The sequence below is a fragment of the Lagopus leucura genome, unplaced genomic scaffold (assembly GCF_019238085.1).
Source record: "Lagopus leucura isolate 7727_CA_CO unplaced genomic scaffold, USGS_WTPT01 Super-Scaffold_797, whole genome shotgun sequence".
NCBI classification, from domain to species: domain Eukaryota; kingdom Metazoa; phylum Chordata; class Aves; order Galliformes; family Phasianidae; genus Lagopus; species Lagopus leucura.
In genome coordinates, this window is record NW_024962259.1 from 1,569,810 (window position 1) to 1,858,167 (window position 288,358).

Sequence of the window (288,358 nt, forward strand, 5' to 3'; positions counted from 1 at the left end):
AAATAACACTGAAGTAATACATTGCACAATATTTGCTCCCTCGGAAAGATGTTGTTTGCTTGCAGTGGGGCTGCTATCTGATCCTGTGCCAAACGGTGCTGAGCTCTCTGGAAAAGGGACTTTTCTGCAGCTGGCAAGGGAAATTCAGTGCCCAAAGTGCAGCAATGGCATGTGTGTGCATAGGCACACATGTGAGGGGGGAGATGTGCTGGGGGTCTCTGGGCTGAAATTCTGATTTTAAGAGCACAGCTAATGATATGTCAGTGTGGGGACTGTGGAAGGATGAGAGGGGGAGAAAAGAGGTGTTGATAAAATACTTGTTAGAAAGAAAATTGGATTAGTGGTGCCATTCTGGCCATGAAGTTCTTTGAGCTGGAGAAAAGAAAATAATAATCTTGTTCCCTTTCTCTTCCCTTCTCTCTGCAGCCCACAGAAGGCCTCACAGCCAAAACATCAGTCCCTCTAATCTTATTTTCTTTTTTCTAGCATGTATTTTATTAACCCCTTTCCTCATTTAACTACGATGAATAGCTCAGTGGGTAACATCCTTCTTAGAAAGTGAAAACCTCCTTGGAGATGCGGTGCCAGAGCAGAAATGCAGACAAACTTACAGCTCCTGCACTTGGAAGAAAAGCCCCTTCTGTAATCCTGTCTGGTGGAGCTGAAGCCGTACCCCAAAGTACAGCCACTGCACCCAGGTCCCCCCTTTAGACTGGGACAGCTGGGGGAACTGCTCTGCCGACACACCAGGGGACTGTCCTTGTCCCTGTGAGCTCTGTGGGCACAGAGCAGAGATGAGAGAGGAAATAAATCAGTGCCCGCACTTTGCCTGTGAACACAGGGTCTGGTTGGCGAGGGACAGAGCTGGCTACAGAGCTCCAGGTGCCAGGATTGGTGCCAGGCTTGTTGCAGGAGGCCAAGCCAGACTGGTGGTGCAGATACATCTCCATAGGATGAAGCTATGGGGCACGTAATAAAGTTCACCCCACGTCTGGGCCAGGTTGTGCAGCCCTGCTGCACTGGCATCCCAGCAGTTCTCAGGGATCCCAATGGGAATTTGTCCTCTGTGTAATTTTGTGCTGCAAATGAAACAGGTACCTCAGAAAGCTCAGCGTCTGCTCAGTGTGCACAGCGACGTGAGGCCAAATAAACCCAACCAACAAACAGCAAATAATACATCAAATGGAGATATTCCTGCCCAGTGCTGCTCTGAGTGAGAACAGAGATCTGGCTTTGCAAAAAAGAGAATGCCAGATCCAGCTCTCCGGCTTGCTGGGATGCTGCTCCTCTACTGTGAGCAGCAAAGCCGGGAGAGAAGCAGAGCGGGATCCAACCCGGCGCGATATTCGTGCACTATTTTCCTTGACAGCTGCGGTGCATAGTGGTAAGTGCATGTTTAATTCATTCACAATTTATGGTGTAATGAGAACAATGAGTGTGTCTGAGGAAATAATTGCTTCACGGCAGGGAGCTGGAGAGTTCAAGTTGGTTGGCACCTGGACTTTGAATCGGGGCTGGCGGCGATTGGCTCTGCCGCCCCACAATAGCGCTGGTGACAAAGCTGCTGGGGATGGGGAGGGGGCTGGAAGCCACCCCCGCGCCTCCCGGGCTCCCACACGGACCCCTCTGGTCCCAGTGCTGGGCACCCGGCAGAAGCCACAGAACTGGCCTTTTCCCAACCTTCATTTGCAAGCGAGCGTGCACCCTGCAGCACGCACAAAGCCGTGCCCCTTGGAAACCGCCGGCTCTTTTCTTTTTCCCTCCTTCCCTCTAAAGACTTCTTCACTGCTCGGTCCTGGCTGCCTCTACCCGAACCTCCTTTTGTTGGGGAGGGGAGGGAGGGGGCTGACCCTTGGCAGTGTCCTCAGCAGCCACATGGAGCTTCAGAGCCCTCAGAGGTCAAGAGCATCCATATGGAGGGCTCGGCATCACCACGTCTCCCAGCTGTCCCCATGGCAGCTGCACTTGCGGCCCCGCCACAGCTCCCACGGAGCCAGGAGGCCACTCCAAGGAGCCCTGAGGCTGATCCCAAGGAGCTTGGAGGCTGCCCTGAGGAGCCCTGGAGCCTGCTCCAAACAAGGAGCCCTGGAGGCCGTTCCCAAGGAGCCCTGGCGGCCTCTTTGTGGATGCCGCTCTGAGGAGCTCTAGAGGCTGCACTCAAGGAGATCCAGAGGCTGCTCCAGGGAGCCCTGGACCTGCTGGCTGCCCTGGTGAGGCTTCATAAGGAGCTGTGCCTTGCTCCGGGCCCTATCTGGAGCACTAACGACTCGCCACGCTGAGCCCAGATAGATTGCGTTATCCACCACCAGCGCTTTCATCCCGCAGCTGAGTGGGGCCAGATTTAGAGCCAGCAACAAAGAGACACAGCATTGCTCAAGCCCTGGCCTCAGCAGCACGGGCTCTGCAGCAGGCACGGAGCAGCTCGTGCCTCTTGGCACTTAGAGGAAGCACGGATCTGATTTCTCCAGCAGACATGTCAAAGCACGAGCAACAAATCTTCCATGCCGCAAACCCAGCCTGGGGAGATGATCTATCAAGATGGGGCATCACATCGGAGGGAAACACGCTTATAAAGTGCCTTGAGAATCTCAGGCGGAAGGTGCCATGTAACCACAGGGGCTGTTGTTGATTATTACACCGTTATGTTGGGGATCTGCGCCATGGTTCATCGGCGCTCAAGCTTTTCCATACATGGACCGCATGGGATGGAGCTGAGGCTCCGTTCCCACTCTCCATATGGGAAAGCCGTGCGCTGGGGATATGCTGGCCTTGGATGTCTTTCAGAGATGCTGAGTTGAGTGTCCCATGCCGCAGTCATCCCCACATGGGGCTCGATGGAACGCTTCGAACATGCGTGTAGCACTCAGCAGCACATGGAGCCTGCTTTTAGCACAGCAACATCTGGGTGTGCGCAGAGTGGGTGAGCAAAGCTCTGCGTGGGCTCTCTCCTGGGGACTAAGTGCTCAAATTCCTGAGGTGCATACATTCTAAGCTGCCTCTTGAACTAGGAACCTAATTCAGGCTAAAAGGATCAAGATCTCAGGCTGCTGTGTCACACAGGTCCCTTTGAAAACACCCTGCCTGCACGCATGATGAAAATAGGCACAGACAGAACTGAGAGACGGAGTTTAGGTGCCGACAGAAACATGAATTTGCGTCCTGACAGCCAACCACGTTTTATCCCATGTACTCGGAGGTTAAACACAGCGTTCTGTCAAGCTGCACACGGAGCAGCGCATGCTTTGGCAGCGGCATCTCACGCAGCCACGGTGAGCACAGCATCGCTCCACGGGGCTGTGCAGCACAATTTGCATCGTGGGATGTGGCTGCCAGCCCAGCTTTCATCTGTGCCGTAGAGCAGCAAGGAAGCAGAATGCTGAACGCACACTAGCTGCTGCCTTGGCTAGCAGTGCTGCGTCACAGCATTGCTGTAGCTGCTCCTTGCAAACCTTGATACCTCTCTGCCTGGGGAGGAAAATCTGCAGACACTGAGCGCTGCAGGTGTACATGGGAACGGCGCTGGGACACAAGGGCGAGAGCCTTCCATCCCCTGCAGGATGCTCAGCTCAGATCCCAAACCCTGCCCACACAGCACTCGCACACAGCCTGAACCCAAAGGAGGATCCAGATCCACTCCAAGCTTCTCTCATCTTATGACAAATCCAGCCCAGATGGCAGGTCATGATACAAATAAAGCCATCCATAATTGCCTGTGGTTAATTACTGAGGACAGTTGGGTTTTTTTTGTTTGTTTTTTGTTTGTTTTGAGAACATTACATTGTGAAGAGCTTCAATCAGAAAGCCCTCGTAGCACCTGTGGCTATTCTGGTTTGGATGCAGAGAACTGCAGCCTGGCAGCCAGGGACCTTGCAGGGCCTGATGATCATAGCCTCCACCCAACTCTGGAGCAGCCACTGTGCTGCTCTGCTCTATTCCCTCTGTTCTCCCATAGCCAGACTGTGCCTGAGTCTGTGTTAGCAAGAGATGCATTTTACTGAATTGTTCTCCACCAGGTTGAAAAAAACTAGAATTACCATGATTGATTCCAGCCAACCTACCACAAAGCACTACGTATGCTGTAGCACTAACCCCAAACGCGCTCACCTTCTACCTGCACGAAGCTCCATGATGTTCCTGAGGGCTCACACCTCAGCTGTCTTTCACAGGTCAGACATCAGCACGAGCCTTTCTCCTGTGCTTCAACAGCAACAGATGCAGAGGGCAGCTTTTAGGGCACGGAAGGATTTTTCAGGCAAGAACAGGGATTTTTTGGGCCCTGCTGCTGTTGGGACAAGGTGTGGGGCAGCAGCTGGGCCTCGTTGTTGTAATCAGAGTTGGTCTGCAGGTGCCAGGTTATTCTTTTACTACACCCAGTATTTATATTTCAAACCGTAGCATAACTGCCCTGTGGAGGCAGTTTATGGCACCTAGAGAGCTGGCAGGAAGAACTGTGCCAGAGGTCTGAAAAAAGGATCCCAGCACCTGCAATGGGAGCAAGCCTCAGACTGTGGGAACAGGGCTGGCAGGGAATGCTGCCAGGCGGCTGCTCTGTGTGCCCCCTGCTGCAGGAAGGGTCTGTGTGCTTGCTGTCCTCTCGTTTCAACTTCTGCTTTTACAGCAAGGAAGTCAGACCTCGTCCAGATCTTTTCAACTCAAACAGAAACTTTGGGGAGATTGCAATTGCTTGATTTTGCACCGGTTTAGATGCAGCCCCAAATGGGTGTGCTTCCTTCCGACCATACCCAGAGCAGCAGAACAAGTACAACGCTCCCGGGTCTGCCTCCAGATGAAGGACGTGGCCACCCCTGATGTGCCAAAGGAGGAGAAGCTGGGAGAGCAATGGGGAACCTGCTGGGACTGCCATCAGGACACAAAACCTGCCTAGCTCCAGTCTGATCCAAACCCACGCCAGCTCAGTGCTGCTGAGCCCTGGACTGCCCCAGCAGAGCAGCAGCAGCCCCATTGCTGCAGCCCTTAGGGGATGTCAGAGCATTGGTGGTCCTCCAGACTGAGCTCAGGCCTTGGCCTGGAGCCAGCCGCAGTCTCCTGGAAGTTTCTCTTGGAGTTTAAAGCGTTTGGATTAGGCCCAGTTTGCCTCGTAAAGGCAGGAAAGCTTTAAGCAGGAGGACAGCAAATAACTGTGACAAAGCTGGATGGCTCTCGCAAAGTCAGGGGAGAAAAGGGAGATCTGAAGTGCCCAGGAGCCGCTCTGACAGGTGTGAGGCATTGGTGCTCCTGCAGCCCCACTCGTGGTCTGCCTGTCTCCAAAACCCGCTGGGATGCAGCGTCCCCATCGCTTTATCTATGGGATGGCTGTGTGAAAAAACATCCCTGCGTTCCTTTTCCCTGTAAATTGATCACTCCTAACACCCCGGGTCGCTCAGAAAAACAAAAGGGCCGATTTGTTCAGTTGCTCCAGGTGCTGCAATGCAATCAGCGAAGAAAGGTTGAAATCTGGGGATAACGTGGGGAGGTGTCAGCTGAACTCTGGCAGCTGAGCCAGGCTCTATTGCTGCCCTGCAGCCCTCACGGCTCCATGGTGGTGATCCCTGGCACCAGCCCTAAGATAAACAGCCCTAAAGCAGGCAGGCAGGACCTGGGGAGGATCAGTACTTCTTTTGGAGCCAGGGCTGAATTCCCTTTGTTGATGGTTTTATCACCTCTTTACCTGGGTGGGGCTTTTCATGTCATATTTTGGCAACTTCAGTGTCCCATTAAGCCATTAGCTGCAGGTCTGCTAGTGGGTGGCAGGTTTTCTTCCTTCCTGCTTTATGGGGAATTATAGGATCTGGAGAGTGATTTTGCTCTGTCAGAGCAAATTGCCTTTGCTGACCTAATGTCTAATAAAATGGAAGATGTTTCTCCAATTATTTCCATTGCGAAGCATTAGATTTTGTGTTATTTCCACCTATATTTGAAATATATACGGAGTATGGATAAATTGAAACAACCTAATTTTAGGACTTATAGCAGTTTTTCTACCTCTCATTGTAGTGCCCATGCTGTCCTGTGAAAGGAGAAAAAACAACAAGAAAGGATCTCCTCAGCACAGGTCACCAACAGTTTCAGCCGTAATAGACAACTCCATTAGGAGCAGTAATTAACGGTAAATGGAGTCTGAGTGTTTGTCTGCTCCAGATCAGTGCCCTCAACAAGGCCTGGGTGCCCAGCAGCTGAGTCATCTGCCCAACAGGTTCTGAAAACCCAGCAAACACGGTGTGGCTCCAGGAGACGTGTCCTTTCTGGTGCTCAGAGCACCCTAAAGAAAGTGGTGTGCTGAAGGAGCTACAAACTTCTGAGAGGTGCTTAAATTTCACACAGTGCTAGCCTGGAATTCATGGGAACAATGTGTTTCAGGTATCTGAATGCCAAGGAGCTTTATGCTGTACACCAGTGTTCCCAGAGCTGTGGCAGTGTTCCCATGCTGAGCCCCATGTTGCCCAGCTCCAGGGCCCTTACACAAATCTTGCACAAATAGGTGAAAAATCCACGTGAAACGGAGAAATGAAGAAATGTAACTCCGGTTTCGTCTCTCCTTTTTACCCATGCATCTTTTTCTGCTCTGTGAGTTGAGCTCTGGATTTCACTTGGAAAAAGCAAATGGGGAAAAGCAATAGAGGAAGCCTCTCTTTGCCTGCAAATCTCTGCTTGGCTGTTCTGATGAAATACCCTGCAAGGTGCTGAGCTCTTTGAGCAGCACCGGCCTTGGGCTGGGTGCTTTCGCAGAGGAGTTGTTGGGGTGCAGCTGGGAAAGGAGAACGGGCTTCATGGGCTGGGGCATCCTGTGCTGCTGGCGGGGCCAAGAGGAGTGCTAACCAGAGCATGGGATGCAACCTTTGTGCTCTGAAAGCAACTCCAAATGCAGTTAAGTTAGTGCTTCTGAGGCTTTGCCCAGCCGAGTGCAACAAACACAAACCTCACACCTCTCTGCATAGTGGGAGCCTGGGACAAGTGACAAGTGACATCTCAGGCCTTCCAGCCCAGGGAGGGTAAGGGAGTGGGGAGGAACGGTTGATTAAAATCAGAGTTTTTTGTTCAGAGTTTTCATTATAGATTCAGATCTATATCGAAATTAGTCAGCCAATGACCTCATCCAGCAATGATGAACAAACAAGATGACAAGCAAGTGTCGATAAGTCTCAGAAGACGTAACATCATTCCTGAGCACAATTAAACACAGCCTTACAAACACTCAGGCCCTGGCTTTCATGAAATCCATATGGAGTCATTAGCCTTCTTAGGTCTGGTTTTCCAACACTCTTAGATGCAGGATGAGAGCCTGACTGTACAAAAATTCACTGAGATTATGTGGGCTCTGAATTTAAAGGGAAAGAGCCATTTCTGAGGAATCCCTTTCTAAAAATACTTGCTCTGGAAGAGGAGTGGTGAATCTGCAGGCAATTTCAGACCTTCTCCCCAAACCAAGCACTCACATCTCCAGTGCTGTGTGAGCCAGCCTGCCCCTGGCCTGCACAGCATGTGCATGATGCCACGTATTCACTCTGCTCTGCTCCCATGTTGATCTGTCAATGAAGGAGAGGTCATCTAATGGCAGCAAACAGTAAGTAAATGATAAGGGGCTCAATTTGTTTATGCTATTGCAGATTTCAGATGACATCAGAGCTGCATAACTGCTACGTAAAACATTACAAAATGCAACACGCAGACTCTCACAAAAGACAATTTTTTGCAGGATCAGACCCTTGTTCACTTTTTTCAGTGCTTTTTTCACAACAGTAATTTCAAAGGGGAAAAGTATTATTTAATTATCTTCTTTTCTTGGTTTGAATTCACCAGCTGCATATCTTCCCCTGGCTTTATCAAAGAAGCCACTGGTATAAGAGCACATCTAATTTTAGGCGGACTTTGGTTGGCTGACTTAAAATTGATCATGCATTTTAGTTTCAGTAACTCACAATTTCTGCGCACTTTGATAGTGCACTTTAGAGAACAAGTCCTCTTTAATGACAAAGGCTTAAAAGAAATGACCTTTCTGAACAAAATATCAAAGCTTAGAAAAGATAGTCCCTTGGAAAAAAAGGCTCAGCTAAAATGACCTTGTGTTCTGAAACTTTTTCATACAATATCTGACATCTTGCTTTTCTTTTGTACCCTCGGAATGAAACCAAGTATAATTCAGTAGTGTGCGGTGCCTCCAGTACATGTTGTGATTTGGGAAGGACTTGCAGTGCACTAAGATAATTAAAATTAAATAAAAGTCCAGTGGCATCGACATGCTGTCAAAACTGCTCATCGCTAGAACCAAAGCTGTGTATGTTTTCCAGAACATCCAATAAAGCACTTTCATATACTATAGTGATCACAATTATTTTCTTCGCAATAAAATCTCTTTCTGCAGAGCAAAATCACTACTCTGAAACCACAGATTGCAGAGATTTGGGCAAGTCACAGGAGTATCTGCTGTGCTGCCCTGCCAGCACAACAATTAAAGCACTGTTGCTGCAGAAAGCAGAGGGCTGAGGGAAGGAGGGAGGCTGTATCCCTTTTCCTCCAACCAACCCAGCAATGAGCGTATCTGTTACACGTAACACAAGAACTGTGAGCAGCACCCAAGTGAAGTTTCACCTTGATAAAGGGAACCCTTGATGCTGGTGGACAATGCTCTCGTGCACTTTTCTTGTGCTTTAACATAGAGTGGAACTATCCTCTCTCATACAGCAAAATTCAGTGTAATAACAACAAATAAACATCATCATCGTCAACCCATGCAAATGAAGCTCTGACCATATGCCAGCCAGCTCTGCCAGGACTGCTGGCAGCTCCTTGCCCTGCAGGGGAAAAGAGGCAAAGAGCAAGTTCTGGAGGGCAGAACGTTTCTAGACTTCAACCTTACCTGTTACAAAGTGATCACAGAACCATTATCAACTGCAAACGAGCCCCAACCAACACTGAATTTAGTTCTTATGGGGTTTATAAGCACCTTCACAATGCCCCTCATGCTGTATGTGGTTTAGGAGAGTTTCACAGAGCTCCCAGATTGACCGAGATCTACTTTTCTGAAATGGCTTTTTGATCATCAACATCCAATTCTACCAAAAAGAAGGAAATCCAGGCCTGAATTCAGCTAGCTGCGTAGGGAAGGGCATTCAGGAGAGGCTCTTCATCACCTTGAGGATCTGCCCCGCTTCCAAAAGCCCCACAGCCCCAGTTATCATGCACAGACACCAGCACAACACCAGACAAACCCACAGCACCCCATGCACGACAAGGGACATATCTGTGTTGGCACAAAGCAGCACCCGAGTGGTAAAAGCACAGCGCTCCCCCTGTGGAGCCAAAGCACAGCCGCCCTGCACCTCCCTGAGCAAACACATGGCATTTTACTGCCCACAATTCACCCTATGCATCCTGACAAATTCCTTCTCCTGAAACTCACCATTGCCCCAGGCGAGGCTTGGTGGCACCTGCTGCAGCTTCCTTGCTTATCAGAGCCACGACAACCTCTTATCTATAATTAGAAGGATCACTTGCTGATTCAAGGAAGGTGAAAACCTGCCCAGACCCAAGCCAGGCTGACATGCAGTGAGGCACCGGGCAGAGCTGGGCACACGTCCTGCTAGGAGCTCTGAGCAGGAGACGGCCTCTCCTCATGGATCTGGGGCTGGAGGGGATCAGTGCTCGTGGATCTGGGGCTGAAGGGCAGCCAGGGCCTGGTGGGATGGCTGCCTCCTGCTGCAGGCCCTGCAGATCAGCACGTGGCGGCCAATGCTGCAGCTGGACATCAGCGAGAGGAATTTCTGCCCCCTGGTAAGCACTCAGGCCATGCACATTACTTCGTTGCAAAACAGCAGAAAATATATTCTCCCCAGTTAAAAAAGCCGTACAAAACTCTATTATGTACTGTGGCTATTTAGGTGAGTGAGATGCCCAAGCAGGACAATAATGGCAAAACAAAATAGTGCAAAATAATATTTTAATCTTATGTAAACACATGGACGCAAAACGATGTCAAATTTGTTAAAAAATCTTGGACATTAATAATAGAAAATGGGATTTTCTTCATGTATAAGAGTGAAAAGAATGGTACGAGGAAGTAGTAACAAAATGTTAGTAGAGGAAACTTCCTCTTGGAAAGCAAGCAGAATCAACACAGTATATTGGAAGTGTAAGTCTGTGATGAGATGATGATAAAAAAATAATGGAAGGAAGCAAGGTACAACTAAAAAAAAAATTCTGGCATGAGCAATGGATATGTTTTCATGAATTTCATTGCACTTTGTGTGCTAATAAAACAGCCACTGATCTTTGCATTTTAATTTACAAGAGCCAAATCTTCAAACCTATTGAAAGCAGTCCATTTGGCGATCAAAGAAATCCAACAGCTCCAGCAGCTACCTGAAAATTAAGACACTCTCGTTAGTTATGTCTTAGTATTCTTACCACAAAATGCAACAGTCTGCAGTGGGGCCCTGTGACAGCAGCCTGGCTACAGCAGCCATGACCACAGCTGCAGCCATGGGCATAGACAGACTGAAGTTGTCCTTCACTGACACTGATCAGTGTCAGCCAAAAAAGCACGAGTTCAGTGAGCACAGGTCAGGTAAAGCAAAATTCAGTTGGAACACAGAGTTGGGAAAAAAGTCTGATGAAGGAAAACTTCATCTTTTCAACTAGCTGCTTTCCTAACTGTGATTAGGAAACACCGATTCGGAAAAGTTTGAGATAAGATGCATCTGCTTGCAGTGCTTCTGCTCTTACTGCAGAGAGCCTGCAGACTACCTCACAGCTTTGTATTTACCTGACAAAGTTGCCTACACTGGACAGGCTACCAAAAATTAATGACATTTTCAGCTTTCAGCTCTAGCAAACTCTTGTTAAGAAAAAACAAATAGCATTTTCAGACAACTTCCATGCTGCTAACATTTTTACAAATGTTTAAATATCTCACAGATTTTTACACTGTTTTTACAAGCATACACTTTTATTTGCAGAATTCCTCATGTGAGATATGAAATATCATCAAAGCCTATAAATATAAAAAGACTTTACTAGGAAGTTTCCTTTTACTCACCTATCCATGTGAATCACTTACTCTAAAGGCACGGCAAGTCTTTTTATTGCTGCAGCACTTGCCATAATTTATATTGGAGGGTGTAAACGTTTGAGAAAAGCCCAGGCTCATGAAGATCCGGTACTTTGAAGATGCGATCTGTAATATTATTCATTGCATCACTGTTTTCTATCTTAAAAGGAGGTGGCATCACCGCAGAGCTGCAGCTGTGCACTGAGACTCTGTCTCATCATGAACACGGAGGCAAAGCCCAGACTTGCAGTGCACCTGCGTGCGCTCTCATCTTGCTCTAATAGTACTGACTAAGCACTGGGAAAATTCTCAGGCCCTTGTTTACTGAAAATAAGGATCTTTTAAGACTGCCACCATATTTGAGTGTTTTAATTAAGCTGTAAAACTTCAATAATTGAGATCCACAGGTGTGAAATGGTACAAATTGATGACAGAAAGGCCCATACCTCCTGGTGGGGTAGGCGTTCAGCTCTTCCTGCTGGACGGAGGCTCTTTTCTGCAGAATATTTACCTGCAAAATACATCCCAGGTGAAAATGCTGTACAAAATTCTAATAAATAAGTTTACACTCATTTCACAAAGGTGTTTTTCTTGTCTATTCTGCCTAAATAAAAAGCAGTAATGCTTTAGCTGCATATTAGAAGTAATGATAATACTCCATAGCAGATTGTCAGGATATCCCCAGCACACCACTTGCTGCATGCTACCCACTTTAAGAATAGAGTCAAAACAGCTTTTACATTCAGCTTGTGGCAGCATATGGATTATCAAGGGGTTGGGAGCTGCAGTTGTACCCTCAGTGCAGGTACAAAACCTGAGTTCTGATCCCCACACTTCTGTTCTTGTGATACTCACCTGCTCTTGAAGGGTATGAAAATTAATGTTTATCAACACAGTGGCAGCTTTTGGAGAACTCACCAAAAGCAGATCATTATTTTTAGTGATATTTATTGAAAATGTTGCCCGAGCACACAGGATTTTCCTTCTGTTTATTTTTATCGCTGCTTGGTGCTTATACCAAGCCTGTCCTCTTCATCCCCCTCCAACAATAAATAATCCTGACAGGTGCAGAGATTCTGCTGCCCTTCTTGTCTGATGTTTTGAAACAGGAATTCCAACAATTTTCAAAGACCAGCACACCTGTGCTTCAGGAAGGAGCCCTGCTTACCGACTGGTCTGTGGCTGCAGTGTACCAATGGCAATGCAGCCAGCAGCTCTGTGTTTCTGGTGACACCCAGTTCTTAGTGTGTGCAGTTACTTTTACTCTTCTGAAATGCACTGGTGCTCACAAAAGCCCCGCAGGTGGATATCAGATTTTACCTCTCTCTTTTTGAACTCGTTACAAGATGTAGAGTTCTTACATTCGCTGCAGTGCAATGCTTCCTACCAGACAGTGCTAATGGTCAACAATGCTTTAAAAACAGCTTTTTACTATCAAGTGGAAATTGATTTCCTCAGTTAATCCTTAACTTTTTATTTCCCATAAATATTTCGGTGAGAAAGAGCATCACTTCCATCAGGAATCCTTTGACATATAAGCAGAGTGTCTATAACCACAGTATTAAAGTTGTGTCATTAGCAACACAGGAATTTGAAACTTTCCCCTGTGAACATTTCCTACTTCTGTTAAAGGCAAATTTTGCCATGGGAAACATCTCATGCTTGGAAAAAAATGCAACATAAATACCCTTCTACATGTACAGAAAAGAAAAAAAGGAATAAGAAGGAAAGAAGGAAGGGAGGAAGGAAAAGTAAGATCAGTAAAGCAAATACATTTAATGACCAGGCATCTCCATAGAGGGAGTGCATAAGGAAGAGAAATGGAGAGCTTGTAGATCTCTACCAGCTTGAAAAATGCTGTGTCAAGCCCGCACTTGCAGGCTGTGTCCTCAGGGCCGTCGCTCCTCCTGGAGCCCTGGGCAGCCTGCAGCACCTCCAGCACTGCCATGGCACTTCGTTTCTTCCCTTCCTGTCGCCAGGACAGATCCCAGAGCTCTGCATGGGGCCATCTGCCAACACTGACTGTTTTATTTGGATTGCCATTATCCCACATCCACGATCACTGCTCTTTATTATTATTTATCCTTCCTCAGACCTTTCTGTGTCTGTGAGTTCAGGCAATGACAATTATGTATGAAGAACTTTCTTCCAGCTCCTCATACACTCAATAGAACAGCACCAAATGACCTGTTTGGGAACTCAATACTAAAAGTATTAGTAGTTCCCTATTTACAATGACACTCTGATATTTCTATTAGCCAGGTTTGTGTCTATTTCACATTAAAAAAATAGATTTTGTATTGCTGCAGATGAGCTAGTGTTTTGCAGGATTTAAGACAAAGCATTACAGAAGTGAAGACGGCATCTGAAGATACAATACAAAAGCTCTCAAGGTGAAGAAAGTGGGGGACGTGACTGAGGAGCATGGGAGCACTGCCATAACCTGGTTTTGAAACTTAGTATGTTAGCCAAATTATAGATGGCCTAATTTCTTGCCTAGACAAGAAGATAAAAAACTGAAGATAAATAATAAAAATTTACCTGAGATTTTAAAGATACAATGGTGTCTTCAAGTTCCTGCCTCAAAGATGCTGGCATTAGAGTTTTGAGTTTGGTTTCATATTCTTGTCGTATATGGGTCACCTGTACAGGAAAAGAAAAATATATAAATAGGGCTACTCTGAAGGTTAGAAAGTAACTTTATTTTCGCTTCTTTTGTCCATTTTGCAGTCCAAGTAAACTCAGAATTACTGTATCAATGGAAAGGTAAGAAGAAAGATCAGCAAAGACCTGTAAAGAACCAAAGATGTGTAAAAGAGGAAGAAAGGGAAAAGAAAACATGAAAAGGAAATGGTTATGGAAAGGAAACAACAGTAATACAATTGTTGGGCTATGGTCAGAAGAAGTTATAATACTACTTTCCTAACTCTATCTCAACAGGGATACAGGCATATGGCTGAATGGCCTGCTAATACCAGTGTAAGCATTTCAAAACTAGTTTTAAAGTTATTATAGACAAAATCCACAAATTGTTCTTTGCCCCTTTTCACAGTTCATGGTTCAATTACTCTTCATCAACAGAGTTAAAACAGTTTCTCCAGTGGTTTTTTTCACTTGTTGCAAGTAACTGGATAAGGCCACCTGACAAGAAAACTTGGCCCGTTTCATGTAAAATAGCAATATCATCATTTGTACAGTTAACTTTCTCCCCATAGTGCCAACATTATTGTGTTCAGAAGTGAACTGTCAAGAATCATAGAACCGCTCAGGTTGGAAAAGACCTTCAGGATAAAGTGCCACCTCAACCTAACCATGGTACCCTAACAGCCCACTGTTAAATCATGTCCCTGAGCACCACATCCAGATGGTTTTTAAACACATTAGAAATTTGCAAGGAAACAACAGGCAGAAATGTTAGCTTGCTTTTCTGTGCAGTTATGAGATGTCATCCAGTAGCTTCCAGCAACTCAGACACGTCGTGAGACCAGAAGTTCACGTAAAAATCATTCCTAAAGAAGAACGTCCTAGTCCATAACCTTACCCAACAGACATGGAGTACAGCATGAAGTGCTGCTACACGAGGACAGACCAACTGGAAGGGCTGTGCTTTGCAACCCCCAGTGTACCTGGATTTGCTGAATCCTGACAATTGAGTCCTGGGAATCTCTCCTGGCTTTGCCCACCAAGTCTCCCAGAACTGCTGCACACTTTATTACTGTGCTGAATCAGGGCCTCACATCTGTACTGAAGTTCCAATAGGATTAATTGCTTAATTCAAATTAAGCAAGTACTTAGGTGTTTTTTTCTGGATTAGCAGCCGAATGTGTGAATAAAGGATAAAAGGGGGCTCTACAGCAGATTAATTTAGGAAATATTTTTAAACTTTCAAATCAATTCTTTCTTATCTAATGCATTTACACAGCAACACCATTTTGTGCTGATTCTATTTTAGCAACATTTTCTTAGCTCGCAGTGGAAGCACAAGTCAAAGTCTCAGCCTCTCAGCTCCGTCCCACTTGCTTGCACAGGTGGGGACCGAACCAAGGTCAAGGAATGATGTGCCAATTACCACCCTGTGCACAACTCAGAGCATGCCAAACTATGCATTATGCATAGTGCAATTATCAATATAAAAGGAATAAAACAATCTGATGAAACTTCAGGAAAATTTTGCCTATGAGTCATTCTGACATGCAGAAATCTCCAAATCTCTATGCAAATAGGCAATTAGAGGCTTTCCTTGTGAACTGCAAGTGATGCCACTATGCAAATATAAAGAAATAACAGGAAAAAGATCTGTAAGACAGGAAACCTTGTCTGAACTCTGCTTGTTTATAAACCAGTGATCAAAATTTATGTTTCTTAAAGTTACTCTGATAAACTTGTGCTAGTCGTTCTGCAGAGGCTTACAAAGTTATGGATAGGTGCCTTGCCAGCATAAACATTTTCTGAGCCAACTGCTCATTTGGGTGGGGACCTCGATGCAGTCAACTCCATGGAGAGCACTGAGGATGTGAGGAGCTGAGCCTGGGCTCCCAGCAGCTTCCTTAGGTGCAAGCATGCAGGAGTCCCTCATTGTAATTCTTCCAAGAGGAAAGTCAAGGCAATTTCATACTAAATAGATGCAACAAAAAGCTGAATACAGCTCTGTGAGTGAAATAATAATGATCTAATTGTGCAACTTGCAACCAGGTCGCTGTTTTTAATAGTTTAATCTGCAAGTGTCCTCCAAAGACGTGCTTTCACAATGCTCTTTAACATTTGCCATTGACTCTGCAAAGCACCCAGGGGATCGCTCCCCTTTGATGAAGGTGTTTCTTGGAAAGTCAGGAAGGAACACGTATGGTGCTTTAAAGTACAGCTGTGTAGTCTGGGTCTCCTGAAAGACAAAATGAGAAACAAGCCCTGGTAGCAGAAGGGTTGCCTGGAGTTGATCTCTTACTCTATTTCAGAAAGAAGATGAACATTTTTCTTGCAGTAAAACTCTTCTTTGGGATACAACTGCATTTTGTTTGTTTCTTAAGTCAAAATATGTTGTTTTCAACTGTGCTCACTCATAATTGCATCACAATGAGATGAAAATAAGATCCCAGCTGTTTCCTGTCACATTATGATAAAGAACATGCTGAGATTTTCGGCTGAAGTTACTATCAAGGTTTATTGACCCAAGAGATTAAAATAGTGCATGGCAAAAATCCGAATCAGTTCTTACAAGTGAAAAAGGACACACAGTGGGCTAATATATGCTAATCTTAATGAGGGGAGGTTTTTATTTTTTAACATTGATTTCTGACCCAAGGAAACTGATGTTTGCAGGGATTTTGTGTGTGCATGCGTGTGCCTTAAAGGCTCTCTTGTTCTTTCATAGCTTCAAGCTGCAGCCCTAGGATCCTCGAGCACTGTGTCTCCTCTCACACTCGTGAGAGATGTTTAAAATTGCAATTCTTCAGCCCTCAGGAGGGCCTTATCTGCTGGATGAGGACAGCTCTATTTCAGTTACTGTTGGGTTCGTTGTCATTCAGTCCTGAGAAAGCTGTAGGTTCATTTTGGTGAGCTGCTTTAATCCACGAACCCCCAGGAAGGTTTTATAGCTTTTAATATGAAGCTGCCACGCTGCTCTTTGTTTATTCAGGTTGGTGGCTAGGATATGAGGTTTTAAGGTTTTATCATCAATCATCTCTGGTGTCAGGAGAAAGAACCAAAAGCAGAAGTTGCCAGAAAGAGGTAAGCTATGGTCAGTCACAGTAAGTTAGAATCAAGATGAGGCAAATATTCACACAATTATGACCTGGTCACACTGTAGCCACTCTTCTCCTTCAAAAAGCAATATCCTATGCACAACCAGGAGAAATGCAGCAGCTTCAGGATGATCAGATGTACTTCTGCCCATGTACTCACAACAGCCTGTAAAGCAGAGGCTATTCTGCTTCTCTGCTACGCTTTGCTATACAGCCACATTGCCCCAGTATCTCAGGCAGGTTGCTCAGAGCCAGCTCTCCCTTTTTCAAGAGGTCTACAATGCTGGGTTTGCCTTCCAGTGGCCCTGGGGCTCCAGATAGTGCAACATCCCCTTCTCAAACCATTGAAAAAACAAAAACACTGCAATCTTCTCCAGATCTCCCAATTGTAATTACTTGATTCAAACCAGAGGAGCATAAGGAAAATGCTAATGAAACAGTGAAGTACGCATTGCCAAAGCAAATGAGGGGACCAGAGATGAGTTGTTCAAGTTCCTTAAAAAGACTATCTTGCCTTGAAGGGCATGAAGTCAACATTTAGTGTACGTCAGATAAGAATCAAAAGGCGGTTCACTTAACTCAGGTTTTGTGGGTTTTTACTATCTCAATTTCTGCCTGTTTGTAACATTTGTGAAGGACAATAATTCCACGTGCCAGGAAATACTACGATAGTGACCAAAAGGCATAATTGGGATCATGTAATTATTATCAAATTTTCTCTGCATTTCAGGGGAGTAAGATGAGATAAGTTCTTTCCTGCCTCTCTCCAGTCCTTTCCTGCGTTATTCAAACAGTGTGGCTGAAAAAGCTGTCATAATGCTGTTTAAAAGAGAAGTCTCTTTAAAAAGTTTATGCCTCTGTTCAACAGTACAAATCTCCGTGAGAAGACATGAAAGATGTGTTGTAATAAATCTGAAGACAGGTTAGGGTACCAGCAAGGTAAAAATAACTCCTTCAGCCTTAGGCAAACCATTTCATCTCAGACTGAAGTCTCAGCCTTCTAAATGAGGATAATAATAATACTGTGTAGGTCAGCTTCATTCAGGTGACGTGAAGATGGCTGAAGTAATTTTCTGAAAGCCGTCTGAAGAGGCCAAGAGAAGGACAAATTACTACGATGCCATTCCAATTAAAAAACACACAAAAAGACAAACAACCCAGAGAATATCAAAGTAACAATTAATCGCAGCTTGGTTCTCTTCTCCCTAATTGCTGTGACTCCTCTGCTTCTCAGCACTCCCAAACCCTCAGTTAATGAAGCTCTAATCCCACAGAAGTGCTGAGAACCTACATGGGCACCTTCCTCCATCAGCCCCATGGGGAGAGCTGGCCCAGCTCTACGGCCAAGGAACCAAATCCACCAAAACCTGCAGCTTCCTGAAGGTTCAGATCTCTCATGGTTCTCTTGTAAAAGAATAATTACAACTGGAAATCTTTTCAAACACTTTTTTCTGGTGAATAATCAAATTATGTATCATTTTGTTGTTCGGTAAAGAACAAGGCCTCACCATTCATCCTTTTGCAAAGCAGCCAAATAAGAAAATCCGCTGCTTTTCTGTCTATGACCTCCCTTACTTCAGGCATGTGAACTGAGAAATGTCTGTCGAAATACAGTTCTTACAGGTTTAAAGAAATATTTTGCAATTTGATACAAATGTTCTCAAGTTCTTAAGGAAAGTAATGAATGCTATAAATTGCACAAACACAGCACGGCTGCGAATGGTAACTGAGTGTGATCAGCAGAGCCAGTTATTCTGCCAAAGGTACACAACACTGCTCTCCACTGAGCAAAAATAGTGTTGGAGAACCTACTCTGCTCTGACAGCCCCCAAAAAGCATAAATTAGTGGCACAGCTGTCCACTTTATTCGTTTTTAGCTGGTAAACCATTGGAGCATCCAAAATAGGTTTGCCTTGATGTGTTGCTGAGCTGCAGGGACCTCCTGTGAGCAGCTCAGTCAGCTCCTTCCAACCTGCACCCAAGAGGCCTTGCACTTTGCTGGTTTGTATTTCAATATCTTTCTTTTCTTACCCAAGATCTCCCACCTGGAAAATGCTCTGTTTGTAGTTAAGCAATACAAGTCCATATGATTCATAACTGCAGAGGAAGGGAAGTCAGGCAAAACTTTAAAAAAAATCCAGTGGGCTGCATTATGGCAAGAATAGCATTCTTGGGATTACGCGAGCTGGAGAGGAATAAAAGCTTTCACTGTCAACACCATGGAACAACCAGGAATGCTGTGGCTAGAAAATTCACTCTGCTCTCTCAGCCACCCCCTCTTAAGGGCTCCTCTATTGTTTCAGTTGGGATTTGGAGGATCCTTGACCCGTCTTCCCCTCCTTCCCTATGACTCATCCAGATGCCAGCCTTGCTCCTGAGCAATGTTTGCTTCGGCCCCTGCCAGCACTGCTCCTCTGCAGTGGGGATGCTCCACTCCATGGGGCAAAGGGAGCCCAGCTGACAACGCTGACTTGCTGCATAAGAACAGAAAACTGAACCAGCCCAGGAATTAAAGCTGGGCCAAGGCTGAAGACACATGGTACTCATTTACGGCTCTGTCGAGGGCAGGGAATTTCTAATATGCTATCAAGATAATTAAGTCTGAAATAAAGCTGTAAGCATCTTTGACACCAGCATGGGAAAGTATTTATGTATCTCATACATTCCAGTATGTGTTACCTTCCACATGATCCCTTCCACCCTGGGGTGGATCAGCAAGTCAAAGGTTCAGGGTCTGCTACACAGAGGTGCCAAGCGCTCCCCAATGACAGCAAGGGCTGACAAAGCTCAGCAGCAGGCAGGATGAAGCTCAGCATTCTCACACTGTCTATGTGAACAAACAAATCTTTGTAGATAATAATCAGCAGCTACTTTTAGTATTGCCATTTCCCCTCTGTCAAGAACAAGAATGGAACCAGCATCTCAACTGGAAAAGAAGCTGCTAGATTTATGGTCAGAAAGAGTCCATGAACTTTGAGCACGGGTGGTAACCACGGCTCTCCATCCCTGATGTACTTTTAAAGACAGGATCAGTGCTGATTCAATTGCAAAGAAAATAATAATTTAAAATGTAGATGGTGATAAATATCTGCATAAAACTAGACTTATTTTCCGTCCTTTTTAGCTCCATCTAGGCACCTCACCTGAAAGAAATCAATAGGATAGCTCACTGACCATTGCTGTCACCCAGCTGGCTCCTCCATGCAGTGCCACTTCTCCTTTTGGTGTTCCCTGCATTAAACACCATGACAAAGACAAAGAGCTAGAAAACTGACATTTTAAAAACCTCTCTAATTCATGCATGCTAAGGTATACTTCTAATCTCGCTTGTTAAAAATTCTCTTCCTTTGATCAGTTGTCTGTTCCCTATTTTCTGTTTCACTGCCTTTCTCCAACTGGCCACTTCATTTTGAAATTCATCCAGGCCTATGGAGTAGGTATACATTCGTGTATTTTCCAGTTGTGTCTGATGACCAAAGCTCGTGTTTGATCACTGACTTCCATACAAACATCATCACTGCCTTCCCCTCTTTCCTCTGACAGGCTCACAGATGGTGAGATCCTTCTCTCCTGCAGTTTCTGCCGTATGGAGCCCCGGTAACTTTCAACTCCATTGATTTCCAGCTCCTTTCAAATCCCACCTGAAAATCTGCTTTTCTGTGCTTGAATCTCAGCTTCTTCCTCCTCCTGCTACTCTAAAATGTCATGTTTACAGTATAATTTACTATATTCTGTTTAATTCTGCATTCCTTTCATGATAGGTTGTTAAAATGCTGACAGAACCCACTATGACAAACGGAAGTTCTGATTTATTGTAACCATCTCAGTCTTAAATGTGGGGGCACTACTGATTAAAGAGTGCATCAGTGGAATTGCACATACAGTAGGCATGAGCCAAGATAAAAATGGTAGAATCTGGCTCCAAGTAATGACAGCACTAATTTTATCACGCCTCAGTCAACACTGCCATGCAGCCATAGGCACATCTATCTCCATGAAAGGTGTAAGGAAGTATACATCAGTTTCCTTGGGACGGGGAAGAGGCTGCTTTGGAAGCAGACTTCTTGCAGTGTTCACCAAGGCCAGAGGGGAGGAAGTTCCACTGCTTCCATGTTCCACTCTTCTAGAACATATATCAAGCTTTGGCAAAGCTGTGGAAGCAGCCATGGTGGAACTGTAAAGGAAGACCCAGACAATGGAAGTAGGGGAATTTCTGTGAGTTCATCTGACTGCCTTTAAAACTCTGTGATATCTTTAAAACAAACCTGAAAATAAATATGGACAAAAAGCCCTGAACAAAAAGGATATTACTCAGGTCTTCCAGCCTTTGTTCTGCTAAGAACCATTTGGGACACATACCCTGGATGTAGGCATATCTTGCTCATCGCTGTCTCACCGTTCCTTTACTCACAGCTCCCCAAATCTGCAGACAATAGCACAGTTGCCATCAAAGATAAGGTGTGGCAAATGTTAGAAGTTCCCTGTGCTACACAGCAGCTGAAATTTCAAAATGATGCATCACGGCCTTCATCTGAGAACAAACAGATTTAGTTGGCATGGAAACAGTAAGTTAGGCTGAATGTGGTAAATATCCAGCAGTCATAAAAAAATGAGCAAGTCAGAATGATAAATATTAAAACTGAACACTTGCTGAATGCTTTTGAATCATAGCTCTTTTACGATGAACACTCCTGTTTTCATTGGAATGCAAGTGAAATCCACTTAACAAACTAAGCTGCTCTGTTCTACCCCAAATACTTCAACAACACTTTTATTCAGACAACTCCTTTCTCCCTTTTTAATAATCTATTTGAGAAAAAAAGAAAGAAAGTAAAGAGCTGGAAATCTGTATTGGCATTCTCCTTCAATTCCTCAGTAATGCTCATTAGTTGGACATCACTGATTTTGTGTCTGCAGAGAAGCTCTATCCGTTAAGGCTGTAATTGTGACTTGACTGTTTGGAGGCGCATTCCTATGGTTTGAGTACCTATCATGATGTTACCTTGATTGCTCATGAACATGAAAATCTTCGTTTCCCCCTGTACTATCTTCAATTAGAAATATCATACCCAATCCTGCTCTATAGACTGAGCAATGCATAGAATTCCAAACTGTTTCCTGTCAGAAATGTTGTTTTGTATTAGATACACGCACAGATCAGAGACAACCAACACTAAACAGCGCGCAGTGCAGGAGTGTAATCTACATGGGATCAGTTCCCAGGTTTTCAGATTCCTGAGACAGAAGAAACTCCAGCATTGCTTTGCAAGGAAAAGGTTGGGTTGCACCTGCATTTCTTAGGAACCTTCTCAGTCTGCTTCCACTGCCGTGGCACAATGCACCATAAACCCACATACACACAGGTTATATGAAGGGTGAGTTACACGCCATTTACAGCTAGCTTGCCATGCTCCATGAATGCAATTCTGTGTGTCTTGGGAAGTCAGAAATCTAATTTTTGAAAGACATTCAGCACTGCGACATGCAGAGAGGTGATAATACACAATGCTGAGACTGCAATCAGGCAGCAGTGTTACTGACCATGTGCACCACTGCCCTGGAAGGCCACGCTTAGCAGAGACAGGAGAGCCTCCATGGGGAAGATAAATGATTTAGTTTAATCCCAGTGGGAATTCCTGGGGGCTTACATATAAAAGTACTGGAAACATAACGTTATTTACACGATAGTTTATGTCACGAAGCTGACTCTGTCCCTCTGGATAATTATAGCAAAGGTTAACACTGTGCAATCAGCAGAAAGTTCCTGGAATGAAGAGCTGAGCCCTGCGGACCTGTCAGTCACTGCTGAGTTCTAAGGACGTTGCACTGAAAGAAGGCAAACATGGAGAGCTGATACCACCCAACAAGCCGTAACGAGAAACAGCTTTTTAGTTTTAATTAAAAGCGCAACAAAATGTTTTTTCATGTCTCATTCATTTGTTTGTTGTTGTTATAGAATCAAAACACAAGATTTTTCCTTTTAATGAAAAACAGAAGCTGTTTAACCCTCTCTCCTCCTTATTTATAGACATGTAAAAGCTTAGAAAAGTAGCCTTTGTGACAGTGCCAATGCAAATTTTGATGTTTGATGCAATTCTGGTTCAGACAATGTTTTGTAAAAGCAGCAAGCGAGTTCTGAGTTCATGCCTTATATCCTTCAGCTCCCCAGTCAGCTGACAAGTTGTTAGCTGCTGTTAATGCCTGATGAACAGGCTTACAGGTGGCCTGGGCACACCATTATAGTGGGAAATACATAAGAGAATCGTCATCACTGTGTTCAGGCCAATGTTGTTCTGTGAGAGAGACAACCATGCACCAAATAACACATCTTCCTTCATTTCCAAGAGACTGAAGCCAAAATGCAGTGCTTGTAGGCCACTGCCTGACTGCACAAGTTCCCCCAGTGCCACGAGCACTTTTCAGTTAGGGATGCAACTGGCCCAGCAGCTGCTAGAATGGTTTGAGTTGGAAGGGACCCCTAAAGGCCATCCGGTCCAAATCCCTGCTGTGAGCAGCGACACCCACAACTCCATCAATGCTCAGAGCCCATCCAGCCTGACCTGAACGTGGTGGATACTGGTTGCTGATCACCATATAAAGTTCTGAAATGCTGCAAAACTGCATTTGCACCAGAGATCTGCAAACCCTTTTCCAATTCAGATATCCACAGCCTCTGCATTTTCCTGAATACGTCAATCTGGTTTAAATGCAGACTGTAGGCTTTCTTGTTTCAGTACTACTCTGTAAATTACATACACTATTTTGCTTGAAGCACACTGCATCTCTGATTTCACTGGAAGTGTCTGCATTAATTTTAGCAGCATTAATCACGTGGAACTGTTTACAGACAACATGCTAGGACGATAGATGCATGAGATCAGCAGTAAAGATTACTTTTTATCTCAGTCATTGTCCAATTATAATTCTCTCAATACAAGCATCAAACAAGGGGTTAGAATAGTCTCGGAGCCCTCTTATAGCATTACAGTCACTTTAAAATAAATGCATCATTTAACAGCTTGGATAGTTGAAATACCAACCTGAAATAGAGAGCAAGAGGTAAGTATTTGCCTGTAGGGTTCAGACAGTTTAATTCCCTTTTATTAACAAAAACAGAAAAGAAAGCTAGCTGAAAATTTTGCAGGAAAATAAGTGCTTTTGCTTTGAAGCAAGATCTTGTCGTTGCCCATCGCAGCTCCCCCCCAGGGGCAGCCCCATACCTGCTCGTGGGTCTCCAGCTCCCTGCGCTGTAGCTTCTTCTCTGCAGCCCGTGCCTGGATGCGGGAACGCTCCGCTTCATCTTGTAGGGTCTGAAACAACACCAGTGGGTGCAGAACATGTGAGAAACCCCCCAAAAAGCTCACAGGTAATGTGCTTTGACACTGGCTCATAGAAACATGGAATGGCTTAAGGACCTTAAATATCAACCAGTTCCAACCCCCTCCATGGCCTCGGGCACCTCCAGGGATGGGGCACCCACAGCTCTGAGCAGTGCCAGTGCTTCACCACCATCTATCATGCTATTTATACAACCTGTGCTTCCCGGGAACACTTCTGCAGTGCACCAATAACCCTTCCTTTAAACCTGAGCAACAACCCTCTCTGGAAATCTATGTCCGGAATTTGAGTGGAAATACATTCTATGCTACTGCCATGGGACGCTCACTGAGACACGGGGCTCCCTTCTGCCCTGGGGTGAATTCAGCACGGGACCTACAGACACAGCATCAAAGGCAATAAATAAGAGGATATTACAATCGCCTCCCTTTACCACAACAATCCAGTCTTTATTTAGTTCAGGAATGATCACGTCTAAACCCCGCTCATAAAACGCATCGACAACTTTATTTTGTCATTATTGTTCCTCTTATATATTTATTTTTATTATGGCCGTCCCTAGGAGCCTTGATCTTTTTGTTGTGTGCTTAACAAAGGAGAAGTCATGCCCCAAGGAGCTGATAGTCTGTGTTATTTCTAACAGATACACACCAAACAAACAATACCAAGTTTCAAAGATATTTTTTTTAAAGTTTCCTAGCCATTGTTGGACTTTTGAATACACACTTAACATTTACTTACACACTTACTAAAAGCTTAGTTATGTTGTCAGCTTGAATAAAGGCATTGTTAGCTGCAAGTGCTGACTTGAAGCAAAGCGCACAATGTGGATGTGAGATTGACATCGGCACAGAGGCAGCTGTGGCAGCAGAAAGGGAATACTTTGAGCTATCTTTTGTAGGGCAGAAAATCGGGGCAGAGCTGTCCGTCAGCTGAAAGGCGTGGGGCAGCTGGGACCAAGCAGGGGCTGGCCCTGGGGACTGGCCATAGGGACACCGGGGTTTGGAGGAGCACCGGGAACTTGTTGCTGCAATGGAGACCAGTGTGACCCCACGTGTCCCGCAGAACACACGGCACACTGAGAGCTGCCTCCTCAACATGGGACACCCAGGAGTAAACCAGCATCGTTAACAGGACCGGGGGTACAAAGACTGAACAGCCAAACCCTTGCTCTTTTCCACAGCACTGAAACCCTGCGCTCTCAAATCATTTACAGGATAAAATTGCTACGGAGATAAGATAAGAGGAACTACTTATGATAGATCTTGCATATTGTTTTGAAGTGATGCCAGGCATTAACTTTAAAGTCTTATAGTTATAAGGCTGTTTGTTACATGTTCTAATGCCAAAAAATGTAACCAGACCCAAGCATGAACTTAAAATCTGCCCAGGGACTTTTATGCTATCATCACTTCTGAGAAATGCCAAAATCCAGTCTTGAACATGTATCTCAACTCAACTCTTGATACTCAACAAGTCTTGCAGTACCAGTAATTTGCATTATTATAATGAAACTTAACATGTGAACTGCAGGCTCATTATTTTCTTTTTGTACCTCTAATGTCATAACTTAAAACACAAACAAGCCGACCTTGATGTGAAACTTACAAAGATCCATGCAATGTGGAAATGCAACACAGAACGAGCAGGGCCTCGTATCAAAGATCACCAAAGGCCCAATCAACTTGATAACAGTCTTCCCATAACACCAAAGCGTCCAGGCACGACCAGCAGCTCTCAGGAACGCTCACGGAGCACATCTGGCCAAGCTACAAAGTACGACCTGCCTTCTGCTGCTTCCACGTGATCAGCTCATACAACCCAACAGCTTGGCAAGGTGAGGGCTGAGGATTCCCTCCTAGTGCTGAAAAGCAAGTTTGACTCTCACTTGACTTTGAAGATTGAGGGATAGCACACACATACGAGTGCACATGCATGCTTTTGTCTCAGGGAATGAATTCCTATCATCCTATCACAAAAAACCTGAAGTATTGAATACAAAACGGGATCTGAAAGAGCTCCTGTAAAAGACAACAACCACGTTGTGGCAAAGAAGCAGCACAGTGCTGTTCCACTCCCTAATTTCTCCAGTTTTACTTTCTGCAACAGACAAACATACTCTGCAGAGCACAAAATGAGCGGTTCCTTTAAATCTGTGGGTTTGTCATGCATCTTAAAGTAATTTAATTAGGGAAGTTCAGACGACACAGAGTTTTTCTTAAATCCACCTACTCTAGATAGCATTTGTCAGCATGGAGCACCCATTTTGTTCCATTAAAAGGGCAGACAATGAATTAAACAAGCACAATTTAGAAATAAGGGTATTTTTTGTTTGTTTGTTTTTTAACCATAGCATATAAGGGTAACAAAGTATATTATTATCCATTCATCAATTGTCAAACCCGCTATATTGTATGAGTTTGCAGGCTTTTCCAGTCACAACTGTCTGCTGGCATTGGGACTGCGTAAGAAAAGACTTGTGATGAACCACAAACAGCTTTACCATTTTTTGACTATCGTTGGTAAACTTCAGTGCTTTGCACACGGGCTCTGCTGCCACTCTCTTTGCAGAAAGTGGTTTTGTTTATGAAGGATGTCCTACAAGTAACGCTCATCTGGATATTTCAGCTCCCCTATCAGCACAAAGACAAAGAAAGCAAAACCAAAAGATCCGTATTTGATCAAAGCCACATGAAAAAAAAGTAACATCAAAATCTCGTCGTTGCTGTAGATTCCTGCATGCGATGGTCTCTAAAGATAATAATTAGAACCAAGTAAGATTGCTGCCCATGATTGTAATTTGCTAGGAGGAGCCGTGATGGCTGTCATATGAATAATGTGCCCTTTTGAAGATCACACTGAAAATTCTCTCTATTGTCAAAATGCTTCATAGGCAGTGGTCAGAGCCTGAATGCTGATAGCGGTTTCTGAAGCTATCCAGCACCACCACATCTTTTCTGCATCTGACAGAGAAGTTTTCAGCATGCAGAATGCTCTAACAAACAGCAGAGGACTTACCCCAGGTGTACCAGAGAACATCTCTGTTGGAAAACGAAACAAAGGTTTGGTTTGGTTTCAAAATGCACAGCTTCAAAGTGTCAGATTTTGCCCAAAGAAAAACAGCGCTTATGTTTAACAACTGTTGAGATGAAGAAAAAGGCACAGAAAAGAAGTAAAAATCGCTGGCCAATTTCTGAGGGTCGCAGGCAGCTTTTCCCGAATGGAAAACAAAACCAAACTTATTAAGCTCAGTTTTTCCAAGGACAAAATGAATCCCCCTCTCTCAGCTTCGCTACGTTGACTTACATCATAGTTACAAAGACAGTTGGTTTTTTTTTCTTCAGTTAAACTGGCTTTCAAATGCTATGTAAACATGTTTGTTGTTGAAAGTCTACACCATACCTGACCTTGGAAGTGCTTTGTGTTGGCCTGAGAACAAAGAAATGAAATGTTTTGCTTTCCAGCCCAGATATCCTACACTTTGAAAAGCACTTAAAAATGTAAATGAGATAATCAGCTCTACTGCAACAATGTGGGTGAATTACAGCTGTATAAAAGGAACATTCATTTGATTTATTTATAAAAAAATGGAAAGGATCCTAAAATAAATTCATAATGGAAATGTTTTGATCACGCATGACTTTGAGTGACACGAGAAGGGTGGAAGAGTGATGGGTTTGAGAACATGCCACTGAAATACTGCCGTCAGACTTCAGGATCTCCATTGGAGCTGGTGGATGGGAGCAGGGCTGTCACAGCAGTCCACGACATGCTTGGCTACTGACTGATATGAAAGGAGCAGTGAACACCCAAGCTTCTTCTCCTGGAAGGCACTTGGTGGCTTGGTTATCACCAGCAAAACGGTGGGCAGACAGGGAGAAGCAGAGCTTGGCCTGCGCAGCTCCAGAGGTGCTGGGATGGTGCACTGGAGCACAGGGACTCAGCCCAGCTCTGGGTGCCAGATTGTGGCTGCATAGGGCTTCTTTACAAACCCTAAACTTGTAAAGCACGTGGTTTTGACAGGGAGCCACAGAGACAAAGGGTGTGATGCCAGCATTACAAAACCCTTCTCAAGGCAGGAATACATTTTTGGCAATAGTTACAAGGCTTAATCTGAATCAACTAAAAGCTGGTAAGAGAAAGATTTCTACAGATCACATGAACAAGTATGAAATGGGAATATTCAAAGGATTTAGTCTTTAATGTCTGAAACCTGATTTGATTATCCTTTAATCACAGGATATCTTAGAAGTGTTGGATTCCCTGAAAGAAAACTCAGTTCTGGAAGACTTACATAAACAAAAATCACAGTGACGTGGAGTTACTCGGTATCAATCCTTACTGTGGAAGTGCTGCATTTACAAAAGCTGTGATATTCCTTTTCCTTTGGCCTAAAATCATTTCCTACATTTGGTGAGCTCTTGAGTGCCAGCAGGGCACCATTCCTGCTCCCATCACCCTGTGATCACAGCGACAGTAGATTTCTCTCTCTGCTACTGAAGGCTGAATGAAGAAGAGGTACTTGGAAGGAAAATCTCCTAAAAATTGTTAAAAACCCAACATATTTTCACTTTGAAACAAAACGTATCAGCAGTAAAGCCAGAGCGCACGGCCATCAGGTTGCACCACGTAACAGCAGTCTCCTCCTGACACAGCACTGTCACTTACTGGCTCTAGCAGCAGCTCTGCACATGCAGATGTGCATCTGTATCAAGAAAAGACCTTGGTATTTAGCAAACCTTCTGCTAAAGGTAGTAATAGTTAACTTTTCATCTTCAAAGAATTTTTCAAACATTACTAAATTAATATAATTAGTTAATGAAAGATGCAGTAATAAAAGCTACCATAATTACCTACGGTAGATTTAATTATCTCCTAGCTAATGCCCACAGAAGGCTTCCACTTTAACGTCCTCAAAACATGTGCCAACAATAATTCTGAATACAAGGCCCCTCTTTAAGTGCCTTCTAAATTTAAATTACATCCATTGATGTGTTTTCTCTCCCCGATCATAAGAAGAAAACCTACCTCTGGAAGCATAAAGAAAACTCTGCAAATGGTAATAAAAAATAAAGCAGATTTTGTTTCAGAAGTATACGTGGAGGTGTTTTACAATTATGTTGGAGAAATGCTCAGTGTTGAGGACCTTTCTCTCTGCATGCAGCTGTAGGTATGGGCTGTCCGGGAAGAACGTTGTACCATGTGGCCTCCCAGCTTACAGTGTCAAACACAACCCTTAGTTAAAGAAAGCAGGCCAAGTACCCCACTGGAATTACTGTTAGGCATTTATTTTCTAACTCACATTCTCTATTCACATTTTTTAAAGTAATTGTTATTTCTCTTCAAAACACTTGATGGAGACCAGCAAGTATGTCTGCGCTTATTCCTGCTAAAGGTAAATACTGAAACATATCCATGAAGATCACCAATGCTGCTCCACCAATCAGAGCAAAAAAGCGTACTTTTAAGAAGCAAAACACTGCTGTTGGAGCCAAATGGTTGGTGTATCATCAGTGCTTGCTGGTTCTCAGCAGAGTTTGGTGCACTGCTCCACACCTCGCCATGCTTGCTCCCCACGCTGCATTCCAGTGTGTTTGAAAATCTCTGTGCTTGAGTCCTCTGAAGGTTTTGGTGGAAAGCAAGAGAAATCTGATGGGTTTAACCTAATACATATGTTTGCTGTTTGCATATGGAAAAATTCCTTTCTGGTGGGAACTTTTTCACTGTTGCTGCAACACACTATATATCCAAAAAGTCTCCTTTGATGTTGAACTATTGCTCCACTACTCATTATGCCACTGATTCAATATGAAAGGCAAAAATTCTGTGGTTTTTGTTAAAACAATAGCTTTGTTTTTGCAAACAAAGTTCTCCACAACCTATATGCAGGGAGCCAACATTGCTGCAACAGAAAAATAGAATCTATTATTTTGTACTGAAAATAGCTACAGCATTTAATAACTCAAATTATTTTTCCATCCTACAGGTAACATTACAATTGCTATTATGACTGTACTGAAAATTTATGCTTTATTGCTCCCCAGGAATAGAAATTAAAACACCATAAGCAATATTTAGACTTTCTTGAGCACACTCCTTCCAGTGACCTTTTAGCCTCCTACCATACGTTCAGCTTCATTAGGGTGAAGCTGCTAATAAGTGAATGGGAGAAGTGGGTGGAGAAGGGAGAAGTCCTGCAAAGACCGATTTGTCCACATCCTACCACGCAACAGAGCTGCAGACCTGGGAGCCTTCATGCCTGGTGTATGATGTCAACCACTAAACACCATTTCACGAATAGTGAACACGAATTACAACGTGGAATGAAAATGTAACTGTTAGCTCCTATTAAAAAGTGTCCCCAAAAGAGCTGGTTGCCCATTTTCTACTAATCGTTACGAGAGGAAAAAAAAAAGTTCCTTTGTTTAGGAGTCAGGTACAAGGTGCAATTTTCCAAGGCAAAGTCAGCAGCTCCCACTTGGAAGAATGTGAACTGCCATATACTGAAGAAATTTGGAAATGTGGCCCACTTTGCTGACATTTCAGAATGGGAGTGGAGATCTTGCAAAGCACAGCTGTAGGCTCTGCACATTTCGGCACGTCAAGCAGCCACTTCTAGTTTGTCTCCATTGCTTCTGTGCTTTGCCAGTAGGAGATGCCGTTGTGAAGTACAAGAAGTTCTTCCCTTGAGGTAGCGTGGGAAGAAAGAAAGGGGTTCAGGAAGGAAGAGAAAAATTTGGCTCCAGGAACAAAATTAAGCCTCTCCAGTAGCAGTGAAAAATTTTGCAAGTAGGTCACTTAACTACAAGAAGTGTCTATTCAAACATTTTTTCCCTGTGTGGTTGGGCCTAACGCTGCACTGCTTTAATTTTTCATGATCTGTTTGGAGGAGTTGACTGGCAGTGTATTTTAGACTTTGGCTGTTGAGCAGATCATTCACACAAGCTCCCGAGCAGTCCCTTAACACCCACCTAGATCTGGGAATTCTGGAGATTCCCAGAGTACTGTTAGTTCTGTCAATACATGGATTCTTTCCTCCTCTGTTCCTTTAAGACATTGGTGTGTTTTTGGCACCCCCTACACACTGACAGCACCAACAGAGCTATTTGGGGGCTTAAAATTAGGCAAGGACCAAAGCATTTTGCTGCGTCAGGACTTCACTGCATTGCACTATGAACAGAATTCATCTGAAATGCAGAGGATGTCATAGGGCACAGCAAGTCCAGCAAAGATAGCAGTTCAAGGAAAAGAGCAGGATGCACTGTAAAGTCCAGCATTGTGTTCCAAGGAGCCAGGGAAGGAATTGTTTTGGCTTTGCGTTGAGTGGCACAGGTGACAGGAGAGGGGACGGAGGAGGCTCAGAGAGCAGCAGTAAATGCTTTCATCTGCTGTTCTCTGTGAACCACACTACCCAATGAGTCACTGCCATGTGCAAGCATTGCTGTCTGTCCTCAGGTTGTTGCAGTGAAGTCACTAGGATAGTTGCCAGTTGGGGGCCTTTCCCACAGCATTTACCAGGAGCCCTCTGTTCCTTTGGTCCTTCCCTGCAACCCCTTGGATCCATGGCCATGGCATCTTTTCCCCTTTCCGCTCTCTGAGGTGCAGACAGAAACACCGACAGTTCACATACACTGATGGAACAAATCTTTTAAACCCAAAGATACCATGACATCCTAAGCATATGGTTATGAAGGAAAAGTTCAAAACTCCATTTTAAACCACTTATGAGGGGATTTACCAAGATTCTGCCTAATGTTCAGCTGACGCATTGTCAAAAAACATTCATCACAAACCTTTTGAAGTTTAGCTCCCCCCATCGTTATTAAAACCGGAACTGCAAAGTTTGTTATCAGCCTCAGAGCACACAGAAAATACTTCAGGTACTTTTCATGTCAACCTTTCAGTCTGATTTGGAGACTATTAACCAAAAGGAAGCGCTCCCAATCAGGTCACTGCCTGACGAACGGCAGCGTGGAACAGGCAGAGCTGCACCTCGCTGAGCCCCCAGCAATTCTCATCTCATTTGCTTTTTATTAAAAACTCTGCAATACAAGGCAATGGCACAGAGGCCACGCACTGAGCAAGTTTCCTGGGAAGACCTGATGTCGGCTTCTGCGTTTTCAGGCAACTCTTTGATTCTTTGATGGTGTGTCATAAGAATGTCCAAAATGTCACATTGGTGGAGATGCTCCGCTAATGAAAAATTGCTATTGTGCATACAAACGGACAAGTAAAACATCTGGTTTTGCTGCTCGCTCCGTTCTTACCAACAGCTCCACAAAAACAAACATCAGGGGATCGAGCAGAATTTCCTGAACATCTGACTCCCAATAAAGCGTATTTATCAATCAGCAGCTGAACAGGGCAATCTCCTCCCCGCCGGGCGCTCCGTTCCCAACCCCGTTTATCACCAAACTGCCACTTTAAGTGAGTGTCCTGAAATGTTACACCTGGAGACACAACTGGGGTCCCAGCGGACCCCTGGTGTTCTACAAAGGTCTCCTTCCAAACACATTCCTTGTCCCCCATGCACAAAAACCTGCTAACATAAACACTGGTAACGGGCTTTGCAAAACATTCTGCTATGCTCTCTTAAAAAGCAAATATGAAAGGCTCGGTTATTTCCAATCAACAGGCTAATCTGATTCCCGGCATGAACAAAAGAAAGCTATTCATGTTGTGCAATGAACTACCAGGCTGCCTGATACTGCTGGAATTCTCCCCGCTATGGAAAACTATACACATCCCCATATATGCTCACACGCAGAAGAAAGCTAATAATGTCTTTACATCCTTCAAAGTAACCTTAATCAAAAATATTAACTCACCAAGCAAAGCGCTGCTTTGTGAACAGAGCAGGAGCCGGCCTGACGCCTGCACGCCTGCACACCCCATGCAGACAAGGTGGGAAAGGCAGCATCTTCTCAGGTTATGTCTCTAATTCAAAAACTGGAAGTTTCTGACAAGGGAGGACATACCCTCGGAACCTTGGAAATTCCTTCATTCCAAGTCTTGAAAAGTTATTAATGACCTCCATCCCAGTTACACTTGCAACAAGACATGACAGTGCAATTGCTCACATTTAAATGTATGAGGGAAAACTGAGCATTTCTGAAGCTGGATGGTTTTTTTTAGTCTTGTTGAGATGAAGCTCATTTACTTAAAAAGAAAAAATGAAAAAGAACATCCTCTGCAGCTGGTCAAACAGATTACGAAACTCTAATCTCACCAGCCTGAGGAAAACAAAAACTGCTTTTCAAGTATTTATTTTACAGAGGGCTGACTTTATACTTTTAAAAGATGCATTAGTAGGACAGATCAGAACATCCCAGAATGTTTCTGATCTCGTTAATCATGTAATGTTATGACAGAGATGCGTGCTGTCATAATACCAATGATTCTAAACATCTCGAAAATCCTTTACACTCATCTTTCTTCCAAAGAATCAGACAGGGATTAGATCTATCCCAGTTCCTTTGCAAGTTTTTCGTCCTCCATTTTAGAGCTCTGGAATACTTGTACTAAATATTTTAGATAGAAAAAAATACATATGCACATAGCAAAGAACAAGGCCAGGCTCTACAACCCATTCAAATGTTTCTGCTAGCTTTCTATTTAAAGTGTTTGACTCTGTCTCTTGCTTAAAACTCCTTTCTGGGAGCACCTACAACTCTACTTCTTTAGCTCTAAAGTCATCTTTTTTGTTGAACTGGAATCACCAATAAAAAAATAAAGCATGAGGGCAGCTTAAACTCATTGGCTGTGCTTCCCTTAAAAGCAGTTCCTTGTCAGAGCTGTTTGGTCTGTAAGAAAATGTGCAGAACTCACTGTGGGCAGAGCAGACCCCTGGGCAGGAAGCTCTGCTGCAGCACTTACAGCAGGACCCTGCAGTCAATGCTTTGATGCTGATAATTTCACTGCTACCAGTGACAAATTAGATGCAATTTATACACGAGTAAACTTGGAAGAGGGTGAGAAAGGGAGAAGACACGCCACAGCTATTTTTGACTTCAAGATATGCTCTTTGTTGAATGTCCAGAACTCTTATTGCAGTCATGACAAGGAAGATCTGATTTCTAGGGAGTTTTGATTTAGCTTCTTTTTCTTGTTTAAGTCTTTGATCATTATCACACCTGCAGGACACTTCACTCATCACCCAGAAAGCTCTGAACAAGGACAATATCCCAAGCCAGTCTTCTCCTGGTTTTAGAAATGCTTCTGTACAGGTAGGGAATGATGCAGGAGCTCGGACGGCTGAGCGATGCTCCATCAGTGCAGAGCGAGAGCTGCCAAGCCTGCTTGGCAAGCCTACAAGCAAGGCAGGCTCTTTTCATTTTTCCATATTTTCTTTATGTGTAAGTAGTTCCAAATATTCTTATATAGATGACATTTTTAAAATGCAAAAGCATTAAAAATAACAGAAAACAGATAAAGTTCTGAAGCAGCACCGGTTTCTCATTTTGCTGTTACATACTAACGTCTCTCATTAGACCTGCATAGCAGAGCGAGCACAGCTTTCCAGCTACCTCAGGCACACTCAGAAAACTACTCCTTATCACACATGAGACATAAACTGTGAGGAGAACAACGCAGGACGTGGCATGAAAGAACTAAGAATTCTGATACTGTTGAAGTTGCATCCATCTTGATGCAGCTTTGGGATCTGATAAGGAGGCAGCAATAAGCTTGTCCTCTGCAGAGGAGGAGGCATGACAGCCTTCACACATATTGAGGGAGGCTGGATTATTAGATGCAGGTGCTGGCAAATGAGTTCACAGCAGTGCCAAACCTGGCTTGGAAGCACATTTGATGTGGCTCAGGATGGAGAGGAGACCTGGTAGAGCACAGGAGAAAGGAAAAGGCACTATACACAGCATAAGCATCTGAAGGCAGACAGATGCCTTCTAAAATAAATCATTATTAAATAAATCACAGTCAAAATACGTATTTTAGATTTCTCCTCCAAGCTACCTGCAGAAGTTTGACTTGGTCTGCAGGTATCTCGCATTTGGTAGCCCAAATTTTAATTTATACAGTTTCATGTAGCCACTCCCATGTTTTCTGTGAGTAAACAAACTCCCTTTTCACGTTCAGCTTTCTCCCATCTGTACTCCCAAGCTCTCTCCCACAGCAAGCTGGGAGTGGAGCAGCAGTGCCGGGTGCAGGACAGGTGCCCATGGGCATCCTTGTGCCCAACAAGCACATCCTCCCTGTGCCTGCTCCATTTTAGGCTCTGCTGGTGGAAAGGATGGGGAGTGAGAAGGGAATCACACAGCTAACAGCAGTAAGAGGGTCGAGATGGAACACTGAAGACTACTTATGGGCACTCAGTGATGTAGAAAGCAGACAAGGCCTTCAGTTTTGATTCACAAATGACCTGAACGTGGCCGAGGATGCTTTCCTCCCTTTCTACATAGCAGGAGTTATTTCTTCCTGATGTTCTAAAGAGAGATCAAATCCAGTGTGAAACTGAGCTGTGACTGTATGGAAGAACTCAAAAAAAAAGCACTGAACGTTTTGTCTTCTAAGGCTGACATGGACAAGTTTTGAAACGTAGATCTCATGCCATGCTGGGCCAGGAAAACGGCACATTCAGGGGATAGGCTTCCAGCACAAAACTACTCACAAGGAGATGTGATGTGGGGCTCTCTTCACCTGCCAACAGAGCTGGCAGAAAACTAAACAGGTTCTGGAGAAGAGCTGCTGCTGGAGGCAAAGGAGGAACCACTACAAGAGTTGCCCTGACCTGTGAGGAACTGGCCTTTTCGCTTTGAACTTCAGCAAATCTTAATGAATCCTCCATAATTGGCAATCTGCTATTTTCACTGAGGATATAGCTCTCTTGAGGTGCCAAATGGAGGAGACACATTAGAAATTCAAATTTGGGGTTCTCACGATTGGTTGGCCAACGTTCACGAAGGCAGTTCCAGCAGGTACCTTTACCACTACTATTGTTTGGTTCCATTAATGGATCAGATCATTCACAAACACTGCCAGTGCTGAACAGTTTGGTTTTCAGTTTGGTAATCATTAACACACTGACAGATGAAGTTATTGACTTTAGTGCCATGAAAACCTGAACTAAAAGTAAGCAGAAACAGCTTTAGTAACAGAAGTAGTTAAAAAGTGGTTGTGTCAGAGGACTGTGGCTTTTGTTGCACTTGATGAATCTCTGCTTTACTCCTCTTCCAATCCTTTCTTATCTGGCAGTTGCACAGGGAACTTTTGCCAAGAAGCTCATTGAGAGTCCTACAGCTTATCCTGCAAGCAATACTCATTCCATATGCTTGAGAATAAACTTAATAGACCCCTGAAGGAGAAAACAGGTGAGTTCTTTAAGCTTTGTGAGGTGGTTTTCTCAGTGGAGGACCAAAGGTGTTTGGAAGAGGTCAAAGACACAAGTCTAGAGACGAGTTTATGAAGAAGCTTCAGCCTTGAAGTTCCCAGTCTTCTCTGCAAGCTTCAGCATCAAGTCTACAGCCTCCTTCATGCATGTTTGCAAGGGTTAACAAATAAAATGCCGCACTGAATTCTATTAATCAATGAAGAGAATGAGCACAGTGTAGGCAGTGCATGAAGCAGGGACAATACTGCATTCCTAGGGAAGGATCCCAGACCCCAGTGCACGATGGAGCACGTGCTCTAAGTGCAGAATCCACATGCAAAAGGCTCAAAGAAGAATGAAGAATATTTTCAATGAAACTAACTTACTGTTTTGCCTTATGTTCTCGTACGCTATACGCAGACATTGAGGCAGTCTGTTTGAACTGCAAGGCAACAAGGTGAACCAGGCCTAAATGAAAGTGTTTACTGTACACATTTTGATGAGAAAGAAGGCAAAATTTGATACACAGAAATAGAATTTTATTCAGTTTTGGGGCTCTAGTGCTATTTTGGCTGCCAATTGCACAAAAAATTTCCACTGAAGGACAAGTCAAATTTCCTTTAGGACGAAGGCATCCAAAAACTTATTGAAGTTGTTATACTAGTGCCTATGCATTCTTTAAGCAGATGAACTGCTTCATTTTGAATCCATGTCAAACCACAAGAACTGGCTGATAATAACTTTCAATTAAAATGATCTGCATTTTTTTTCCTTTTTCCAGAAGAAAATTGGCTAGCTGCTCGAGTGTGCATTTCTACCAGGGCACAAAAGAGTGATTGATACAAGAAGGAAATGAGATAGGATTATATCTAGGATCAGAAGGGTCAAGTTTGGTGACAGTATTTTTAGGTTTAACTTCTTCACACAAATTCGTGAGATGAAAAAGCCACTTCTGCTCAGCTTGGAACTGTGAGAAAGTCAGAGCCAGAACTTGCAAATATAGAAGCCATGCTAATTAGACAGATGTTTTTAGAACCCCCAAACTTCACTCCCAATGCATATTTGTAGCTTTTGATGTCCTCGGTGCTGCTTCACATCATGCGGGGCTGACTGAGAAGAGCAGAAGCTGCTCCCCTGCTAGGCTGTCTGGGTGAGTTTGCCATCTGATCTACTGAATACACAGATAAAAGTCCTCGCCCACTTTTTTCTTTTTCAAGCACAGTACTGTAACTTGGAAAGTTCCTTTCTTCTCGACTCCACTGATGCAAGACAGTGGCAGAAATATGGCAGCTTTGGCTGCTTTCCTTTAGTCTCCCTTTGTAATAATCCTTTACTGCTAAGGAAGCCAGGTATTTTCACTTGTAGGAAAAATATCACTTTCTAGAAGATGCACTATTTTCCAAAAATGCTGAGAGTGCTACTGACCCCTCGATCCCACTGCTGCCCTGCCCCTAAACACAGGCACTTATCCCACACAGCCTCAGATTCACCAGGTTTCTCTTGTAACTTTTAAGAAAGGCTCAGCTACTGTGCAAAAAGTTGATAAGTTTAACAGGCACGTTGCTATTTTCCTGTGATCTGCCACTCTAAAAGTGTTTGCAAGTCATTTTTTAAAAATATGCTGATATGTGATCTGCTAAAGTTACAGAGCTGCATGTAGAAGTGGAGAGCCAGCAGAAAATTTTCAATGGAATCTGAAGATCTCTAAAGTCAATAATAATTTTGGCAAGAAGATTTTAACGTATAAGGCTGAAATCCTCGGTGGCTCTTCTCCTGCTGATATCCCTGGAGCAGCTAGCGCCACAATTAGCACAGAAATGATAGCAAACTATATTAGAACACACAGTTTTGCAAAAAAAAAAAAAGTTTACACAAATACTAGAAATCGTGTCGGCATGCTTGAATAAGCTAATGCAATCTGCTGCTATTTTATCTCACTCCTGGGATCAGCCACACCAAAAGAGAGATATCTTAGGGAAATACAGGCTGATAAGTAGACTGGGTCCAGATCTCTATTTGCCAAAACCCTGCAATGCATGTTACTGTGCCAGGTTTTAAAACATTTACTACAGAGTAATAAATGTTTGTGGACTATGGAAGGTTTGCTTTGAAGATGCCATTTTCCCCAGCAATCTTTTGTTGGTTGAATATATAGTTCACACATATTGTGTTTCCACCTACATGGCTGGAGAAGCCCTGCAGTCAAGGCTGTTCCAGGAGCAGGGAAGGAGGCTGCGTTCCAGGAACTCACTGGAACTGGAACAAAGAACAGCCTTTGGAAAGTCTACACAGTCCTATGCACAGACTGCTTTGCAGATGCCCTGTGTTTGGAGGACGTTAGACACTTGTTTGTATCTTTATCTTCTTTATTTTTCCTCTCAGTAAAGTCCCAGGGATTTGAGCATGGGCTCTTCTCCCACGCAGCGTGCCCCATAACTTTGGACCTCTCCCCAGCTCTGTCTCTCTAAGCTCCGCTCTCTGCTCCTCATAAAAGTCCCTCTGCTTTTTGGAGAGTAAAGCATCTTTGAAAAGCAATAGCACAATAAACTGCAACTGTCCAGACAGCCTCAAAAAAGCTCATTTCCAATTTCTTATACTGCAGAGAAAAACCTTGTCTGCTCATCTTCATTACCAGCATAGGCTCACGTTGTCTGTATTTAACGCTCATCATTAAGAGTGCTTTCTCTGCATCCTTCTAATAGACAGGGACCCCACTCATGTTTTAACTCCAGTTCTGGCAGTTAAAAGCAGTGATTTTATGGGCTGTTTTGTAATCTTTTTTTCGGCATTTTTCCAATGAATTTCCAGAAATTACAGTAGTCTACCTTGCTAGGAGAAACCGATAGCTTCACTACATGAGATTTCATATTGTATCATGCATTTATGGCATCTTTAATTCTGTAATTTGGGGACTGACAGATGAAATGTGACCTCCCTTTAGGGCTGAGAAAGAACAAAGAGCATTCAGGCAGCAAAGTTTCTTCTGCAGGGAAAGAAAAACACTGAGCACAACAATGAAAACGTAGGAAAAATCCAAACTTCTAAACCTGCCCACCAGAATTGGACTGCAGTTCAGAGACGAGGCAAGCACTGGTTCTAGGCTTTTATAAAACCTGTAAGTCTGATTTTGCTGTTGGCCATGGTAAGTTCTTCAATGTGTTGAGACATGAAAAGTGGAGAAAAATGCCAGAGTGCAAAGCTTGCTGCAGGAAAAAAAGATGACTCAATTCTTTGTCTCACAAAGCATGTCAAAGATATTATAAAGTACTTGCAGATGCTCAGCCACTCAGCTTGCCTGATTGGCTAAACATCTGAAACCCTGTAATTTTGAAGAGAAGGTACTGCGCCTCATACAATGAAACAATTTGTGGCAGCAGAAAAACAGATATGAATATGAAAAGGAGAGAGGGCTTTTCAAAATGTTGGTTGCTATTAATAGCTGATTAACCGTAACACAAAATAAGCCTTTTTTTATTACCATTACCATTCACGATTGTGTTGATACAGCCTTTTTAAAGACAGCCATGTAAGGGAATCACGAGACAGAATGTAAACAACAGCCAACAAGCTTGGGGCAAAACCCTCATTTCTCTTGCAGAATAAATTTGGGTCAAATTAATGTTCACATCAACAAAGACCGGAAAGCAGGCACTTCTGAGCTTGGACCCCATGTAAAAGAGAAAGCTAAAGCATAAACGCCCTGCAGATTTCATTTGCCAACCTGTTTGGAAGACACGAGTTCCTCTGCTGATCCAATGGGGTACAGGAAATTAAGAGCAAGATAATGTTATTTGCACGGTAAATTTTCACGACTGCTTTACAACGCTAAGGTACAAAAACTTCTATGCTGGCGCCTTGTAATTCCTCACTAATAAAGACACTGCAGAATTATGACTATTATTACGGACTAAAGCCAGCAACAAAGAAGAAGAGACCCATGAAGAATGACTAAATGTATTTAACATCAAGATAGTCCCTTAAAACTCTTTATTTCACCACACCAAATGGTTTAGGATGCGAATGCTTTGCCACAAAGGCAATTAGGGGGGTTTGAGACCCCTCTGGAGAACTTGGTGACAAACACATCACTGAAGATCTCCAATGAGTGGCAGAATTTGGCATGTCTGTGGTCATGGAACCATCCCAAATTGCAATGCATGTTCTGACCAGATGTTTTATAAGACACGAGCCAGCGTCAGTTTCAACAGTGAAACACTCATCTCCTTTTCACAGGCATTGATATGCTAAAAAAATCATAGAAGATAAACATTACAATAAGATTTACTAAAAAATAATGCATCTTACTGGCTAAAAGTTCTCTGAGCAGTTATTCAACAGCAGCCTACATGATAAAAGCTACCATCCATGTGCAAGGTGGCGAAGAGAGCAAGTCAAGACTCACTGACAGAAAGTCACTGAAATAATATTCCCTCACTTTAGCCTAAGTTTTAGGTTCTAGTTGTTAGCCTGCCGGGCTTTTTTTTCCTATTAATGCTCCCAGTGCTATCAGTTACACATGGCCAGAGCTTTCTGAGCAGCTAGTTAGTACAGTCCTGCTGTACACACAAAGAAAATGCTGAACATGTAAATCGTTCCCCCTTTATTTGCCACAGCTTGGAAACTTGTCAGAAGCTTTAACAAAAAAGTAAAGAACGGAACTGGCTGGGCTCTCAAAGGGGTCTGACCAGACTGCAAGTGTGCTGTTAGATGTGGTCTCACACTGGGCTCCCTCACTGCCAACAACCACTCCAACCACGCAGCACTGCAGTTCTGTTACTGCTTGGACCCTAACCCAACCCTAACCCTGTTACTGCTTGGATCCTGAAGCTCCGTGCAGAAGGGATGGATGCACCCCTGAGCAGAGCTCAGGAGCTGGAGGTAATTTCCAGCTCTGCCACAAACCCAGACAGAGTGAAGGCTCTGCACTGTGCTGTCTCATTTCTAAGGCAGAACCAAAAATGCTTCTTTTCTGTACAGTACTCCAGGTCTATTTACATTGCACGCTCTCTGATGCATCTTCTCCCTTCGGAAGCATTAATAAGACATCTAGAACACTGACTGTTAGCTTTGCCTGGGACTTTAAAATCTAGAAACTGTAATTTTTTATATTAAGAACATCATTGGGAAATACAAAGTAATTCCAGTGTTCCAAAAGGTACTTTGAGGACAACAGGCTAAACATTTCTGCAGGACTCCCATCACTCAGCTCATGTTCCCACAGTTCTGACATGCTTTTTTTTTAACTCCAAATATTATTTGTAATTACAAGTGGAATTTGCTAATAAACATGGCTGATATTAAAATATAACTAAAAGGAGTTTATTCACAACATTTTTAAAAACATCGTTTCTCTCCTCTACTGCATTTAGAGGGATTTGCAATCACCACCAGTATATTTTGACAACTACTTTTTGGAAACAAAGATATCAGGTGCCCTTGAAGAAATGTTCTGAATGCTTTAAACAACCCAAGGCTTAAAATTATTTGCTTTACTTTTAGCTGGAACCAAAGGCGAAAGGGAAGGGGGATTACCAAGCGGGGTACCTGATACAGGGGCAGTGACAGCAGAGGATTTCCTGATATTTGCACTCAGAAATGTCACCGTGTTGATAAAGCCTCAGCCAAGCGTTTGCACAGAGGAAATTGTTTTCTTGCTCCAAGATAGGGCAGCATCTAACACAATAAAGTGATGCTGTTGAGAGTGCTCAGTGCCCACGTTAGTCTGGACAAGTTCAAACCAGAAGTTTTCTCCTTTGTGCTTCTATGGCTATAAGTCACACTTCTGATTTTTTCCCCTCGACATTTTAAAACATAACGAAGAAGAACAACTGTTTCAAACTTCTTCACATAAAGAAGAACATTATTGTATGACATTCTTTCCTAGAAATCTTTTAAGTTCTATTTATTAACAGAATTAATCTGATCGTGATTTGGCTGATACACAAAGTGTTGAAATACATCATCTTCAAAACATGTTTTGCTAATGAAATTTTGGTGTTAATTCAGGGGACATAACAGAATTCTAGAATCAGTAATATGAGCCAAATAACAAATGTGGTTCTTCTGGCAAAAAAGCATCATTCTCTTCCCTTTCTGTTGTGGCTTTGTCGCTGCATGCTCTCCATCATCCATTTCTTTCCACAATCTGCTTTTTGATGTGGAGTCCACACTTGGCCATCTACTTCTGCATTAAAACATTCTGACTGTTTTGCAGCATTTTCAATCCCAGAATCCAAAAGAATTTCACCAAAAAAAAAAAAAGAAAAAAAAAAGAGGGTAGGGTTTCACAAATCACCTCCAGGTATCTCTACAATGCAATCAGCTGCACGCTAGAGCTGAATCCAGGCAGTAACCACTGCTGACAGCACCAGAACAGTTAGGTTAACGTTCTGACCATTTGACAGTGCTGAGCTCTGGGTTGCTGTGGCTAGATTGCTATCAGAATGTAAGACAGCTAGTTTAAATTTAGCCTTAATAAGTTTACACAGCACTTACATCACAACAGAACTCCTGCATAGACATTCTCAAGAGCTGAGCATCAAATCCCTGCATAAAGCATCACAAACAGGTTAACAGACACTACAACTTATGAAGCTTTTCCAACCATCTGCAGGGCATTAATATAATTGTGCTCTCAACTAATCCTGCGATCTAAACCAGTGGTTCCTAATCTTTGAAGTGTAAGCACATGAGGGGAGCAGCATGGCACCCAGACCAGGTGAGCATTGCTGGCTTTGCCCCGTGCCAGGCCCGCTGCAGAGTTGTGTGCTGTGCTCCAAGGAGTGCAAGCCCTGGAAAGTTCAAAGGCAAGAGATCTGCACAGCACGGAGCCGTGCTCCATCCCCTGTGCCAGCGCTGTCGTAATCCCTGCAGGCTCACATTCAGCAGCAGAAGGAGGCAGCAATAGCAGTCACCTCATTGCTCAGCGCTGTGTCAGATCACTGCAACTTGGACGCTTGCTGCTGGATGTTGCAATTTGGTGGTATCCGAAGTGGATACCTCCTGAGCCACAAGAAAGGAAGTTCACCAGCCAAGCTTTTACCCTGACTGTATGACTCTGAGAGCACGAAGCTTGGCTTGCCCTAGGCCAGACAAATCACAGTGCAATACAGAATGCCAAGTACTTTAAGCGTGTCTCAAAGTGACCCAAATTGAGGCCATCTGAAGACTAAAAGTGTTGCTCAGATTGGGTTTTTAGGTTGTCAAAAGAAGCAAAATGTTTTTAAGTTTCTTTTATTCTTTTTTTGCTAATGCTTAAGATGCTATTAAGAAAAATCAAGACCGAGGAGATGGATAAAATCATGAAATAATAAGGACTTAGAAAACTAGAAAAGAGTCAGGAATTTGCATTAACATCAAAATCATGTACGATGGCATCCACATCTGGATATCACTTTACTGACTAAACGTGGAACTTCTCTGAGAGCCAGTTGGTTTCTGTAAAAATATATTTCTCCCTTTGAAAAGAATAATAAGTGGAAGGCCGTACAGGAAGTCACCCAATACCATATAAAGTACCTCGCAATCCGTTCCTCAGTGTTAGCTTAAACCAATGTTATATTTAGCAATTGCTGTTTTTCAGCGATAGTCTTTTCAATAGCTTGTATTAAGTCCTCTGTAAGGCTTATAACATATTAAGAATTGCTCTGTCTCTAAAATGTTTCTTCAATCAACTCTCATGGTCTTCAGCTTACCCTGGGATAGATTCCTTTCCCTATCCCCAGTACATCTAGGATTCCACTTCACCAGGAACAGTTTTTTTGCCCCAGGCTAATATAAAGCAAAGTATTTCTGCATATGCTTGTCTAGAAAATATGTGTGGTTCTTAAAAATACAAAGTGATTGAATATTAAAAACATCTCTTTACTCTTGTACAAGTATATGCAGCAGTTCATCTTCCTAAGAATTTTCTGCTCAGATATCTGGCTTTCAGTTCATTTCTAATAAATCAGTGGTTTCAAAGGAAGATTTTTTTCAAGTGCAACCTTAATGATACTGAACAAAAGTTCCAGATCTCCAAGTATAACATCTCCTGCAATTTCTTCCCCATGTTGACCAAATCTTAGAAAACACGGCACCAGGGCCAAAAATTCACCAGGACACTGCTCAGAAACACCGTGCACAATTCCCCTTTGGTCTGTATGTATTCCATTATATTCTGAGTCATGATGTCCAAATTAAGTCTGTAATGGCAGAAAACACATTTACATGGAGAAGGATTTCATAGAATCCATAACCATTAGTGTTCAAAAGCTGCTGTTACTAACAGCTGAATTGCTTCCAGTAAAAGTAACTCTCGTGAATCTGTAAATCCAATAGTAGCACATGCACCAGGTGAGAAGAAAAAGCTGCCAAGCAGTCTCAAACATGTTTTACAAAGCTATAACTTCTGGAGGTAGAATGCATGACAACTGGTGAATCTCAGTGTATTCCTGACTGGAATACGTTGGGATGCTGGAAGGATGCTCCACTGTCACAGTGCGTTTGGACACCCAGTTGGCCCCTGGAATGCTGGGGAACTAATAATGCATGTTCATAAGTGGGATCATCCCAACTGTACTCCAAAATAATGGGACTTAACAGTATCCTATTTGCAGATCCCAAAGAAAATAAAACCGACCTCCGTTGATCCAATTTGGATAAAAAATTACAACCAACGTTTATATCTGTAAACCTTTGACAGGATAGACTAACAAATGATCAGAAAGAAAATTCTGCTCCTCAAGAAACACACACAAATGAAGAGAAAAACATCATTAAGTAGTTCATGGCAAAAGGAAAAAAAGCACTCTCCAGATAATGAAATAGTAATGTCAACCTAATTTCATCATGCAAACCACTCAAATTTAGAAGACAACATTAATTGTAGCCTACGTGAACACCAGACATTTCCAACATGTAAAACTGCCACCATTTCTTTTCAGCTCAACAAGTCAGAAAAACTACAGGAGTTGGTTTTTCATGAGTTCCCAGATTTAACAGCATCATTCTTTGTTTGGCACTGGAAAACGCCCTTACTAAGAAAAAAAGCATTTTCTCCTTCTACACCATTTTTAATGAAGTGCTTTAGCTGTCAAGCCCAACAGATTACAGCTGTTCAAAGAATCTTCCTTTGCTCTTTACTACTCTGAGAGGAAAGACATTTAAAAAGAGTCCTCTGCAGCTGATTGGAGGCAAGGTGTGTGAACAGCAAGGAACACAGTCCGGACACTCACACCAGCAGACTCTTAATGCTTCTTTAAAGAAGCTTACAAGGGGCCAGAGAATGCAACTCTGATGCAAAACAAAATATGGAGAAATTCAAAGATAATAATAACAAACTTGATTCCCCTCATAGTACTAAAAACATGCTTTCCTTCATTGTGTCCTTAATCACAAACGCTGCCATCTCCTTGTGAAAACCAAATGGAAGCTGCTGTGATGCACCATCTGAACGTGCTGAAACCTGTTACAGTACCCAAGTTAACATTAGGAGAAAAGGAGAGCTTCAAGCTTTTGACTGGATGGGTTAGACTTGCCAAACCCCAACTTCTGACCAAAGCCCAGTGAATGGAATTGGTGAGTGGCGTGTTAGCAGGAACAATTCCTGCGTTCATCTGCCCACTGCAGAACAGTGTGGTTAATTACACCAACCCAGCTTGTGGCATCAGTGACTAACATCCCAGATTACCTTGATTGCTCTGTTATTATCTGTAATCAGCTGCTGCTTCTTATCTTCAAACTGTTGTACAACTTCCTGGAGCCGCTGCTCTGCAGCGAGCTGCTGCTGGCTGTTCTCTTCTGTCAGAGAGGAAATGGTTGTCTTAAGTTCAGCTATGATCTAAAAAGAAAACAGCATGCTAAATCTCTCTTCAGTAACAGGCATGTACTTGGCATGTTTTTATGCTTGGTAAGAGCATGGCATTGGCATATTGCTGCGCAAACCAAATATTCTCAATTAACACATTGCACACTGGCAAGCAGGAAATGTCATACAAAGAAAAGGAAGATAGCGAGGCTACAAATAACAAAACCTGCTGAACACAAAGTATTTGGAAGAGTTTTCCACTATGACATTCCAAAATATTTACTCATGAGAACAAAGCACATCTGTGATCTTCAAAATATAGGAAGTTTGCAGGTTTCCACTGCCCTGAAATGAGTGTGGAAAATTTGCAGGAAGATAACTGTGTACATTTCCTACAGTTACACCTTCCAGCTCCATTGAGCCCACGTTCACCTATTGGGATGAAACGCTGAACTTCAGAGCAGCTGAAAGGAATGCACTCTGCTCGGCAGTGCAGCAGGACCTGATTGAACACCCAGGACCTTGCAGTACTCTGCTTATATGATTCACTCCCTATTTGTTGAAATGTAATTGTTGCACTATTTTCCTTTTTTAAATCACCGTGGAAAGTCATAACTACATCAGACCCTTCAGGCTTATTTACAGAATGTTATGCTGACAGGGAAGTCATCACTGCACCACATGGGACAGCCACTGACTTTAATGTACATATCCAGACTCGAGTTTCAACTGCTGGAGATGAGAACAGCTCCAACACAGGCAGCCAGGGAGGGGATAGCGGGGCGCTCCGATGTGTTTGCAATGCTCCTTGTCATCACAGAGCACTGAACTACACGAGGGCCACCATTATTTTGGAAGAAAAAAGCTGCTGCAAAACAACTGCTAATGGGATGGAACTGATGCAAGAAGTAATATTCTACAAGTGATGGTTTTAGAACCACCAGGGAAAAGGACTTAAAAGTTCGCTCTAATTTATTTCTCTATGTCTTACTGGTCCTGAAGATCCTACAGAGCAAAGCAGATCCTAAGTAAAACATGCATGGATATTTCCTAGATTTGTGTATATTTTGTTTTGTCACTTAGAAAAAAAAAAGATAAAATAACCCATTAATACAACAGAAGTGAAATTTAAAGTTTTTACTGGGCTGCCATAGGAATTCTAAAACACATGCTAGGGAATTTCAGCATGAATTGATGGAGAAAGATCTGCTTTATGCAGTACTTTTCAGAGAAAAAAATCTGTTTACTTTGCATAAACTTCAGAGGAAATTTCTTGAAATATCTCCTCTCTGTGGGTGTTAAAAGTGAATGCTCCAAGAGGCCACAGAGCATGAGATTAGACGGATGTTGTCAGCAACGTGACCACAAGAAAAGTTGCAATTGACCCATTATTAATACTGAGCAAGAAAAAGACTATGCTCAAGAAACACTAGGGATTTGATTCAAACCCACAAAAGTAAAGAAATTCAGACATTAGGGTAAAACGTCTTCATTGTGCCAAATAGCCCTGACATATGATGTATGTGTTGTGTCTGCCCCAGAAAGCACAGAGGAATGCCAGGTCTGGTTGCTGGGTCCATCTCTCCCCAATAAAGAGAACAGTGTGTGTTAGCTACAGCAATGCCTGCCTTAAAAAAAAACACATCTCCAAGTTTTTCCATTTTGAGACTATTCTACAGGCCAATAAATTTCAGTCTGACAAAATTTATTACGACATTTAGACTAGATATTTATGGCTCTGCACTGCGCTACATAGGTGTTCCCACTGTAACAATTAAAGCCATTTCTCTTGCCCCTTGTTTAAAAATTGAGAAATGCTGGGATTAGTCCATCTGTCTTTAACAAATGGATCAAGACCCACTTTTGTTCAGTTTGCCTGGCACAGAGAAGCTGACAATGGTATAAAAGTGACAAACAAAAGGTAAATTAGAATTAGCAATGAGAAGGATCTCTTCCTTAAGGTCTGACACGCATGACGTTACATTTTGGGTTTCACAAATTTTCTGCTATTCAGACCCATAATTTCAAGTCTTATTCTTTCTAAAGCTTTACCAAAGGTAGCTGAAAAGTAGAAATCGAAAGCTTTACAAATTTTGAAGTGTTTCGCAAACTTTGGAGTTTGCAGTTTCTTCTCCTTGTGCCATTGATCTCCCCTCTTTAGTTTGGAGGGTTCTAAACTCTTCTTTGTCGTGCTTTTATTGATTTTAATAGAGGAGTAGACTATTATTGCCACTGCTGAAAACGCCTTTGAAAGTAACAGGAAGGCACTGTGCTGAGGTTGGGAGGAATGAAAAGAATGACACCTCCATGTAAATCCTCGTGGCAATTTTCTTATTATTAAAAGATTAACTTCTGGTTGCATCTCCATCATCTTTCACACTTCAGTACTACCTGTCAATCAAACTGAAAGCTGAAATATTTAGAAATCATCCTGTCTTAGCTTTTTAAAGCATGTATGCAAATTCAGCACACATTTTCACCTTTCATGTTCTAAAGACTACACTAAAGAATGAAAAAAGTCAAAGTCAAAGTAAAAACTGTTTGCTGTCAGGACACTGCATTCTTCCAAATGTTATTCTGGGCAAAATGCTGAATTAGATTCACTGAATCGTTTGAGTTGGAAAGCCATCTAGTCCAACTGCTCTGCCATGAACAGGGACACCCACAGCTCTATCAGGTGCTCAGAGCCCATCCAGCCTGACCTGAGTGTCTCCAGGGATGGGCACCTCCTCTTTGGGCAGTCTGTGCCAGTGCCTCATCACCCTCAGAACAAGAACTGGGTAGCAGCAATACTAACCAGCAGAATGCCCATCTGGAACTGCTGCCCTAACATGGACCTTGTGGACCTAACATGGAGCCAAACATGGACCTAGCCTACAGAGCGGAGGGGAATCAACTCTTTGAAAGGGTTGATAACTGCAGGACTAGGAGAAATGGTTTTAAGTTGAGGAGGGGAGATTTTGGTTGGAGGTCAGGGGGAAATTCTTTACAGAGAGAGTGGTGAGGTGCTGGAACAGCTGCCCAGAGAGGTTGTGGATGCCCCGTCTCTGGAGGTGTTCAAGGCCAGGTTGGATGGGGCCCTGGGCAGCCTGGTCTCTTAAATGGGGAGGTTGGTGGCCCTGCATATGGCAGGGGGGTTGGAGATTCATGATCCTTGAGGTCCCTTCCAACCCTGGCCATTCTGTGATTCTGTGATTCCTGTGGGCAAAGCCCACCTGGTGACAGACACAGCTCTGGTATCTGCAGGGCTATCTGGTATCTGTGGGCTCCATGGGCTGTGCTGCTTACAGGGGCTGCTGCTGGGGCTGCATTTCCCAGACAGAGGGCTCAATCCTCTGGGGGTTCTCAAAGGATGGAAAAGAAGAAAACTCCAAAAATAATTAAAAAAATCTTTTATAGTGAGCTGTATGTCTCTGTCTTTTTCCTGAGGTTAAAGTCTTAAGGATGACTCTGTATATTTGATTTGGGAAACGGTTACAGCTTCTCCTGATCATGAAGGCCTACACTTAAGAGCAGAAGTAATTACACTTTTCATCAGGTCTCCAAATCAAATGAGCTCATGGGAAGCTCCTGTCTTCTCGTCACCTACCTGCGAGGACTTGGCCAGCTTCTGGCTGCACTCTTTCTCCATCTGCTTCAGTCGGCCGTTGGCCTGAAACACACACACAGACAGAGGCACCCGATGAGCTGGGGTGAGCAGCGTGCTGCTGGCAGCCCCCCCGGGCACCGAGCCGCCGTGCCCATCACCGAGCTGGGACCCACGCCAGCCCCACGCCCTTCTGCGGCAGCCAGCAAACCGCGAGGGCTCGCCTTTGATCTGAGGCCAACTATTCATCGCTTGAAAGAGGGGAGAAATCGTACCTCTGCTGCCAATTATTAGAAAAACATAAAGAGTTCTGAGGATTAAAAAAAAAAAAAAGAAAAGGGGGAGAGAGAGAAGAGAGCGCGTTCATGTGGCAAGGGGAGGAAGGAACACAGCCACCGGTTTATCGGGGTGATGCAACTGGAAAGGAAGGAGAAACGGAAGGAAAAAGCCCCAGCACAGGCTGTAGGGGGGTACAGCACCAACAGCAAGACTATGCGGGGATGTCATGGCTTCCTTTTGCCCAGTCCCGCTCCCAGTCCCAGGCTTTGCTCCAGGCTGTGATCAAACTGCATGAGAGCCCAAGTGGGCTCTCTTTGGCCACAGCTCCTTCCTGCTCCTGGCTTTCTTTTTGTTGGATGGGGCCCTGGGCAGCCTGGTCTAGTATAAATAGGGAGGTTGGTGACCCTGCATGTGGCAGGGGGTTGGAGATTTGTGATCCTTGAGGTCCCTTCCAACCCGGCCATTCTGTGATTCTGTGACTCACAGCTCAATGATAAAGAACAAAACCCACCGAAAACAAGGTACAGTGGTGTCCAGTAAGGATATGCCTCCTTACTTCTGGGGGAAAACAGCTTGTAAGGGTTTACCTCAAATACTTTCTTTTCCATAATAATTAGATAACAATAATTAAAACATATTTTCCGTTTAATTTCAGGAGACAGCTCTGATTCCCATCTCTTTTCTAAGGTCCCACTGCATCACAATGACACCAGCATCACATCACTGCCCTCCCATGAGCTCCTCAGCACTCTCACGCTCTTGGCTCTACAATCTGAGAAGAGATGTCTAAGGAAAACATTTTCTTAGGGGATGGAACATTGCGAAGCAGAGTTCTGAAGCAAATTTAAGCTGATTAAGTTTTCAAAAATCAATGCGACCTTGTGCTCCAACCTTTGATCTGTCCCCTCCGTTTCGTGTGCCAGCCCCATGGGTTGGGGACCACAGCCACCAAAGGGCCACTCAAAGCCTCTTTGCCCCACATGGGTCGGTCCAGCTGCAAGGCTAAACTTGGGTTCTGCAAGCATAAGGCCCTTTGGTCAAGCAAATGGTGATACTGATTTTAGTGGACTTTAAATGTAGAGGCTTAAAATTGCAGACTGTTTTCAAGGCACTACAGGAGAGCATGACAAGGCTCAGATCCTCTGCATCATGCAGCTCCGTGGTGCAGCTTAATGTAAGTCTATTACAGCCAGTTAAACATAATCTGTGAGTTTACACAACGCTGCAATTTAAGGCCTTGAATCCCTTCAAATTCTGAGATTATGAAATCTCCGTATTTCATGCATTAGTCAGTATTAATAAATAGTTAATCAAAATCAATTATTAAGTATTTCAAGAACACTTTTTTGTTGTTGTAAATAGAGATATGGCACCACGCATTGGTTTAAAACAACATACATAAGAAGTTTGGAGCATCAGATAAAGAGAGTTCCACCTTTTTTAGACCCGCTATGGAAAGCACTGCCTGGGCACGCTGAGGGCTGCATGATAAAGAGAGCAATAACACAGGAGGAGCTGTGTCAGCTCTGTGCTACACTTCTCCTTGTGCTCAGGCTCACATTAACTCCTTCCACTGCACTCTTGTCCAGGTTATGATGTGCAGTGTTGATAAAGCATAAAGTGACCGAAAGTGTCAGTTTAGGAAAAGAAGTAAAAAAATAAATGTCTGCAATAGATTAAATTTCTGCTACTCCCAGCAAGGCAGAGCTACCAGCCAGCAAAGCACTGCACAGATCACATTGCAGCTGCTCTCTCTCAGCATGCCTGGGGTAAAAGGCTCCATCTCCCACAGAAGCAGCTTGAAAACCTCCTGAAGAAATCTCAACAAAGAACTAAAACAAACCTATAGCTTTCAGAAACAAAGCACAGCTCCTTTGTTCATACTGCACAGACCCAGGACAACCTGAGACAGACACGACAGAGGGGATACAAAAGAGATGCTGAATTTCAGTGTTTTCTTCCTCTCTAAAGACAAAATACATCTGACAAGTTCATCTAAACGCAGCTATATTTTATTTTGCAACGGCTTCAACAAATTCCAACCTGCAAAATACCAGTAAGTTGTCTCCAAGTCAACAAGAAACACTTGCATTTAATGCATCCTTATTTGAGGGGTTTGATTTCCAGAGGTACCAAAACTCCCCTGGAGATGGCAAATGTGCATTTAGACCAGCCCTAGCTGTCTAAAACTGCCCACCCAGCCCCTATGGCCACAGCTGACTGCAGCTTTTCTCCCCAAATCCATAACACCTCACAGCTCCTGCACCATCACAAACTGCACAGATGGCCCTGCGATGCTCAGCAGAAGGCAGTTTCTCCTACTTGTATCCAATGGTCAGCTGAAAAGATCTAATTCATGGCCATGCTCACAAACACTCTTTTCCATTGTGTTCTCTTACATTTCCCTTTTCCAAACCTGCAGCTAAACCACATTTAACACACTTGCAGACCATCAGCTGTTGCTTTGCAGCCTGGGGAAGCATAAACCTACACCCCTGGGCACATCAAGCACTGCCGCACAAAAAAAGTGAAGGCCTTTTTACTTACTTTCTCTGTCAGAAAAGACTTACAGCAAAGCAAATACACATAGCTGTGGATTTATATGACAAACGAGAAGGTTAAAACTGGCACAATGTACACAAGCAGCAGTTTCCTGGGCTTCTTTTCTCCCAGGCTGCTCATCTGGTGCACTGCACAAAGCACACCCTGCCTACTTGAAGGGCATTCCCTCACTTTCAGGTTACACGCTATTTCAGAAACATAATGAATAAGAATCCAACTGGAAGGTGAACACTTGGAGGGTCAGCCAGTATTCATTAAAGTCTAACTCTTTTTATAGCAATGGGCAGCACTGCAAATATAGTTAATGGTCTTAAACTAGTTTTCCGTGTGTGAGAGGTAGCAGTTGAAATTCATGCTTGGCAAAAACTTGTCAGAAATATCAATTGTAATATCCATTTCTGTAATAAAAGGGTTTAAATTGGATAAGCCATAGAGGAATCCCACCGATTCAAAAAATTAACTTGTTTAGTTTCACACAGTTAATACACGTTTTAGCTAAAATTATCTGATTATGACAATTTAACATGCAGTTACTTTATATTACAGAGTGAGGACTTCTGCATTAAAAAGATTATGTCCTGGTTACAGTTAATTGGTTTTAAAAACCAACCATAATTCTACAAGAAGCCTTAAAGCATCCTATTGTGATTGCTGAGCAGAACTGCACCGACTTCAACCAAATATTTCACACAAGCGTTAAAAACAGCATTAGAAATACAGATGTGACATCTGAACTAATGGGTGCCATTCTGACACCATCTGATTTTCATTTCTGCCTTTCATGAAACAGAGCCACATTACTAAGAGTAAAGTAGCAAAGTTTCTACCATGATACGACCGTACTCCAAACACAGACTGCGGCATGGCTTGCACACAGACTTTCACGTGCAGTTTTTAGGGTGTAAGATGTATAGGAAGATTTTGGATGCAGTTCCATTCAACAGAACCAGACCTTTATCTGAACACACTGCAGCCAAGCACCTGCTGAAGGCTGATGGGGAGGTGCAGGGATGCTGTTCCCATGGCACTGCAGGGCGTGCACGCATGAGGACAGTGCGTTCTGCTGACATCTAGGCTGTCTGCAGTGGTTATCAACACCGTAGCTGCTTACATATGATTATTAATTTTAGAGTGGTACAAATCTGTGCAAATCTTTCAGCTCCAAATGGCGATTTTTGGATGGAAAGTCAGCAGTAGGATTTCTATCGTGCTACAGAATGGATGCAAACCCTCCCTGCTGCAACCCAAACACAGGCAGGTCTGGCACAGCGCCATCCTGTTCATCTGTATGTGAATCCATCACAGTCTTGCAATGCATTCTGCAGCATTTCAATGTGATTTCAATTTCAGCAATACAAAACAACAATCTCACAAAGCCAGCTCTTGCTAGGTACAGCCATACTCACTACCAGAGAAGCAGAGTTAAGGAATCTGGTTAGGGAACCAGCTATGGAATAAGCACTTCTCAAAATGCCTGCAACTAGCTAAATGATGGCCATACATAACCTGATCCTCCATAATTAGTGAGATAAAACTGTAAGGAAACTGGAGGAAAAAAAGAAAAATCAAGGAGTGGGGGAAAAAGAAGAAAGAAAATTTGCTCCAGGGAAGAAGCAACTGTTCTCTGATGTGCAGCAAAGAATTTAACATCAAAGAACAAATGTAAATGGGGCCCATTTACCTTAAAAAAACACACACACAAAAAAAGCCCAACCAGCAACACACCATTCCAGATTCTGGAATATTTCTCTTTCAGTTTGACAGCATTATGCTAAAGCATCAAAAATCAAGATCGTGCAATTTGACAGATGTCGAAAGAAAATGATCTGAATAATGACAAAATGTAGCAAATGATGTGAAAACAGCACACACTGCTTCAGCTTCAGAGATCAGCCGATCACCTTTAAAATTCATCTGACTGTACATGAAGATTTCAAAGTCTGAAACTTGTATTTTCCTTATGTGCCTCCAGTAATGACAGTGGATGGCCTCCTTTGTCCAAACCCTTTCTGTTTCTACCACTCTCTCCACCAGTCAGATAACAAATGGAAAGCTGAATCTCTGTGTAACAGAATACCAGTTGAAATATGTAATTTGAGTCCCCAAAAAGACTATTAAAAGTAGTTCAATATTCAAAATGATGTTAACAGAATTAGTCAAGTACCAAATCACTTCAAGGGTTTTCAAAATGAATGATAGAAATCCCAATCTGTCCCACAAATCCTATTAATTTTCTATTTTACGTTCCACTTTTGTAGGTCTATAAATCTTTCTCTTCTTCTTTTTTTTTTTTTTTTTTTTTTTTAAACATGCATCTTAAGGGAAAAAACCAACTGCACTCTCATTCATGCACTAAGAACTTTTCATTCCAAACAAATGAAAACGAATGAATAGAAACGGATGTGACCCTTCACAGGATGGAGAATTGCAATTCTGTGCTTAATGGGGCCCTGCTAAAAAACTGCTTGGGCACTTTGTGCCTTGGGAAAACTCTTTTTTCCAGTCCTTTCATTTGAACCACTGGTGTACTTCTAATCATTCTGAAATTCAGTAATGAAATTAAATACATCCATTTAACTCTTCCAATAATTCTTTTATGAGACTCCCACTGCTGAACTTACCCAGTCCTTATACTAGAATATAACTACTGCCTTCACCTAAGTGAACAGGTATTTGGATTTACTATCTAAATATCTCCCAGATCCACTAACACCAACTTGTATTCAATGCTGCAGTGAGCCTGGACCTTACCTGAAGGCTGCTCCATGACTTGGCCCAAGATACAAGCCTTGTACACAACACAAGGTTTTACAACCAGGTTAATACTTCAGTCTTGCTGTATGAAACCATCCCATACCTTAAACACACTTTATAAGAAGACAGCACTGACGCACGTGTCAGGCATTTGCAGGACAGATGGCAAATGCTATCTTAATCTGAAGAGGTACTGTGACATTTTGGCAGAGGAGCCTGGAGGCAGATGGCTGTTGTGTTATGGCATTCAAATCAGATGAACCAAGCAAACCTCGTGAAGATGTTGAGAATGAAAAACTCCCTACCCAGTGCTACGTGAGGAATAGTTTTCCCTCAGCTCTGAACTTCTATACATTCCTGATCTGTTGTTTTAAAATATTTTGTGTTTTTCTCCTTGTCTAACTAAATTTAAATGATTATTTAAGTTATATCCAGAGCACTGGTCACTTAGTACGTTATACCCACTCAGGCCCAGATGGTTTTTGTACACAAACTGCTGACACCCAGTACAATCATGATGGGATAGGCTGCTAAACATCCTTTGATGGTTCAAGTCAAAGTTAATGCTTCTTCCACAACTCATGGGCAACAGCACCAAGATGATCCAGGAGTTGACTTGGTTTCAAGCTTTATAGCACAAAATTTCACCAGATTTCAGAGATTTCTGAGGCTCATGCACTTTACTGTTTGGTATCAGCCTGTGTTCCTTACCTTTTACCAAGGTGAGACTAGAAGGCTCCTGAAAGGACCACATAGAGAAAGAATGTGCCTTTTATTTTTCAGATTTGCCTTTGCTGTTCTAAATTGAAATTTGTAGCAATAACAAGCAATTTATAAAAAGATTTGGGCTACAAAAGAAGATCCCAAGTATCACTCTGGGAGAAAATCTGGTTAAATAAATAGAAGGAAAACTGGCAACAGAAGGACAGACTTGGCATTACCAAGTTACGTCATCAGATGACAGCCCAAGAGAAGTCAAGCTTCTACTGCTGGAAAGACAAACATTCAAAGTAAGACAAAATCCTCTAACAAATCTATGATGTGAAGGAATCAGTGTTCCTTAGCAAGATTATGTGGGGTTATTTTTTGTAGTTTTAAATACAACAAAGCTTCCCAAGAAAAGCACTACAACTTCACGGAGCCAGAAAGCATTTCTGTAGCAATGACTAAGTGTACCCGAGCCCAGAAAAGTCCCAATTAAAAAGAGGATTGCTCAATCATAAGGGCAATTAAAAGCATAAATAAGACACTGTGAGGCACTTAACATGCCCAATGTTTAATTATTTATCTGTTCTTCGTCCTGCAGCTGCAGGTCAGAATTCACTCTTGTGAACTCAATACAGGAGAACTCCTGGGGATTTGTACCTTATTCATTTTCAACCAGACACCCAAATTCATTTCAAATTCACACAAGAACTGCAACAGTTTCACCTAAATCAGATTTTCTACAAGTTAAACACCCCTCCTACACTCAGATGTGATTGTGAAACTACTTTGATCTCTGTTCCCAAATTTATTGCTCTGTGTAATCCATGACAAAATATAATGTGATTTACTGTATCTCTATATGACAGCCCAGCAGCTGACAGAACTTAATAATTTAGCATAAGAAAAAAACCTTCTGGCACCAAAATATACAAATCATAATTGAGGCACTTTGGTATCGTGTTACAATGAAGCATATGCAGGCTGATCACAAGAAGTTCAAAACAATTAGAATTCTTTCTCACTCATTTAATGAAGGTGGGTGTTACTCTGTGACATGTTCTACAGCTGTAAGCAAGTCATTCTGGAACACTTTTGTTTCTTTACAGACTCTGAAGGACTTGTAGCAGTGTTTTGATCCCTTCCCTAATTTCTAAATACTTCCTTCTCTACAAAAAGGAAAAACAAGCAAAAAGGCCACTTGTAGTTTTGCTCTACTGTAGACAGATGAAGAAAGAGCAAATAAATATCAACAATCTCTTCAAATTGTACCAAAATTTCAATACGCAATAGAAATATTTTCTGTTATTTTAGTCCTAATAGTGGAACCCTTCTTCCAAATAAAGCTATAACGACTAAGTTTGATGTAGATGCTGACCTCAGCAGATACATTTCATGGGGTAACATTTGCTTTGGCTTGCGTTGACTGCCATGTCTGGGCACCCAGACCAGATGGCATTCATTCAACAAATCTAAATAAGAGTGAATTGGCAAAGCTATTTAAAAAGGAAAAAAAAAAAAAGGCAACAAAACAAAGTCTTACATTTCAATCAGCTCCTATACTAGAGAGCAGGCAACTGTAAGTTAAACTGATAAATCTGGGGAATAACAGTTAAGGCACACAAAAAAGTGTAAGCAGGAACCTACAGAACTGCTGCAGAGATGTCCAGCTCCCATAAGGTCACAGATACAAAGGGAACCATTTTAGGTAGTTAATGAAATGTATAGTTGGCAAAGAACAGCATCTACAGAGCTTGTATTAAACAATGTAAGCTAATGGAAAGCATGCAATGCTTATTCTTTATGAGCAGAAATTGCCACTTAGGGGAAACTCAATACTTCTAATGGGACGTCTCTTAGAGGATCTCTGTAATTTCTTTGAAGATGTTGTAGATGTCATATTATGTTGTATATTTATGCATATTCTTTTGTATAAGAATTTTATATTCTTTTATATATGTAACCTTCCAAAGTTTCACCTTCAAATCTCCCAGGCATTTTAGCTTCACCCAGACTCAGCAGCAGATGTAGGTGAATTATAACAGGTATAGACCAAAACATTACAACTGTCAGATTTTATTTAAAGTAACAGAAATCTCAGAGCACAGGTAACTGCTACACCATTAAAACCTACCAGAGTGGTCTGCACAGCCCTGGCCAGGCTGCACACATTCTTGGGGTCCTATCTGTGAAATTCACAGAAGTATCCTAGCAGAAGAATTGCAGCCAAGTAACTCAAGTGCTGGACTTTCCTTTTCTTTCAGTCAATGCACAAAAATGTAAATTACTTCTCCACAGAAAAGCAGCACTGAAAAAGAATTAGATGTTCCTGGAACCCGCATAAAGGTTTAACAGGATGAGTCAAAAAAGTCTCTATTTAACTATAGAAAAAAGTCAGTAGAAAGCTAAATGTTGAAAATTATCTAGAGAAAAAAAAAAGTCTTTTCTCCCGCTCCAGTTTAGTCATGTACACTGCTCAGAGAGCTTTTTTATGAGATACTTGCAGCGTTCCAAGGTTGCTTCCTTTGAGCATTGTTAGCATGTCTACTGATCTGCTAGGGTCATGCTTTCTGAATGCTCACTTGCTTTGCCAAGAAAATACCACAGACGAATGTTACAAACAGTTGTGTTAGCCAAGCTTCACATCTGCACACACTTAGCAATGCAGTTTGTCTCTTTCTTTCAGTAATTTCTGGCAAACCTGACAATGTTCATAGGCTTTGTAGGGTCTGTTCCACCTGGCTGATCAGTGCTGGTGCTGCAAGTGCTGCTGATGCAACCTCTAGCACACCTGACTCCCTGCTGCTGAAATGAGTCATTACTGGAGCCTCAGTGCAGTGGTTTGTCTGTTTAATACATTTATTGAATAATTTGTTTCATTTCATCGTAATGAGGTATGACTTCAAATAGAAAAAAAATCACCACCGTATCTGAAAACGCTATAATCAACTTGATATAATGAAATTCAAGCAAATTAAATCTATAGTTAACAGCTTTAAAAGCAAATCAAAATCACTATGATTGAATGCAAGTGTTCCTCTGAAGCGGTATTTAAGATTCCTTAGCTAATATACAAGAAATAATTTGGAGAAACTGTCAAGTAATTTTTATGTTAGAGACAGATAACAGATATTATGAAAGCACAGAAGTCCTAAGAACATGACAAGTAGCTTCAGGTTCTCCATGCTACCATCTTCAATTTGTCTGACTTACGTCCAGCGCAGCTTATCGGACCTTAAGGACGTTACTGCTGATTATCCACATCTGATAAAGAGGTTCTGTGTGCTAACACAACAGACCTGTTACATCTTACAGGTGAGCAATACGAGGACTACCGTTGGCTGTGGCACCCAAGCTAGCCAGGCTGAAAGCAAAGTGCAACACTGCCCTACAGCAGCACAGCCCTATTGCCATATCACACGCACACAGGCTGGTGGCAACAGCCCTGCTTACAAAATGAGGACAGATCAATGAAAGGAGTTCCTGCCTTGTTCTCCCATTCTGGAGGACACAACACCACAGCCCTTTGAAGGAAGGAGACATAGAAAAGACGAAAAAAGCCCATTAGACCTGTGAATATCCATATCCTCAGCTGCACTGCTTACACCACTAGGAAGGACGCAGATGCAAAATGAACATGGGAGACTTCACGTGGTCAGACCCAATCGAGGAAAAGCACAAACACATCCAGTTTGATAGAACAGCATGAAACTGTGCACGTGGAAGCATACCACACTACATTCAACCAACAACAAATAACATAAGGGCTTCTCCAACACTTGAGTCTTGGGCAGATGCTCCCCAGGAACATAAGTGCTGGGGTGGGAGTGTCTGTGCCCCTTCCCCAGAGGCTGGACATGAGCCCTTTCAACTTGTGACCAAGGGCACGTGCAGACCAGGGGCACAGCTTCCATGCTGATTCCCACTGAGGCAGAGCCCTCACCACCTTCTCCAGAGGTCAAAGAGCTCATGGGATGGTGATCAGCATGGAGAAACTTCAGAAGTGCCACAATTTGTCCAAACCAGGTTCAACACCATTTATAATGTCCATTTTTTTTGGTCACCTGTCACTCACTTTTGTGCAAGGAGGTGTTTAAGTGAAAATGCTGCCTGCCACAGAGGGGGTCCCTGGAAAGTTACGGCCTGTTTCCTTTATAATTGCTTCCACAACAATGGATACATTTATTTTTCCTATAGCATGGGTTACACAGCGTCATTTGGAAATTTGTTACATATTTTTTCCCACTCATCATTCCCTACTGATGCAGAGATAGAATAACTGTCAAAGGATACTTGGTTTTGGAATCACAGGTTCAATACCACTTTTATTGGGTAACTTTCCAGAATCATATGCCATAATCACCAAAATTCTACTGTAAGCAATATCTCATCTTTTCTGCTGCTTAAAATCTCAACTTCAAAGGTCCCAGCAAAGAACACTGCTTACATAAATATGGAAGAGCTGCCTACAATACCAACAGATATTTAAATGCCCAGTGTGCTTGCAATAGAAATTGGTTCTTCAAACTCTTCTCCCCACTCCCCTCCCTCCCATCCCCACTGCAGCAGGGCTATGGGGAGGGCAATACCATAGGATTCCTGTGTCTCCTTGTACTCTTTTTTTCCACTCAAATTTTAGCCAGTTCTTCACAATTTCATGAAGCAATACACACAAGAATCAGTATTACTCACAGAACTCACAGAAGGAACGAGCTCCTTCACATGGGAATGAACTGACCTTCAGAAATCTGGACATCCATATGACTATTTCAAAGCCTAAACAGTGAAATCCAGCTTCCTCCTGGATTTTTAAACACTCTTTAAAGACTTGGCAAAAAGAATTACATTTGGAGGACAAAACTTTCTCCCATGTTGTCCTACACTTCAGGGGAATGAGATTTACTTGTTTTAAAAACGAGCTTCAAGATTCACGCTGCAATTAAGGTGCTTTATTCTCTTCTCTCCCTCAGATAAAATCCCCGTCTAAAATTCTAAGGGTTTTAATAGGCTCAAGATTTGAAAATAAGTCAGCTGAAATTGTTACTGTTGACCTTTAAATGCTATTCTGACTTTTGGACTTTGTGGTCAGTTTCTACAGCTCTGCATTTGGAAGAAGTGAAGAACATCAGAGGGAGGTACGAAGGCAATGTAAGGTATTTCTTCATGTCTATGAAAGACTTGCTAACAGACTTTTTTGCCCCTTATTCTCTACTCAACGTGTGCTCTTCTGATTAGAGGTAAAAAAAAAAAAAAAAAAAGTAGGTTAAATTAATAGCAGTTAATAATAAAGCTGAAAATTAGCAATTTTATTTGGAAAAATGGGAAAAAAAATCCAACAAATTCAAAAAATATATATTTCTGACAGAAATGACAATTCAAGACTATTAAAGATATTTCCCTATGAAGGATTATTTGTAACTTTAATTTGAGGATGTAAAGAAGTTAACTTTTCTTTTGCTATACTACACATGTAAAAAAAAGATCAAAGAAAGAAAAGAATTGAGATTCAAATTCCATTTTTAAGCAAAAATGACAATGTCTTCCTGAGTTAAAATTAATCCTTTAATGATGAATTTCAAAGGTTTAAATACTTTGTGTGACCTTGGCTTTAAATAATTATGCCAAGCGGAGCTTTCCTTACATTCAGAAAAGATTCTGAATTGTTGATCACAGCCATTTTAATGGCTTCAGGCTGGCTGATTTCCAACATAATCCTCCCAGTGCTGTTTAAAATTACAGACCAAGAACCTGACGCAGGTAAATGAAATGTCACTTTCACAAAGGCCATTCAGACAGTACATGCAGACTGTTAATTTGTGCCGCTGTACATCAGCGGGCAATAAAATGTATCACTCATAACATTAACGAATATAAAAGACACTTCAACAATTATCTGCTTACACATAGCCCTTAGTCTACCACCAATATTAGGTAGGCTTTTTTAGTTCAGCCTTTGAAATAAAACTAACGTGTTTCAGTTCATATCATCCCTCCTGTAGTAAAACACTTCAGTTCAGAAGCTGGTAAAGTAGGGTTTGCCAGGAAGCCATCAGTGCACTGATATGCAGTGACCACTCTGAACAGAACAAGGATGGAAGTAGTCCAGACACTGTTAGCAACTAAACCTTATCACCTTGCAATTTTAGCTTGAACTTCCCTTATTTTCATAAAATGGCTCAAGTTGGAAGGGACCTTAAGGCCCACCCAGTTCCAGTCCCCTGGCATGGGCTGGTTGCCACCCACTCAATGATGCTGGCCAGAGCCCCATCCATCCCAGCCTTGAGCACCTTCAGGGATGGAGCATTTGGAGGGAGAAAAAGTGTGGTTAGACAGAGCTGCACTTTCTGCTCTCTCTTATCCAATAAAGTTAAAGCAGCCAGCCTAGTCCTCGGCTAGGTTTCACTTTGCAATCATCTGGACGTTAAAGGTCATGGTCATCCTGCTCACAGAGCAGCCAGAAGGTAACAGCCACAGTATGACTGCTGCCATCGTATCTTCAGACAGAATGCTTTCACCACAGAATCACAAAACTTGCCATACTCACACAGTGATTGTGGCATCCGAAGCAGCTGTACAGCACACTGCCTTGTTATCTCTCAACTCAAAACGACCCCTATACGTTTTTACACTAGTACACCTGTGGTTATCTGACTTCTGAGGCAATCACTCCCCACTTGCTGTGCCACAAGAAGCAGCCCTAGATGATTTCCTTACCTTGTCCAAGGCCTTCTCTGTCTCTGCAGCATGCACCTTCTTCAGGTCCTGCACCATCCTTTCGGTCTCTGCTTTCAGCTGACTGACCGCTGCCCTGTGATCTCGCGCTGCCCTCTGCCTCTCTTGCTCCCTCTGAAGGCTCAGCTCCATCAGCTGCTGCTTCTGCTGAGCTTTCACCTGAATGAGCTCTTCCGTCAGCTTGTGGATTTGGTTTTCCAGATCACAGATAACCTGAAATAGAGAACAGTTCTTTCAGAGAAGCGTTATACACCAAGATCATAACAAAATGTTTGAGTGAGTGCCTTTTACTTAAGGGGAGAAGAGCTGCACTGATGAAGACAGCAGCTGCAATTTCTATAGGATGGTATGCTCTAAAGTGATGAATGTAGCATTCAGTTTTTTAATAGCTATTCCCCTGGAACAGTAACAATTACTCTTCTTGAGAGATTATTCCTCATCCTCACTTTGTTTTAAAAAGTCTTCTTCAAACTTGCATCTCTGTAAGAGAAACTTTGTGATATTACATCACTCAGAAGATTCCTAAGAAATTTGCTTAAATATTTAGGGTAACACGCTAAAGCTCACTCAGAATACAAGGAAAAATCATTCATAAATCATATGATAAACCAGGATAAATGAGTGAACTCCTGAGTTATTTACTCCATTCCATACTCAATAATTCCTGTATAAAGACACTGGAAAATTAAATAGCACAATGCAGCATTTTCTACTGCCACATGGAAAAAGCAATGGCACCGAGCTTCCAGATTCAAAACTGGGGAGCCACAAGAGTGAGCTGAATGTTATAGGTAAAGTAAGAGTAATTAACATGCAAAAGAGCATTAACGTTGGACCTAATAGATGGCAAAAGCAGATTTGGTTCTATTAAGAAAGAAGAAAGAATCTGAAGACAGGGTGATGGCAGCGAAACTAATATGATTATGGGAGTCCTTTTGGAGCAACTTCACTGCGAGTAAGATGATGTTAAGAGACATCTAATCTCCCCAAAGTGACTGGGAAAAGCTTACATTGGGGATCACAGACACAGTTCTTGTCAATTACCTTAAAATAAGTCTGGTTCTCACAGCCAGATTTCTTTCCCATAAACAAAGTCGCTGGCAGAAGCAGCTTACACCCGAACAACTTGCGACAGAAAACAACTTTCTGTGACACGGATAACTTAAAACTGCTAAAGGAAATGAATCCCAAACTTTCCATCACTGAGATTCTGCTATTCCATGTGTCAGGTTTAATAAAGTATTATTAGACTTAAATGTGGGCAAATTAGTATTAGCAGAAAAAAAATGCACAACGCAAGATGACATAATTTTCAGTGGAAAATCCATGACATATAAAACTTCAGAAAAACTGTAAGGTTTTTTTGCTGCTGTTAGGGATTTTGTCGTTATTGTTATTTTGGTTTGGTTTTCTTTCGTAATTTTGGGGGAAAAAACCCACAAAAGGTTCAATTATAAAATATCACTTCTCGTATGTGAGACTGGGATGTACGATGCTTGTTTAGACTGGTTGTAAAACTGAATCCCACTTCTCAGTTAATTAAATTCTTCTTCTGGATGCTCAGATCTATGTTTGCGAACAACGCAAACCAAACTGTTGCATGGTCCAGACAACACAAGCATTCTGTGTAACGACTTCATCAACATAAAGGAAAACAAATTGAAAGAAGCCACTAGCTTGCAGGATAGCCCAAGAGAACAGAAATACAAGTATTTAAAGTCAACTCCATGACAGGTAGAGGTGTCACATGAATTTTTACGGCACGCTGAATGTACGTACACACATGCATGCGTAACAGTCCTATAGCTGAAGAAACTGCTACCTGAGATGGTGATTTCTATTCCTGTTTCAAAGGGGTAACTTAGAATTCTAACTAAGAATAGTGCTGAAATAGTGTCATAAAAAGGGTGAGTCAAAAGCCCACAGCAATTTGCCTGTAGGGAAAAAGTAGACTTGAAAGAAAAAAAGAAGGTTGCTCACTCACTTTGGCTTATTTAAAATGTCAATAAATGTACTGCATGTTGTTTGGAAGGAAAACATGTGCTCTTAATTTTAAAAAGTAAATTGCATAAGAAAATATAAAGCTGGCAAAAAGTTCAAATTAAAATCTGTTGCTAAAGTTTGAAACTCCGTTCAGTTACATGCCACAGAGCCGAGAAATAAACTGAATGAGTACACTCCAATTAAAAGAAGATATATTATGGAACCATAAAATGGTTTGAGTTGGAAGGGATCCTTAAAGGCCATCTGGTCCAAATCCCCCAATGTGATCAGGGACACCTACAGCTCCACCAGGTGCTCAGAGCCCCATTCAGCCCGAGCTGAGTGTCTCCAGGGACAGGGCATCCATCATCAATCTGGGCAACCTGTGCCAGTGGCTCGTCATCCTTATCGTCAAACAGCTTCTCCTCCACCCATCAGTACCCCCACGATGTCCTTTCTGGCAGGGCTGTGCTCCTTTCTTCCTTACATACCCCACCTTGTATGATAGGGGATTCCTTTTATTTTTTCCAGAGCTTCTATTTCAGCCCAATGAAGCATTTACTTGGATCGGTTTCTAAGGAAGAAACTGCAGCAAGGCTGAATTTTCCACACTCAGTGATGGAACACACAGACTTCACTGTCTCCCTCCCTCTCACCGGATGACACAGCAAACCACATCTAGCCCACCAACACACATAACTTTGAAATGCCCTCAACAGCGTTTGAACTCACGAAACCGCGGAAATGTGGAGTTAAGATAAAACTCAGCCTTATTTCCAGTGGCTCAGATCTAAAGTGATGTAGAAGTTGCTTCAGCAGCTTCCCCCCAGCAGACAAAGTCATAGGAACTGTTATTGCTTCTCACTGCTGAGTGTACTCAGGCAGCTGAAATAGTGCATCCCCTTTAAAGACTCCTGCATTTTTCAAGTGGATCACAATAACTCTTCAGGCTGAGTTTCAGATGTGTTCTGCAGTGGGCTCACTTGGCTTCAGCTGGAGATGACTGCATAAGTCTCTATTTTGCTGTGTTTAATTTTGCTTGGATGCAACTTAAAAGAAAACAAACCTGAGCAATTCCACGGACTCAGCTCACGATCAGCACAATCCTTTTAAGGATTATAACCTAAAATATTAGTCCACAAGTAACAGCCCTACTTTATAGCTAATATGCACTTTCTGCTTCTGTGAGCCAACACTTGCTCAGCATTTTCTCACCTGGAAGAACATTAAAATTGGTGCATTTATTGAGCAGCACACTGCATGAAACCATCAGCTGTATCCACTGAAAGGGAGATTTGTTTCTTTGTGTGTTGTTATGCTGGCTCGATGTGACAGAGATGGATGAGGTATACATAACATTTGTTATTGGACAGTGGATTATTTTTGAAAGGAGATCAGTCCAGTAAGGGAAAGGAAGTCTGCCGTAAAAACAAACCTCACTTTGATGATGAAGAAGAATTAAAAGGAAAATAAGGAACAAAGCAGAAGAGAGTTATTCAGTGGTGACAATGACTCCCTTTTATAGCGCAGCATTCCCGAAGAGGTGGGAGAAGAATCCCCTTCCAGTCAGCAGAGCAACTGGTGACACATTCAGTGCAAAATGACTTAGAACAGATTATCTGTTGGAAATGGGGAATCTGAATTACTTTAAGTTTCTTACTAATAAACAAAGCTTTGTAAAGTGCTGAGAAACAGAACAAGTTTCTCTACCATCACAAAAAAAGCAGGGTATCTAACATAAAAGACTACTAAAAAGTAAACAAATAACATTCGTATACAGTTCTAAGCTAAGAAAAAAATACAGCCATAAGAACTTCAAAGATGTGTAACGTTGGTTTGTGTTCAAAACAAAATTGGTTTAAATTAATGAGTCTTGCTATTGCAGCCTCAGCAAGAATCAGATTTATACTCGATCTCTGCTTTTTGGGAACTATCCGTACGATTTTTACCATTAGGAGATAAAGGAATTGGGCAACAAAGAGCAGTTTCTAAGGTCCAGGCACAAACCCTGCTCCTTTTGTCCACACAGCATCCTGAGTCACCCACTGGGCCGGCACGTCTGCCCTCCTCCCAGCCAGGAGAAGTTAGCCAGCTTGCAGATAACCTCGTGGCTCCGTTCTGACATGACAACATCTCAACATGTCCACAGCAATTCTGAAAACAGCAATTCTTTTGGTTTAAGCTACAATCCAAATCTGAAGAAACATGAAGTCCAAATCTATAGCCTACAACTATTTTTGATCATTCACAAGCCATTAGAATGCTGTATCTCAAGTCTTTAATGTAATTTTCTAAATAAAACACCTCTGAGCATCAACATTAGCAAGCATTACTTTCACAAGTGAAGAACAAATTAAAATAGGGAAGTGATAGGAGGAACAAAGGGAAAGGCAAGGGAGTAGAACCAAAATGGCAGATTCAAAGTAATACACAAGTGATTAACATAATAATGCATGGCTAATTGTGGTTAAATCATTACTTTATAAGCGAAGAATGATTTAATGCATTCTTGCTGTATTTCTTGGTCAGGAAGTAAGATTGAATGCAGCATGAGAATGAATTGAATTGAATGCAGTGGTTTGTACAGAAAACTACTTCCACAAATATCACGGACATTATCACATGGGTAATGATGTGGGAAAGCCCAAATTAGCAGGGATAAGTAATAAACAGCTATTTAGCTTTCACAGCACAATCTATTACACTGTCAAGTTTAAATGCCTTTGGGTAAGAACACACAGACCCATAAAAGTGGTAATTAAGGAAACAGATAAATAAAATGGTGTAAAATGAAGTGAGAATGACCAACAGTTCAACAACCAACAGGTAGGTTTCACCCCCTTGGAGTGCTGATATCATTTTCCAAAAAGCAAGTTGCTCTTGAGGAAGAAAGTCACTGAAATACACTGATTGTATTGCATCTAATCCTGATCACAAGCCTACTCTTCTTGCTGGAAACACTAAAATACCAGCAAAAGTAGAACTTCAATACAAAAGAGCTGCACAGAATGCTACATAAGCATACATTAAAATGCATAGCCAAGTTTCCTCATCCTTGGGGGGAAAAAGGTGTCCATAGCATTGCTGCTGCAGCACAATTAGTTAAATAGAAGACATCTTTGTATATGAATGCATTTCAGTGAGGGAATGAAGTGATGAATACATTCATAAATCAGATGCTCACAGATCATAGATCAGACTGCATTATAGAAATTTTAGGTATTTCTTGTAGGAAAAATGTTATGCAAATCATAGTTGTACTCACTAAGCTGCCCAGCATACAAAGAGTAGCAGCTCTCTAAAATGAACCAGATGCACGTTCGGTGTCAAAAAAAACCCTTATGCAGAAGCAGTGCAGATGGCAACCATAACACTAACAGTAAAACGTTTGCTATTCAGCTGTGTAAAATCTCAGTCCTTGTATTACAGGGCTTATGCAAAGGTACAGCAACTCCATCTCAACACAATCCCAGCTTTTCTCACCTTTGCATATGTACCTCTGACATCTCTTTTGAAAACATCCACTAGGACTTGCCAAGTGAAGTGTTGAGCTGCTGCCTTGCATATTTATTCTATTAATTTTAACAGCATTAAGGTGCTTTTAAACATCAAGACTCCTTTGTAAGATTCTTGCACTGTTTCAATACTGTGTATGCTCTGAACAATGCCCAGTATTTGTGAATGTGATCAAAGTACATTCCTACCAACCTTACTTGTTCTGTACCCTGCTCAGTAGTATTTGAGGGCTGGGGGCAGGCGCAGCACTCTCATACCCATGCAGTGCTGCTGGAGGCAAAACAGCACTCCATTTTCAAACTATGGCTAACTTAATTTTTCCCCCAACTTCTGAGCTTGTCAGTCCTAAGAAAAGTCCAGCATCTCTTCAGACTACATTTTATTTCTTCGTATGGTACTTGCTCTATCTTGTTTCCTCTTGTTCTACAGATTAAGCCAACAAGCGTTGACTCATGAAGAACAATAAAGAGAAGTTACTTTCTGCTCAGCTCTGTTTTCAATAAAAATTAATGAAAAAGAATCTCTCCATGTCATTCCTATAAAGAAACGTGCTTAGACAACATTTCCATATGCAATTTAAAGTCCAAACTCTTCACCGACTTTGCCATATATTTTGGGAGATTGAAAAGAAATATGAAGGCACTGGCATCCCAATGACAGTAGGAACAGTTGCATTGAATACATTGGCAACGTTCCTATTTCCACATCTATGACTACATGTGAGAAAGGAGTAGCACATTTTCATGATCTGCTGTGATGTGGTATCAAGCAAAAATACAAATTTCAATCTTTATTTCCCAACGAAGTGCACTGAAATAGATCAGGACTTTTAAAGATGTCAGTTAGCTGCCTAAATCCCAGTAAATGTCAATGGGATTTAAGCTACAAACTATTGGGCTAAAAAAAATAATAATAATAAAAGAGGGAGGAGAGAGGCAAGGAAGGAGAGAAAGAGTGAAAGAAAATCAGACATCCATTTCACAGTTCCACAAAGAGCTTAAAATTAACGGAGCTTATTTTGATTTCTTCATTTACATAAGTACATTCGATTCAAATTCAGTTAACAGCACCTAGAAAGCAGAACTTCATGTAGGTTATTGCCAGCACTTTCCTATTAAGATGATTTTCAGCCAAGTGGAAGAACTTCAGGCCTACGTGGGGAAGAGATGAGTGGAGCTAAACAATACAGTGCACTGGTGATAGAACAGATTAGCCAACGAGCTGAAACTGAGATAAATGCTAGTTTTCCTATTTAACAGTTGAAGATCTGGAAAAGACTTGGTCATCTTGCCTGGAAGACTGCTTTCAGATGAGTTTCTTATGACTTGATTCAAAGTATGTGACTTGGAACAGATTTGTGAGTCAAAAAACGAGAACAGAGGCAAAGATTTTTGCAGTGGACCGGGAAGAACTACCCATCACTGTGATGGGAGAAGCTGGACACAGAAATACTCTTGGATAAAACTTTCAAAAAACATTTGCATTTAAATTTCCATGTATTAAATTTAAAAGCATTAGCATTTCTTGAACATGCAATTCTGATTTAAATGCAGACATGATGCATTACCGATTTAAGGATTAATACAGACATTCATCTCCATGAAGCAGAAAAATTAAACATGTAATTCCTAATTTGTCCCCAGGAGAGGTACAGACCATATTGTCTATGAGAAATGTCTTCACCCTGTCAACTAATGAAAAAATTTCACTGAGAGTTGAAAAACGAGAACAGGAAAGCAGTCACTCCTTTCTCTTTTGGCTGCATTTGTTCAAATTATCGTTCAAAACACAAACATCTTTAGAACATTCCAGAAATGTTACCTTGCACATCCCACAGGGCCTTTTATGGTGACTGCAATGGAAAGGGCATTAGTTTGATAATAGAACAAACATAAGGCAAGATACAGACTAAAAAACCTAAGCAATAAGCTGTTTGGACATAAGAGGATTCCCATTTCCCCCATCTGAATACCTGTAGAAATACAACATGGACACTAGACCCTGCTCATCACCACGTCCATCCCAATGGGAATCTGAAGGACTCACAGTACGTGATCCTGCCCAAGTCCTGGCCTGACTCTTAACGAAGGGGAAATACATTTTTCCAAACTCCATCATAATCACAGTAAGTCAATTAAGGAGCCAAACACTGCTATCCTCTGGTCTAAAGATGACTTAAATGCTCTGGTCTGTGCGCACTGTTCTGTTCTGTTAAAGGATCTAATGCACCAGGAAACTTTCACATTACTGATGTCATGCTGCTATACTGGAGACGAAGATGACAATCTTTAGCCAAGCTTGAAGTCCTCATTCTGAGTCTCATGAGTGAATACATGTGTGGAAAGAAATCCTGAAATCCAGTAGCTTCAGAATTTATTTTTGAACTGTAATTTACAGGTTTAGGCTTTAAAGAGCTGATCAGCTTCTCACTTTCAAGATAAACACACAAAGACATTCCTGCAAGGCAGTAACAATAGTTGTATTTCTGCTAATTAACCAGTAGTCGTAAACTCTTATCTGTATATTAGCTGCTTACATAAATAAGACACCAAATTACACATCTGAGTGCTGATTTTGACTTTCCCCTTTTTCAAATCAGTACCACATTGGAAGAAACATCTTCAAGCTGAATATCTTTAGGGTCAATCCTTACATCAAACAGCTAAATTTCTCAGATCCACAGGAAGATGAAAGTGCTAGAGAAGCAAGTCTGCACTCCAACCCAGATGTCAGGCTAGAGCCAAGGGCAGCAGCTGCCAGCACCTCTGGTGTCCTTGGTGCACAGCACACAGCCCACACTGCTTCCAGGCTCCCACTCTGCACCTTCATCCTCAAGTGCAGGCTGCTCCGTTCCCAGCAGCCCTTCAGTGGCTGTTCTGAGTTCAGAGACCTTTTGGAAGCACGGTGCTACAGCTCCCAGTTCAGAAAGACAAGATCAATCACAGGATGATCTGTACAAAATAAATAAAGTCTGTGTGCATAACATTTCTTTTCTTGAAACTGAGAGTATTTTTGGCTCAGTATCTTCCTCTGGCACCTTTACATTGATCTCTATTCTTTTCATCCTTCTCTGTCCTTGACTTCAGTTGATGCCACTTCCCTTTTCTGAATGACAAACAGGCCACTGCATCCCGGGGCCAGAACGTCTTCAGACTTATTTATGCCGCTGTTTTGAATCTGCTGTTCTTTTAATAAACACACAGCTTAAAGATAAAAATCTAAATTCGCACTAAATGTGAAAATTCTGTGAAACATCACAAAAATAAAATAGCCTACTGAATGTAGCTATTTATACAGGTGCATGTTTATAATTACTTAGCAACACCATCAGTCCCTACCACCCCCATAAAAACCAACACAGAACACGCTCCAAATGGCATTATGAGATCAGAAGATCAGAACCAATGCATTACCTCTAAACTGCAAATCCTGGCAGGGAGTGATGGCGGCAGGGAGCTGCTGACCAGAAGCACAGCAGTCCTTCCATACAACAACAAAGCTTGGGCTCTTAAGAGGACATAATTTGATGACTTTTGAAATCTACTGCTTTTACTTTTCTGGAAAACAGCATTGTTTTGAAGGATGCAATCTGATTGCTGAGATGTAAGAAATCATGCATGCACACCCATTTCAGCTAATATAAGCACAAAGATCAGGGAACTATTAGAGAGATTATTTCCCTGGTACCAAGAGAGAGTATTTTTGACAAATAGCACCTGATTAATTTTTTGAGAGATTTCAGATTTCTCCATATGCACGCCTAATTACTGCATTAATAAGGGCTACTGCTATAAAGGAACAGCAAAGCTGTCTCTGCTAAGCCTCCTTGAAACTCATGAACGGAAGCAAACGTTGCCTCCCATGTAAATGACTGCATTAGAAGCCATTACTGATTAATGCTACACACTCGCACTCAACGTCTGATGCAAAAGATGCCAAAGAAATATTGTCACAAGGGTTTGCTTGCACAGTTTTAGAGACAGCAGTAAGCTAAGTATCCGACACAACACTTGGGTAGGGCAGGTAAGAATTAATTGGTACCTTCCCCCCCAAGAATTGCAGATGCTGAAACTGTTTTTCCTTTTATTGAACCAGCTCGGCCTAGACTGGCTTGTCCCGCAGTGACATGTATATTGAATACAAATCAGACAGCATAGCTTTAAATCTGTGTTGCAGCTCTCATTTCCAATTCGAGAACTGTACTATAATCATAAGCTTCTGGTGGATGAAAGGAAATCAGCTCTCTGAATATTAGCTAATGCCACATTTGCAAGTCCTGAAGAGATCTGTGCTGTTTAAAAAAAAAATAGATCATTTCTCATGAACCTATATATATGAATCGCTTTGTACTGCTCGACTGATAGAAGCGATGCCTGTGCTGGGATTAAACCCTTTTCATCATAAAACCTCATCTGGTTCGGAGTCCAAGTCCATCAAACCTTTTCCCTTTAAAGTCCCGCCTTTGATTCTACATCAATTTATTCAAACCGCAGCTGGGTGGCTGAAAACGAAAGGACAGCATCATTTAAACCAACCATGTTCCTAACTTGAAAGAAGGGCTATAATTAAAAAAATGGGCATAAAAGAATGGAAATGGGATAATATTTTTTAATGGTAGTTCAAAGGCCGACAGATGTCAGAGCCTTTGAAGATGTCAGTACACTGAGCAAGAAGTTGCCATTAAATAGTTTGCCTGAGAGGTGAAGCAGCTTTTTAATGACTGAAAAAGCCCTTGCAGACACATCCTTGTGTTTTTAATTTGTCAGAGTTACTGCAGTATTTTCTGATTAATGACATACGATTATAACTGCATAGCATACATATTTTTATACTTGGTTAAAGGAATACTTTATTCCACATTCCTTCAGTGCCAGATAAGAACAGGAAAGCTTTACTACAGAGTCTAAAACTATTCAGATTGCTCAAATATTTATGGTAATTTGAGGGGATTGGCCAGATACCGAGCTACTATGTGTTGCTACCTTTTGTTCTTTAATGGTGCTATTACCACTGCCATCACAATGTGCATGCATTAAGCAAGCATGTGACCGAGGAACGCATTATGCCCTTCTTGTGCACCAAACAATCACAGCTTTCATAATTCACTGGCAAACAATGTCATCAAATCAAATCAAAATAACATTCAGAAAAATCCCTCATTTGATCCTAAACAATACAAACAATGGCTGCCAGTGCATTGTAAGTGCAAACAGCTCTTCTGAAAACAAACAAAAAACACGTATTGCTAGGAAACACGTTCAGAAGAAAAACACCATTTACAAATGCAGATAAGGTCCCCAGTCTTCGGCTGAGAAGATGCTCTTTCAGCTCTCTATCAAAATGTGTGTTTTGCTTTTTTTTTTTTCCTATTTTCACCATGAATGTAAACTGCAGCAGCCCCAGACCTGCAACCGTTTACCTTGCTCCCTGGAGCAGTCCCTCAGCTCACTGCTGCAGTCTCTGACAACGCCTGCCTGTGAGCTGGGCTGGTACAGGCACAGGGAAGCATCCAACCCTGGGGATGCACAGAGAAAGCCAGGACAGCACACGTCTCATTGTATCTCTCACCTTGTGGAAGTCGTTCATAGGAAAACACAGTCATTACAAGGGAATTCGGTTAATGTACTGTTTCTTTTCTCTAAGCTCTGTGTTGCTCTAAGCTGGACTCAGCTATTAATCAGATAATAAAGTAATAGAAGCATGATGGACTCAACTAAAGCTTGATGTACAGCAACACTGGGGGTACTGCTTTGTGAGAAGCGATGGAGGCAAAGAAAGCTCTCGGTAACACAATGTTCCATCAAATACATGAAACAAGATTGAGATATCCATTGCAAAAACAAGTGCTGGGAGTTTGGAAAAAGAAGTCTATGGCTTCAGAGAGAAGCAACATAATTTGAAAATTCCATTCTACCAAATGTATTTATTGAATGAAAACAGTCCTGCTAGGAAAAAATACAACTGTGTTAGGACTTCACTATAAAGGACGTGAATAAGTGGCCAAGTTTCAGTACAAACAATTGTAAACTCAGCTTCCAGCCAACCTGCACTTTCTGTTCATATTCAGTTACTATTTTAACACTATGGAAAATAAATAAATCAACTAAAGAAAAGAAGATGGCAAATTCTAAGCAGTGGTACTTCAGCTGAAATAGAACTTAAATAAAACTTCAGAGAAGAAAGGCCTTTCTCTGAGCTGTGGGATTTGCTGCTGAATTTCAAATTATTTTCACAAACTAAAGGAACATTACCTGCAAAAGATGTATCAGAAGAAAAATTACAAGATTCTTCTACAGTGGGAAATATCAGACAGCCTGAAAGTAACGTTTTGCTACAGGAAAACGCATGCAGGCACACACAGCTGAGCCATTCAGATTCTATCCATTAGAGGGCAATAATACATATACACACATGTACATACATGCATACAAACCCAGTCACCCACCTGACTGACTTGAGTAGGAAAACTAGCTTTGTCTCTCTAATATCACCAATGGCATGTTGGTGACTTGGACCCAATTCCTTTCTCCCTCGTCAACCTTCAACATTCACATCCAACAGATTCAAAACTGCAGTTAGAAGTTGCTGTTTAATTTTGCTTGTTTTTCTACAGGCGATTCCCTACAATACTTAGACTCAGATCTCTGAGAAGATTCCAGCAATACAAATAAATACTCCTACAAATACAAATCAGCCCCTAGAGTATAGCTTGTCAACCTCTTGTTACTTCCAGGATGGCTGGAATTTATGGTAACCAGTAGGCAGCTGTATCACTCACATAACGACCATTAATTCCTAATAGCACCCAGATTGGACAGAATTGGTATGTCTTTAAATATTGCTTTGTAATGACCAATCCATTATTATCACTACAATTACATTAGTAATGTCATTACGAATACCCAGGTAACGACTTCAGCCAAAAGACGGCCATCTCCATTAACTGCTGAATAAATGTTAATTTCAGATCACACCAGTGGTTTCACTGAAGATCCAAAGTGGAATTCATAAGGCACAGGATGAAGATGCACAACAACGTGCTGGCCATGTGTGTTACCCCATCCCAGGCTGTAGGCATGCACCCCAGTCATCGAGGCAGGCGCCTGGAACTCGGATATCCTTAATGATGCCAAGTACAGCAGGAAGACGTGCATCTATTTTCAAATATTCCAGCATACACTGTGCACTTGTAGTGGCTGCCTTTCCAAAAATCACTTTCCTCTCTACTTCTCTTTCCTAAATTCATTTTACAGATGCCAATACACCAGAAAGCACAGACTACAAAAGAATTCAAGCTGTCAGAGACAACTTTAGAAGAATTCTATCACCCATACAAAAGGCTGTAGCTCACTCTTCCTGGAATTTTCAGATCTGTTTCAAGTAAAAGCACTGTGTCAGGGGTTTTTTGGTTTGTTTTTTCTTTTCTCTTCGTTTCTTTTCTTTTTTTCTTTTTTTAAAACTACATCATTGCAGTTTTTATCAACTCTGAAAAACAACTTTAAAAACTTAAAATGGAATATTTGCCACCAAGCCAATATTTCAGGGGCCAAGTTTGCAGTATTTCAGGATGACTTTCATGCACGTAAATACAACGAGACAAGTAATTTCAATTTGAAATATATTGTTTTCTCCATTAAACAGAAATCTACGGCATCCTTGACATCGATTTCTGTCATTTTGTCATGATAAACACCAAGGTATTAAGTACCTTCCACATCATGCACCCAGGCTGATTCCAATTAGTGCTGAATAGAAGACAAAATGTCAGTGTAATAAGCTTCAATTTGTGAAGGCTTTGAACACTTGATGATATCACCACTTTGCCAATCATTCCTTGTACTCTTGTACCTTGGCTCTATTTTTTTTTTCTCCATATCACCTTCCTTGTCAAAAGAAAGTCTTTCAAATCTTCAGAAACCGAAGACGTGAACAATGTCAGTCATTGGTCTGATTGAGCTAAAAGACCCAAAATTACTCCCCAGTACATCAGAGAATGATGATCTGCACAATATTCCCTCAAAGCTAATTTGCTGCCAACATGTGGAGTAATTGGGAGAAAAAAGTCTACTTTAAAGTCATACTGAGAAAAATATTTTCTCTCCTGAAATCAACACAGAGACCTTAAATCACTGTCAGAATCCGCGCCACTCTTTCCAAATAAAGAAGTGCTATTTATTAAAGTGGGATGACAGTCATGTCTTCAAAGGTGACTGGGCCAAAGAGCAGCTCTGCTGTCTGACTTCACATTGAAAACACTCACTGTATTTTAAAATCATGCAATTTTTAACATGCTCCTTTAAAGAAGGCACACACAGTTCTGTAAGTTTGAACACACTTGCCTAGTACACGTCTAGAACCTAGCGCCAAGGAGACAGGCAGAATTCTCTACCTGGAACTTCCTCAACGCAGAACTTCAAACCCAGCCCTTACCTGGCCGTGGGGGAAAATCAGAACCACAAAATGGCAGCAACAACAGGCTGGGAAACATGGAACAATGCAGAATACAGCTGGCCTTGCTCTGGGATCAAACTGAGCTCTGAGCAGAGCTCTGCTCAACAGAGGAGGGCAGCCATGTCCCCAAGCTGGGTTATGGAGGGGCTGATGCTCAGCAGCCGGCTTAGCAAATTCCTAACATCTGAGGCTGAAACTGAGACAGAAGTTGCTACAGACACAGCTGCAAAGTTGATTAACAGTGAAGTACTCAGCCTGGTGTCTGTGCCAGTAACACCATCTGCAGATACAAAGATAACCCGCGATGGGTTTCTTTCCCCTCACCACAAAGCTCCTGCCTATGAAACAGAGGAAAAGCAGAGGTGTCTTCTGTTTTCCCCCTGACTGAAGGAGAGCAGATCGATGGTGGGCTCCCAGGTCAGGGCAGTTTGCCACAAGCAGCTCAGCTGCAATTTGTTACTGGTTTTCCACTTGAAGGTTCCTGTGCGATACTTTAATGTGGGTGTGTGTGGAGCTGTACGGATGCTCTCGTATTTCTCAACTGACATATCTTCAGCCAAAGCGTGTCAGCTACAGGAGAGGGCAAAGCTTTCCACTGGCTTCGTGATTTCTCCTTCCCCCATCACAAACCACATAAAAGAAGAATACAAATAATCAGATGTCCAAAATGGCTATTTATTACCTCATCATGAGTCTATTGGATCCTGCAGTGGTATTGAGTAATATCATTACTTAAACCATAAAGAGGCTGCGTTCATTGCACAAAATTGGGAAAATTAGCATCCATATGGATCTTATTGTTTGAAGACCAGCAATACTACCAAAACAAGTGATGTTAACATTCCAAACTACTGATAGTCATAATTTCTCGTCTGGTGTTTCAGTCTTTTATTTGGTATTTATAATACCATTGAAATGAGGAACTGAACGGATCGTAAAATCTCCCCTATCAGATAAATCGTGTAATGGCTGGACTACTGCTCAAAATTTGAGTTGTGGTGGCAGTGAGTGAATGGAATTTGTGGATGAATTCATCTGCTGACCTAAGGAAGGGATACAAAATTGATTTTGGCTAATCTTTCTCCAGAATAACAGACAAGAGAAAAAGTAAGCTGTAATAAATTAAACTGCTTAATTTACAAGACTTAGCACCTCAGCTGGTAGTCACACACAGGACATCCTGCCCTCCATCCCCAGAAAACGAATGGAGCAACATCTCAAGAAATTCATTTCCAGGCACATGATGAATAAAAAGGCCACAGAGAACAGCTGACAGCAACACAAGCAAGAGCAAATTGTGCTTGGCCAAACTGCCTGTCCTCTAAATGAAATGACAGTGGTAAGGGGAGAGCTGCCAGTGTCTTTTTATCTTGGCTTTAGCGAGGCTTTTGACTCAGACATTTACAGAATCTGCATAGTCAAACTGAAGAGACAGGATGGGTGGACTGCAGTGTGAGTGGTGAGCTCCTGGACTGCTGTGTATGAGGCACAGGAGCCAAGGCAACCATTTAGAAGGAGCACTTCTCAAAAGTGCAACACGGGGCTGCTGCAGCTTAACATCCCTATCAGTGACATGGATGCTAGGACACCAAGAGACCTGAGGAACACGTCGGATGCTGCACTGGGAGAAACGGTCAGCATGCTGCAGAGCAGGGCTGCCATCTCCTGCAGCCCAGCACTGGGTTTGTTTAGCCTGGGGAGCAGAGGGCTGAGTGGAGCTTCTGTCCTTAGCTGAGTGCATGGAGGAACCATGGAGAAGGCAGGAGCAAGCACCTCCTGAAGAGAGCACTGGGAGGACAAGCAGCTACAGATCTATGCTGTAGCAATAGAAATTTAATTGGACATAAAGGAAAGGATTCGTTCATCTATCACTTTAATATTCCTTCATATAATTTTAAACATCATTTCACACCAATGCATGCAAAGCCACACCCAGTGTATTTGCTAAAAACTGCCATGCATAGACATCCTTTGCTCAGCTGATGGGCAAAACTACCCTCTGCTCGTTTGGTTTTTCTACTCTCAGAGAAATTATTCTATTTAACTCCTCTCTTTAGGAAGTAATCACTTTTCAGTAAACAGCACGTACTGGCATAAAACAGAATACTGCCTATGATATGAACCCTGCCCCCTCTGCAGTGACATTGCATGCACCATCTTTGAAGATGCCTATATTTAAAATCAAAAGCCCTAACAATATAAAATGTTCATAACAGTGTAAGAACTACCACAAATTCCATCTTACATTATACAAAGTCCGTTTTGCTGAGAGCTCCATCTCAGAATCAGATTTAGTGCTAAGTGATGAGCTAGTTTCTATGGCAACTGCTTCCTCTTCTACACGCACAGTAGACAGCACAAAATGTCAGTTCTGTCCTAAGCTAACTTAGCATATTTGATCAGCAAACAGCAATTTATGCACCATTATGTATGGCTTCATTAAATATTTCAGATGCGGAACATTCTCAAGTACAAAAGAATACAGGAGCAAGAAAAGTCACACCTGCACTGAACTGCTTGCTGTCTAATTCCAATCATGCTGTAAAAAGTGAAAGTCAAGCAAAAACGTAGAAGAGATCACAGATGATCACCCCTCCAGTACAAGAACACTTCAATGGTTCCATTAAGCGAGGAAGTGGCAGATGTTCATAGGCTGTTCAACAGCCTTGTGTTGAAAGACATCTCAAACAGGAGCAGCAGCTTCCAAGTGGGGATCAGGAGCTGAGCACTTGACACAAAACAACAAAGGTGGCGAGACAGACTTATCACAGCAGAGAAAGGGAAGGTACACAGGAGGCTGAGGCCCTCCCCTCGATGGAGGAGCTTGGTGGAGGGATTCACCAGCCTGAGATGTGTGCTTCTGGCTTTCAGAGCAGAGCGTTATTTTTCCCTTTAATTTCACTGAATGTCTGCACTGTAGCCCGCATTCTTTTCACACCCCTCTACATTTGCTCAAGTAGAGCTACAACCAGTTACATTGCTTGCTAGAGCTCAATTTGGGGTAGTATTTGAGTATTTCTCCATGAAACGATGGGTTTGGCCACCTCACTGAGCTCTTGGCTGACTGGTTTGAAGCCCTGTTTGAGTGTCCCTACAGGACCCCTCATCAGATGCATGATTTTTAGGATGTACCCCTCATCAGTGGGATCCATCCCCATCCTGACTCAGCCTGCAGTGAAAAACAACCAAGAGAAATCATGCAAGGGCTGTAACAAATATTTGGTACTTCTAATGTTTTACATCAACAGTCGTGTTCATTACTTTGCTTTGAGCGGTGGGAAATTAAACATGCTGCAATAAAGCTAAAAGCCTTTGTTTAAGAAAGGTTCAAAGGGAACTGCTGTCTGTCTGCAGAACTCTGACTGTCAGCCCAAAATCTACTCTCCAAGCAAAATAAAACAAACAAATATTTAGATTGCGACTCCATGATTTAGATTGTTTGTAGAGAAAGCTTGCATAGCAAGCAGTGCATTTCTTCTCATGCCAAAGACATCTTCTATTGTGAGAAGAAAAGTCGTCAAAGAAAAAATGAGTCATAGAATTTATTTACTTAAAGTTATATACGGAAGTGACTTCAGTAGCACCATCAACATCTGAAAGTTTCACAGAGTACATTTATCTGTTCCTTCCAGACACAATCAAATAAAATGCTTCCACTGATACTGGAAGAGCATCTGGGTGGAAACCGATGCTTGGAGATATGAGAATAACTACCAAAGTAAAACCAAGCTGATCAGAGATTTAGGGTAGGTTCTCACAGATCAAGGTTTAAGAAAGTCTTCTATTGTGAAACAAATGCTGCTGGATTATTTCTGTATTAATACAGCAATGAAAAGTTCCTCTTATAGCACAGACAGAAGTTGCACACACATTTGGCTGAGTTATTATTAAATAGCTATCAACAGTTGATCAAGCTCTTTATCCAATAAGCACACCAGTACACGTGGAGCACATAGATATATATGCTGACTATACATACAGACATACACACTATTACATATATTTAGTCAACATACATATGGAGGAGACAGGATAAGTCTCTTCTTTCCCCTCTGCTTGATGCACTAACTATCCATAAGCACACCAACAATTGGCTTCAAGGAAAACAATGACCGTTGCCTTTTTATTTGTGTACTATTGAACCCAACAGGCTCACAGAGCTCAGAACTAATTCAGAGAAAACAGCTGCAGAAGGATCACAGCATACAAGTGCAAGAGTGAATTTTCAAAGCAGATTGCCAGAGGAAAAGTGGAAGGATGTCCTGTGCAGCAGGTCTGCAAAGGAACTGCAGGTCTGCAAGAGGGTGAATGGAAGCAGGCTGGTGGAGGCCAAGAGGAGAACATGAAGAGCAAAATGCAATAGAGGAAGAAGGAAACAGATACTTCAGACAGAAAAATGTCTTCTCAATTCTTCTCATCACCTCCAGCCCATTCCTTGTTTATATATCATATACTTACAAAAATAAATATAAAATTGGACTTCTATCTGTAGTATGTGTATTTGAACAAGTTTAGAACTGCCAGAGGTTTTCTCTCCCAGCTGGCACTGGATTATTGAGAGTCCTAAGACACCCCCAAACACCACTGACATTCTCTCAAAACAGCCAAGTTTTTGAGATAATAAACAGTATATACTAAAATTAAATGCTGTGACATCAGTGACAGAAAGCAACAAAGCATGCCTCGGTGTTCAAGTTACTCTTGACCCAGTTATGAATGGATAAAAAAGTGGATTTGGTAATTATTGTGCAACAGAACGTAAAGGAAGAATTTGGTTTCAAGGAACTTCTTTCCCGTCTTGCTTTAGTGCAGAGCACTGTATTTGAAGTTATAGAGGTACTTTTTTCCTTCTTGCCCAAAGGTCAACGGTGAGAGAACAAGCATGAAAGTGATCCAACTCTGTACAGCAGCTGGAACATGAAAATCTTTGAGCTGGTTCAGGACACGTGTCAGATGCTGGTGAGAGAATGACAGCCACAGGATAAAGGGGAAGTCCAAGGGCACAGCTGGCACAGCTGGCATCAGTTGTTAAGATTTCCTAACCTTGCTATCTTATTTCACAGTAGAAAAAACATCTTCTATTCTCTGTAGTCAAAGCCTTGCTTCCAAAAACCTCTGATTCAGTAGCAAGGTTGTTTTCATTAAAACAAAGAAAGTGCACTCTCATCCAGGGAGTTCCCCTGTTAGCAAAATAATGAACGCATGAAAATTATGGAGGAAAGTGAGGAATGAATGACCGAACTGTTGCTTCAAAATATTCTTAAAGAAAATCCTGCTCACATCCCAAATCTGATTTAAACACAAGCAGTGATTTAAAACTGACTTTTTACCAAATGAAATTCCTTTGTCATTAACTATTACTTAAGCAATATTACGGCAGCTCATAGGAAACACATAGGATTTAAACTACTACGAGAACACAGCATGATATAAAAGCCTTTGTACTGCTCTGACTTTTACTGACCTACATGTCAATTTACTCCTCCCTGAGCATTACAACCCCAGGTGAAAAAAATCAAAGTAAGCCTCCTAGAAATAGATAAATGCAGGAGCTGAAGTGGAATGCAGCTGTTACCCTGAAATTCATCAGGAATACAAAAGGTGATCTGCTTAAATCACATTCCTTTCCTGAAAACATACTTAAATTGTTATTCAAAGAAACAGTAACATAATGTTATACGAAACAATACCTGGCAACGCACTGAAATCTTTATTTTGTATATTTTGGTTTTGAGTGAAACATTAATAAAAGTATATCTATCTGAATAAAATGGAGCAGTTTTGTCTGTTGGCTCTTACAGCAGCTAAGGACCCATGTGAAAGAGATGTGGATCCTTTCAGCAGCGGTGCAATGAATTGTTCTGCAGTACTCATTCGTATCTGATTCTAGTAATGCAGTATAAAATGCGTGCTTTAAACATTTGCTACTTTCATTGGGGAAGGTTTTAGAAAAAACAGAAGTGAATATCTTTAATAAAGGTGCTCTCAAATCGCTCCCCGAACACTGAGCCCATAGGTCCTTCAAACCAAGGTACTCAGAAAGTGATTAACACTAATTACTATTTTCTTTTTAAATACCCAGCAAATCCACTTTTCATTCAGCAAGGCAAAATGGCCTCTTCTCTTGTCTCAGAGCACCATCGCTGTAATACAGAGAATTCCTACGATCACTGCTGTCAAACGTGATTCAATTTTAACAATTTTTGTATCGATCTTATTTTTATATAAAGCCTTGACTACACAGATGCATTAGATCGCTGTGATATCTTTGTTAAGAGACCATCAAATGTTTCACAATGGACATTGGTCATTAGTCTCGTTAGATGATTATGCATTTTGGTAGCTGCCTTTTTTTTCCCTTTTTAATTAAAAATACATTCTGTAATTCCATAAAAGACACCCGTATTGTCTGTTAAGCTCTCTGCAAAGACAAAAGTGAATTCTAACACAAAGACCAGATGAAGGAACAGAAACAGAAAAACGATGCGTCCTTGAAAGCAGATAGATACTTATTGGAATTTAAATAAACAGCAGCTCTTCTAGTCAAAGGCAATGACATTTTTTCCCCTGATTTACATGTCATTCTCAGGGCAGCGATGCCCAAACGACTGTACGCGGCCATTCAAACTACAAAGAAAAGGCCAAAGTTTTTTGCTATTCAGATTGTTCCGATTTTCATAATAGCTGCCATGATTCCAAGTTCTTTATGCAGTGCCTGTAGTAGCATCCTATATCCCGTTGCAAACAGAATGCACAACCAAACTTTGGGCTCCAGTCTTTAACAGAAACAACCCGCAACAGAACTAAATAGAGATATACTTACAAGATGCCTCCCAGATTCTCCGAATTTGCTTAAGACAGTCCCTTTGCGTTTGTGCTCGACGTTATAGAGAACAGTTGTAACAAACGTGGTCACGTAGACAGAACTCAAACCATTTTTTAACCCAGGATATACAGCTCTGCCTTGGTACACAAATGACACGAGGCGAATAGGAAAGATACAACTCTGCAAGGGCTCTCGCAAATAGCTATATAGTCGAGACGTATCTATCTTAGGCCAAAGAAAAAAATCCAAATAGAAACCAGCCCCTTTAGCTCTTTACGCCTTTGTTCGCTCTCACAGTAGAAGTGGGGAATCGGGGACATGGTTTAATTTTTCAGAAGCCATCTGAACAACCTCTTCCCAAGCGCTCCCACAAAATTCTTATTTTCCTTGGAAATCCGTAATGGTGGAAGCAGAGAAATAACCCCTGGCTCTGCAATGTATCCCCTGTCCTCCTCCAGCACGCGACTTCTTTTCCAACAGGCTTAAGGCAGATTTCGATAGTCTGAATCGTCCAAGGGTAACCCAAAAAATTTGTTAAAAAAATTAAATATTCGAGTTTGCTTTGCCAGGTTAATTTTCAGTAAAAGACACAGCCTACCAGTCTACAGGAAATTAAAACAAAAATTCCTCAATGTCAGTCGTACATCTCATAGAGAAGGCAGCAGTGCGCGAAAAGCATGTCGTTAAGGATGCCTTACGAAAATGTCCAGTTTTAGTATAAAATATTCCACGCGTGATAAGCGATTCTAATGCTGATTAGTAAAGACTATTTTCTGAATACTCTTCAAACTATGAAACCATCTTAAATTTTTTAATGTTGCCATTTTAGGCCTTTTTCATACAGGCTCTTTGGAAAATACACCATGCCATCCTTACCGAAAAATATATTGAAAAAATGCAGTAAGATTTTTTTTTTTTTAACTGAAAACTAATAAAGATCATTTTCCATGCTGACAGTGCACATTTCATCCAGAAGTTTGAAGAGTCAAATGCTACCCCAGCTGGGGGTTATTCTGCCAAATGGCTTCCAACAGTGACCACAGAGATGGAGGATGGGAGGGGTGCATGCGTGTGTAGGAAAATAAACGTGATGGTAAGCAACCCAAAAGGCACATTGTCTGATCAAATATCTGACATACGTAGCCAAACACACAATGCAAATCTAGAATGCAAAATTGAAACAATAAGACAAGGACAAAAATGAAATAAAGCCATCTGTGAGTTACCTGCAGAGATTTAAAACAAAAAAAGCATACAAATGAAGTAGACATAATTCATATGGATTTGCCCAGGAAGGAGAAAAGGAGGGGTGAATGTGAGGGCTGAGGGGGGAGAAGAACAGATACCTTTTTTCTTAAACAAATCCATCATGAAAGAAAATGAGACAAGATTATAAATAGGCCGAGTTATAGCGCACCATGGGATTTTTAATCTGGCTACCTGTGGTTTTTGCAGTTAAAGCCCTATTCAGTAGTGGGAAGGGAGGGGGGAAGCGGAAAAAAAAAAAAAAAAGGAAGAAAAACAAAATCACGTTTACGTGCCAGTTTCGCAAATGATCACACAGCGTACATCACCAACCATGCTGGAAAACAGGAAACCCCAATTATTAGCATTTTCTAATAAGTGTACATCTTTCAAATGTTATTGATCGTTACCTGCCCGTCTCGCTTCCTGCATTCCTGAGTTTTGCTCTCGTGCTCTGCCATGGCAGCGCGACTCTGCTTCTCCAGCTTCTCGATTTCCCGTTCGTGGTGTCGGACCAGGCAGTCCTTCTCTGCGTTGTGCTGCTGGAATAGGTGCGTCTTCTCCTGTTCATGCTCCAGCTTCAGCTCCACTATCTGATTGGACAGTGAGGAGTACAGTTCATCAATAGAACATCCTTGTCGTCATGACAACTCGTCTACAGCTTAATTTTCCCCTTAATTTCATCAAGTTGGCGATTTTATTTTTACGTCACTATTACCTCACCTTTTAAAAAGCCACCGTTAGCGTGACAGAATTCCTCCAGACAATTCCAACAATGGCGACAACCGAGCAAATCCAGCGCATCCTTAACCAATTTGGTGGTACAAATGTCGGAGCATTTAAAGGAAAAAAAAAAATGGCATTGTCGCGTTCCGCAAACGGTCCCCCCATACCCTGCTGCTGCTCATCCGCGGGGCTGAGGATCCTAAATGGTTAATAGCCAGCCTGCTCGCCCCTTTGCTCAAGTACACAAACGCAACCCCCCCACCCCAGTATTAAATCTTTCAAGGATTTCTTGATGATTTTCCAGAGCGAAAGCTCTTCCTTCAACATCCAACGTTGTGGTGCGTACAGGTTTTGTTTTGTTTTCAGAAAAAAGAAAATTATAAAAAACAAAGCTCTATTATCCCGTTGTCAGCCACGCTACCCCAACATAAACAGATGTATGTGTTCCAGAAGGGCACCTGCTGTGCCGCAAGCCCGCACCAGGGTCTCAGAAGCAGCGCTCTATTCTCAGGATCCTTTCCCAGTCCGCACCACACTGGCTGCTGTGACCTTGGCCAGCCCCAGCCTCTCCCCGCTAGACTGAATGGCAGCCCGAGACCAAGGGCCTGGTTGCCGCAGCTTTGATACTAATCCTCCCCGCCTGCGCACAATGGCACCCTACCTGGCCTGCACACTGGAGCAGCCAGGCGGCCTTTGAAGCAGGTGATGAATAGGGACGGCAGGAAGCCGCTTCCCCACTGAACTCCGGGCCACACAGCTGCTAAGAACAGTCACTTGGATTTTTCTTCAGTTTTGGTGGATTTTGAGGAGAGGGGGGGAAAAAAAAAAAAAAGAAAAAGAAAAAGAAAAGAAAAACGCCCTGATGGAGAAGATGGTGGGTTATGTGCAGCGTGAGAATCCAGCATCAAACAGAAGCTGTCGGGAGGAGCCGGCATCGCAGCGCCCGGCACCTATCTTAAAGCTGCAGCAGGCAATTCCACGCGGGCCGCGGCCCCAGCAGTGCTCTGCCTGTGCCTTCGGGTGCCCCTGGTTGTGGCTTTTGTATAAAATTTGAAGTGAAACAAAACGCAACAACTTCTCTCCAACTATGGATCGGAACAGCGCAACATTTGAAGGCAAAATGTCGTGGGCTCAGCACATACTCCCAAAAACAGCATGAAGGGAACAGAGGTGATGTTCCACAGTTTAACATCTCCATGTTATTTACTGACGCCCCATGGTCTGCCCATCACTGCCTCGTGCTGAGCTCTGCACCTCAGGTTTTTGCCCCATGTTTGTGCACAAAACAGTTTACATTCAGCTGCTGTTGGTGCCCTCAGCACATCTAAACGAAAGTATTCTTGTCCCCTTCAAGTAACTATGAAGGCTTTGTCCTGTTCCTGAAAATCAAGTCTTTCAGACATCAGATCTGATTAAAAAGAGACCAGGCTAACAAAAAAGGTCTTTTTGTTGGAGCTTTTTCTTTTTACCTTGTTGACCACGCTTTCAGCTGGTTGTGCCATGTAAGGTCTGGGGTGAGAAGCTGGGAGAAACGTACATCATTTTCATCTTTTTCAGTTGAAGAAAAGAGAACATTCTGGAAGGAGGCTGGGGCGGATCTGCTTCCTCCACCAGCTGCAGCTCTGTTTGTGCATGGTGGGTTTACCCAATCAAACTAAGCACTTTCACTTAGAAATCACTCCACTTTCAACACGTATATTGAAGTAGCAGAGCATCTGAATTTAAAAAGGGGAAAAGGAGTGAAAAAGAGCAGCGTTACTGCCCACAGAGGGGAGCGCGTGTGGTCCGACGTTGGAACTGAAATGGCAGCAGTGTAAGGTGATGGGTTACCAACAGTCATCAGCAAGTGCAGAGTGTGGAAGAAGCCCTCCCTGCTCAGAGCGTGCAATTGCCCATGGCAGTGCCTGCAAAACTGACCTTCCCTCACAAATCTTAACAATCCACCCACACTCGTGAGCAGAAAATGTGCTTTCCTGTATAAATAACAGCAAGTGAACGAGGAAGTGTTTCACTATGATGGTGAACACTCACTGAACCTTCTTTTCCCTTAAGAACCACCAAAAAAAAACCCCTTGCCAAGAAAAGACAGATGACCATGCTGGTTCACAGCAACAATCCGACTTCTTCATCACAGGAAGCTGCATGAAAACTATATGAAGTCTTCATAAGTCAGTAAGTATTCTGACTCTTCTTTGAGGCAGCACACATCTTTATGCGTAACAAACCACCTTTTAAAATTGCATCATTTTGAGGTCTTTCCGCACCTAAACCTAGATGCTTAGCACTCCAGATGATATTGAGATGTCTACTCATATCTGGAATATGTCTGTAAGACAGAGGTTGAGATGCTGCACATCTCAGCCAAAAGTAATGTGATATTCACAGTGCAACAGCCTCCGTGCCAGGCAGGTGTAAGTGCACCTAACTGCACAGGTACTCCAGAAGAAACCAATGAAGTCCTAGCATAAAACCCTGCTGCTGTTTTGGCTAGGTCAGTTTGTGCACCCAAAGAACAAAGCTCAACAATAAATAGTCTGACAATTGCAGAAGACTTTTTCAGAAACCAAATACTTGTAAGACAATCGACGTCAGCAAATGCGTTTTTAAAGTCCCTCATGTAGACAAGAGCTTCTACTATACAGTTTTTGCTTCTACATCACCCACCAAGTTTAGGCTTTTCAATTTTAGAACAATTTCGACTTGTTCTCAAGAACAAGTATGCCTTTGAAAATCTTTTTACAGTCCCCAAAGGAGTGAAAGGAAATTAGTTAGCTCACAGCCTCTTTGAAAAATGTAGCTGCTACAATAAATATTTGACACCAAAGTATGAAAATACATGTAAATTTATGTCCACAATTCCAGAAATATTATAAGTAACACCTACATAAAATATGGTTTTGCATGGAAGGATGATTTTATTAGCCTTGTTTTGGCATGACTGTATTTCTGAGGGCCTGAGAAGCCACCAGTAAATTATATAAGTCATGCCAAAGAACTGAACTAAAGCTCATTCATTCAGCACACACACAGCACGCCCATTTAACAGCAATTTTATCTTATAAAAATTTAAGAACATTTTCAAACATTTTACTGGGGATTTTATTTCCCATTCCTCCACTGGTAAAACAGGTGTCTTCATTACAGTTATGCAGCTCAAAACCAGCTCTAACCTCTGACCAGCGCACCGCACGACATGCGATCTATCCCCAAACACCAAATGTAGTAAAAGCTAGCGTTTTCTGTCTCCTAAGCCTACACATAAATGTGCGTGTTTCATGAGGATATGGGGATTACCCATCCCTGCACATACACTGCTTCTAAAGTAATCTGATACAACAGACTTGAGGATCGAGTATTAATCATGCTGGGCTCTGGCTTAGCATAACTTTGGGTGGAAAAGAGGAATCTTTACTGCAAAGCAAGGAAGTACACTAGAACTATTTCACAGCAGATTAATTAAATGCATTTTACAAGCAAACTTTTTTTTTTTTGAGATTTCACTATAATTTTGAAAACAAAATATGCCAAAGATAGAAGGACTGTAATGAGCAGAGGGCAGTGAAAAATACCTCAGTGCAGATCCATATGTTACCAGTGAGGCAGCAAACACATTCTGGGCAACGTACATCGCACACACATGGCAATTATACTTTACTTTCTATTTCATTGCAAGTTGCAATAATTTAATTGTTGCAACTGTGTTTCCTGTTACTTTGCAAACTAAGAACCAAGAGAAATTCAATGATGTAAATGAGTCGTTAGCAAAACTGCAGTTTTATTAACCCTTTCCACAGCAGTATGCCTGAGTGGTCTCAGTAGGTGGCGAGACCTGATCAATAAACTTTCATTTACAAAGACCTTCCTGAAGTAATATTTTTTTAAGCATAGGCAGCAAAAGCATCACACAACCCTCTTATCTTCTCAATCAGCCCGCCATGAGTAAATTTATTTTTAAATTGCCAGCATGATGGCACTGAAGTTGCATCCCTGTGAACAAACCACATGTGACACTGACAAACATCAGTAGGTACCCCCTTTGTCTGCCTCAAGAAAGCCAATGAGGTGTGCAAATAGAAACATTTCTTTCAAAGTAATACACCTTGAGTCATGGCAGTTGCCTGCTTGTAGCAGGTTCTGCTGCAGAAATTTACTGTACATTGTCTTTGTTTATCCAAGGACTTTCTTCAAATGCTGACAGCCAACTCCACAAGCACTCGCAGGCTGACTTGTATTTACTGCAGGCATCAATTTATGATCCTGACCTCATGTCCCTCCTCCCACAGCTGACTGTTGACTATCCAGGGAGCTGAGGCTCTTAACTCTGAATCACACACAAGTGAAATGCCTGAAGGAGTCAGTGTAAATACCCATCCATCTGATTAAACGGCTCTGTAAACAGCAATGGTACAGCTATAAGATTTTCACCCACTCTTTTTACTTGAAAGTTAAGTTCATATCCTTTTCCCGATTGTGAGCTTTAGCTACAGCATGAAGTGAAAAGCTGATGACTGAAGAAACTATTCCTCAGATATTCCAAGCAAATGGCATTCATCTGCGTGTTAGGATGGTTGAAAGGATACACTTACGCATCCTGGATTAATTTGTTAAATTTATGCAGCTTGTTGCTGATGACATGAAAAATTTAGAGGCTCTACTGGCATTCTCATTTGGCCTCCATGCAAGAACAGGCTGTATTTCAATTATCTTAGGCTATAGACAAAGAGGAGAAGAACAAAGCCTTCTACAAAGATGGTGTCCTTTCAGCCAAACCAGCATACTAAAAATATTCAGGCACTCACTGCTTGAGGAATACATATTTCAAAAGCATGTCTTTGCAAATGTTTTCTTCATTCAAGTGGATAACAGGCTGGTCAAAAGGAAGCTAGAAAAAAAAAAATAAAAAAGGAAGAAAACAGCCAAAGAAAAGCTGGGACATAAGTGCAGTGGCAGGAACTCTCAGCTGTGAAGAGGCACAGGGACAAAGCAAGCTGAACGTTAAGCTTGTTATCTCTATTAATGTGTCACACTGTGTGCTCCCAAAGACTTAAGCACGGGACTGAAGTCAGAGTTCAAGGTGTACACATGGTCATCATACCTTGTGATATGACTGGTGATGCTGGGAGCCGTTCTGAAGACGTGACGACCCTCCAGCAGCCCACATCCATAAGTCTAATCTGCATTTCTCAGCCTGAACAGCCCCAGACCTCAGATTCACAGCCAGTAGTTATTTTCCTCACAGGATAGCTTCCCAAATCCCAGCCATGCTTTACTCTACTCCTCATTTAAGCTGCATTTTCCCTTTCTCTCAGGAGGTCAGCCTTAACACCTCCTCCATACACAAACTCTTCTGGTTCTGTTTCGCAGAAAAGACATAGAAATTCTCAGTAAGACTCTTTGAAACATTTAGCAGCTAAACTCCAGTAAATGGGAATTAGTGTTTATTACCTAAATATGCTTGAGTAGAGAAAAATTTAAAAATAAAAAAAATACTGGTGAAAAATTCCTGGCCTCCAGCATTTCGAGAAAGTATTGTTACAATTTCAGCAAAAGCAAAATGTCACCTCAGCTTTAATCACCCAAACACTGGCAAAATCTTTTGGCACAAAGTTGAACAGCGAAAGATTAGGAGGGGAAGATGCAAAACCATTAATTCTCAATTAAGCTTTAGAATATTTTTAAGAAACTGAGCATGAGCCTGCACTTATAGCCTTAATATTAAATGGCACTGCTAATGCTGTGGAAGACGTTGGTTTTTAAATCTACGCCTCTGTACAAAACAATGACCATGATTACAAAACGTCGTATTTTACCTCTGAGGAAGCTGTGCTCTTTTCTTCACATTGCCTTCACTGGGAAGTTATATTAAAAAAGCCATTAAGAATATTCTTCCTCTTCACATAATATTTTCCTCTGCTCCAGCACACTGCTCCAACAAGAACAACTTCATCTCTACCTCAAATTCTCACCCTTGCTGCTGGCAGGTAAGACTACAGTCATGCTTTTTTCCACTGTTAACCAGCTGATTCTGCATTTCTTTAGCTCTCCTTTTATATAAAAGGTACATCCAAGCTCAACCACACCTTTGTCTTGCTCTAGACTTAAAAGCCCAAACTAGTTCTCTCATCTTTACCATAATTTCAAAGAGATTTTGTAAAACACCCAGTAAAACATCTCTGAAGGTGCTCTGCCTCTACTGTTTGGCTAAACAGAGCAAGAAGCCTGCTCTAATTATTCCTTCACAAGTTTTACAGAAGTCAGCACTCAACAATAAATGCCTCAAGAAAGGATTTCCTGAGATACAAGGAGATTCTTCAGCTACCACGTAATACTTTTCCTAGCTTTCCACTTTGTCATAGAAGGATGAATAATCATTATTTTAAAATGAAATAAACACAAAGAAAAAAAGCCCAGAGAAAAGTTTATTTAGAAATCCAGGTTGGCGCCCACTTTCAAAGAGCATCCACAGCTCAGCAAGGAGCACCATCCTCCTACAGCAATTCAGCAGCTTTTTCATTCCGTGTTCTCTGCTGAGAATAAGAAACATCACGGACTTCAGCTCTCTCACTAGCCTCATATGTCAACTTTTACACAATCCCTCAGTTGTAGCACTTCAGCAACACCTAATAAATGGATGTAACTGCGATTGGAGTGATCTATTACACAATTATTTTTTTAAAAGACAAATGCAAACAAATAGCATTTAAAAGAGCATCTCCAAAAGCCACTGAAAGGGTTCAATTCATGAAAATTTATTAAGGTCTGCTTGAAACAAAAGTGAGTATGTGCTTCACCGCACTGGGAAGTGTCCTCGCTCAAAGCTGTGCTCCATCACGAGTGCTCTGCTGTGCAATCACACCTTGCTCTGAGAGCTGCAGCATGTTGCACGCAGGGAAGAACCATATGCATTACTTTGCAGCAACATTTCCTGCCTAAAATCTGTTACAGCCAGATTTGGTTGCAGACTTTATTTTCAGACATTTAAACTAATAGAAAGTGATCGCAGCAGAAACTCTTCCCAGGTATTTTGAGCTAAGCTGAGAATGTCATTAGAAAGCAGAAAAGAAAAAGAAGAAAAAAAGGGTGGGGGGTTTGCAAAAAACCAAAGAACCAAACAACCTTTTTTCCTGTGCTGATGGTGCCATAAAGCCTGACTATAGATACTGCAACCATTTCAAAGGCAGGAAAGGCTGAGGCCTTCACTGTGGTGTCCACTGGCTTTGAAGTGCCGCAAGCAGCTGCTCCCAGCAGATAGGAACTGTGGTACTGTTGGAGTTATTTTTTTTCCCTTCAAAATATACTTTCAAATCTAACAGCTGCAAGTAGAACAAAGTTGAGCTAAAGTATATTTAAAGAAAAAACCCACCAGCTTCTCTCTAAGAGCGTTCTCAGTGGATACTTCAAAAGAGTGGCACTGAATCAGATGAAGCTGGAACGCAGTACCGACACGTGACAGCTGAAACAAAGTGCTGCAAGATCCCCTCATTTCTTCTTCTAAAAAAGCAAAGATTCAAAAGGAAACTGGAAAAGTTGAAAAAAACGTTAACGTCCGTCATTTCGTTGGACCTTCTTCCTAATTTTTCAAACAAAAGATGAGAAGTTTCACACACACACAATAAGCCGATATTTATTTGCAGGCAGGGACATCTTTCAGCCCCATTAGCAGCAGCTCAGATGCACATCTGTAATCTCTCTGAAATCAATTCTGAAGATTATAGTGAAGCACTGGCAAGTATTCATAGAAAGCAGATGGAGAAAACCACGGCTCTCAAGTTCTTACACTTCCAAAATGTTTCTCAGGTTGGAGGAGGTAATACCACATCATTTGGGTTTTCATTATCAACTCCACTTAATATATGGACAACAGAATTGTCTTGCAAGCTACCAGTGCTTCTGCCACTCCATGCCAACCCGCCCCAAGTAAACCTGAAGCTCAATTTTCCTTCTCTGTCTGTATAAATTCTGTTCTATAATATCATTTAGACACTTGAGGCAGAACATCTAAAGCAATCACTACATTTCTCAGAGAGCTGAAGTATCCTGTTTGTAGCTGGGTGCTTATTTCAGGACTGGAAGTCTGCTGGAGCCATGCTGAAACGTGCCACCAATTCTAATTTACTGCCCAATTTAAATAGTCTAAATCAGCCTATTACTCTACAAGTAACAACTGAAGAAGCATGTAGTAAAACAAGGCAAGGAAATGTCTGCTTTACAATCTTTTTTACAATCTTAGAATTTCTGAAACATTGAGAGCTACTGGAACTACTGAAAGGAAATTTAAGAGTGGAAGAACTGAGCTCATACCATGCTGTGGTGTGCTGAAGGAGTTTTATATTGCAGAAATGACAATGCAAAAGAGGGCAGTTTACAATGATAACCTGTTACAGTCTGCAGAAAGGGTCACCTTTTTTATGCCTGCAAGCTTTCAAAGAACATTCTAAATGAAGCATGATCAGAAATGGAAAAATAATGGGGCAAATGCAGGATTCCTATGAAGATTCTTCTGAAGCTCTTGTTTAGCTGTTCAGTGTTGAAGCCCTTTCCCTGTGTTTCAGTGTTATTTCATGAAGGCTACATATCACCCTAACAAAGAGCTGCTGGACATCTCAAATGAAATCAAATTGAAGCAGCAAAAAGCTCCTTTTGGAGGAAAATGTTTTCACTGATATCAACCACAATATCCCCATTGTTGCAGAATACAAACGTAAAATGATTCATCAAAAAAGTTTAAACCACCACATTCACTGCTTGCTTTTTGGGTTGTTTTTGCTTTTTGATCCAGCATTTAGGAGTTCCAAATTTGAGGCAGAAAGGTACAAGAAAATAAATAAAAACCAAACCGTGAAATTAAGCACTGTCACTTTCCCTAAGTGCACAAAAGAGCGAGTATTTGGCAGAAAATTCTATCTGTGGCTCATTATCTCTTCTCATATACAGTGAAAAATAAATGACCATTTGTTGATAGAAAGAAGAAATGTTGCAGCATCTTATGAACTGCAGCTTAGTGTTCATAATTACAGATCACATTCCTAGATGTGGGAACAGAATCTTCGAATAAATACTTACATGTGGCTTTAAAAACATACCACCAATTTTGAGAGTTGTAGAGAAAAAAAGAAACCATCATGCTACCAGAGTGATGGGAACATAATACTCCACGAAAATGTTCACTTTCAGGTGGACACCACCCATCCAATGCTTCCCATCATCCTTCCTTCAATGTGTCCTTTAATTGACATTGAACTTCACCTTCAATGCAAGCATTTATTGCATTGCATTTCACACAAATAAAAAAAATAAACAAATAGAGTGATTCCTTAATAAGGAGCGTGTTTCTGATTTCTAGCCCTCGAGAAGTTCTGCTGAATTACAAGAGAAATGAAATTCTCCCCGCTCTTCTGACAAATGGGCCCATCATCTTGTACAGAAATCCATGAGCAAAAGTCCCAACAAAGCTGCAGGTTGGACTGCTCCTGATTCATGCAATAGAAGAGCCATGAGTGTTACCATCCACACACAAAACAAGCAGATGCATCTCATTGCTACGCAGGACAGCTTTGCATCCTCTGTTAGGTGACATCACAAATAGTACTGTTGACAATTATGAGTGATAAGGAAAATACCTTGACCTGAATTAACAAACTCTTCAATTCAAGCTTAACTGGAGAGTTATGCACAACATACACTCTAGGTTCTCCCAAACACTGGCTATGATCGGTCTCAGCACCCTCAGAATGATCCCAATTCCTCAGTTACTCAAAGAAGTGCCTTCTGAATGGAATACAGCAATCCTGCACCACTCCCATACCAGCATGGAAAATAAACTTTGTCAGGAAATGAAACTGCATTTCCCTGCTGGAAATGTAAACCTCTATCCACATAAAAACACTGATAAGAGATAGCTTTAAGCTTTTGGGCTAATTGCATCACTGCTGTACCGCTGTACAGTTGTCCTAAAGTAATGAAAAAAAGGATTTCAATCTTAACAGATGTTACCAGGCACCACCTTACACATCTGTGCTAGCTCCACGGCTCTCAAGCCTATGACATGCAATAATTGATCTGCCTCTATTTATCTTTTCCCTTTGCACTTCACAACACTGATGCACTGCATTTTCTTGCTTCCACCCAGATATTTCCTGACAGGTTCCCAACCCTGAAATTACATTGCAATACAGAAAATCCCTAGCAGTGGGCCAAAAGAAACATTTATATGAACACTCACCATGTTAAAAATGATAAAAAGATCAAAACACTGTTCCTTAGCAAGAAGAAAAGCAGATAACACCTGAAATATTTTCACCTGGCCATTATGAAAATAGGTGTTGCCACCTGTAAGCTTCGGAAACAATTTGCAAGAGGCAGATGTACAAAGGATTGCAAATGGGAAACAAAAATATTTTTCATTTGGAATGCCTCTCCTCCATCCTCCCCCCCCGCAAACTCTGTGTACCTAGAAACTCTGTTGTTATAGGAAGAATAGCAACACAGAGTGAGAGCAGGATTTAGCCACAGGAGAAGAGCTCCACCTGCCCCTGCTCCCCTGTGCCCGAAGGAGCAAGCTGACTGACCTGCTGCTCGTATCTCTGCTTGAGCTCTTCCAGTTGCCAGGAGAATTCTTTGGATTGCTTTTCCCGGAGCACTTTTGATCTGCTTAGATCTGCTTCAACCTTTTCCATCTACATGGTAAATAAAAGGTATTTATTTATTTTTAAAGGCATAGCATTCCAGCGTTTTCACAGTTGTTTGCAAACCATCAAAGACCTGAACAGAACCTGCTGAGAATAACAATAGTGTTATTTGTATGGAGTAAAGATGAATATTCAGTGAATACAGCATTATTAGTAACTTAAAGGCACTTATGATGTCATTCTCTGATCACAGAGTGAAGGCTGTTTCTCACTTGACAGCAGTAAACATCCCATTAAAATCAACTGAATATTTTTATGGACAAACGTAAGACTCAAATATATTTCATTTAAAAATACATTGCCTGTGGAAGTTCCAGAGAAGCAACGCGTGAGTCAGCGCACCAACTACACATTTAAAGTTTACATTAAATCAGTAAAATAACTTAAAAGAGAATTATTTGGCTGCAAGTAAAGTTCCCTGAAGATAGTCATCGCCTATGAATAATGAGTCCCAAGCATTCCAGCACACAGCATCAAGGAAGCAATTTCATAACCCAATTAACAAAGGCTTTTGTATCAAAAGCACAACTGTTAGCTGTGCATCAGGCATATTTCCAGGGGAATATGTATACAGTGCTATGCTGCAGTGAATACTCATCAGCTATTTCAGATCCAGGTCCCAACACAAGCAGCAAATAAACCGCCTCCCTACATGCGACAGAAAGGAAAAGGAGTAGAGCTGTCAGGAGGACACTGCTGCCACACGTCCATCTGCTGCACAGAGAAGCAGCGCCTCAATTCCTGAACCACAAGCCAAAATTCTGTTTGGCCTAAGGGAGCACTGTGTCTTCAATAGATGTCTTTGCCAGTTGGTCTGGACATCACTTCTAAGCCAAATAAAGAGGAGAAAAGGCAGCGGTCAGAGAGAGAGAAGAGTTTTCCTGGAAAATTCTGCAGCAAGAGAGGAAGGTGTAGGACGAGGAATTATTTGGGCAATGTAGGAAAAAAACCAGAACAAAATGGACCATTTTTCAGCAATCCTTGAACCTCACTACAATCTGCTATTAGGAAAAGGGGCCTCTGTGAATATTTTATGAAGATTTCTTTCACCTGCAAATTTGAGCTGCACCTCCATAGCCAGACTTCACTAAGATCAATAAACATAGAAAAACAAAAGGTCTTGATCTTTTACTAAAGGAGTACTTTTCAAGAGAATGAAAACATTCTAAAACATGAGATAGTAAAAACATATGCAGAGATCCTCTAACGCTACAGGGCTTAATGATCTTCAATCAATAGCAAAGGTTCACATTTCCTACAAGTGCAAGGGAAGCTCCTGATCATCATTTGCCAAGCCCAAGAAACACTTTTTCTTAGCTACTATCAGAAAGACTGCAGATCTGGCAGTTAAAAATGTACTGCTCACCCATCGAGGGGCATCAGGTGGCTCTTAGTAATCAGAAACTCAACAAAATAGGAAGCAGATGGCAAAAAAATCACTGAGCCAAATGAATGAATCAAATATTGATTACAAGAAGCAAAAATGCCACAGCCCATTCTCCATAAGTAACTTCACCGCGCCACACACAAAAAAGATTTTAGAAGCCCATCCTAGTGCAGTTAAAAGCAGTGTTGCTATAGCTACTACAGATTTTGATTTGTAAGTAATACGTTCCACCTAACCACAAAAAAACAGCAGAGAATTTCCCACTACGTTATAATCTAATAGGTGATTCCAAAGAGCAGGGACGTGCAGAAGAACGGGAAGGGACAAAGCTACAAAGACATCCCAGCACTGCTTCTTTCATCTTTGAACCTTGCTTCCTGTAGAACACTACTGCTCAGTTGTGAAGTATAGCTTATTGTTTCTATGAGGGACAAAATAACTCTACTGCAGATTGCTGGAGTACAGTAAATCTTATTTTCAAAGCGTCCCAGAACACTTTTCTCAGATGAAATTTACTGCACTTTTTAAATGACAATTGATTTTTTAAGTTATCCAAATCCAAATGAAACTGTTATTTAACCCCTTTTCCATTTCTGTATCAGTAAAACAACTCTTCCCTATAAGACAGCTCTTCTCATTCAAAGGAATATTAAAACAAACACTATTTCAGAGAGCTGCACTGATGCTTGGTAGTAGCAAACAATATCCTCAGAGATAGAGCTATTTATATACCAAATAATCTTTACATATATATTTTGGGCAGCTCTTCAGTAAGGGATGGGAGTGTAGCTTTGTGAGAGAGGCTTATTTTGTTTCTTTTTTGACAAAAACTTCACCACTGTCCCATACCATTGCCATCCTCAGAAAACCAGTACACCACCACATAGCAGTGTCAACAACAAGGTTTGGTTATGGTAAGTGAAGCTGGAAAACTGAGCATATGGACAGGTAGAATCACAAGCTTGAGATGCATACAGGGATTTCAACCACATGAACTAGTTCGGAAAATACTCTGTTCTCTCCTTTTTGATCACTTATTCCTTATTTCATTCATCACATGCTGCATCTTTAAAACACAAGAGACAGTGGCTGAACTATTGAACTATAAGGAATTTAAGGCACTAAAATCTCTATACATAAACTCTTGCTACTAAATTTCAGGGACAGAAAAATGGGTTTTACTGTTACCTGCCCATGAATGACAGCAGACACAATGGCTCTGCCCCTGTTTAGGCTCAAACTGATTACAGCACCTCATTAACAGAAGGCAGAATCGCTCCAAAAAGTGTGGGAAGAGACACACAATTAAGTGGAAAAATTACGAACATTGTTCTGTAGGGGTGTATAAACTAACACTTTATAGAGTCACTCTTGAAGAATCCCTAATCAGTATCATAACTGCAGATACCTTTATAACAATGACAATTCTGGCTTTGTTAGAAAGATGAAACAACCGCTAACATCCCTTTTTGACTTGCTAGCAAAGACACTACATTGTGAGAGATTTTGATGTAGCACTATCAAGTGAAGCATGTTTCTGGCATTATAAGATCAGAATACGCTATCCTACTGAGACAGAGTTTCAGAAAGGCTGGCATTGTGACCTTCTCACCTGCTGTTTCATTTCAGCATAGACTTTTTCTGAGTTCAGCTCCACCTGCCGCTTAAACTCCTCTAGGGCAGCATCTGCCTGCTGGGCCTGCAGCCTCTGTACCTCTGTCACCCGAGTCAGCTGCTCCTCCTTCTCCCTAGAAAGTCACAGAAAATTTTCAGAGTTCAAGTATCAAATAAAAGAACAAGTGTGCTAGTGTAAAAGAAAGGCCTTTAACCCTATCAGTTTAAAATAGTATTCAGATTTCAATTTCCTGTCCCAGCTTCTGCCAAACTTCCCTTAGCAATACTTTGAAGAAGGGAATAGAAGTCTGCAGTTATTTTCACTTTCTCTTGTCAAATTCCACGAGCCTAAACATAGCATTCATAGCCTCTGACAATAGCTCCACCTTCAAAGTCCACACGGACAGGGATGGCTCACTACCTGGGCTATAACCTCCTTCCTTTAAATCTCACCTCAAGAAGTGCATTGTCTCGATGGTATTTAAATGAACTGCTGTATGGCATGATTGCACTGCTCCATCAGAAACAAAAAACAATTATCCCAGAGCCATCTTTGCTCAGACAAGATTCAGGATTACTCACTGCTTGACATGTATCAAAATGCAAAGCAGCACAACGCCCGACATACCTTCTTAATATATTAGACACCCATAAAGCTGTAATATCCATCCAGCCTTTAAAATAATGACACGTTAAATCTTTAAGCAAAGAGAGCTCGTATTAACAGCCTATACTATTTGGCATATCAGCATTAAAACACAGACAGAAATTAGTTTGGGCTTGAGGCATCACAGCTTCTCAATGGCAAAATATTCAACATTTTATGGACATATGTGCACACAGATATATACACCTTAAAAATGGCCACAGCCACCATACTGACATCACAGAAGAAAATTGATTCAGTTGGGAAGCATGGATAACTCTGTTATCACATGGCAGTGGAGCTGCCTGACTGTGTCAAAACATGCAAACACAATGGTGCTATCAATGGACAGAGCTGGCTCCACGAGTGGTTTATAACAGAAGACACATTCAAATAGATCTGTGGCTGACATTTTCATTTTGCAGGTGGAGGAAGTACCTCATGATAAATTTCCCACTTTGACAGAAATTATTTCCATATAAAACAAAGAATCTGACACACAAGAGATGGAAAAGACCAGCTAATTCATCCAGCCTGTCACCTCGCCAGCACTGCACTGGCTGTTACAGCACTGAGCTTTTTACAAAGGTCAGGAAGCTGCCAATCCCAAACTTACAGCATTCACATCCTCTTCCGTGGTTTTCATACCAGCCTTTAACAATGGGACAAAGGAGGTAATCCTACATCTTTGCACAGTGCCCAATTGCAGGAGAGCCAAGGTAATTCTATTGCAAGGCTATCAAAGAAATGCCACAAGCCCTATGTGAGCACCTTACTCTTTGCTATATTTTTCTCCATTACGCATATTTGAAGAAAATTGTTTGGTTTTGGTACCCTCCTTATGCCTAATTTATTCTGTTGTCTGTAAAGAGACTGATACTTACGTTAAGAAAAACAAAACAAACCTTTTTTACCTGACAGAAACTGGGCCAAGACAAAAACTCCCACATCACATTCTCATTTTGGTGATTATTGCTAAGGATGCGCGCGTTTTTTTCTGCCTAAATTCAAATGGCACAAACGTAACTTATCACAATCATAAGTGCAATCACAAAAACCTTCAGACAGATCTCAGAAGGTAAGCAAGGTCCATGCGAGCTGATGCACTGATGCTACCTGCAGAGCCCTTGGCTTCATGGCTCCCCTGAAATGCACATAACTAGAACTATGCTGCTGAGCACAGAACTTCCCAAGGTTTTAGCTGCTGGAGACTGAAGTACAGTGAGCACATCATTACCTTCTCCCATAGCAAAATCTACAGCAATTCATGAGACTGAATACGAAGAGAACGAAGGACCTTCTGAGATTCATCTGGCTCAGCATCCTGCAAGAGCAGAGATGGGCAGCAGCTGAGCATTGCCCCAGAGGAAACAGAGGGGAATGCATCACCATCTCCCAGCAATCCTTCATTTGTTTATGAGCACAGCATAACACTTCTTCCTCCCCACAAAATACATCTAATACTTCCATCTCCACACAGAAAACAAAACCAAAGCTTATTCCAACACTGATTAACTGTCAAGAGGCACAGGAAGAACATTTTCAGCCCAGGCAGATGGAAATGCAACAGATTTAAACATAAAAGGAGAAGATGCCAGTCCTTGAGCTGCTAGCGAGCCTCCAGATGTACGCATCTCCTTCCCAAGGAGTCTATTTTTATTTTGAAATATTACAAGATCAACTTTTCAGGATTGGATTTATGCACCTTCCTTTCATTTAAGGACTTAATGCCATGAATAGATGTAACACCTCATTGAAACTAGGAACAATTCTTTGTGTTATTTTCTTTAGGATGGGGGAGCAAGCTCTACTTTCTGTGTGTGTAAGATTTGTACAGAAGCTGAGAAAACATGCACAACAATGGACTGCAGTTCACAAATATAAGAAAAGCTGCACTTTTTTTTTTCCCCAAGCCACTGAGCAATGTGCCTAGCATGAAGCACTACAATATTCACTTTGAAGACTTCTTTTCAGTTGGTTTAGTTGTGGGGCTGAATACAATACAATTACATCACTTAAACCCCCTAAAGCTGAGCTGGCTTGAATATGAAAATAGTGTGAATTTACTCTTTGTCCTCAGTTTTAAAAGCATCAAATTCCTCTTGTTTCAGTGTACAAAAGATATGGCAACAGAATTAGCAATTTTATACAGCACAGACCATCTCAGTGAAAGTGGACTATGAAGTCCAGAATTGCAGTTTCAGAAAGCAGCACTCTGAAGCTGACTGATAAATGGCAAATATAAACATCTTGAATACCTCTTCATGCTTAATCAGAAATATTTTCCTTGCTTCGTAAAGTGCCTTCCAAGAGGTAACAACTGAATGCAGTAAGGCACTGCAGCACTGCAAGTTAATGAAACACAGGGCAAGGCAGTGATTTACATGAGAGGGTAAATAAATTCAAGATGTTCCAGCAAACGTAGCATGAACCAGCAGTATTATTTGCAGGGTCCTCCAGCCAAAAGGTTCTCACCAGGCCCTACATAAAAAGGAAAGCTGACCACCAACAAACAAGGAGTGGGAGCAGCATCTCTCTCAGTCTTCAACAGATTTTAAAGTCTTAGATTGCATTAAGCACAAAAGAAGTACCCTGGAGCCACACGTGGACCAAGTTTCATATCCCATTGGCAAATCTGCACGCAAGCACCCTGGGCAGAGCTTAGAGGGCTTCTCAGTAATAGGAAAAAGTAATAGGTTGCGAAGAAAATCTCAACGTTCTAGAAGTTTAGAGGGATGGCATCTCATCAGACAACCTAAAACACAGAATCCTAAGCAGCAAAAATCAACTTTTATCATAGATATAGAAAATCTACATTGGTATCTTTTATGTACAAACACACGAGTACCTGTGCTGGATACAGACACTCCCACACTCAAACCTCACAGAAGCCATCCCATCATCCCACTGTCTGACCTTGGAGCATCTCACCCTGCTCCAGGACTCCACGAAGGCAGCACTTTACCAATATATAGCCAAAAGCAAGATTCATGGCACTGCTGCTCAGTCACACGTGATGACCATTAAATACACCACACAACTCACCTGCTAGGCACGAAGACTATTTTAACCACATATATGATGTATTAAGGCCTAATGCACCACGTGTGTAGAAAGAAAAGGCTCCTGCTTTAGTTTGCTGCTACAGAAAAATGCTCTGAAATATACCATTTTACTGCTCATGCTCTACTATTTGTAACAGTGATAGTTTACTACCAGCTTCCTGTGTAAATTATATATTGGCCCTGCGCACATCCATCTTAGCTGCAGTCTGTGCATCTTACAACAGAGACAGTTATTACCAGCAAACAATGAGGAACAACAATGCTCTTACAGCAAGAGCACCCAAACATCTGGGATGTGTGCAGAACACTTCTTTCTGGTGTGGAGAGGAAGAAAGACAGTGTGAAGTCATTCAGGCGGAATGATAACTAAACCAAAGCCAGATCAAAGGAATGAAGAAGAAAGACTGAAATGTGAAGCTGAAATATTTATTGCCTTCAAAACATCATCCCTATCCTGTCCCTGGGCACTTTAATATTTCCAAGTTGTTAGAAAGCATTCTAACTTGTTTCATCATTTCGAAGAAAAAAAATAAGGTAGAGAACAATTTTATCTTTCACTTTCTGATTTTAAGCACAAGATGAGCTTGTCCTGATGAGAAGAAGTATGAATCCACTTATAAATTGTTTACATTTTGCATAATTTGAGATGTTAACATCAAAAAGCTGGTCTGCATTCCTTCAAGTAAGCTGTAATAATTGTGTTGTAAATATCAATCATTTTAAACCATATACTCATGTTTTAAATAAATCGCAAGATAACATTAACAAAATAAACCACTACTTAGTCATTAATGCATTTAGAGTAAATACTCCATGCGTGTAATATCACACGTCAGTGAAATAGGAGGAATAATGCATTACATTCTAAATGAGCAGCTCACGAGTTTACCAGATATTGTTCAAACACAGTAATAATTATTATAACTATTTCTCATTATAATAATGACAGGGTAGTGCTGTGCTAGGTGCTACACAAACAGAATAAAAACAGCAACTGCACAGTGATGAATGAGATGTGGGTGAAAAGCCTGGGTAAGCGTTGTGAATGTGGCTGGAAAGGAAAGTGGTGTAACTTAGCTAAGCACTGCAGAAATCGTCCACGAGATTTAGATGCATCACATATGAAAGGGCCACAGAGGCTTGGTTATCCAAAATGGAGGATTAGGATATAGATTGTGTGGCTTTCATGTGCTGAGACATCAGGCAAACCTCAGCCAGTGCAACATGGAGGGGAGAATAGGAGAAGTGGGTGTAGATCACTGCTCAGATAAAAGGAGACAAGTCTGTAATTAAAAGGTGGACCAGTAACTCAGCAGCTCAGATAAATAGATTTGTGAGATTACCCAAAGAAGAGGTACAGAAAAAGAAAAGATGGGGATCAGAGAACAGTGCTGTACAACAGAAGGTTGGAGTGGAATAAAATAAACCATCTCAAGGACAACCCATGGGAGAGAACATCTAAAAGAGGAGGAGAGCCAGGCAAGAAGAATCAAAGAACAGCAAGATGGCACGAGTGACAGTGCCAACAGTGGCTGGAAGTCAAAGACGATCAGGATTAAATAACAGTATTAAGACTGCCTCCAATTTTTTCCATGACAGAATTTTAAGTGAAATATCTAGCTAATTACTTCAGTTTAAAGAATGCCAAATATATTATTTCAAGGACGCCTACAAGTTGGGTCAAAAAGCCCCTATTAACAAAAAAAATCCCCACTACTCTTGTTGCTCTTCTCCCCTTAGACAATCACGACTACACCACCAAATACCATTTCTGAATGAGAAGGACTCAAAAAAAAAAACCTAAGCCCATCAGAAGTGAGGAGATGCAAGCATCCAGCATTCATTCAGTCATTTTCTATATTAAGGCAATTATTTTTAGAGCTGTTATGTTTTAGGATGTTGTAATAGACAACATAGTAACTCAATACCAAGGAGTGATGAGCACTTACACAGCTCATCAGTTACTTCTTCATGCCCACCAGTGTGGTGGACGTGGTTTTACATGTTATTTTTTCAATAGCAGCATGTTAGAAATGCTAACTTTCACTTCTTAGTGACGGTTGGCTCTGCTGTTGATGTAATTGAAGGAAAGCTGCACAAAGTAAGCAAAAAAAAGTAAAAGTAGACTCAAGAGTACCAAATGTCATTGAAGCTTGCCTGGCAACAAGTAAAAAAGTAATGAAGACATTCTTTGAACCAGACTCCCTTTGGCCAACCGAAGACTCTTCATTTCAACAGTGTTTTGGGCACTGTAGCCTTGAAGTACACTGCACTGAATATAAAAGATCTGCTAATATCAAAGGGAAGCTTTTTTGGAATAGTAAGAGGATGATTCTGACCTTTGTCTTAAGCATTTATATATTCACTTACTGAGATCAAACTATAGCCCTTAACTATATTAATTATTACAATATCAGTTTCAGCAGAAACTACGCATGATAGCACCATGCACAGTTCATCTAATAAGGCAATACTTCTCCCTTCATACAGCTATATGTCATAGCAAAGCACTTCCTTAGTCAATATCATTAAAAGGATGTAACAGATCTATAATCATCTTAAGGGACACGAGTATATGCTGAGTATAGGCAAAAGCTACAAATCGAGCCACTTTTTTTGGTCTAACTGGAGGCTTTTTTAAATACATATTTCATTATCGCCAGTGGGTCTCCAGAGAAACTGGTGAAAGAAAATGAAAGGCTGTAAATAGTTAATAGAACACTTTAGGTTTTCTTTTAAGTGAGACTATTAAATAAAGCTACCACATTTTTTTGTCCTCTATTCATACTTTACATTGTGCCCCCTAGAGTGAGGGTTATGTCAGCATGTTCACTGGAGCTAAAGGAATGTTTACAATATGCTGGAAACTTTGACTGGCTCTAAAAGGTTTCAGATGCTCAAACAGAGCACCAAGTGGAGAACAGCTGGCTGTTTTTCCACTGATTCTTAGAGGGGAAAAAATAAAACACACACATACACACACACAAAAACAACCCAAGACCACAACCCTGTCTTAAAGAGTAAAACAGTCTCTAAACTGTTCAGCCACTTAGCATTATGCAGCTCCTAAATCACAAGCTCTGCCTTTCTCACCATATTGCGACTGTTGTAACCAGACAGCATGAAATATTTTTAATAAAAGCGAATGATGAACACAATGAACATGAGCATAAACTCTTAATAATGCTCTTTATTGCAACATTTGGAATTAAAGACAATGGCTTCTCGTATTTCTTTAATTATTTCCTGCTTTAAATAGTAATAGCTTTTCCATTCCTACAAGAATTTCTCCATACACAAACGCTTTGTTTTCAAGGAAAAATTGAATTAACTGCAGGAAAATAGCTACACTTAAGCAATTATCCTAAAAATATTAAGAACAAGCAGTTACTGAGAATCTGCATTCAACATAGAGCAGCAAAAAAGAAAACAGCCCTTATGGTTAAAGTTATCACTGCATTTATTTATCATCATATGGATGATTCTCATGCAGTTGTATTTTATTGTATGCAGTACTATTTGTCACATCCTCCTCTACAGGAAATCCAAGCAATATACTCCCTATAATTGCATTTTAAAGAAGGACTTGTTTAAGATAAAATGCTCAAAGGTGTGAGATTAAATCTCAAGATCCATCATAAATCACAACTGAATTAAAATAATATTTCAAATTCCAAATTTTTTTTTTAAATGCTGCCCTGCACCATAATAGTAAATACACAATTATGCAACTGCAGCCTGCAAAACTAAAAGCAATTAGATTCACTGCTACTTATTCCTTCTCCTCCTGCCATATATCTTCAGGTTTTTATTTATTCTTGCCATTATCTGTTGTGGTTTTTATTAGCTAAGATGCATTATGTACAACATCACTTTATCTCAGATTTATGTACCTTCATGTTTCTTATGTTATCCTTGTTACAACAACTTAGATAAAAGTGATATAAAGACTAAGGGAGTTTTGCAAGAGATTGCTAAAAGATTCTTGCATAAAACTTCCGGTGCTAAAATTTGGTGTTTTTGCATATAATTGCAGTGGGAATGCTGAGTCAGGCCTGAAGCAGTGATGGACCATCTGATAGGAAGGCAGGGCCAACCCAGGGAGCTCAGGTGCATGCACTGAGGCTGGGCAGAAGGGATGGAGCCAGCCCTTCCCAGACCTTATTTAAGGGTTGGCAGTGGAGGCAAGAGGATCTCTTTGGAGATTTCTGCATACCTGAGGCCTTCCAAAGGTAAGCAGCTTCTTCCCCTTATTTCCATGCCCATGGATGTTGCATTCGAGCAAATCCTCACTTGCTGCAGCCTGGGACCTTGCTGCTCTGCTGTCATTGCCGCACTTCCATTGTGTTACAATTATGAACAAAGGGAGTCATTTAGACCAAACAACATCTGGACTTTCTCTTCACATATAAAAGAAAGCTACGCTATGAAAAACAAGTCATTGCAAAGCCGTAGCTGTAGGAAAAAGTAGGAGAATTCAGCATGAACATAAGATCTGTGTATATGTGTACGTATACTCTTATCCCCATATGTACTTGTGAATTGCTTTACTTTCTGTACTTCATTACATTTCTACTGCCACAATCCATCTTCATACCATGCCTTTGGTTGAAAAGGCTTGGAAACATTTTGCCCTGCCATCATAAACAAATCAGAAAATATCTTAAAACTGCACTCACATAATTTAACAACCATTCTAAAAATACAAATCTGCTAATAGATAAGAGCAGCTCTGCTGGATTCAGGAGATTTTATCTCTTTTCCTCAGAACAGTCTTAAGCACGCTCAGATGAAAAGGAGCAGAGAAGAAACTGGCAACACCTCTCTTCTCCAGTGCTTATGTAAACAAACAATTTTATTGAGTGACTTTCAATAAACCAGCTGCTAAACATTTGCTCTGTATCTTCACCACTCACAAGGCTCTGAGATTTGACTCCATAGGCAGGTTTAAAAAAAAAAAAATGGTAAAGATTAAGAGGAAGAATGGTATGAAGCATTTAGCTGTATGTAGTGCCAACGTATTGCTTGTCACTTCAATGTTTGGTTGCAACACCTGCAACTGCCGATGTGACATTCCATCTAATGTGTCATAAGATCACTTTATAAAGCTCGTTTCCTTCCATTGTACTTCAGAACAGATCTTGAGAAAGCTGCATTTCTGCAGCGTAGTGAAAATATTAATTCCCATACAAGAGATGCAAACTCAGAAGCATTAAATCAGATCCTGTGATTATTTTTAGTATGTGAGAATCATCACAAGCATTATTCCAAGAAACCAGCAGCAGGAAGGTCTGCATCTCCATGCTGGTGACAGGCACAGAGAGTTAGGAAGAAGGATAACGACCTCATCTCTCAGATACATTTATAATTTATTCTAAAGCTCCATCTTGATCTGGAGAAGCTTTATACATCCATGAAGCCATAAAGGTATGTGACCAAACAAAAGGGAATCGAGAGAAAACCTTTTCCCCCTAAATAATTGCACAGATGCTTTCTACATAGTATCTTGTTATTAAATAAATGCAGATTAAATACTTTCCTTACCAAAAAATTGGAGCACTTCTTACAGCCATTTTTGCTATCAGGCAATGCCTCTGATGTACATTAGTAAACAAAATATGAAATTTATACTTACAAGTCCCCACCAGTAATCATAAGTATTAAAACAATTCTTTTGCAAAACATTTGTCATAAACTTTGTAGACATCTATTCAGTATAAAAGCTCTGGCATCATTTATTTAAAGTGAATTATACTTTTTTTTCCCTTTGCTTTCATTATTCATTTTGGTATGGGTAGTGTTGAAACTGCAATAGAACTCTGCTGTCATACCATGGGAAAGAATAAAACTAATAAGAATAATAAAATGCCTACCACTTCCCTTTCTTTGTGTTTGCAGCTGCATAGCTGCTCAAGATAGAATCCTGTGGCCATTTCAGAATCAAAGTGCATACAGATCAAAGTAGCTCATGAGAAATCACTGATGCACCTACCAGGTTCAGAGCTGCAATTCCACAAGGCATCATTTCTACTGAAGACAGTGAACTGTATTTTCACCCATCTCAAGAAAGACGAGGTTGTTTTCTAAAGTTTTACTGTCTGCTTTAGCTCGTAATTACTTAATCAGTAAGTAGTCAAAGAAATACAGGAAAACAAAGCCTTTTCACATAAAACATTTGATCTTGTGATTTCATCTAATAGCAAGAGACTTCTAAATATGCTTATTTCTGCAGCAGTTGAAAGAAATCTTCAGGAACAGCCATTTTTCTGACAAAAAATCTTACTGCTTACTATATTTCTTGCACACAGACATGTTGTATATAAATGCATACAGACATATTGTTTAGAGAGAATCATAGAATGGTTTGGCTGAGAAAGGACTTTGAAGACCATCTTGTTCCAGGACCCTGCCATGGGCAGGGTCACCTTCCACTTGATCAGGATGGCCAAAGCCTTGCCCAGTCTGACCTTCAGCACTTCCAGGGACAGGGCACATGCTGCTACTAAAGGTTTGGCTTCCAGAAGGTCAGCTTTGTTCCTCCATATCAGGCCTGCAGCAAGTCTGCTCCTGACATTCTCATGTACTGACACTTGTGTGATCAGAAATGTACAGATGCCAAAGCAGTGAATCATCTGTACCACACAGCAAGCCATTTACACTTCCAAGGCCTATGTTCTGTAGCTGCCTTCACTTGCAATAAAAGCTGATCAGACCATCAGGGTATTACTTCTTATGCCAAAAATACATTCTAGTCATTTACTTCTAGCAATCCAGTCTCAATGGGAGAGAAGTGCCTGGATGTCCTTTTGGAGGAACTAAGAATGCTTTTGCTCCACAGTTGCAGTCTGAAAGAACTGGTCAAAAGACCAGGATTACACAAGGGCTACGTACTTATCAGGAAAATATTTTTAATCTCTTGAAGCACAAATCAGCTCTGATGGTTCTTCCAACTTTTGATTCCATCCAAAGACAAGAATGAAAGCTCATTTTTACTGATACTTTACAATACTAATTCCATTACTAACTTTAAAATTAACCCCAAACCACTGCTATAAAACAACAGTAGTATAGATGTTGGTAAAGAGCATGAGACCTCTGAAATTGAGATGTTTTCCCACAAGGCTGATCCATCCTCAGATTTAGGCAAAAGGATCATTCACACAAAGCAGAAGGTTGGGACTGCTCTCTGCCATTACATTCTGAGCAATGTGGGCCTTGAAACATCACCAGTAACCTGGGCTCTTTCGTATCCTTACTCTAACCCAAACATTACACCTAAGCTTAATTACAATCAAGGAATATATAAAATAAATTAGGACCTCTTTAGCTCTCTGCTGAGCTCCTCATTACAGTGCTGTTAACTGAAAAAGTTCAAAATCTACAGGCCACTAACCCACTTTAGAAATACTTGCCTGGAGGAGAGCACTACTGTGTTTACTCTGCAGTAACATCACCCAGGGGGGAATCAGTTCTCAGCAGGACTGAAAATTCATACTTACTGTATTAAACATAGTTAACATTAGTAACTGCAAGCTGACATGTAGTAGCATTAATTATCTTCCATTTGTAAGCTTCCACGGCTTACAAATAACATTATAAATGAATCATGTTAAAATATTAAAAGATCAAATTTAATTGATGAACAATGTAATTTCTCTAAAGTTAAAAAGAAAGTGCAAAGAATTTAAACACTAAATGCTAGTTGGCTTTAGTTTCTGTAGTGATTTAAAATATTCTTTGTTGATGCTAAATATTTACAAGATGATAAAAAGAAAGGAATACAAACTTCATACCTGCGACTTCCCAATGCCTCTGTGAGGTTAGATAAGATGCATCATCACATTTAACTGAGTAGTTTTCACAAAATTTGTCATTTGTTTTGGAATAATCTGTTATCCTTAGAAATTATTTCCAGAATTTTTATTTTAAACTGTATGAACATGTGGAAATAATATTTTACATAATCAGAAAGGGAAGAAGCATAACAAGAGATAATCTTGTCATACGTGCATCTGGTGTATGCAAACCACTCCTGCTCAGAGAATATCAAACTTGTTGCATCCAAATTAGTTTTGTGATGTACAAGGTTAGCAAGAGTGTTGTTCCACGTTAGGTAATGAAAAGCATCTCTACTGTACCATTCCTCTGAATCCTGGTCAGATTTGAAAAATAACTACTTGACACAAAAACGTGTGGCATCAAAGAAGTAAAATCCACACTGGAGATGTAATTTATGGCTTTCTGAATGACAAATACCACATACTAAGCAGAGGTTGAATATAATTTCTGAGATTAAAACCAAGACTGAAGTTTTTCCTTAGACTTGAGGAACATCTCATGGCTTCTCCTAAATCATAAATACCTTAAGAATCAAACAGGAGGTGGCACAGTACATAGCACAGCAGACCAGTATTTACTGCATTGGGCTCTAATGTACATTTTTCAAATTCATCTTCTCCTCCAAAATGGGAATACAACTCAGACCAATTATCAGAAGGTGCTTAGACAACACTAAGCATACACTTACTAGGTTTGACTGAAAAATCTACAGACGTTTCAACAGTTATTTCAGATTCACTTACTTCAAAGTCTCCTCCAGCTTGTGAATTTTCTTCTGGGCATCCCCTCTTTCTTTATCAAGATCATTCTGGATGCCAAGAATCTACCATTTGAAAGAAAAAAAAAAATATCACATTTTGGGTAAAATAAAGCCTGATATGATAAAAATGCTTTTCAAATTCCAAAAACCATTTGTTTTACATATTTCTTTAGTATTGACACAGACAACTATCCATTTATCTTGTTATAAAGCAATACAGTCGCAACAAGCAGTGAATTAAATCCGACTACCTCCCTAGCTCAGTAACCAGGAACAGATGTTTCCAAAGCATTTTTCAGATGAGGAAAGCTGCTTCAGCATTTAGCAACCTCCCTTAGTATGGTGCAAACCATAGGCTTTCACAGTACCTTTTTCCACAGGCATATTAAGTGCAAGAACTTGCTTTACTTTTAGGATTGCTGAAGAAACATTGTCATGATGTGACTTACCAACCACATTTTTCTTTAAAGGAAGAGGAGCATAGGAATTTCCTTCTTATCTACAATCATTTGCAACGTTACATTTTATTAAGTTACTAAGACATTATTTGTTCTTATATTAAGTATGCTTGTAAGTGTAGGAAACATAATACTGAATTACAGGCTCACACCCAATGGAAGGTGCCATGAATTTTTTTTCATAATAATGATAATATGGAATTTCACTACTGTAAACAGTTCTACACAGGTGTTCACTGTCCAGAATCCTGACTACCTAGATCATGTCAAAGAGCCTCAATACTGATGGGATGTCCAGAGAGTCAAGAAGGTATTCCCAATGTTGGCTAAGTTACACACACATTTAAAAGCTGTCTCAAGAATGGCTCTCAGTAATAATCCATCACTGTTCTTACACTTAGATGAATGTTTGGAAAACAAGTGGTAGATTATTTATAAAAAGCAGGTGTTTCCTTTGCTTGTAAAACCATTTAGCCTAACTGGTTCCTGATTCAGCAGATAAGTACATTTAATCAAACAGTGACATTTAGGGTTACTACCTATTATTTGTTTGATGTTTAAATATCCTAGCAGGCAATAGCCACTGTAGACCAATAAAGATTATTAGATAATGGGTATGTACTTAAGTGAACAGATTTCATCAGAGACTTCATGATTCCTCTACTTAAAGGCAAGCTTGGTTTTAGTGCTTTATGGGCCAATCTACAGCATTTTATGGTTTTATACCATACCCACATTTTAAGATGTCAATAGTTAAGACAGACTCAAAAGTAATGAAAAAAATTATAGTAAAGAGCACTGACAGTACTGTACCCTCTAAGCTGGCATGCATTCCTTTTTCAAAACACTGCTGCTGTACATGTTTATTACCTGCTTTTCATATACAGTCTCCAAGCGAAGCTTGTCTTGTTGAAGTTTATGGTCTTGATCCTGCAAATGAAGAAGTGTACTTCTCATCAAATGAAATAAAGCTATGATCTTATTTCATTTCAAAGCAATCCTTAAACACATCCAGAATAGTCATAAGAGTTAAAATCCTCTTTATATCATCACTAAGCAATACTGTAAGATTGACTTGTAGCTTTTACTTTAAGTTACGGAAAAGACACTGCTATATTCAGTACTTCATTAGCTTAAAAGGGCATCCAAAAAGACTTAAGATTGCAGGTCTAGATCCTTGTCCATAAATTCAAGATGCAAGGAGTATCTTACACTGTAACTCACGGAATCTCTGACGTACAAAAAACCCAACAACCAACAGCAAAAACATCCACAGCAAAACCATCTCAAAAGGCACCATTCCAGGTGATGAAGAGAAAAAGTAACTTGCTCTCCTGAGCTACTAAATTTTTTTGTTTGTTTGTTTTTGTTTTACTACATCTGCAGTAAAATAAAAAACAGAGGAAGAATAGATGCCAAAACCTGAACAAGATTGATACACAGTACAGGCATGGAACTCAACCTGAAATAGAAGGATTAATCAGTGTCTGCTGGAAGATAAAAATTGAGCTGAACTGTTAGAAAGCAACAAGAAAAAGTTTTTCTTAATCAGCATAACTGTATTCTTTGACATGTTCATAGTGCATTGATACATGCTTATGGTGTTAAATCATGCTGAAGTGAAGGTAAAGTCACAAAGGTCCTATGACAATTCTGCTCTTTTCCATAAAAACGTGACAAGAGATCACTCTATGGAAAAGTTTACACCCCCTTTATCTATATGATAAAATATGTGAGGATGCATATTGTATAACGAGTCTTTTGGTACAGCTATCTAAATATTCAGATTAGTGCAAAAACACAGAAGGAGCTTGTCATTCCTGAGTGAGAAGTTCAGCGCTCACCCTCAGTTGCTGCTCTCTTTGATGTTCTGAAGCTTGTAACTGTTGTTTTAATAGACACACACTATGCTGTAACTCCTCAATCACATCAGATGCCTGCAAGGATTTAACAGAAGAAAGGATTTTTGTTTTGTGTTCCCATTAGCTCTACAGACGCATCTTTTTGCCATTTTTAAGTCACTTTTCAAAGCTGCCTAGAAAAAGTAGTATAAGTTTGCAACTTCAGATACTTTATATTCATCCCTCTGATGAACTCATCAGTGCATAGATAACCACAAGTAACAACTAAGACTAAAGCAACTAAGTTGATCAACTAAAGCAACTAAGTTGATTTTGCATCAACTCGGTACCAACAGTTAAAAGAAAGACAAATCTTGCAAATTAAATGATCAGTGCATCATCAAGGCTCCCAGAATTCCATAAAAGAAAAAAAGACTTCATTTATCTTGTTGTTCCAAAGACTATTGGATTCAGTTGAAACATTTTCTATTTATTTCATATCATCAATAGAATAAATGCCATGTACTACATATGCACACTGGTAGACATCAGCCCAATAGATGCTCTTATGTAAACAGATTGATTACATTTTGGGCAGGATATATATTCCCAAAATTCTAGAATATCTTCCTAAATACATAAATATTTAAACATAATGTTCCATATTAAAGAAACCCACAAGACATTTTATTACTGGAAATAAATATTTTCCCTCAACATCCCTTTGAGGACAACTTACTGAAGAGGCCCTATAAGAGCCCTGGGTCTTTAAGTGTGTGGAGATCAGGCATTCAGAATTTTTTCATAAGTACAAGGAAAACCAGCATACTAATTGCACCTTACCTGTATCAGCTATAGAAATGTCACTTGTACATACATCCCAGAATTGTCATCTTCAGTCATTTCAGTCAAATTTGGGAATGAAAAATAAACCACTTTTATACTTACATACATGAATAACTTATGCAACTGAACATTTCTTGGATTTATTCACATGCGTTTTATTTATACTGAGGAGACCAAAAATAAACAACATTTAAATGGAATATGCATGAAAATGTACCTTAGCTGTAGAGAGAGCATGCTCCTGCTTCATAACATTTATATCAACATCATATTTACTTTGTAGTTGCTGAATGCTCTCCTCATATTCCTGTACAATACGGTCCTTGCCTTCCAGAAACAACTTGTGCCTGTAAGTAGTAAGCAAACAAAATATGAAAACTGCTTTCATGCTTTGGCATTTTACATGCTCAGCATCAGTTTTTACAGCGTTTTCGAGCTGGACTGTACCACGTGCTCCTTGTAAGAGAATGAAAAGCTTATAAATAATGAAAATGCAATACTTAAAGCGGTCATTTGGGCCAGCTTCAAAATGAGTTTTTTATGCATCAATTAATAGGTTTTTTTAATGACATTTTACTAACGCAAATGACCATCCACTGAGTTAATTAAATGAAAACAACTACAGTTTGCTTTTGGAGGTCCCCTATTCTACAAACTTAAAAACAGCAACTGCTACTTAATTACCTTGCCTTCATTTCCTGAAGTTCAGAGCATACTGCCTGGTAACATTGTTCTGCTTCGGTCTTTTCCTGGGATAACTTCTGACGCTGTAAATTACTGTTTTCAGCCTCAACCATCAACTGTTGCACTCGAGCCTCCAGATTTTTGACTGTCTGGTTCTGAAAGAACAGACCATTGTAAGAAACACCAGAATAAATCAGTGTATAACCCTGTCGTTATCCAATAGCCTTAAGCAACAACGTTCCTTGGCGAGCAGAGACACAAGGGTTAAAACAGCAAAGCTATCATCAATTATGATAGTAAATTCTATGCTGTATATGCATACCAAAAAACCCACCAAAGTAATAACTAAAAAGAGTAAAGACCTCTCCATTATATATAACAGTATCTGCAACCAATTTCTAAGGTACAAATCTTTTAAAAGAGGAGTTAATATACAGCAACAAGTACAGATACTGAGGAAATAAGGATGACTATAATACATATGATGCATGAACGTGCAAACTTTAGCTGAGTTTTATGTAGTCAAGCATCAGGGAGGTGCTGGAGTAGGTGCTGCACTGAATTATGTAGTTTAGAGTGGCCGCAGGCAGGGGTTGATGGTTGGATGAGATGATCTTACTGGTCTTTCCAACCTTAATGATTCTGTATTTGTTTAATTACAGTGAATGTTCTCCAATAAACCACAAATATCTTCCCCCCTTAATGTAAACAGTTCTAAAGATGAGCAGTTAGTTTCTGGTTACTTGCCCCTTCTACTCAACTACTTCCCACTCTTCCCTAAACTTATGTTGATCTGCACGGAAATGACTGAAGAATTCCACAGGAGGCTGGAGTCATAAAACAAGACACAGCTGCCCTCCAGGATGTACATACTGTTATTTCTGTATTAACAAAGGTCTGAATATGGGGAAATTGAAATGTATTTTCACTCTTTGCCGAAGTAAAATGAAAAAACCTCCAACATCTGCCCTCAGAAGTGAGTGCTCCAGCTGCCGTATAACATCTACGTGAGCCTGCAGCAATGCAAGAACCTCATACAGTCAGAGTGGTCAGCTGAACCTTGGCAAGAGACTTAAGATATTTTTTCTAAATAGGACAGACAGTTCTTCCATCAGGATAAAGCCAGCTCAGCCTGGTGCCATTTTGGTTGGTTGGTTGTTTCTTTTCAGTCAGTCACACAGATACGCTGCCAAACATCCCAACTCCTCCCTGTGGCCTCACCCTCAGGAAGCTGATATTTATACTTGCTTAATGCACAGAATCCCACTTTATGAGCTATGTTGCTCAGCCAATTTCACTTGCTAACAGCACTGGCGTCCTTGACAATGTAAAACTCTGAAGAAATCCCTGAAATACCAAAGAAATAAAAAAAAGAAAAGAAAAAGAAAAGAACACAACCAAGAGAGAGAAAAAGAAACCTAATTTCCAGTGACAGGGTAGTCTTTCATCTTAAGCCCTGCCTTGAACTCTACCTCGTTTAATTATTAAATCAGAAGCTGCTCAGCAAGATCTGTCTAGTTTTGATGGTTCTTAAATTCAATCCTGCTGACAGACTGTGTCCATTTTTCTCTGTATTTACTGTTGCCTATGACATGATCTGAATACTAATTTTTAAATTCAACATTCATTAATAAGGGAATAAAGTTTTTTGACATTGTCCTTTCACTCATTCAGCACTGATAAAAAGAGCAGCATGCTTTCTAGGATTCTTGGTAATATTTTGCTTTCTACTTTGCTTACACATTGAATTATTTCATCTGTCATATTCAATTCCTTGGATTTTCTCTTTCCACAACACAGACTTCCACTTAAATCAAGTGTGTCCATGTAATTCTGCAGTCAGGGAAGAACTTGTTTCTATTTGTCAAACTGATGGTCTTCACAAATGGGTTTTTGCCTATAAAAACATCACTTAGACTCACAGTGAAAGGAATGGGAGTAAAAGTAATAACAGATCTTCAGGTAAGCAAAAGATAAAACTGATATCCAAAATAAAGAAACACTAGAAAAGGTATCTCAGAAGGATACATGGAATTCAATATTGATCTTGCATTTTCAAAACAAGATAGACTTGAAACCTTTCTAATCAATGCCTGTGTTCAGCAGTCTCTTTCCACATCAGACAAAAACTGAGGGAAAAAGTATTCAGAAGGTAACTCAACAATACGGCCTGGGGGTGATGATGCCTTCCTACAAATTGTTGTATAATTTACATAATTACAAACCTCGTATGCTGGAACAAGACCCATTTGAAAGGCTTGGCATAGGATTACACTTCCCTGGAGAGTAAAGTTGAGGCTGATGATTAAATCTCCCCCCACCATCTTACCATCATTCACCAGCAGACATTTATCTATCACACCAATACAATATACTTTTTAAAGCTACACTAAGATCAAAAAGATCGAGACACATGATTAAACAGTGTTTCCAGACTGCTGTTAGAGTGCTTATAGTTTTATAGACAGTTAAAAAAAAAAAAAATATGCAGAAAGCTCTAAGATACACTTGCTGCTGTGACACATTTACAGAAAGCTTACAGTTGACTCTATTTGATCCATATAATCCTCCTCCATTTTGCTAAGACGAGCATTGGTGACCTCAAGCAGGTCCCTCATGTCTTCTGCGTGCTTCTTCCTAATACTGAACTTCTCCTTTTCCATTTCGGCCACAGCATTGTGAAGCTGCATCACAAAAAGGATGTATCAAATAATAAATTGCATAAAAACTTGCACTTATAAACATTCTATTATCATAATATACCAACAGAACATCTGACAAGTGAAGGCTACGTTTCTGTCCTCTGTAACATAACCATATCACTCTGTATAAAAAGGTCTACTGTTACCCCCTCATAGCATTGTTTACAGATATTTAAAAACAAAACATTTATTGTATTTCCATCATGCTTCACACTACCATCTTCTGTAAGGTAAATGCTTCAATTTAGCTTCTATAGCTTTGTTAAATTGGAATTTATATTAGCACCTTAATTAGCCTTCTCAATATATGATTGCATCACTGATGGCAGCTACAATTGCTGTGTAACTACAGCAAGTGGGATGATCTCAGACTGAAAATAATGCTTCTCTAAAATGAAACACTGAAGCGTCAAGGTTTTAAGCACAAAGGACAAGATTTGCCATTTTTCTTTCAGAAGACAAACATTCAAACTAATGCCCTTCTAAGTGCAACAGCTGCAAAAAAAAAAACCAAACCAAAACAAAAAATAAAGCAGCATTGTTCATCTCCAAGGTCACTCTGCCCTTCTTGTGACCCTCCCACTTCTGAGAAGGGTAAACAAGACAAACACTGACAATAACCTGGGCAAAGGTGAAGCTCTACTGCAGCGAACACGCTTTTCTTTGCCTTGCTGCTGCCTTGAGCCTAACAGTACATACAAATATCTTGAAGAATTCATGACCCAACGCAAAAGTACTAGGTTCAAAGGAATTGTGGTGACAGCAGGTAGGAGCAGGTTTACTGAGATTAAAATTCCATGCCAGGTCAACCAGAAATAAACACTTCCCTAAAACATCCCAAGGCTCACCAAGGGGGCCAGGTGGAGCAGGGATCAAATTGTAGAACGACCAGCAGGTGGGGGCAGGGGCTGGGCAAAAGTTGGCAAGAAGGGCCTTGAGAGATTAGTCTAGACATAAATAAAATCAACCCAGGAAAGTATCTCTAAGAATAACGTATTCTATTCTCTCTATATTTTTTTAAAGCAACAAAATGTATTCTCACAGATGTACATTTTTATTTTGAAGCATTATTCATTACCCTTTTCTCCCACTCATTGTTCAAAGACTCAGTGCTTTTCTCACACATCTTCTTTAACTCTACAATCTGCTTTTCCATTGCTTCTCTGATGACTTGTGACTCACGGAGTAGGGTCTGAACTGTCAAAAATAGGAAAATAAACAACCATTCAGGGGAGATCCTTGGGATTTTTCCACTGTTGGCAACAGATACAACCCAGATTACAACAATTTTCAATTGACCTGGCTTTGCTCGTGGTATTCTGCTGTTAAAAATACTTAATACACATAATTTACAACTTAGCACTTAAATCCTATGTCACTAAAATACAAGTACAAGTACAAGGTGTTCTCTATTATATTTAGAAAATATTTCAGTGAGGTTTTCTAACTCCAGCAGTGAAGAAACATCAAAAAGAATCCACGGAATCTAAAGAAAACAGGCATTTTTAATCTGATTTTGTGTGCACCCAGAAAGAGGTTCTCACGTGGGCTGAAAGACCAAACTACTCAAATTGCAACTGGTTGCACCAAGAACACAGAGACTGATGCTTGTGGCAAACAAAGCAGGAACACGTGCTTTTCAGAAGTGACTGATGATTTTCAGTGTTTGATAAGAGTGCAGGTGACTCTAATGTAACCCACTGCAGCTGAGGACAGCTACCAGCAGCACTGGATTGCCAGCAGGACAATTCACTCTGTAGGGAGCAGGTAAATGCTCCCTGCATGGCTCCCTCTCCCTTTCTGCGCCTAGTTTATCAAACATATGTATTATTTTACATTGTGGTTCCATCCACAGCACAAATGCACTCCAAGGAATTCTAGAAAAAAGTAGTATTAAGAAACTGCTGACAAGCCACAATCAGATGGGCCAAATTTCATACTTACAACACATTCAAGACTACTACTGATGTCTGAAATCTCTTGCCACAATAGACCAAAATAAACAACACATTGTGGTTTGATTAAAATGTACTGAATGTATAAATAAATTAACCTTGAACCAGAGATTCCACAAATTTGGAAGAAGTGGTCAAAATACTTCAGTATCAAAGACATTTTTTTTTTTTCAGTGGCACTTATAAAAGGCTGAGTATTAAACATCAGATCACACTGTCTCTTGGAAAATTTGGTTTGGCAGCTAGACAACTAGCAAAGGCAAGCACACAAGCCTCAAGTCTAAAGGAAAAACAAGTGCAAGACCTGCAAACAAAGAGGGAAAGTATGTTTGTACCTAGAAGGGACACAAAGGCTCACGGTCACAAAGAGGATGTAGTATAAAATCACCATGCAAAAATAAATAAATAAATAAAAACCAACCACAGAGAAAAAAATCACCTTTCTTCTCCAGTTTTCTAATTGTCTCCTCGGCTTCATTTTGTTTGGATTTGTGGAGGGATTTCAGCAACTCTATTTCATCATTCTTCCGATCCAAAATCTGCAGTGAAGATTCACAGCACTGTAATAAACTTCTGAAAGCATGAAGCCACAGCCAGTGCATGGAGTAATGTACACTGATACCTGTCAAAGGAACTGCCTTTAAGATACGCTTAGATATTGCAGGGCAAGCAATGAAATACGTAATTCTCATAGCTGAGACTGCCAAGCCATAAACAAAGGACTGGTTTAGATAAAAGCAGGCACTAGAGCAGATTAAAAAGGACTTTCATGTTTTAGAGGCATCTTTTTGTGTTTTCTTTTAAATTTGGGCAAATCCAGTGTTGCAATTACAAGACAAAAATTCAGCTAGTGTTCTAGAAGAATTTGGAAGTTTCCCAGTGCGACCACTGCAAATAGAAATGATTTATTTTTAAAATCTGTACTGACTAATAGTACTTACAAGCATTAAAATGCCCAGCAAAAACTCAAAATTCTCATTCAAAATGCTTGAATCCCTGATGAACTTCATTAGACTCTCACAAACAATTGTTCTCAGCGCAGTCACAGACCAAGCCCACCAAGTAGAACCACTTTACATTTCTGTACATGGTGATTTTGGAAAAAAGTTTGAATGGTTGCACACTTTGAGATACCATTTTAATTGAAACTTCACGTTTAAGACAAACAATAAAGCCACAGAAGTTTTATAGCAGTGCCCCAAATCTCTCAAACAGGAGCTTTCATCTTAAAACAATATTATTCCATCTGCATTAAATGGTTTGTGTCTTTAAAGATTAATACGACACTATTTAACCTTTTCTGAAACATCCAATATTATTAAACAACTTCAAAAGATGGAATTCCAACATTAGTTAGAAAAGGATGACAACTCAAGGGATGAGAAAGCATTTCAACTATTTCTTATTCTCACAAAGCTGTTTCCTTTATTCTCTCATCTTTGCTAGCCAGTTCTGCTTGCAGACATGGAGAACAGATGAGCCACAAACGCACCTGACCAAATATTCACATCCTTTCAGGAGGCTTTGATGTGTCACAGTGTTGTGTCAACTCACTTCCTCCCGGTCTGTGACTCAGACTTAAGAAACAAAACTGAGATATTCGGGAACATAGAGCTGAAAGTAGGGTAAGTCATGGTGCTCCTGTGCACTTGGCTCCCATTGCGCTGCTGGATCAGAGCCTCCAGAAGGCACTCAGTGACTCAGTCTGACTCCATGCATTTACAAGGTAGTGTTAAAGGTAACATTACTGTCTTTGACAGTACTCTTCTTTTTTTTTAAGCTTCCCCAAAGGTGGTGTCGTGCAATACAGTAAAGACAAATTTAACCTCAGCTGAGGGATGTGTATCTGGCAGCATTTTATTGCTGAGAAGAGTTAAAAGGAACATGCAGCTTTAAAGATGCAATAACATAAATGAAGACTGTTTACAGACCAGCCTACACTTTAAGCACTTCTGCTGTTATTGGTAGGAACATGTGATGAACATTCATATTACCCTACTGTTCTTTTGGGGTTTCGGCCATAAAAAATAAATTCCTTTACATATTTTTCTGCACCATTTCCCACAAGTACCTTCTATTTAAAAGAAATATTACAAGTTGATCATTTCACCAGAATACGAATCTGTTGAGGCTGCGAGGCTCCTAACATGGGTTGTCTTGTTTAATTATTAAGTAAAAACAGACCCCATCTTGTGTTTTCATCTGCAAGTATTTTCCACTTCCCTTCACCTTAGAATATTCCACATTCATATCAGCTTCTGCAAACTGTTACCTACAATCTTAACTTAAAGGAAAACTTAGAGTTGTGATTATTGTAAGTACAATTGTGAGCAATTTATGACAATTAAGTTGTCTATTATTTTGTCCTAGATATCATTCCTGGAAAGAAACAACACTCCTTACCTTTTGAACATTAGAATCATGCTTCTGCTGTAATTGAAGTCTTTCTTCATGAAATTTACCTTCCATCATTTTCATTTTCATGTCTAGCTTTAAAAATACAATAGAACCAATAAACAACTTAAGTAAAATAAAGAATAAATTCAGTGACCTTTGCATAACCTTTAAATAATTCACTGGTGTCTTTCAGCAGGCAATGGGAAGTCCCTAACAAATATCTGCTATGAAAAATAATCAATATTCAGTTTTCCAGCATTTTCTTGTTTATCTGATAAAGCCATTACAGAAGGCCTCAACCTAAAATATTTATTTAGAAAATGAATTGGTAAGATGTTTTCATTGGCAATAAAAACAACTGCTATTGCCCAAAAAAGCTATCATCTTTTATCTAAATAAACACTTCAGGATGAAGCTTTTCATATTTATGTTAATACACCAAGTATGGGAAGCGTGCCTTCACCATGTAGGCAGGTGTTACATTTACACAAAGAACATCCCCTGGCCCAGATGCACATTTATTTTTGTTTGTTTTCTATTATTTGGAGATCTCTCATTATAAACACATTTCCTTTTTAAGGTTACTTGTAACAGGACCAAGATTGCTGCTGAATTTGATTGTTCAAATCCATTTCCTGCCGCTGCTTGCATTTGTTCAAAGCTGGGTATTCACCTCCTCCCAACAATGACACTTTGTTGCTTCTCACAGTCTTAAAAGTATTCTTAATTTCTTGCATATTTGCCTTTACAGCTTACCCTGAGACTGCAAATATGAAAGGTATTTTGTGTTCCCTGACTTCCAACAAGGTGAAAGTGGCACCTCTGGTTCAGCCCCAGGCCGTCCCACACCTCTTCCTTTTGCTGTTCCTCCCATTCAGACAACAAAGCTGCCAGAAGAGCTCCCAAACCACAGCACACCCCAGCAACCCGCCACATTACACAGGAGGGACTACAGCCTCAGCAGAAGGCACCAAAGCAGCCTCTTGCTAACATCCAAGAGCCTGCAGAGCTGAGGTCCACGTGCCTTGCAAGCCCCCACCTCCTCACAGCTCTTTCATTCTCACTTCTGCATGGCCCAGCCAACAGCCCAGCTGCTCACCTCAGCTGACCAACTCCAAACAAACCAATACTTGTAAGCCATCCAGCCCCTATTTTCACTCCTTTCACTTATCCAAAGCGATCATCCCAACACAAATCTTTAACATACAAGGGCAGTAAATACACTGCAAATTATTAATTTCTATTCTGTGGTTGCTTTATTGTATGTATCTGCTCACTGCAACTTGCAGAAATACTTTTTTTTAATTGAAAAAAAAACTACAAAACTCCAAAGCATCACTCAATCACAAAACACAAGATGCACTGCAATAAACAGTGAAGATCCCCTATCATCTGGAAGCAGAAGAACAGCAAACACTGTCGATTTCCAGACTCCACATTCACCAATGCCCAAAGCACAGCCTGCCAGTTACACCACACAAAGGTTCTTATTTATCTCTCAGCACTGAAGACTCACCCAGTCTTATGCAAATTACCAAAAAACCCAAGTTGGATTGACAATTAATCCAAGGGAAAGGCAAAGTATGCTCAGCTCTCAGACAGCTCTTATCATTCAAAAATAAGCATCAAAATAAAAATGCACGTTCTGTTCATAAAATATACACATATGTATATATATGAAAAGAAAAAGATGCACATATCCCTCAAAATTTGACATTATAGAAGAAAAATCTTACTATCAGGTGATAGATAAGTGTTCATTAAGAAAAAGAGCAAGTAATCCACCTCCAAATAGACAGTTTGTGAACATTCCATAAATAATTATGAAGGACTTGTAAAAACACAAATATTGGAAACTAAACTCCAATCTACTTGAATTACATTAAAAGCCCATGAATTACTGATCTGTAGCTGTTGCACCCCCATACTATTAAACACCAACACATTACATTTGAAACTTATTAAAGTGAGTCTGTCTCGGCTTATAGAAATAAATCTTGGGCATTTTGCATCAGTGGAGATCTGGTTTGTGCTTCTTATTAATCTGTATATTGAAAGATCATAAAAGTGAGCCTAAGTAAAATTTGCCTTGCATGAAATACAGGCATACATTTCCAAGTGACAGCGGTTGTTCTCAGTCCTGCTGTTTTCTCCACAGGTTGACAGCAGAAATGACTGTACTTGAAATTGGCTTCCACTTAATAACTAATTTCAGGAGAACGGATCTTGCATAAAATTTCACACATTTTGGGACTACTTTCTGAAAAGGATTGACAGCTTCATCTCAGAGGAGCTAACTGCAATCAAACAACACAAATCGAATAAGTGTGTCCAAGATAAAGAACACATAGAAGGCAGCTCTTCACAAAGCACTGTAGTAACAAAACTATTAAATATATACATACTGTGTGTGCGTGTGTGTATAAATAAATAAACAAACTTGCTTGAAAAATCCCAAAGGAATTGGATGTTGGAAACCAACAAGGAATCATTCCAAAACTGAAAAGGATACCTGCAAAGCACCCACGGTTCTTAACTTCCATAAACTCACAGCGAAATTCTCCAGTTCTCTAGTCTCAGCACTCCAAACATTCTTCAGCCCTGTTTGTTTCATCCACAGCTTAGAAAATTTTGTCACTTCATTACATACTGATCAAATAAATGTTAGGGAGCCCAATTTTAAAATGTCTGGAATTCAATAACTTATGTGCACTTGAAGTTTTCAGCTTGTTTCAAGATGAAATCTGTGTTTGTAAAGAGTAGCTGGTCATAATAACACCAGACAACAAATTTGATAAGGGTTCAATACTTCCAACACACCTTCATCCCTTTTCACTGCAACGTCTGGAAATGTCAATGCAAGTATTTGCTGTAAAAATACAGATATTAGTTTTAAAACCCTACATCCGTGATTTATTCTGTGAAAACCTGTGAGAAAGCCAAGAAGCACAGCAACAACAGAGCCAACTTTCTGGCCCACCCTCTGGAAGCTGGCCTTGCCCCAGCTCTGTGAAGGCGTAAGAGAAGAAATACGGAGTAGGATGAAAACATTTTAGAAAAGGGCCTCATTAAGGCTGGGTTTGAAGCAAATGAGCTCATTTCACAATTGGGTACAACTTCTCCCCTTCGATTTTTGAGTTTTAACACTTTATCAAAGGGGCATCTTAGAAATGACAACCACACTAACAAAACTAAGTGCATATCCGTAGCCACCAAATTCCAAATATCAAGTGTCACAGCACTTGAGAACTTTACATGCTCCTCTGCTCCTCTTCCATAAAGTGCTCTTCCCACTTGGGCATTTAACACACTGAGAAACAAACTCACCACAGTAACCAACACATCCCTCAGTTTTAGGAAAAAAAAAAAACACAGGTAAAAGCAGCTTAGAAAAACATACGTCATCCATTTCATTAGGAGCAAACAGTTGTCCTGCCACTCATCAGTTCTAATGTTTTATCACCAGCAGCAGAGAACATTAAGCTTATGACATCTTACCACTGAAACAAATGTCCCTTCCAACCCCTGACATTCTGTGATTCTGTGAAACAAAAAAACCCACCCAGCTATTGTGTAGATATTTGGCTATATTGCAGAAGTTTGCAACTATGTATGAAATGCAGCCACTGCTATCCTGACCACCATTCCTTTGGATTTCTGTCATTGTTTACTCTCCTTACAAAGAGTATGAGGCAATTAAACCCTAAGGCCATGTAAACATCACTGATGTCAAACATCTGTGCTGTCTCTGTTATTTAAAGCCATGAAGAACAGAACTGCTTTGATGGGCCTCCTCACACTTTCTTCCTGATTTAAAGAACAAAACAACCAACAAAAATACCCTCATAGACTAAAAGCAGTAAGCAGTTACCTCACAACAGATTTTCCTCATATCGCTGTCTTACAATTTCACATGCAGGTTTGTTACTGTGACAATTTTAATAGCTGTCAAACTAAAGCTGATAGAGCAACCTGCAAGCGTCAGAAATCTTTGGAAAAATAAAGGTGATGTCTCCAATTTTCTTTGTGACAACAGGCAAATATTCATCTTGTCACTATCTAAAAAAAGTAATCTAGAAATATTCAAAGACCTGATCATAAAGTCAGGCTCCAAGTAAAGGAACAATGCGGATTTGAGGCTGTAGTTCAGAGACAGATTTGAAACACTGCTTGCTCTTCATTTGCTTTCATTCCAGGGATCCCCCTTGGGCCAGAGGTGGCACTGTGAAGCCCTAACATCCATCAGAGGTTTTTGGATATTTGACAAAACAGTATTGTTCGCCTGCCAGATATTTTCCAAGTCTATGAATATATGGGGGACAGAAAAAGAGAGGAAAGGGGGAGAATGATGTAAACAAGAAATGAGAACTTCAAAGTGAGAGCTAACAATGCAGAACAATGACTCGTGTATCTTACAATGTCCAACAAAACTTATTTGTCTTGCTGTAATGCAGCTGCTTTCAAGAAATCAGTTCACAATACAAAGCTTTGATATTATCATGGAGGAAAGAGATTTCTTTAAAAAAACAGCTAGAACTTTCTATAGAAACACACTCAAGTTTAACATGGCAAGAGATACTGTACTTGAAAAATACCCAGGACTATGCATAAAGACAGTTGCACAAAAGCAATAGTGCAGCTCTGACTATAATTAACGAGGAATTTTCTCATTGCGTTCTTCCTGTATCTTGTGCTGTATCCTCAAACCTGTCTAAGAAAAAACTTTGAGGTATACCAACACTTCCATTTTTAACATTTAGAGAAGCTTAAGAGGCAAAGCACCCAGCACATGCCACTGCAGAGAAAGGAAAAAGTGGAAGAAATCAGTACTTCATAGTAAGTCATCTGAATAGAAATGTATGCGTGGGATCTAAATTTGAGCATTAGTTCTCATATTTATCAAGTTCCCTCTACTCACATGCACACACCCTTCTCCGTAAACCAGTATTCATTACTCTTGCAAGTGTTTTTAATCAAGGAAAAGAGGCACTATATTGTGAAGAGAAAAAGGTAATCAGACATCAGATGGATGTAGAAATACACTTTATCTTTCACACGTTTATGAGCTCAGCCATCATATCCCTTCTAGTGTCTACAGCAAAACAAAGTGTGCATATCACATGAGAATATCAAATAGAGCAACTCTTATCTTAAAAGTGAAAAAAGACTCAATCTCCTTCTAAATGGCATTCAATGTTGTTCATAGTGCAATGTTACACACAGTAAAAGCAGGTTTTCCATTTAGGATCCACATCAACACTGGGCTTTCTTCCTGGTGGTGTTGCGCTCATCTTCTCAGAGTCACACAGAGATCTGCTCCTCCAAAAAAATGAATGAATTTATAACTGCGGATACACAACTACTCCAAATTCTTGTATTAAATGCTATCCATGTTTGTATCCAAAATAATGCCTAAGGTTAAGAAAAAGTCTTGGGAAGTCTCTGCTGCAAAGACTACACAGCCTCAACAAACCAGCAAACAAGTGAAATATGCAAGCCAGAAGTTAGAATGTAAAAAGAGCCTCTGTATACATGGCATTCTGCCCAGATGCAAAGGTCCCTCCACAAAAGCCTATGTTTATGATCTGGACTACATTATTTGACCTAACAAACATTTATTCTTCTCTCCACATTTCTAACCTCCTTTGTATCTGCACTCTAAAAGCACTGCAGCCACTACTTCCACTTAAACCATTTTAACAGAGCACTGTTTGAAGAGAAACTAGATATTAACTGATGTAAGAAAAACTAGTAGGACATTACTCTATTTCCATGGCCACTAAAAATGAAAAGCTTTATCCTAGGCCAGATCATATCAGCTTTACACCTTCAAGCAAGATGTCTGACTTCTTTTTAATGACACTGAGCATTTTCTGTATACAGAAAAGGAGCTGAATGGGTAATTGTTGGTATTGATGCGTAAACGTCATTTACTGTTCTCTTTTGAAAGAGATTATTTTTTTTCACAGATTATCAAGTTGAGGGTGCTGGGAACAGGCAGGAAAGCACACTGCTTTGAGATCCAACTATGCTAGTAACTTGGAACGGTGTTTTTTTCCCTCCAAGATGTGTTAGCTAATAAACAGTCATATTAGCACTACAGCACGTCACACAACTTAATGGCTTTCTTTGGAGTGGTAACTGTCCCTTTCCCATGCATAATAAATACGTTTGCCATTCATAGTGCAGGAAGTATCAGTAAGCATCAAAGAAGTTAAATATGTATAGGAATTGTCAAAGCTTTTCTATGGTAATAACTTATCAGATGCAATCACATAAAAGAGAGCTCAGAAATGCAATAAACTATCTTCAGTCGCCAGTACTAAACGTGAATCCTGATGAACCTTGTGAACATGCAGAGGTCAACGCCAATTTAAGAGGGAGCAAGTAAACCCAAGTCAAATCAAACAGCACATACTACTTGAAAAGTTCACCTAATTCCACCTAGTGCCGAGTCCAGTGAAATGAATTATTCTGTATACACTCAGTCAACACAACTTATACTCCTTGCATTATTCTTTATCTTTTCGTGCTCACCAGCTACTGAACTTTTTGCACTCATTTCAAGATCTAAAGAGTCATTAAAACTGTACTTCTGTTTTTATTTCACAAATGTAACGTGGCAATAAGAGCACATAGTACCTACTTTTTCCACTCAATGTATTTTCTGCCTTAAAAAGATGGGATCTATACATGTGAAAAAAAAAAAATCAGACTTAAAAAGAAAAAGAGACACTTTGAGGTAGAGATTAATCATGCAGCAAAAGATTAATTCCCAGCTGCTTGGCAACCATCTGGACATTCTACTGGTTAAAACACTAGTTTGAATTGCTAACCTACCTCTTTGATCTTTCTCAATGTCTCCAGCACATATGTGCAATAATTAAAGACATAGTTCACAAACTGCAGCAAATAAATACACACACACACACACACGTACATATATATCTCTATGACCAGACCAATTAGTATTGGGAATTATAAATCACAAGTCAGCTTATGAAAACATGTCTCATCCTGACATACGCTGTATGTCTCACACCAGTCTAGCAATAAAATAAGGTTTGGGTTTTATTACATTACATTCTAAGGAATTATCAAAGCAGACAGGATGTGATTTCCTCATACAGAAGACAATGGACAACTTGCATATGTTCTTAGGAACAGGACATTAATCAGTCAGGAATCATGTTAACAGAAGTCAAGATTGCTGCATTTCTAAATGTGAACGAACAGATCGCTGCTCAGAATGATAACTAAGCAGTGAGAGTCAGTTTACAACTCAATTCTCAAAATAAATCAAACACTGAATTCAAAACAGACATCAGGTTTGTGGATAAAGAAAAAAAACCTGAATTGAAACATTCGAAGTCACAATACTGACTGCTTGGAACATTTTTAAAGGGAAATAAACATATTTTCTTACCCAAGTTATCACAAGAAACTTTATGGAGAAGTAAAAAAAGAAAAGATGACTGTGTCTTATCTGCCTTTTTGGATTTTCTTGCCTCTTACGGGCCACACCTGAACATTCAGACATTTTAACAAGAATATCCACCATAATTAAAAGTCTTAACAAATTTTACCAATTTGAAAACAGCCAGGAGTTTAAGAACAGAATGACTGAATTAACAGGGAGACAAAAGAAGGGGAAACAGTAAATTAATACAAGTGAGAATAGAATCCAAGATCATCAGGTCCAACCGTTGATTTATCACCACCATCCCCACTGAACCACGTCCCTGCATGGGGAATCGTAGCATCATCACAGTTAGAAGAGACCACTAAGATCACAAAGTTCAACCCCAAGCCATCCCCATAACGTGTCCCCAGTGCCACATCTCGGTGTTGCTCAAACACCTTCGGGGGACTCCACCAAATGCCAGGTCCCAGTGAATATCGAGGTCCAGGTCCTGAAATTTTGCATCTGAAGTCATAGGGAAACCTGACCTCCTCCCTCCCCACGTTATCAGGAGTTGGGCTTTGTTATAGTGTAAAAGAACTGTACTGATAGACTCTGTTGCCATTCTTGGAAAATATGAACAAAATATGTTTTCAATGAGGAAAAATATCAAATCCATGCTGTAGCTCAGAGCAAAGTAATGTTAATTTTACATCAGTACAAGCTTAATTTAATTACGAGTATCCCTCTTTTAGAATACTGTCTCCATATTAGTTTTATTTATTGTTTCTTTTCTGGCATGCATTAAGTGCCTCATTCATGTATTTAAGTACTTCAGCATAGAACAAAGCAATTAAGAGGAAGAAATCAAAACCAGAAGGACAATGCCACTGATCCCTTCGTAGAACTGAAGAAAGGAGAAAGCAATGTCACCTGCTGTTGACATTACAGTCACAGTCTCACTGCTCTTGATTAATCATTTCCTAATCTGATCTGATATTTTGATTCATTCAAACACAGCATGCCCATCTCCTTTTAACTGCAGTGGCACATACATTATTGCCACGTCATTTACTCATTTATTTCTAAAACTCCATCTCCCTTCACTGATAATACCTCCCAAATTCTACAGCTTACTTTCCTCCCTGCCTTCTCTTTCACTACATCCAATGTTCTACATCACAGCCCTTAACAACCCTCAGTTTCAAGGTACAACCTCCTGCCAGATAAGTGAGAAGCACAGTAAATCTTCTGCTTTCAGCACCTTACATTCAGAACACTTTCAGCCAGATCAACACTGCAGCATGCTGATTTTCTCTTAGCATGTACGTATGAATAAATCCCAGAAATTTTGTCTCAGCAGAACTATATATACGGCTTGATGGCCTTTTCAAACAAGATTTGAGTGTTTATTCACAAATAAAGGAGAAGAACATGAATGAAGTTTAAAAGACAAAAGTTCTACATCACTAATTTAAACAATTCTTGAAAAGATAGAAAACAAACACGTTCTTCCTTCCTGGCTTTCATACAGTCCTCAATCAGTTAAAACGCATTTCCAGGAGAAAGAAGTTTTCCCCATTCCTGGCACTCTCAGGTGCCTTTCATTATTCAGCTCATCTTTCAGCTCTTCACTCTCTCTTCTTCAGTCCTCACTCCATGTAACAAATTGGGGGAAATTATCCTGCAGATATTCCATATCCTCTTGGAAATTCAACCCTCGACCTCCCCACAACTACTCCTCCCTTCAGTTGCACAACTCAACACTGCTCCAGATGAAAACACGACCACTTCTGCCACATTGCTTTGGGATACAGAAAGCTGGGAAAGCATCTGTACTCCAAAATCCAAACGTTATCACTGGATAAAGTGATAAAGTCATCAAAAATACTGCAAAGCCTCAACGTTTTCAGTTATCCCAGACAGATGACGCTTTGCAGTAGTTATTGCACAAAGCACTAACATTGTGTAAACCAAGAAATAAAGTATTAATAACAATACAGTTGGTGTATAGCACTCAGTATTCGATTTACTCCTAGTGATCTTGGTAAACTTCAGCTTAAAACAATTTTTCTTAGGAATTTGTTCATTTTAAGACTGACCAAACTGAAAAATTAAGAAATGGAGCTTCTTTAAGTAGACGTCAAAGCTTCTTTGAAGGATATATTATTCAGGTAAGCTAGTTATTTGAGAAAGGTTTAACAAATCATTAACAAATTTATTTTTTCTTTTAAATCCCAAAAGTATTTAAAAATGGAATGTTAGCAGCCGTGTTGCCTTTATTTTTCTGAAAACCACTGATAACTTGAATTTCTTCTGCCTTCCTTCACTCTGCGGAGCACTGAGCAGCACCCAGGATGACCCAAGCTGAGGTTTAAAGTGAAGCTTTTCCCTGTTTATCAAGATAAGCTCCTCGTGCAATCCGTTCTGTTTTGCTGTACTGCTGGAAACTGATGTATTTGTTTTGTTGCATCTTCCTTGTTTAAACCCAGGATTCTACAGCAATGGCAGCTTCCCAAATGGTTTAATCCATATCAGAAATATTTGGGGAAAACATTACTAAAAACCACTGCCTGACGATGATCACATTCTCATAAAACTGTGATGTGGCTATCATAGAAAATAGCCATGTGCTTAGCATTACAGAGTCAAAACAGGTGCAGGAATGGTTTATGAACAAAGGTCTAAAGGTTAAAAGCCAAAAACCACAGTTATCCTATTTTATGTTCTCCTGTCCTACTACAAAGAGGTTGAAAACAGCTCAAGGTTTACAAACTCTGGTATGGCACTTTTCTCTCTCCTGTTAATGCAACTATATTCTACAAATGAAAAGGCTTTATTCTTCACTGAGCTTCACAAAATAAGAAGAAAACACATTTAAGTTTTCCATTTAATAGCACACACATAGTGATTATAAAAGTATTTCACAACTTTTCCTGTTTAAACTACCCCACAGTAAAGCAACTTTAGCAAGTACCAGATTTTTACTGCGTGGTTTGAAGGATTTTTCCAGAGAACTAGAAAATCATTCACTGAGTATTTTGTGCAGCAACTTGGCATGCATTCCTGTTCATTTAATTTGAAAACATTATTTAAATGACAACAATGTGCTTACAAGTTATTTCTTTTTTAGTCTATTTTCACATCTTGTGAAACCTTGTCGTGCCTCATCCCGAGGCAATGGTGGTTGAATGCTGTCAGTGAGAAAGAACAATGAATATCTGAACAGTGCAGAGAAAGTGAAATACACTGTGTCAGGCTGCTTATTTAAGCATCACATTAGATTCCCAGTTACCAACACAGAGCAAACTCCCATGTACATTACATATTACATATACATTACTACATAACAACAAAAGCATCTGCAAAGCAAATATAACCTCCCCTGTGCCTTCTAAAGCGCTCTTGAAATCAGCTTTAGGACAGTTCCAATTCATAGGTGCCCTTACAACACACCATGCATGCAAAGGAGGAATTATTTCAGTTTCCAGTTGACACCTCTTCCTTTCCATCTCATACCTGTCCTACATGTGTCTAAGGACTTTTGGATACCAGGTTCCCTGCATATACATGATTTGACTTCCCAAGAACATAAGACTAAAAACAGAAAGTTGAAGGATTTGAAGAGGGAAAGAAGACTGGGCTTTAGTTTTGTTTTCCTCCTAATACATGTTGAATTTGACTTCCTGAAGCCTGGTCTGCCAGACCACTCCCAATAATATGTGATGACTATAAGACTGCAGAAGAATCTATGTCCTAAATGCTTTACGTTCAAGTTCTACCTCGTGGTTGATTTTAAATGGCTGATTTTAAACTAAATTAGATTATGGCAAAAATACCAGAAAAATGCAGCTTATTTTCAGGTTTTGAACTACCAAAAAAAAAAAAAAAGAAAAGAAAAGAAAAAAGGAATGGCCACAAAAATACTGCCAAAGCTCAAAACAAAATAATAGAATATGAGAGATTCAGATAGGCACATTATATCATCATCATTATTCTTGGAAAAAAAAAAAAAAAAAAAAAAAAAAAAAAAAAAAACAACCTCAAAAGAAATAATATAAAAATGCAAATGAAGAGGACTGGAGCTAGATGAGGGAAACAGAAATAATGTAGGATTTAATAGAAATCAGGTTTACATCTGTGGATTTCTAAAGACATACAGAAAGTTAACTCCATAAATCCATTGCTCTGAGGAAAATATGGAAAATTCCTAGCTTCCCTCTTTCCAACACAAAATATTCCTCCAAAAGTCTAGTCCATCTATTCAGAAAGTCCCTTTTATTCCCTAAGCAATTGAGAAATACGTTATTTAATGAAAACCCTACCACTTCAGGGAAAATACATCAGATTCTCTGGTATAAAAGCTGCCCTGCGAATACTCAAATCAACAAACAAATGCCCTAACTTGCTAATTTAGCTGTAACCCTAAAAAGACTAAATAGCACCTTACCTCCTTCTCGTGCATTCGAAACAGTGCTGGGTCTTCCTGGAAACTGCTACCTTTTCCTAGGCCAATTTTGGATGTCTTCTATTGAATAAGAAAAAAAACAGATTCTGAGTTCAAAGTAATGACCCCGACTAGGAATCATTCCTAAACAGAAAGGAAATTTACTGAGCAAGTTTGCTTGCCCTTATAAAATACCAAGGGGATATAAATACCTACCAAAGACACTGGGATTGGTTTTTCCCGTAAATATCTTGGATTTTCAAGCTGAAAAACAAAGTTAAAGAATATGTAATCATAACAGCAATGTCTTATTTCTCACAAACAGGAAAAGAAAAACACAGAATAAAACAGCAAGGTTAAAGAAAACCATTTGAATGTACTTCCAAAGACCTAACAAATTGGTAATAAATATTGTAAAGCTTGAGAAAGGTTTTAATGCAAGTCCTGATATCTTAAATCATTTATCTTAATTTCAAAATGAGCCAATGACTTTAAGGTTGGCTGGATAATAGTCTACTAAACAGTTTTATAGGATTTGCTACATGCAGTTCCTACCAAAAGAACTTTATTGGGTAAATTCCATTTAAAATCAGTGTAAAGCTAGAGAATATTCCTGATTACAGTGATTTTAATCTCGCGTTTTTGAAAAAACGTGACTGTTAAAACTGTATCCACATATGTAGGACAGAGACAAAACAAGGAAATAATTCATTAGCAGTACTGTACAATTAAGGCAGCTCTTTCAATCACTATTTTTAATAACTGGATACAGGACACCATTCAGATCCCAATTCCTCTATCAGAGAGCTGTATCTTTTTAATTTTCCTCAGATGATGGGACTCAAGCATCACATCACAGGGACTCTAAAACTCAGGAGAAGCTTTCAAGAGTATAATCCCATAAAACGTGACAGCGAGATTTGGAATTGGAATGTGATTACAATACATATTTTATAAAATTTAGTCTATTTAACAAGAAAGATTAAATAGATCTATGAGGCGTGGCAAATATATCAGATGTTTGCACTTTCTCCAGCACTATTAAATAAATTTTTGTGTTGAACTTATCAGTGGTGAGAGAGGTTTAATCCCTCTGAAATTTTGATTTGATACAGTGCTATTCATCTCCTTCCCTAAAAGGTTAGGTAGGATTTCTATATGCTGTTAAAGTTACCATATTTCACCCAGAAGTACTTGAAAATATTAGCATTTTTTACATGTGCCTTCAGTTTCATTGAACAGTACTATCCAATATTTTAATGGTGTATTTCTCATGGTAAGTAGTTTATTAAGTAAGCCGTTTCCCTTGTCCAATGAGTTTACTAAAATACAGAAGTCTCACATTAAGGTTTATGTTTTTTGCTTTAAAAATATGCCACAGTCATTGGCACAGCAAAAAACATGGGTAGACCTTAATGAATAAAGGCACCCTCTCTGCACCCACTAAAAAAAACACTTTTGCTTCTTTTAAGTTTAAAAAAGGTGCAAATATTTATGATTAATTCAAATACTTTATCCGACCACGAAGTTGCTCACTCTGGTATATCTTGCTTGTTTATAAGGGAGAAGGAAAATGTGTCTCCAATACTTTGCATGGCCCAAGTCCCTCATTTTTTGATTTTGTAACAGCAGCCATATGTGCTTTGAAGTTAAATGTTCCCACTTTGTTACTTGTTGTGGATTATATCCACTTAAACTGATCTGTAAACATTTAATGTCTCGACATCCATTCTTTTCATGCTGGCCTTCCGCAAAACTTCTTGTTCTCAAAATTATACCACATTAAAGAGGGAATATCACAATAAAGAATGCCCAAAAAAGAAAAAAAGCTTGTATTTATGAGAAACATGCAAATTTAAAAATAATAAGCAAAAGGTCAAAGACAAACCAAAATACATATGTATGAAACTGAAGGACTGCCATGAGAACAGTAAATCACATCATGCTTTTTTAAGAGTATGAACCAAATAAATGTCACCATGAAAGACATCTTTATTTGAACTAGAATTGAACTCAAATTTGTAAATACCACTTCTTCATAAAAAATGACATTTTGAATCTCTTTGTAGCAAAGACTTTTGTTTCTCCTATTCTATTGGGCAGTCAGACAAGAAACCATTTTTCAGTTTGTGAGGACTGGCACTGTCACCTTCTTGTTCTTGAGTCCCCATAAACCAGTAAATCTTGGCTTTGGGAGGGCTATACATAACCAGATTCCCATTAAGAGGGAATAAAAAAATACTTCCCGTAAAGTAGACTATTTCTGTTAACATCTTTTCCCCCCCATACATTGAAAAAAAAAAAAAAATAATGAAGGATTCAGCATAAAAACACAAAATCCAAAACTGAGTTTGACGTAAACAAGCCATAATTTTTAACTCCAACATTTCCAGTCTCTATTGCACATAGCAGCCAAAAGGATGCATTTTCAAAGCACAGAACTTACAAGCCAGCAATTAAAGCAATGAGTGACGCACTGATAGGGAAAGTAAGCTGAGCTAAGATGGTTTCTCACAAAAGCAATGACAGTGCTCCTGTTCCCTCTGTGCTCTAAGTCCTGCCACAGGATATCCTCAAGCTGAGAGCAGCATACAGACCTTCTGTCAGTCTTACACCACAGCTTCTGCTCTTTTGACACAGTAAACATCATAACAAGGCTTCGTTCTACCTCTCCCCAAGTCACATTTTGTTCTTCAGAAGATGCTTATCACGGTATATTTATTTTCAATAATACATGGTGGCATCTTCTGATAGCTCAGAAACAAATGAGAAGGTATGTTGTATATATTCATGTGCAGGAAAAAAAACATTTGGATCAGCAGGCTTGTTGCACATTCCCCCTGTAAGCTTCTTCAAAGACAAAATGCGACTGTTTTCAAAACAAGGATGGAAAAACACACATGAAAGAGTTAAGAACACTTAAGATTTTGAAATGGTAAACAGCTAAACTGAACCTTGCCCTAAGTTCTGACTTTAATCTAACAAACCCAGCCAGCCAGCATGTTCCCTACAGAAATAACTGCTGAGTAGCTTCAGGAAATTTGAGTAAGGACATTCTTATCTAACATCATAATTTGTAGGGAAGTTCACTTTAATGCCGCTTCTGCAGTCTTAGTGGAAGAACATTAAAGCACATGGAGGTTGTTTGTCAGCATGGAAGTAGGATTTATTTTTTGAAGTCACAACACCATTTGGAGTTCACTGTGGGAAAGTTTTCACAGCGTTGCTGCCCTCCAACACCATAACATATACGGTAGATATGTTTATAGTAAGCAGAAAGACTAAAAAACCAAACAGAAGATAATAAAATGGTTTGTACAGAAGTGGTTGAGCTGAACTAGACTGGAAAGACACAGGCAGGCATGAGCCAAGTACACAAAACATATCATGCACTGCTGCTGCAGCCATCCAAGAACTCTGTGTTTGCATCTGCTTTAACCCTGTGTTATATAGAATTCCTTCAGCAAGGAGAATGAATTTCAGGCCGATGACCACAGAATTCCTTTGACCTTGATACTCCTAAACCTTTATCCTGCCATAACGTTTCCCAGGATAGATTCTTCTGGGCAAGATCTGAGTGCCCAGGTACTAAGGACTGAAGACACCACTTCTAGAAAAAGTTAACTCCTGTCCTGGATGAATTTCAATAAGGAAAACTGACATTCTCCCTGATTAAAAACCCCCCTCTGCTACTTACCCAGGTACCAGAAGTATCAGGAAAAGAAAAACAGGTTGCTCAGATAAGAATACACAGGTATTTAATTCATTCTTACTCCTAGACATGACTTAAATTTTATATACAAAAATTGTGTTTATCTGCAACCTACAAGTTCAGAAGAAAAAAAAGTTTCTAAGGCAAGTAACTGCTTTAGCCAACCAGCTAGTCCACATGTTTCACAATACCACACATTTTACAACATTTAATTACTTCTTGAACATAACTAATGGGAATGTGGGGATGCCCAGTTCACGATGTATACTGAATTTCCAACAAAAAGCTTATTGACAGCTGTTAATAAAATATCAAAGACAATTAAGGAATTTTTCAATATATTCTAAAATATCTAAACAGTGACAAGAGTTCAGAGTAACAAGATGGCCAAAGATTACTTGAATTGTCTGAACTCCCAGCTCTGAAACTTCCCCTTCAAACAATAATACAAAAGGATTTTTTCTTTTCTACATTGCAAATGCAACTTCAAGGCATTAACACTTCATAAGGCACAGCCCACATCAGCTTAGATAAGAGTCAATAAGGGCTAAGAAAAACACATTTTTATAATGTATTTAACATTAGTTAACATTAGCATTTCATGTATGGAAAGCAAACTTAGCACAATCAAAAAATTTTTTTTAAAAAAAGACATTTAACCAATCATGCCCAGAATATAAAGAGCTTAAACAATAAAATGTTTGATAGAGATAATCAGAAATGCTGCAAGGCAAGCAAAAAAAATAATCTTTTGTTACTCACAAGAAGCAACAATACTAGAAAGCAAAGTGATGCGAGAGTCTGATTTTTTGTGTAGAAAATGTTATTACCCATAATAACAAATACATCCAAACTACAGCCTGTTTGGCTTTGACCTCTGCTTGGTACAGAAAAGATAAGATTACTTTAGATATCCACTGGAGGCCATGATCCATAGCAGGAATACACTGTTCAACTCCAACCACTTTGAGGCCTCTCTTTTACGACCTCAAATCCTTTTTGCTGTAACCCCCACAAGCCCCACATGATCACAATCTCTCACTAGCAATTGGTTCAAGTCTCTTCTCATTGATGGTAATTAAACAACTGATTTGTGTGTCACTGTAGCCAATCTGTTATCCAAGAGACTTTCTGTATCAGTGGAGGATTGTTGTAGTTTAATAACCCTCTATTATTAACCCAAAATGAAAGCAACTCGAAATTTCAATTAGAAAAACAAAACAAACAAACAAACAAAAAAACAGAATTAAAGGGACAAGCAAGAAAGAAGATTAACACTAATAACAAAGTGCTTGATATCAGGGATTCTTTGTCAGCCTCGACTGGAATAATTTGTAAGAGGCCACATGCAAGTAGTCCCCTACAGCAGCTTTAAGAGCTCAAGGTATTGTAACAACCATATAATTCAGGTATTCATGTAACCTGAATATTCAGAATCTGCAAGTGACTGTTGGTACATTTGTTTCAGTCACCTGAAGAGCAATTTCACAAATTGAAGTTAACTACCCTTGAAAAGCTTTTGAAAATCAGCTCTTCTCACTTAAAAAACAAGGAAAGACAATCCTTGAAGGATATATTCTTCTTTAAACTGAGGACTGCTACAAATCAATCTTATATTACTCTATAAAATGGAAAGAGCTCTGAGGAGCAATAGCAATCCCCCAGACTAATCTTTTCATTATCTACACCCTCAGTTTGGAGAAAGCAGTCAGGCAGCTCCTGGATTGCCTCAAGGTCAAGACTTTCTTCTCTCTCAGAAGAAAAGAAAGCATGCAATTTACATTTAGAATGCTAAAATTCACCAAAACAGCAGGAGAAACACTGAGTAGGACACAAGAAGACTTCACATTCTCTTATCATTTATGCTTCTTCTGAAGAGAACTCAGCCGTTCATGCAAAACACTGAGTGTTACAACCAAGACTTGAGAATTCTGTCATATCACTCCAGGCTGACAATAGTGTAAAGAATTAGGATTATCTGGTCACCTATTAATAATACATCAACAAACTCTTCTTTATGTTAGCATAAATTCAAATATTATCAAGTTCTCTAGAAATAGTCTGCATTTCTACTGGAAAAAGATACTTAGTTTTGATCAGCAGAAAGTTTTTTCTTATGAATAATTACATTAAGGACAATCAAATTATTATTGCTTAAAAATAAGATATTTGAATGTTTTCCTTTTACGCTAATTCATAATTAGCCTTCCCAAGCTTTACCACTTTATTTCTAAAAGACTGATCCTTGCATAAAATTTTGTTGACTAAATTCAAAGTTGCACACTACATGAATAAGGAGTTTTCATTTCAAGTACATAAGTAAGTATTGCACTGTTGTTTTGGTTTTTTTTTACCCCAAGATTCCAACTACTGAGACGTGCATCAAGGTCACTGTCATCCACAGAAATAGTTTTCTTATGATGATGGTCCTGGAACAGAAAAAGTCAAATAAAATATCAGAAGAGTTGACAGAGACATAGTGTTAAAGAAAACATTGTTAGATTTGGCAGTACCTACAAAACTCTTCCTAACTGTGTCATGGTACCCGTGATAGCTTTAGTCAAATAGCTCAGTTACCAGCAGCATGCTGTACTACAAGATGATGTTGACACATACAATTTTCCAAGCCTGGGATTAACAACGCAGTAGACATTAAACACTAAACATAGGTCAACCTTTAGGATGATTTGAGAACATCCTATAAGAAGTTATCTTCCCCATGTACCTGCAGAGGGCAGGTTGCGACTTTAGTCCTTTTGTGTCACTCCTTCCTTAATATCTGCATCTGTACACATTCACACAACTGAAAAAAACCAGCTTCACAGGGATAGATAACAGCAATTCATTGCAACTGCAGTAAGTTTTATTAGAAAAAGGTGAAGCATCTTACAGGCAGAGGTGCTGCTAGGTCATCACCATCATTCTGGAGAAGAGGACTCACAGACTGTGATCTCAGTGTTGGCTTCCCATCGTACTTGAATCTCTCTCTATTATTACAGAAAGTAAGCAGAAAGAGAAGAATTCATTTTCAACTTGTCACACAACTGATTTTACTCCTCAACTAACATCCTTTTAAAAAGGAAAGATCGTTGTGAAGACATAATGGTCAAAAATAGTATAAAAAAAGGAATTTTTTTTTTACTATTAAAGGCTCTTTAGAAAGGAGTATAAGGTCTTAAACAGTACATTAAAGTGAGAATTAACATCATGTATATCTTGTATATTAAGAAGCGCTCGTTGCGTTTCTCAGTTACTGCATGACCTAATGTCTCCCAACAGATTTTAGAATAAATCATAGAATTATAGAATGGTTTGGGTTGGAAGGGACCCTTAAGATCACCTCGTGCCAGCCCTCCTGCTACAGGCAGGGACTCTTCCTTGTGGACCAGGTTGCTACTCCTAAACATATCAGACACAATAGGATGAAGACAGACAACTCAGAGAGAAAAAAAATGGAACGATGATGCTGGTTGGCCACCCATAGGGAAGACTGGTTCAGGAAGTACCAAAAATGTTGTGCCAGGTCAAGGTACGTCCTTACATAACACACAAACATGAAGACAAGGGCAAGACACAGCTCAGTAGAAAAGCAGTGACTCAGAAAAAGCAAGGTGGAGTCAACACGTCCAAGAGATAAATCAAAGCTGTAGTAGCTGCATTTTACTTCAGTTCTGTTTCATTGACTGTAGCAGTATGTACACAGGGTATGGGAAGGAAAGCTCAGCAGGACAGTGCAAGAACAGAAGGAAAATGTTCCGTCCAGTACTGAAAAGGACAAAGATTTTTTGTGGAAAAGTTTTTTGTATGAATCATATGAACAAAAGGTGAATTAAAAATAGGAAATACACGAACACAACTGTCACTCACAAACCTGGACAACAAACCTTTCTCAATTACAGAACAGTGAAAGAAAAGAACAGCAGCACGGGACAAAATAAAACAAAAGAAAATGAGTTTATTAGATAGGTTGATACAGCAAAAGATCCAAAACAGTAGCAAGACATCTTCCAGTATATCCTCCAGTGTCAAATCCACATGCATTAAAATAATTAAAAACTCCTGTTAGTAAATCCACCTTCCTATGACTAGCTATGTAGTATTAAAATCAAGTCAGATCATTAAAATACCCTTCATTCTTTCCATCTGGCAGAAAATTACACTGTAAGTTATGCCAAAAGACACTGAGATGAATTAAGTGTTTATGAAGAAAAAGACAACTGTTGTATGTAAAATATAAACAAGTTGCTTCTAGGAAGACATGCACAGAGTAACTTTTCAAGAAGCACAGCACCCCAGCTTTCATCAAAGCAGCAGGAAACAGTGAAATACAACAACTGAAAGCATACCTTCCCTTCCAGCAACAATCAGTATCAACAACATACATGGATGCAACATAACTATTAAAAGCAGTACACTAGATGAGTTTAGATAAGAAAAGTCTCAGATGTTAAAACACAGAAGAGGGATAATAATACATTGACTGTTTCCAGCATTCCAATTCATTCATATCTTACCAAGACTTCATTTTACACAAAGTTATCTTCCAATGTAAGGAGACAGATCTTTAGCTACCAGCGAGTCTGGCCTTTTATCAATGGATTTTTCTGAACAACATTCAGTTACCTAACAACTAAATGAAGTTCAAGTTGTTTAAAATTAGAAAGAACAGAATTTATGCTCCTATTATTGTGAGATTAGGGGCTAATAAATATCCAAACCAACAAGTTACCTCTAATACTTTTCAACAGGAAAAAGTACTAAATAAAGTCTAATTATATTCTTAGTTCTGTATTTGCTTTTCTGAAAAAGAAGCCACTTTACTTGACTACGAACAAAACTAAGGATGGTCTGCAGCTTCCCTCATATCAAACATGCACTGCTCAGTTCACTCCCTTTTCTATCCTCCTGCTATCAAGTCAGGCTCCAGCAACCACAGGATGTTATTTAAGAATTGCTTTTTCTCCTCCCACAGCAGGCAGGTGCAGAGCTATCAGCCCTGACACCAGCCCCACAACTCCTGCTTCCACCACAACCATGAACTAGCATGGAAGAAGGAAGCAATTTGCTGTTAATAAAGGAGATTTGTAAACTTGCTACTAGGAAGAAAGCAAAGGCAACTCACTGGTTATTTCTTGTACAGCATCAGCCACACATTATCTGTAACAGTGTTTCTCAGGCATAATCTGTAGTGCTATGAACATACAATACAATTTTCCTACAGAGCCAGGAAGGTCAGATTTTTGTCCAAACAATACATTCTGAAACTTGAAAGAATGCTTTTTAGTGAAGATGCACCTTTCTAGCACCAGCTTGTTTGATCTTACATCCTAGTTTCCATGTCAGATTTGCCTACTACTTCTTATTTAGCCAGATAAACAGCATCTGATCAAGAAAAGCCAAAACCTTCCTACACAGCAGCACGCATCTCACAAGATAGAAGTAACTACAAACAAAACTCCTCCATTTGTCTGCTTCCTTTAGAAGAAACTTGAATAAACAAATATAAAAAAAAAAAAATACTCATAAGCACTGTCATATCTGTTCTGCCTCGAGAAAATGTTTTAGTCTATCTGTAAGAATTAAGTCACGGTTGGAATACAGCATTTCCATCGTACTATGTCACACGCCTACGGATGCAGCTCTCCTCACATCCTTGGGCAGACAGAAGCGTAACGTGACACGATCGCCATCTGCTGGCTCTCATTAAGAGATGCAGAGTTCAGATATTCCAGTGCCTTTATGTCTTGCACTGACAGCAAGATCTAAGCTGCAAATGCAAAGAAAAACTTGATCTTCACATCATTTATAGCTAATATCTTAAAATAGACACTTGTAAATAGGCATTAAATAGACCATCTCCAAGACACACCGTAGCTGAGACAATCAGTAGCATTTCTTCCTGTGTTAGTCACATGTCTAACAGTTTTCTACTTCTATTAAAAAATTATGTAATATACAGAGGTATCAAAATTGCTAATTGCCAACACACACAATTCAAGTTTCCTTATTCTGATAATGGAGCTGCATGTAAGTTCTATAAGCAGAGTCCACTTGAGAACTCATTGAACCAACGACCTCATCAACCACATTTACTTGCTTCTCTAGCCACAGTTCAATAGGCAACACATGCCTCCACAGAACTTACCAACCCTCAAGAATCAATATAGATAGAGCAGGAGTTCCACAAGACCAAAAAGAAAAAGCAAAATAAAACTTCAGTACCCCAACCACATCTCAGGGAAACTTTGCCAGATCAAGCTAAACCTTATCTTAAGGTATAGACTGGAAAAGGAGGTCAGAGTTCCAAAGTTCCTCCACTGCCAGCTCTTAAATGAGGGCTGGGAAGGGGTGGATCCTGGCTCCAGCCCTTCTGGTCACATAGGTTCATTGCACGCACTTGAGCTCCCCCAGGTTGGCCCTGCCTTCCCACCAGGTGCTCCATCACTGCTTCAGGCCAGGACTCAGCATTTTTGCTACACACATTTAGTTAAGGTCTCAAAGAGCATGTCTAAAGCACAACGTATTCCTTATTCCCATAAGGCTAGGCCTAATTGCTTTAATATTTAGACAGTTCTTCCCAGTGGCTCTTCTTATTACAAAGCCAGAAGTAATAACATGGTAACACAGCTGGTTACTTCAGTGATTTACTCCTTTTTTTCTCAACCAAACCACCTGCGCCACAGGGATGTACCACAAAGCCCCTCAGTATTAACGTAGCACTTGGAATCATGAGACAAATCACTTTTAAGAGCAACTTCTAAGATGATTGTTACAATTGCACACCGTTGAGGGATACATAGGAGGAAAAGTTTCAAGATACTCAATATGAAGGTGCCATGACCTGCGAGAGTGCCTGTAATCTGCATGAATCACAGCTGAGCCATTTAAAAATTCAAGACTTGGCATTGCAATAGAAGGAATTTGAAAGACAGCACAAACATCAACGTGCCTAAAAAATTAATAGCTAATGATAATGACTTACACTTTTTGTAAGTGTATACATCAAAAAGCCAACAGGAAACCAAGACTTAATAACCTGATATATTTCATCCCTTTAGCTGCTTTGTAAATCAGATGGGAGAGGAAGAGCTCTATATCCAAATAATAATATGAAATGAACATGCAGCTTAAGCTTGCTGGTACTTGCAAATCCACAGCGGATTGCAAAAATAAGATGCAGCTACAGATAACTCCAAATTCTGATGTACAGCTGCAAACAATCTGTAGTGAAACTTTGTTACCCTCAGTGCAAACATGCAGCATCTAGGCATAGAGCACCAGCTGCCAAAGCCTGTGTGTTTGTAGTAGACAGCATAATCAAAACATTCTAATGTTTGTAACATTTAAACATAACAGGAAGGGGAAAAAGACAGAACTATAAGACTTGGAAGAAGACATACAGGAGTATGGGAAGCAGACATAACGGAGGAATGAGACAACAGAAAAGTAGAAAATTGATCAAGTTGAAAGAAATTCATGATGTTTCTGTACATCAAGTAGAAACACTATTTCAGATGAGTCCATGAGGAAGTGTAATAAATCCATATATGCAAATTAAAACATGCAAAGCTTGCCATTCACATTACATATGAATCAAATATTGAATTAAGCAAACATAAAAGTCTTACTCATATGTAACTGCTGTTGTTGAAGATGACTCTTCTTTAGAAGATAAAGTCCACAATTCCTCATGCACGGATCCACCTTCTCCTAACTCTCCCATCACCCAGTCAGGCAGGTAGTCTGGGCTACTACTTTGAATTCTTGTTGAATTTGGTTCATCAAAATAAATTAACTGTAATCGAAATAACTGCAAAATCAACACTGGAACATACTTACACAAATACATTCCTTATGCTGTTAATACAGTTTCTTACACAAATACCTGTTGCATTAAAATTATTTTTCAGATGAAGTCAGTGAGGTGTGCAAATATTACCTCCCCACACATGGCAATTAGCACAGCCTGCATGTTTCAATGTTTTCCTGCACTTTACTTCCTTCAGCACAGCTAACTTGACTGGTCACGCACAAGTAAAGCTGATGTATGCCATGTTATATTCAGAATATATTCATATATTCTTCTGAAAACAAACTACAAGCTTAACACTGCCTATGTGTGATAATGTGCCTACCAGTATCTTTTCTTTCAGAGTTTAAACAGCTGGAGTTCATGGCAAAAGCCAGGAAGGAAGACTACTGAGTCATATGAGTTAAGCACATCATATTCCATGCAAGAGAGCAATCTGCTGTTTAAGAAAAATTATACCCTTTCAAAAAATTAGGCAGGTATCATCTTTCTGCTCCTTAACACCTATTTTTATAAGCCTTAGAATCTGTATTCAGAAGAAACAAGTCTCTGATAAAGGATTTTGTTCCCTGAAAGGTATTTCAAATATCAGCTACACGATATATAACATAAAAGTCAGTGCTGACCACACACACCACCACTCAATTCATTCAAATTGCTTTTATGCCAGATCTAGGACTTGCAGGTATTTTCAAGAATAAATTTAAGCAATAAAGTCACGCTCACCATGTATGAAGGTAATGTTTTCAGCATTCCTGGTTCTGGTTCATGTGTAAAAGGATCTTCTAGCACTCCTCGTTTCAGCATGTGGAGCAAAAGTTTTGCATATGAGTTCCGATTCTTCCTTCCCGCTATTCCTGTACCCGCTCCTGAGGGCTCACACAGTTTTTTAACCCACAGAGCACACCTCTGGCGTTCTGAAAAGGTAGACACATGTATAACCTCTAATAGCATCAGGGAAAATCCAACATGTATCAGAAAGGCACAAAAAGTAGCAGCAGGGACTTAGAAAGCAACTAAGCTGTACAAAACCCCCACAAAACAATGCCTTATAACATCAGACACCAAGCTCCTAGTTTGGTTGGTAAAGCAAGACACATACACCTAATAATTAGCAGTAAGGTAGAATACTGTTATTAGTGTTTCTCCACACACGAGTGTTACCGTATTTACCTGACCTATGCTGCAGCTTTAGTATGTGAGGCTTCACATCCACAATGCAGCGATCAAATTCGGCATCCAGCTCTTTCCATGTTTCCTCTTCTCCATTCATTTTGACAGAAAACACAGCAACCTGTATGATTGCCCACATTGAAATGGACAAGGTTAAACACCACCCTAGATCTGTCTCCAGTTGTCCTAGGCGAAAATGCGGCATGCTTTGAGACGATATGACAAATAAAGCTAAATATTTCATTGAATTCATACAAAAATAAGTGGATTTTTTTTTTATTATTTGCAAACTACAGAAGTTGAATTAAATTTTCAATGAGAACATGCTTGCTTAGATTTGAAATTTGCCAACCACACAAAAAGGTGTTCAATTACACGCAATTTGTATAAAACAGCATCTACACAGGTTTGTGCAATAGCTGCGTTTATAACAGCTTTCCTCCCTATAATTAGCATGTATTATTATTATTTTAAATGAAAGAACCAGGCAAAAAGCACCAAGGAGGCTTCAAAGCGGCACTCTCAAATGCCGTCAGGACATTTACAGACACAGCACTGCAGGAGGAGGGCAGCTCCATCCCCACAGCACTGGCGTGGTCAATAGAGCGGCCGTGGCCAATAACACTGCTGTGGTCAATAGCACTTCCATGGTCATAGCACTGCCATGATCAGTAGAGCTGCAATGGACAATAGAGCTGCCATGATTAGCAGCACTGCTATGGTCAGCAACATTGCCATGGTCAGTAGCACTGCTGTGGTCAATAGCACTGCTATCTGTGGTCAGTAGCACTGCTGTGGTCAATATAGCTGCAGTGGACAACAGAGCTGCCATGGTCAATGGAGCTGCCATGGTCAGCAGTACTGCCATGGGCAATAGCACTGCTGTGGTCAATAGCATTGTTGTGGTCAATGGAGCTGCTATAGTCAATAGTGCTGCCATGATTAGCAGCACTGCCATGGTCAGCAACACCGTCATAGTCAATAGCCCTGCTGTGGTCAGTAGCACTGCTATGTGTGGTCAACAGCACTGCTATCTGTGGTCAATAGCACTGCCAATAGCACTGCTATCTGTGGTCCATAGCACTGCCGCGGTCCCGCCCCGCCTCGGGCACAGCCGGCTCATGGCAGAGCCCCGCCCAAAGCACACACCGCCCGCCGAGGCCCGCTCGGACAGCCCCGCAGGTTTGAGCCCATTTCCCCGCTCCGTTTCCTCCTCGCGTTCACCAGCGCCGCACTGAAGCAGCACCCGGCTGTGGGCGCGCTGCCCCGCGGCCATCCGTAGGGATTACCGCTCCCTAACCGCGCTGAACTCGGCGGCATTTCCCATTCGCTGCCTCCAGCAGCACCCACCCCCCGCCCGGCCCTCCCGCCGCTGCGCCGGCCGTACCTCACAGTCCGCGCTCTGAGGGGCCTCGCGCGGGTCGGGCCGGGCCGGCGGTTCCCGCTCCCCCTCGGCGGGCAAAGACCCGCGCGGAGCCGGCCCGGCCGAGCGGCCAACGGTTCAAACCGACCCCACCCCCGCTCCCGGCGGCCTCCGCTGACAGCACGGCCCGGAGCTTCCGTTTCCGCGGGCCGCGCCGTGCGGCGGGACGGCCTGCGGGTCGGAGCGGACGTGGCGGCGGTTCGGTGCGCGTCCTGAGGGCGCGAAATGTGCCGGTGCCGCTCGGAAAGAGCTCCGACAGCGTTGGGCAGCGCGCCTGAATTTGATGTGGATGTTTCTGCTTGTGTGGCACGGGCTGTAGAAAATAAACACGCTGCGTTTAGGAGTGTAGTTTGTAAAGCTGAAGGTGGTCCTGCTGTGCTGCCGAGTTCCCGTCCGTGCGGGCACTGATGGATGTGAAGGAAGCTGTTGCAGTGAGGTGCAGCCGTGGGCTGTGGCCATGCAGCCCCGGGCTGGCCCACACGTGGGTCTCATGGCAGTGAAGGAGCTCTTTGAGAAGCTGGTGTGTCACTGACAAGTGGTGCAGGCATTGCTGTGTCCTGTGCTCTTCCTCACAACGATGCATCATACATGGCTGAATATTTTAGATGTAGAATCGTGGAGTATCATCAGTTGGAAGAGATGCATAAAGATCATAAAGTCCGATCCCTGGTTCCTCACTGGACATCCCAAAAATCCAGCTCTGTTTGAGACTGTTGTCCAGACACCTCTTGAGCTCCTGCAGCTCGGTGGCTGCTGCCCAGAGCAGTCTGTTCCGTGCCCTTCACCCCCTGCTGAAGAACCTTTTCCTGTTAAGCAGCCTGGCCTTCCCCTGCCACATCTTCACCGCTCCCTCATGTTCTATCGCTGTTATCAAAGCAAAGATCAGCACTGCCCTGCGCTCCTCTTTGTAAGGAAGCTGAAGACCGCAATGAGGCCTTCACTCATTCTTCTCCAAGCTGAACAATGTATCCATACACATATTGCTGTGCACACACATTAAAAACATCAAGAGGGCCCAGGAGAGGATGAGGCAGCACCCATGGAGAAGCAGGAGACACCAGTTCCGTGAGGTCCCCCAGGAACCTTGCAAAGGGGATGTGCCAGGTGCCTCAGTGCTGTGCTGCAGCCTGCACCCTGAAAGCAAAGACTTGAAAGAAGTGGAAGGTAATTCTTGGGTGTGTTGCATTCTTTATTTTAATTGCTGCTAGTTGGATACCAGCTGAAATTATTTTTAGCTGTTGCTGTTTGGGCCATGTCTTCATTATGATTAACAACTGGAAATATATAGATAGATAGATTTTTCCAACACAGTAAGACTACCTAGAGACTGACTTGCTTTAGTAGCTGAACTGCTGAAATTTCCGCCTCTGAATCATCACTTACAGTGCCCAGATTTGTCATGGGAATTTTGTAATCATAATGAAACTGATCTGCTCAAGTCAGTCCAACACAGAGGAGAGAGTTTTGTTACTGAGCAGGCTTTGGGAAGTTTGATGGGTGTAACAACACATCTCTTTCCAGGTAGGCTTTTCAAGGACAGCATATTGGCTGGATTACATGGTGAGGCTTGCATTTCTGTTCACCACCACAAGCCTTTTTTTTGTTGTTGTTTTAATCTGATATTTGAAAAGGGAATTTTTAAGCCAACTCTTTTGTATGCTGTTCGTTGGTACATATCCAAGGATTGCCTTCAGAGATGAATACCTCTCTATCATGCTAATCACAAAACTCTTCTCTTTGAAAAACAAAATTTGCTCTTACATTTGCTGGTGAAAAAGAATGTGAGTCAGGATGACCAGTCAACCAGTGAAATGAACCAGTTCTCCAGGAGAAATTTATTGAGGGAATAGAACCAGTTTCTGGGTCTGCTTACCAATGCAAGCAGCCAGAGAGTTTGAAGACTACCTGGATTTATGTGACAGTTGCTTAATTTTGGTGCAAAAAGAAGGAAAAACAAAATGCTCAGGCGAAGATGGTGGTCTAGTCTTCATCCAAAGCTGCAGCTGGACACGATGCATACCCTCCAAAGGGAAACTCCAGATATACAGTTATAGAACACTTAAATATTGCAGACAGAATACAGAACTAATTCCCAATTTGAATTGTAAAAATATGTTCATTTAAGTGAAACACGTGGTACTTTTATGTACCGCGTTCTCTTATCTCTCTAACTGTCTCAGCAGGTTGCCACAAGTAACACGAGCACAGCTTACGGCATTCTTTCAAACATCTAAAAAATAAAATGACAGGTTTCACTCACTCATACCAGCCTTTGGAACACTTCTAGTTGCAATACATTATTTTTCAGACCTTCTAAGCAAACCTTTCATGTCTGAAAAGTTGTGATTCACAAACACTTCACTACTTCAAAGACATATCAGGTCATAGATTTCCTCCCCCCCACCCCCACCCCTATCCTTCTTCCTTTAGGAGACTAGATAATAAATTCAGCATACAAGCATTGACTCCTAAGGGTGATTCTTTCAAGTAGTCAAATACTGCTTATCCAGCTAGGAAGCAGGGCCAGCTGACGTGATGGTTGTCATCCTGCTGTAACTGGGAAAGCTTGTTAACACTGCTTAGAAAAATCTGTATGTTCCTGGAGCAACAGTTTTTGTGCAAAATACAAATCATTTCAAGGAAAACTTTATTTATTCCAGCTTCACAGTGTTTAACTCTGAAAGACAAGTTAATATTAAACTGTGTTTGGTATCTCAGCTAGTGTCCTGAATATTCAGATCCCACACAACGTTCAGACTAGATTTCCAAACAGATAGGATCCTGCCAGGTGATCTGCGTATGTATTTGAGGTGGTTATTAATATTTTGGCTTTTAAGTCAGACATCCTTTAGAAGTTCCATTTAAACATATTAGCAATCAAACACAGCTCACATTGTGCCACAAAATAGACAAATTTACTCTTAACAACTGCAGAGAAGCTTCTGCTTCTCTTATCTGCTGATAAGAAGCAAGTACTAAATGATAGTAACTGACTCGGCCTCTCCTTAAAAATAGGAAAATAAGAACAAACGATTTCAGGAATACTATTAAAATATTTATGTGCAGCCTTAAAAGATTAGAAAAAAGCTGGTGGGAGTATGTTCAACGTTTTCTTAAGAGTGGCTTTAGCATCTTACAAGTCCAGTTTGATTTTGATATTGATGCTAAATGGAGCTTTCAAAAAGTTCTAAGGTAGTTTGCTTGCTGTGTAGCTTACTTGTGTGTCTTATCAAAGAGAAGAAGAGAGAATCACACTGCTTCACTGTAAGTTATTGTAAGCATGCAACAAATATTCCTCCATCATTTAGTAGTAAGTTGAAATTTTAAGTATTTTCTGATTAGAAATACAGATATAAGCACAACATTGCTAGAATCAATCACAGCAGTGGTCCTCCTAATGAAATGAAAATTACAGATCACTTCAAAGCTGCTTGCTGACCAGAAATCATTATTATTGCTCAATGGTGCACAGTTCTCTTTATTTAAAAAGGAACCAGCTACATTGCATAATATTTAAACAGCATTAAACATTAACTGCTGTTTTAAACAGCAGTTTCATGTAATGTTGTAGTAATGAAAACATAAATAGTGATATTAATTTTAGCAATATTTTTGAAGTATGGAAGAATCCTTTATCGGATGCAATTTTTTTTCAGTGGCGGTTGGACATTTGGCCACTAAACACATTTTGGAAAACTCCATCTTTCTCCTTGCCTAAATTCTGGAAAATCCTAGGCTGATGGCCTTCTGTCCTTCTATAATTAAAGGTTGGCTCCTTATCACATAACGGAGGAAATGGAATCAGAACTCAGCTAATTACTCATAAGGAAGGCCTTCTATAAATCAGTTAAGAGCTAAAGGATTTGATTGATGTCTAGGTGATATTAAATCAGAACACGCTATCGGCCAAAAGTTACTTTATTCTAAAGGGGTTGCTATTGAGAAGATCATTTACAATGACATAAAAGCTGGAAATACTGAAAGAGAAGTAGTGTAGCAGGGATGCTGAAGGAGGCAGAGGAAGTTAATGGCTGAAATAATGTGTCACAGCTTGTGAAGGAGACTGGGATAACAGCAGCAGGGAAAAGAGCAGAGACTGTGCACTCAGCGCTTCCCAAGTTTGCCTGGAATTTACACTCAGAGGTCTTAAGTTGTCCTGTGTATCCACGTATCTGTTTGTGAGACATTCAGTACTGCTTTACTTCTTTGACTCATTTCAGATCTTCGCATGGTTTCATATTTGATGGGTCCGTCTTAACAAGGCTTGAAAAGAAGCCACGCTCTGTTGAAAGCAAGAGGTTGAGACTTTGGGTTAAAGTCTTACAATGTGCAGTGGCTGAAAACAATGCATCTCAAGGGCTCTGCTAGATATAAGCAGTGAATTTTTGCTTGCTGTAAACTGCTGGAATAAATTCACTATTTTAATTTCTACTTTAAAAAGAGCTAAATGGTGTCCACCTGAAGGCAATCCAAACACAAGGACATTTTGACCATAGGTAGTCTGTGTCCTTTCCATCACTTAGGACTGAAAAAAACTTCCAAGGAATATTGACAAAACAGGTGCAAAGCACTTCCTCTTGCTGATAAACTTTGCTATTTCACCCCTTCATTTACTCTAAACAACAGAGTGCCTGTGAACCAGTTCTTCCAGCATCAGGATAGCTGTTAGCTGCTTTTTAATTATTGATCCAATGTCAGAAGCAGTCAGAGCAATGTGAGGGCAATTCAGCAGAGCGGCAGTGAGCAGGACAGGCTCCCGGGGCTGAGGCAGGGTCCAGGCTCTAGAAGTTGACCCAAGGATTCATGAAATCCCAGAACACTTCATGTCTGGCCCTTTGGCTGGGCTAGGCCTCTAATTAACACCTCTCGGGAGTAGAAGGATTTCTTCCTAAATGCCCAAGAACTTTAGCACAACACAGATGAATCAGCTGGTCAAATGCAGCTTGAAGACGAACTGGGACACTGCTCCCTCACACAGGCAGGCAGCTGTGGTAAAATTATCTCAGCTCTTACCTTTGAAGCAGAAAGGGACAGTGAGATTGCCGTTCACACACTGAACAGGCACAGTGTAGGCACAGGATTTCTCTTTATTCTTGCAGTAGAAGGATATAGTTTCGCCATGCATGATGCCTTCCTTAAGATCATTCTGGACTCGTTTCTTCTCCCCTTCGTATAACACTACAGCTTTCTTTACTGGAATTTTACATGGCTCTGTAAAACAATGCAGTTATCAGCAACACATAAGGATGGTTACAGCTCTGTTTTGAAACATGATTAGAATAGATCCCATGAGAAATTTGCATTAGAGAATGAAAAATGCTGTGGCTCACATGTATGCAATACTTCTGCTGATATTATGATACTAAAAAACTTTGCACACCTGTGTACAGGAGCAAAAAATTCTGGTGAAAACTCATCCCAGTAAAATTCCTAATCATATTAAATAGGAAGAGGACAGGAAATATGAATATGTAATACATTTTAGTGTCTGATTATTGGAGCTGGTTCCAATACGTCACAGTGTAGAACACTGAATGCTGGGAGTCATCTTAGATTATCAGGGTCTTGAAATCACAGCTTCAATTTACTTGTGAAAAGACACGAAGGTGCAACAGCTCACTGACAGTCAGTGGTGCTTTTTTAGGAAAATGAAATCCAATTGCTGGTTTCTAAGGGATTCTATATGTGTACCTTTGCAGGATGGCTTTGTGGACCAGTTCCCTGTCTTCTCGCATCGGGAGTGCTTGGGTCCCTCCAGCACATATCTGGACTGGCAGCTGAAGCTGACACTTTCATTGTAGTGGTACGTTCTACGAACAGCAAAATTTAAGAACCCATTTTCTATTCCAGTTGGAGCAGGACAAGTGACAGCTGCGGTACAACAACAAAAGAGAAACAAAGCTTTGTCACTGCTGCAGTTCTAAAAGATGCAGTGTGTACTTCAAGAATGCATGTAAAAATTTTATATTGGTTCATTTTGGCATCTTGCACTGGAGAACACAGTCAGGGGAAATATTATAGATAAATAAATAATTTAAATACATCTGTTGTGGTTGTACCCAAAATGTGGTATCGTTTCACAGTGTGATTCTCTAGCCTAAGGATGAGGTTGCCTGCCTCTGAGATGAATGCCAGCATTTAGCAGAGTCCCTGCACTTGGGCAGCCAAGCTTCCTCCACACTGGCAGCAGTTTTGCAGCCTTGTTTGCACAACATTCATACCTGCAGCAAATGTTTTGTCAATCCCATCTCGTGTGCAGTCTTGCAGACGCTGTCAGCCACCCCCTTGCATTCATGATACTCTGACTTTCAGAATGAGTATGCTGTATGTTTATAAATAATATGCTTTTTTTTTTTTTTCCCCCTAGGAAATCGTTGCTCTTTCTGTATGTTGGCACACACAATTCTAGGCTTTTGTTTCAAAGGTGCTGAAAGTCAGTTACCCACCCCTGCACTCCGGGATGCTGCTCCAGGTGCCATTGGCCTGGCAGGTTGCTGTCTCATTTCCAATAAGTGCCAGAGGTGGTACACATTCAAAAACAATTGTGTCCATGAAGTAAGAAATATTTCCAGGCTTTAAAAGAGTGTAAGAAAGGACTCCAAATTCAGGAAGTGAGGGAGGTTCACAAGTCACAGCTGGAAAAACACAGCATTCTTAGAAAGAAAAGCTTAAGGACCGAATTGTTACTGTTATCACAGGAGCAACTTGTTTACAGCCAAAGTAACCCCACACAGTGCCTTATGGAAGTACAGCTGCCAAAACAAAAAAAGATCAGATTAGAAGTCTCAAGAGCTTTTCCATGTGTAATTCATGATTTTTGCTGTGTTTTTTATACTATGTTATGCAGTATCTTGTTTTTTTCCGTAAAACATTTATGCAGGACAGGTCACAGCAAAAAAGCATGCATAGCAGCTGTAAATCGTGATGCTATCCTCATTTTTATATACAGGGAAGATGAATTTGAAGGGACAAACATCTTACCTTCAGTTGTAAACAGCATCCCTGATCCTCACCTTTAACATAGAATTTTAAACTGTATTTCTCTATAAATACAGCCCACACCTCTAAAACAAAATGTACAAGCTGCTTCTTGATTGTCCCTAATCTTTTTTAGAACACTGCAATGGGAGGCTTCTGAAGAGGAGTATATGTAAATCTGAGTGATGTAAAGGAACCCTTCATAATAGCAATAAGGATGCAGTAGTTTTGGGGTATCTGAGCACATACGTTGACACTGTGGGGGGATTCCACTCCACTTGCCATCTGACATGCATTGGCTTGTCCTTGACCCAACAAGGTTGTAACTGTAAACAGAAAGATCTGGTTGTCAGAAAGCTTAATGAGCCTTTTTGTATGGAGAAAAATCAGTTTGTTCTTTGTGAAGATTTCCATTTCCCACATGCAGATTTAATAACAGTCCAGTTCTGAAATCCTTCTCTAATTCAAGTACTTACTAACCTGAAAAGAAATGTAGATTCAAACACGAAAATAAGTTAATATCCAGGTATTACAGATTTCTAGAAAGAGTGCTTGATACAACAAGGTATTTCACTTTCAACTCTATATTCTATTTTAATATTACAATGATTTCTATACCTGATTAATACTTGGATATTTGCAAGTAGTGAGCACTGAGCAATGACGTTAATCTTAGAGTTTCTTAGGAGACGTTCCTAGCTGGTTATGGCAATTAGGATGAATCTATTTGTAAAGAACTCAGCAGTCAGTCCCTGAAGTTACTGAAATGCATTATTTTATTATAATGCCAATTTAATTTACATTATGTAGTCCCTCTAGATGCTTCCCTCTACTCCTCTGTACATATATTATTACTAACACACTGATATTTAAAGAAATGCTCATTTTGTATCGATTGCATCAGTATCACATAGCTGCAGCCCAGTAAATTATCATTAGTGAAATCAAATCAATTCAAGTCCCATTGCTACATTTGATATCATAGGTGAATTAATTTATTTCTTTTCTTGTCTGTTCTGCAGAAGAGCGAGATAACTGAGGTTTTAGTACTCATCAGTGAACTCCAGCCTATGGCTCACCTATGATCTTCCCAGGTAAGCACTGTTTATTAATTACTTGCTTAAACAGAGCGACTGCATGCTGCCATCAAATATCTCCTTGCATTTAACTTAACTATGTTTCTTTAAATGTATCCTCATTTCTAAAACCAGGAGGCAGCCTTCAGTAAAAGTGCATTTGCTCCAGGGACTAAATTAGGATTAACCTCATGTTTTCATTTACTGAGCTTAGAAAGACATGGAAACAAATTTTTCAGCCTCCAGATCCTGACAGCATGATGACTCAAATGGAGATTATCCTTTCTGTGCTGTAGGATTTCATCTCATGATGTAATAAGAGGATTTTAAAAGCAAGGAGAAGTGGTCTGGAATGAATCTTTGCATAAAATTTCTGCTATTTTCCTGGTTTTCATGTCTGCAAGACATTGCTTTGGAGGAGCAAAGGCCCGAGATACAGTAGTCAGAGCTAAACAGAGAAGGACCCCAGATATGCCATTTTTAGGTCTCCAAAGTGCAGGTGGATTTTAGTGTGGTATTTTCTGAGTTCCTTGGCTTGCAATGCTGCAGAACACAACAGTACAGCGTTGTGCTGTGGTTTAGATTTTGTGCTAAGTAACACAGAAAAAGGGAGCACTTACCCTGGGTCACATGAAAAACTTAAAGAACTCTGGTAGTGGAAATCTCTAGAATCAATTGTTCCATGCTGCAAGCGTTCAGGGGTGGGACATCTCTTTGCTGTTAATCAAAGTTTAAAGAAGGACAGTATTATTTCACAAGGCATGAAGCACAGTGGGAACTGGTTGATTTCAAAAGGCTCTGAGTGCTTCCCATGTTTTTCCACTTCTGCGTACTACATTTCATAACCTATTTCACATTTCTATCAAAACATAGCAGTGACAGTTTCCAAGTTTTTGTGATGAAAATTTTTTTTTGCAGTTGATTGTCTGAGGAAAACAGCTGTTATGCAATTAAATGATAAAAATGAATAGCAATTGATAGGCAGATATTGTCAGCCAGTGTACGTCATTTGTAGTACAACAGCACTGAGATGAGCCCTTACTTACGTAGGCATAAGAGTGTGTTGAGAGGCCACCTGCCAGTGGGCTGGCAGACGTACTTCCTCTGGCCGTTGTTGGGGACAAACCCTGGCCTGCAGGTGTATTCGATTTCGTCACCCACGTTATACTCATTTTTGACCACATTGATTGTGGCAAACGTCACTTCTGGTGGCTTGGGACAGACTGGAAGGTAGAAGAAAATTTACAAAAAGTAAAGCAGAGAGCTTGAGGTATTCAAGTTTCTGTATTACAATCTATTCTGTTTCTCCGGGTTCCCTCAGTTACGCTCCAGGGTAGCACTGGCTGTTAGGAAGTGGAAGGCACTTACCTTTCGCTGCAAGAGCAGAGTGGGTCAGAGCAGCCACACACAGGAGCAGTGCCAGGGAGTACATTGCTGCCAGCCCACCAGCTTCCCCAGTGACTCTCAGGCCAGTGGTTCCCCCCTTAAAAATAAAGGCATCCATAAAAGGATGGTTACATATTAACTCTTTGTATTTATTCCCACCCAAGTAAACAGAAGATAAAAGGGTCCTTGTGGTGCTGGAATAAAGGATGATATAACCATCACATGTTGCACTTGCACATAATGCAGGGATTCAAAGTCTCTACTGAAAATGCCTCCTCTCTGGTTGGTTCTGCAGAGCATCTCCTGCAGGGACTGATGGTTTTGAGGAAACAATATCATCTCCTCAGCATCTGCGGAGGCTGAGAATGGTTGGATCAAAGAATAAAACTGTCACAGAGAAGCTGTTGTTTCTCACTTGAGTTTGTACTCTTCCACATACAAGAGTTATAGAAGTCTTTTAAAAGCAAAATCACAGAAACACAGAATCAAAATGATTCATGTTGGAGTGACACTGGTGTTGTCGTAGGCCTCCAGTGACAACACCAGCTTAATGGTGGTTTATGCTGGATGATGATCTGGCCTGAAACGTCAGGCTCCATGGGCCTGTTTTGTCTGATTCACATTGCCAGTCATTATCTTTCAATTAGCAGATAACTAGTTAGCTCTTGCTTTACTACTTCTCTCATTGCCCACAGTGCCAGCTGTGCAGGCAGGAAAAGTGAAATAATGGGTCTGGATTGTGCTTAATTTGTGGAAAGGAGTTCAGATTCGAATCATATTGTTGGGTGGCATAGAAACTTGTTTTGACTCTGCCATTTGGGGTCATCAAGTCAAAACTACATAGCTATCAGCTGATGCTCCGATCAGTGCATTTTTCCTAATTTAGTAGATTTTAATTGCAGGAACATCTCAAATGCAACCAAAATAACATCTGTGTAATCATTGTTCCACAGTTTGCTGTTTCTAATCTCAGTATCCTCCTTGCCTGCTGACTCACAGCCTGTGAGGGGGAGTGAGGGACATTGGGAGCTCAGACAAGAAGCTAGGTTATGTCAGATCCTTCCTGCTGTGATCTTAAATACTTTGTTTATTTTTGCTTCATACATTTTCTGCATTTGAAATGTAGACTTTAGCCACAACATTAAACAATTAGGAACATGCTGGTCTTATCAGAAATAAAAATACGTGGATGGCTTGCTCAAAATGTTTACCAAATACACAGTGCCAGAGGGCAAAGTACAGCCTCTAAATCAACCAAAAAATACAGACTTGATTTTCTGTTTTTACATCTGCTTATTTCTCCTTTTGTCCCATCCTACTTCTTCCTTTTCTTTCTCTACAAATGTTTTACCTTTCCCAACTGCTGTGCTGTGCTGAACTTCCTTGCCTTTGGGTTATATCCTTCCTCAGATCTGCTTGCTGTTTTGCTTGCATTCTTTTCTGCGTTTAAACCACAGGAATAGATGGGCGCGATTCAATCCATTTCAACGCTGACCGTGTGAGCAGTTCTCACTGTGCTCAGCAGATGGCAGAATGCACCCGAGTACATGTGCCACACACACCTGTGAACTACAACTGAAGTTTTCTATGCTACTTTAAGAGAGAGGAAGTCATGCGGGTAAAATTGGGCTGAATAGATCTGATCTTTGCATGTCATTTGAACATCCGTTGTGGGCCATAACTTCACTGTTTCTAAAGCTGGCAATAAAACTTTGAATAATTGCATACGAAACTGAAAGAAAAATACCAAACATTTCATGCAACTGCACAATGACTGCCAGTGTTGTGATTTATTTGGAAGACATATTTCTCTGTAATAAGAGTCATTAGAATGCATGTTGTCAATAACTGTGCCTTCTTCCATAACTGCACGGGAAGGATTCACCTCAGCAGAACATGAACAAACCAGTCTCGTTCTCTCTATATTTGGTGATAATATGCAGTTGTTTATATCATCTGACTTTTCATCAAATCCATGTGTTATTTATTATTGTAGCTCCTATAAACCTGGTTATAAAGCAGAACTTTTTGTTAGTGGCCATATAAATGCAGAGCAGACTGATGTTCTCCACCACAAATAGTGTTATATTCTAAGGAAAGAAATTCTGGCTGCAGGCAGAGCAGTGTAAGGACACGCTGAGACGATACTGGCTAGCACAATATGCACAGTATCAGTACCATAGAAGCCTGTTACCCGTTTCTGTGCTAGCATAACCTAAAAGAAGAGTATGAGGGAGGGGTGTGAATGAACTTTGCAGAAGCAGTGCTGCCTGGGCAAAAATATGAAGGGCAGCAAGGCAGAGATCAAGAGTGTGTGTTTGAAAAGATAGCAATCTAATGATGGAGCCCAGCATCACTCCCTGAGCAGAGTAGTTTCATTTCTGAATAAGAGACGGGGAGAGGATAAGTCAGCAAAGCCATAAAAGTGGAAATGGAAACGTGAAAGAGTTTGAAACAAAAACAATTTTAGAAAAATAGAGGGATACGAAAAGAAAAAAGATGAATACCAGCCTATGTAGCAGCATTCTTCCTTGATACCAGGGGTCAACTGGAGCTGTCAAGACAAGAGGAGAATACATTGTGGTAATTGGAACACAAGGTAATGAGAAGCTGGACAAAGACTTTCAGGCAGAAACAGTCTCTCCTAGAGATATTTTGCAGAAAGTTTGCAGGAACAAGACAGACTGGAGGTCAGGTCACCAAAGTAACCGTTCCCCAGCTAATGAGCCAGGTTTTAATCTGTCCACCTGCTTCTCCAACTGATGCTATAGCTTTCATGATCTCGTAGGATTTGTCGCACCTCTGCTGCTGCCACTTGCTGGCAGTCTGTCCATCTGGGAGATGAGTTGGTTCATGTCACCCACCACTCTGGAGCTTTTACAGGTGTTTTTCAAACAGAAGATGTGTGATATAGCCCAGCCAGTTTCTCAAATCACACTGAATGTATTGCTTAAGGCCACTGAGATAAAATATTAAAGAGAGATTGAATGCAGTTCTCCTTTTTGTGCCAGCAACCCCTTACTGAGGCCCTCTCCCTCTGGCATGAAAGCCAGGTTTGGAGCTCTGCTTGGACCTACAACTTCATCATTTCCCTACAAAGAGAGGATATTCAGATTCCAGCTGATTTCTTTCTGTCCCTTTTGTTTCACATGTCCATCACTGGCTTTGTATGGGTGTGTATCCTTTATGGGAGCAGGTGTTGAGTTACAGGTCCAATCACTGCCCTTCGTGTTGCTGTGGTAGTTCTATTAATATTTGTTCAAAGTTCATTTATGCTCTGCACAAACATTTTTATCGCCTCCACTCGATACATCTGATACTGATACATCATTTCCAGCCTTAAAGAAAAATGACTGCCTTTAGTTCTGGCCAAGCTGAGGCTATTTCCTAAATAGTGGTTCCTTTTAATATTTAATATAGAGCTGTGTAGATAATTTAGCTTTATGTATTCATGCTTAGCAAAATATTCAGCCAGCCAGAAGCCAAGATCCATCTGCACTGAATTAGTTTTCCAGTCAATGTTCCCTACCTGCTGAAAGTAAATACACGGTAATTTACATTGACCTGGAAGGATGTCTCACTGACATCAAAAGCAAACAATATCTGTGTAACTTCTGAAAATATAGTTTTCATGTAGAAACATAATTTAGGGTTAAATGGCACTTTGATTTCACTAACTGAGGTTAGTGAAATAATTATCATTTCAGTCCCAGACCTCAGGTCACTTTAGGCACCCAGCGTTTTACAGGAGGTGTGGTATTAAAATACCCATTCCTGTATTAACTTGAGCTGCTGGAGGGCTGGCAGGAGCAGTTTCCCAGGTCTGAGCAGGTCTGTGCCATCACACAGAGATGTTCCATTTTTCACATACATTAAACTCACAGTGTACAAAAACAGAGAGTATTTTAAAGCCACTTCCTCCTCTCCGCCTTCTCATTTCCTGCAAAGAAAATCCAGAGAATCTCTCACAGTTGTACTGCAACACAAATATTGTAAAACAGTCTGTTCCTCTGATAATTCTTTCTGAATTTTCTCTAAAAAAAAAAAAAAAAAAAAAAAAAAGATAATAATCCTGTACTATATTTCTTTATCAGGAATGCTGAAATATGAAGCTTTGGGGGCAAATTTTTCTTCATGAGAGTTTGACTCTGCAGTGGCCAGCTGGGGTAATGGGGAGATTGGAGAAGGCAGGGTACTGACCCAGCTCAAATCAAACCCACTATTTTCTGTCACAAAGCTTGAAAATATGTTTTCTAGATTCCTTTCATCATTGATCTTCTGCTTTCTATGAAGTCAGATTTCCGTGAGTGCTTCATTATATAAATGTACTGCCTCAGGTTGTCACACTGTTTACAAGCTGGGGAGAGTTCAGCCTCGGTCAGGATCTCCTGCGGGTTCTCCCAGAGAAGCTCAGTGCTGCAGGAATGCACTTTGTGCTTCCAGTACATCAGGAACAGCATTAACGTTTCACCACTTTGCCATCCAGAGGAGCAATCCTCATTAGCTTCCATCCCAGAATGACTCCATCGCTCTGGACTTCTGTGGGTAGATGAGAGAGCTTTTACGCTGCCTCTTCTTCCCTTGGCACACTGCCACAGTACTGCCAGAAAACCCAACTAACACCAGATTTACTGCCGTTCTTCGGTTATATCCAAATGACAGAAAAGGGATCAATAATGAAGGAGTTGTTAGGTATATTCATCATCAAAAACTTCATTGAAAAGTGCACGTGTCTCAGAGCAGCCTAGAATCAATGCAGTGTCAGAGGCTGCTGCTGCTATTGCCATCGGCAGCTTCGATCTAGAGAGATCCTCTGATCTCTATTAACTTGTGGATATTATCTGTGAAATTCTTTCTGGGCAGAATTCCAGAGTGTTCCAGATGAAAAAAATTCATCCTGTTTGCTATTCTGCTCCTGTGCTGTGTACGATGCAATCAAAAGGTGAGCATTGGTCACTCTTATGGCCGAAGCCAAAACCCTCCCAAGCCTCTTCAGTGCTTGAGAATATAACTGGAATCAAGTTATATGGAATTAACAACATGACAAGACCAGAAATTTGTGCCTAATCTTTGTTAGTCAACATAAATAATTGACTATAATATTTCCTCATATGTTTTTAATCTGGTACTCTTAGCAGATCTACTCCAAAAGGAGAATTTTCCCACTTTAATCTTAAAAATGGAAAAATCTCAGAACAGGAAATTTCATAAAACATTGGATCCAGGTTAAGGCCATTGACTTGTACAAGCTGAATTTTAAGTTTTCTTGAATATTTAAACTTAAGCGAGTGAGGTTAGGGCTAATGTGATAGGAAAGATCAGTTTGCCCTGAGCTAGATGTTCCACAAGAAACTCCTGCGGCTGTTTCAGCTCCTTGATGTGGGCTGTGCCTGCTGCTCCTCACATCTCATTATCCTGCGTCTGGATCCTGTTCACAGACTGATCTCGTTCCAAGCAGCACGGCACTTTTATTGTATGGACCATTAGACAGTATGAAGATATCAATAAACTAATTTCAGTTTGTGACAGCCTCCCATCCCCAGCAATAAATCCAGGGCAAAGCATCTCTAAGAGGAAGCAGATTTTGAAGGGGCCGGTATCGATAACTGGAATCAGATTTTCAGAAGGGCTTAAATCCTATTTGGACAACTAAATGAAGGTCATGCTTTCCAAAGTGCTCGTTTGATTCAAGTAAATTTCTGTCATACTGGGCTGTTTGGAAAATGTTGCTCCCTATTTCAGTTTCCAGAAGGACATGTTACCAACCTCCACATGCATGTATAGCTCTGAGAACATGGATTCTAGTGCTGTTCTGCCACTTTTTTGTTGTAGCTTTGCATTTCTTTGGTAGTTTCGTTTTGAAAATATTTATCAGAGGTCAATTTTCTTTCTCTACTCACTGCACATGAAGACACAAAGACATTGTCAACATTTTGGCAGCAGAATGAAACGGAATTGCAGGTGTTGCATAGTGGCCAGTGCTGAGACCAGTGACATTCTCATAAACTGAAGTTCTGAAAGGAGATGTATAAATGTTTTGGGAAGAGCACTCCTGAGCATTCTATGAAGTGCTTAATATTTCTCATACAAGTTGAAAATACTCAGCACACGCACATCTTTGCTACTCCCATTGATTTGTTGCAATCTGTATTTCTGGAAATATTCTCATTTTTCCTACCTCGTGTCATCTAAGCATGCAGTCGGTAACAAAAGGGTTATTTTATTTTTGCATGGACATCAAAGTAGTCAAGTTCAGTAATATTAGCCCACTGTGCAAGTTGGCTCCAAACCTTTCTGAAGGGAACTGCCTGCCCAGCTCTTAGATCACCAACATGAGAATACAGCTGGGACAAAATCCCCTGGCACTTGGGCAAGGGATGTCCTGTCATTCTTTCTCCCTAGCAGCACTGCGGGTGTTTGGTTTTAAAATGTCGTTTTCTGGAACAAAACTATTTTTAAATGTAGTTCACACTGGAAGAACATCTGTAGCATTTTGTACCCTCACCAGCAGCAGTTCTGAGCGATTAAGGTCACCACGCCTTGTGGAACTGAATGGTAGCATGGGACTTACTTAACGCAACCTAAAGGGACGTTCCCTTGTTATGATATGAATAAGGCTGCTAATCTTTTCAGTCTTTAATCCACAATACTGGATTAAAAGACCAGAAATAGACTCTGCTGTCTTTAAGGGACAGTTCCTGTTGGGCTTTTTGTTTGTTTGTTTTGGAAAATGAAAATTCCAGTGGGGAATCAAATGAAAATTGAGCACTAACAGAGTCCTCCCTCACGCTGTCTTCAAGACAGAGAGGTTTCCCACACTTCATTTTTCAGTCAACTGACATTTTGGTATTTTGAAATCTTTTTTCTTAAATTAATGTCAGCTTGCTTTGTGCACCAGGGTTTTCTCTTTTCAGTTCTTCTAAATTAAACAAATATTTTAAAGCTGTGTTTGCCCAGCCAGACTCCTGTCATTTCCATTATTAGTGTTTCCAGAAGTGTAAACACTTGTGCAGAGCACAGCCGGACCTGGAACAATTGGAAATCTTACCATTGGAAACAGCATTCGGCTTTCTCCGTGTCAACATGTCATAACACAATGGTGGCACACAAAGAAGGGCATATCCTGTGTATTCCAGCTGATGGGTTTTGTTTTCCTCCCACAGTTATTCTCTAGAATAAACCAACTGTGACATGTGACTGTTTCTTACACCTGTGATAAGTGATGCTCAGCTGTCAGAAATAATAATTTGAAGCACAATCTGTGGTGTCTGTTTACATCCTATATTCACTTGGCGAAATAAGCTTGCTTGTACAAAATTATCATCCCTTTTAATAGAATATTTGTTTGAATTTGGTAAAAGGTACACAGCACCTTGCTGTTCACATCGAAATAATGGGAAATTTCTCTTTCAATTCGGTGTCAGTGAGATGACACCACACAGCCCATAACCAACACAAAGAAGCTGTAGCTGTTGTTCTGACATTGCATAGATGTGCCAGTCAGTACCCAAAGCAGATGCTTTGCAGCACACCAGCAGTACAGAATAAGTTACTTGTCCTGGTTTGGGGTCAGAAAGCACATCCAGGATAACAACAGATCAGAGAGAAGCTTCAGACCAGTGTAGGCAGTGCTCTTCTACGTGTTCTTGATGGACGGATTTTACTATTCAAAGCACTGTATTGTACACAAGCTACCAGAGCTCCTTTAAGCCATGAATGTAAACCCTACATATACAGTTAACATTTTGCACCAAAGCAACTGGAAAGAAAGAAATGGAGATTGAGGATAACATTTCAGCATCTGGCAGCTGACAGCTTTCAGTTTGGGGAAGCTCCTGCCCTGTGGTTAGCAACACCTGACCTTCATCTCCAAAGATGTTTGCTCTCCTCCGTGCGCATGGCAGCCTCCTGCATCAATGCCAATCCTCGTGCTTGGTTCTGCTGGGCAAAGATTCCAGGAGCCCATTGTCTATCACAAGAACCACCTACTTTGTTTCCTTTGAACCTGTGTGCCATGTTTCTCTAAACACAATAATAGAGGCGCTCTTGTTTGGCTGGCACAAGAGAGGGTTGTTCTTTTCAATGTGGTTTGAGTGCTTGGTTTGTATTTCCAAGTCTGAGCCTTTCTGCCTTTTTTTTCCGTGCGTACGTTTGAAGAGTGAAATTTGCCTACACGAGAGAATTGTTCTGATGCACTCAAAAGAATGTGAATTACTTTTTGGAAGCGATGTTGAAAATTTTGCAGAGAGATTGCTGGTGGGAAGGACAAACTGCAAAACAGCGGTGATAAAAAACACTCCAGCTGAGGCAGAAATTTTTATTTATACAATCTAGAAAGAGACAAAAACCCATGAAACGTCCCAAGGGACCACCGTCACATTTCAGACTGTAGCAGCATCAAGCTCTGATTCAGCCCCAGAAGTAGGAGATATTTCAGCATGTTCCTAATGCACCTGAGATGTGAGAAAGGAAAGCAGTCGGTTGTCACTCAGTGTTCTGATGAGAACATTGATATGAAAAATGAAGATCTATTTTACCCTCAGTGTTCTGTATATCAGCAGCCATTTATTTCCAGTCCTATGGAGTGCGGTGGGGATAACTCACAGCTCTGTGTGACACGTGGGCTTTGCACCACTTCCAGTGAATTGCAGGTTGGGATAATGGCACTGTGTGCATGTCAGAAAGGAAAGCAGGATTTTCCTAATGCGTATCAATGAGCCACAATTTCATCCCTTCCAAATGGCCATATATTACCAGGTGCCATTTTTTTGTTGTTCCAAACTCTTAGGCACTATTTTATTCTGTGAAATTCCATCTCTTGTAAGATTGTTTTCCTATGCTCAGCCTTCTTTCTGACTGCTTCAATACATACACTCAAGCTTTCACATTAGTACTAGCATGTGTGAACAAGCTGTCACATGGAATAATTTGATAATAAGCCCTGTCTACAGATCCAGTATTTCCTAACCTGCAATATCAGGAACTTCGGGGGGGAAAGACAGAAAAGAGAATCTGGGTAAGCACAGAAAGACACAGAATTACACAGACCCTGCATACACCGATGCAGAGAGACTCCAAGATGAAGATGGCAGTGCTGGTACAGGAAGATGCAAAGCAGGCACGGTGGGGATGGGTCAGTGGTTGGACAGTCAGCGGTTGGACGGGATGATTTCAGAGCTCGTTTCCAACCTCAGCTGTTCTGTGGTGGTAGGAACACACTCCTGCCTTCCTGCACGGCTCCAGCAGGAGACAGAAGAAGGCTCACACATGTATTTACACTGCCACATCCTACCTTTTTCTAAGTCTTGGAAACACGTATGGTACATTGTTGCCAAAGTGTCTGCATAAAAGTAAGAAACAATGCTGCTGCTGAACGCCTAACAGGAGCTGGAGAACCTGTAGCAGTAATGGGCATGGTGTACTGATTAACAGCTACTGATTTGAGAAAGGGAGCTTCAAAACTAAACGTTGTGGATGATTTCAAAGAGAGAAACAATTTGTTATATGGAAAAGAAAAAGTGGGAAAAGCTGGCTTTGAATTTTGACCGAATCCTGGATATTAGTTGAAACTGGTAATGGGTTTGGACTTTGTTATGACAAACAGTTATTCCACAATAGCTGCAGGAACAAATGTCTCAGAAGCTGACTGTGAAAATTCCTTTGAAGGATGAGATTGAATGAAGGAGATTGTTTTTAGACAGCAAGTTTGCAATGAAGTCATCCTTCTGGACAGGAATCTAACTGCTTGTTCTGATGGCTCTCGAGAAGAGGAAGTGATTGTAATTTGTTTTGAAATGTAAGGAGAAATTGGGCTGTGAACTTCCGTATAGGTCTACAGCAGGAAGTGATTCCTCTTTTTGTTGCATACTTCTAAGAAGCAGGAAATAATAAAAGAGAGCAACAACTGCCTAAGGCAGTGATGAAGGTGTTCTCTTTGCTTTTCAAGCTGATCTGATGCAGAGAGCACACATCAGAACAGAACAATCCAGGCCCTTTCTCTGGGACGCTCACAGACCTGGGATGGTATTGATGCAGATACAGAAAGCCCTGGAGGAGCTGAGTTTGTTAGAGCAATCATCTTCAGAGACACATCATCCAATGGGCCCTTCCAGCAGAGGAATATTCATACATGAGTAAACTTCTTATGGGGTGATCCTATAAACTCATTTGGAGTTGGAAATTCTGAATCTGCTCTGATTTAATAACCTCTTATATGCCTGAACACAGATGACAGTGCTGACTCCTTGGCCAGATGGCCTGACTCAGGAACAAACTGCAGTGCTACCCGAAGCAGAAGGGCAAAGCTGGGGCTGCTGATGGTGCTGTGTGCACTCAGAATGGCAGACTGCTTTCCTTCAGTAATTCACAGAGGAAGTGTGAGTTCCTGTAGCACCCACAGGACCTGCAGGCAGAGGAAATTGGATGTCCAGGCTGTTAAAAGCTGATGTTAGGATGCATATATCAAAAGCATCTGGTGAGTGGAACATGGCATCCCTTCATAGCACCGCTGTGACATTTCCTGGACGTGGTGAAAAATACTGATGTTCAAACACAGATATGTATGCATACAGATTTTTGTGTATTAAAGCCTTGTGTAAGTGAGATGCATCCAAAATACTGTGGTCAGGGGAGTCGTACATTACTTACAGTAAGGGAAGGTTATAGTGCCGTAATGCTTTACCCAATCTGAGGGTTGCTATGCTCTCATAATGGCTTTTTTCCCTTGCCTAACAGCCGTATTCATCTACACAAAAAATTGGTTGGGTTTGACATGCAGTGAGGCAGAGGAGTGACCCCAGTGTCATCTCAGTGTCACAACTGTGGCTTTTCCCTGGGGCCTAACGAGGCGATCAGCAGATGCTGGAAATAGGAGCCTGGGACACGTGCCAGAGTTTCAGTGAATGAATCTCAACCAGATCCATTCTCAGGGAAGAAACTGGAATGCAAAATGAATCAGCAGGTTTGTGAGATTTTAAGGAAATGCATAATTTATGAAGTCCCCTAAATCCAATGCAATGGAGGTGTGTCTGATCAGTCAGGTTCTCCAGTTTCAGTAGCTCAGTTTGTAAGACAGCACGATAGGAAAAGCAAAGAATGCATTCCATATTTCTTGATAGAATACTTAATGAGAGTACAAAATGTTTCTCAGTGCTCCTCGTGCTTCGGCGTAAGTTAATTAAGACAAGAAAAATCTATTCTCTCTGAGCAGAAATAAGGGCTTTGAAACATCTGTGCACAATAGGTAGAAACCAAACACAAAATCTTTCTATTTTATTGAATTTCAGATCAAATTTGAACGTGGTAGCGTGGAAAATAAGAGCCTGTGAAGTAAGGGCACATGGCAGTAGTTGGACTGATTGGCACATGAGCTGATTCCTTAAGTGCAGAATAAAGGAAGCCTGGCCCTGTCCCCAGTTCTTTGGTGTGAGGCTGTGCTGTGCCAGCTCAGCCAGGCTGCACCCAGAAACCCAAGCTGGCACAGCAAGAGTAGAGAGATAACGTGTGATGATTGCATGGGTAAATGTCTGCGCTCAACTTCTCCCGTCAGCAAATGAGACTTAATTGGAATTAATTGGCCTTCTTTCATTCTTGTGAAATACTGCATAGTGTGCATGCTTACACAGACAGATGTGGAACGGTGTGGGGCAGAGGAACTTTTAGTCACAGAATCACAGAACTGTAGGGGTTGGAAGGGACCCCAGTGCACCTTCTCATGTTCCGGTCTGTGCCCGTTGCCCCGTGTCCTGTTGTTGGGCACCACCGGAGCCGGCTCCAACCCTTCGGCCCTCCAGTTATTGATGGGCACTGCTCAGACCTCCCTCAGCCTTTCCTTCCCCAGGTGAATAGCCCCAGGGCTCGCAGCCTTTCCCAATCAGCATGTGCTCCAGGACCCCACCATCTCTGCACCTTCTGCTGGGCTCTCTCCAGCAGTTCTGCCTGGAAGTGCAGAGCCCAGAGCCCCGCGCAGGGCTCCAGCTGTGCCCCCAGGGGAGTCTCCCTGCCCTGCCCTGCAATGCACCCCACCGGACCGTTTGCCTTCCTGGCCACCAGGGCACACTGCTGCCTCATGACACTGCACACCCATTCTCTGTATGTGAAAAATATGAGGTAATAATTTTTATTAGTTGATAATGATTAGGACTTGTTTCCTTTGGGATGCAGAATATTTTCAGACACACACGGCCGTGCTTTATGCGGTGTTTTCCTGAATGCATGGAGTTACTGTAGGAAATGATGTCTGTGCCGGGTGCATACAATATTTCCATGTCCTGAGACTGCGTGATGTGAACAGGAGCAGAAGAGTTACTTCCAGAGCGTTACACAGGCACGAAAACGGGATAGAAGTGGCTGTGCACGTGTGCACACACCAACTAGTGGAAAGGAGTTGGCAGCCCGCTTCCTGCCCGTCCCATCGCAGCGATGGGTGCTGGATGGCAACGCCAACGCAGCGGGCGCTGCCGCGGGGCCGCCGTTCCCCCGCACGTACCGCGCAGCCGGAGGGCAGCGGGCGGCGCGGCTGCGTGTGCGCTGCGGGGCGGGGAGCGGGGAGAACCGCGCGGCTCCTCTGTCGGCGGCGGAGGGGCGGGAGGCGGAAGGGCCGGGTGGCGTACGGCGGTCGTGCGCGTGTCTGCGCGTCTGTGTGCCTGCGTGTCAGCGGGGAGCGCGGCCCCGACTGCAGCAGGTGCCGCCCCCGCGGGCCGGGGGGAGTCGAGGTCGGGGGGAGCCGGAGGCGGCTCCGGGCCCGCCCCGCCCCGCCGCGGCCGGGGGCTCGCTCTGCCCCGCGGGCGGAGCGGCGACGCGGGGCCGGGATTCTCCTCCTCCCGCTCCGACGTCAGGCTCGGGAGCGGGAGGCAGCGCCCGCCGCCGCCGCAGCGTTGCCAGAGGTTCGGCGGCCGCCGGACGGGGCGGACGTCGGGGCGGCTCCCGGCGGGCAGAGCGGGGAGCCATGGCCGACGTGTTCACGGGCTCCGAGCCCGGCGCGGCCCCGGACGCGGCGCGGCGCTTTGCTCGCAAAGGGGCCCTGAGACAGAAGAACGTGCACGAGGTGAAGGAGCACAAATTCATCGCGCGCTTCTTCAAGCAGCCCACCTTCTGCAGCCACTGCACCGACTTCATCTGGTGAGAGACGGCCCCGAGCCGCCCCTTTCCCCGCCGCGGTCTCCTCCTCCCCCGGCCCCGGCTCCCCCCGCTTCCCACCTCCGCCCCCGTTCCCCCGACGCCGCCGCTCCGGGCAGGTGAGCCGCGGCCCCCGGGCGAGCGCCGCTCCCCGCCCCGTCCCGCTCCGCGGTGCCCCGCGGCCCCGTCTCCTCCCCCGGCCGCGCTTTGCGGCCCGGCTCGCGGGCGCTGAGCTCCGTGGCACACAACTTGTGCGGCCCCGCCTGGAACTTTGCGCTCGATTTATTTCCTCTGGCTGGGAAAGCGCGGTGACACCCCTGCTGCGAGGAGAGTTCTCCAAGGGAATGGCTCCTGCTAAAGGGAGGGGAGGAAAACTTCCTCCAACACCCTCATTACTCAGCCTCTTGGGGAAAACACGCACCGAACCCTCCTGCCGTGCCCTCTTCTGGGCGACAGCGCAACGCTGAGCGGCCCCGAGAGCCCTGCGGGCGGCAGCGGCCGGAGCTGAGGCTGGGAAGAAGAATAGGTAGGGGTTGGGGCCGGAGCTGGAGCTGAGGTTTCCCCGCCCGCCCGGCGGCAGCTGGATCCGCTGGGGTGTGAGGGCGGCTGTCCTTTTGAGAACTGGGCTGCGGTTCATTGCTGGGTGTGCGCCCAGATCTTCTCACCTGGGTGCTGAGCACAGCCTGCCTGGCAGAGCATCCCTCCTTTTGCATGCTGGAGAAATGCTTAACATACATTTGCAGAGTGAGGAGAGGGAATAGAAATGAGGAGAGTGCAGAGGAAACAGGCAGACTTATTATTATCCTGTTTGGAAAGGAAAAGAAGCAAATCTAGTTGTCGGAAAAGTGAGAGACCTTCACAAACCACTTCAAAATGAATTCAGAGCAGACTGAATTGTGCGGGCAGGTGTGGAAGCGCAGCGCTGTGATGCTGAGTGCCACAGTTAAACCAAAACTCAGTGCTGCTGTTAGAGAGGCACCCGGTGACAGGATGGGTCTGACGGGAAAGGATATCCTGCAGCTGACAGGTGGCACGGGGAGCAGCTCTGGTCTTTTCTTGTTGCTGAGATCAGTGCATTCGGCACATGGGCATGTGACAGCTCTAGAACTTGTTTCATTTCCTTGCACGAAGACAGACAGGTCTTGAATAAGTGCCACACACCATGAAAAATGCTTCATCTCTTTCCAGAATGACACGTGGCTATTAACATCTGCTTCGAGGTATAAAGAATGGCAAAAGCGACCTTCAATGAACCGAGCAAATAGATCTTCTACTTAGATTAGACTCGTCTGGGTAACACAGCCTGAAATAACACAGCCTTCCTTACCTTCTTAGACAACATTCACCTCTTTGCTTTGCTTCTGAGCGCTGATGGATTTGGAAGACCTCTTCCTTAAAATGCGCTGAGCAGAGCATGGGGTGGTGCTGCCTTCCTGTGCTGCTGAATGCGCTCAGCTCAGCCCAGAAAGAATGGCTGTGCCCTGGGGTAGGCAGCAGAGCGGTGGCCTTTGCTGTGTGGCTGTTCGAAAAGATGAGAAAATAAAACCAAAAAGCCCATTTTGTGTTCTTAATCCTGTTCTCAGCTTTCCCACAGTCACATTTGCACACTTGTGTGCTTTCTGGTTTTGTGAAGCAATAGTAGTGACAGAATGACATTACATAGGGTCACATTCTGCCAAGCTAGCACACAATTGCATATCTCTTCTGGGCTTCTTAGCTTGGGCCTGCATATGTCGATAGCAGGGAGAACGCTTTTCAGTAGAAATACAGAAAAAATGCTGCAAGTTGTACAGAGTCCCTCCCCACCTGATGTGAACTCATCCTGGAGGCTTTGTCCCTTCTCTAAATTAAAAAAAAAAATAAAATCATTTTTTCAGATCACTTCTGCAGTGTTCCCAGTGAAACTCTGCATTACCTCAAGCTGCCTGCCTCCTGCCCAGGCTGTTTGCTCTTGGCCGTGTGGCTCTCCAGTTGAGAAACATCCCACAAAGAGGGGAGATTCAGAGAGATGTTTATAGATCAGATCCTCAGAACATTTATTTTTGTGGAAAGGCAATGTTGAATGTTTAAAGGTAAACAAACAAAAGCAACAGCGTGGAGATTTGCTGTAGGTGTAACAGAGGTTCAGGGTGGCACTGCAGCCAGTGGCTGCATTCGTTGAGGCACGACTGTGTTTTGTTATGGAAATGAAGCTGGGAGAGCATCAGAGTGCACCCAATGCCTTCTCATCTGTATGGAGCCCTTTATCTGCCTCCTTCCTACACTGCAGGCACCCTGGGATGGGGCTGAGGAATGGAGTCGTGTTTGTGTTCTGGGTTCTGCAGCTTGGGCTGTCTTACATCGCCATTCAGTATAGGCATGGTGTTAAAAGAGTTGAAATGCTATGCAGTGATCACTGATGATGATAATTGAAGATCAAAAATAGCTTGTGAAATAATAACAAAAATAAAGAAGAATTGCCAGAAGCTGAAATTAAATAGGCAGAGGCAGCACTTGTACTCTGCCTGGGGATGGGTGGGCTGTGCTGCGTTGTGTATTTTTAAGTCTGTTGCTGTCCTGGTAAAATCTAAAGAAATTGAACAAGAAACTGATTTTATGTGGTTATAGATTAGCAAAGCAAGAATGAAGCATACTGAGACAGGTGTTCTTTATTTTCTTTTTTTCACGCAGGGGATTTGGGAAACAAGGATTCCAGTGCCAAGGTAAGGCTCAATGCTTTCTGGCTGCTGTGTGAAGGTGGGCAAGGCGTGCCTGCGGCGGGGAGCGGTCAGCATGGAAAACCCGAGCAGCTCTGCCTCTGCACCTTTTAAAGAAAGACAATTATTTGCTTAATTAACAATTGGTATTTATGTCATATGCATTGAACAATCAAAGTCACTGTAATGATGGGAAGAGAGTTCGCTGCGAGGAGATTTAAGAAAGAGAAGTATCATCTGATCTGCTTTGAGCAGCTTCGAACTTTTCCTGAGAATAATCTGTGCAATTTAGCTTTTGCAGAGACCATTTTTCACATCAGAAGCTCTTGTCTGTGTGGGCGTTTTGGAAAATGGATTCACTTTTTAGTCATATGGCTTCCTTTCATAACCCAAAGTCCCTGCTTTTAATTGTCATACGTTGTGTGGTCTGGAGGACCCTTGGTTTCATTACGTTTTAGGATAGGTGGCATTTCTCTGTGTGAAGTAATAGTCAATAAACCCCCGCCTCACCCCCCCAAAAGAGGCACATATAATGCCACCTAAAATAAATAAATCACCAATTTAATAATTCTGCTAACCTCGAGAAACCGAAAGCTGTTGCAGTGGGAGATAACAACATGCAGGAAACCCAGAGCACGAAGCAGTGTGTTCTCATGTGTTCTGTGCTATTGCCAAATTCTTATCATTAGTGACCATTTAATCATAAAGCAGCCACACCCAACTGTTTGTCCTTTCTGTGCCATGTGTTTGTTGTGCCTCTCCTTTTCCTACCTTCTTCCCTACGTTCCACCTGCAGGCGTACCTTGTGTTCTCATTAGCTGCCTGTTTCTTTCATTGCACTCTTAATGGTTATTTGCTAATGCCTCAGAGCGTATTTGACTTTGCTGAATGCTGCATTTACTGATTCGTTGGCGAAATGATGGATTCTGTGGTATTTTTATGAAAGTTGATGTTAGTTGATACTTCTTGAAATGAAACCTCAGAGTATCCGAACGCAAACACAAGATGCCATTTAAAGATGTTGCAAGATCTTTTCCTTTCTTCAAGTAGAGACTTGCAGAGAGATGTTACTGATGCATACTGGGAAAATATTGCATGCTTTGTTCAGGCACGGTAAGAATGCAGCCATGGTTTTACCACGGACCTTGTGCACAAGGTCTCAGCTCCAGAATGTTAATGCCAAATTCTGTGAATATCCTCCATCTCTTTGCTGCTCGTCCCACCACAGCAGTGCTGTGTAGAGCCGCGCATCCTCTGCCATAGGAGGGTGGTGTTTGCAGCTGAATCCCATTTCTGGCTAAGGGATTATTTAGATGTGCATTAGAGATTTCCATTGGTGTGCAGGAAATAATCAGAGCTGTATTTAAATGGTCTGAGGGTTCGTAATTCACACAAGGCTGACGTTCTGCCCTCCTCCTGCCAGATTTAGCGTGGCATTGCACTTCCAGGACATGTTCTTCTGTGCCTGGAATTCCTTCTACCATTGCAACTGCTGCAATCTGGGGAGAGTTTTGTCTGATGAAAACTAATCCTGTGCCTTCTTGCCTCCAAATGCTCTGCATGAGCACAAGCAGGAACAAGCAATAGAGAAGGCTGATTATTTTTTTTTAATTATTGTTATTGCAGTTTCTCTTTGGAGGCTGTCGTACTCCAGTGTTTCTGGAGTTCTGTGTTTGTACACGGTCAAAATGTGAATGAAATACTGCTGTTTTCAATTCCAAGCTGTGTGATAGTTTCTAGGAGGTTATTGGTGATGCACTGATAAATCCAGGGAGTATTTCAACTAATGAGTTCCTAATGTAGAATCATGGAATATCCTGAGTTGGGAGGGACTCGGAAGGATTATTGAGCCCACAGCTGGAAGTAGTGGTTTGGTGTGGGTTTTGTTTTGCTGGCTGACATTTTTATTCACTGTATTTAGTTGTCAAAATCAAAGAGCACTCACTCTCAGGATGATGATTTTGAAAAATAGAACCTCAGTTATAAGGTTAAACAGCCGAGTTCAACTTGTGTTCTACTTTCTGAAGCTTCATTTAAAAAGTCACCAGCTGGAGCTGGGAGGACAAATGCAATGACAGAAACTGCTGGGAATGTGAAGAATTAAAGAAGCAACACCCTAGTTCTTTAATCTTCTGCCTTTATAGAAAAGAAGGGCAAATGAAGGCATAATGGAAATTTCAATATGACACGAGGGAAAGCAAAGACTGTTACAGTGACAGCTCCGGGTATAGGTATAGTTCTTGGTTTGTCAGAGTTTCCAGTGTAAGAAGCTGTTCTAGCTCCGTTTTAAAGAGTGCTGCTAAAGCTCCTGCTAGACTGAAAGCTGACATTGGGCACCTTCGGGGGTGGGGAGGTTTTGCTATTTCCAAAGTTGTTTCAGATTCGTCCTGTCTTTGATACCAAAGGGAAGAGGAAATGTCCGTAGTAATTGTGCATTGAAATCAAATGGTGCTGAGAGAGAGGGCACAAATTCAGTTGTGTTTTGCCATGATAGGAAATTTGTCAGAAAGGGGACTTGGAGTCGAAAATTGTCAGTGGAAAAGTACCAAAGATGGGCCCTGAGAAATATGGATGTGGAGGTGAGTTCAGAAGAGCTGGGCTAACTTCCTCTTAGCTGTTTTTCCCTGACTCCGGTTCTTAGAATGCATTTTGCTGTCATTGCTGGTTGTTGAAAATTGTGGTTTATGTATACAAACACAAACTGCTCTGAAACACTCTGAAACAGGAGTTCTTGCTCTGTTGATCGCATTTGTGGTGGGGAAAACATGATGGTGAGGTGTGTTGGAGAGTCACGGCTTTGTTGGGCTCTTGGAAGCTGCCAGCAGAACTGTGAGCTGCCAGTGCTGCTGAGAGCTTGCATGTAGTGCACACCTGGAGCACTGAGAGGGAATGTGAGAAAGGGAACTGACAAAAACATGTTCCTGAGTCTACCGCAGGATGGATGCTCTTCTTTCAAGAGATCAAACGTGAAATTAAGGAGGCTTTGAAGTGAAATTTTGGCTCTGTCTTCCTTTTGATATTCGTCCTTACACTCTGAGTAGAACCTAATCTGCTAAGGGGGAGTTTCACGTGTATTTTCTAACTTATGCAAATAAAAATTAGAGGAATTAGTTGAAGCAGCAGACGATATTTAACCTGTGTAACTATTGCTGCTTCCATTTTTTTTTTTCCCATATTCATTCTCTCAATTTATTTTCAGGCTGTTGGATTTTGGGGACAGCCCATGCCAGGTGAAGGGCACTTGCTCGTGTGGCTGCTGCCGGGCTGGCTAGAAATCCAGAGGGACTCCTTCCATAAGAATGTGAAGCCCTGAGTTTTCTTCTTTTCTGCTGTCCTTGCAAGTATTGTAATGCTTGGACGTTAAACCAGTGGCTCATTCATTTTTATTTAATCTTTTCTTTTTTTTTTTTGGTTCTTGACCAGGGAACCCGTGGGTGCCACCACCTTTCACACTCTATTTTCATTCAAAACGTTATATTAAAGATCTGCAGGGGGGTGTCCAGAAACTCACTTCCAATGCTGAGATCTGAATGTTTGAACCAACAGAATCTGAAGCCTCATGACCTGGTTTGTGTGTCCTTTTTGTTAGTTCTCAGTGCTGTTGTAGTGTAGTGTGGTCTGTAGCCACACAATTAATTATTTACTGAGGATAGAACAAAGTTTACTTCTTAATTTCCTATCCTGATAGTTTTGTTTCCCCAATAGTTTCTTGTTCACTACGTTCTGTTTCCTTTGTAACAACAACAACAAGTTAATAAAGTAAACTGCATGGCCATACTGCTTCTCATCAAAAGGTTTTCTGTCTTCCTTACTTGGAAATGTTATTGCCACGGGGTGGATAAGATACCAAGTTCCCTTCTCTGCCAGAGCTGCTTCTTCAGTGTCCCTATCATTTCAGGGATAAGATGGGGTATTACAGACCATAGCTTGAACAACTGTGTGTTTTGCTGTGTGCTCCTGATGTTAATTAGTCACGTGCCACAGTTTACATTAGGTAATTTTTCTATAAGGCTGAGACAGAGAAATGAATTCCATGGAAGTCGCTCCAAGTCTGTCTACGTAACTTAAAGGTCAGCATGAATTCTTCTGAGAGGGGAAACTTAATATGGATGTACTTCAAGCAGCTGGCTTTTAATATAATTCATGCATATAACTGGAAGGTATCCATTCCAAAATAGAACCCTCAGAGAGAGCAAAAACGAAATAAAAACCACAAAAGAAAGAAAGAAAAACAAACAAACAAACAAACAAACAAACACCCAAAGCTTAAAACAGCAGAACTGGGAGCACAGAGCGCGTCTGTGCACAGAGCAAGTGATTCCTGCAGCCTGCTTTGTGCTCAGCGTTGGCCCTCAGCCTAACGGGGCTGTGATCTGTGTGCTCCAGGTGCTAAAGGATGCTGGGCTAGTGGACTCTGCTGTGACTAACCCAGCATAAAAGCCAGGAATGTGAATGGTGTGGGTGTTCTTCGCATTATTTTCATCTACAAAACCATTCCTGGTGGAGCAGCAATTGCTAACATACATAGATACGTTATGGTTCTGCCATAGGAAAGGGATCTGTTGTCTGAGCATCGCTGCTTTAGGAAAAGGACCAGTGGGCACCTTTGTCAAAAGAGGGCAGGTGCACGTGTTCATATTCACAAAGATTCCCCTTTACTACAGTCATACTGGTCACAAAAAAACACCAACCAACCCTGTACATTAAATAAAAATAGGCGTACAATACAAAATCTATTAAATATACAATTTGCTCAACATGGACCATGACAATAGAGAAATATGCCATCGCACTCCTGTTTTTCTAGAACATCTTTTAGATGATATTGTGCTCATCCAAATTGGAGCTTAATTACATTTTATCTTGCAGCAGCAGTCCGTGTTTTTGTTGTTGCTGTTGTTTTCTTGTATTGTATTTCAAAGGCAGAAGCATCTTCACCCTTCCCACACTTCTGCCATGTTAAACTTTGGGTTGTTTACTTGAATCCCTTCGATATCCCAGCAGTGCGTTCCAGTTCAGAGAAACTGTCTGTTCCAGTGCCCTGGATGCAATTCTGTGAAGTTCCTCAGCTTCTAATTAAACATGTGGGAGTGATAGCTTGTTCGGAGCTGACAGATAAACCAGTTTGAGACCTGGGGAAGATAAAGTTTGGCATGTTCTTTATTTTCCCTTGTGTTTCATTGTAATACTACACATCAGCTGCTGATATGCAGCCACATATGGTGTTAATTTTATACAAGATTTCTGTGGATTGAAATGGCTTTTATGCCATGAGCGGAATCTAATGAAATGTTGGAAAGAAAGTTGCAGAATGATGAAGAAAACAGGTTTCCCTGTTGAGATGCACAGATAATTATTTGTTTTATGCTTGGTTTTTTGTTTTTTTTTGTTTTTTCTCTCTGTGGATTGTTTCTCTTTAGGGTGAAGGGTAAAAATAATGTTATTTAATAAAAACTTCAAGTTCCGCTTTTAAGTCTGCAGTAGAAAGCATAAAATCTGTGTGAACGTCTCTATTGTGTATAAGGGCAGAAATGTAGGAGTTGGAAGGAACCTCTGGAGATCCCCCAGTCCAAGCTCCCCAAAGCAGCTCCCTACAGCAGTGACACAAGAAAGTTTCCCAATGGGTTTGGATCTCCCAAGAAGGAGATATCCTCCAAAGCCCCTCTGGGCAGTCTGTGCTGTTGTTCTGTAAACCCCAATGTGAAGAAGTTTTTCCTCATGTTTGTGCCCACTGCCCCTTGTCCTGTCACTGGGCACCACCAAAAAGAGCTCTGTGCCATCAGCAAACTTGCTGTGGGTGCACTCCATCCCTTCATCCATATCATTGGTAGGGGTGTTGAGTGAGCCCAGGTAAGGGGAACTGCCTGCTGAACATCTTTAATTCTTGTAGCTGCTGAAAATTCAAATTATAGCTGATTTCAGCACTGCTGGTGTTCAGAGAGATCTGAAGTGCCTGGGAGTCACTTATTGCCTGCTAGTTTTTCCACTGCAGCTTCTTATGAATAGTGCCTTCCATAAGCGTGACTCATAAGTTACCCTGCAAGTCAGGCAGCCCAGCCCATGCATATGCATCTTTCTGTGGGTTTCAGTGTTACTTATTCTGATCTTTTAATTATAAATCAATTTACATGAAGCTTTTTGAGGTCCCTCATGTAATTCTGTAACTTGGCCTGGAAGGTATCTTCTCCTGACTTCATGTAAATTCTGAAATGATGTTATTGTTTTTATTAATTACTATTTTTTTTCATGAAATGAGCTATGTTAGAAGTCTAGAATATGTGTCTGTAAGTACAGAACCTTACTGGAATTATTATTTTTGTGTATCCTTTTTTGGGCTTCCTTATGCCTGGGTTTCAAAACTACTAACAGTGCACATGAATGTCAGGTTGGGTGTCTGTTAGCAGCAAAGATTAAGCAGGAGCTCAAACTGGACCAGATTCTGACCTTCCTTATTTTATAATTAGATGTGGGAAAAGTGCACAAAGCAAGGTGTGGACCAAAGGTAGAGATTCTCATTTAGGAGAGTGTTGAAGTTTTCTTCCCAATGTAACTCTCCAAAGCACGAATATTTCATTCCTCATTTTCACTTGAAGTTAATAGTGTTTTTAACTTCCCTGGAATGTGTTATTTTAGTTCTTCAGTAAACAAAGCATTCACATACTGGGGTGAGCTGGAAGAACTGTTTCTCTTCTTTCAGCTTTCTGCCTATGGCCCATTTCTGTTCTATTCATTACTCACCAGCACATCAGCCAGATTGATTGTGAGCATCTGGTGTGCTCAAGCCTTGTTTTCAGAGGAAGCTCACGTAAGCCCTCCTGTGCCTCTGAAGATTCAGATCTGAACTTTCAGGTGATTTAATAATGATTAAAGCTGTTAGACTTTAGCAATGTATGTATGAGGTGTGCATTTCCCATTCTGCTGATCACAGGAAGGTTTCGTTGGTCTTCACATGGACTCGTGATCCAAGTCTGCTCACTTGCTTTTTGGTGGGAAGCCTAATTTTTGTGAGTTTACACTGAATAGTATGTAGAATAGTACTTTAGGTGCTGTATGCCCCTTCAGTCAAGAGAATGTCTGTGTCTGAAGATGGCATCTTGATTACTGATGACATGTTCTGGGCATCCCAATTTTCTCCTATTCCAGAACCTTATAAAATTAATAGAAGTCAACCTGACAATTCCCTAAATTTGTTTGACTGAGAGGAAACGTTACAAAAATATCATGTTACAATAAATACAGAATCAGACTAATGCAACAGGATTCAATATGAAAGCGTGTCTATCATTTCATTCCAAGTTCCTCCATCATGACAGATTAGTTGATTGAAGTTCTGCTCTGCCCTAAAATTAGTCAGATTTTGGATTGCTCTAACTTGTTTGCTAACCTACACTTTAAATGAATTAAATCTGAGAGTAATCCAAGTATGTCAGTTTTATGTCTTCCTTTCCTGTCTTTGACTTTTACACATTACATCTGTTGGATATGTTTTTATAAAATGGAACTTCTCAGCTAATACAAGTGGATGCAAACGCAGCAGAAGGCATCAGTTAATTCCTGTGGAGGAATGCTTTTCAATTCTTCTGTATGTGACTGTACTCATTGAGATCAATACTGTGCTAAATATGAGAACTTCAAAAAGTTTCATTCTTTTCCAAGTATTTCAGCGGGCAGAGCAGTAGTGGTCTGTCATGCAAACTTACTTCTTTGTGTTGCTGCTGATCTGAATCTCACATCATGTAGGCTCTTTAGTGCTCGGAACTGCCTCTGTGGTACGTTGTGCTCAGGGGTGCATCTGAGAGTCTGCAGAGCAGAACATCCCTGGGAGCTCTGATTGCTGTCGCATCTGGGGGAGACAGAGCCAACCTGGTGTGTGTGAGCTTCACTGCTGGGCCCTGTGCTAGTACAGATTTTATTAATAGTTGATAAAGTAGAAATCACAGTAAGAGCATTGTAGATTTCTTGATAAGAGACATTTCTATAATGGGAGGAGGGAAGACAAAGCTTGGTTACCACCGCATCCCTGCCTAGTTTCTGCAGGATCTCTTTGTATTCTTCTGTTACCTGTTTGTGCCTTAGCCTCCTCTTGGGGTCTGTACTGCTGTGCATTTCTATGCCTGCTGCAGCCACTGCTGTGGGAGCTAAAGAGCCCAGACTCTGTAATGGACACACTGGGACACGAGAGTCCAAAGGTTTTTTGCTGCTGCTGTCATCTTAAGTGCTTTTTGAGTCCTGACAACAGCACCATAAAACGTGGGTGGGTTAACGCAGCCAACAGCATCTGAGACTTGGTGCTGGAGGACACGTAATCAACAAATTCATTGATGCGAGGCCACGAATTTATGGACACGGCATAGATTTGGAGTATCGATTGTTTAAGTAAACATGTAAGCGAAGATTGATGAAGGGCATAAAAGACTTCATCATGCATCATTAATGTACTGGGGCTTCGGCGGGCTTTATAAACAAGTTTGCTGCAAACAGCATTGATAAATACGCTCAGTAAATGTCAATGAAGTCCTAAACACTATCCACGGAGCAGTAGGGGTACTAGTTGTTGAACTTCATATAGAATTTAATTTTTAATAAGACTTGTTCTTTCTTGGCCTTTGTGCAGTTTATGCAAATATTGACCTTTGAGTTCTCAGCACCCGTGTTCCGTTGAGCCGTTGGAGTGCGTGCGTGTGTGCGTGGTGTCATTAAGCTTTTGTTGTAATAATTAAAAGGGCAGTGTCAGGCGTACAGATCATTTGACATCTAATGTGGCAAAATGAAGAGGAAATTGGTGATAAAATCAGCAGGGTTTAATTTTAGAGCCATCAAATGTGAAGTGCAGAGAATGGAAACTGGGTTGGCCAGCGGGTAGCATAACTGATGTATGTCCAGAACTTCCAATTCGTATCGTTCTGCAGTCAGACTCTGTAAGAGGGCAGGATCGCGTTCCTGTTGAGCTAATAATGTTCCCCTTAATATTTTAAAGCCTGGATCTTCTAAGCTGCTTTGTGTGAGTGGATCAGAATCTGACTCAATAGTACATCTATCTGTTACATTTCTCTATAAGGAGCACCTATGGGGATCTGACCTTAATTTGCAGCTACCCATATAGGCTTTTGTGCTTATTTTTATTTGCAGTGCTGAGATCCTCTGAAAGACTGAAGTTTTGTATTGTGCAGAATTCTGTGTTAGGGTTTAATAAAGTAAGATGCCCTTGTTTCAGCATGTTCAGTAACCTAGAGAGACACGGGGTGTGCTGATATGTGTAGATTATCCTGTAGTTTTCTGTATGTATTTTTCTGAAGTGGAAATGATTTGCTTGAGCTGGTAGTGAAATTTCAGTTTTATAGCAAGATATCTCTTAATGTTATTTGAAAACATTGTCACATAAATACTGATATTTTAATTATTCTATTATGCATGCATATGAGAGAATTACTGTAAGCTGCATCTGAAAACTTCATTGGTCTGTAGGTACTTTGGAGTGTCAGGGAGTATGAGTTCTTCCATGCAGGTTATTTTGCTATGTGCACATAATAATCAGAGGAAGTAGAACAGGTGATGGGAAAAATCAGAATCATGGAATCATTCAGGTTGGAGAAGATCCCTGAGGTCCCCAACCCCAACCCATCCCACCATGCTCACTGACCACGTCCCTCAGTGCCACTCGGCCACAGTTTTGGCACAGCTCTGGGGATGGTGACCCCCCAGCTCCCTGTGTCACTGCACACTAATACCCAACCTGAACCTTCCCTGCTGTAGCTTGAGGCCATTACCCCTCATCTTAAAGAGAATGATCTTGGCTTGAGAAAGTGATCAAGGAGTACATTTTTTTCCTGAATGTTACCCATATATCGACATGAAAACGTGCTTTGAAGTTTGTGTGTTGTGTGGTTTTTTGGTTTGTTTGTTTGTTTTCCTGTTTCAGGCTGTTTTAGAAATACAAGCTACTAAATTCTAGTTCTTCTTGTGTGGACAAATTATTTATCCTTTAAGGCTGGGGCTTAGGAACAGAGATGAATTTGTTTTTCTGTGGTATCTTTTTCAGCAGCTAGAAATGCCCCACTAGTGAGATGCAGGGGAACAGATGCTGTCCTTGGATCAACCAGCTTTTGTGTTAACCAGCCATCAGGAAATATCACTAAATTACTGGAGGACAAAATGCATCTGTTGGAAATATGTCTGAGTCTTTTGTGCAATAGGATGGGAAGAACATTACTGGTGTGACACGTGGCTCAGGGCAGAGGTGCTGGGTGAGGGGTGCGTGATGAGTGCTGCTCAGAGCTTCCTGCTGCCCTCTGACTCCTTGTTCTTCTGACTATTGCCCAATAGTCAGAGTCCTGCAGTGCTCTCGTGTCTTCTGTCTGTTTGAGAACAGGCTGCCCAGGGAGGTGTTCCCATCCCTGGAGGTGTTCAAGGACCACAGAGATGTGGCACTGAGGGATGTGGTCAGTGGACACAGGGGGCGGGCTGGGATTGGGCTTGGGGATCTGAGACGTCTTTTCCAACCTCCATGACTCTGATTCTAGGAAGCCTCACAGCCCTGAAATCAGTTCAAATGTCCTAGTTCTGCTCCTTCCCTGTGTGTGCCTATCCTTGGGCTTCCTTTTCCCATGGACTTGCAGATCATAACACGCTTATGGTGCACTGTGAGCCAAGGATGCCCAGTGTTGTCTTTAGACAAAAACCTTGCATTTCTGTCTTTGATTCAACATTCTCAAAATCATTAAAATGGCATTGCATTAAGTCTTATTTATGTCTTAGACTAATATTGCCTCCATGTGTACCATGGTGATACTTAGCAGTGCTCAGGTTATAGATTTTGTCAGAATAAGTGACATGAGATAAAGCCACAACATTTTCATGTATGAGCACAAAGCATTGTGCCAAGGTGAGTTTGTTTTTCCCAGAACCATTGTCCTGAAGAGTTGAGTTCTGAAGCTGTGTTTGCCCTTGCCCTTCACTCTGCTGCTCTGCAGGAGCTGTTGGCTTCTTTTCAAGCGTGCTTTTCAAGGAGGCAGTTGCCTAGAAGCAGATTCACTCCTCTTTGTCTTTAATTCAGGACGTACTTTTATAATTCATTCCCCTTACCTGGAGGATGAGTTACCTCCTTCTTCCATCTGGTTCTCTGACAGGGAAGTGTATTCTCTGCTAAACCTCTTTTACCTCCCGTAGGATGCCACAGGAATTGAGCTCTGCCTAAATGAGAACAAGTGCATAACGTGTCCCCTTCCCAATGGCTGCTGGCACTGGAGTAATCTGCCCTAGGATCATCCATCCCACTGGCACTAATTCAGTTCTGTGATGAGTTTCTGTAAACCACAACAACCCTGCCCATGCCAGAGCCGAGCTTGTCGCCGCTCCAACATTGTCATTTTATCACTTGCCTGACAGGTGTGAATTTAAATTGTGATTTCTTCGCTATGATTTTATGTATTTAGGTTGAGAAGTCAGCGCATCGCTCCCCGTGTCCCAGTCCCTCACAGGATTTAACCAGGGATTCCGTGTGGGTCTCAGAGTTGTTGCACACTGCTGTGGATGCTGACAGGCCTGCAGGCAGGAGGCCATGTGCAAGGGCTGAGGCCAATGGGTGCGAAAGCAGCGTTGTGCACTGCGTTTCTGAAGTGTAGAATCCTTCTCCCACAGCCTGGCACTGCTTTTGGGTCATGGTTAAGGCAGCAAACCTGCATCCGTGCTCACAGAATCTTGCTCTGAAGGCTGGGTTCTTTTTAGAAAGAAGAAACGTTGTAAAAGCTTGTTGCAGATGGTGTTCTTTCCTTTGAAGGCAGCGAGGGTGTGACGTGTGACCGATGTGCCTTCACAGAGAAGGACAGCAGTGGGACAGCAGTGCAGCGAATCAATGTCAGTGCCATTTTCACCCTCTTTCTGGTAGAAACTTGGTACAGCTGTGTCTTAAAAAGCCAGGAAAAGCTATTTATAGTAGCAGATAGCAACAAATTCAGCATGCTGTCCCCAGCTTTGGGATGTTTCCTTATTTGAAGCTGATGGAATGAGAGAAATGCATTAAAAGCACAGCGTATAACACGGTTGTAAACTCCTTGTGTACGGAATAATCTGTTCACAGTGACATTGCTTCTGTCCTCCAGGGATATTCTTTTCACCTTTGCACCCAGGGCAGCTCCTGGGGCTGCAGCTGCTCCCCTTGCCCTGCCCGAGTGCACCAGGCAGGCAGCAGGCTTGGGGCTGCAGGCATGCAGCTGCTTTGTGCTTCCCTGAAGGTCAGCTGTGGTTTTGCACACTTTGAATTGTCCAGCTCTGGGTGAATGTGTTCCGAGCAAGGAAAACTTCCCTGGGATGCTGCTCTGTGTGGATGTGAAGCAATTCAAGTTTTGTCTCACCACACTTTCACAATTCTTGTGAAGCATTTCCTCCTGCTTCTTACAGTGTTCTGTGAGGCTGCAGCTTTCTTGCAGTTTTGATGCATTAGTATTAGCAATCAATGAAAGCTACTTCGTGTAGTTTCATTAAATCCTATTTGCATCAAGAAGAATGTGATTACTACAGGGCAGGATCCTCAGGTTCAGATGTTTTGCTTTTCCACCAGTTGTCATTTCAGCATACCCAAAATACTTGGGGTACTTTGGTTCTTAAAGAACTGAGGTTCTCCAGGGACGGCAAATCAGATCAGTTGCTGCATGTGCTGGGTAAATCTGAAATCCTTCATCATGGAAAACACAGTTTGTTACTTCTTGCTTTTGTTCCTGTAGGAGGGGTCTCTGGGTTACAGTCAGAAATGAGCATTGCACTTGCAACCTGCTTTGTTTCTCCTGTTCAAATAAAGTGCTCTGAACGTTTGGGAGCTGACACTTCAGAGCCACGCGTGTGAGGAGAGGTTCTCACTTCACCCCACAGAACACCTCTGCCAAGGGAAGCAGCTTTTGCTTTAAGTGCTGAGACTTCGAATATCTTGCTCAGGAAGATCTGGAACAAGCACTGCACCTCCCCCACACGTTACTTATTACTCCTTAGCAATAATTAACCAATGAGTGTTGACTCTGCCAGCCTCATCTTGGTACCAGATGAGCCCTCCTTGGGATTGGCACTGCATGGTGTTACAGGTCCCACCCTCTTATGAAACTGGGCCAGAAATGAAACAGAAGATTTGAGACACCTCATTTCATTGCTGTTGTCCCTTTCAGTGGCGTTGGCTGCTGGAAATCATTAGCAGTTCGACTGGACACTACATTCCCATGATGTATGGTTTTAATAATGGCACTTCATGTTCTCATGTAATTTTTATTCTTCCTTGTATTGTAAGTCACCATGTAAGCAGCTTGCTTTAAGAGTGCTGTGGCAATTAAAGATGTGTTTTCCCAATTTTAATAGTGACGATAATAAAATTGTGCACCACAGCTTGCTTTCTGCTGACCATGTGTGAAGTGTTTGCCAAAAAGGACAGCCTCAAATCATTTTAGGGAACTGAAAGACATGCAGTGATTGCACGCTGATGCGAGTGAAGCAGATATGTTTTTATTTTTTTTGTGTTACTAATTAATAACAGCATCTTGTTTGGGGAAGAAATCCTGCAGTCTGTTCCTGCTGTGATTTGTTGTTCTGTCATCTTAATCACATCAGTTCAGGTGCAAGGTAGATCAATCCATCCAATTACTGTTAATACTCAGTTTGTCTGCAAAACACATTGGAGATTTGCTACACGCTACTCCATCTATACTACATATAATATTTTCTGTTTAGATCATGTGTTCCAAAGTTGAAGCTGTTAATTCTGTGTTCAAGCCTAGGAAACAGCTAATTGAACTGATGTAACTGTTAAGACAATGGGTGCATTTAGGTGCTGTCATCTCTCACCTTTATTTTAAGCTTTCAGATCTCGTTTACTTGCAGGTTGTTGTGCAATTGTAGCATTTGAGACTAAAACAATATTCATTTGAAATCATCGTGTAATCAAGCTTAAGTCACATTAGAAGAGTCATAGAATCATGGGATGGTCTGGGCTGGAAGAGACCCTTAAGGGCTGTCTGATCCCATTTCCCTGCATTGAAAAGGGTCATACACAGCTCGAAACTTCTGAATTTCCCCCAAATACTGTAGGAAAATTCTGAAATGGGGTATAGCAAAAACAGTGCTCACCTACACAACTGCCCTGCAGGGGCAGAGGAAAGGGAGATCCCAGTGTGGGAGCATTCTTTGTTTTATGCTTTTTCATTTTCCCACCAGATCAGATCGTCTCTGAAGGACTTCGTTCAGGAAAATGTTATTCTTGCTAAAAATAGTGGTGGTATTCATCCCCTCAGCTGCATTTTGTTGAGTATTAGGTATCTCTCGTGGCCGTGCTGTGTGATGCTTATTTTTAGGGCCTCTATTAATATCTTCAGATGTATGATGTAAGAAGAAGAAGGCGCTGTTAAATTACAAAACTTAATTATTTTATTTGTAGTTTTCACTGTTAATTGTAAGTGGAAATCCGTAGCAGTGTTTAATACAAGAAGTTTGAAACAGCAGAAAAAGAGTGTTGCTGCTTTTGGTATTTAAAGAAGCACAGATTTAAATACGAGGGGAAAGCATCTGTGTTGGTGACACTTCCATGATGTGTCTGCTTTGCATTATTCCATGATCTGTGCAGGAACCTGCGTGGCCAAAGTGATAGCTGACAAACTTCACGGGAGGTTTTCCAGGCAGACGGATGTGGTGCTCCCTCACAGGAGGGTAAGGGCTCTTGTGGCTGTGGCTATTCTGAGCTGCGTGCCTCCCAACAGGGCTGCAAAACTTTACGTCTCTTCAGCGTGTTCTGGGCTTTCCTTTGGGTGCTGCCATCTTTCTACAAAGAATGAGACAAAAAAAGCTGCCCATTAAAAATTCCTTTAATTAATTCCTTCTAATTAGGACAAATGAAAGTTCGTGCTCTTCAGCAGCAATTTCAGATGTAAAAGGAAAATAACCTTTTCTAACACTTTTCATCCCAGCCTGCTTGTTTCCTCCTATTCCATCTGATGGCTGCTAGAGTTGGTCATCAAAAGTGAAGCTGTTTTCCACAGTATTTGAAATTAGCTGTTACAATGCTGTACATAAAAATGCAGCCTGTTATTTCAGCACTGAAATGCTCTTTATTTCTACCATGCTGTACTTTGTTTCTTTTTCACTGATGGCGCTGCTAGTGGCAGCAGTATCTCAGAAGTGCTTTTATCATTCGTGACAGTGCTCTGGTGTTAATCTGAGGACAAAGAAGTATGTCATGAATACATTTAGGAGGAAAACTGCAGCTTTTGTGTCAGAAGAAAGTTGTCCTGGGAGAGCTTCCCTGGAAGGTCAGACCCAGAAACCCAGTGGTTGGAAGATGACCTTCTGGAAGGATTGTGTCCTGGTTGCCCATAGCAGCAAGGGGCTGGATTCAGTTACCCTGGAGGTCCTTTTCCATCCTCTGTTCCCAGTTAAGTAGGATTTTGCTATATTCAGCTAGAGGGGGGTTTTTTGAGCTAGTAAATGCTGATAACGTGAGACAGAAAAAAATAATTGAAACCAGAATCCTATATGAGTATGTATAGAAGTTGTAATATTAGTGAGAATGTAACAATGTGATGAAAAGAAGAGCTGAGAATGAACAGAAAGACCCGAAGGTGTTCTACCAGATATTTTTTGTCTCCTCGCAGGCTGTCGCTGTGTCGAAATCTGTTTGGTGGAGTTTTTGTATGATGCATTTCAGTAATCTTCTTGTAATCCTATGATAAACTGCTTAGTTTGATGGAGAATGTTAGATATTATTGGGAACACAGCCCACGTGAAATGGGTTTCAATTTGTGCCGTGCTTTCAAAGGATGTACCCTCAGCAGCTGGAGGCTGTCCTTGCATTAATCTAACCAGCCTCTGGTTGGGAGAAGAGGAACGTCCTGGATTACGTTCTGAAAACCAGGCCATGAGGAACAATAGCAGACAAGCTCCGTGCTTCTGAACGTTTGCTCTTGTTATGTCCATTCTTTATTGAGAAGAACCTTTTCTTTGCCTTTGTAACCTCTTTCCTTCTGTGTAGACCTTTTCTGGAACAATTTCACTGGTTATCATAAAGAGAGCTTAAGAGTCCTGGAGGCAGGTAGCAGCTGGATACAGCTGTGTCCTTTCTGACCTCTTCCAGGTCTTCTAAGTAAAATAAGTTCTGCCTGTAATTTATGGAAGCACAATTCAGGGCATAAATATGTCTCATGAACACATAAAACCACACACAGAAGGTGCTTAAATCCCATATTTAAGGTTCTCATACATTCAGTAGGATGCAGCATGCTCCTTTCTTCTGCTTGGATGCCTTCTGGCTGAATTTATTTCAATCTTTTCATTTTCTTATGCCCAAAAGGCCCACAATGAGCTTGTTCCCTCAGTGTAAGGGAGGGAGTGCTCCCATTCCCAGATGACAGCAGGGTGGAGGGATGGGAGCAGTGCAGGGACTCCGTGCTAAGAATACAGATGGGACTTTTGCTCGAGCCTATTTATTTTTGTGGGTTTGTTTCCACAGCTTGTTTCAAGGAATGTGTTTTTAAAGTGCTCTGATTTTTATCCACTGGACCCATGAGGAGCAAAGCTCTGTGCTGTGCTTACAATGCCCCATTGCTGCCTCTGTAGCTGAGGTGGCTTGATTCCAGATTCGACCCAAGCCGAGTCCATAAGTCCAGTGGGGGAAGTTCTATGGAACTTGATGCTCCGTGGCCCCAGCGCAGTCTTATCTGGAGGGAACAGCACATGGGGCAGCCCGAGCCTGGTAGCAGCACTGAAAATCTATTTGAATTTCAGGCTCTGTTAGTAATACAGAAATAAATTGTTATTTGTTAACCAGAAAATAAGAAGTGATATGTTTTGAGCCGTTTGGGTTTCAAAGCTCCAAACCAGTCGTGATAGAACAGTGACATGTTGATTGAGCTTCGTTCTGTTTGTGGTTTGGGCAGCTGCTTGGTGGATGGGCTGGGGAAAGCAATGAGACATCTTGGTGAGGGAAGCTGATGTTGCATGTTGTAAATGATGCCCAGTTTTCCATTGTACCATTCTATATTGAGCAGTAATACAGTGAGCAATGGTTCTAGTCCCAGAGCCAGCACACCTTTCTTAAGCTTTGCCAAAAAAAAAATTAGGCAGGTTAGAAAAGTATTTCTTTTTTAAAGACTGGGAAAAAGGCAAACAATGAATGATTTAAGAATACAACCGAGCTGTGTTACTGTGCTATTACCATCTTCCCTAATGGATGGATAAGGCAGTGGTATGGGTGGCTCTGCCAGCAGAATCTCAGAACGAAGCCTTCATCCGACTCTTTGTGTTCTTTGTGACTGTCAGTCACCTGCAAAGTTGCAGTGGGTGGTAATGAAAGTAGAACATGACATTTCTTTCCTTTCCCCACCAGAGGTCTGACCTTTTGCATCATTTGACTTTGAAGCTGCGGAGTATTTTGAGAGTAAACTGCTCCCCCCCACCCCCAGCTTTCTCTTTTCCGTGGAACTATGAGACTGATTGGGCACAAGAGCAAAGGGAGGTGGCAGGGACCTCTGAAGTTCTTCTCCTTTTCCCCTGCCTTGGCTCCAGCCTTGAGGTGTGGTCATTTGGCTCAGGGCCATGTGGTTTGGAACACCCCAAGGGCAGGGGTTTCTCCTCCTCCCATCCCATCCCATCCCATTGGCAGACAACCTCTGGTATGAAAGTATTTTTCTGAATATCTTGTTGGAATTTGCAGCCTGCTCAGATTTTTGGCTGTGAGATGTGCTCGGTGCCACACAGGGCCCAGTCTGATCCCTGTGCTTCCCAGTCACTGACATGGGTTGGTGGGTACCAGGGCTGCAGCTGGCATGGTGCTGCTGTGCTGTCTTGTGCAGGAAGTTCCCACTACATTGATATGTGCTGCGTGTCCTTGGGTGCCATGCAAAAACACAGGGCCTGGTCTTGAGGAAATTATTTGCATGAGGGGTGCCTGGGATCTTTATTGCTTCTGCAGCTGGGTATATAAACAAGCAATCAGCAGTAAATTACATTTGAGTTCCTCCTATTTTTTCTGTTTATTTTACCTGATTTTTTTTTTTTTTTCCCTTACAATAACATTATTATTTTATTACCTTCTGAACTTTTGTTTTCTTAGTAGCTCTCCATGTGCCCTTGTACCAGGACTCAGCAACAGTTGGGGTGAATCATAGCGCTGCACTTTGCACCACTCCGGATCCCAGCTGCCTCCTGCGGTCCCCTGAGCTGGGACTGTCCTTGTGGTGCTGTGACATCCTGCTCTGGGGTGCACATCCCACGTGTCCCTCCAACCCAGGGCTCTTGTTGCGTGGTTTGTCTCAGGAGATGTTGGGATTTGTAGGGTTTTGGATGTTGGCTTGGTGGTTGAGTCTTACGGGTGTTGGGAAGAACGTGGCATCCCCCAGTTCCTTGCTTCTTACAGAAGCTGAGCAGTGGGGTGTAACTAGAAATACACATTTTTCATATGATAGGAAATATTTTTAGGAGGTAATGTAAGCAAACTGTTAAAAATGGTCAGAACTGTTACAAAAATAAAACTCCTGGCTTATCTGAGAATTTCATTACCTGAAAAATGTCGGCAACAGATTTGATAAGTCTGTCCTATTTCTGTATCGTACCTCTGCAGTGTGTTGGTTGTATTTCCTTCTACATTACCAATAAGTGCCTTCCATGAAGCTGAACCTGAGCAGCACTGAGGTCTGTTGTGTTGCCCTGGAGGATGAGGGAGCTGCATCCCAGCTCTGTGAGCTGCTTTCTCAGCCGCACCCACAGTTATCAGCACAGCTCTTACCTGCAGCATTTCTCGTTGTGTTATGAAAACATTCCCTTCAGGTGTTTACTCATACACTAAATTTCAGTTCTGCCATTCCAGAGAGCAGGAGTCCTTGCACTTGACATTTTATGTTCTCTCTTACAGCGCGTGAGTTAGGGAAGACAAAGGAGCTGGATGCTTGCAAGTCAGATGAATCACGGCTCAGTATTTGGGTTCAGATACTCGGAAGAGACACTGTCATTGGTGGATCCATTATAGATACAGGCTTATGACTAAAACTGAATGCAATCATCATTTTTGCTCCCAAGAAACAGCAGAGTTTTCGCATGTGATTTGAGCAGAAGATAAATTTGCGTTTGTTTCTTGGAAATCTACCATGATTTTGATAAAATCCCTTGTTCTGCCCTCCCTGGTATCTTTTCTAAGAAACTTGATTGCTGCCACTCATCTCCGACTTTCATACTGCGCAGCATCAGTTGGGATTTTTGATGTCCAAAATAACCAATGCAGATTGCATTTGCAAAATGACTTTTTGGACAGAACTGATGCGCTTTCCTTCCGTTTCTTGGGAACGTGAAGTGGAAGCAGTACTTTGTGAGATTAATAGAAATGAGTAATGATGCTGTAGTTCATGTTTTCCAAGTAGGAGATAGTTAAGATAATTTATGGTTTTGTTTTTTTTCCTGTGTCTTGATGTTATAAATCTTTGTTCTAAACTTCCCTTTAAAAAATAAAATAAAAAACCCCAGATCTTTACTTCGGGGAATGGAATTCTTCTCTCCCGTCTTCCCCAGTTCTTTAAAGTTTACTTGCAAAGAACTGTGTGTATATTGCACACATTCCCCTTAAGTACTGAGCTGACTTAAAAATCAAGGCAGCATGAAATTGCTGATGGCCATTCTCATTGCCTTATGTGATATGCAGTGCTTATGTTCAGATCTTCAGCTGAAGCACTAGGGTTATTTTCAGGCTTGCTGCTTCCCATCCCTTCATTTTGTTGTTGCTGAAGGGGAGCAGGCAGTGTGTGCCGTCCTGCGTGCAGAAGGAATGCTTCCATCTTGTGTCCAGCAGGACTTTGGGTCCGGAAATTCTGGCTTATTGATCTGCTTGCATATGAAATATTTATAGTGATGCAATTGTTATCAATTGTTATTAATTACTATTAATATTTAATTGAATTTCATAAAGATTAAATGAGCAAGGATGTATTAGCCATCTATGATCAGTCTGCCCATACTTGGTGCTGGCTGATCTCAGGCCATTCGAATCAACTGTTGAAGGATTTCTTGGTAGTGAAGAAATGGTTTCCCCTGGTGCTCTGCAGATGGCTTCCTGCACATGTGCATGTCTCGTTCCCTTCCCCTCCATCACTTTTCCTTTTATTACATATGAGCAATTCTAGATGCAAAGCATTTTATTTGAAATCAGCATGGTGGTGTGGCTTCTTGTTTTCTGCAAGGACAATCTTTCCATCCATTTTCACATCAGCTGCTCTGATAGCCTGCTGCTTCTTTTGGTTTCAGTTTTGAAAATTGCGGAGAAAAACGATATTGTTAAGAAGTGCAGCAAATGCTTGGATGATGTGTGTGATTCCTGGAAATGTAACTGTGGTTAGTGCTGTAATTGGGCTCGTCAGAGGGTAATATTCTTTGGCATTGAGCATTTTGGCAGAGCAAGTTGTGTGCATGTTTGTCAGCACATTTTTAAAGCGTGTTGATTGTGACCAAACTCCTTCTGTAAGTCAAAGGAAAGGTTATCTAGCATGGAGCACAAATGCTTCTTGACATTAAAAATACAAATACCCTGAAACCATATTCTCCTGCTTCCTGTCATACCGAGCTCAAAGCCTTGGCAGGACTATTTCTGGACAGTCCACATTACTGATTTTCAGATATGGACATGCTTGCTGTTCACTTACAGTTCTCTTTAATGACAAACACTACTTGGAAATGGCTTAATTGGATTGCCTGCTTAATAGCATTAGGATTGTTGCGCTGGCTTAGCTGAGCTCTGCCGGTCCTTGGCTGGTTAAGAGATCAGCAAAGCTGCAAAATGGAAAGAGGACCTTCAGGTTTCAGGTGAGTTCTTTGCTCCTTGTGGCACTGCTGTTTCTAAGAGAAAAGGGAGGCTCTGCTGAAGATTTGTGTGTATATTGTTGCTTTGTTGCTGTTGATTGTTCCAGGCTTTCAGGATGTTGCTGCACATTACTGAGATGCTCTGGTCTGGTTTCCCAGTTGCTGTGTTGTGTTGTGGTACCAAATGGAGGCACAGCTTTGACTTTGTGGTACATCGCTGTGTAACAGAGGAGACTTCATCCGTCATTCACTTTAGTACCATTAGAGAAGAATACATGTGATGATAAAATGCCCTTTTGTTAAAGCTATATAATACATATTTAACAAAACTTCAAGAAGCAGATGGCTAATTAGGTAGTTCGGCGAAGCTAGGCTGATCATATGTTCCAGCTCTAAATAAAAAAGCAACAAAACTCAATTTGAATGTACTAAGCCAACTTACACAAGGTTTTCTAATTAATATTAAGTAAAGCGAGTATGCTGGGGACTGTGCATATGAAAGTGACACAGAGTTAACGTTCTGCTTCCTATTGAATCAACTCTGTCTGGTGTTGGTTCTGTTCTTCTTCCAACACAAACTAAATGTGGTGTTGTGGTTATTTCAGGCTGCATCATTCTTCAGTGCCACATCCACAGTGAAATGAGGCAAATCCCAAACAAACACAGGAAACTTTGCTAACTTTAATAACACTGCTATTTGAAGAAATCCAAAGTAACTCATTGCACACGATAGATTAATATTGCATGGTGTGTTTCAAGCTGTGTGCCAAGTTGTTTTGACAGTTAAATACAGAAAGAAAATGTTACAAGAAAACTTTCTGAATAAAGGCACTGAGTTATGGGGAGAGCAGGGTTTGAAATGCTGTTCTGAAAGAGAAGTGAATGTGAGACTGTTCACCATGGAAGTTTTGGGGAAGAATTTTCCCAGCAGTGCAGGTGTTATAGGGATGGTTGTGTCATACAAGAGCTGTGTGACAAAGGAAAGAGACAAAATCCAGGCAGATAAACAAGAAAAAGAGTTTGGAAAGCAATGAAGGGCATTTTGTATGGAGCTTGGGCGTGGAGGAGACATTCAGCCCCTCTTCAGCTTGATTTCTGCAGACTTTTGTTTCCAGAACCCCATCACTGTGCCATATGTGACTCCTTGGATCAGATCCCACTGTGTCTGCTGGACAGGTGGAGCTGAGAGCACAGCCCACATGATGTCACACACTGCTGCCTGGCTCTGTACAAAGGCCACAACTCAGAAATGTATTCTCACCAGTGAAGTCACCATTCTTTTCTCCTCTTCCCCTCCTTTACCTGCGGTGCCTTTTCTTCTTAATTTCAGAATCAGTAAGCCAGATGAGTGTTGATCTGCAGTTTTATTTCTCTTAACTGTACAGAGGCTCACATTTATATGCAACAATAGGAAATGCTCAGTGCTGTCTGTGCGCTGTTCAGCCTGCTGCAGAGCTTTTGAAGGCTTTTTTAATGGGAAGAATTGGAGCTTCATCTCCTGAGCGACCTCAGAGAAAGCCCAAGTCGCTGCGTGCTCGCAGCCTGCTTCGTGTCTGCTTCTCAGCAGAAGCTGTTTCAGTCGCAAAAGAGCTGGATGCTGTTGGCAGACAAATTGATGCTGTGTTAACATCTTGTTTTTGCTGAAAGCAACCCATCGGGGCAGGGTCGGAGCCTCGTCCCTCGGTGCCAGATGACAACGTGGCCACTGCCACCCAGCGCTGGGAGGGGAGGGGGAGAAGCTCCGTGCCTCCCTTCTAATTGATTTCCTCTTCCCTTCTCCAACAAGCTGTCAGATTTGAATGTTTGCCTCAGTTTTCTTTGCCATGTGTCGGGATGGTGGGCTGGTTGCTCAGAGCTGGCAGGAAGCAGCAGACATCCTGCCAGAATGGAGAACGTGGAGATGGTCCATGTTGTGGGGAAGGGGTGGGATTCATGCAGGGGATTGCAGGAGGGCTGTCACCACTGAAGGAGCCGAACACTGAGGATGTGAGTGTTTTCCCAGATGGAACTTTCCACGACATTATTCTTTATAATTTTTGAAGCACTGGTTCTGTAACTTTCTGCTTTGGTTTAAGCTTCAGCTAGGAATGACTGGAATAAATTCCCTCACTGTCTGAAGAGCTGTGTGAACTCATCTCAGGGATTTTCGCATGAAAGAACAGACTGAAGTTAGAGTCCATCCCAACCACACAGGGCTGGCTCTGCACCCACGTCTGCTTGGCCTACAGCCTTGGGATCATAGCAATATGACAGCAAAGGAAGTGCAGGAGATAAGGCTTACTGTTCCAATATTTGCAGTGTATTCTTGTGTCACTTCAGAATGGAGTTTTAAGGCTTTGGTATCAGCATGTCAGTTTTGAACCTCATCTTTGGTTGAAATTACAGTTAATAAGTACAGAAAAAGGTGATTTTATTAAACGTTAACGTCTTTAAGAACAAAAGAAACTCGTCTCAGGTCTATCTGCAGCTAAAAATGGCTTTTTGTATGAGCTGTTCCAGTATTTTGGAGAAATTCAGGTCAGAATTTTCCTAGAAACATGCTTAGATTGTTTCTTGTACGTAAGAAATTAAAGACAGGGGCCACAAGAAGTTGGAGCTGCTGCTCACCAGCACCCCTAGATGAGTGGCTGCCATTTGTGTTTGACTCCTGCAGTGTCTGTTCCTTGGCATAGGGAGCAGCATGCATGGCTTGTTCATCTCACAAAAGTATCTGGAAACGATCTGCCAGTGGCTGCTGAGAATGGCTGTTGTATTCCTGATATTTGTCCCTCTTTTGTTTTGCAGAGCTGCGTTCTGAAAATCTCTTTGTGTCTTGATTTCCATAGAAAAGCAGTTTAGCCAGGATTTTAAAGGCAAATGGATGGCAGGAATGGTATGCCTGAGCTCACACCCCTGATGAGTTACATGTAGAAGGGCAGCAGCAAAACAGCTTTCAGAAAAGGGCAATTTTGGACTTTTTTTTTTTACAAGGCAACTTACATAAGGGTAAGTTCTCAAGTCCATTAATACTGCATTTTGCTGTTTAGTCGCTCTGCCAAAGGCTATGCCAAAAAAAGGAAGAAAGAAGGTATTTATTTTTCAAGTAAACACTTCTGGTTGAGTTCTGAGGCTCTCTTTGTGCATGCTACACTGTTTGCTTCCCTTTTCAGTTCATCTTCAAGAAGTGCTTTTCTTATTTGGTTCGACTTTCTCAGTGCAGTCACCTAGCAACTTGTGAGGGCCTTTGTTTCAAACATTAATCTCTAAATGCACAAACTAAGAAAATAAGGGTCCTCAGAATTGCTGAGCTGAAGCATTGGAAGTCTCAAAGTTAGCTGCTGCCACTCCATACTGAGCCATTAAAGTTGTGCTTTGGTTCTTTAACATGCATTTTCAATAAGGCAAAAAATACGGGTAGACATTTTTAAAGTCATTTTTCAAGTTGTTGCTCAATTAAATGTATTTTGGGAAGTGTGTAGGTACTATAATGTTACATTTCACCATGTGTCCACGTATGTTGTGATTTAAGATATTCTGATACCAAAGTACATGTCCAAACATTCTAAGTCCAAAGTATGGAAAAGCTTCCAGCAAGAATTCAAATATTTGTACTGCCAATTGCATTTTCAGAAACACTTGCATTAATTTGATTCATATTTCAGCTATGATGTTCATACTCAGAAATACCCAAACAGGCACTTCTGCAGCTTTCAGAAATACATTTGCCTTTTTCTTGTCCCATTCTACAGCAGCACAGTGCTGTTATCCAGCAGATAACTGAGAACATGTATGAAAAGTTGGTGTCAGATGGCCTAGAACAAAACATGGAGGAAAGGAAAGGCAGGACGTGGCTTATCAAAAGACCGAGGAAAAGATGTGGGAATTACTGCAGTATTAGAGCACCTATCTTGGAACTGCCACGTCCTGCCTCTACCAATACTGCATTTTAGAAATCAGACATAATCACTGGGTCCCTATTGTCATTAACTGCGTTGGAAAACACAGCAGATGTTTCTGTCCTGTCCTTTTTCCCCTTCCCCAGATGGCATTTACTAAAGCTTGTTGCTTTCTAAGGTTGCCAAGAAGCACTACCTGCAATCCTGACTGCACCTCCTGCGGCGCAGCTGGGATGATGCTTCCAGTGGCACCATTTCAAAAGAGAGAAGGGATTTTGAAATGCGTATTGAAGCTGAGCAGAAGCACAGCAATTCCGTGCTGCTGGCCTGGATTTGGCAGGCTAAGAGGGGCAGCAATTCCCAACCAGCAGGGCAGGATGCAAGGTGCTGACTGCACCAGTGGTAGAACCCAGTTCCTGAACATCGGTGGGAAACACTCAGATCTGTGCTGTGCTGTGGGGTGGTGAGGACTGGTGAAGGATTTCTATGGCCATGCAGGGGCCACAAAAACAGCTACATATTTGTTTGCATGTCTCATTGCTTTAGAAGAGCCAGACACTCTCCAGAATATGTGATGCAGCTGAAGCTGTTTATTTCCATAGTCCTGCAAGAAGTATAAAACTGTCAAAGTTTGCCGGAGGGCCACTTAGGGAGGGTCTCAGTCCAGGAATATGAGAGCTCCTGGTATTTAGAGCACTTGAATGTTACTTCTGTACAGAATTACAGTATGTGCAACAGAAAAAGACTGTTTTTTAGCTCATTATGAGTTTGAAACTCATAATTCCTCCTTCTGGTGTGAGGTGCCTCCAGTGTGGAAGCTTTTATTTGTCTGGCGTGGCTGTACCTGTCACAGCAGCTTCCCATTTCATGCTGCAGCCATGATGGAAGTGGCACACCACTGGAAGCTGTCTGCTCTGCTCAGCATAAATGTCCACTGCTTCACAGCCATTGTTTCAAATGGTTCTTTAAGCATTTTTAAATTAAAGCTGCACACATTGACTTCTGCACTGCAGTGAGTGAGCGCTAAGCTGTGGGTTTTTTTCCTACTGCAGTGCTATTAAACACAGTGGAGCAATGACAGTGGTTTCATCCCCCTACCTAACACAAATCACTGCTGTTTTAGAAACAATTTACTTCTCCTATAAGATAGTGGTGAGGCCATAAATAAGACAAAACGTGATGTCCCTCAGTAAAACCTCTAATAGCTGTCTGTGTTCTGTGTGAATCACAGAAGTGTTACTGGAGGGGGAGGAATCTCGGCCGTGGTTGCAGCCATTCTGATCTCTTTACAGAGTCTTTGTATCCAGGATTTCCCCATTCCTTTCACTTCGATGCTATTTCATTCCTTTTTCTAACATGGTAATTCCATCTCTGAATTAAAACTTGAAGTTTCTGTGGATCACAGAATTCAATGCATAGGATTCCTACTTAAGGATTCAATTATCCTATGGTCAAAGCATGGAAAAAGTTAATCAAAATTTTCTTTTAATGCTGAAGGATTTGTCATTCAACCACAAAACCAAAAATATTCCTTAAAATAGGAAGGTTTTGAAAGGAAAAATAGTGAAATTGAATCTCTCAGTTCCTGCTCCAAACATTTCAGATGTGTGATGTAACTTTTTTGGATGTCTCCCATGATGAGGTCTGCACTGGCACATGACACCAATGCACCTCAGTTCTTCAGAAAGCTTCAGGAAAGCCTTTCAGAGGCAGATTTTGCTTGTATTTTCCTGGAACCATTCAAGGCTGAATTCTCGTAGCAGAAAATTTAGTTCAAAGTTGATCTCCATTGTTGTAGGATTCATTTTAGGAAGCTGGGTGCCACTCAGCAGATAAGCAAATGACAAAAAGTAGTGCAGACATTCTCCTGGATATGGCCTCTCCTGTGAGTAATCCTGGTGTGGATTCCCCGATGGGAAAGAAGCTGAGATCAATGAAGGATTGGCTGCCCCAGAGCTGAGTACGTTCTTGAGAAGATGGTGAGGGAAAAGTACAGGCATGAAGAGCCAGAGAAGGGCGGCCATTGTGCTCTTTCAGGAAAGCACTTAAACAAGTCTGAAAGATTATTATTCATAATGGGAGTCTGGTGGAAAATACACAGCTATATTTTCTGTAGTGAAATTCTTTTTTGGGTTGTCAAAGGCCGTGAATGAAACGTTCATACCCTCAATGAGCACGTTGTCCTTGCGGGCAGCCTTGTGCGGAGCAGAGTCAAAATAGTAGCTGAGAGGATGGAAAAATGTGTTAAGTACATGGAGCAAAGCAATAAAAAATCTGTTCTACAAAGCATGGCTTATTTCAACTTTTCATAATAATACGGAGTTGGGATCTTTTGCTCGCATTTTCTTTGTGTTTTGGAATGGGCTCGTAGAGTCCTGAAGTGCCTTCGCTGCATCAGAGATCTGAAGGATATTCTGGCAGCACAGGTTGGAAACCTGGCAGACTTATAAATAGCGGCTTTAATTACATCTTCTATTGGGCATTACATAGAGAGGGGATTGGAATAAAGAGGTTAACATGACAAACTGATGATCTCTCCTGTGTGAAAGCCTTTTATTCCAACTGTGGTGATTCCCCAGAGATAAAGCTACCAGAAAGGACATGTGACACGCAGTGCATGCAGTGCCTCTTTATAGCATTCTTAATATGAGCATTAAGAGTTTAAATGATTAAAACAAAATTTTGTTAACAGGAAGTAATCAGTGAAATGCATCCTCGCTTAAATCTGCTAATACTTCTTGTCGTCTGGTGCTCAGTGCTGCAGCAGTGTACATTTGATGCAGCACACAGCCCAAAAGCTTCTTAGGCTCTTTTAATCTTAAAATCACAAAATACTGCATCTACCCAAAGTATTGCTTCATCTGAGGGTCAGGCTCCTTCCTACAAATGGAGACCTACCATGTAAACATAGATTTTTCACCTTGAGATTCAAATTCTTGACTAGCTAAAGTAACAATTGTGCTGCTTCTCCTTGTGGTTAGCTGCATTTCGGCACTTGGCAAGCCATGCAGAGAGAAAATACATTAATAATCCCCTTAAGAACCATATTAGCAGGAGTTACACTGCCGTCTCTGGCTCCATTTTATCTCCATGTTATTATTTCTTGTCCAGGTGCAATGTGAGAGCACCATTGGTTTTGTCACAGATAAATAACAGTTGTGAAGTTGGACACACCTGAAAATTTTCCAGCGACCCTTTCCACAAAACATAAAAGCTGTCGAAACAATTAAAAAACCCAGCAACCACATAGATGTTATATGCTGATTAAAACAGCTACACATGTGCATAGTGCTATATAGTGTATCCCAAGCTACATATTGTAAAAGCCCACTGAGATCCACTGAGAGCAGCCCATAACTTGGCCAGCAGCGCAGAGCCCGAAACGTCTGATATCCTAATAACAAACATTTACATGAACAGAAGTTTCCTGTGGATCACATTAAACCTGTGATAAACATTCTGCACAACTCAGAGTACAGCTGATTTTCTATGAAATACGGTTATTTCCATTTCAGTTGGAAAATTTAACAAGAAAGATTGCAGCCAGGAAAGATTAGAGCATATTTTCCCCATCAGATAGAAAAGAGGCAATTAAGACATCTTCTAGGTCAATGAATGAGTCTAGACACACTAATAGCTGCTAGGGAATTTGCATCTATTCTTTCAGCTTGCATAATATGTCCAGAAATTGGTCCAAAAGGGGAAAGAATGAACAGAATATGATGAAAGTCATTGTGCTCTACTTAAAGGAGACTTGGGCCTGACAGCCCATGCACGTGTGCTGCTTGGTCCTAACTGAGCTTTTTATTACATTTTCTGTACGTGCAGTGAGATGTAAGTTGACGTGATCAAACGCCTGGCCACTCACTGTGTGGGAGGGCAACATTAGGCACGAGAATAAAGATGTAACAGTTTTTAACCTGAAATCCTTAGGAAAGGAATCTTCAGTGAGTGTCCTACTATTGGAATCCAGAAAGCATGAGGCAGTGCATTAGGTTGTGCTCCCAATAGGCAGGGAATTCTCAGGGTTTGCTGCAGTGTGCTCAGACAGCCCTGCACAGTGGCTGGCTCTAAGCACAGTGCATACACGGATTATGCTATTAACTTAAACCTTATTTTATGTTAGCCAACGTATAGGATGAGCTTAATCCATTCACATTTAAATGCCAACACTGTAAATTTTAAACTGAGAATCCTTTTATAGCCTATGGAGAGAAACGGGCTCTCCTCAAATGTGATTACACTCATCCTAAAGCATTCTGCTAATAGGGGAGCATCCACATGATGCAGGCATTTGCAACAGGGTTTGAAGAGCATTTCAATGAAAGAAATCCTGCCTCCCTCCATTGGCCATAAGGCCATGAGCTCAAACAGATCCAAACTCTATAGACGCACGGGTGAGATAAATCCAATGGTGTTCATTTATAAATCTGTAATAATCAGGAAACTGTACAATTCCCTCTCCCAGTGTAGCTTCATAAATCATGATGCTTCAGTCACGAAGCAGGGTAATTTCTTTATTATTTATTTACAAGGAAAAATCTGCTGTAAACCAGGAGAAAAGCCAAGGGATGTATTGCTCAGCATAAGCAAGGGAAGACCTGAGTTTATATTTTCACAGTAGTGTCCATCATCTTAAAAAGGAGAGCTCTGCTGATGGGATTTGGAGGAAGCCAGGTGTACTGTCTTAAATTTAAGCCCTATGGAAAGGAAGCCCTTGTGTGAACATAAATGTTTTTCTCTCCTAAAGCCAAACAGACTTTGTTGTACATTCCTCTCCAACAGAATGATGAATACGTAGAGCATTACTGGAAATGGAACTTCAGTGGACAGTGTGTCTGAAAGGGGATTTGTGATTCCTGCTTTTGTCACACGTAGATTTAAAAGAGCATTTAACAAAGCACCACTTGCAAGATCCTGAAATGAAGAGGCCGGCATATATCTTGGGATGATTTGTATGGCACAAAAGCTCCTTTTGGAGCTGTAGCTCTGCCCTTTCTCACTCCCAGCGCTGCTGGGAATTCTGGTGCCATACTCCTTGCCTTGCCATGGCATTGCCTTCCTTGGTGTGCTAAGCGTGGGGCATGGGAGTTGGGACAGCAGTTTTCTGCAGCCTGCAGGATAACTTGAGGCTGCTGCAGACGTTCAGCCTCTGAAGGAGCTTCGTGGTTTTGTCTTGACAGCAGAAGTGGAATTATGAAAGAACTGAGGAGAGCTGAATAACGGATTCAACCACAATTTCTTAGTAATATAATAGTTCTTATTAGATTAAAGTATTAAGGAATAAAAAAAAGCTCAGAGACTTACATATTCCTTTAATAGGTTATTTTGAGCTTCCATTGAAGCAGATACACTTTTAGCAGATTGGCTTAAATGCCAATTGGGTAATAGAGCAAGAAGAAAAGCCATAATCTTTCTTCAGAGCAGAGAGTCATTTACAGCTGAAATAAGCCTAATTACCACAATTGAACTTGTGGAACCCCTTGCCTTTGTTAATAGACTTACTGTGCTAATAGCTCCGAATGGACATAAAAGCCAAACTAAGAAAAACTTTGTGTACTTCTGAGACATTAATGTGATCTTTCCCCACACAAACAAAGAAATACCACTTTGCACTTATGTAGCAGAGGCTTAAAGGGGAAAGGTTTGATTATTTTATGGTTTTTAAAAAGCTTAAAGCGATGGAAATGGTATCATTACAAAAATCTCTTTTCCAGAATACAGCAGTTCTGTAGGTTTTATGATGAAGTTGGAGAACCAGCGCTGAATCCCGAAGGCATTGAGACTCACAGTTATCGCTGTCAGCATTACGGAGTGAGCTGCTGCTTAGCAGAAAGGTGACCAAGAAAAAAGAGAAGAAAATGTTCAAAACCAACCAACACCCCTCTCTGCAGTTGTGCTGTAAAGCAGAGAGACCACAGAATTGAAAAGCAGTGACTTGGGGAGACTGGGGCTGCGTCCAAGGCTGGCTCGGGGCATTTTGTCAGCACCACACGTTTTAAACAAATAGCACTTTTTCTGTTCCTTCTTTTGTTGCTCATTGTCGGTTTGTTCCAATTTCTGTGTCACTTTGATAAATCTGTTTATAGTGAGCTTTATGCAGTCAGCGAACTTCAGAGCAAACACACTGATGGGTTGTTCAGCTGCAGGTGTTCTCACCAATCACATTCAGTGCAACTGAATCTCTTCTTTTTCCCCTAGCATGTAACAATTAATATTGCAAAGCAACATCTTTGGCTTTAGTGGCGTACGATGTTGAAATAACAGAGAGCAGGTGAAGGGGGAAGGAATTCCAAAGGAACTGCAGTGGGAAGGCTCCATGTGCCATGTTGTGACCTGCTCTCATGCTCACTCCTCTCTCCTGTCCTTTTGCCAGGCGCGGTTTAGCCTCATTTTCACACTCTGAGCTGACATTATGAATGGCATATTTGTGTGTTAATCATTACTGCTTTAAAGCACAGCTGCTGCCACTCTGAAAATTCATGTTGCAGTCAGGTATCGTTGCAAGTTTGATTTCTTATACAGCAGCGTGTTGATGTATGGTGCTTTATGGTATGTGGGATTCAGTTTCAAACTGGAGCTGGAAATTTATAATACTGCTTCAACATAATTCACATAGAACATACCGTGTGTGTGCCAGCTGGAAACTACTTGGAATTTGTTATTTTCCATCCACTTCTGCAACAGTGTCACATTGTTTACAAGGAGAGCATGCGGTCTTACATAAGACACTTGCTTCCATGCACTTTTTCTGCATTATTTTACTCAATTTGTGAAGGATTTAAGCACCCTGAAGCGTGGGGTGTTAAAAGGCATAAAATAATTGAAAATAAAAAGTATTTTTGGCTGCGGTAATGGCCTGTGCACAATCAGAAATATTAAACAGCATTTAAGAAGTGTGGGTGAGATGTGATGAATGAGCTGCATTATATAAAAGTGCCTTATTCAGGCTATTGAGTATAAGGACTAATATGGGAAGGGATGCAAGGGAGAATGTGGCTTTTTATTACCAGCTTGCTAGAAACTTGTTGTAGGACAATCTTTGTTACTGAGACTTGCAGACAAACATTGTCAAACACAGGCTTTGATCTGCTGGGATTTATGGGCAGCATTGGGTATCTGGATTGTGTTTTGGGAAGTAAGAGATACAGAAACATTGCAGCACTGAGGAAATGATGCAAATGAGCTGACTTTCCACAGACTTTCTGGATTGTTTAACAAACCTCGAGGTTCTGTTATGTGCACTCAGTTTTCCATCAGCATTGTATGGACTTGGTGGCATGGCAAAGAAATCCTGTCCCCTTGAAGTGCTTCCATCATATCCATGTCTTTCCTCATTATGGCTTCATGGTAACGACTCAGCAGTACCATCTGTGTGTGATCTTTGCCCATTGAGTGCATCTGCTTGCATTCGTGGCTGTGCATGGCATGCATGGATGTGTGCAGTGCCATCCCCACTGCTGAGCCTTCGGAACACAGTCAGACATTCAGAATGAGTTGCCATCTCAGTTTGCAATCTTTTGGTTCTGGGGGCTCAGGTGATGACTTCCTGAGTTCTAGCGTTGCTACTTGAAAATTCCTGGCCTGTTGTAAGCAATATTCTTAGATAAATGTCTGCTGGCATATCACTGACATTTATGCCTAGCTTGTTACTTACACTAATATATTGCTTTTAGTAAATAAATGGGATAGAAAATAGTATTTACCTTGCCATATCATGAGAAAACTATTCATTCTGTCTGACATAAACTGAGAGATGCTGTTTATATTGCTGCTCCAGTGAGCCAAGAAAAGCTGCACAAATATGCCGTGACCATACAGTGGAAAATGCCTGCGTACTGTTTCCTGTGTATCTGTAGTCAAGCTTCAATATGACAGAATAACAAGAATATCCATGATGCTTTCTAAGAACTCAGGCTTAATTTGGGAGCTCGTTTATGAGACAAAGATCAAGTTCTAGGATTGTTTTCTGTGCTTGAGAAATGTTTTGATAACTTTGTCAGCCATCAAGACAAACTGCAGAGAGCATCTCGGTTCATTGACTTCATCGCGCGATGTGAATTGAGTTCTGACATTCCCATAGGTCATTACCATGCGGCTGCTTTATCTGGTATGAACCTGGCATAAATCTAGGCTGCCACGGAGGTCCTGTATTCTGTTTTTGTGAATGTTCACATTCTGTGCATTGAGCAAGCTGAGGGAACTGCTCCAGCTAAAATCCAACCTTGCCAAAAAAAAATTGGCTGCGTAGATGTTAATACATAGCAGCAAGCAGACAGGACCACTGGTTTTGACAGTAATGTGCCATATGTCAAATTAAAGTAGTCATGTAAGCACGACTGAAGGAATGGTTGCCGTGCCAGCCCCATCCCCTGACGCAGTGCTTCCCTCAGAGAGCAGACGTAGGAGCTAGAAGAGCGCTGGGAGCCTGCAGCACAAACTGGGAAGGGCTCAATTGAGGTAGCAGACTGGTAGCTGCCTTAATTTTCCTGAATTTGTGCACAGGTTTTAAAAATTACAGTGACTGCATGATGGGAAGTCCTGCTGATTGCTGCCATACTGCTTTCCCTGCTGCAGAGCTCCCGTCTTCACCTGTTTCTTAGTGTTGAAGATTTTCTTTGTAATTCCTATTGCAAATGTAAATCGTTCATTTGTAATTAAATGACTTGATGAGTCATCAGGTCGTTTAATCACAGATAACGGGTGACCCAGTGGCCTAATGGATAAGGCATCAGCCTCCGGAGCTGGGGATTGTGGGTTCAAGTCCCATCTGGGTCGTACCACCGATGTTTTGTGTTCAAGAAATGTTTAGATCTAGTGAGGGATGTGGTTTCATGGGGAAAAAACTGATGGCAGTGGATGGTTGGACTGGATGATCGTAGAGATCTTTTCCAATTTTGGAGATTCTATGACCTGTTTCCATGACTCTGTGCTTCCTGTGTGTGCTGCCCATTCATGAGCCCACGGGTATTTGCCACAAATATTACTTCTACTATTTGGAAGGAATTATTGTAGCTCATGTCCTTCACTAAGCCACGTTGTTTTGGTAACTACCAGACCTAAGAAATTGATCTAAGTCCATAACTTACCCTTCAAAAACACTGCAGAAAGTTTTCCACCTATCAGCAAAGGGTAAATTTTTGAAATTCTGTAGTTGGTTTCTATATGAGTTTTTCATCTTATGTGGTTTAAATTCATTTGACAACGGATTTCTGACTCCTGTTGGTTTAATGCAGAGTTTCTTGTTGATTGCTTCCCGAGAGGATGCTGTTACATGGGGATGAAACTGTGTTTTCAGTGACTGATGAGAGTTGGAAAGTGTTATTGAAGTTTCTAGCAGATGACCCTTTAATAAGATGTATTTAATTGGATGAGACTTGCAACAAATATTGGCCATCTGTTGAATAACATCAGAAAAGTAAAGAGAAACAGCAATAGGAAAAAATCTTAAACAAATGAGCAAATGAGCTTCAATTTCTTGATATAATCCCACACAAAACAGGATGGTGGTTAAATTTTAAACCCCATCCTGAATCCTTTCAGAGAAGTGTCCAAAATGATGGTTTTATAGGTATCCCTCATGCCCAGGAGAAGATGAGCTTCCCCTTTTTTCTTCGTAACCTTTGAAAGTTTCAGCCCTCTCTTTTGAACCTTTTCACGTTTAAAATGCTCTTTGCTGCTCCAGTCACACTTCAGGCTGAGAGGCAGGGAATGGTTCTTGCCATGAAAGTCTGCTTTCGTGGGGTGAAGCTTCAGGTCCGTAGCTGTGCAGATGCTGTGGCTGCCCTCCCTAGCTGGCTGTGTTGGCAGCATTAACACATCTTTAATATCTTCCCTCCTGTTGGATCACTGGACCATTATTTGACCATTATTTTTATGTCATGAATTAATGGGACAGTAATATTTACGTATCAATACTCATTTTGCATGAAGGCAAATGAAGTTATCAAATTAGAGCTAATGTAGAATAAATTATCAGATCTGAATCTTAATAATAATTACAACCCAGCACAAAATGGGAATGCCTACATATCTTCTAGCTAAACATATTGAAATTGGCATTGCAGATCCAGTAATACAATGAATACTGCCAATTTCATTACATCCAAATGATTTGTTTTGGTGTCAGCAAATGAGTAAATACTGCTTTTCAATTTTATTTGTGTGTGTGTGTGTGTGCCTTCCACACACAAAATTAATATCATTCATTATTAATGCAGTCATTTTAGCACAGAATATACTATAGAACAAGCCACAGATTTGATTAATTGTGCGAATAGGAATGAGCTAATTGTTGGAGTTAACTTGCTGTCTAAATGCACTTTAAACTCTCACAGAGAGAATCATTAACATTAAGCACTATAAGGTGGATTTTTTGTGGCATAAGTTTCGTAATGATGTTTTTGATTTAAACCTCCCCAAGCTAAAATAACTGGAAAGAGCAAATGAAATCAGGCTGACGAGAGGGAAGCATGGGCTGCTGTTCCTGTCGTGATTTTATTCATACATGACTTTATGACTTTATGAAAGTTGCAAGCATAAATATGAAGTGGGAGACATAAATAGGACATAAGAGCTGTAATAACATTCGTATGATGGGATTGGATCTTCCATCCTTTAAAACGAAGCGCTCTGCTTTTAAGAAAAAAAATAAACGTGCAAGTCAGGAATATTTTGCTTTTATACTTCTGAAGCCCCACTGCCCTGTTCTGGAATCACAATTGTGTGAAAGTTAATGTCAAAGCATGCTATCATCTTTTTAACAGCTTTTACACGTGTCAGTAAACGTAGAATTGGGTGGCTGTCTGTCCTGTCAGTAACTGGGAATTCATCCTCCCGTTGGGATTGCATGCAGGCAGGTGCTGCAGGGAGCTGGTTTCCTGGAGCTCAGCAGTGGCGAGATGATTCTGTTCTTATTGCAAACAGCTCGTTTGGTGTCGGCCTGACCCCACTTACATCCTGGGGAAAAAAATGAAGTAAATCTTTTGGCAGTAGTAGAATTAGTGTGTGGATTGTGTTTACTGCCAAGTGAGGTTTATTGATTTTGTTAGTAAGTTAAAAGGTTTCTCAAATAGAACTAAATACACATATTTTAATTCAAAATACACTAGAATACATTGCATTCATCTCTTGGCATTTGGATCTGGCATTTCGCTTCTGTTGTTGTCCATTGCAAATCATGCTAAAGGAAGGAACTGTTTTGGTTTACAACTACCCGTAGCTTGATATCATTGAATTATTAATAAGGTGTTGAGAAAAGCAAGCTATAAAGCCAGTACTAAAATATTTCCAAACGTTTGTACGATTTCGATGGTAAAACCCACCAGCTGTGCTAGGACATTTTCTGTAGCTGTTCAGATTTCCATGCTTCCAGCTGTGAGGCAGATCAGATGTTACCAAGAAGCGCCTGCAGCCTGCAGTGCAGCACCACGGGGATGGGGTGCAGGTTGGGCTGGGGGCAGGATGGGGGCAGAGGGTGGGATGGGGACAGGCTGGGGGCAGGCTGGATGAGCTGGAAGCATGGTGGCAAAGCCTCCAGAAGAGGAAGGCCCTCGTGGCTGCTCACTGCCTCGTAGAGGAGCACGGTTGGAATGTGAGCAGCTCTGGCAGAAGCCATTTTGGGGTTTTCCATAAACCCCTTTACTTTCTGTTGGCTCCCTGTAAGGAGCCCTCTGGGATTCTGGCTATATTACCAAATAACATCCAACAGCTGCATGCTGGAGATTGGTTTCATGCTGTCCTGAAACATGTACAGCCTGTGCTGCTCCACATTACCCGCTCTCTCAGCCCATTTCTTTTTACATCTGTTAACACAACAAGCTGAAGACAGCTGTTTTATTCCAGACATCCCATTTCTGAGGTTAGGCACGTCGATGAATTAGTGCAGATTCTTAAGGATGAACATTCACAGGAAATATCTGTGGGCTTTGTGTTGCATTGCTGAATTGCAGGAGCTGCACCCTGCCCTGCTGCAGTGCCTCTGCTGCTGGTGCACAACATGTTAAAGGCAGATATTTGAACTACAGTGGTTTTGAACTACAGAAGTGATAGAAGAAGCCTGGCATAGCAGGTCATCTTTTTTGCCATTGTGAGTTCTTGAGATAGTTATTTCGGTTCTGGCTTTGATAGGTGGCTTCTGGATTATTATTCATTTATAAAATGGGGCGCCTCGAAGGAGTAGGATTAATAGCTTTGTGAAACTTTAGCAAGAACTTTCCACAGGAATGGTGATGTCTGTCTTAAAAAGCTCAAAAAAAAAAGAACACAGTTAACAATGAATTGAAGCAGTTTTCTGTGACATACTTGGAAATTAATATCTTCTACTTCTTTTGTTTTGCAAGCATGGCAGCATAAAAATAATATAATGGACCTTCTTTTCCTTGTAACTGAAGGTAGAAATGTCAAATCTAGAAGGTGTGGTATGTGAGGTATTTTGCTATATCCCAACTGTTTTTAAAATGCTGCCCATACAGCTGCTGGAATATATTCATCTCTTTCTCCCCCAGCACTACCAGGTCCGCTGAATTCATTGCTGGAGATGAAAATACATATGCAGCTTCAGCCAGGCATGCAGCCAGTATTTGCACACTGCTGTAGATCTTGCAAAGCCAGCTTACCGGCAGCATCCATCTGTTTTGTTCTTAGTGTAAAGGAGTTAATGACCTGAGTAGTTAAGACTGTCCAGGCGATCTGATCTGCGTAATCCTTTCCCACAAATAAGATATTGTTGCAATTATTACTTTCTCTTTTTTTTTTTTTTTTCCTACTTTGTAGCAGAGATTTTATTTCTGTCCTCCCTCCTGTTTATTTAGCCTAATTGAACTTGACCAAATTGAAAAAGAAAAACTATGGAGCAAAGTCAGACATTTGAATGACCTCGGGTTGGACTGGATAACCTGCAGAGGTCCCCTCCAGCCCCTACAATGCAGTGTACAGTTCAGTGTAGCTGAGGATATGCATCCAGTTACTGCCTGGCAGACTCTGGGAGTTCAGAGTGAGGAATCAGCCCTAAATTTGTCTGTGTTGTCATCTTGTAGCTCATATGCTTTGACTTCAAGGTAAGTTTCTGCTGCTGCTTGGAGCAGGTAGATTGAGGACTGCAGAAACTGCAATGAAGATAAAGGTAACCCGTTAGACAAGCAAGGTATGGCTCTCCATAGGTGAGCACTTTAAAATGCTGTGTGACCTCATGCTGCTATAAAAGAGCTTTAAGAAGCTTAAGAACAGGATAAGGAGTCGAGGGAGAGGGCTGTTTTCCTTGTGAGCCATGTTATCCCAGAGCAGACTGTATTGCACTGGACTGGGGGCAATTTTAGGGAGAAGGGAATTATAAGTGACAAGGGGAAAGTTTGCACATATCAGGTTTAAGCCCTAGTTTGGGTTCTCTCTTGAGGTAGCCTTCTCCTGTACGTGGGGTGAAATATTGGCAGGAAAAGTAGCTGATGTGTTACAAATTGCACGTGTTGAAAAAGTTAGGGCGATGCAGTGTGTAAAATGCCCTGTGGATTCATGTCCATTACATTCAGAGGTTCCACTTCTTCTGACTTGTGTCTTCAATATATAATAGAACCCTCATTTGTATTAAATACAGTGAGAACGGTGGATTTTTTGTAAAAGTCATAACCATAGCATCATATTCAGAGCAGGAGGAAGAGAAAATCCTATTTAATTGCTACACTTTATGCTCGAGATATACTCCCTATTCCTGAGTTTACTCTATACCTAGTAAATTTATTTAAACAGTAGTGCTTATTTAAAAAAAGAAAAAAGTAATTAATACTGAAATGGCTTGTCTGTTTTAATACACTACTCTATTTCTGTTTAATGTAATTACTGTATTTAATCTTAGAAGGAGCTAATGCATGCCATGTGACAAATTTGTTCGTTGCTCGGTGTCATGCAGAAAGCAAAAGAAGAAGTCAAGCAGTAATATGGGTCCCTTGGGGAAATTCTGTGGCTTCACTGAAAATGCAAAGCATGTAAAATAGCAACATAAAAATTATGAAGTGCTCCATATGACTACCGAGGCCCTTAAAGTTCCCTATTACACTCTGAGACAAATGCAGAGAGTGATTTCATGCTTATTTTAGTTTTATTGCAACTCCTTGGTCTAATTTGGAATCAATTCTTGCTCTGTTAGACAATAAAAGTAAAAGCCAAGAACAAATATTGTTGCACAGAGTAATTTCCCTGTTGCTGCTGATCAGACCTCTTCTTCCATTACCTCTGAGAGAATCGATACTCTACCCTAGAAACAAATTATGTAGGCAAGCATACGTATAGCTGTTGATGTCAGGCAAATAATTGTTGCAGAGGGGACAAAGCTTTAAGGTTTGTTTCGAAAGTTAATAGAGGATTTTTATGCTACTTCAGATTTGAAAAAATATGATTCGAGCTGGGAAAATAATCACGACTGTGGCAGAAATAAGTCAGAGGTTGACAAAACTCACTGGTTTCTCTGGCAGATCAGTTGGACGTATGTAGAACTGCTTGCTGTCATCGAGTTTTTTAAATAAACTTGCATAGAAAGGGTTTTGTTTTTTTTTTTTACTTGTGCTCTCCAAGCAGCTTCATTTATTTTACTGAAATAAATCTGGGCCATAGCAGAGAGAACCACTTCTACTGGGAAATCTCATCTAGCCCATCAGGGGGTTGTTCTCTCAAAAATGGGAGTAGATCTGTGGTTTTAAATATCTGTTGGATCTTTCTAATTCCAAGCATGTAACATGCATGACTTCTGCCTCAATACATTTACCCCCAGTTCTTGGGAATGCTCGTGTCTGTACAGCTCTCCAGATGCACAGCTAAATGCCGCGTGGGTGACGGGGGCTCAGCGAGAGCTTTCTCCTTTATAGACCATCTAATAGAGAAGATTGCTTCTGTTATTTATTATTGTAATATTTCATTTCTATCTCACCAGTCTGTGTCATATATAAAAGCTACGAGTAACAGCGTTTTTTAGCAGATAACTCCCATCATGTATTATACTGATAACCTTCACACGTCAGATAATTTAGAAAACAGCTTGAAATTTATGGCACTGCCTTGTAACTAAAAGTGACTGATGGCAATATATATATTTAATAACGACACATTTTTCTCAGCACTGTGAACTAACAGAAAAATGTTGGATGGAACGAATTGCCCTCGGTTATACATCATAAATCCCCAAACTGCACAGTGCATCGTCTGCTTGTGTTTGGAGAAGGTGCAGAGTGCTCCTTGCTGTGTAACCGCCAGCCTGGAGATATGCTTGCTTTCCAGCAACTACACAAGATGTGTGCCAGCTCTTTCCTGCTTATACTCTTGTTAAAATGTAAAGCAACAAATTTCCTGGCAGCCTCTGCAAAGCGGTGGAATAGAGCTATCATTAGGAGAAGGTGATGAACATAATGGGAGTTCTTAGCAGTGGCAGTAAGCAAAGCGAAGCTATTAACATCTTTCCATAACAAGTAACGACTGAAAGGTTACTTCTCAGCTTTATTACTAAAAATGTTGTGGTATTTTAAGCAGGTAATATTTTGTTTTCACTTGCCTGTGATTTTCCTTATTATGAACTCTCGAGCTACGTATCGCTTATTGAAATTAAAACTTCGACGTTACTAAAATGTGCCCTATTGGCTGAATTGGAAAAATGAAAGTTTAGATGTGGGATTTTATGTATGATTCCTGCTAACGAGGGATCTAAGCCCAGTGTTGTTCATTTGCCATTGAATTTATCATTCACCAAGACTTGCTTATCCCTTTTTTTTATGTCAAAGTATGTGCTTTTCATTTGAATATTCTCAAAACATGAGACAGTCATACTTTTGAGCTGCTTACTAAATAACTGAGCTCTGTGGAGAAGGGTAACACACAGCATGTACAAATAGGAAATCCAGGAGAAGGAATGGAGACTTTTGGTGGTGAGGTGTGAGCGCCGAGCCATTAGCAGAGGGTTGAACAGGGTTAGAAAGTTAGAAAGTTCTTCTATATGAAGCTTTAATTAGTGATTGTGTTTGGAGTGTAGTTTGAAGCCCAGTAGGTCGAATGTTGTGTGGCTTGCCTGTGTTGACAGCTGAGTTGGAGTTTTCATTGTGATGTGATTGGCAGAGTTTTTGTGGAAGCCAGAGGCTGCCGTTCAGAGCCATAGGATGGGATGGCAGCAGTGAGTGACAGTGTTTCTCCTACATGTCCTAACACTTATTACATATCAGTATTAAAAACAATGACAACACTGCCTCTGTTCCTGAGTAAAGGCAGAGCTGGGCTCGCCAGCCTAAGATCTCAGCTGGTAAGGAAACGTCAGTAGTGCAGCTCAGTTCCAGAGGTATTTTTCCATTCCTTTGCGAAGATGATCTTGTATTTTTACCAAATAGATGATCACTGCTCACAGAAGAAATTATTTAACATTTTTATTTTCTGAAGGATGTAACAGGATCAGTTTTCTTCATGCGATTTGTTCCTGCAAACACAAATCAGGCTATTGTCTTCAAGAGTGGAAAGTTTGGAACCAAAAGTATAATTTGGAAGTGAAACTTTTTTCAGCTGCAAGTAATATTAATAGTAATTGCCACTTAGTGGTCTTTCATTTGGTGGAAACAAACTATCAAAATGATAATTGTAGGATTCATTGGGATATAGATTGATTAACGAAGTAGACAAGCAAGTGGGCAGTGAGCATGGAGCCAGAACTGTGGCTCTTATGAAGTCGGCTTAGATGAAACCAGGGGAGCAAAGCCCATTTTGCAGCATTTGTCCAAAGAATAAACATATGCTATGTCAGAAATAGAACAGTTGGAAACGATTGCTGCATGGGCCACTGCTGAGAAATAGCTGAAGAAAAATGCGAGGGTGATTAGACTTCTTTCGAGCCAGCCGACGGCCTGAAGGTTGCACAGGAGGCTGGGATGGCACTGTGGTGGCACAAGGGGTTGTACACTGCAGTGACACCAAATGCACCTGATAGCATCTTTCCCACTTCTCTTCATTGGGTGAAAGAACTCCATGCACGTTATGAAGGGGAAGGAAAAGTGAGATTCCACATGAAATCAGATGTCTTGAAAAACTGTGAGACTGTAGCTTGGTTTCCAGTGAAGGTGGAAATGCACTGCTTGCAATTCTAAGTCTAAAAACAGTCTGAAGTGCTCAGGTAACACAGTGTATTATCTGCAAAGAAATTGTGTATTACTTCGGACTTTTCATTATAACCTTCTGACTCATTGCAAAACCACCTGATAGTGCAGTGTTTGCATCAGGATGTTCCAAATCTCAACTCTAGATTTTTCAGTTCTGCTGAAATGTGGACTGATGATGACGTACCAGAACCAAGATTAAAACAAAAAGAGAACCTCTGTGAGGGTGAAAAGCTGCAGTGCCTGTTAGTGAAACAAAGCTTGCTCAAGCAAATTGTTCATATGTGCTTTTGGGGATGTGTGTGACCTCTGCTGTGTGACAGCCTATAGGCTCTGTCACATTATATGATTAGATTAGAATAAGCTTTCCTTATATGAAGGAAGTTCTTTCAGATCATTCATAAATTTCTAAATGGGAATTATTCTGTAAGCAGAAGCTAATTTTCTTTTCCCGTTATCTCCTGCCACTCTGTGATATGAGAACACTTTGTTCTCCACGAGAGTCTTCACTTAGAGCTTTGGTTTCTCACAGACATCTTTAACTAGCAAAGACACTGGGTTTTCTTAGACATCTTCATCAAAGCATGCAGGAAAACAGATCCCATGCCCAGGGCTGGCTTTCCTTCCAGTTTAACGTACCTCATTTATGGCTGCTGTTCTTGCCTGAACACAGAATGAGTTCCAGCTACAACATGGTTGGGTTCAGGAAAAGCGACTTCATAGTGTCATTCATTCCTCACTAAACTTTCACACCATGGGATGTCTTAATCATTAAAAAATTGTCTTTTGATTTTTAAATGTGTTTATTTCCTCAGTAATTGCATAGTTTACTTGACATCTGCCTTTCTTGTGTGTCTGTGTCTAGCATTAGGCTCTACTTTCTTTGAATGACTTACAGGTGAGATGTTTGCCTCCAAGTGTTATCTTATTTCCTGCATAACTACATTTGTATCAACAAGAGGAAATTAAACTCATGCCTCTGTAACTGTTGTTTTCCATTTTCTTACCAGTTTGCTGTTTTGTGGTTCATAAGAGATGCCATGAGTTCGTTACCTTCTCTTGTCCTGGAGCTGACAAGGGACCTGACACTGATGTAAGTACATTGCCATTTGATACGCTGTTCTTCTAAGTATTCTTATGTTGTGGCATTCAACTGTGAGAAGATATTACAAACAACATCAATAGGTTCTAAAGGTTGATGTTTATAGTCCTCATTCTGAAGTGAATATTGAAGATTTATGGACTTTAGAGAGCTGGTTTTTTTTTAAAAGAAAGTTAACAATGGATGAATGTATGAGCAATATCAATATTCCTCAGAACGTGACAACAGAATGTGAGGTGTTGACCCAAGCATGAAGCATGAAGTCAGCATTTTATTTTTGTTTGCTTTGTTTTGTATGCATTTGATACTAACAAAGCCCATGAAAGGCTGAGGGTTTTTCTGAGCTTGTTTGTGTACCCAACATATCTCAAGGTATAACTTCAGAGTTGACTCTGCTCCTCGTCCTCTGTACACACAAGGATCTGCAGCTCTAAGTACGTGCCATGGATGAGACGGATGATGATCCAACCTAATCTTGAGCCAGCAGGCTTATCTGAAATAGGTTATCTGAAACTTATATTATTATATTCATGCTTGAGCTGGTCAGGACACCCGCCAAGATGCACCCGTTCCATCTTGCCCTGTCAATACATGCATCTACAAGCAGCATTTTTGGTCAACAATCAAACTTTCAGCACATCTGCCTATATGGTGAGACGTATCTACAAGAATTTTGTGTCACCCCAGTGAAATAATAAACTGTTCACATAAAAATAACATTTATTTGGGATTTCTAAATTCCACTTTACAGTGAAGTAATTTAACATCTGCTTATGGGAACAATGCATTCCAAGTGTTCTTTGTCTAAATGGCTCTGTTTTGTCTCTTGTAACGTATTCATGCTCTAGATTGTAGGCTATTATCTCCTCTGATGAAACACACCAGAAGACTTTTCTTACTAAGTTTTAATGAGCTTCTCATGAATGGTTTTAATATGCTAGACATGAAATCAGTGAATAATGAGCAGAAGCTGCAAGGGGTTTTGGAAAGTTTTCTTATTTTTTAGCTGAAGTTCAGGGCTTAAGTACAGTAGCTGAAGTTTCAGTCTGAAACTGAAAGGTATTTTAAAGACAGTTTGTTTGTTAAACATTTCACATAATGCAAATTTAGGCACATAAGACATGCTTATCATTGTGGCAGCAGGCTGAGGTTGCTGGCAGAAACACTGCTGCCCTCAACACCCACTTCTTCTCTTTGTAACCTTCCCCTGCCCTCTTTCCACTCTCTGAGATCCTGACCCGCTCATCAATTTGCTGGTGTAACCCAGAGATATTGCCTCCTTCAAAAGCAGATGCGTGCACTAACTTCACAGCAGCATGACGCATTGGAGCAATGGGTCAGGCTGGCAGTTAAGCTTGGACGATTTCTGTGGGCCATTTTTTATCTGTTGTTGCTCAGCTCTCAGCATTTATTATATTCAGTTTACATAGTTAGAGGAATAGCTTCAGTCCTGAATCCTTCATACGTGGTAGATGAGCGAGAAGCAGTGAAGCACTCCATGTTTGCACTACAGACTGTTTCTTTCATGCAAGTGAAAGATGCTGCTTGTTTAACTGTTCTACCCTTAATGACAGGTCCACAAAGCACATCCTAAACTTTGGAGTATGATGTCACAAAATAGATATGCTAAATTGAAGCGTTGAAAATAAATGGTGAAATGTTGAAGTGATTACCACAGGATCTTTGTTTAGGAGTTCCAAATGCATATATATTTTTAAGACATCATGTATTTCTTCATAGCTTCTATTGTTACTACTTTGGCAATAGTGGAAGAAGCTCAACAATGCTCTAAATATCACTGCTAAAAATATCTTCCTATATTTTGCTCAGGTGAGGAAATTTCCACTTTTTTGCAGTAAGACATCTCTTTGGAAATGTGCGGGGTTTTTTTCTTAAGCTTTCTCAAGTGATAGACATTTATTATGAGTTTTTGTGTCACAAAACTCTGTGTGATGTTCCCAGTAAGAGCAGCAAGGAGCCAGCAGGTCAGGATCAAAGGACAGTGTGGGCTGCTAACGAACTGCTTGGAATATGCTCTGCACTTCCGAGGGAGAATTATTCTGCTTCCAGTAACGGTTATAAACTGTCTTGCACGGCACTGCTCACATAAATCAAGCAATTCTCACAAACGCTTCACTGGAATAATTATCAGTACCATTTATTTCACTTGATAAAGAGAACCTCAAGTCTGGCAGCCACAGAGACACCTCTCAACCAGGGGCTGCAGAATGTCAATGTATGGAACATTTCCCACTGTGATACAAAAGTGCTTTTTGCAGCCGAAGGAGGCAGTGCTTGCAGGTGTGTTTCCACACATCCCGCTGAGCTCCGGGTATCTAGGACACGATGTAAGCATTTATTTATAGGTTTGTCTCGAGGCGAGGTAGTATGGCACTTACACTGCATGCCTCGGGGGATGGTGAGGGCTTCTGAGCAGCAAAGTTCATTAGTCACTTAGGGAGACTCCAAAGAGGGGAAACCCTTAGTTTTTCTAGTCATCTTTCTGGCTTCCATGGGAGGGTTTTTGTGATTGAAGGACGAGATCTGAGCAGATCTTGAAAATAATGGGTTTTTTTGAATGAGAGAATTAGAACACTTCCATAATAAATCACGTGCAAAGCCATTTCCAATTGCAGAGGAACTGTGAGCGGTTCTGTGGCTGCTGCAGTGCCCTGCGAGGAGAGGAAGCTCCTCACTCTCAGTCATTTCCCTAAACGGATCGAACAGCTGCAGCAAAACTTAGTTTAATATCAGGCAATTCAGAAAACAAAAAGGGTTTTCACACCTTCGCCGACCTTTTCTTATTTCCTAGCCCTTCTTAAGCTCCATGTAGCTGCGTGTTTTGTAGTTAACTTTGACTGTGTGGCTGTATAGAAGTCCTGTGACCAGCATCACGCTGAAATAGTGGTGTACAAATATTGTCTCCGTGTGTAACATTATTATTTGCTGCAGTGCTCCACTGCTGTAACAGAGAAAATAAGTTATTATTATTTATCTATTATTTTTTATTATTTTTTATTATCACTTTTGAATGCCTTAGCAAAGAGGTATGCAGGAGATAGGGAAGCCTAAAATCATCCTCTTTTTCTGCTTTATTCAGGTTGAAACATGGGGTTGCAGGATCTGGTTTTGTGCCAAAAAGAAATATTACTGGTGAATAAAGTGGTCACCTCGATGGCTGCTGCTGGAATGATGGTGTCTGGGGAACAAAACTGCCTTTCAGTTGAAACAACAAGAATTCAGGCAATCCAAAATCGTTGTGTTTCTGTAGTACACTGACTGTTTAAAATATTATTTAAATAGATTCAACCCCACTCCCTGGAGGTGTTGAAGAGCAGGTTGGATGGAGCCCTGGGCAGCCTGGTCTAGTACCAGATCTGGAGGTTGGTGGCCCTGGATCCTTGGGATCCCTTCCAACACAAGCCATTCTATGATTCTGTGATTTTATGATCAACTTTTTAAACGAGCCTTTAAAACAACGTGGATTGCACAGGAACTCAGACATCACAGTCTCTGCATGGGCACTGCTCTCCTTTCAGACTTGGAAGGTTTATAACCTAAATAAATAAATAAATAGAAATTGAAAAGTTAAAAAAAAAAGGGGGGGTGGGAGGTAAACAACTGTGTGGTCAAGGGAGATTAAATCTGACTTTCCTACTCAGAATTGCAGTGAATTCTTAATATTTAAGCACTCAGAATAGAATGAATTGATAAGATTTTGATTACACAAAATGAAACAGCAAAGCCATCCCATTTCATTTGCCAGGGTGTCTGACCTTGTGTCTGCTGAAGGTGACATATATGGGAAAGATGGTAAAGTGGATAAGCCTCTTGATATTGAAATGATTTGTGAGATTTATTGTATTAAGCACATTTGGGAAAAAAAAAGAAAAAAAAAAGCATTCTAAATTTGCACTGAGGTTGCATGGGATGCTGCAGTAGCTGAATATGTTCCATAGTGGCTTGGACAATTCAATGAAATGAGAAAAATAATTATTGAGAAGGGAAAGAAGCAGTGAGAGCTGATGGTGAAGGTGCCAGCAAGGAGAACAGGAGCCAGGCTCCTGCTGGGGCACGGTGTGGGTGCTGGCCAGCAGTGCGCACCGGCATGGAGGTGACGAGTGCTGTGGAAGGATAAGTTGCAAGGGATTGTTCTGATTTTGGTGAGATGCATTGTATAGAACTGTGCAGCTGTACTGGAGAGGGATTTAGAAAGGAATGGAAATGCTAAGGGTCTTTGACTGCTTTCCATGACTGTTAAGTTCTAAGCAGGGATCATATGGGCTGGAGTTTGGCACTGGGCTTGGAACAGTGCTCTTGGACCTTCTGGTTGGCTTTGCTGGCTTTATATATGCCTTTATATCTGCAGGAAGCATGCAGGTCTGATTCATGCTAGCAGGCAGGTTTCAGAATATTTCCAGGGTTGGGTTTGGGGTTTCTTTGGAAATATTTTCAGATTTCAGAGTGAAAGAAGATGGTTGCTTTACCAGTCTTTACTGGGAATTCAAAACAGAACAAAATAGAATGACAACAAAAAAGCAGCTGGAAGCTCAGCATTAAGACTTACCCAAGAACCCAGTTCAAAAGGGATTTTAATCAGAAAGCTCTGCAGCCCTTCTCCCAGGGATAATGAAAAGTGCTTTGCCTTTAACCATTCGGATGTTGGACATCGTGAGGGACACAAGCAGCAAACACACATCACTGGTTAATATTATAGACAACAAGATTTTTGTTCTCACTGATCTGAGTTTTGGGTGATAGGCAATCCTATACCAGAAATATTTTCTTGGTAATTAAAATAAAAATCTGCTCACTTTATCCCAGAAGATACACAAAGGCAGGCGAGTCTGGCAAACAGCAAAGTTTCCTGCCTGCCAGAATAGCAAAAATATACTCCTAAAGGCAAGCTCTTGTTAATGATGAGACTCTGAAGCAGGTCTGATGCAATAAATTCTTAAATCTTTCATTGTACACTTGAAAAAAAGGAAATATAGAAACTCCTTTAAAATCATTTAAAATACCAACTTAGTATGTTTTTGCTTTTTTGTTGTTGTTGTTATTAGAATTACTAATCAGAATAACTTTGTTTACAGCAGATACGGTAGATATTCTTTTTATAAAGCAATTACAGTGCAAGCATAACTTTTGTCAAAATGGAATTCTGTATTTATTCCTATTCCCTTTTCCTACAAAGCCAGTCCGAGGGACAAAAAAATCAACATTACACTCAATGCAGCAAGTAGTTTAAAATGTTTTGGTCCAAAAAGAATACTTCTATTACAAGACCAAACGCTTGGTTTCTTGTGAGTGCTCTGAATTCTGAATCTCTGCAGAGTACTGGAAGTACTTCATAGAGAAATAAGTGTGCCATGAGGGTATTACTTATGGTTTTGACCTGAAAGACATAGAAATTAACTATAGGGAAGACTTGCCTATCAAAAAGGTAATTTTTAATCATTTAATGATGATTTTGACATGCAGGTATTTGAATACACTGACTGAAATTTTAGTTCAAGCAGGACCAGCCCTGAGGTAAGACTTTGAATAGCTGAGAGAGAAATTCAAAAGAGAAACATCTGAAGAAAGACACTGTGTGCATTGTGTGAATAGCCTGCATGTGCTCAGCCTGCACTGGGGCTGCACCTTGGGTGGGTTCACAACCCTTGCCTACTTACAAACCCTTCCTTCTGCTCTGCCAACATAGCCCTTGGGTTGACTTTCTCAAAAGAGAAAAGAGCTCTTGAAAAGAACAGCGCAAATCTTTTGCTTCCTTTTCGTGGAGGGTGACCTCCCTCCTGTGCCAGCTGAGCCCCATTCACTGGGGCTTCCATCCCAACCCATCCGTTCTCAGAGCTCATGCCTGAGGCCCTGCACAGGTGCAGTCAGTATAACACAGATGATCCTCAGAAGAGTTAATAACCAAGGAGAGTACTGCTGAGAGATGGGAAATTTGTATAAATGACGGACCTAAAAATATCAGCAATTTTCATAAGAAGTAAGCATCTGAGAACAATTATTAGGCAGTGATATTATAGAAGGAGAACTCTCAGCAAAGTTATTCCCAGTAGTAAAAAAAACTCGTTGATAGGGCTGCAGTTTTAATGGCAGTAAGGTCAACTGATGAAGCAATCTGCTGGGCACTGATGTACAATCAGAACTTCTAATTCCCAACGCTGAAGCTGACATTATTCCAACAGCCCGTATTGTTACAGTTGTCGGGTTAAGTTTAATATAGTTATTTCTTTGTCATCTTACAGCCACCATTTCCAAAAGTTTGTTGTGTCAATCTTTAAGCTGTGCGTAAATAGAACGATGTGATATTGGGATGCAGAGGGGGAAGAAAGCTTAGGACTTACTGATCGTTTTTTCTCGCATGAGAAGGCATGTAAAATGTAACCCAGGCATCTCTATTGGGTTCCACCTCCACAATCATGTGTTAGAAAGTAGTCTGATTATGGCATCCTGAATTTATCAGCTGGAGGGATGGCACACGGGCACAGAGCACGGAGATTTTGCAGAATGCAAAACACTTTTAGCAATGTCTGTTTGTGAGGTGGCAGTTCTTGCACCAAAATTAGATGAAATCTTAATTTGGACTAAAACGAGTGGGCTACTTTTGTAAAGCTCTGTAGGTCCCATATGCCACAAATAATTCTGGGATGTGTCACCAGGGAGCATACCTATCTTTGTAAATTGTTGGTAGCTGTTTCCTTGGGCTGCTGGCAGAAATGTGCTTCTAATTACTGAGTTAACTGACAGGGGCTTTGTTTCTGAGTATAAATCAAACCCTGGGTTGGGGGAACAAGAAGCACTTGTAGGAGAAAGCAGGTTATTTCATCCTTGAGCTTTGCCCGTGGAGCAGAGGGAAGAGAAGAGGGGAAGGACGAAAGGAGCTGGGGATGGACCTGCCTAGCAGGAGGGGATCCTGCTGGCCGAGCTCTGTGTGTTGGTCTGGCCCTGGCAGAGCCTTTTGGGGGCTTCACATAAACACATTCCATTTGGTTATTGGGCTTTTGTCATCTGGTTTGCTTCCTCTTCATTTCAGCTGTCCATTACCAAGGTAACATCCAAGCAGTTCACAGACTTTCTTTAGGTTTTGGAAGAGATCAGAATGCAGTGAAACAGGCGGTGATAGCGGGGAACACGTGTTCCATGGAATTGCTGTTGGGAAATACTTTCTCATGTTTATAAGTGGTCAGATTTCTGTAACCCAGCGGGAGTTGATGCCAGCAGGGTTTAGGCCGACAGCATGTTACCTGCACTGAAGGACGTCATCCTTCCCCTTCCACTGAAGCTGTTCTGCCAATCACAGTCCCTTCCATAATTTGATTTCAGCTATTCCCTTGCAGATAAACATTGGTGTGACCCATGTGATTAATGAAACTTAATCCTTAGAGCACAGGCTGAGCTCACAAAGTAAAGGCAAAAGCGTGTAATACGTTCTGCTAATGAGAACTTAATAGGTACAAGGGTCAGAGACTGAGTTTTTCTTTCCTCTTTTTGTCCCCACGTGGAGGGTACTTGCTGAACTGAGGCATGAAAGAAATTTCTCTGTGTTGGGAAAACCGTTGTAATCTGTAACAAAGCTACTTTCAGGTCTGTTTCTATGGCAACTGTAGCATCAGACCAGCAAAGAATGGATCAGAAAGTAGATAAAAGCCTCTATAAAAATAGTTATAAAAAGCGTATGCAAAGCTTTGGCTACTTTTGTTTCTGCTTCTCAAGAAAAAAAAGCAATAACCCCACAAAACCTGGAATTTATTGAAATCTGGTTATTGTGGTCAGTACCAGAGGATGAACAGAATGATGGCAATCTGAACCCCACAGTCCTAGCACACAACTGGAAGACCTGGCTGTTTGCCTTATTAATAGCTGTATTAAATCCTTCCTTAGTTCAAATCCAATTTTATTTTCCAAGGTCTGTATTAGTACCTACGGATTGACCTACTTAGGATCAATGAGTCATGTTCTATTGTTTGGTCTGGAGGCCCAGAATCCCATTCCTCACCACGTGTTAATGGCATTGCTTTTCAAAAACATTAAAAAAGGTTTTCACTTTACTTAATTAAAATAAGAATTTTAATAAGCAGGGACTGTAGGTAGTAGTCTTCAGAGTTTGTTCATGTTACCATGTTGACTTTGTTCTCAGTCTTGAGCTTAAATGAAGTCAGTAGTAAAGTACAATTTTCAGTACTTCTTCATGACAAAAGAGCACTTCTACACATATGAATGCTAATTAATACAAAAGAGGAAATAAGAATTAACCAAGAAAAGGTGGAAACGTTGAATATGGAAGGTTTGAAGTTGGGGAAGTATTGAGGGTAAGCAGCAGCGAGTCAGCAGCTCTGGTTTGGTTTGGGCAAACGGAAAGTGATAATGGGCTGCGTGTCTCTGGCTGCCACTGCTGACAAGCTGGGATCCCCGAGGGCTCTGCCCTCTAAAAGAAATCACTTTAATGGAAGAAACAGTAGAAATTCAAACAGTCCTGTAACTGTTAGGAGATATGTATGATCCCTCAGTTTTAACATCTGTCACTTGTGTCTTCGTGCGCCAAGAGCATGATTGGACCATTCATGAAGACAAAAAGAGCTGTGCAATCAGCAGACTTTGTTCAGTATTCTCACACAGAGGGGTTTTGCAATAAATAATATGAAAGACTTCAGTCGAACGCAAATGGCGTTATATTTAATGCGCCCAATTTAGAAACATGCTGCTCAGAGGTAAAATTAAGCAAAACAGAAATACACACTTTTTTTTTTTTTAATTTGCTGGAAGGACGTTATGCAATAGAAAGGGCAGAAAATGTTCTATCCTACCATTCCATACTAATCCTTTGCTCTGATGTGAGAAGGTACAGCTGTTTACTGATCTTACCAGCTCAAATCAAATCAGAGTGTTTCCCAGTGCTTTGTGTTTTGCTGTAATGAAGCCTTTAGGTCAAATGAGGAGAATGGTGCTGCACCAGGACTTAGACCTAAACGGGCACCGGATCTACGAGTTACTCTGTACACCTAAATGCAGTCACTATAATGACATAATAGCCCAAAAGTAGCTGCTGTAATCAAAGTTTATTTTCTAAAATGAATGAGAGAAAAGTGCTTTTTTTCCCTTGTTAGCGTTGAACAGCACTTTGTTTTGATCTCTCTGCTCCTGCCAGAGCGCAGCCCATTCCCTCAGGTTCATTACCGCGTGTGTTGCCAATACTGTTGGGATCTCTCCAAGACTTTGGGTCATTTGTCATTGCAATAAAAGACCAACGCATCTTAATCGATACAGGCTTCCAAAAATTAAACATTTCCTTCAGCAGAGGTTCAAAATGACCACATTTAAAAATAAAGTACTGCTTTAATACATGGATTATTGGTCTTCTCAGAATATCACAGATGAGGAAACCTCTGACGGTATTTTCTGAACGAAAACCTCTTGGCAAAATCTTCCCTATTCTAAAGAGGACGTGAAATTCCTCATGCACGCAGATGGGGTGTATGCACACAGATGCTGTTCCCTGTATGTGCCCAGTGATATTTGCATTCACCATTGGAGTCAGCAGGAGCTGCATGAAGACACTCTGAGCCTTTGAAAATTAGGCTGATAAATCATGACACCAAATCCAGGAGTGTGTGTTACACACTGCTTAAAATATCCACTAAGATGCATGCTGTTTGCACTGGCTTTTGCTTATGCAATTGCATGTCAATTTGTGCATAAACATGAAGTACCTAATGATAAATAGTGATATGCTCTCTGTACGTTTAAAAAGCATTACAGTTGTGCTGATATGTGGATGCAAAAAGCTCAGTACTGCAAGTAGGTTAGGCAAACTTCATAGATGAGAATTTCAAAAAAGGAGAGGAGGAGACAGTCTTAAAACTGGGGTTCTCTGATGCCCAAATCCTTCTGCAAAATCATGCCAGTTCAGCCAGCTTAAAAAAAAAATATTATAAATAAATCTGCTAATGTTATTCAGACTTCAAAGATAACAACTTAAAAGTGAAGTCTGTCAATAAAGGGAGAAAACTAATAGGTTAGAATTAAAAAGAAAAATAAAGGAAAAATCGGATTAGGTCTTTGCTAATGATGTTCCGTAATTAGATATCCTTAATGGATGGGTTGAATAATATATTTGACTGTAACTTTAGTTTGTGGTAGACTACTGTGCCTGATTGCATTATGTCTGCAAAGGAAGAAGCAGCATTGCTTTTGCAGTAACTTCATTCTTCTCAAAGTGCTCTCATTTCTAAACTGATGAGAGGTCTCTCCATCTCCTTGTGCAGTGCTCCCTTGTTCCCTGCTTTCTCATGACGCCGATCCTTTGATGGAAAAGGATCCTGCTCCCATCTTCTCATCTGTGCAGCATCTTCTTTGGCCTCACATATTTTCAAGTTTTCTCTGCTGTCTAATGACTTATCCCTGACTGGCATCCCGTATGTTGTGATGTTCTTTATCTGCAGCCTAATTAAAGTAAAATATACACTGTCTGTGTCTGATTCAATTAAAAGGAATTGGACAGACTGGCCTCAGTGCTCTTCAAAGCGTTTCACTGGGCTGTCCTGTCCCTGCAGGATGACTTGTCATCTCTTGAGACAGAATCTTCTTGAAGAAAGATGGAACAAAATGCCAGGCTGCGTAACTAAAATTAGATCAAGATGTGTGTCTTTCTGCTCTAAGTTATTTAGTTCACTTTCTGTAATACCTTCTGCAGCCAAACTTGATTCACTCTCTTTGCATGAAGAAAGTGACTTTTCATTCTGCTGTTCACTTGATGTTGATGAGTGGTATTTTCCTTAAGTTCAGTGTAGTGCTCTTTTGCTGTCTGTGGTTAATTGATCATGCTTAAAAGACAGTAATTTATCCTTTTTTTACTCTCTCAAGCCCTTACTCTCCTCTTGTATTACACACCTGACCAAGAGGTCGCCTTTAATAGAAACCCACTGTTTCCCCCTACAGATGGTGTTCTGTGTCTTGCTGGAAGTTGTCTATGCAGAAGGTGGTGCCATTGGGTCCCCATTAACCACCTGCCAGTAGTTTGGAGCAGTCAGCCACCCTTCCTTCAGCTAAAACCATTTCACCCTGCTCATTTTTCATGTTTTTAGTGGCCAACAAAGTTTGTTGCAGCCTTCCTTTGAAGCGTGGTACAGGTGCACATAGTGAGAATGGATTTGTTGAGGTTCTGTTGATAGTTAATGCAGGAGAGCAAGGTGAAAAAACAACAAACAAGCAAATGGGAAAAGGCAGTGACACGCACAGCCGTATTCTCATTCTGCAGTCTCATTTATAGTCAACAGCTGCCCAGCAGACTTGAAATGTGATTGGTCTTGAAGCAAAAAAAGTGCTTTAACAGCATGGCTGAAGGCAGAGCTCCTTGTGAACTTCACTTCCTTGCACTGCCAGGTTTTCCTATGGGATATTTCCCTGTCCTGGCTGTGGTTGAGCCTGCTGCATCCAGAAAATGCTCTGCGGTTGCATCCAGAGATGCTGTGACTACACAGAAGTATTCCCCAATTTTCTTTAGAGGGTATTTAATCATCTTTTAAAACAAATTGAATTATTCTGTGGAAAAGCAAATCTTTTATTTGCTTATGATATCACAGAATGACAGAGAGAACAAATGGGAATTTTTGCTGGCAGTTTGGGTGACTCAGTGAGGGCTGATGGAGAATCTGTTAAGTGCTTCAAATTGAAGTTTGAGATTTAGCTACAAAATTCATCATCCCACCATAAAGAGGAAAATTTAGTTGCATTGTCAGTGCATAAGATGAAAATTTACTAAAGCTAGATGAGGAAATTCAATCTGAATTCTTTAAGAACCTGGAAACTATCAGCCAGCCAGTAATGAGGCAGCAAACGGAGAAGCCGACCCTTCGTATTAGCACAGCTTTTGGTGAGCTCCCTGCAAGCTTCTTACTGCTGCCTTTGTGTTTTCCAATTTCAGACTGATCTTATCAGAAAGCAGTGTATGGCATGTCAGGACGTGTTGTCCATCCTGCACCTCAGTCCTTGTGGCTTAATTCCCTGCTCTACCAATTAATTCATCCCACCACTTCTCTCCTGGCTATTTCCCCACCTCTTTATAAGGACAGAGATTTTCCTTCTCTAGGAGGAAGAAGTGAAGACAGGGAGAAAAATTTTCTAATCAAGAATAAATGGAATCTCTTCCTTAATAAGGGCTCCATTTGGGTTATTACAGTGAGATATTTCAGGCGTTCATTTTAAGGCCATCTGAGAAGATTGTAGCTTTGAAAGATACTGAATATTTAAAACGAGTGTTCTAAGATGTTCTGAATTCTCGAGGGGCAGATTAATAACTTCAAGCTAAAATATTTCAAAATAAGAAAGTTATATCCCAGCGAGTTTTTTGCCTGCTTAAAATAACCCAGCTGTGAAACTGGAAGTATGTGGTACCAAGTGTTCTTTGTTCAGGGTTTAAAAATAATTCAAAACCCCAGAGATCTGGAAGCAGATGTCTTTGCTTCAGAAGGCCCCAACAATGGGAGTATCTCACTCTCAGCATGCTGATTTCCTATTCACACGGACCCCATTTATGCACAGCAAAGTTTCTTTTTCCAGGGCTTCACAGAAATAGGAGTTTCTTTGGTTTAGTTTTTGTCGCACAGTGTGTGCTTGGGTTGATTGCTGTTCCGTCTGATTCCAAGATGGACCACAGGGAGCTCAGCCTGAATGCCAGCAGGGTGTCCCCAGGCTTCCAACCACAGGCTGGCTCCTGCCTGGCCCCATCTCACGTGCTGGGCTCAGCACATGCGTTACGCTGGGAAGCAGCAATGAGCAGTGAGCATCTCCCACGGGCTCTCTCATTTGATCTTTGTTCCTGGCCAGATTTCTTCTCTAACGATCCTGCTGCCTTCGGAGGCTCCATACAGATGCTCCCCTCTTTGAACTGAAGTCACATTTTTTATAGGTTGCCATTTTAACCCACAGTTCTCAGGATAAATTACCACTTTGTTGGATTGTCTGCTTCTTCTGGATTGTTTATTTCATAACGCTGGGGGCAGGACAACCAACCCAGTAGTATGTGAACATAATTATATGTTTTAGCAATAAAAGCTGTAGGTAAAGATTTAACACAAATGCTTCTTTGACAATACAATAATTAATATTTCTTGTGTTTTTCTTCTGTAGCTTTTCATTGTTCATTTTTCAGCCTGCAGTTTGCACCTCTATCAATGCATATATATTCTTCTCCACAGCGGAGCTCTTTTAAACACAGAATCTCAGTAAAGAAACATTCCATGTTCTTATTTCAGACATTATTTCACTCTGTGTATTCAGCACTTCTTTGCTAAACAGAGAGAGCTTTGATTAAAAAGTACCCACTGATTCACAGACGTTGATTAGACAGACATGAAGATGTTATCCTGTTGTTTTTTTATGCAGTTACTTGGTGCAGTGTCAGGACAAGCTGAAAATAAACTCTTATTAAATTCTGTTAAATTAACGATATGTAATTTGCTTTCAGGGAAAGACTTGAGTGACTCTCAGAGAAAAGAAAAAGGAGGTTTAGTTCAGCAGACAGCAGTCATCCCTGTGAGCTGCTGGCTCAGCTTTGTGCAGCAGAGCTGCTCTGCATGGGGAAACAGGGATGCGGGGATGCAGGGATGCAGGGGAGTGAGGCTGCTCCCTCCTGCAGCCTCTGAGACAGCTGTGCCAGGGCTCACAGCTGAGCAGCACATCACTGTCAGGCCGGGAGCTGTAGTTTCAGGTGTGCTTTAATCCAGAGGGACCTGGGATGTGCCGTTTTTACCTGCTGCTTGTTTGGGGGAAAGGTTCTTTTAGAGAATCAGCACTACTTGTTCTAAGAGATGTAGTTAGATTTGTCTCACTGAGAATACAGAATTTTGATGGAGTTTCATGTATTTGGTTCTGTGCTTTTGGGAAATTAGTTTCACAGGAAGTGGACTATTCATTTGCACTGTAAAATCAAAGCTTTGAATATGTTGCAAGTCCAACAAGTCCATGGACTGCTACCTACTTTCCATGCTGTTTCCATTGCAGGCCATCAGAGATGCCATGTAGGGTCCTGACATTCTAAAAGGAAAAAAAACCAAAACAACTCACAACACAATATTGCCTATTGTATTGAGATACCATAACATATCTGCAATGATGATGCGCGTGGGGTTTGAAACCCACTGCACTTTGGCAATGTGCAGAGAAATGCTGAGTGTTCAAGTGCAGAAGAAGCTCAAACTGCCTCAAAGTCCCACCTCAGTGCTGTGGGCATTGCTGGAGGAGCAGCTGCTGAAGCAAAAGAACAGGATGAAGGATGAAGGATGGGATACAACTTTAAACCCACCTAGATGGTGGCCTCTAGTCACCATCCATTGATCACGAGCCCAGATGGATGGCAAAAGAAGCAGAGCTGGAATGTCACAGTGCCCTGTGTACTTGGTAAAAACAAGTGCACAGCTGCTGGATTTCATATATGAATTAATCTTTCTCCACTGTGCATGCTGCTTGCATTGAAGGTTTGAGAACTTCTGGTCTTGTGGTGGTTTGTTGAATGAGACTTCAGTTATCTGCTCTTTGTTAGATAAAATGTAGTGTAATATAAAAAGGAAGAACGAGAGATGAGAGAATCCTGCAACGATGCCTGAAGCAGCTCTGTGAGATGGGCAGCTCTGATCCATCCGACCTGATCAAACCTGCTGAGATTCCATTCCCTTCCTCTCCTCTGTGGTGACAGAAGGGTTGCCAGCCCAAGGGCTGCACACCTCTGTGCAATACATGCGTGCTTTCCAGATGCATTTGGTTTTGCTAATGTTTCAGATAAAAAGGAAAGGGGGAGACCTTTTGCATTCTTTTGAGGGGGTTTGGGGTTTTAGAACAAGATTGCTTGAAAAATCTTCAGAAGAATGGATAAGCAGCATCTCCTGTGTGAGGGAGCCTGCCATGGCATGGTGGAAGGCAGCTCCACGTGGCCTTTGTGAGTGTCCAGATGTCTGTAAGACTTTTTCTGTGCCTGGCATCAGCTGCTAACTGCGCTGTGCTGAGCCCAGTTGCACTCTCCATAGGACAATGTATTTTGGAACATGGGCTGTTTGGCAAGCTCAGCTTTTACTCTGTTTGGAAAGGACTTTTAGATTCAAGAGAGACATTACCATGAAAGTAAAACATCTCTCGGTGCTTCAATAGAAGCTTTCCAAGCGGATAACGCAGCGCTGAGTGCCTGCCCTGTGCACAGGGGAAGGGAGGCTGCTGCAACTGCTTCTGTGTTATAAAGAAAAGCATTGGGTGAATGCAGCACGGAGCTTCTTCTCTGTGTACTTAAACTTTGATTAAGCCATAGTAAAAGCCTGTTGTCGATGCCTTGCTGCTGCAGTCGCCTCATTTGTTGTGCCTGACATGAAATATGTTAAAAATGAAAAATAATGAAGCAAGACCTTGCTCTGTCATGCTTAAAGGAGCTGTGGGAGTAGGATGGAATGGGACTTGATAAATTAATGATGCTAAGTGCTGAAGGAAAATGGAAAAGTGATAAATGTAAGTAGAGAGGTGCCAATCTGCAGGGCTGTGATTGACGAGCCAGGCACATAGGTAATGGCAGAAATGGTGGGCAAGGATATAAAGGAATGCATTGAATTTAAAGCAGTTGGGTGAGTTTGGGACCAACAATTAACTGTGCTCAGCAGAACAGTGAATTAATTCTATAGAAAAGCATGTGTTTAACAAAATACATTTGTTTAAATCGCTTTTATAAATATGTTTATTTTAGGGAAGATATGATCTTATAAATATTTAACATTATTCCAGTTTTTTATCTTCCAACCATGTGTTTTGTTTTACTGCAAGCTGAACCTTCTCCCATCTGACATTTGTGGTGAAACTTCATTTTTGTTTGAAACTGAAGTGGTATTATTTGTGTTTTTCAATTCACATTTTCTTAAATAATGCATTGTCATAGATTTCTATGCCAAGTTCAATCAGCCGTGATCAATCTGGTGCTTTTTTTGTGCTTTCTCTGCTCCTGTTTTGCCTTAGTCATAAAAACCCAAGGGCACCTTAGTTAATTTTAAGCTGAAGCCCATTGCATGCTGACTGGGGGAGAGAGCAGTGACTGAGGGCCTGGGTATCAATAAGGCAATTGGCTTAGGAGCAGAAGAGCCTCCCCAGTTGGAGGGCGAGCTTCATTTCATATTTCTTGCAGCTCAGAATGATGCATTAGATCAGGCTGTACCTCCGTGCCTTGCCTGCACACACACAGTAGTGGGATTGCTGGCTGCTGGGCAGGGATGATGACGTGCATCATGCAGGTCATGGCTGGTAATCCTGGTGCCAGATAAATCAGAACTTCCTTCTTATGAATGTCAGCTCCCCTGCAACTTGTCTGTCTTAGCCTTAACTTCTTAACAACAGCATTCTGTCACAAATTGTTGGATGACTTCTTTCAATCAGCAGATCTCTGAAGAGCAGCCTTGCAGTTCTCCACAACTGGTTTGCAGAGAATGGCCAAACAGCTCATGCTCAGTGTGGAGCTGGACTCGAGTGTTGTTCCTGGGGCCAAACAGCTGTAAGGCCACGATTCGTGTTTGACTGAAGTGAGGTTTATGCTTCTTTGTCACGACCCATTGTATTACACATTCTTTATTTGCTCATCTCCACCGCGAGTTTGTGGAGATGCCCTGGGTCTAATCAGGGCTACAGGAGCTGCTTCATGCTTAGCCCTATGCCTTCCCAAGTCTTGTCCCCTCCTTTTCATGCAGATTTCCTGCATGACTGAGTAGTCTTGCATCTCTGTGGCCAGAGGACATTTTGCATCGTTATTATAGTTTTGTCATGCAGAGATGGCACTCATTAGGCAATGCAGGAGAACGCTGTGTCTACTTGATACAGTACATCTTTATTTCTTTAACTAGATAAAGCATTTAGTATGAATCTGAAATTCTTCAATTTTTTTTTTCTTTTCAAAATCAAACTGCCATTGAGGAGCAGTGCATAAAACATACTTCTCTACGTATGAAATTCTCATTATGAACTGCACTGGCAGCATTTGTGTTACAGCTTCAACCAACTTCATGCTAATTGCATTATATTGGAATCTAGTAACTATTATAGACATTACAGTGGTTTTATCTGAAACCATTTGTGTCCTTTGAACGTTCATCTGGAGGCAGTGCATGAATGCCTGGGATGGTGAGGAGGGGTTCTGTGGGCTGCCCAGTTTCTAAATGTATATCTGCTTTGCACTGACTGTTTTTCTGGGTTCCACAATGGAGGCACTCTGCTGCAGAAGGGTTTTTCCCACATCTTTTGTATTTTATTTTATCTGCAATCTAAAAAGCAAAACAAAACAAGGAAAACACTTTGAATTTCCTTCAGGTTCTTACCGACAGCCTGCAAATGTGTGCCTTCTTCAGGCTGGGTGCTCCAGAAGGCTGCATACACATTTTAAAACGTTCCTTCTTCATGTGCTCCTGCAGGCTTGACCAGTGCTAGCCCCATTTGTTTTCTAAGACACTTTGTTTTCTTTCCTTGTTCCTCATGTCAGTCTTCTACGTGTTTATCATGTTACATTTTTATTTTTAGCAGGATTAATATTGTGCAATTCCATTTGTACTTGGGATTAATTTTAATAATTGTTTTCCATGCAGCCTTACAAAGGCTTAGCTAGCAGCACCACAAAAAGCCTCTGCTGATCCGCATACTGGGATTACCGAGGAAGGACAGTTTCTTTCCTGACTCTTTTCAAACATTACATTACTTGCAGTTTAGGGAAAATGCAATTATTCTGCTCTCCTACATGCCAGGCGATTTCCATAGAGGTGCTTTACGTAACCCCTGACCGACCGTGGCACTGTAGGACCTTCGAGGAAGGTGATTTAACATCCTGCTAAATCTTTTCTCCCCTCAGCGATGGCATCAGTGCCCAGAGATCAGGGCTGTCTCCACGTGCAGAGGGCACTGCCCAAGTGCTCGTTGCAGGGCTTCCTGCTGCATGTGGCCTGAGTGCTGCAAAACAGGAGAGCCAGCATGGAAAAGCTTTCCCTCGCTTAAGAGAAAGTCATTTATTCGTTTCTCTTTCTTCATTCTTTGTCTGATGTTCCTGGATCTGCATTTTCTGTATAAAACTGACCCCATAGCACTCAAGGCAATGAGCTTCACAAGCAGTGTATGGCAGCGTTTAGGATGTGGTTAATTTGCACTGGCTGGGGGATCGAATGCCAAACAGAAGTAAGGGGAGAAGTGTGCAGAAGGGTTTGGCTTATAGGAATGTGAGGAACACAAGGGGCAGAGCTGCTGGGATGTGCCACACATCCGTGGAAGTTCTTCCTTGGTTTGTGCCTTATGCTGCCCATTAATGGGAGGTTACAGTGCATCTGGTGACATCCCCACTCACTGCAGTGCTTCCCGGAGCTGTGCAGCCTTCAACCCTAGGCCTTACAGGGGAATGTTCTTTCTCACAAATGATTTCTGAGAAACAAGAAGCAGCAGGCCGAGCTCGCCTTCCTTCTTTGGGAGCGCTCAGCTACTTTGGAGCAATGGCGTGAGATCTGGGGAGCTCCTCTGGCATCAGCAGCCTTGAGAAAAACGCCTTCATTAGAGAAGGAGCGGGAGGAGTGCTGCTTTCTCCAAGTGGTGTCTGTGGAATGCTCTCAGAATGGGCAAACTCAAAAGATGCAATGTAGAAGTGTTCCTCAAAGGTTCAGGGAGGTCTTTGTGCATCTCCATCATTTCCTTCTGCTTTGAACAGCGCTGAGTTAATTGCCAGATATTAAATATTTATAGATGATATCACGGAGCGTTGCTGCACGCTGCAGGCTCTCCCCTGATGCCACTGGGCTGCCAACAGCTCCCTGCTCTGCTGCTCACAGCCCTGCTTCCTTACTGGGCTTGGTTAGCAAACCACACAAAGGCCAAACACAGCCCTGGGGACTGCAGGTTTGTGTCAGCTCCTGGTTTTCATCCAGCTGGGCTTCGTCCATGGTCACAATGAAGCATTTTCCTCCCCAAGTGCTAACCCTGAGTTTGAGTTCTAAATCACAAGTAATGCTGCTGGAGAGCTGGGAATCAAGAGACTGTGCTAAAAGATTGCCCTTCTTTTCCAGGTTTATTGTGCACTGATAACTTTTTTTTTTACAGTTTTAGTATTGCCTCCTGAATTTTTACATCCACAGATATATGGTAACTTCTACAGTGCTGTGTATAAATGCTGTGTTGGCACTGCAAGGGCAGGATTGGGGACAAAAGCTGTGTCATAGCATTTGTACAGCCAGCCTTCGTAGGTTTTTTGCTTTAGCTGGGACTACTGACTTTTTCAAAAGAGAACATTCTGACTTTGCTATAGAAAACATACTGCATGCTCTATAAATACCAACGAGTCTAATGTCTCTATATTCCTTGGTCTACTAAATTTAATGTGCTTGAATTGCTTTTTTGAAGAAGGGTTATTTAGACATATGGAAAAACATCTGTTCAAGGCATAAATAAATAGTGTTTCAGTGGTTATACAATTCAAAAGACCATTCAAGGACTGCATGCCTCAGTCCCTACTGGGATGGGGTGAGGTATGAAAGCGGCATTTCCACATCCAGGTGCAGGTTTGGGACCAGCATGTGTCTGCATCAAACCCCTCCGTTGTTAATGGCATTTGTGTCTCTGGAGAACACTGAAGATGACACATTGCTCCTTGGATTTCGCTTTCCATACTCAGGAAATACTCTCCTCCAGCACAGAAGTTAGTGGCTTCACGTTTAGATCTTGACCATGAGTTGATATATGTGTGTAGTAAACCTTCCTGCCCTGCAGCAGTGCATCCAGCAATGGAAATGCCTTGGGAGCACTGAAGCACGTGGGTGCTGCTGAGAGCAGGGGGGAAGCCAACGTCCTCCATAGGTAGGTGGGGTTTGGTGAGGGTGGGCAGGGGGCAGTGGGCTCTGCGAGCACCATTCACAGTTTGTAGGGGAAAACAGAATTCTGCACTAGGAGGAAGCGTGGGACATGCAAACCAGTCATGAGTCGGTGCCATATGTATCAGAACAGCTCAAGGGCTTAGCAGCTGAATAAGGACTTTTAAGCCACTTTTTGGAGTCTTAACAGAGCAAAAAAGATGTGGACATCTGTGATGGCTTCTGAAAAAATGTGCTTGGAGTCACTCCCACTCTCTCCTGCCTTAATTCTGATTATTTCTTGGATAAATGTGTTTTGCTTGCCTGCATGAATAGCGTGCAAGCTACAGCAGATGTTGAGCTGTTTGACCTGATGCCTCTGCTCTTGGGGTCACTGCTTTTACAGAGAAACCAACGGATTTCAAGTTGGGTTGGTTTTCAGCCTTTATCTCATTTCATTTTCTGTTTAAATTAGTGAAAGAAGGATAATGTGAGCTCCAGCCGAGGGTTTTGGGGAAAAAATGTAAATCGTATCATCTCTGGGATGAGCAAGTTGGCAGATACTGAAATTTTTAAAACCTGATGAGAAGATATTGTACATAAATGCATTAATGTAGTTGGCATGCAACCTGATGTCCCACAGTCAAATGACATCAACATCCCTGCTTTGTGCTAAGTCCTTTATCACATTAATGAGGCACTCCACCTAACTGCATCTCAGCACCATTGGAAAGCACAGAAACTGCATTGTTAATTCTAATATTAAACAATTCAGCAAGGGAATTTGTTTAAATTACTTCCCCCATCTGATCAACGTGAAACTCTACATTGTGAGAAGCGATCGAAGTGTGAAGGTGTACCTGGTGTTTAAAAGGGTATATGTCCAATATCAAATGCATGAATAAAGTGAATAAATACTAAATGACTTTCGATGCATATACAGCTGTGCCACTGTCTTCCCAGTACTCCTTTTGAATCCACATCACCAGCATCTCTAGTCCATCCTAAAACATTTCCATGCCAGAAGAATAGGAACAAAAGGCAGCCATCAGTGGATTTGATGACCAGTTGTATCTTTTAATTAAAAGTAATAATTTAGTGTGAATTCCAAGAGAGCACTGAAAAATCTGCCTTTCAGTTATATTTGAACTGTGGGGAAGCTTTCTTCTATAAAAGTATGGAGGTAGAAATGGTTGGTTAGTAACTGTCAGTATTGACTAAATACAATTTTCCTTCTTAGCCCACCTTCTGGAATCTTTTCCTATTAATAAGAAGTAAAAGTGGTCTTCAGTAACAGTCTGAAAAATGGAATCTGAAAACGTTCTCAAATGAAACACAAGTTTGCCCGAGGATGGTGTGGGATGAGCGTGGGATTTATTTCTACTCAGAGGAAACACACCACCTTCTCAGATATGTTTTATTAACTTGGCAATGGCTTGGGGAACTTGGAGCTCTTTTAAGTGAAACAGGAGTGGTGCAGATTGGGGTGGGCTCAGCCCATTGGAGCCGTGTTGCTTCCTGGGGGAATGAGGAAGGATGCAGGATTTGGTGTTCCTGCTCCGGCAGGAGATGTCTGAGCTCACCGTGCGTAGAGCAGCCCGTGTTTCCAGTGCGTATCCTTAATACATCTCCCCTTCTGTCCTTAGTAGAGCCTCCATTTATGCCACTGGATTTTATCTTTTTTAGCCTGTGTGACTTTGATTTAAATTCCTTCTGAAAAATCCATGTCACCCAGAAGATGCTCAATTATGACAGTAGGGGTGTAGCAGCACAGAGCCACAGAATCAGCATCAGAGTTGGTCTTGAACACATAGTTCTAGTGACACAGTGAAACTTTGGAGTCTTCTACTATGAAAGGACATCAGTAAGTCATAATACAACGCTGCTTTGTCTATAAAATGCCCACGGCTGCAGCCTCACGTGAGGCTTTTTGTATGTTTTATACTGAAAAGCAAAGCAATGATTTAATGCCTACAAAATTACAGTGAGTTCAGTGTGCTATCAGTGGGAATAAATTGCTGATCAAAAGGGAGATTTTAAAAGGAATTTGTCGGCATCGTGCTCATAAGCTGTTTTGTAACGTGCCGAAGCACAGTTTGACATTTGCAGCTGGTTAGCTGCGTGCTTTCAATTATTTCCCACTCCCATCTTTGATCCCGAAAAAGGACGGAGTGGTTTCTGTCCAAGAAGTGGTGGTACTGCTGCAGTAGGGCACACAGTAAGACACAGCCATGCAATTCTGCTTCCTTCTGCTGGAGCTGGAGCAGCAGCTGTGAGTCAGGGCAGGGCTGGAAGGGTTCTTCTGCACACATATTGGGGCATGGACCAGTTTCTGAGTTCCTGCTCGAATTTTGGGGTTCCTTTCTCAAGGCATCCCTCTGTGTGCACCACATTGCCATGGGTGCCCGCCTCTCCAGAAGCGTGTCTTAGCTTTGAGGCCAGTCCTTTCCAATTTAATTATAACACACTGCGTCCTGCTCTCCTTACAGAAAGTTGGAATTGTCCTAATAAAAGCAAAACATTCACTTTTCAGTTTTAATACAGCCTGTCATTCATCGCTGCTGAACAATTGCAGTGGCAATGCTTTTCCAATTGCCACTTTCTTAATTTTGATGGGTTTTGGAAACAGAAGTGGGTTTTCCCTTTGGAGTTTCACAATTAATCTACGCCAGGTTTAGTGCAAAGTTCAATTCTCTTGCAAATAGCAGCCATTATTTGGCAGTTCATCTGTCATATCCTGGCTTGGCTCCCCATGTTTACTATGAAATATGACTGCCAGCAACACTTTGGGAATTATTTAAAGTTTGCATTGATTAAAAGGAGATATTTGAAAAAAAAAATCTGCAGGATCTTACCTCTGGCTCAGTGGTTTACCTCTGCTGAGCAGCTCTGACAGAAAGCAGTGTTATTTCCTCAGTTATGCACTAAATGCGTATTTAATATTTGAAAATGTTGCACTGCATTAACAATTAAGAAGTGATAATTGCAGCTAATAATACAAGTAATTAAGTGGTGGTGGCAAAATAATTATTATTACTAATATGGATTACAGTTAAAGTGTAAACTGTGGACATGAGAAGCCCATGTTGATACAGGGAACAACGTGAGTGCTTTATCACCTGGCCTCTCAGCTTTCTATGTTCATTTTCAGACTTGCTCGCAAAAGAATAATTTGATGTTTGGTATTCTTAAATTTACCAAAATTAAAGCATGGGCTTGGAACAGAAAATAGGATGAAATACTGACGAAGAAACTTCTCTCTTATTTGTTAGCCTTTAGAATGTTCTGAATGTTTTATCATTTCCTTCTATTAAAGAGACTTAAATAGCTGGTTTCCTCCATGCAAGGATTCCATTTCAGCAGTAGTTTCAGTTCTATTTTTCTTTGACCTCTGACTTTCTGTGCTGTGACTAGAAGAAGCAATTTTGTGTATAGAGGATAATAAGATATCATAGTCACAACATACTGGCTCTTAAAAACACATTATATATACATATCTTTTCCCTCTTTCAGTACATTATACTCATAAATGCCACTTATGTCATATATTAAACAGAACTATAAAGATCTCCTTATTCAGCACCATTAGGAGCTGTGATTTGTGTCCTTCTTAGCAACAGACATGCTAACAAAAATGATGTTTAAGGATATATGTTTGAAAGGCAACAAATTTCCGATGAGTCTTGTTTGTAAATACAAAATCAAGGCACAATTTAGCTTGAAAAGGTGCTTCGAATTGTTTGACAGGCACATTTATGGTGGAAGTCAGGTCCTCAGATAACCATTCACTAAGGCAACGTTCCCATGACCCCACACCCATTGGCTGTATCACTAATGAATAATGGAAGAGACGTTCTGCGGAGCGTTTTGAATGCCACTCCATGCAGGTTGCCTGTGTTTACAACATAAATGTGGTTGTTAGCAGTTTGCATTTCGTATCTCAGGCTGTGTAATAAGCAGAGCTATTGAAATCCAGTGTCAATTTGAATTCTTGATGGTAGGGCTGTACAGATTACCTGGATAACAGCCATATTCTGTGTGTGCAGTGACAACTACCGCTTATAGAGTCATCCTAGAGCTTAGAATCAGTGCAGAAAAGAACACGGAAGTGCTTACCAAAGCAAGCAAACAAAAAACCTTCACAAAGTATCACAGTACTACATTATGAAGGCAAGATTTTGCCTTTTCATTGTTGTGTGTTCAGTATGTTCAATAAAATTACCGTTGGGAGTTCCCAAACTTCTCGAGAAAGCGCTCATAGCAGAAGAGCCTTATGTTTCTGAGGAAGGAGTTGGCAGCTTTTCCATTTTGTATAATGTGTACTTTCCTTTGATTCATCCTGAAAGCTTTTCTTGGCAAGTTGCTAGCTTAGTTTGGTTTTGATGACAATTTAATAATTCTTTTCTACTGTGGAGCTGTGTTAATACCAATATAAACTGTAAGCAGAAGAAAACTCTCTGAGCCCTCATTTTGCAGTTGTATTTGTTGGGATGTTTTAATGCATGAAGGACCTGGTACTGCATCACTTCCATTCCCTGCCAATGCATGAGGCTGTGAAAGTCCAAAGGAAAAAAGAATGCTTGCAAAGATTGGTTTCAAACTTGGTTGTATTTTTTTTTTTCAATGGAGAAGAGCTGCATCTCTTCCCAGGTCTGATGAAGATTGTGCTGCAACAGCTTTGACTGAAATGCAGACCTAAATTGTGCTTCCCAAATTTGTATCAAACCATACAGGTGGGGCTGGAGGCAGTCCTGAAGTCCTGATCCAAATGCACTTCTCAGTTCTCTGAAGGGGACCTCTTCCATTGGAGGGACAGCAAATGGATTTTATATATATAATAATATAATAATAAATTGACCTGTCTTCAGTGTTTGTTTTTAAGGGATTTGGGTGCATTCCATTTCACCAGCCAGAAATTAAAAACCGTTTCCAAGCTGCCGGTGGCCTTAAAATGTCCTCACTATAAATTTCTCTGCTGGAAAATCAGACAGGAATAGCAGTCTCTGTAAAATATTTACTATGTGCCAAGTTAGAATTTGTTCTCTTTCATCTGCAATAATGTAAGTGATAAATTTGCAGCGTTTCAAGATGATCCCATCTTAAACATCCTGGTTTTACAGTCATTTTACTGCATTTCAGATTAGCCCCTTAACAAACTGCTGCTTCTCTTCTGCCGTATTTTGTGTCGTCATTGAAGAGCAGTGATGATAGATTGTAAATAAACAGATGACAGATGACAGTCCAGCCACAGGAGGAATGCCGTCATTGTGTTTTATGTTTATGTGCAGTCAGTAAATGGCAGTTTTAGTGTAGATGAATCATAGGAACAAGCCTCAGCTCGCTAAACTGACATATTCTTTCTGACAAAACCAAAGCAAAAGAAATATAAGAGCTGAGCACTAAAACTGTGGCCAATATATCAACAGTCTTGTAAGGGTTATGAATAAGATATAGTATTTATTTTTTGGCAGAGTTGGAGGATTTTCAGTGTTTGAAGTGCTGCATTAAAGATGCTCCAATCTTATTTCCTATGACTCGTGTATCTTTCTGTCTATCCCGTAGGACCCCAGGAGCAAGCACAAATTTAAGATCCACACCTATGGGAGCCCAACCTTCTGTGACCACTGTGGGTCCCTCCTTTATGGGCTCATACACCAAGGGATGAAATGTGACAGTAAGTTCAGTTTTGCTTTGTTACCAAACCGTACTTTTGAAAGCATGTGGAAACACCTCATAACAACTTTTTCTTTTCAATGGAAAATACCATTTCAAATGTCAGCTATTTATAGGACTGTTGTATTTCAAGTGGATATTTCAGTCGAATAATAATAATCTCATGAAAACCTCTTCTGTTGCTGCAAAAGTGCTGCATGGACTTTGATACGAGAGGAGTGCATTTGCTGTTGCTTTTGAGGAAACCTGTTTCAGGAGTGGGTGGATGAACACGCAGTTGAAAACTGGCATTTCAGTTCATGTGGCAGCCAAGATCCAGTATTTCCCTTGTGTTTCATTTGTCTTGGAAGTCTGCTGCACCAAATTCTAATGACTTAAACCCAAATCCCTTCATGGCTGCTGCTGGCAGAAGTGCTCTGTTTTCTCAGGCATATTCCCAGAAGGTCTTTATTCTGTTTTTACTTTTTTTCTTGCACTTCATTAATATATTCAAGTGTCTGAAGTGGATTATTTTCTTCAGTGTTTCATTCACTGTCCACAAAATGTATTGCAGGATGAAAACTAGCCATGTTGGTCAGTCAGAAAGCATTTGGCTGTAATCTGCAAATGTTGCCAGCAATTAGACATAGTAATCTTAACTTTCACTCTGCTCAGTGTTTGCTGTGGAATCATATTATTAGTTTCTCACAGCTATCTGAAACGCTTCTGTATCCACAGCGTGTGATATGAATGTGCATAAGCAATGTGTGATAAACGTCCCGAGCCTCTGTGGCATGGATCACACTGAGAAAAGGGGAAGGATTTATCTGAAGGCTGAAGTCACTGGTGACAAACTGGAAGTAACAGGTAAACGACTCGTTTTGAAACGTGGCAGGATTTTTAAGGGTGTTGTATTCACTGTGAGCTGATGTGCTTTGGTCAACATCTTTTGGGCACTTTGGCAGAGTGTTTCCTTTCGGAAGCATGAGGGTTTCATTCACTGCGTCCTTGAATCCAGAAGCATTTTGAATCCAGAAATGCTCTATTAGCTGGCATTCTGAAGAATCCGCACGCTTAAAAAAATAAAGTGAAAATGTAAAGATGGAAAAACTGCTTTAAAAAAAATCAGGAATGTTCATTAGAAAATGACTGTCATGTCTGTTTTCCTTGTAGGGGATAGCTGACCATTTAGGAAGCTAGCCATCATCTTCAGAACATGAGAAATGCTCTTAACTTCATCAGTTAAGGAGGGATTTCCTGTATTCCAGAGTATTTAGTAAACAAAGAAACTTGGACTCAATCCCAAATATTACTCCCAATGTATTATAAAGCAGTAATAACAAAAAGATCATATTCTGTGAGGTTGAGGTTAATAAGATAGGGAGAAGGGAGAGAAAGGAAGGAAGGAGAGGGCAGCAGTTCCTTTCCTTGGAAGTGCTTCTCCCAGGGCTTATCAGTAAGCTTTGGTTCCTCTCAGCCACACAGCCTGTCTCATTCCCAGTTGAAGCTGCAGAAAAACATACGGAAAATGTATTTTGCAAGTTGAGGGACCATTTTGTCCCCCTACATAGATGTGCTGCTTACCTCAAGCAAAACTTCCTTGCTGCATTATCAGGGAGCAGAGTTTATCACTCAGGATCCGCTTCAGAATTTGTATTTACAGCCTATGTTTTGTTTGCTCTGTGCTTGCTTTCTGTTTAACTGAGTTCAGCTGATAATTGGCTCTAACATCTCAAGTGCAAAGCTGGTAGTGAACTTCACTGTTGGTTTTTCCTTTCTGTTGGACACTAATAACTGTTCTTTATCCATTGGGCTGCAAAGTCTTTATTCAGAGGGAGAGCACAGAGTGGGAATTGGATGAAATTGATGTAAGGGAATTAGTTCAAACCAAGCCTGTTTAATATAAATTCAAGATGAAAGTAGAAGTTCTTTTGACTCAGAATTCTCTTTCAGGAAATATTAAAGGCACACTGAAGTTATCAAAAACAAAATAAGGGATGAGCTATCGTGTCATGGCAGGTGACCAGCACTGCTTCTTCAGCAATGCGTCTTAACACACTGTAATGCTTATTACATGCACACAAATACATCTTGGAAATTGGTTTTGTGAGCAGCTGAATTCACAAAGTCCACACATTGAAGCAGGAACTGAGAACACTGTTGTTGTCACGGCCTGTTTGGTGTTGCAAATTCAAGGCCAAAGTTATGGCAGAACGAAGTAGAAGGTTTCCCAAAGCATCTGTTTTTCTGTCTTTACTCCTTGATGTGGTTGTTGGCAATCTGTGGATGTTGAGCATTGTTCCATTGTGTCAGCATTGCTGATTTCTTGCACTCAGAGCCCAACCTTTGGTTAGCCCTGAAGTGGTCAGGCAGTCGGACTGATGATATCTGCGGGTCCCTTCCAATTGAATGGCTCTCTTCTCTACACCAGAGAGATGTTCTTTCTAGCTCCGCACTTCTTATTTGGGGAATGAATCACAAAAGGTACCATATTCCTTGTAGTCAGCATAAAGGAAATCAGGCCATCACGTTGGATTTTCACAGCTCACAGAAGCATTGAACTTCCCTTCTGTCACTGTTCATGCTTTTGTATCTCTGCATCTGAATAACTCCAGATTCTTCTGTCAAACCTTGTAAAAAGCATTGAAAGGGAGAGGCATGATCAAATTTAGTTAGAAAGGATTAGAATAGATCCCAAGTAGTACTTAACTGTAGTTAACATTTCAGATAGCTTCCTGTCGTGTAGGAGAGATGAACTTGTCCAAGATGCTGTCCTTAGGAGAAAGGTGCTTCCACTTTTTGGTGTGAGTGCACTTGGCAAATGCTTTTGTTTGTGTGCTTGTAGATAAAATACTTCCATCCAAAATTTAAGAAGGTTTCTGGACATGAAGAAGAATTTTTATGACAACCTTGTTGTAATAAGCTCGTTAAGGTGCTGTTCTGTTCTTATGACTGGGGCTGTGTTCTCTGTGTTATGTTCATATGCTTGAAGCTATGTTCTCTATGTTACATTCCTAGGCATTTCCAAGGTTTCCAAAAATTTCTGTAAGTATAAATGGATTTCCCTGAAAGTATGCCTTTCTTTCTTTTTTTTTTTTTTAATTTATATATGATACCATACAAATGTACTTATATATGCTGTGGTCAGACAAGCTGAAGCTTTTGTGCATATTCAACAGCAAGACAAATTAGTGGTTCTCAGTTGGTTCATGAACACTGCTAACCCCAAATTTCTAACTCAATGTGTCTCCTACTACAGCGTCTCTTCTGAAATATTTACTGGCAAAAAAGTCTGCAGATCCCAGAGCTGCCTTTAGATTCAGGAAGGGGCTGGATCAAAAGTCCAGGATGTACAGGAACTGCTCTTGGGTTTGAGCCTTTGCTGGATTCTTCTTCAAAAGAATGTCTCTGTAGGTGTTGAACTCCTTCAGCTGAATTCCTTAATCTCTCTGCTCTGCATCCTGTTTTGCCTGTTAATTGGTTCCTGCTGAGCTCGTGTTCCTGTAGCCAGCCTTGACTGCCTGCAGAACAGTCATGCTGTTCGCTGCAGACGTGGCACTCCAGTGGGCATCTTGCAGTTCCTTCTGTGGGCGGCTCCGCTTCCTTGCTGGGAGGAAGGAGGGTGCCATGCACTGAACGGCGATGGAGAGCTCTGTGCCTTGGGGGAAGTCACTGCTTGGTGCATAGCAAGTGGTGTTTGCTTCTGTGTGACAGCTCAGAAGGTGTTGCAGTGGCTTTTCTTTCCAAAAAGGGCCACAGTACATGCATGTTTACTGAGTGTTTTCACAATAAAATGGGGTAAATAACGTTGGGGTTTTTTTACCCGTTGAGTATTAGGAAAGAGGCCAGCTGGAGCTGCCCAGTAGTTCAGCCAGATTATCTAAAATATCAGAACACTCGGGCAAGTTTTGAATTCAATTGATCCTGGAAATGATTCAGTCCCATACATAAATATATTTAATGCTAATGTGCTTCCATGTGAACTTCCAGTGCACTTCAGATCTTTGGTGTAGGAGCCTAAAGGTGGACAGGCAGTCCTTTCTGCATGAGTGCTACAGACTAGGAGTGGGAGTTCTGTATTGATGTCCTCTGACAAAATCTCACCACCTCCCCAGTGCCATTTTCAGTGCTCATTTATGTGGCAGTTCTTAAGTATCAGCAGTTCATTTTATACCTACTACCTTGAGAGTTGGCTTTGGATATTAATACGTTATTGCAATCGCTGTAAATCAACTGGTCGTAAGAACTCTCTTAATTGCTTTTTTTTTGACATTGCTGAATTTGTGACCCTTCCAAGGAATGGACTGTTGGGATTTTGCTTTTAGGCATAGCGAAGCTGTTTCTGCTGCTCTTAATCTCTGTCGTTTTGCATCGAAATTTCCCCTTCCTGGTGTGTGCTACAGGTTTTTTCACCCTTACACTTACTTGCCAACCCATCATGTAACCCGGGTTCCTTCTGAGCAGTTTTGCAGGTGGCTGAATCGCCGTTTTGATCTTTATTTTATTTCTGAATTATTTTTATAGCGAGCAAACAATAACCTCTGTGAGAAAATAACCCCATCTGGCACAGTGACATATAAAAAGTTGGGATCCCAGGAGCTGGGTCTGACAGCAGCTGCCCTCCCAGCAGCAGTGAGCTGCAGGTGCTGCTGAGGGCAGGGTGCCACGATGCTGCAAGCCATGGCACCCCACCGTTATTAGTGTTACTAAAATATGTGTATATATAACACAGCCCAGAGCTCCCAGGTTCCTAAGTGTAATTTTCAGAGCTGAAAGAATAAAGAAAATGTGGTTTTATTCTTCTGTGATGCTTCTGTGATTTAAAAGAGGAAACCTGGCCGTTCTTTCTGGAGGCTGGGAGTGCAGAGCGGGCTCCAGCTATCACCTCCCCAGGACTTCTGCACTCCCTGCTGTACATATTTCAAATTATTTATGAATGCCTGATGCTGAGCTACTCTATGGCACTGCATATTAATGTCCATCATGCTGCTTGCCATGGAGACCTGGCTGAGCAGCCTCTGCCCAAAGAGGAGAACTGGAGAGCTGCTGCAAATCACTGGACGTTCACCAGTTGTTTCCTTGAAAGACTCCTCCACACACACTGTCCTAATTTCATCTGTGTTTGCCTAGGTTATTAACAGTGTCTTTCTTTGTTAGCATTAATTTCGTAACATTCTGCAGCTGATTTTAAAAGGAAGACACGTGAGTGTTCAGGAGAGTTATCAGCAGTTATGTGAAGTCCCTATAAAGTGATCCTAAATAACTGCTTGTGTGTGGGAGGCATTTTTAATAACTCAAATAAGAATGGCGTGTTTTACCTCACCAATGCCTTCTGTGTTCTCTGGTATTCCCTGAACCTGCAGGGTTGCTGTGCTGCTTGCACACAGGGCAGTGCCTTTCATAAATGCCAACCCCTGTAGCAAATGAGTATTTGCCATTTCAGTCATTAAATTTTCTTTACTGTGAAAAAACAGTAAATGCACAGTATGGAAAAGAAACATTTGTTGTTCATAGATAGCCATCTGTATGCATATATACAAAAAACACCCTAAAATGCTATGGATTTGCATAAGAATTTGAACAAATCAGTATTAGAAATTTAATAATCAACCCCTTTTCAGACAATTTGATATAGCAGTAGTCAGTGTTTGTGTTAAGGCTTGTGTTTTATTATGTAGTTATACTGCCCAGTACTCGGTATTCTTTTATGAAGGTAATTTTTATAGAGGTAATCTGATTTTAAACATAAAGTACAGATGCCCCTGTGAGGTTTCCAGCTGGAAATGAAAGCAGAGAACTTACTGCAGGTCTTATTAAGTAGCATTAGAGTTGACGGTACCCTTTTATTAGTAGGGGAGACAGTCTTAATAAAAGACAGAGGAATGAAGCATGATGGAACACCAGTTCATTTTTCATCTTGTTCTCAGGAGGAAATTAATTCCTTATCCATTTCTTGTGTGTAAGTCACCTGTGAAACGCAGGCATCCCTGCAGCCTACATTCATTATTGTGGCATCTATGGGAGTCAGGAAACTGGGAGTAAAGAGCAGGCAGGGGTCTCAGGAGAGGTACATAGGAAAATCAGCAGGGGTATGGTTATGCAAAAGAGAAATCTCATATTGAGAAGCCCTTTCAGTGGCCAAGCACTGTGTGGAAATGGTCTGAACAGCAGGATGTGAGGAGATTCAGTTGTACACCTGTAATTGTAATTCTCTAAAGTTTTAATGCTGGAAGTCAGAACTCTGAGCTAGCAGTGTTCTCCCTCTTCTTTTGCTTCATTGGAGAGCTTCCCAGGCAGGACTGTTGGAGACTCAAGACCTCTTTCAAAAGCATCTATTTGCATTCACTGGGAGATTTCTACTCCTCTAAGAAGCCTGTAGGGAGCGAGAGATTGGCAAGCAACAGTTGCTGTGATTAGTAAATCATTTTATCATCAACATTTGAAAATTCAAGGAAAAGGTAGTTGTGACTCATTAAAAGGAACTGAGTGAACTTGTGCTGCAAATAGCTCTGCTTTGTTTTAGGGACAGAAGCATTGCTTTGCTCATTCCTGTGGCTAAATCTATTTGCTGACGCCACAAGAAGTTATAAATCCATAACTGTGTATTGTTTGTGATGTTTGACCCATACATTCCATGAAAAAAGTTCACGTGTTGCCATCCAAACTCTGAAATGCTGCCTGAATTTCTTCACTATGAATTCTTCACTATGAATTTCACTTTGAATTGCTGCTCTTCACACAGAGTGTTGTTTGCTGCCATCCCACTCTGTCTTCTTTAGATATTGATTTGAAGTATGAGTACCTAAGAACCAGCTCTGTGTTTGCTTATGTCTTTACACTACTGGAAACCTGAATATCCCAATTTTAGGCACAGCTTCTGGAGGCACCACTGTGATAGCAGAGACATGTCGTTGAATGGAAGAGTCATCAAACAGCCCATATTTTCTGCTGACTAGGCACTTATGATCTCCTGTTCATTAACGATAAGGAGGAAGGTGGTCCCTTTTCCTTGTGGCATGGTGACAACACAGGCACACTTGCTTTGTTGGAAACTTGAGCATATGCTTCTCTTCACTCCCTGTTTGTCTGTGTGTGTTCTCAGTCCCAGTTGAAGAATCTAATCTGGACAGGCCACTAGGGATTTAACTCATACCAGCTACCTTGCTCAGTGCAGAGATCATCATCATGCTCAGAAAACTGGCAGCTGGTATTCTGTGTTTCTTCCAAGTTCCTCTTGGTGCTGAGTTTAATTAACCAATAATTGTAAAGCAACAAGAGTTTGCTTGTTTTCCTTGGAGATACAGCAGAATTTTCTGCTGTAATTCAGCCTCGGTTCAGTTATTTTCTTGGAGTTATTTTTCATTTAATTTTGTTTCAGCCACACATGAGAGAGCACCTGTGATAGTAAGGGGGCTCTGCTTCCTGCCATCCCTCTTGTGGACTTGTCTTGGTAAGAGCAGGATGCTCTCAAAGGGTTGGACCAACCATCATGGCATTAATTCCTTATAAATTATATTTAGCAAATATCATCGTGCCATTTCCTCAAGAAAAAGTGCTACCAGTTGGAAATAGATGTCTAAGGGTGCTAATTACACAAAAATACAAATGGCCCAAATAAGGAGCAAGATCATGACTACTTTAGCAGCCTGTATTTAATGCATGTTGCATCTCTCTTTCCAAGTGCATCTTTGAGCTGCACTTCTTTTTGAGCTTAAAGGCCTTTTTCCTTATTCTGTGTCTCCTACAGAAGAGGAGCAGCCTCACACATGCAGTCAGTGGTTTTTCCCGTGCTCAGCAGCACATACAGACACCGATCCTTGTCAGCCCAACTGGTTTGGGTGGGACGGCGTTTCACAACGCCTGAAATCCAGCCTGTTTGTGAACTTCTGCAGAAGGTGATGGCAGAATGCCATTGACACATAATAAAACCTTACACACCGTGCATATAAATGTGGTGTGAGCGTCATGCTGGTCTTCTGCAAGATGGAGGGAAGTGCTGCCTTGCTCGTGCATTGTGATACTCCACTCATCTGCAGTGACTTCTGAGCTGCCCTGCGAAGCCCCACAGCTGTGGCAGCAACCTCAGCCAGAGCCCCAAATGCGGCTGAGCCATTGATAAAGGCCCACCATTGCCTCTGCTCCTTGTTCTGCACAGAGAAGTGGCCATGTGGGGAATGTCCCACAGGCAGGTTGCTGGCCATCCTTGTCTCTGGGCATCAGTAGCATCATGAGGGCTATGAACTCACTTTGTGCTCTCTTCTGCCATTGTGAAAATAGATAAATATGAAAATTGTATATGAGAATACCATTTTTGTGAAGGCAAAGTTAAACTTGTCTTCCCCTGCTTTTACTTTGGGTGCCATCTCATGACAACTCTCACAGTGATTCCAGCTGACAGCTAACGAGCAGTGAATCCAAGGGAAGTTTAGTACCAATAACATGTTGTATAAAGCAGCCCTTCTTGGAAATCTGTTCTGATCCAACTATCAGCCTTATAGCATTCGTCTGATAGTTGTGGAACCTAAGATTGATGAGTAAATAAAGCAAACAGAAATGCTCCCTGCTTAGAAATGTATAGAGATGAGCTCGGATGTTTAATCATTCCATTCCAGGAAAGAGCTGCCCAGGAGCTGCTTCATTCCATTTAGGCTGGCTCTCACCTCCTGTCACTTCTCTCTACCAGCCTTACAAATACCATCAAGTGCAACCTTACTTTACTATTTTCTTCCATGCCAAGTCTGACCACACAAGTTTTTCATCTTATTTGTGTTACCTTTCAACGTACTTCTTTCGATTTGGTTTGACTTGTTACTATATTGTTAACAGTGATTTTTAACCCCGTGCAAATCAGCCATTTGTTTTATATTGACAGTGCGAGAAGCAAAAAACCTCATTCCCATGGATCCAAATGGGCTTTCAGATCCTTATGTTAAACTGAAACTTATCCCAGATCCCAAGAATGAAAGTAAACAAAAAACAAAAACCTTCCGTTCTACCCTGAATCCACACTGGAATGAGTCATTCACATTGTAAGTTTAACCCCTTTTAATGTAATTTCTTATGTGCTGAGTCATCTATTTGAGTTTTGCATTCAGAATGCTATTTCTCTCCTTTTCAGTAAATTAAAACCTACAGATAAAGACCGACGGCTCTCTGTAGAAGTCTGGGACTGGGATCGAACAACCAGGAATGATTTCATGGGCTCTCTTTCATTTGGGGTGTCAGAGCTCATGAAAATGCCAGCTAGTGGATGGTAAGAGTTTCTGAAAAGAGTTTTAAAATAGTATTTTTCTGCAGCCTGATTACTGTATCTCTTATTCACTGGAAATACAACTAAAAGTGGGAAACATGGGCTATAGATAGCAAAGGAGGATAATTAAAGGAAGCTTTCCTTTTGTTATGTTCATGAAGCTTCTGCTGGAACCAGGAGTTGCTGCAAACTCATGGCCTTGTGATACACATTTTATTTTTATCTCAAATATGATATACTCATTATGAAGCATATCAGCTATGTATAGCAAGTTAAAGTACATCTGAATAGGTTTTATATAATGCCATCTTATTACGTGCCAAACCACGGGTAGAACTCAAGACCAGACCTCAACCAGAACTCAACTACCAGACCTTCTCAGAGTATGACTTGTTGGAGGGGATGATTTAGGGCTGTAAAAGCACTGGAGTCTTTTCAGGGTTGATTTCTTACACCATGTTGCAAGATGATTGGGATGAAGTCCTTGTCTTCATTTGACACATGGTTTGCCATTAAAGATACAATTTTATTTGAAATATATTCTGTTTCTGTATCTCCTTTAGAACTCAGAATGTTGTTCTTTACATACAAGTGGCATTGATACAAACCAGACACAAACAGACGTAACTCAGATTTTATATCTGAAAGGAGCAGAAGTACAAAAACACCCTTTTCTTTTCTCAAATGTTCCACAGGTACAAGCTGCTGAATCAAGAAGAAGGCGAATATTATAATGTTCCAATTCCAGATGCTGATGAAGATGGAAATGCAGAGCTGCGGCAGAAGTTCGAGGTGAGGATTAAAGCTACCTCTGTATTGCATTTATTTTTTAACCTTAAAAAAACAAAAACAAAAACACCCAAACTGTTAACAGTTTTAATGTTATTAGTATCATAGAATCTAGCTTCTGTTGCTTGTGTCAGCAGTGTGACCTTTGGGTTTCCTGAAGGTTGCACTGAGGGGATTATTTCAGCAGTATTTCAGCATCGATCTGGCTGTTCTGCTCCTCTGTTATGGTTGTCCTCCTGCCCTTTGCCACACACAGTGGAGTGGTTGGTTGGCCACAAGCATGGCCTCACTGTGCCATGCAAAGGAGTTGTTTCCTAAGTAACAGACATAACCTGGCTCTTCTGACATCTGCAGTAATATCACTGCAAAATATTTGCTGTCCATTCAACCCAAGGAGAAGAAGGGCATGTTTTGAGGATGGCAGTGTTTTGCTGATGGTTGTACTTGATTCAGCTGGTCTGATCTGCTGAATATGCCATTATGAATTTAAATATTCCAGTAATTAAAATTAAAATTCCTGTTAATAGCGATTTCTTTTGTTTCTAGTCAGACATTTCCAACTTTAGCCTAGCAGTTTATCCTGAAAGTAATTCATGTACCTTTTGTGCTTAAACAAACGCTTAAGCCTGTTGCTTTCAACCTGAAATGGCCATTTTTTATGTTCACCATCAGGCAGAATTCTACATTGTTGTTATAAAGATGGGTTAACCCAAGAGAGTGAGGAAAAACGGCACTTGTTCAGCTTTCAAGAAAATCAAAGAAAAGGTGCTTCAATTTCTTCTGAACACATTTGGATCAGCTAACATACTTTTGTCTGCAGCATGAACTATGATTTTTGCTTTACATTTGAGAAGTACTTTAACCTCCATTTCATTTTCCTTTCATTACAGTTGTGATCTGACCGGTGTGATTTTATTTTTAGGTCATTTTCTATTCAAAATCATATTTACCTCTGACCCTCCTTAGAAAGAATAACTTCAAAAGTAATTTGTTTCACCACTTCTATGGCTCTGTGCATTATACAGAGCCTGGAACAGGGTGGACATGGATTTTAGTGGTAGAGGTATAAAGTTACCTATTTTTTTCTTGGGACAGGAATAGCATGAAGACGAGTCACTAAAGATTTCTGTTGTGAAATGTCAGTTATTATTTGTGCTGTGTTTGCATATTGTATTTACAGTCTTTTATTTTTTCACTTGAGCCTTCTATGCACACACTGGTTGCAGCATGAATAGTCAGGGTTGATCTACGTTCTGCAGAGAACTGGTGTAGAAACCGAGAGATTGCAACGTGCAAAACTGCCAGCCTGGCTCCCAGAAACAGCAGCTTCACATGGGGTCAGCTCTGTCTCAGAAATAATTAGTCTGTCTCATAGTCTAATTAGTCCAGTTCCAGCACTGTGCATTTGAGGCTTTCTCTGTTCTGAAGGCAGCAAGGTTGAGGACATTTTAGTGGTCTGCATTAATCAGGGAAAGGGAATGGGTTTGCAGCAAACACGGTGTCTTTCTCCATGCTAGAGCTGCATAATAAGCAGGTTTTAACCCTAATGCTGCTGTTTGTGAATATCTGTAGCTCAACAAAATTGTAGTTATATCTGGGCCAAGGCTACATAACGTGGTATTGCACAGTGAAAGCATTTTAGTTTGACTGCTTTCTCAAAGTCTGTTGCTGTGAGCAGCACCCCCCTAGTAATTCTCTTAGTTGGTTTCAGGGGGAATTACTGTCATAGCTTTTAAAAAGTAACAGCCCGGATGTCTGAATGGTGGTATTTCACTTTCTAGCTATTCTGATACGGTGCATAAGTGGTGCTGGCTCTTCTACATTATTTTTCTTATCATTGAGAAATTATCTTGGCTTACATCGTCACTTTATTTTAAGAACCCTATGCTAAGGAACAAGTAGATGGCACTGAGAAGTTCTGTTTGTGATCTCGTGGCATTTTCTAAAGAAATATTTCCTCTGAAATCAGTTCTGAACCTTTGCAGGAAAGCTCTTGGCAGCCATATTGCTGGGTGTTGGCAGGAAGATGAAAAACACCCATAGATCAAGAGAGGTCACACAGAGCTATCTTCATATTTACCAGTTCGGAGAGAAGAGTGCTTGCTAATCCAAGTCCCCGTTTGCAGTGCTGGGTCCACTGTTCAGCATGAGGCAGTGTGATTGATAGCCAAATGACATTGATGTAGTTTTGAGTACAAAATCACAACAGTTTCTGTGGAAGTACCTCATTCTTAATACAAAATATTTCAAATGAGTAATGGAGAACCTTAAGATTGGGCTGTTGACACAATCCCATCACGCCCTTCTGAACCCACTTTAGCAGCCCAGAGTTCCTGCTGTAGGCACACATTGGTCTGCTTCCTCCCTGACCTCCTGACATGGAGTCGTTTATTCTGTGCAAATCTACCATGAAATAGCTATACAAGATTAACAGTAATACCAATAAGAATAGTAAGAAAAATGCTCAAAGCATTCCATTCACTTGCTTTTGTAATTGAAAGGGAAAGAAAAGGGGTTTCTGTGTGGCCCATCCTACCAGGTCTAAAGCAGCTGATAAATAGCCCTTAGCTCTTGGTTCTGCTGAGCAAATGAGACCAAGTTCAGAAAAGGAGAATTGAGGAAGACAGTGATTTCATTAATGGAATCATACAGTGACCTCATGTTTTTAGTTATTACTGCAAGGATTTTCTTTCTGTATGCTATCTACGTATTGTCCAGATGAAGCAGTACAGTATGTTGAGGTTGAGGTATGCTATGCAAAGGTGCAGTTTTTTCTGTTTTTTAAATAACAGACTTATTTTTGGATCTCACCTATCACTAGAAGTTATGAATCAACTCCCCGTTCCCTTTGCACTGTGATCCAGTTTAGTGATCTACAGATGATACATCATTATTAATACTTAGAGACAAAAATATTCTGCTGTAGGAAGGGGAGGCAGGGTGAAATCTGTCACTGCTTTTCAATGGGCTTTAGACTTTGGGTGTGGATTTTCTCCCCAGAATGGCACTATTGGTGGCCATCTCCAGGCTGAACTGGGTTCTCAGCAGGCACATTGAGGATAATTGTGGCTGCTCCATAATTGTTCGGGCTGAGGTTGCCACGGCAACTCGCGATGGTCCCAGGTGGCTGCATGAACCCAAACGAGCAGGGCTTTTCACTGCAGTATCTACTAGTTGTTGTGTACTTCTTTCCTGTTACTGTGTATTGCTGTCCAAACGAAAGCACCCAGCGACACGTTGTTGTCATTCTAACACCCAGTTGCAATTCGAGCAGCAATACGTTTTTTATTCGAGGAAAAGAAAGGAGCAAATTCTAAACTTGAATTGTAGGAAGTTATTTTTGTTTTCTCCAGCCCCGTTTCCTGTAATTTGCTGCTTAATTTAGCACTTCTAGATACTTCAGCATAACCTTAGAAGAATAATAGAAAAATAGTGGCTTAATGTGCTGGTTAATTATTCTGTCTGTCCTCTTCTTTATGCAGCACCATCACGGAAAATGTTATTAAAAATAAAGCAGCTGCTGCGGTTCGTATCAATATTCATTTTTTAATTAAAAAAGGACCGGGTAGCTATTATCCTCACACGTGGATATGTCTCCCAAGTGTAGGTGTATTAAGTGATGTGAGCAGTCAGCTCTGGTGATTGGTGGCATTCAGGCAGCTTGTTGCAACGGGGAGCTCAGTTCTCCCAGAGCCCTCGTTTAGAGCAGCTCTGGGAGGGTACATAAGGGCCCTATTTTTGCACATTCATAAGGTGATGGATGTTTTCCTTTGCTCTCACCATTCCCACCAGCGTAGCTGTGTGAGGGGTTGCCATAGAACAAGGCATTCCCACTCCTTGGGCTACCAACCCGTTGATGTGGGGAAAAGCAGGGAATGCTTTTTGCCTCACAGTGAGCCAGTGCCATAAAGCCTTGTGTGCCACAAGGGTCAGCAGGGTACTGAGGGGCAGTGCTTATGCTGCTTTTATGCTTTAGAATCACAGGATCGTTTAAGGTTGGAAAAGACCTCTGAGATCCCCAAGCCCAACCCCAGCTCATCCCCGCTGTGCCCACCAACCACGTCCATCAGTGCCACATCCCTGTGGTTCTGGAACACCTCCAGGGATGGTGACTCCTCAATAATCTGGGCAATGTATGCCAGTGCATCGCTGCTCTCTCAGAGGAGAAATACCCAGTCTGCCTTCTCTGGGATTGACCCGAGTGCTGGATGGGTCACCCAGGAGCACTGTCCCATTGCTGTTTTGCTGCCATGGGGCTGGGCAACCTATGCTGTCAGTGCTGGTCTCAGATTGTCCTTACAGGCGCTGCTGTGTGCTGGGGTTGGTGAGAAGCACTGCCCACAGGCTACAGCTGTGCTGTTCTTCTGCAGACTGAGGAGGATGAGACGCAATGAGAGAGGAAACAGTTCAGACGAGGGTAGATGTTGTACCTGAAAGCTGGAAACGTACCATCAGTGGTGACATTTGGGTGACATCTCAGCACTTCTAAACATAACTGTTATTACGATGCTTAAGGAAATGTCTCTTTGAACGTCTTACCATTTTAATTAGAGGAACAGTGCAACCATTGGGCTTGGCTGTGAATACCCAGCCCTCCTCCAGTGCTGCCAGAGCTGTGTGCTGGCCTCCTGCAGTGTGCAGGGCAGCCTTTTGTTTGCCCAGCCTTCTCTGGTAATTTCTGGGGGAGTGTAAGTATACAGGCTTGAACTGATGACCACACAGCCCATCTTATCTGTGCCAAGATAACAGCCGAGGTTAAACACCGTTTGGCAACATGACTGCAGATTTTGAAGTGCAATTAAAGCCTTCTGATTGTTTTCGATGCTGTCTGGAGTCCAGTGCTAAAGACTCATGTATTTGTTGTTCCCTTCCTGAGCACCATCAGTAAATAGTTCAGCTTGCTTCACTGCAAGCTCTGTGTTTCTTAGATCTCTCGCGCTCCCTTTCGGTTTCTTTTTTTCAGGCAGCTTCTGGCTGCTCTGCTATTAAGGAGGAGACAATCACTTTCTGCATTACTCTGGCATTTTTCTGATGTTCACCACAGCCTGATGTCAAAAGGGCATTTTCTTCCTCTCCTTTATTCAGGAGCAGGGACTGGCACAGTATGTGTTCAGAGCTGTGGGCTGTGCATGATCCTCGGACCCAGTGAGTTTCCCAATTAAATGTGATGTTTTCATTTATTTATTAAAAAAAAAAAAACAAACCAAACAACAACAACAAAAAAAAAACCTATGTAAGGGAACTTGAAGTTTTGCTAATTGGTAAGCTAATTTCTGGTCTGTGCACACTTCCCTGTAAGGTCTGAGAAGGGGATATTTCTCCCCAGCCTTTGGGGATGCCTGTGCTTTTGCCCCACAGCTGTTGTACTGCAGTCACTTCATGCTTTTGTTTTCTGCAGTAAATAAGAAGTTGGTCTCTGCCACACACAGCTTGTACACATCTCCTATTGAGGCAATAGCTGTAACTTCAGGCAGTTCAGCAAAGGGAAAAGAGAAATAATATTGCTGCTGACTCTCCAAACTGCAAAAGAAAAGACTGAATTTACTTTTCAGGAAACAGACACTAAGTGCACTGAAATCGTGGCCAGCCAACATTTCACTGGCAGATCAATCCACGCTCTTCATGGCTATAAAAAGAGGAGCTGCTTTTTTTTTTTTTTTTTGTCTGTGGCACCCATTCCTATTTTTAAATTGTGCACATTTAATCATTAGAGAGTAGTTTGCAGCAGTATAGAAACGCTGTGAGATGACTCCATCTGTTCTGTACTGTCACTTGGCATGGGGAATTCCCATATGCAGTTAACTGGAGGTTTCCCATCCACTCACCATCTCTGAAAGGAGAGAATGCAACAGTTCTGAACCGGGTGACATTCATCAGTCCCAGTTCCTGGGAGGTGCTGGTTTCTCCGTGAGGGGTTTCTTGGTGTATGTGTTGTGATTGAAGATGAAGCAAGTTCATAGCAAGCCACACTGGTTATGGGGATCCGTATATTTTAGATGCTCAAAACAAGGCAGAAAATTCAAAGCTTTTTTGTGCTGCCTGCATTGTGTGTGTGCTGCCAGCAGCCCCGACTTCACACATCCCCATACACATTTGCCTTGGTGCCTTTCAGTGGTTTGAGGCCATTGGGAATGCCTCATACATGGAGCACATGGATGTGCCTGGCTGTGCTGGAGCAAATGGTGCTGTGGTTTCTCTACTGCAGTTTCTGTGCAGACAGGTGTGCCCATCTAACTTCTCACTGCTGCGTCCTGATCGTGTCCATCTGCTATGAAGGCTGATATTGCTCTGCTTCACCAGCCCTGTGCTAACACAGCAGTTTTCTCCCTTTCCTGTCTCTTGCAGGACTGCCATGTACATGTCCGCTGCTTCAAGGTAGCTGTTCAGTGTTCTGCATCTTTCTCTTCACAAAGCTCTCTCTATGAATGTCACGAGCTGATTAAATTCAATTTCATAAGGATGCACTTGTTTCCCAATTTAAGCTTTAGTTTCCCAATTTAAGCTTTTCTAAATTAAAAAAAAAATAAATAAATGTGAAGACTGCATCTTCCATAAACTGCCACAAAGCACCCCCCCAGGTCGGCTGGATGTATGCACACCAGGGGCTCTGTGGAGCTCAGTGCTCTCGCTGCTAAACCAATGGCACCTTCTCGTGGAAGATGGGAAATGGTGCATCTTTAATTTGAAATACACTTGTGGAATTCTAACTTCCATGGATCAAATAGTTCTCATGTTCACTGGATGTTTAAAAACATGGATGTGTGGGATATGTAGCATGCATATATTGTGATCTAATATATTACATCTGTTTCATCTGTTACATCTGTTTGTATACTGTATCCTCAGGGATATAACCCACGTGCACAAAGGATCCAATACCCAAATACTAACCCACACTTCACTTCCTCTCTTTCTTCCTTCACTAACCTCCATCTCACGAAACAGAATGTGCCAGCATTGACCATGTGCGTCTGAGCTTTTAACTTGCATGTGATCTCTGATGAATTTTCTTGCTTTATTACTGACCCAAATCACACTTCAGTCTCATACATCGGTCAGATTACAATTTAAATTACAAAGTGAAGCTCCTGCTTCACAGATCTAAGATTGCTGAAGCCGTTGTCACTTGGTAGTACCTCAACAGCTGAGGTTGATCTGAGGTGCTTTGGATGTTAGAGCCCAGGGTTTTAAATGCTTAATTTAAAAATCAGATTTTGAATCTTGTTTTTATTATTAAAGCACGATTTTACCAGAAAAACAAAGCATAAGGTCACTTGCCTATACCACGTATTTCCTAGTGCAGTGATGATGCCATCTGTCAGGCGGTGGGTCGTTGTTTCCTTACCCTCCATCCTTTAGCTGGTGTCTCTGAGTATTCCTCCTCAGTCCTTTACACCTCCTCTTCTTCAGAAAGAAAATCACATTTTGGTTTCATTGATGCGGGGAAGCCTCAAGGTTCTGTTTAAATGTATTTTAAACAATAATCAAAGCAGTTTGTAGGTAGTGTTTAAATGTATACTTTTTTTGCAATAGGGTATTTAGCTGTAATTGCAGGTAGAACCCACGGATGCACAGGGATGGCAGAACAGGTGGTGGATGGTCAATTCTCAGTGACAGTGTGTTGCAAAGCCCATTGAAGATGTTCTGATGGAGCAAAAGCAGCTTCTTGTGTTTTCACATCATGCAGAAAGTGCCTTCATTTCATGCGTCTGAGTGCTGACGCTGAGCAGCACTTTGCTTTTTGTCCAAGTGGGTTTTATGCTTAAAGCAAATTCTACACCCTATGTGGGTTTTTATTATTATGGTTGAGAATTGGCAGTACTTTGCAAAATTAAAAAATCTGTGGGAATGTGTATCAAAAGAGCCTTTCTTTTTTGGACACTTAGGGATTCGCTATGCCAGTATTAACTAGAAACCCAGCGATATAATTATTTTTATTGCCACTATCACGTATCAGTAGGGTACATGGCTCTAAGCCCCCCCAGATCAGCAGCACTTTTGAGATGCTGTGTGGCACACTGAGGTCTTGTGTTGTCCTTTAGGATTCTCCTATTGCCAATAAGACATCAGCAGAACACACTGCAGAGCACAAAGCTGCTCTGAGTCAGGAGCCACGAGGGGTCAGTGCAGAACATGGGATGGCAGAGGAGCGCCTCTGCTGGGAGGCAGGCAGGCAGTCCTCATATTGCACATATCGTGTCTGTAAGTGCTAACCTGGCAGTGTTACCCCGTTTTAGCAATCACCCAGAATTCTTCGTGGGATTGCATTACTGCTCTGTGATGAGCAGAGCAGTGCTGCATCTGGATGGGCTCCAGCGGTGGTTCCTGTGCTTCCGGTCAGGCTCTCATCAGAAAGGCATTTTTAATCCTTTTTCCATATGGCACAAGCATTTTTTTCAGGCAGTTCGTTCAAATAAAAGTACTGTTAATAACCAAGAGGGTAAATATGACACAAATGTAAGAGGAAGAAGAGGTGAGGGGAAAAGCAAACCAAAGATGTGAAGCAGTCCATATTTAACGCTCAGGAGTTATCACCCTCTCCATTTATATTTTCATGACCATTCTGTTTGCCTTTGTGCTTTCTTACTAACAATGGGAATATCATGATTTTTCTTTCTTTTCTTTATTCATTAACTATTTTAGCATTTTCCTTCATTTTCTTCATCCCTCGCTGGTGGGAGCTGCTGGGCTGCTGCATCGCCCAGGCCTGGGCTGGAACTTCTCCTCTCTGTGTTGTTTCCATGGCTACAAAGCTCTCTGCTAATGAATTATAAGCTTGCATTACATTATGGAATTAAGCTTAAAACACAGTCTGGTGAAGTATTAGAAATGAACTCTCCTCATTTTGAGTTATCAGCATCCTGACAATTAAGTCGTATACACGAGGAAATGGATAGTCCTTCACAACATCTACAATTACATGGGATTGGAAATGCAATAATGTAAGAAACAATCTGCCACAATGATGGAGAATGTGTCGCTGAGGAGGAGGTTTTTTCCCTGCAGATTGTGACTCAAAATTTACTGCATGTGTTTTCTTCATTAAAGGCTTGCCTTGCTAAGGCAGCTAAAGGCAGGCTGCCCAGGGAGGTGATGGAGTCTCCTTCTCTGGAGATGTTCAAGACCTGCCTGGATGCCTACCTGTGCGACCTACTGTAGGGAACCTGCTTTGGCAGGGGGGTTGGACTCGATGATCTCTGGAGGTCCCTTCCAACCCCTACAATTCTGTGATTCTGTGATTCTGTGTAATGGCTCTGCCTGTTAGGTGTTCGGACTGGGAAGTCCAGCAGGGCTCTGTCCTTCCCTGGGTCACTGGAGAACTACTTCAGCTTCCCCTTTCCACACCTGCAGTGTGAGTTCTGCCTCTCCCTGCCTGCTTCTCACCACGCTGTGCCACTTTGGGGTGGGATGTGGTTACCTGCAGTCCTGCGATGCCATTGAGTTACCTGCAGAATTAGGCAGGGAAAAGCTGGGAGCAAGGCTGATATGGGACACAGAGATTTTCGGAGTTTTTGGGTCTGGTGGAACCTTGCTGCATTTTGAGGCAGAGATATCATTAGTTTAACAAAGGGATTTAATTCTGGCAAGAGGATACAACCAGTATTAAGAGTTGAGACCCCAGATGCAGCCTGGCCGCATTGCTGACCGTCACAGCTGCAGGATTTTTGCAGGGAACTGAAGGCAGTGCTGCTCCCTGCTGCTGGATCTCCCACTTCCCATTCTCAGCAGTGCGTGGGAGCTCCATTTCTTTTCCCAGTAGGTGTCAGTGGAACCAGTACACAGCAGAGGGAACATGGGGAGAAGATGCATGCCCAGGATGCATTCATACCTCCCCACGTGCAATATTCAGCACTGTTGTTAAAATTCAGTCTTGTTAAATATTTTTCATTTACCACTTTCTCCTCTTGAATTTACCCCCGGTCCGTCTTCCCATTGCGCATCCAGGGACTGCTGGGAGCAGGTTGCCATGGCAACAGGGAAACACATCCTCAGTGGCCTGCATGCCACCAGGCCTTGGGTTGGCTTCCAGGTCATGCCAAGGAAAATGATGCAGGGTTTTCCCTTCTGAAATGGTGCATGAGGGGTGACCTGGAGGTTTGGAACCAGGGCTGCAAACTCAGCTGTGACTGAAAGGAAGGGGTGGTGTTGTGTTGCTGTCCCCTAAACCACTTCTTTGTTTCACAATCATTAGATTATGGAAGAACATGTTCGTATGACAAACCCATGAACAGTTTTTACACTTAGGATTTAGAAAGCCAAAAACAACAAGCATTTTTTAACTGTGAAAGTGAGATGTTCTCTGAAATACATCCTAAAAGATTCTCCAAAGTATCACACTGTAACTTCAACAACACTTCATGAAGAACTGCATTTGGGCTAAATGCATAAAGTGTGTCTCACCTGTGGTTTCAGGGTAAAAGAACGGGCCGAGATAAGGTGCGTCCGAGCCGGAGGAAGTAAGATGATGTGCATGTCTCGTTTTCTTTTAAGATTAACCCTTCTGCTACCAGTGCAGACTAATTCATCTTTACCGTACTGTTTTCTGGGTTTGTTTGCTGCAAGCTGGCCTTGTTGTGCAATGTTGTACTCTTTATACAGACAAAACCAGTTTATAGCGTACTGAGAGGGGGTTGTGGACAAATTTAAGCAAGCACCCACTATTGTAAAATCCCCTAATGTATGTAATCCATATGGTGGCTTGAATAGTGATGTTTGTAACGCTCTAAAAATGAGGAAGTCCCAAAACAACGTGGAGCATTTAAATATCTTTATTAGAATGGCTCCATATGAAATATATTTTCCTCTAAGAAAGCAACCAGAAGGCTGTGATTCTGGTTAGCTCTTCTCCTTTCAGATGTACCTCTTCCATCTGTTTTCCATACCATTCCCTTTATTCTAGCCATATGCAACTACAAGAAAACCTGTTCCAGTTCAAGACACTGACTTTAGGTAAACATCTGAGAATATGCATGTGTTGGGCTGTTCCAGCAGAGCTGGAAGAGGAAACAGTGCATCTGTCCAAGATCCAGAAAGATCTGGACACCATTTCACAGCGTCAGCTGTAGGAAACAAGATCTGCGGTCTCACCTGGGTGCCATGGTCTGTGTGTGTCTCGGGTCCCAGCGCCCTGCTCTCAGCTGTGTGTCCAGAGCTCCCTGTCACTAATCGCTCTCCTTATGCACACTTTACCTATGCAAAAAGGCCATCGGTCTCTTTATTCCTCTATGGTCAGTGTTGTTGAAACAGCATTCGGTGGAGCTCTGGAAAATACTTCTATCCAATATCTGTCATTCTTTCAGTGCTTGAATTGGCCTTGACAGAGCATAAGTCTCAAACAGATTTTCTTCCCTTCTAATTAGTAGTAAAGCTATTGCTCATGAGCAATCCTGGACGCAGAGGTAGTGCTGAAAGAAATGGTGTGTGGTTTGACATCTCACTTATGCAAATTACAACGCACTGTGCTCCTCACCGTCACTCTATTTTAAGAACAGTTTTGGTTTGTAGTTTCCTATCTGAAATACATAAACTGTTTCTTACATGTAGAAACAACACCCCCACATTTTAAGGTATACACAAATATGGGGTTGAGTCTTGTACAAGTCTTAAGGCCAAGTTAGTGGCTGTAAACCATGGTACCGCTGGATTCCACCAGCAGCAGGAGCTGCCATTGGGCAGTGCTTTGTAGGATTGGAAACGTAGGCTGGTGCCCAAGACTTGCCCTTGCTAAAGGCTTTTGCAGCCCCTGGTCCTGTTTGGCATCTCCAGGGGCTGCTTTCTTACAAGTAAGCCATCACAGTGGTGGAACGAATTCCGTATTTTCACAAACAAACTGCAAACAAAACACACAAAAAAAAACCCAAAAATGCCAAAATTCATATCCATGTGGCAGATACAAGATTTTCTGCAGTTATAAACCTGATTATGGCCTCATAAGCACAGTGCGGTTGGTTTACAGGAGGGCCCCTTGTCATGCTCATGGCAGGAGGGGCTGGTGGCCGAATCAAGGCATCCCTTCCTGTTTCAGACGTCTAAACATGTCTGGGGAGCGGAAAGTTGGTATCTTCCAGTTTCCAGTTGAGCTGCCAAGGTCATACGCCAGGCCAAGCCTTTAAGGCCTTTAAGGCCAAGACTTACTGTGTGACTCCGAATACACTTTGATTACCAGACTTTGGGTTTTTTATCTGTAAAACCAATAATATGCAAGTACTGTCCTTTTGTGGTGTAGTAACAGAAGTAATTATTCTTAGATGTTGAGCATATGCCAATGGCATAAAATAAATTAACCACATTAGAGATTATTTACTATGCCAACTCACTAGCTACTTGGGGGAAAGCATTTACATTCCAAAGTTATGCTATTATTAAACCTTCTTGGCTTTGCTTCTGCTGGTGTGTGGGATAAGTTTGAGAACAAGAGGGATATTTTGTTGTAGCCTGTATTATCTTGTGGTGAATCTTACTTTTTTCTCTTTTGTTAACTTTGAGATTTGAAATGAAACTTACTTCAGCAATTATGTGGTGTCTCATGTGAAAATACTGAGACCATTGCAACCTTCTGCAAACCAGACTGTCTAGCCAAGACAGAACCTTTGTATGTAATATTTCCCTCCCTCCCTTTTCCAGATCAACGCTTGATTGAAAATCAAAGTTGATTGTAATGCTAGTTTGAAAGTGGCCATGTTCATCTGCATTAATCCTCATATGTTGTTTTTTTGATGCAGGTTATTTTTCTTAATGCATGTTAAATATTTATTAACTCTTGCTATGCAGAGTGTCTTTGAGAACTACATTTCAAAAGAGAATGTGTTGAAAAGACTGTTTTTATCTAGAGTACTCTATATAGATGATAGCATGGTATTTTTGAAGAACGTTTTTTGTATTTTGAAACAAAGGCACCAGAGAAGCCTGCTTTTGGCATGAATATACGTGACTTCTTTTCTTTGGCTTTCAATTTTGCTTTGGTTTTGCTTCAATAACCAGATAAGTTCATCTGCTTTTATCTGGTTATACATGAACACATATTTCCACTTTAATTCTCTCAATAACATGAAAAGTATTGTTGGAATGAATCTTTGAACTCGTGTCTGCACAGATTTTGTTATGCAGCCTTTCTCCCAAGAATGCCATCTCCAATGTGGTCATCTCCAACCTAGTGCTCACCCAGTGACCCACTCTGCTGAGGAAATGGGCTGCTCTTCTCACTTCCCCGTTTTTGTGTATATATGTGTGTGTATGTCCTTTAGAAAGCCAAACTTGGGCCAGCTGGTAACAAAGTCATTACTCCGTCGGAAGACAGGAGTTCAACTGTGCCATCCAACAATCTGGACAGGGTGAAGCTGACAGATTTCAACTTTCTTATGGTTCTTGGAAAAGGAAGCTTTGGAAAGGTAAGAATTGTTAATAACAGTTCACTCCATTTTTTTACTCTTGAGGAACAGTAAATAAATCATTCTCCTTCTAAGAGGCAAAATCCGGAGTCAAACAGAAGTGCACTTCAGAAGGAGCAGAGTGGGGCAATTCCTTAAGGACTGGCAGGCTTCAGTCATGATTGGGCACATTTTTTTCAAAAACAGGTTGAGAACAGCCTCACACTTTTGGGCAGGGTGTAAGAAAATAACTGTAAAATCCTCACTTCTAAGCAGTTTCAAGGAGATCAGGTCTACCTTTCTGACCTTGCTCCCTAGGTAACTGCCACTTCTGGAAGTCACCGGCTTTGGTAGGGCTGAATATCTGGGAAGAATCACAGATAGTATTTATATTTGAAATGTGTTAGTGGAAAGAAAGGACTGCTATTTTTCTGGCTAGTTTAACACCCATTTGTATGGTGATGTGCCCTTTACTGAAGTCCCCTGGGACTTAACATCTTCTCAGCCCCGGGGCAATATGTCTGCAATTCACCTTGGGGTTTTGGCTCAGGTTTTGTCCAAAATGACTGATGCAGCTCATTGCAGTGGGTGAGTAATTATGTTATTTTTGGTGTTTTGATCAAGTTGGTCTGTACCAATGAAAGGGCAAGCTGGATTGCCACCTATACAGCTCACTGAGCATGTGAGTCACCTTCTCCATTGGCAGGTAGGAAGATTTTCACTCCTGTTTCTTTTTGTGCAGGTGATGTTGGCGGACAGGAAGAATACAGAGGAGCTCTATGCAATCAAAATACTGAAAAAAGATGTGGTGATTCAGGATGATGATGTTGAGTGTACAATGGTTGAAAAACGAGTGCTAGCACTGCAGGATAAACCACCATTCCTAACACAGCTTCACTCTTGTTTCCAAACAGTTGTACGTGAGCTCTCTTCCTTGTAGCAGTGATGTTTTTCGTAATACGTGATCCTGAATTATGTCAGATCAATAACCTGTGTTATCATCCAACATATATAACATAGATTCTGCACACAGGAAACACTGAATGATAAGATATCCCATGCAGTTACCCAAACTCATCCACCCTGAGTGCATGCTTGTAGGGTGTGATCAACATGTTCTTACCAAAGGCACGTGGAAGAGGTCAATTTTAGTCCTCTGAAAAATGGTGGACAGACCAATATTGCTTAAGTCTCACTTAAGGTCACTAAGTGGGAAAATACTACATAAGTACTCAGATATGTTGTAGTTATGTTTCACTTAAGATACCTGGATACGAGCTTTAAAATTTTTTACTTTGCAAGAAAAATCATCCTCCAAAATACTTTATTGCAGTCTTTCTCTAGCTGAAATAAAGTGAGAAAGGAATTTAGTATCACTGGTGAAGATTCAAGATACTTTTGTAAACCCTGTGACTTCTTTTCTTGCCTATTTTTAATCATCAGTAGTATATATATACCTAAATCTATTAGGAGGGATCAGAAATAGGCTGAAGACAAAGATTTTTAACCGTCTTTAATGCTTTTTTTGACATTTATTTTTAGCAGACAAAACTGTGTGTGAGTAATTATGGGAACAATGTAAGCAAGGAATACATAAACGTGAGTCACCATTGGCAAAACTAGGCAGCTCCCATCAGTCATTGACTGTTGCAGGTTTTACAAAACATCCCACTTCCATTTCCTAATGTATCAATTTTACCAGAATGTACAACCAGTCCCAATAACCTTAAAAGCTTTATTCCTGATCGGTGCTTATCTGTTATTGTCTGATGTGTTCATGTGCATGTTTAATACTTTATCCTAGGACCGCCTGTATTTTGTTATGGAGTATGTGAATGGTGGGGATCTCATGTACCACATTCAGCAAGTAGGGAAATTTAAGGAGCCACAAGCAGTGTGAGTGTCCATGTTTATATATTTAAATCACATAATGACCTTATTTTTATACTGTAACAGAGTTAAATTTCTCTATCAGCCTATGCTTTAAGTATGAATTAGTATTATAGATAAAGAGACATTGCATTGTAGTTTACACAAGATATTTCAGTGTGCAGCTTATGAGAAGTTCTATGATGCTACATTTTATAGAAGTTTTATCTGTGAGAAGTCAGGAAATGATGAGAAGTTGTTTATGTACATAGTCCCTTTCGGGTCATTGTACATCTGGTGTATCAGTGAGTAACTGATAATGATATGTAGCATATTTAAATGTGAGCAGGCAGAACATCAGTGCCATTTTAGTCATGTTTATAACATCTCATCATCATTTATTAGTGTTTCATGAATCATTTACCAATGAAACTTTCAAATCAAGCGTAACCAATTCTGTTTAAGAAACCCACGGAAATAATTTCTTATTTTGATTTAAGTAATCAGGGCTTGCTTAAAGGAAAGGCCTTCTAGATATAAATTTTGAGATATAAAACAAAATGTCAGCAACTCCCTAAAGAAGAGCACGATGGTGTCAGAACATCCTTGGCTCCCAGCTCATGTACCATGTCCACCACCTGTTGGAAACGATACTGCTTTATGACAACTTGTGCCTGTGGAGCATATTGCAGCACACATGTCTGCAAACAGCTCTGGTTTCAGAGCTAACCTTTCATTTTCTTTAAGCTTTAAGCCTAAAAAATAGTCCTTATCTTCTTCCCTATAATTTATGCAGATCCGCAGCAACTGGCATCAAACATCCATCAATATTATATATTCTTTTACTGCATTCAACAATTATATTTCATATTGCAGTCATTTTAATTACGTAATTAATCCATTAAGAGCCTGTATGAAGGAATGCTATTTCTGCAAATGATTTAATGCCATATGAATTGCAGTGTAAATTGAGCTGCATCCTGAACTCAGCATTGGTGTGTGATTAGAGATAATGACCTACGTCTGATTGGTGCAGCAGGAGTGCTGTGCTCCAGCTGCACCTTCTTCTCTCTGGTCTAGAAACAAATTTTCAATTAAAAAACAAAAAGCTGCCCTATTTTGTCATCAAATTTTTGACATCAAAGTTAAATTTATCTGTTAAAGTCGATTGGAAGGAAGGTGCCTGTTATGTCTTCTACCTATAATGTATGTTTTTATACTTTACTGTCATCACTTTTTACTGTGATGCATGTCCAAAATATTTTGTCAGAGGCAAATCACGAGGTAATAAGAAATCCTTGGGCTTTTTCTCTTCACACAGGTTCTATGCAGCTGAGATCTCAGTTGGGTTATTCTTTCTCCATAATAGAGGGATTGTTTATAGGTGAGTACAATGTGTTGAAAGTAATTTCTGTGCTATTTTCAAACCCCAAAATGGTCAATTTCTTTGACTTATCAGTGAATTTTTAAGGAATTTTTAGAAATAATCACAGAAGTGTCATTCTGGTGTTGTTGCACTGCAAACCAATCCCTCAGCTTTATGTCAGCTTTTCTGCACCCTACCCAACTCATCTGAAACCTTGAATATGTAAAGGAAAATAATCCTAAACGTTAACATTGAATTACTTCTTTATAGAGATCTGAAATTGGATAATGTGATGTTGGATTCAGAAGGACACATTAAAATTGCTGACTTTGGAATGTGCAAAGAACATATGTTCGATGGAGTAACAACCAGGACCTTCTGTGGCACCCCAGACTACATTGCACCAGAGGTAAATATTCACCATTTCAAGAGTCTGACATCCTCTCCATTGGCAGTTGTCAGTACAGGCATTTCACAGCACCACGTGTTGATGGCTGTAGCTCTGGATGCTCTATGGATGGTACTGTTTGTATTTCTGCAGGTATGTTGAATACCTCCATGAGTTAACACGAGGATATCTCTAAGACTTTGCTATTTTAAAATGTAGTTGATGGAAAACCTAACTTGGTACGGAATCAGTATTTCAAATGTTGTTTATACTAGCAAGACTAAATGAGCAGGCTCACCCCCTTGTGATTATTTAATTTGTAGACTGCAAGTGTTACTATACTTGCTTGTGCTTTGGTGTAAAGTCAGAAAAAGTTTGTGGGTGTAGCCAATGAGGTCAGCAAACATTTTGCTGTGAGCAAACATAGTTTCTTTAATGTTTTTATAGGTTCACACAGCTGTCAAAATACAGGTAGTGAAAAGATTGTTCAGCATTTTTAGGAGGTCACAAATCTCATTGATTTTCAGGAAGAGACTCGTGAAATCTTGAAGTTTTTCCTTGACCTCCCCACAAAGCTGCTTTGGTCGGCTCCAGGCCATGACTTACCAAAGCCCCAAGGCAGTGCGTTTGATCTCAGGAAAGTTCTGCTCATTGAAAACCTCAACTAAGCTGTAAGATCAGGGCTTGAATGGAGCTGACATAATAAATCCATCATTTGGCTGGGGTTTTCTGTGACTTACCAATACCTCTGTTGCATTCAAGCCATTGAAGTACTGAAAATCACATTCAAAGACAAACCTAACTGCAGTGTGTCTAAAGTGCAAATGGGATGCTTAGAAACACAGTCATGTTTTGAAGCACTGTGATAAAGAAATAGGACCTTACCATTAAGATTTTTAGTCTGGATCAGATTTATATTTCAGTACCTTAGGTACAAAACATGAAAAACAAGCACATGTGGTAGTTTGGAAATGATTCAACTATATGAATATTAAAATCTGGTGTTTGTGCTTGCTGAGCTTTCAAGAGTCTTGATTTGTTTGGCTGCAAGTTCAGTGCAAGATGCAGTGCTGGCTGGAACATTGCTGGCTGTAATTGAGTGTTTGTTGGAGCGGAGGAGATTTGTACACGGACAAGCAAATTAGTGTTAAAGGTGAATTTTGCCATCTCTGTGAAAGTAGAATGAAAGATAGTTTATTTTTCCAGTTGCTAATTCACAGAATCACAGAATGGCCAGGGTTGGAAGGGACCTAAGGATCATGAATCTCCAACCTCCCCATTCATGCTTTTCAGAATGAAATATTGTGTATTATAAAAGCTTGTTTTTTTTTCACAAATTGCTGTTGCTTGCAATAGGATAACAGAACAGCCAGAGCAGTATTTCATTTTCTTCTGTCAAAACATAAATGAAGCCAATATAACACATTAAAAAGTGTCCTCTGTGAGACAATAGTCTTGTGTCATTTGATACCAAAGAACATGCTGTCAGTGCCAAAATGCTCACTACAGGTCAGTGTAGGTTTATTAGGTTTATTTTAATTTGCTGGGAAATCTCCTGTACAGCAATAACCCTTTTACCAAAACTTGAAGGAAATTAGTCTTCCTATTATCTTACAAACAGATCTTTTATTTTTGTTAGCTGTATGATTTGCATTAGTTTCTGAAGACATTATGTTGCTAAGTAGGTCTGTGATAAACTTCAGAGTAAGGTTCATGTTTTGTCTGCAGGAGCATTTTAGCACATACCCATGGGCTAAAACCTATGATAGGTCATACTGAGCATAATGTTGCTGTTCCCTGTTGCATGGAGATAGATGAGCTAAATCTACATAAACCATCTGAAGTGAGTGTGTGGCAATCAAAAATAGAGAATTGGCTCCTGTGGTCAACGCTGGGGAAGAATACCATGGCTGGGGTGCAGAGATCTGCAGGGGCAACACAGGGACAATGCTGGTATTGCATTCAGAAAAGTGGACCTGCAAGCTTTGGTGCACCATAGAATAATGCTTTCCTTTTGTGTGTTTGGGGAAGTTAGCATTTATGACTTGATACACTGATATCCACTGATATTAATATTCCTTTTTTCAATCATATGCAAACTAAGAAGAGAGAAGAGGTTAGAGTTGTTGAATCCCACATCTGTTGGGCATGCAGTGGTTCTCTAGCACAGAGTATTTATTGACATGCTGAACTTAAGCATATAAATATGTATGGTCAGGGCAGTATAACAGCCTTGAAATCGATTAATACTTTATATTCCCTTGGTGAGTCAAGAGAGACTGAAGGAGATGGATGTCAAGAGATTAGTGGGAAGGGATTCTGGCAGCACCACCGCTGCCTGCAGCACAGGGCTGATCCCACCATGAGCATCCCTGCAGCACCTACAGCACTGGTTTGGAATTTCAGAAGAATTTAGATTAAAAAAAAATCCTCTCCTATTCTCTTCCATTCAATAACCTCAAACCTTAAGTTCTAACCACACATTTTCGAGGATTAAGGGAGGGCAATAGGAATGCCATAGGTTTGGAAAGTTTTTTGTGCTAGTTATATTTATTTCTTTTAATAACTGTGGTTTAACTTTTCCAGTAGACATAAGATATGTTCACAGAAGATTCTCTCTCTTGCCTCTGGGATATAATCGTTTCATCCCATTTGGCTACCAGCTGCAAGCTGCAGTGATCTAAACATTCCTACAGATTGCTGGTATTAATCTCCACGTCCTGCTCTTCACTGTGCCTTCCTTGGAGGCAAAATAAAAGAAGAAAGAAAGGAAAAAAGCAGTCAACATTCCTCTGCCAGTTTGGGTTGATGAGAGAAATTCTTCCTGAGTTCTCAAATCCTCTGCCTGAAAAGGCAGAGCTTTCACACACAGTGGTAGGTAGGAAAAATAGGAGATCTGAAATGCCAAAAGGCAATCATTTAAATCAGTGATGGAAAAGAAGGGGAAGGATCCTATCGATCTTCTGCTCCTTCCAGGCCTGTCGAAAGCAGAGATTGTAGCAGAAGGGTGTGGGTCTTCACTTATAGTCCCATGATAGCCCTCACTGCTCTCTGTGTCTGCTCTGCACACTGCGCTATTTAGTGATATGCCCCTCTTTGTTTATATACCCCTATTTATCCTGAAAGATCCCCAAATTCATACATGCAGATAGGATTCTGTTGGCAGCAGGCAGCGCTGGCTCTGGGTGCAGCTGGAAGGTAATGCCTGGTGATTGCTGGGTGAGGAGGAGGGAGCTGCAGAAAACACAACATGTAGAACTCCTGACTTTGTACCGATGCATGTTGGACTGTATATTGAAAACTCATCTGCTTCCTCCCACGTATAATCCCTTCCTCAAAATGAGCATTCTTTCCTCTTCTTTACATTTTCCAATTAATGCTTGGAGTAACTGCCAGTGTTGTGTGTGGGTATAACTGTTGGTTTCCATGCATGACACACAGGTTGGCAATGAACGTGGCAGATTGCTTTCCCGTGTTTCACTTGCATCACATCCTTACCAGCATTCGGCAGGTGATTCAAATGAGTATATTTAATTAGGATTAAAGGAAAACACCTTACAGTGTTATGTACATCGACAGACATTGACAGTAAAATGTTACTCTTCCTACCTTGCAGTAGATGCAATGAAAAAGCTGTTCTATTGCATTTGCAGTGGAACTTCATAGAATCACAGAATGGCCTGGGTTGAAAAGGACCACAATGTTCATCTAGTTTCAACACCCCTGCTATGTGCAGGGTCGCCAACTGCCAGACCAGGCTGCCCAGAGCCACATCCAGCCTGGCTTTGAATGCCTCCAGGGAACTTTTCTGAAGTGGTGCATTTCCAGTCCCAGTTGAACTCAGTGTCTGTGTCTCTTACTCAGCATCCCACTCTCATCACGCAACCAGTTCTGCATGAGAGATGGATGCCAGCTCAGCAGGGCCACTGCTCCGCTCGTCATGAGCTTCTGTTGACGCCAACATGTAGCATCAAATAAATATTTCAGCCAATGACATAGGACAGGAATTTCAGTGCTCTCATGACGCTGACCATATGTTAGGTTAACTGTAGGAGGTTTTATTCATGTCAGTTCTGTCTCTCCTGATGATTCTGTTTGATATTCTCTCACAAAGGCAAATTTAATTGGGGCAGATTGCATTTGCTGATGAGAATGCTATTTAGAGAACAACCCAATCTTGACTTGCTTCTTGCTGGTTAAACAGACAACACCATTAGTTAAGTGCTTTGTTATGTCTTTCATTTTATGTCATTAGCTTTTTAAAAATAATGCCTCTTGTCAGTACTCCCATCAAACTCTTTGATGTTACAAGAAGCAGATTGTGACTAGCTGGACGGAGTGATGACCAGGATGAAAGCTTGGCTGTCTAGAGGGATTTCTCCTCTCAGGGCTATGGATCTATCTTTTTCTCATTTGCAAATTTAGATAAGATGTTCCTATCAAAACCTCTTACGGAATGTTTTGCCCTTTCAATCTAATGACTTTCTGAAAAACTGTCCTTTATTTTTTCACAACACACCTTGCTGTTCCATAAGACGAGAGGTTGTGGGAAAAAGGTTGAGGATGAAATGTTTTAAGATTTTCTGTGTGTAAAGACACAAAACACTTGGTGTTTCCATTAGGCTGAGCAGCAGAGGCTCCTGCCCTTTTGGTGTGACTGGTACCTGGTTTCATACTACAAGCATTTTAGTCATGCAGCTTCGAATAAGTAACTGAGCTTTTCCAGGTTTCACTCTTGAACTTTGTTTTTTATTTGGAGTGTAAAAAAGAAATCATAAACATTGAAAAAAAGGCTTAGCTATTGATAATCTGCAATTTAGTGAGTCTTGTGATCTGAAGCCTTGACTCAAACAAATGGATAAATTTTTTGCCTTGTCTCTTACATTGTGCTACTCTACTCACATTCTTTATTATCAAATGCACATCTTAGGATTTCCTAGAGCTGACTTCCCCAAGGTACTAGAACGTCCACACACACAGGTGGGTTTAGCTAGCATTTGCAAAGCTGTCCAACTCCCATTGAAACCAGTTACTATCTGGAGTGAGGATTCAGTATTGGCTTTCTGGGACTTTGCAAAGAACTCTGTTTGTCTCTGTGGCACTATTTATCTAACATCACAGGACTTGAAGTTAGTTAACATAGGACTTTGTTTTTATGTGATTTTACAGATCATTGCTTACCAGCCCTATGGGAAGTCTGTGGATTGGTGGGCATATGGAGTGCTGCTCTATGAGATGTTAGCTGGCCAGGTAAGGGTCACCTCTTGGTGGCTCCAATGCTGCTCACTTTCAAAACTTGCTGAAGGGCCAGACCCTTAGGAGACAAGCGTGGGGCCTTTCATACTACTATTATCTCATGTACTCTTGACTGTTTCCGACTCACTGAGAATGTAGTCTTTAAGCCCTTTGTATTTCACCCCCATAATAAAGCACTGCCTTTGAATATGGTTTCTTTGTACTGTAATGATGTTATAAATAGCCGTGTTCAAAACTGAATGGGAGAGAGACACTTGAGTAGGAAAATGCATGTCAAATGGAAGAAACACCACTTAGTAGTTTGAAACCATGGGGAGATTTTGTCTATGCTGTGCATTGCAGTTAAGTCACAAGAATACAGTTTTTGTATTCTGTGTCCTAGGGGTAAAGTATGGGTCTCGCTGCTCTAAATAAGCTTAGTTACAGACCCCTTATTCTGCACAGTTAATGAGAGGCTGCTCTCTGAGTCACTGAAGTAGAAAAGCAATGCTGTTCTACAGTAAATTGCATATAACTGCCAACTTAAAGAGCTCTATTGGTCTTGAGTTGGATAAGATTTGTGCAAGCAGCTTTCAATGAGTGTTAGCTAGAGGTATGAATTTCTTAAACTTAAAACATACATTTTTAACAAATGGGTTGAATAGTTTCTCTACTAAATCCCTTTTGACATTTTAAAAGTTTTTAAAGGGTTGCAGTGGCAGTTGTTAACATTTACAGTGTACAGTGCTAACATTAGGCAGCTGAGTGCTTTTGAGAAAATGAGATTTACTGCTAGCTGAGTCTTTACAGTGTCTGTACCCCAGGGACTCAGCCAGGGGCACTTCCCTCTTCACCTGTATTTGAAACTAAAATGCAACCCTGTATTGTGATGCAGTCCACCTTCACAGAAGCAGAGTCTACAGCCACATCTTATAAAAACAAACTGGGATTTATCTAGAATGAAGTGAGGGGTAGATATGCCTTAATAGAAGGTAACTGAAAGTTACAGTTTCCAAACTTTACCCTTTGAAGTACTTTTGGGTGTCCAGTATACAGTAGCTTTAAAAGCTAATGAAAGATTATCACAAAGATGGAATCACTGAAGGTACTCCAGCAAACCTTTCATTAACTTTCTGCCATGCTGGGAGCAGAAATGAATGTTTGTCATCAATTTCTGTCTGAGACTGCTAAACACTAAGCTTCTGGGTCAGCAGGTCCCCATATTGCAGGTGGCTGGATGCTTGTTGTGTATTCCTGAGCAGGAACCTTTGCTTCCACTGATGCCTTTGGACATCTGTGCTTGTCTGGAGGCAGCATGGATGCATCTTTCACCTGAACCACTATGGCTGCAGTATTGCTATACCACCTCATAAAAAGTGGAGAATTAACAGCATTTATTTTAACAGCCTCCATTTGATGGAGAAGACGAAGATGAACTTTTCCAGTCCATAATGGAACATAATGTTTCCTATCCAAAATCACTGTCCAAAGAAGCTGTCTCCATCTGCAAGGGGGTGAGATAGACGTTTCTTTATCACTAAGCTTCTTTTTGGCAATCCTTGTGAATAACTTTGTCTGGCTTTGATATGGTGCTTAGTATTTTAAGTGTAATTTCTGTCAGGCTGTGTTAAGTTATATTGTCATAAAGTGCTTGTCGCTCGGTGTCACTGATAAGAATTCAGCTCCTCCTGCTGTGTCTGCTTATTTTATGGTAAGAACAAATGTAAGAGGCAGTAGCTGCCAAATCCAAAGGAGGATCCAAGCAGGAGGATGGTGTGAAACATCTCCACCTGCCTTGCCTCAGCCCTTGGCTGTGCCAGCCCATGTTGGCAAGGTGGGGAGGTTTCCCAGTTTAGATGGATATGCAGGGAACATGCTGTGGTCCTCAGCCCTAATCACAGCAGCAGAACAGAGGAGTTAATAAGGATCATTTTTCAACGTGAATAAAGATGAGCCTATGTGAAATTCTGTAGCATAAATGCATGGGAACTGTGGAGAAATCTTGACCCAGTTGCAAACTGCATGAGCAAAAGTTTATCTTAGATTGAGAGTTAATCTAATTTTTTTTTCATGGAAAATAATAAATTTGATTTGAAGGGATTAGCTCAGAAAAATAGAGTTTGGTTGACTTTCTCTTGACTCCATGCGATTCCCCTGGGTACCATCATTCCACAGCTTTTCCAAACCATCCTCTATAAAGCCTTACTTTGATGTCTTACCTCACTTTGCATCATGTCAGTTGATTTGGTAATGCCTTTTTTCCTTTCCTTTGCAAGCATGTAAGAAGTATTGCCCATAGCTTGGATATTAATCCTGTAGGGAAAAATCATCAAGAAAAAGAAAAGCTGTTTAGAACAATGAAGTAAAAGGAAGGACCACTCTAATTTTAGAACTTACCCAGTATAGACATGCTGCTTGTGGCTAACAAAAACTAAATGTTATATTTCTGTAAAGATTTATGCCTTGTTGTGAAAATTGTACGTTCACACAACACAATGTGAACTTGATCTAGTTACCTTGTTCTCAGCTCTCCTGCTTGCTGTCCATTGCACTGGCTGCTTATGCAAAGGGAGTTCAGAAAACTAAAATGACCACACAGCCAGGCACGGTGGTGCTGCCCACTGTGACCTGAAAAAGAATTGTCTGCTTGACAGCTTTTAATGGATTCTGAGTGTGTTGGGTTTGGTGGTCATAGTAACTTTGGGACAGAATTATGACTGCTAGATTCTCATTTTTCTTATTTCTCCCACTGTTCAAGCAAGAGGGTTCAAAAAGCTTTAAAGAAGAGGCAAAGTTGCTCTTAAGCATGAAGAATGATGTGATCCATCCCAGCCCCAAGCTTCGCTGGCTTCCTGAAATTTGCTTCACATCTCTGTTATTTTAGGTTCTGAATTGGAATATGATCAAGTGAACATTTGGAGGAAAAGTAAAGTGGTACAGCTGAGGTTTTAAAAAGATGCGTTGTGGTATTGCTGCTAGCAGTGTATCAATCACATCTAATTGTAGAAGAGCTTCTAAAAGTCCCCGCAATACTGGAACTGAGAGCTGAAGGCTGCATTGCTCGATGCCTAATTGACAAACAAGATTTTTTATGAGCTTGTTAATTACAAAGCACATCAGTGTTTCCAAGCATGCAGTGCTGGTGTTGTTTTTTTTTTCCTCAAGTCTTGATCTGTACAACTGGGTGTAGTGTTGACGAAGATGTCGTTAAGGATGCGCGGGAGGAAGCGCGGATGAGATGCTGTCAGCTGGGTGCCAAGGAGCTGCAGGCTCCGTAGCGAGGCATCTTCAGCAGGCCCAGAGCAATGAAGGGAGGGCTGTGCTTCCTACAACTCCAGCAAACTGGGATTTATTGCGTTTAATTGATTGCTGAGGTAGGGCGGATGCTGTTCTGGAGATTTATAAGGTTGAACCAACAGACCAAAGATGGAACTGGGGAGCGAGCGGTGCGGTGAGGCCCACGCAGCTCTGCGTTCGGCCGCGGGCTGCTGTCTCCTGTGACCAAACAGAAGCTATTCTCAAAAAATTAATTTCAGCTTTTCGCAGCAATTTTATTAGCAACTTCCATCTCCGAGAACATTGCAGTCTGGGGAAAGTCTGCCTCGCGTCCAGTGCTCAGTGTAATCATTTGGTGTTTTCTTGTTGGCAGCTAATGACTAAACATCCCGCAAAGCGCCTTGGCTGCGGCCTCGAAGGCGAAAGAGACATCAGGGAACACGCTTTCTTCAGGAGAATTGACTGGGAGAAACTGGAAAACAGAGAGATCCAGCCACCTTTCAAGCCCAAAGTGGTGAGTGGGGTGATGGCCGCGTTCACCCAGCACCTGTCTGCACTCCTGGGCTGGGATCTGTGCTGGCCAACGGATGCAATTCCTTCAGGAGCAGCTGTAAATTGTTACATCTTACCGTTGAATCTTTGCTCTCTAACACTGTTTTCACTTCTGCTGAGATGCACAGAGCATGGCAGGTATAGGATTGTTGCCCTGTGCTCTGATCTGTTTGTCATTGCAGACGTGCTAGTGGGTCACCACTAACTAGTGTACAGAGGCAGAGTGCATTCCTCTCTTACTGCATACAAAGCACATTTTCCTCTCACCAGAAGAGGAGTTGTATGCCAAGAAGTGTTCTATGCTAGGGGAAATCAGCCTTTCCATAGGATGTGGGTTTTGCATGGAAGGAAAGGTATAAATAAGCAAAAAAGCCATGCACAGCACTGCTGACACTGACAGACCATTCCCAGAACTGTCTGTCAGAGGGGGAGCTTCACTTCTTTACAAACATTTTATGTAAGGTTTTCATTATGTCCTTCTTGAGGCAAAATTGAAGCTGACCATAAAGCAAATCTACCTCCACAACTGTAAGCTTGGGAACTGAGTGCTCATCAGCATGAAGATGTTAAATCCTGAAATACAGTCCAGTTCCATCAGAGCACACTTCGTGGCGGATCCTGGATCCTGTTCAGAGCAGCTGTTATCTTTCCCTGTGGTTATCATGACCTGTTTTGTTTATACAGGCAGCTATTGAAAGATACCAAGGAGATTTGGGCAAGCATTCACATGGAACATCATCTTCCCAGACAAAAATCATTCAAAATCCAAGTCTAATATTTACATACCCTATGTATAACTCATTTATTGTGATTGCTGATTCTATTTGTATTGATTCCAAAACACGCAAAGCTTAATTTGTTTTAAGATGTGTTCGTATTTGTTGGCTTTGTTTTGTTTTCAGATAACCTTCCCTAGGAAGCACTTTGCTGCAGGAGCAATCCTGCTGCTTTTGCAGACAGGCACAGTTCTCACTCCAACACAGAGCTGCAGATTTTGGGTCAGCAGTTGGTTGGTTTAAATAACATGTTCCTTTCTAGACTGACAATTCATAACCCTTAGGTGTAGGGTCATTGCTTGGCAGGAAAGACATTTTCTCATGCTTGTAAGAATTCTGGTGATCTCTTATTCTCAGTCACACCTTGGTTTCAAGACACAGCTGGTTTAAATTCCGTTTATTGGAGAAAAAGGGAAAATAGATAGAGCATAATTATGTAGAAGCATCAGACTTCTCCATAAAACATCTATTTAAAAAAAAAGGAAAAAAAAGTCTTTCCTGTGAAAACATCCCTGCTCTGAATTGGCTGCACTGCCTTAAAAAAAAAAAAAGGCAGTTTTCCCCTTGTAAAAGTTCAGCTCTTGTCCACTCTCTGGACCAAAAGGCCAGGATATTCAGTAGAAAAGCAATCTGCCATTAGCCTTCACTCTTCCAAGGTTGAACAAGTGCCCGTTGTCAGCACGCTGGTCCAGTACCTCAGCATGTATTTCTCATCTGAGATATAAAACAACTTGTGCCTGGGGCAGCAGAAGTTCTCTGTAGCTCAGTCTGGCTGGCATATCCAAGTCTGTGTGCCAGGTGTGTTGTAAGCAATTAAGAAACTAACTGAGCTGTTTTCAAGATAGGTTATGAGCCACATGTCTCGCCCTTGAATTCCCTTAAGGCTCCCCTCCAGTTTGTTCCTCCTATAAATGTGCACCTATATTCATGTTGAGTTAGTTCAGAAAAATCAATGTTTTATATTGGCATATTGTACAAGTCATCTTCTGTCCTTTCAAAGTTACCTTCTAAGTCAGAAGATAATGGTTTAATGCAGTGTTATCCTCCAAATCCCAATGTAGATATATTCAGTAACAAAAATAAATGATAGTGCAGCTCTGCTTCAGGGTAGGGAGGAAAGGGTCAGGGACAACAGGAAGAAGTATTCACTGTGTGCATCACGCATCCACTCTTTGAGGAGCTCTTATAGTAGCTGGATTTGAAATAAACAGATTTATGAGTTGCCTTTGGACCTCTGTGCAGAATTGCTGTCTGTTTATCCCCAGATGAGCAGTCTTTCTTGCACCCAAACTCATTTTGTTCTGCTTCCAACTTCTCCCTTTTTCACTTGCTGCTAATTTTACTCTCCTGCCTTTCAGCTGTTTCCACACCACTCCAAATTCCCCCTTTCAGCAAACTTGATTTCTTTTGTTTTCTGTTCTGAATGAAGAGCACTCAGTGTGGAGCTGTATGTAACCACGCTTCTCGGTTAGGCTTCACAAGTCTCTTCTCTTGGACAAAAAAGGAAAGAAACCTGTGATAGCACATTTTGCAACATGGGCCTGTTCCCAGGGTGCACTCCCTGCCCCACTTCCATTCCTAGGCAGGCAGCAGTTTGCTGCTAGTTTGGTCTGTTACCTCCTGCAGATGCTTGGAAAGAAGAATATCTTCCATTTCATTTAGTGGAGCTGATTGTCATTACTGCTTCTGGGGGTTAAACTAGGGGGAAGTTTGGAAGGCAAGGATCAAATACTTGCCGTTCCTGTACATCTCTGCAGTGTGCATCCAGCACTGAGGCATACAGAATCACATGGACTGCCTTGTGATGGGGAGCACTGGTGAGGGCGGTTGGGTCCCGGTTTCTACCTTTTAATCCACTGTGCACTGTTATTCAGGTGCTGCTAAGCAGTTCAGTTCCTTTTCTGTGCTCACTGCTGTCTGAAGAGAGCCAGGTTTGTCTCCATGTCTCTGCTCCACACTTTTGAGGGCTCTCTGGTTGTGCTTGCAGTTCCCACGTTGTTCCCTATGAGGCTGCCCAGGATTTCAGTACTTTGCAGGGCCTCGTTTCATTTCTGCTTCACCGAGTGGGACTGAAGTGTGATTTGGAATAAATACCTTCTGGAACCAAGCATGTTCCTGATCTAATAATAGACAGCTGCATTATAACGTGGTATAATTTTGTAGTAATGATTATACACAAACACACGTGAAGCAAATGGATCCGTATGTGTATGCAGATCTGTTCACAATTTCCCAAATGTTACATCCGTATTTCCTTTAGTAAAACCAGTCTCTATATTTAAGCCTCTTTAACTTGCCATCTCATGGTGCTTTTCACCACAACTCATCAATTAAAGCTCCTCTGTTTGCTTGGGATTGTTTTGGTTCAAATATCTGAAAAGAAAATGTTATCTTAATTACTTGTAAGACTTGCATTCATCCTGAGAAATCTGCAGACCTGCTGACTGCATTGCTGATCTTTTCAGTCTTTTTTCTCTCTTTTTTTGTTCTCTTGCAGTGTGGCAAAGGTGCTGAAAACTTCGATAAATTCTTCACACGAGGACAGCCGGTGTTAACCCCGCCAGACCAGCTGGTCATTGCTAACATAGATCAATCCGATTTTGAAGGGTTCTCCTATGTCAACCCCCAGTTTGTACATCCCCTCCTAGAAAATGTAGCATGAAACAGCAGAACGGGAACAAATCCCGCAGTAGGAAACAGTTCTTAACCCTAAAATTTTTAGGTTTTTGCCTTGGTTCCATTTGGGCCTGAAAATTATAGGGTTGAAAAGTGTGAGATGGGGGGGAAAGGCCACTTAGTGAGGATTTTGGCTTTGCAACCGAAACGTCTTAATGGGAGATAAGTTAGCGTACGGTGCCCGTTTCTCCTACTAGAAGTCTCCACTGACTCGTCCGAAGTTCCCTGTTTTTGGTACATTCTATAGTTTTGTAGCTCCCTGTTGTCTTTTCGCTCCGTTTTTCACTCCGCCGCTGTTGCAAATAATCCAAGACCCGACCTGAGAAGCACCTCCAGTTCTCAGTCCTTGCAGGGGACCAGTGCTCCCCGCTCCTATGGGCGCCATGGGGAGAGCAGAGCATGGGACTGGAGAGCGCCGGGGAGGAGAGGCATTGCAGAACGTGGTGGAAAGCAGTTGTTACCAAAACCTGGCAAATAAATACGAGTTGGGAGTGGGGGGGGGGGGGGGGATGAAATTCAATTAGAGCCCAAAGCTTTGTGAACTGATCCTGTAAGCAACACCGAATTTAAACGCTCTCCAGCAGTGGCCAGATCTCTAGATCTTTGCTAAGTAGCATGTGATAAACTCGAGGGTGAAGTTTTGTCTTTAATAATAATAATAATAGTAATAATTTTAATAATATTTTTGTGAATTTTAATCTCCGTGAGATTATTCTGTGATCCAGGGTGCCATTGTTTGTTCAGTTGATATCATTTACACCACTCCTCAAGCTCACTGTTGACTGGTTCTACTAACAATGTTTTACTATGAAGTTTGTTAACCTGGAATGTAAAACAGAACTGTAATCCCTTACATCTTATTTACGTGCGTGTGTTTGTAGTCTGCAGTATAGGGCAGTAAGTTGAAGGAATATTGTGTATGCTAAATTAACAACAATGCAGTCCCAGCTGACTTCCTGATTTGTCCATAGCAACTCGTGACAATTGAGAATTAGTCCTACAGTAATCAATTTTAACTCAGAAAACTTGGGGCTGTACAATAATCAAGCTTGAAAGAAGCACCTAAAGTTTGTTTTATTGATAGAATGGAATTTAATACATTTTGCATATGCTTCATGCAATGAATTTTGCATGTTTAGTAATAACTCTTAATAATAAGGGTTAATAGTAAGCAGTTCTATATTGACATAATCATATCAAGCATACAGAGTATTATAAAAGTTTTATAAAACAAATTGTGCTTTATTTGTGGAAGTTCCTGTTCTGAACAACATCATTTAGGTTTAGCTAAATGTTTTCTCGCTGTTGTTTTGGGTTGTTTTTTTCTAGTTTTTGGATATTGCTAATGACTTAGGGTATCATCTGTTTTTTTAAATGTAGATCTACTTTTAAACAATAACTCTACCTGCAGGTTTTATACAAGTTTCAATTAGGCTTTCATTTCATGTCTGCTGATTACTTACAGGGAAGGAAATAGATTTTATTTGCAATGATGAACACTGTAATTAATGCAATCTTCTCCTCTCCTATCTCACTTAGATACAAATTTTGATATTTCCTCTTAAACACTTACCAGAAGATCTTAATTCAAATATCAGTAAATATTTTTGTGCTTACTTTGGTTTTGTTACAGCATGTAAAATAGTAGGCGGTGCGTTTTCCTTTTTTTCCCTTCTGCCTTGTCAATGGTAGCAGCCATAGGCACTCTTTGTCTGTCAGATGTGCATGACGATGCCAGAAGCATGATGTCTCTGTTGCTGCATGCAGACTGAATACAGTTTTTCCAGCATGTAAACATACTCAAGAAGTCAGATATTTGCCATAAAAGACTTACATTTATACTAGAATATGTAACCGGAGGGTGGCGGTGGGAGGGGGGCAGGAATCTACTTTCTAATCATCTTTTATTACAATAAAACATTGAGCCTGTGCCAAAGATTCTGCCAGAAAGATCCAGTCCTGCAGATTGGATGGCAATGATGTGCAGGAGTGACCCCGTGGCACCTGGGACAGTTTGTGAGCAAAGCGCGGTCGGATGTGAACAGAAGCGTCTGCGCGGCGCTCCTGCACCACGTATGCCTTCCGAAGCCGTCCTTTGGCGTCTGGGATTTGCAGCACTCCAGTTGTGTGAGCAGCCCTGCTCCCTTCGTGGTCACAGCCCTTGGTTGGAGCATCCCCAGGGAGGGCTCAGCCCATGGTGGATGGACCCAGCGCATCCCCCAACGAACAGCTCCCCAGATTGTTGCCTAAATAAAAGACCTCAACCATTTTAACATATTTTAGGAGTACAATTTTTCAACTATCCCATGGCAAACATGTCATCAGCCAAGTCTGGGCATTCGTTTTTCTCTTTGTGTATTATATACCTGAAGATTACGGTATGTTGTTCGCCATAAAGCATGTGGACTAACGCAGCATTCACGACTATTTCTGTCTTTCTGATTATTAGTAGCCTGCCATAGTTTGGGGATATCTCGGTGTCATGCTGTACAAGGTAATAGATTGTGGAAGTCAGATGTTGAGGAAATAAGGGAGCTCTCAGTGTTTAAATCTGCTAGGAGCAGGCAGCAGCTGGTGTAGGAATGTGAAAGGGAGGCTTCTGAAAAGGAGACTAGTTGTCCTCTAAAGGTCCCTTCCAACTCAAATGATTCTATGGTTCTAAGAAAAGGAAAATACGAGGAAATAGAGCAAAGCATGGGTTTGTGGAGCAAGGAAAACAGCACGTGGTGCAGCTCCCCAACCCAGAAAGAGGCAGGAGAGAAAACCAAGAGATGTTCCTAAATCTGTTGTTTCTCCTGAGGAGCTGTGCTGGGATGTCCATCTGGAAGTGGTTGCTGCTGGCAGAGCAGTGACATGGTGCTCTCACTGGCAGTAAGGAGCTGGTCCAGCCTCTGAGCGGAGCTGCTCACTTTGTGGCTGCTCCTCATAAAACATTAAATATCCAGCAAGTACTTTCCCATGTTTTTTAATACAGGTGTTATTTATAAAATGTTTCTCACAAGATGTGGCTTCCTAGACAGAGAGCATTTGTCAGCCGAGGCATTAGGACTGCTTTTCTTTCCCTCATACTCAGTAGCAAAGGCATTCCACTCTTTCCCTTCTAGTGGAGCGAGGCCATCCCCATGAAGGATGTGACGGAAACATTTAATGTGACTGAGTTCTTGGTGACTTTGAGTCCTTGTCATCATGAGCACTATTGTGCATTTAGGTTCCATCTGTTTGCAGCTACAGGGTGTGAGTGCTGTGTGCTAGGCAGGCACTGAGCTGCAGTGAGTACAAGAGCAGCTGAGGTACAGCTCCACACGCTTACATGTAGTAGTTGAGTGGAAGAGTTGAATAAGAGTTGAATCCAAAGTAGTTGAGTGGAAGAGTTGAATAAGAATTGACTCCCTAAACATGACTTCATATCAACCAGTGGCCATGCCAGCAGCAATTGGTGATCAGCAGCCTTACAACAAGGAACCATCGTGCACTACAGCCCTTCTGCTCCCAGAGAATCACAACAGAGAGGCTGAGCCCCCGGGCTGCTGCTGTCCCTGCCTCAGTTTCTCTCTGTCAAATGAGGGTAATAATACTGCCCTGCAGGGGTGCAAGGACTTCTCAGTTCATGTTTCTAATGCCCTTGTAACCTGGGAAGAGTTGTATAAGTATTACTATAATTTTTACTATTGTATCAGCATATTCGACTTGCGAGGTATCACTGTTTATTCATGGGGTGTTTCTACTTTTTTGTATGACTTCAGAAATTCTACTGAAACCATTTGAAGGAGAACACAAACAGATGTGATACGTTTCTTCCAGATTGCGGAGTGCAGCCTTTGCTGAGGGGTGAGGGAGGAGGTGACACCGCTTGGGTCGGTGCAGCTCTCTCCTCTCCAAACACTGAGATTCTATGTGATAATTCCATGTCAATTGAGGTCTTAGCAGAACTGACAGTTGTAGGATATGATTCCCTATGGGTAAATACCATTAGCACAGCTCTTTTCTAATAACATTTGTACTGACTCCTGCTGGAGGAGTGGTATTTGCTACGCGGCTGCTCCATCTGAGACAGTTTTATTCCAGTGAGATTTTAGTGTATTCCTGTGTTGTATCTCCTCTTGCTTTTCTGTTGCTTCCGCGTGACGCCGCAGTCCAAATTTAAAAGCCAGAAGTGTTGGTGGCAGGAACGTCTTAACAGAGAGGAAAATGAGGTCTCTGTGAGTTATAAACCTTTTCCCATCAATTATTGGAAGCGGTACAGATGTATTCCTCCCAGTCACAGGGAAGCAAAGCTGTTGATGGCAGTGATGCAGGTGGTTTGGTCTTTCCAGGGTCCGGAGTGCAGCTGTCTTGGAGCAAGGCAGCAGGGGAAGAACACAGCGCCTAGCACCCAACCGGTGCTCCACACCTTCACTGGATCCCGTCCTGCTCCCAGCCCCAGCAGCACTCCCCACGGCTCCCACCCTGCCCAGCACAGCCCCAGCCCTCACACAGAAGCCAACAGAGCCCTTCACCAGTTCTCTCATGAGCTATTAACATGAATGTAAGAAAAATAATTTCAACGACCTGAAGCGTGCCATCTCTTTTGAACACATTCGGGGCGATCCCAACTCCTGTTTGATTTTGCACAACGATGCGAAACACACCTGAAACGTTTGAAATGATTGCATGTTGTTTCAACGCTATCCTTTATTTAAACAAGGAGCCGTGCTACCTTGAGTCATTCATATTTATGGATGTTATTTTAATACCCAACGCTTGTATTTATAAAGAGGAGAACGTTATTCATTTTCTCACCGTTTATTTTTCTGCAAGATGCTACCGGGAAACTGGGAGATGCCAAATCAGAAAAACCACATTGGAAGTGTAGTGGGCAAAACCAGTCTACAAATTACAGCATCTTTTTTTTTTCCTTTTTTTTCTTTTTTTCTTATTCCTCGAGATCTTCAGTCTTTGTTGGCATGAAACACTTTTGTTAAATATGAATTGTAGTTTCAAAGCAAGTGTGTGCAAATAAAAATACTGATCATTATGTTGCAAGAGTTTGCTCTGCTTTGGTGGGAATTCATTTCCAAATGTGCTGTGCAGATGCTCTGGTGTGGATGCTCCATGCTCCATCAGCCATGGGCCTCGCCGGGATCCAGAGCAGAATCCTACTGGACTGAAACCCTCGCACACAGAATGCCAACCTGAGCCCTTGTTAAATTCCTGTTAATAAATTGAGAGAACAAGAGGCTAAACTGGGGGAAAAGGGTTGTGTTTACAGACAGCCTGCAGATCTGGTGCAAGTGCTGCTGTTATGACAGAGGAAATTAGGGGTGGAGTAGCAGCTCCTGGAGTGGGTTTCCTGCACCTCAGCCTGGTGCTCCCCCTGTTGGGGCCGATGTCATTTTATTTTCAAGATTCAGAAGCCGTGTACAAATGCTGCAACAAGACGGACACATTCTTTCTCCGCTGGCTCTCAGACATATTGCATCTTGTGCTAACTCAGTAATTAAGTTAGTTTAATTTGCAGAAAAATCTGGCTGACTTTGCCCAAAGGAATGCATGAAATCCATTCATTTTATTTCATTTTATTTTTTTGGTGGAAACAGCACTTCCAGGCTGCCCCCCACTGCTCAGTTCCATCTGATGCACACGGCTTCTCTGCAGCCCGTGCCAACGTCCCCTCCCAGCCTTGGCGCTCCCTGCAGCACACAGCCCAGAGCTGGGGGCACCACGGGATTTGCCCACATCCATCCCATCCCCTCGGCCATTCCAATGGGGCTCTGGGTGCTTGGCTTCACCAGCCCAGAGGATTTTTGCAGTGCTGGTACGTGTGTAGCAAATAGAACCACCTCTCTGCAAACTGCTAGAGTAGCTAAAGTGATGGTTGCATTAATTACTGCAGGGTGATTAGAATCCCACCTGGCTCTTCAGAGGCATCATTGCTGCTGTGCTGGAAAAATCCATAGTCAGCCCTGTGGAGATGAACCGAGGAGGGGCTCAGGAGGGACGTGGCCAGATGCTTTCCCCAATGGCACCAGGTGTCTGTCACCTTCCCACAGGGCGGCAGGGATCCGACCAGGGACAGAGAGAGGTGATCTGCACCTTCAGAGCTGGCCACGTAACTTTCTTAAGGGCATTTTTCCCAAAGGAGAGGATGAAACAAGGCAGATATGATGGGAAATGAATCAGTGCTGCCTCCTTCCAGGGGTTTGCTGCATTCACTGCCCTGGAGATGGCATCATCCCCTGACTGCCAGAGGGAGATCAGGTCAGGTGTGAGGAGGGAAATTCTTCCTTCAGTGGGCAGTGAGGCCATGGGACTGCATAGAGCTGTGGGTGTCCATCCCTGGAGGTGCCCGAGGCCATGGAGGGGGCCAGGGCAGCCTGAGCTGGGGGACGGGGACACAGCCAGCCCATATTGGGGGGTGGATCCCAACCCCACCACTCTGTGGTTCTATGGTGAAAGCTGCCAGTGGTGAAAGTGAGAGCAGAAGGGAGGAAAGAGCTCAGGACAGAGATGAGAGCTTGGCTCAGCTCCTGGTCCTTCTGGGATACCTCGTTCAATGCTCTTGCGCCTGCTTGACCCTAACATCATTAAAAGATCAGTAACAAATCCCAGCATGATACAAATCACACGGAACACTGTTACCCTTCATACAAATGCTCTGAGGTTTTAATGAGTGCCCTCTAAACCACTTCCCACACCACAACCTCTGCAGGGCCCTTCACATCCCCTCCCAGGGCCGTGTGGGGCTGTA

The 288,358-nt window shown here is 41.4% G+C and overlaps 3 protein-coding genes and 1 non-coding gene across 6 annotated transcripts; 2 read left to right on the forward strand and 2 right to left on the reverse strand.

Moving 5' to 3' along the window:
• Nucleotides 1-9,923: 9,923 nt before the first annotated feature.
• CEP112 (centrosomal protein 112) lies at nucleotides 9,924-148,476 on the reverse strand. 2 transcript variants are annotated; one of them, XM_042865252.1, is made up of 27 exons: nucleotides 148,411-148,476; nucleotides 147,024-147,144; nucleotides 146,577-146,767; nucleotides 145,669-145,835; nucleotides 140,931-141,027; nucleotides 140,395-140,469; nucleotides 134,545-134,592; nucleotides 134,332-134,409; nucleotides 122,486-122,572; nucleotides 120,522-120,621; nucleotides 119,206-119,324; nucleotides 117,966-118,109; nucleotides 115,426-115,580; nucleotides 114,959-115,088; nucleotides 113,899-113,991; nucleotides 112,925-112,984; nucleotides 111,580-111,659; nucleotides 99,285-99,420; nucleotides 96,166-96,273; nucleotides 85,282-85,464; nucleotides 62,833-63,063; nucleotides 49,822-49,884; nucleotides 46,116-46,265; nucleotides 24,003-24,092; nucleotides 13,586-13,687; nucleotides 11,491-11,555; nucleotides 9,924-10,356 (listed from the first exon to the last, which is right to left on the reverse strand). In XM_042865252.1, the coding sequence occupies exons 2-27, from the start codon at nucleotides 147,121-147,123 to the stop codon at nucleotides 10,353-10,355; spliced, it is 2,856 nt and encodes a 951-aa protein (XP_042721186.1). In that variant the 5' UTR covers nucleotides 147,124-147,144; nucleotides 148,411-148,476; the 3' UTR covers nucleotides 9,924-10,352. The 2 variants fall into 2 exon arrangements, with proteins under 2 accessions (XP_042721186.1, XP_042721187.1); XM_042865253.1 differs by lacking the exon at nucleotides 148,411-148,476 and having other exon boundaries at nucleotides 147,029-147,118.
• Nucleotides 148,477-152,348: 3,872 nt separating this feature from the next.
• On the reverse strand, nucleotides 152,349-157,979 carry APOH (apolipoprotein H). The gene is made up of 8 exons (XM_042865255.1): nucleotides 157,869-157,979; nucleotides 157,547-157,723; nucleotides 157,121-157,217; nucleotides 155,674-155,750; nucleotides 154,893-155,081; nucleotides 154,138-154,317; nucleotides 153,460-153,657; nucleotides 152,349-152,728 (listed from the first exon to the last, which is right to left on the reverse strand). The coding sequence occupies exons 1-8, from the start codon at nucleotides 157,930-157,932 to the stop codon at nucleotides 152,658-152,660; spliced, it is 1,053 nt and encodes a 350-aa protein (XP_042721189.1). The 5' UTR covers nucleotides 157,933-157,979; the 3' UTR covers nucleotides 152,349-152,657.
• A 12,853-nt stretch (nucleotides 157,980-170,832) lies between these two features.
• Nucleotides 170,833-286,653, forward strand: PRKCA (protein kinase C alpha). 2 transcript variants are annotated; one of them, XM_042865015.1, is made up of 17 exons: nucleotides 170,833-171,005; nucleotides 173,673-173,704; nucleotides 216,503-216,585; nucleotides 241,998-242,109; nucleotides 242,826-242,954; nucleotides 250,960-251,116; nucleotides 251,206-251,340; nucleotides 252,033-252,129; nucleotides 265,371-265,514; nucleotides 266,236-266,409; nucleotides 267,298-267,389; nucleotides 268,684-268,746; nucleotides 268,999-269,137; nucleotides 274,286-274,366; nucleotides 275,758-275,865; nucleotides 278,001-278,141; nucleotides 281,453-286,653. In XM_042865015.1, exons 1-17 carry the CDS (start codon nucleotides 170,833-170,835, stop codon nucleotides 281,615-281,617), a joined length of 2,025 nt encoding a protein of 674 aa, XP_042720949.1. In that variant the 3' UTR covers nucleotides 281,618-286,653. The 2 variants fall into 2 exon arrangements, with proteins under 2 accessions (XP_042720949.1, XP_042720950.1); XM_042865016.1 differs by lacking the exons at nucleotides 170,833-171,005; nucleotides 173,673-173,704; nucleotides 216,503-216,585 and adding an exon at nucleotides 262,540-262,563 and having other exon boundaries at nucleotides 242,014-242,109.
• TRNAR-CCG lies at nucleotides 207,084-207,156 on the forward strand. The gene has a single exon. It is a non-coding gene; the product is annotated as a tRNA-Arg (tRNA).
• Nucleotides 286,654-288,358: the final 1,705 nt, after the last annotated feature.

Coding starts and splice junctions, on each gene's coding strand:
- CEP112 (XM_042865252.1), bottom strand. CDS start 147,123: ATGAATGGAGAAGAGGAAACATGGAAAGAGCTGGATGCCGAATTTGAT. Junction 96,274..99,284: donor ATGCTGAAATGAAACAGCAG/GTGAGAAGGTCA, acceptor TTTACCATGTAG/ATGGAAAAGGTTGAAGCAGA. Junction 24,093..46,115: donor ATAATAACAGAGCAATCAAG/GTAATCTGGGAT, acceptor GTGTTGTTTCAG/ACCCTACAAGATGAAGCGGA.
- APOH (XM_042865255.1), bottom strand. CDS start 157,932: ATGTACTCCCTGGCACTGCTCCTGTGTGTGGCTGCTCTGACCCACTCT. Junction 155,082..155,673: donor AATCCCCCCACAGTGTCAAC/GTATGTGCTCAG, acceptor GTGTTTTTCCAG/CTGTGACTTGTGAACCTCCC. Junction 154,318..154,892: donor CAGCATCCCGGAGTGCAGGG/GTGGGTAACTGA, acceptor GTTGTACCGCAG/CTGTCACTTGTCCTGCTCCA.
- PRKCA (XM_042865015.1), top strand. CDS start 170,833: ATGGCCGACGTGTTCACGGGCTCCGAGCCCGGCGCGGCCCCGGACGCG. Junction 275,866..278,000: donor CTGTCTCCATCTGCAAGGGG/GTGAGATAGACG, acceptor TCTTGTTGGCAG/CTAATGACTAAACATCCCGC. Junction 278,142..281,452: donor CACCTTTCAAGCCCAAAGTG/GTGAGTGGGGTG, acceptor GTTCTCTTGCAG/TGTGGCAAAGGTGCTGAAAA.